Source organism: Schistocerca nitens, chromosome 4 (assembly GCF_023898315.1).
Source record: "Schistocerca nitens isolate TAMUIC-IGC-003100 chromosome 4, iqSchNite1.1, whole genome shotgun sequence".
In the NCBI taxonomy this organism is placed as follows: domain Eukaryota; kingdom Metazoa; phylum Arthropoda; class Insecta; order Orthoptera; family Acrididae; genus Schistocerca; species Schistocerca nitens.
The window spans coordinates 149307712-149576967 of NC_064617.1; the positions used below are offsets into that span (position 1 = coordinate 149307712).

At 41.0% G+C, this 269256-nt stretch overlaps 1 protein-coding gene across 4 annotated transcripts; it reads left to right on the top strand.

Annotated features, from left to right (window-relative positions):
- Nucleotides 1-58013: 58013 nt before the first annotated feature.
- Nucleotides 58014-236492, top strand: LOC126251536 (equilibrative nucleoside transporter 1). Of its 4 annotated transcripts, none has more exons than XM_049952044.1 (12): nt 58016-58304; nt 90881-90987; nt 154641-154809; nt 167027-167108; nt 182057-182196; nt 182356-182501; nt 182597-182682; nt 197547-197693; nt 199612-199795; nt 206396-206517; nt 222537-222739; nt 233602-236492. In XM_049952044.1, the coding sequence occupies exons 3-12, from the start codon at nt 154769-154771 to the stop codon at nt 233732-233734; spliced, it is 1284 nt and encodes a 427-aa protein (XP_049808001.1). In that variant the 5' UTR covers nt 58016-58304; nt 90881-90987; nt 154641-154768; the 3' UTR covers nt 233735-236492. The 4 variants fall into 4 exon arrangements, with proteins under 4 accessions (XP_049807999.1, XP_049808001.1, XP_049807998.1 ...); XM_049952040.1 differs by lacking the exons at nt 58016-58304; nt 90881-90987 and adding exons at nt 140220-140341; nt 140447-140677; XM_049952042.1 differs by lacking the exon at nt 90881-90987 and having other exon boundaries at nt 58014-58304.
- Nucleotides 236493-269256: the final 32764 nt, after the last annotated feature.

Sequence of the window (269256 nt, forward strand, 5' to 3'; positions counted from 1 at the left end):
GTGCAAACTTCAATTTATCATCCAATGCAATCCGAAGACACAATGTCCACAGACAACCTCTGTGTAATCCATCTTACCCAAATCTTCTACTCATTATGAATTATAAAATACATTTTGGTTACCTTGTCCATCATTAAATAAAAGAAATGCATACATGACCTCTAACAGCCTTTAGTTTAAATAATTTTCAGTAAGTAAGTACGAGTATGGAGTGTGAATGATCGTAATGTTTCACAGTGTGTACACCACTTTAAGAATCATGGCAAAACAGAAGCAAACATGAGGAGTATTTCTTGTGTCAAGTGTCATTTGCTATTTCAATTGCTCGCGAAGAATGCAGTGTAATAACTGTCAATGGTCTAAACCCAGTGTTGGTATGTCATGTCGTTAGCTTCCTTTCTATTAACACAAATTTATACAGCTTCCATAAAACCTCCAGCTCATGTGACTTCAATGAAGTTTCTTGTACCAATGTCGTTCGTAGCATTATAGTAGTTCATTTTCTTATCTTAAAATATAAGGCACTGAGCGTAAGCTAAACATGCAACAGCGAGTAAATATACCAGTAGAGAACAGAATGTCAACAAGTGGATGCAGCACAATTCCTACAACGAGGCTCTGCCACGCGAACAATCTATAATTAATACCATAGTGTGACCTAAACTCCATGTTCGTACACCGCATATCAGCATTTCTATATACCAAATTAAAGAGTAGTTATGACAACAAAACAGAAATGTGTAAATATGCAATCCATACGCAAAGCAGCAAATATATATCTTACATAAAAACAGGTCATTAGCATCATATCAGCATAAGCAAACAAACGTTCATATGCAATCTTAATAAGTAAACATGAAGGCGCAAGCAGAAACATCACAAAGTACAACCTACATACACAACCATATCAGCACAACCAATCAGGTTACTATTATAATTTAAATAAATACACAGCAGGCACATAATACAAAAAAAATATGACCTCAGTGAAAAAGCATTGCAGCCAAGCGATGCATAATATACACAAGTAACAACCCTGTTTATTAATAAAACATTGTCAAAATCAGCAAATGTACGCAAGCACGTCGCTTCACAAGTAAATTCATAGAACATAAAATTTAGCACAAAGTATAAATCATGTAATCGCGAGCAGCAAATTACGTCTAAAGTACGTACCTAAGTGGAAATTTGTTACCTGAAAAATAAACTCAATTAATAGTTACCTTTTTAGTTTATTACTTTCTTCTTCGAAATTACATTTTCCTGAAATTTTCTCGATAGCAAGTCCTCTTAACGTCGGACACACACAGAATTTACCTGAAGTTCTTAAATATTTTATACAACCGTATCCTGAAAAATACTGAACGTTAATAACATAATTTATCAAGTCACTATAGCTTTATACTGAATTGAATCAGAGAAATTAGACTGTGTAATTGTTTACGGCTGTCAGTGCATTCGCACTGAGTGCTCGATCAGCTGTAGGTACGCGTGACGTAAGAAGTAATTGTTTGCAGTCAACGACTGCCTTGTGCGGCGTGCAGACTTGACTGTTGCTTTGAGTATGTACCGCCGCCGGAACACGGCGCGGTATCCTTGTATTCTCTACGTGTTTACGTATAACTGTTAGTTTCTCAAAAGTATGTCATTCCACAAAAATTTTAACGTTCGATGTATGATGTATTCCCTTAGAGCGCCGAGATTTAAGAGTTTCCACTTCGACAGTGTTATCATGAATAATTTTACGAACTCTATATGGACCGTTATAAAGCAGAAAAAATTTGCGACACAAGCCTTTTCCTTTGTGAGACAAACGATGAGACTTAATTAACACCTTTTGACCAACTGAGAAAGATTTAAACGACCAGGACGTTTAGCTGATTCTCTTCTAGCAGCCGCAGACGCAATATTTTGTAGAGCCAGGTTGACAACTTCAGAATGCCGCAGTTTCCGTGAAGGCGGAAATGGAACGATTTCAGAAATGCGATTTGTCGGTGCTTTATTTTTTAATATCAATATAGGCGGTAAAGAAGTTGAATCATTAGGGAGTTCATTCAGAATGTTTTGAAAAATATGAAGATACTGATCCCCCGTTCTATGATTCTGATGACAATAAAGTCGACACAATTTATTAATTTCCTTCATCCATCTCTCTGAAGCGTTAGATTGAGGGTGAAGAAGTGAAATGAAAATTGGTTTAATCTTACGACGCCGTAGAGCATGAAGCCAAATTTTAGAGCGAAACTGTGATCCATTATCTGATATAACCTCATCAACATGATCCACTTCTTTAAGAAAATGTTTGATGAAAGCATTAGATACTGAACGAGCTGTTGCCTTGCGTAATGGTGTAAAACACGCATATTTTGATGTCAATCACTGCTACCAAAATGTACGCAAAACCATTAGTATAACGAACCACTGGACCGAACAAATCGACTGCAGCCATGTCCTTTAATTTCGCTGGAAAGATAGGAAACAACGGTGCTCTGTGAGAAATAGTTGCCGGCTTAGCCTTTTGACATAATTTGCGTTTGGCAAGAACAGATCGAATACGTTTTTCCATATTACTGAAGTAGCAATTTTCTCGTAATTTATGAAAGCATTTTCTGGGACCAAAGTGTGCATAACTGAAATGTGTATACCACATCAATTTATTAACCCACTCATCAGGAATACAAACTAACCAAATAGAGTTGTCGACCGATTTTCGTTTAAAAAGAATATCATTGCGAACTAAATAATACTGTCTAATCGCTACGTTTTCCTTTCTCCTCCACTTCTCCTTAATGTCCTTCCAGATTGGATCCTTATTTTGCTCCTTAGCGATGTCCTGGAGCGAAGAAGAAATAAAATTTTCAAACGCAACACCTTGAATATACATCAAACAATAATTGTTTTCTTTGCAGTCCTCCTCAGCACTGTTTCAAACCCATAGGTGCACGTGATAAAGCATCAGCGATAATATTTGAAGAACCCTGTATGTAAACAATACCAAAATCAAAATCCTGTAGATATAGCGCCCATCGTGACAATCTTCCATGTGTTAATTTTGTTGACATAAGAAATTCCAGAGCTCGATGATCGGTGTAAACCTTAGTATGTCTGCCATACAAAAATATGCGAAATTTTGTGGAAGTACATACAACAGCCAAGGCTTCAAGTTCCGTAACCGAATAATTCTTTTCTGATTTAGAGAGAACACGACTTCCAAATGCAATAGTCTTCTGTACTACAACGCCGTTTTCTTCTATCTCTTGAAATAAGTATGCACCTAGGCCTTTGTATGATGAGTCCGTCGCCAAACAAAAATCTTTAGATAAATCCGGATGTGAAAGAAGTGGAGCAGCAACTAAAGCATCACGAAGTTGTTCAAATTCTGATTGAGCTTCCTCATCCCAACACCAATTAGAATTCTTTCCAGATAGTTCATATAAACGCGGTGTGGTCAAATTGTCCAATCTAACAAAGCGTCCAAGAAAATTACAGACACCAAGGAAACTACGAACATCACGTTTTGTAGTAGGAACAGCATAATTACGAATAGCGTCTAGTTTCTCTGGATCAGGAAAAATACCTTCTGTAGAAATAATATGATCAAGAAATTTCACCTGAGAACGACCAAATTCAGATTTCTCCAAGTTCTCTGTAATGCCAACTGTAGTGTTGGCAGAAGAGCCAACACTGTGTTTCTAGAGGAGGACGAAATGCACGCGTTTAATTACACGCTGACTGGCGTGAGGTCTGGAACAGGACAATATCTTGAGAATAGCAAATAAAGTAAGTAGTTGATATAATACTTAACTTTAATCCACAATTGTAGAACATCGCTCTTGACGGTACATGTTATAACAATACATATATAGCAAAGGATTATGGCGCCTTTCTAGGTCGTAGCAAATGTAGCTGAAGGCTATGCTAACTATCGTCTCGGCAAATGAGAGTGTATTTGTCAGTGAACCATTGCTATGAACGTCGGCTGTACAACTGTGGCGAGTGCCAGGACGTCTCTCTAGACCTGCCGTGTGGTGGCGCTCCGTCTGCTATCACTGACAGTGGCGACACGCGGGTCCGATGTATACTAACGGACCGCGGCCGATTTAAAGGCTACCACCTAGCAAGTGTGGTGTCTGGCGGTGACACCACATTCCTCCCCCGCAAATCGGCAAACGGTTGTGTTATAAGGCTTCCGCCCGCCGTGGGGAGGACCCCATGTTGACGTATGCGACGAGGTGGGGAGCCTAACAACAGGCGAGGCTGTGCCACCCGCACCCGGCCATTCGGTCCGAGGGGAGCTAGGAAACGCCTGAAAACCTAGTCCAGGGTGCACGCCAACGTGCGGTGTATGCGCCCGTAGAGAGACAGGAGAGGCCGAAGGGTCGACCTCCATTGCGTCGGGGTACCCGACGGGCGAAGACGACATCTGGTCCGGAGCGGGCAAGAGTTCCATGTCGGAGGACAGCTGGGCACGGGAAGCGATCGGCGGCGCGTGACCCAGGGAGGCGCTTGGCGGCTGCAGCGAAGTGTCCACTGCGGGCGTCGCCGGCGGGAGAACAGGCGGCGACGGCGGCGGCGCGTCGCCATGTGGCAAAATGGAAGGCAGCGTCGGTAACACCTGGGAATGAGGCGAGCCAGTAGATGGGTCCCCAGGGCGCTGACCGGACGGCACCGTCGCTGAAAGCAGACGGGGAGCGGCAGAACCCAGGCGGCGACAGAGGCGCAGCTGATTGAGATGCCGGCGCACCTCACCAGAGGCCCCCAAAATCAGATACATAGCGCGGCCGAGGCAGCGAAGAATGCGCCCTGCGAGCCATCGCTGTGAACCTTGATAGTTGCGATAGTATACAACGTCACCTGGAGCAAAAGCAGGTGGCTGCCGCTGCACAGGAACCTGATGCGGCGGATGCAGCAAAGACATCAAGGTTCGATGAGGACGACCGTGCAACAACTCAGCCGGCGAGCGACCATCTCGGGGCTGAGAGCGATACGAGGACAAAAAGAGCAATAACGCGTCCTCCCGAGAATGCGACTCTTTCAACTTCAACATCTGTGACTTGAAAGTCCGGACCAATCGTTCAGCGGCACCGTTTGACTGAGGCGAAAATGGAGCGGATGTCAGATGTTGAATACCATTGGCCTTGCAGAATGACTGAAATTCTGCGGACATGAATTGTGGGCCATTGTCGGAAACAATAGTCTGCGGAAGACCTTCAATGCAAAAGATAGCATATAACGCTTGGATGGTGGCAGATGACGTCGTGGAAGACATCTGGACAACAAAAGGAAAATTACTGAAAGAATCGACCACAACCAACCATCGAGCATTCCAGAATGGACCAGCAAAATCGATGTGCAAGCGTTGCCAAGGGGAAGTGGCTTTCGGCCATGCAAAGAATTTCCGCGGTGGTGCGGAGTGTTGTTCGGCACACGCCATGCAAGAAGAGCACATATTCGTAATCGCAGCATCGAGTCCGAACCAAGTACAGTGCTGACGGGCAAGTTGTTTCGTTCGCACTATACCCCAATGTCCTTGGTGGAGAAGCCGTAAGACAGAGGACTGTAACGAACGTGGGACCACGACCCTGGACTGATCATTATCAGAACGCAACAGCAAAACACCACGGCGAACAAAAAGTCTCTCCTTGTGAGCAAAAAATCGGCGAACCAACGGATCCTCGATCCGTGACTTGAACAAGGGCCATTGCGTAGCAACAAAACGCAAAACGGTAGCAAGGACAGGGTCAGCAGCTGTGGCTGTAGCTACACGACGAAAATCAATCGGAAACGAGTCGACCACGTCATCGGTTTCCGCATCTATAAACATTGAAGCAAGTTCGGAAGAATCGAATGCTCTATCCTCAGCAACAGGCAAACAACGCTACGGCGTTTCCGTGCTTAGCAGTGGACCGATACAAGATATCATAGCGGTACTGCAAGAGGAAAATAGACCAGCGAATGAATTTCTGCGCTGTACGTGGAGGTACAGGCTTGTTCGGATGAAAAAGTGACGTCAAAGGTTTGTGTTCTGTGATGATGGTAAAGTGACGACCATACAAGAAATCATGAAACTTAGTAACACCAAAGACGAGAGCCAAAGCTTCCTTCTCGATCTGTGAATAATTTCTTTGCGCAGACGAGAGAAATTTTGACGCAAAGGCAATAGGGCGATCATGCGATCCATCCTTGTGCGCAAGCACAGCACCGATCCCAAAATCCAGGGCATCTACCATCAACAAAAGGGGTTTCTGGGGATCGAATGGCGTAAGGCAAGTATTTGAAAGCAACGCCGATTTCAACTGGCGAAAGGCGCGTTCGCATTCCGTCGTCCAGACGAACGGAACACCTTTACGGCGTAAGCGATGAAGCGGAGCTGAAATGGAAGTGGCGTTGCGCACATATTTTTTATAGTAATTTATTTTTCCCAGCACACTCTGTAGCTGCTTCAAATTCTGCGGCGAAGGCAAGTCTTGTGTGGCACCGAGGTGCTCTGGACTGGGATGTATGCCTTGGGAATTGATTACATGTCCCAAATATGGTAAGTCACGAGCAAAAATCACACATTTGTCCTTCCGCAAGCGAAGACCATTTTGTCGCAAGACCTGAAATCATGTTCGGAGATTGGCTAAATGTTCTTCTTCCATCTTTCCGGAGATCAAAATATCGTCCAGATAGTTTGCTGCAGTAGGGACCGAGGCACAAACAGTTTGTAGATATTGCTGAAACAATGCAGGGGCGGATGCACACCCAAATGGCAGTCTTTTGAATCGATACAAACCAAGATGCGTGTTAACCACCAAGACGCGCTGGGATTCTTCGTCCACCGGTATTTGCAAGCAAGCATCTGCCAGGTCCAACTTCGAAAAATATTTACCCAGGCACAGTTTGTCAAAAAGATCTTCCGGGTGGGGTAAAGGATAAGTTGCAATCGCTAGTTGTGGATTCACCGTAGCCTTGAAGTCCACACAAAGTCTCAATTTTCCGGAAGGTTTTGGCAAAATTACTAAGGGTGGTGCCCAGAGAGAAGCCTGCACACGTTCAATTACACCTTGTGATTCTAAATCGTTTAATGTTCTTGCGACCTCATCATGCAATGCGTGGGGAACATTGCGCGCTCTGAAAAATTTCGGTTGCGCGTTTACTTTCAGTTCCAAATGTGCTTCATAGTTCTTAGCGCAACCAAGACTCGGTGCAAAAATGTCTGCAAATTCTTCACATAGACGAGAAACACTGGCTGAAGGCACAGTCTGATTCACTGATAGTACCTGATTTACTATAGACAAGTTAAACAATTGAAATAAATCTAAACCAAACAAGTTCACTGCAGAAGAAGAACGAAGTACGTAAAATGACACAAGTTTTGTTTGTCCCTTGTATGTTGCAAGAAGGCTGCACTGTCCTAACACAGGGATATTCTGACCAGAATAACTATTTAACTTAACATTTGTGGCACGCAACGGAGGTGTGCCCAGTTGTTTGTACGTGTCTTTACTGATCAATGAAACTGCAGCTCCAGTATCGAGCTGGAATGGGATCACGTTGCCATGAATGTCCAAGTCTACAAAAAGTTTATTGTCCTGCTGACGACAAGAGCGACTGTCTCGTGCAATTTGAACAGACACTGGTACAGAATCGCTTGCTAATTCACGTGATTTCCGGCAACGTCGACGCACACTTTTTGTGGGACGCACACAGTCACTTTTAGAGCGAGTGGCACTGGGCGGAGTGGATTGAACTACATGAATATCCATGGGCGAAGGTTCACGAGCCTGAGCATTCTTGGTTCGATTCCGGCGCGAAGCAAAGGGCCTGGAATCGTTGTGTACGTCCGATCTGAGCTTTTTCTGGCAAACACTCTGAACATGTCCTTTTCTATTACAGAAAAAGCAAATAGCTTGGCGTGACGGGCAATTCTCTTGCGAATGTCTGGTTGCACACCGCGGGCATGATTTCACTGCATTTGCTTGCTGCTGCGGGACACGTGGTTGAGATCATGGTGGCAGCAGCGCGGACGAGCGCGAGGGCTGTTTGCAGTTCCGTGCAGCTCGCCCGGCGGGCCGGTTAATGTGACACACGGCTGGCGAAGTTTCAAATGATTCCTGAGCAAAGTCAAGTGTGTCTTGCCTATCCAATATGTCTATCACTTGTTGAAGGGGGGGATTGACTAGTTTCAAAATTTGCTCCCGTATACGAACATCAGAAACGTTCTGTGCAATTGCATTACGTACCATAGTATCTGAATAAGGAAGTCCACATTCACACTCAAAAGCACAATCCCTAGTAAGGCCTTGCAAAGTTGCAACCCACTCCCGATTAGTTTGACCGGCTGTACGTTTGGTACGAAAGAATGTATACCTTTTTGCAACTACATTGACTGATTCCTTGAAATATGCATCTAATGCAGACAAAATTTCTTCGTAGGACAGAGTTGCTACGTCGCGTCGGGGAAACAATTTCACTATCACACGGTACGTCTGGACGCCAACACATGATAATAAGTGAGGCTGCCGCGGCGAGATGGAATCCAAATTGGCGTGACCACTCCGTCCAGCTTTCCAGTGCCGCATCGAAATGACGAAAAGGTGGTGCAACTGCGTGTTGTGGCTGCGGTAGCGGTGGAGCGGCGGCTGCCGCATCGGTTTGCATTGCACGTTGACCCTGGACGAGCTGTCCAAGGGCATCCAATAAGGCCTGCGTCTGCTGATTCTGCAAGCGATAAAATTCGGACAGTACATCTGGAGATTGTGGCGAAGCCATGACACAAGTAAATTAGTGCAATATAAAGAAGACCGTTTGTATACTCGTCGCCAAAATGTTGTGACTTGGTAAGACAGCCAAGTCACTATGAGATGAAGCCGAAAGGCACGTGTTTAAGCTCACGCAGGCTGGCGTGAGGTCTGGAACATTACAAGGAAATGAGAACTTAGAAAAACGGACGCAGTTGCTGTAATACTTAACTTTAATCCATAATTGTAGAACATTTCTCTTGACGGTACATGTTATAACCACAATATAAAATAATATCAAATGCTATGGCGCCTTGCTAGGTCATAGCAAATGACGTAGCTGAAGGCTATGCTAACTATCGTCTCGGCAAATGAGAGCGTAGTTGTCAGTGATCCATCTCTGGCTAAGTCGGCTGTACAACTGGGGCGAGTGCTAGTAAGTCTCTCTAGACCTGCCGTGTGGCGGCGCTCGGTCTGCAATCACTGACAGTGGCGACACGCGGGTCCGGCGTATACTAATGGACCGCGGCCGATTTAAAGGCTACCACCTAGCAAGTGTGGTGTCTGGCGGTGACACCACACCAACTCTTGCAAAAATACGTAATAATGAATACAAAATTTTGTTATGCTCACTCCAAGAACGTTTGGCGATAAGAATATCGTCAACATATGAAGTAATATTGTCACGAAGACAAACAGGTAAAATTTCGTTTAAACTACGAATGAATGCTGCAGAAGTCCAAACGGTAATTTCCGAACGGTAATTACCAAAGGCTAAAAAGGCAGTGTATTTTCTACAATCAGGGTGAAGTTCTATTTGCCAAAAACTTGCGCGCATATCAATTGTGGATAAAACTTTAATTCCATGGAAATGTTGAAGAAGTTCATCTAAATTTTGTGGACGGTCAGTTTCAGGAATGATGATATTATTTATCTGTCTGGAATCCTGAACCAAACGAATGACCCATCCTTTTTAAGAACGACGTGTAATGGGCTGGTTTAAGGACTGACTGCTGGCTCAATAATGCCTTGATCTAACATGCATTAAAGTTCACTCTTAACCTTGTCTCTATAAGCCAAAGGAATAGCGTACGATTTTCCTCGAAATGGGGTGTGTTCCTTTACTTTAAATAAATATTGTAAGCCTTGTATAGTTCCTGTGTGATGACTAAATACTGTAGCATGTGAAGTCAAAATTTGGTGCAGTTCTTCTCTTGCAACAACATCTGGCACTTCAGCTTTGTTAACCTTTTCATCAATTAATTCTTCGCTATTAATTATATCATCCATCCCGTCTCTGTATCTATTGTCGTTGTCATGAATGAACACATTCTCGTCATAATACTCAGCGAAAACATCAGAAGTAATAAACCTTAAACATTTTGTGTCTGATTCAGATTTTTTTAAACACTCGAAAAATTTCAAACATTTCGGCATTCCGGCAACAGTCAAATTCACACTTCCTTCTTTAAAGTTTAAAATTGCCTTATGTGCGTTAAGAAACTCCATACCTAATATAATTTGTGTACTGAGTAATGGAACAATAATAAAATTAGCAGAAAATTCGTATCCTTGACAAATGAAATTTAAGTTGGTCTGTTGTTTGACTTCCACACTTTTTCCAGAAATAGCTCCTCAAATTGTAGTTTTAGGAACAGGTAACACAGGACAAGCAATAGTTCTTACACATATACGAAAAACTGATTCATTAATAACATTCAATGGGCTCCCAGAATCTAAAACTGCAGTGAACTTATTCTTACCCACACACACTTCAATAACAGGATGTAAAAATGCGTCTACATTATTTTCCTTTTCGTCTAGCAAAATGTCTCTCATATCTTCCAGGCGTACGTAGTGTAAAGTCATAGTGTCATTACTTTCTGAACCGTCTATATTGCTGCCAGAAGCCGAAGCTACGAGTCATTGTCGATTGTTCGTGTCACGTCTTTGATTATTCCCGTCATTTCGCGGATCAATTTCTACGATTTGCACTTGTCTCTCTGAATTTCTGTCACGCGGAGGATGCCAATTAGGTCCCTCCTGTCTGTTAGATGTAAATTCTTGGTTGTGTCTGTTATTAAAATTTCTATTTTCCTGTCTACCTACATGACTGATTCTTGTGTAATTTCGACTGTCACTTCTGAAATTATTGTTATATCTACTACCCTGGTTATTTCTGTAGTAAGAATTTCTATTATTGTATGAATAATTTCTGTCTTGATGATACCGATTACTGTTTAGGTATGATTGATCATTCCGGTAGGAATTTCCGTTATTACAATTGTCTGTGTAATTTCTGTTAGACCGTCTGTTATTGTCATAAGGCTGGTATCTATTGTCCTGTCTGTTTCGTCTGTCGTTCTCAAAATTACCCATATAACGTCCGTTCCGATCATTATCCCTTCTCTCTGAAAATCTATTGTAATGACTGTTACTGAAAAAATTACAAGAAGTCCCGTCGTCGTTGTCATACTCAAGTTCTTGTAGCAACGTCTTAAAAGTTTCAATGTCGTCTTTACACCTTCCGGCTAAAGCAATTTGTCTTATCGATTGTGGCAGCTTAGTTCAACAAATGCGAATTAATTCAGTCGGGCTATAAGGGTTGGAAAGGAACTGATTCTTTCGAATCATGTCTTCAAAGTATTCTGCTGGCGTGCGGAACTCAGACTCTTTAAAATTACGCTGCATAATAAGACTATGTTTGACTCTGTCTTGCGTGTTTTCGGGCCAATATGCCAATAGAAATGCATGATAAAAATCATTTAAATTATTACAATCTCTAATAAGTGCGCGCATCCGCGTCGCCGGCTCGTTTTCTAAATATCCACACATAAATTCCAGTTTGTGACTTAGTGGCCAATTTGGTGGAAGTGCGTACATAAATTGATCTAACCATGAACATGTATGTATGTCATTCTTTGAATTTCGAAAGATCTTAAATTTCCGAACAGTTAAAAAGTGTTTATAGTCAAAGTTTTCGCCTCGTGGCGACAAAGACCTACCGCATCTGTCCCATTCCCAATGTCGATTATTGTCAAGTTCGCGCGCCTGGCGCTCTCTTGTTGCTTCTCGTAAATGAAATAAATTATTTTCTTCAAAGCCCTCTGCTATCTGTGATTCTAAATTTCTTCTACTGTCCTTTCCTACGATTTCGCTTTCAATTTGTTTGACTTGCTTTCATAACGCCTCAAATTCCCTTTTAACGCGTTCATTAAATTTTCCCTGATTTTCAACATGTTTATTTATGTTCTGGTACTCTTCGGTTTCAGCAAATGGCAATGGAGCTGTATCATCTGAATCTCTGTCCCCATTTAAACTAAGACTTGTCAATTTATCTGAAATCTCCTCAACTCTTTCCGATAAGTCACCTATTTGTTCTTTCTGTTTATTTACGAGCGTCTTCCGTAAGTGTCGCGACTCGGGTTTCAGTATTAACACATTTAGTAGTTACCTGTTCATATTGTTGTGTTAGATTATTTATTCTGTCATTTGGTACGGATTCCTCGATTCTTTCAAATATTTCTTCCTTATCGTGTGCACGTTGTAAATTTAACTCTGAAAATTTTTGTACTATCACGCGATCTCTGTCTTCCTGTTCTCTATCCTGTTCCTTTCGTCTGATTTCTATTGATATTAATCTATTATTGTGAGCATTCAAAATTGGTTGTACTTCTCTAATTTTTTTCTTTAATTCATCTTTCATGTTTTTGAAACAAGTCCCTATTCGTGAGTCTAACTGTGTTTCCATTGTGCCCATATCAGTTTTAATTGTTCCTATTTGTGATCCCACTGTTTGTAATTCAGATCCTAACTGTGATCCCAGTGAGTCTAACCGTGTTTCCATTGTTTTTAATTCAGATCCCAAATTTAATATTGCACTCATCAACTGCTCCATATTAACTGGTTCGAAATTCTTTACGCCCCTAACATTTCCCGCAAAACCAACTTCCTTCGTCATAGCTGTAAAGCCATCTGTGTTCGATACTATTCCAGAATCTTCTGTCGTTAATCTCGAATTCTGAAAATTTTTTGATTGTGAAAAATTTTGAACTGGTTCCGGACTATTTTCCCGACTTATTAAATTGTTTTCGACTTCATTATTCATCATACTATTCTCATATGTTGGCGAGTTCGCCATGTTAACAATTTCGTCATTCTCACTATCCATCATTTTTGCCTTTTTCATCGATCGTGTAATCATTTACAAAACATACAAAACTCGTCACAATACGAAAATTACACAGAATATAACACTTTATGACCAACAATACCATTCACACGAAATGCCTCCCGACAAACACGCCTAACGAACAATTAAAATCTTCATAGTTGCACAAAATTGTCAAACCCGTATACAAGACATCAAAAATTAAATTCTGCCAAAATACCATTAAAAGAATGACAAGACAACTACAAATGTTCAGTTACCAAATCTACACATGCAATATAGACTACAATTACTAAACTACGAATTACTACAACAATACTACTGTGTGCTATTTTTACTATCAAAAGAATTCCAAGGGACGATCCGAAGCAGCGGTCGCCACGTGCATGGGGGCTTAATTATCTTTAATGCAAATAATTTTAATTTTGGTCGCTGTTTGTCCGATTACGAAGTCTCGTAACCGGTTGGCCCTGACTAGTATTAGTACGCAATCTGACTGCATAGAATAACAACAAAGAATGAAAGGAAACTTCCGTTAACACAATTAATTAATTAAGTCCCCAGCAACTATAAAAGCTACGAAACAACAAAGCACAAGTGTAACTGTTCTGTGTGTGGAAGTGTGATTCAACGTACACATCTGGTACGGTTCTTCCTCAATAATACAAGATATTTTAAACACCATTTACACTGAAGTAATTAAAAAAAACAAAAATACTTTAATTGCACATAGAAACCAGAATTACAGTCTAATACAAGAACACGAGCCAGATGCTTTGTTGACTGAACCTGTGACCAAGAGGCATTATTATTTAAGACATTTTCAAAATAAATAAAAAAAAAATTTACCTTCATATATATTGACGAAAAATACACTCTGATCGTTACAACATCCCCATTCGAAAAACATCTGCTGTCTAGCCCATCAAAACAACTGCACACGACATGGCCTCAACTAGTACAGCTATCGACATCCCACAGCAACTTCTGAACAAGCACTACGACTGCCCACGGCAACTTCTCAACTATGACTGCCAGTGGAGGCGGCTGAATCATATTCTTTGGCGCAATCTCTGGCGCTGTGACTCAGTGTAGCCACCTTTCAAGGGTTAGACGCCCTGTGGTGGTGGCATTGTGCACTAGCTCAGTCGATCCTTGCATATCAAGGTGAGCATATGTGTGAAAATTTTCCAGTAAGACAATACCTCCGATCTGCAGCAGAGTAATTATGTAATTAGGACATGTAGTTTCTGGACAGTGTAATACTTGCACCTTCCACACTAACAGCTCCACAGACTGAGCAATTTTTCTATCAATTTATTTCTGTTTAGGGAGGGAGGGAGGGCTGGGGGATTTACCAGACAAGGAGGGTTTAATTAATTTATCGATTTAATTATTAATCAACTAATTTGATATCAAAAGTGTATTTGCATCTACAAGTGGATTTCCCAGAGAGGTGGGGGGAGTAGTGGAGGGTTTGTCAGAAGGATGGGTTATTCTCAGGGTGTCATAAATCAACCCCCATGGGATCATAAATCAGTTAGCATAACTATAGGTTAAGCGGAGGAGGGGGTCATGAATGAATCAAGTTTGATCCTGAATGTATGCAACCCACAAAAAACAATCTGCCCGGAAAGCAGTTTGTACTATGACAGGAAACGAATGAAAAAAGTTGGTGAAGTGTTTGGCGTGCTGAAATGATACTGCGAGAATGAAATGTTTCGAACCTCATTGCTGTATGCAATTGAAATTCCAATGGTAAATTAAACCCTCATAATAGTAAGAATAATGTCGTGTTACATGGCTCACTAGGAAACCCCAAGGGATAGGTTAAGCTTCTTATTTGGAACGGTTATGTGAGTAAAACATACTGAGTCGAAATTTCTGAAACAGGAAGTATGAAAAATTGTCGAGGCCTCCTGACGTGAAAGAATTCGAAAATCTAATGCGTGTCTGGACGTAGATGTTTGTGCTAGCGCAAACAGAATGAAATTGGGCATCAGTAGAATGCGCGATGACAATGAAAATTCGCGGAACATCGAGTGCATTCGATAACGTTTGTAAATAAATAAAGACTATGATGTATTAGTTGCACATGGTGTGCGAACTGTGAAGATAGAAAATGGGAATCCCAGATATTCGGACACATTGGGTTGCCACAAATATAGACGTTCACAGGGAGTCACTAGCAGTATTCATAAAAGTGAGCGGCGAAATAAAAGGAAAAGGGGAACTGCAAAACAAAGAGTAGATCTTTCTACACATAAACTGGATCTTTCAGTCCCAGCAGTTTGGCAGATGATAAAGTGAAACGTTCATGTTACTACCAGTCACTGACCAAAGCACTGAAGATGCTCGCCAGCGCCGATCTTGGGTTGTGCGGAAAAGAACCTGAAGTAAGGCCGCTGGTGCAGAAACTGAAGTTAACGTCCACAAATAAATACGGCACCTTTCATCAGCGACTCTGGTTTCAAATTAAATAGCGTATGCGGCAGTAATTTAACAAGAGTTCTGGGTGGAAGATTTTAAACACCTGGGAACGCCTCTTATTGCGATTACAAAAGCATCTAACGTGAAAGACGAGGGTAATATCAGTGAACAGAATACGTTACTGAATGGAACAGATACTGGGAATCTTCTAAGCTTTGAAACCAGATTTTTTTTTATCGTACACAAGGATACATTTAAGACAGTTACTCAGGAAAAAGTTTCCTGGCAATCTGACGGATTAAAAATTTATTAAAGACCGGTATTCGAAACCCTGCCATAAGTGAGCATTGCACTTATCGACTTAGCTTCCCAGGCACGACTCAAGAACTGCCCCCAGTGTTTCAGTTCTGTCATTACCTCTCGACTAATTTCAAACTTGACACAAGCTCTCGCCCATACCTTGGTGGACTATAATCCTAGAACAAAGAATATTGCACAGAAATGGCTTGTTTCCAGGATGAATTTTTCACTACACTGCGGAGTGTTTTGAAACTTTTTGTCAGGCTAAAAGCGTGTGCCGTGTCGCTACTCAAACTCGCAGCATCGCAAGCTTTGAGGATCGGGTTCCGATACAGCACACCGTTTTATAAAGCGTAGACGTTTCAAACAGCACGCTCCGTTGCGGAGTGAAAATTTCAGCCTGGAAGTTAGCCAGCAGGTTGAATCGGAAACACTGTTGTGTCCTGTAACAGATACCACGATATTTGCGTAGTTTGATAGCAGCTGGGGTCGTTTATCAGACGATAGCAGATATGTGTGTGGTAGCACAGACTGGGGAGCTGATTCAAACGATCGAAAATTTTCCACGAATATGTGACGATTTATAAAGACAGAGCCGTAAACGGAAGTAGCGGGACACAGAATTGTTGCACTTAGGACGAAGACCGGTCGACGATGAGGTCTTTAAAGCGTGTGCCCACTAACAAGTAACTTGCTGAGGTGTTTACATTGGAACAAAAGCTGCGAGTCTACTTCTTCAAGTCGCCTGGGCAGGTTAATTTCAGGAACGTGTTGCAATTGCTTCCAAAACTGCTTCCACTAGAGTCGCGTCGTGAGACACGCAACTGGAATTAAAGTCGTGCTTGAAAACCAAAGCAGCTCCCATCGTTGTTGTATTATTGTCACTGAGAAAAATCGTGATGAAAAACAAAAAGTTAAGATAAAAAGAAATGTTTTCGAGAAGAAATTGATAAAGAGGCGTTCATGTTTAGTTTTTCATGAAACCCTATTTAGTGAACTAATATCAGAGGACATAGCTTAGATTAAAAACTTTCTGAGAATGTCGTAAGCAAGTTTCGAACATCTCTTGTCTGTTGTAGAATCAAATATTCGGAAACAAAAATGCAACAAAATACAAAAATGCGCTAATACAAAAATGCGGCAAGCTATATCACCAAGAGATAGCCTTTTAATTACTCTTCGACCTCCGAAAACAATATTTATTACTTTTATTACAAATATAATCCATATATGTTTATGCTAACATTAAAAATTGTTTAAAATTTAAAGACATCTACACTGTCATTCTACTTCCCCTTCTGGTGAAACTGCGTAATCGGTGATTTCATTTCACACTGCCTTGGTTGACGATGACTAATTATACAGAGTGTTACACAATCTATGTTACACATTTCTAGGCTTGTAGAGGGGACTAAGTAGATGAAGTTTTACATAGGAACTCATCTCCGAAAACGTCATCCAACGACACTACAGAGCTTCAAAGTTAAAAGCGCCGGCACTTGTAAATGTACGTACCTACAGAGCGATCCCGTGATGAAGTTAAAAACTTTCCAGGATGATGCACAAGGATAAATGTATCAATTTGAGGTAAGGGTCCCCATACCGGAAGCGGACGAGTCGAAAGTTATAAGTGAAAACCGTTCTGGTAGCTCTGACAGTGGAATACTAATACTGTAGGCTAGGCAAACTTTCAGATGTAGTAGTATGGATCATAACAAGGAAGAAAACGTTCAGTAAACATGGGCTGTAAAATGCATACCCTAAAAGCTACACGCACTTGTTCATCTTCGTACTGTGGATCACGTCTCCTCTGTTGAACAACTGCTCATAGCTCTTATGGTATGCATTTCAGAGCCTATGTTTAGCAGACATTTTTTTTTCTTTTTTTCGGCCATACTACAGCCTCTGAGAGCTGCCTACCCTATAACCTTAGCAACAACAGTAGCAGTACAAGTGTTCCACTGTCAGAGGTATCAGACCGATTGTCACCTACAAGTATAAATTCGTTCGTTTCCGGTACAGGGACCATTACCTCAAATTGATACATATATCCTTCATCATCCTAGAAAGTTTGTAACATCATCACGGAATTACCCTGTAGATACAGGCACCGGTGCCTATAGCTACGACGCTCTGTAGCGTCGCTGGATGACGTTTCCGGACATGGGTTCCTATGTAAAACCTGATCTATTAAGTCCCCTCTACAACCTATAGAAGGCTGTAACATGGGTTGTGAAACACCCTGTATAGTCTCGGGGTTCCAATGGTTGATTCCGTCCATCTGTCTTTGCGCCTTTCTCCTTCTCGACACCGACATTTTCGTATCGGCATTTTGTAAGTTCCTGAAAAACTTAGGCAGCTGGCAAGGTCGACAAGAGCTTGCAGCAAAAGGCAAGAAACTGTTTCCGCTAACTTGCGGAAGTTACTTCTGAAATTTGGCGAAACTTGCGGAAATCGACTTGCGGGGGGTTTTTCCATGTTATAGAAGACGCCCTGCGGAAGGTCTAGTTGTTACACGCCTCTAGAGAATGAGCCTTTCTCGGGTTTGAGAAAGGTTTGGGGCGGAAACCGACAGTGTAATTCTTTTCTCTTATCTCTTTTTTCCTTTGAAAGGAACCATCCGGGCATTTGCTTTGCGCAATTTATGGAAACCATTTAAAGTGAAATCATTGTGGTCAGATGAGGATTTGAAGCCCCTATGCTAATCTAGCGCTTGTTCTCGCTCAGCGATTGTTGCATTAAGATCCGTAAAAAAAAGGTAAAATTTATGTCAACCCGAAGGCTGGTTTGAACATCGGAGTACTTTACTAGACATGGAGCTAATGTCAGTGCCTATTTCAACCCGGCGTCATACCCGAGGTGTTTTTGAAGCGCTGATTATTGAATATCATTGTTGACAAAGAAATCTTGCTGTCGCACTAGCTGAGAGAGGGGGCCAAGATATAATGTTGAGTTTGTCGTTGCACCAGCGTCACAGGTAGATACAAGTGTGCAAAGGTGGCTAGCGTACGTCACACCCGACCTCGTAGTCGGCGTCACACTTTTGAGCTGTCAGTAAGTTAATGAGCTGTATAGTTATTTATAGGATTCTTTGATTTCTTTTTAGATTTTATATTTCTGAAGATGTCTTATGAAGAAAGTGAACGTCGGCTACAAGAACTGCTAAAAGTTTTAGAAAACTATTCAAATGCTAGTTCCTGTGACTTTGAGAGCGAAGAAAATACTGACAAAATTTCTCAAAGAAGTGAAGAAAATGATTCGGAACAAGAGGATATTTTGTATGATTCGGAAGAGCCAGAATCTGCTTTAGCGGCTCCTAGTCAGTCATCTGAGGTACGTGCGATTTTTTATACCTCCGAAGATGGTACAAAATGGATGCAAGATTGTCCTACGCAAAGTGTTCGTATTCGTTCAGAGAATATGACTACCAATGCTCCAGCTGTAAAAGGCGCTGCAAAACATGCCAAACAGAGACTGAATGTTGGAATCTTTTTATAACAAACAGTATGTTTCATACTATTCATACATTTACAAATAATCAAATAAGGAATATCAGGGGAAAACATCCAGAACCATTTATGGGTCTTTGGTATGACCGGGCCTAAAGCGCTCAAATAGACAAAACTTGAACGATTTGTGAGTTACAGATGGTAATGGAGTTGCAATCTTTCGGACTACAGTGTCACTGCAGAGGTTTTACTTTCTCCAAAATTATTTGAGATTCGGTGATGAGAACACCCTGGACGAAAGGAAAAAGACTGACAATCTGGCTGCTTCAAGAGAAATTTTCGATAATGTTGAAAGTGTTCAACAACACTATATGCCGTCTGAGAACCTTAGTATTGATGAGATGCTGTTACCTTTCTGAGGGGCATGTCCTTTCCATGTATACATGACAAATAAACCAGCCAAATACGGCATAAAAATATATGCTATTGTAGATGCGAAGCCATTCTACAAATATATCCTCAAACTGGAAGTATACCTACCACGAGGACCTTACCAGCTTAGTAATAAAGCATATGATATTATAAACCGTTTGGTGGAGCCAATAACGGAAACAAATAGGAATTTGACGTTCGATAATTGGTTTACTAGAAACCCCCTTATGATCCATCTCTTGAAAGAACATTCGTTGACTTCTGTTGGTACAGTCCGTAAAAACAAGATAAGTGTACCTGAGATTTTCACACAAGGAACAGAAAGTATACAATTCTCGATATGGGTTCCAAAATGACTTTTCATTGGTGTCCTACGTACCTAAAAAAATAAAATTGCACTGGTTATGTCAACTTTACACCATGATAACATAGAGCAAGCAACATATGATAAAAGAAGAAAGGAAATGATTACTTTTTACAGTGCAAGTAAAGCCGGTATCGAAGCCACTTATAATGTTACCCGCAACAGTAATCGTTGGCCTATGACAATTTTTTTATGGCATACTCAATATGGCTGCCATAAATGCCATCACTGTCTTCACAGAAAATAACAAAGGTGACAAAACACGCATGAAGCGCCGAGATTTCATTCGTAATTTACGTTTGAATGTGATAAAGACAGTCGTCGCTTTAGACAAGAAAACGTGCGTCTTCCAAGGGAAATTCGAAACAGAACTGCTGATCAACTGGGAGAAACTTCATCGCCAGTTCCAAAAAATTTGACTAGTAGGTATGTCAGGTGTGGTGACTGTACTGGAAAAAATGAATAGGAAAACAAAACATTGTTGTTCGAAGTGTGAGAGGCCACTGTGTATGGAGCACGCGATTTTTATATGCAGAGAATGTGCTGATTTGTAGGTGTAATGTTGGTGCTGAGCTGATTGATCTCATAAGACCTTTTATTTTCTTTTTCTGTTTTATAATTAGAAGATAATATCATTTTGTTAATTAATCAAAGAAACTGTAATTTTGTTCGAATTTTGTATGGAAAAATGTTAATTTCTGAAACTTGTACCTTTTCTGAGCAAATAAAGATTTTATATCTTAAACATAGGATTTTACTTACTGATCTTGTTTAATAGACGCTATCATTAATATCCCATTAAAATATATTTAATACACGATTATAATATCAAAAATTCGTCATCAGAGTTTCGGGTATCCCATACCAACCTCATAGCTGGTGTAGCATTTTCTCACCTCATTCACGCCGCGTTAATGACTTACCCAGTCTGTTGCAGGGGGACCCTCAGTTTAACGTGGTTTTCCAAATGGTTCAAATGGCTCTGAGCACTACGGGAGTTAACATCTGAGGTCATCAGCCCCCTAGAACTTAGAACTACTTAAACCTAACTATCCTAAGGACATCACACACATCAATGCCCAAGGCAAGATTCGAACCAGCGACCGTAGCGATCGCGTGGTTCCAGACTGAAGCGCCTAGAACCGCTCGTCCAAGCGGCCGGCGGCGTTTTCCACATTAATGAAATATAGTCAGAGGCGAAAAATTGGAAAGTGGCACATAAAAATCGTAGGTCTTTCACGAGGTAAACTTAGGACCTTTAAATCCGTAACCCAGCACTTCACCACTTTTTTTTCATCTTTTTCGGTAGTAGTTTTGTACGGATGTTGCACAACATCTACAAATTCCATCGAGGAGAATTTCACTCAGTTTTATTATTTTTCTTATTATTATTACAGAGGAAGGTCACTCCCCCGAGCGAACAAGTTGAGCTACCTTGCTGGCGAAAATTTCATTCACCGTCAGGCTTCGAGCCGGCTACCTCCGAATCGGGCGCCACCACAGAGGCGTGCGGTAAGCCGCGTACACATGTTTTCGAAACATGCTTCCAGCTACTTTATGTGGTCACCGTTTGGAAACATGTTTCGAAACCTGGAAACATCTCGCAGTAGCAGTATCGGTACAGATCAAAGAAAACAATGTTTTACTGTTGCATGTCATCGCTGCACGGCGTTAGTGTATGTTTATGTGTCGCATTGTGTAGTCAGTTGTACAGAGTTGCTGGGATCTTTGTTTCCCCTTGCTGTATTAAGTTTTTCAGAAAAAAAATGGAGTGGACGAGGCAGCAAACTTTCGAATTGTTATCATTGTGCCAGGCTGAGAGCTGCTTGTAGAATACATGAAGCATGCAGTGCAGGAATAACAACAAAAACCAAGACGCTCTGCAGAGAACTGCTGCTACATTTGGTAGAATACTGACAAAGACTGCGTTGAAAAGAAAAAAGGTCGTTTTTCCTAGCTTGCTTTGAAATGTGAAATACACACTCTGAAACGTCCCCTTTTTAACAATTATACACGACTGTCCTTAAACTGACACACAATATTTTTAGCGCAACGCAATCTGACTTTAAATAATCTCTACAAGAGAATGGCCCTGACTAACATTAACCTGTACTTTTCACAAATCACTTACCTCACAAAAATCTTGGTTACTCCCACTACTGCAATACAGCTAGCGCCACTACTGCCAGCTAAATAAAAGATTCAAACTATGGAAGGCACTAACTACTGATAGGGATAGTTAGCAAATAAAAGATATTAATAGAGAACAAACAATGTATTTGCCTTGATATCATCACACACACACACACACACACACACAAACACACACACACACACACACACAAACACACACACACACACACACACACACACACACACACACATATATATATATATATATATATATATATATATATATATATATATATATATATATATAGCAGTTCATGACAAATTTGAAAACTCCGCCATCTCTCTCCCCACATCCACCACTGCTGGCGGCTCACCTCCAACTGCGCAACGCTACGCGCTGTTCACAGCCAGCTGCCTAGCACTACAATGGCGAGTATTACAACAATGCAAAGCAGCCACAGACTGCACACAGCACAGCCAGTGATTTTCATACAGAGGTGGCGTTACCAATAAAAAAACCTAAACAGCCTACTTACATAGCCCCCATGCTCCCCACAAAAAATTTTACAAATTGGTTTGGGCAGTGGCCAATACAGATTTGAAAAAATTTTTCATAAGTACAATAACAAAGAAATCAAATGCACACACTTATTGATACAATGTTGGTCAAAGGCTAAAATTTTCTCGCAGTCCATAAAGACAGTCCTGATCATTCATCACATTGCAGTGTTTTTCTCAAAGTCTGAGCAGTAAAAGAAAATGCACACGGAAGTAGTGGATTTCCATGCAATCTTGAAGAAGTAGCGTTGTCCTTCCAACGGAAAGACAGTACTGACTCTCGACATGCAGACAGGTCATGGGCCACAACAGAGCAAACCCACAGCGGAGTCAATCGAAGTTTTGAAGAATATCGTTTGGTAGGTCATCACAGAGCAGACCCACTGTAGTCCTGGTAGAGATTACGGTACTGGTGGGCCACCAGAGGCGCAGACCCACTGCAGTCCTTGCAGAAATAATGGTACTGGTGAGTCATCAAAGATGCAGACCCACTGTAGTCCTTGTAGAGATAATGGTACTGGTGGGCCACCAGAGGTGCAGACCCACTGCAGTCCTTGTAGAGATGGCCAGCAGCCATCTGTTGTGACTGTGCAGGTGCACAATCACCATTGAAGAGTCTTGCGGATAATATAGCAAGTCCATAACCACCACTTGTGCACTCACAGAGTTTTTGGAATTGTCCTTAGAACCAGCAATGCTGTTATCCAGTCCCTTGCTGAATTATTAACACACGTGCAAACACTAACAGTCCCTACTTCTCACATATTGTCCATATACTATGACCAACAGAAACGTGTGCAGTGAAATGGGACTTACAAGTTACTTAATTTGATGAACTGGTGTCAATTACAATTTTATAACATAAGAATACAATAACAAAGGTACAAAATACATCATTAAAGAACATAACAATACAGATAACATTTGTAGTACAGGCTTTACAACAGAATAGAAATAAACATATACATCAATGTTACAGGAATTATGAGATAAGTAGATACATAAAAGATCAGAATAAATTTTGAAACATCAACTTCACACATGAGCATTAAAACAAAACAGAATAAATAATGTCAAAGCATATTTACAAGGTAAATAACATATTATTAATGCCAATTATATTTGAGGATAACAGTATTCCTCATTATAGTGAATGTAGGTTAGTATTAGAAAAATTCTACAACATAAGTCTTATCAGATAAACACATAAATACAGGAAAAACATAAATACCCAAGGGTACACAAACATATAGCGGAATAGTACAAGGAAAGGACAGGGTTTGTTTTACTGCAGTATTTTGCAAACAAAACTTTCTTTACTTCTCGGAGATCTCCCTTCGTTCCTCATTATTTGCAAAAAGTCCTATCTATACCTGCTTTCTGTACGTTTTTCGTATGACTTCTCAATGCATTTCTTCCAATTCATCGCAACTCATTCTCTTATATAGTCTACCCCCTCTTAAGCTAACTTAAATCTACTGAGCTCAGATGCTAAACTAAGGAACGAGGCAATGCAGCAGCACAAAACAATTAACACAAACAGCAATGATAAAAAATACAAAAGGCAAAGCAAGCAGCATAAATTACAACTAATATAAGGCAAACAAGAAAAATAAATCAGTAGTAAAACTGGCTTAAAAGAATAATACAAAGTGAAATTTAGTAGCCCTATGCATGGCAAACAGCAGCAGCATCTAAACATGACAAAGCTCAAGCAGAAAAAATAGTACAGTAAAGACAACAATGCAGACAAGGGAAATGTATATTCACATCTTAATGTCTATGTAATTATAGTGTGTGCACCACAAAAACTTATTCTATGAAATAAATTACCAAGTATTGTAAAGAAAATTATGTATGCAGTTCCTGTGAAGGGAAATGTCTTTTTGTGCTCCCTCATTTTTTTGGAAATATATCACAAAACTATTATTTACTGGATCTGTAGACAGAAAATATTTATATTAGTACATCTATAAAATTTTATTTTAACCAATGCTGCAGTGCAGCTAGAAACTAGATATTAAACAAAATAGGCAAAGTAAGGCGTGAAACGTCATTCACTAGCCATATGGCATTTCATAGTGCAGTAAACAATCTTTCAACTAGAAAGACAATAGATGTGAAATGTTTCTCATCATTTCATTTCAGTAAATATCATAAATTAAGAGCTCCACAGTGTAATCATATGTTTTCAAGTTCGACCGTGTCGTTTTTGCGATGCTCTCTGCAAAGGAACGTCAATAGCGAGGATAATGGCCTCCCCCTTTTTTTTTTCTTCTCCACCTGCACCTCTGGCACACACTAATGACTTCTTTCCAGGCGACTGTCACCCATCTGGGTGCCCACGACGCATTACGTGCAGGTGGTCACTTAACTTTCTTACGGAAATATTTACGACAGCAGTTTCCGCTACAGTGACAGTCTCGTATAAAAAATTTCACAGGCCAAGAATTTGCGTTACAAATGTGTAGAAACAAAATCCTGTAAATATAACAGCGTCCAAAAAATTTTCGCCAGCATTGTGATACATTCACGCATATACACACATTTCATAACCCTTAAATTACGATTCTTGGTTTCCAACAGCCTTTTTCACAAGTCAGAGTCCCTAAACACTATTCATTATTCCTTACCTTATTATACATATATTCGTCGACACTTCAATATTTCATCGTAACATACGTAGCATAATCAAATAACTCATATAGCATCAGCTTATTAATCATAAACATACCTCAGCAGCATAATACACATCGTCGTCATAATAGTAACATCATAACACCTCAGTCAAATCTCAAAACGTCGTAGCTTTCTGCAATAATTTCAAAGCTAAAGAAAATTCTCTGCTCGTTTCAATAGTGTCATCTACCTCAAACGTACTTTAAAAATCATGATCTCATACCAAATACATCATTCAAAGTTCTCATAGTATCACAATGGTTCCAAAAAAATATGAACAGTTCACACAGTACAGAAAAATACAATTTCATAAGTGTGAAATTATCCAGCAGTGTACTTGCGTAAACGTCTGTCACTGACATAGTAAAAAAAATGTTTGTCTCTCTCAGTTAAATGATCAGCTAGCTGTGTAATTTATGTGTTAGAGAAATATGGTACCGATGTGTAAAGTTGTATAAGCAAATACCATATTAGCTAGGGCTCCTTGTGCTTGCCAAACACATGGTACACAAAGTAAGCGTGTACCCCCCTGAGGATAAATGAATAATACCCTCAGGTGTTACAGATTACAGCAATGGAATGAAATGTATCACGGAATACCTTTGTATCATTGTACTTCAAATATCTTTAAAAATAAATGTTTTAAGTACAAAATTAATCACTCAAATGCGTGTACTGTAGCGCTAAACTGTGCGTCTTGTTGTAAGATAATCTCTGTGGAAGTGTTGTAGTTATCGTCCTCTGAAAGCTAAGTTCTGCAGAAGTCAATGTACTTACCTCACGATACACAAAAATGAAATGCTTTGCGAATAGATATCTTAGTTATTACGCTTATTGTTGTGATGAAGAAAGTACTGTACTGTAATGTATTGTTGTGCCACGAAAAAGGCTGTCTCATTGTTGCTATACCACAAAAGTTACTACTAAAACATGTTTTTCTTTCCAAAAGAATTCAGAAAACTGTGCAGATATAAAACAGATACAGCGCAAAAGCAACATTGTAAATTGTCACTCATTAGTAGCGTCGTGATAAAATCGTGTAGCTGTCACATAAACTAACCTCTGTGTCATCTGGTATCTCACAGAAAGTACTTTAAACCCAGAATGTATTTTCAAGTAAACCAAAATGTTGCATTAAAATCTCATTTACCAGTATGTGTCCTATGTAAGCCTGATAGTCGTTACGTAATCGTGCAGCTAACAAGCAAGAATGTACAAATACAACACTGTGTCGTCTGTTCACTATTACAATGCATTCTTAATTTCTGTTTAAATAAGTTCTCTTGATTCTTGACTGGATATTTAACTTCAAACATTGTTGCATGTTAACAGATTCTAAGGCTGACAACGCTTACTAGCAATGTAAAGTGAAAAGTTATATGGCAATGACAAAGTTAAAAAGCAGATTATCTTTCAATAAACGGTTTTACATGTGAAATGTGGTGTAAACCTTTACTCTTCATAGTACTCAGACTTTCAACTGAAAAGAAATTGTCATGTTTTATACATCGGTAAAGAATGCTAAAATTTTTCTCAAGGCCAGCGTCTTATGTTATTTTTCTCGGAGCCAGCGGGCGCACGCGGCTGCCTGCTGTGCGAGTTATTGTTTGTCCCTTTGTTGGCGCGCGTCGTTATTGGGATTAGGAGACCTAACTTCTACAAATTCACCTTGCCGAGAAGGCCCTGCCCTGTTTAAATCCCGCCAGTTCTGATGCAATTCAGGTCTGTCGTTACGAATATATTGTCTGTCGTCATGTCGGTAGTTTCCATAATTTCTTTCTTGTCGGTCATGTGGTGGAGAATTTCTCCCTGAATCGTAACTGCGCGCTGGACCGTTGCGTCTGAAGTTATTCTGTCTCCCTTGATAATAATTATATTGGTTCCCATATTGTCTGTTTCTCTGGTAGTCTCTGTGATAGTCATTACTATGGAAATGCGATCTTTCTCTGTAATTATTTTTACTCTGCCAACGGTTGTCATACGGGTGGTGTCTGTTTTGGTCACGATTTACGCTGTAAGAATAGCCTTGTCGTGTCCAGTTATTGTTTCTGTCGTCACGGAATTGTGACGGATGTGACCTGTAGTGATTGCTTTCCTGTTTTCGCATCCCGCGACTGTCTGTGTCAATTTCTAGTTCTTGTAACAGTCCCTGAAAAGCTTCAATGTCGTCTTTGCAACGTCCTGCTAAAATAATATGTCGTAAATGTTCAGGTAATTTGATTAAGCAAATGCGGATGGGTTCTGAGGGGCTGTATGGGTTTGAAAGATACTGATTCTTATGCAACATGTCTTCAAAATATTTCATAAGACTGGAAAATTCAGATTGTTCGAAACGTTTCATCATTATGATGCTATGTTTTACTCGGTCTTGTGTGGCTTGAGACCAATATGCTGAGAGGAAGGCATGGTAAAATTCTCCTTCACTGTGGCAATCGTGAATGACCGATCGCATTCTTACAGCTGGTTCATTCTCTAAATAGCCACACATAAATTCTAATCTGTGCTCTAATGACCAGTTGGGAGGAAAACAATGAGAGAATTGATGAAGCCACGCTTGTGGATGAATGTCGTTGGCAGAATTCTTAAACGTTTTGAATTTACGTGTAGTAATGAACAGCTTATAGTCAAAATCATCGTGTCGGCGAGTCGCATATCGGTCATTGTTACGTCGTGTCGGCGGTTCCATCTCAAAATCCAATGCGCCTTGCCAATTTCTTTCATAATTTCCGAAGTGTCTTGTGTTATTATTTTGTGGTTGTTCCGTATTTCTATGTCCCTCTTCCCGTGTTGGAGCGCGAGTGTCCTCTGAAATACGTAATTCTTGTATTACCTGTGTCAGCTGATCTTGTACTTCCCGGATTTCTACTTGGTGTTGCGTATTAATTTGATTCAGATTTTGTTTCAGTTTCCTAATTTGTTCGCTCTCTTCTGTGTCATTAAAGACTACCGGTTTTGTGTCATTCAGATTATCATCTACCTTCGTAGATAAATTATTTAGCTGATCCGAAAGTTCAACTACTTTCTCTGATAATGTACTAATTTCCTCCATGTGTCTTTCTACTGTGTCCTTTAAGTTTTCCTGGGTTTTTGCAAGTTGCGTAACCGAATCGGTAGATGCAACTGAGTCAATTTTAGCTTGCAAGGTCTCATGATTTTCATGAACAATAATTTGCAGTTCTTTTATGGCTGCTTCGTGATTCTGTAATGCATTTTCATGCCGCGAAAAAATAGGTTGAAAATGCTCACAAATTTGTGTTTTTACATCATTACAGACTTTTTGACATTTCGATTCAATGTTATGTAACTCGGTAGTTAAATCTTCACGTGTTTGTTCAAGCTTATTTTCCACTGAGTCTAACTTTTGAAGCTTTTGTTCCATTGCGTCTAACTGTTGCTGTGTTTGTCTCTGGTGTTGTTCCATTGTGTCTAACTTTTGAAGATTTTCTTCCATTGTGTCTAATTTTTGAAGCTTTTGCTGTGTTTGTCTCTGATTTTGTTCCATTGTGTCTAATTTTTGAAGCTTTTGCTGTGTTTGTCTCTGATTTTGTTCCACTGTGTCTAACTTTCGAAGATTTTGTCCCATTTGTTGCATTAATTGCAATAATAATGTATTAGTGTCTGGAATCTGTTTCTCTATGCTTTTTTTTGCAGTGCATTTTCACCGTCAACATTCACATTTTGACAAGCAGAAAATGTGTCTTGACTCATTTGAGAAAACGGTGAGGACCCAAAACCTGAGTCTACAATATTTGAAAAATTGTGTCCTGTCATTCCCGATTCCTGAGGCGAGCTGTTGCCGACCGATCGATCGATAATGCTTCCCTCTTCACTAATTGTTTCACTGTGCACGCCATTGTTTGCCGCCCGCTCCATTTCCCTATGCACAATTACCAAATTACTACTTTGAACATCAGTTAATTCATTACTCGGTGGCGCTAACACACTGCTTTCGTTTTCACTGTCATTTCTCAGTTTACTTTGGAGCCTAGTATTACGTTTTTCACACGCCATTATTGTCACAGTATTTCACACGACAACACAGAAAAACACAATTTGAAGAGCAAAAATAGGGTAACACATTAACATAGCACTGAAAATAATATCTAGTTAATTGCAGCTGCGAAATACTTGGTGCAAATCTACATGCGTGCCACACCTGTTTTACTGTACAACAATGAAAGACCGCAACTACAAAGGAGATTCTCTCTACAATTACGCGCTAGCAATAAACAAAATCTACACTAATTACACAAACTACAAGAAAAATTCAGAAGATTCCAGTGAGGTATCCTAGGCTAAGGGTCGACATATGAAACGTCCCCTTTTTAACAATTATACACGACTGTCCTTAAACTGACACACAATATTTTTAGCGCAACGCAATCTGACTTTAAATAATCTCTACAAGAGAATGGCCCTGACTAACATTAACCTGTACTTTTCACAAATCACTTACCTCACAAAAATCTTGGTTACTCCCACTACTGCAATACAGCTAGCGCCATTACTGCCAGCTAAATAAAAGATTCAAACTATGGAAGGCACTAACTACTGATAGGGATAGTTAGCAAATGAAAGATATTAATAGAGAACAAACAATGTATTTACCTTGATATCACACACACACACACACACACACACTTATATATATATATATATATATATATATATATATATATATATATATATATATATAGAGAGAGAGAGAGAGAGAGAGAGAGAGAGAGAGAGCAGTTCATGACAAATTTGAAAACTCCGCCATCTCTCTCCCCACATCCACCACTGCTGGCGGCTCACCTCCAACTGCGCAACGCTACGCGCTGTTCACAGCCAGCTGCCTAGCACTACAATGGCGAGTATTACAACAATGCAAAGCAGCCACAGACTGCACACAGCACAGTCAGTGATTTTCATATAGAGGTGGCGTTACCAATAAAAAAACCTAAACAGCCTACTTACAACTCAAGGCACTGGAATGTATCGTCAGTTGCCAAAAATCTAAGATTAACAGCATGTCTATTTGTAAATGCCTTCCTGACATTTCACTCTCTTTCCCTCCCTCTCTCTCTCTTTCTCTCCCTTTTTTTATTTATTTTACAAATGGTTCTACCGTAGATGATATCGGAGTGAAACTGAGGAAAGTAGAGTTGTCTTCCAATTTATTTCCCGTAACAAGTTAATCCTGCCAGTTCTATCCTATCTTATCAACCCTTACCAAATACTATACCAACTCTCCTTTACCAAAATAATATCGTTCTTTTAAAGCCAAAATTCCTTGATAAATATAATCTTCTTCTGTAGAAGTTAAAATACTGAGAGATGGCTGCGTGACCTTCACGCCAGAAGTCACGATTAATAAATAAAAAAGGAAAAAACGACGACGACGACGCCGTTCATTTGGTTTGCTTGAACCTGCGCCTATTAAAAATGCAGCACCACATATTACAGTTTCTTGGACATGGCGTTGCAGACAATACGAAAACAATGTAACAAACAGTGTTGCAGACGACGCGAGCACACTGAAGAATGTCAGCTTCAGTGTGGTCAGAAACAGAGATAAGAAACAAAGTCGGAAAGAGATACGAAACACTGCAGGATGAATATTTCCAACTGAAACATGTTTCCAGTGGCAGTGTGGACGCGGATTTAGCGACCTCGGCTCCGGAAGTGGGCATAAAGGAGCCCACGAGCCACGCTGTGTATTTATTAAATATTAACGTTCACAGTCGGAGATGTCGCACTTATTAAATGTCACACTTATCGAGCACAGCACTATAGTCCGGAATATTTTAATAAGTGTATGCAAGACGAAATGGATAAAAAACCTCGTAAATGATATGGTAGAAGGCTCGCTCTGTTTTCCATGAAGATCCGTGTAGATGAGAAGGACGAAAAGAAGAAAGACAAAAAATCGTGAGTCTCGGAAAAGAAGGCAACATCTGATGGTAAAGTTGTTCTTCGCACAGTAACAGAAAAAGGCACAGAAAATAATTTTGTGTACGTGTTGCACGACTTAGGAGAACGTTAATAGGGGACGAGTATGCGGACTGGAGAACTCATCTGAAGCTTTGAAGGGTCGAAGACCAGACAGACTAATTACAGTATTTTTTTCTATGTAATCAACTTTTGAGGGACAAAATTTTTTTCTTCTTCTTTAGAATTTGGCGAATTGGGGACTAATCTATATGACCAAAAAATTTTCATCTGTTTCTACAGTTCCTTTCTTGCTACGCAGTAATTCTCCATATTTTTGCTCAATTTTTTTCCACCGGTTTTTTCCCTTTTTTGTCTCCTGAAAACACTTGAAATTTTGAAATTAAATTTCAAACGTAATTTTGACTTCAATGACGTGTTGTGTTATACAGTTCGTATCATATCCTCTTTTATATTTTGTTGCCACTGATTGTCATTTTGCCTTCCATCGATAAAACATTATATTGGACTACCACAGAGGAATTGTAACTACATTTCATTTTCTCCCAGTGTCATTGATTTCATAGCGTGAGTACATTTTTTTATCTCTGTATAAGGCAGTCGGAAGCTGTCGTAATATTCTGTTGTTTGTTTGGTATTACTCACGAAAGTAAATCTTTTGAGGCTATGGGTGTGATTTTTATAGCACCCATCGGTTATTTTCCTGCTTTCCGTGAACGATTTACGAGTAAATAAAGTGGATATTTTAAGTAAACAGGCGTGTTCTGTAATGCAGATACTTTTTTTAACAAGGACTCTCTCTTCTAATAAAATATCGTCACGTTAAGTGTCAAGTCCCTCTACAAACAATTAACGACTTAGATCCCTCAACTCCGCGAATAATCACAGTTGTGTGGCAGCCCGATGGTGTTCTGACGCACGTCTCGTTTAGATGATTCCGAATATGTTGGTAACGATCTGTATTTTCCCCTTCGTGTCAGGTTCTCGGAGTCGCAGGTCTGCACCTGCAGACAGACGCCGTCAGCTACACTCACCCTGGTGATCCTGCGCTGACAACGCAGCACTCGACGCCGCTGCCGACACAGCTTTGCTCTCCTGTCCTCAAGTTGTCGTCGAGGGGACTAACACGCACTCGCATCGACTTTACACACCACTGTTACCCACACATACACACGGCCCTCAAATTTTTGACTCTGGCGAAACAGAAAAATATTAGTTTGGTGCATAAGTTCGTAGCGTTTTTGTTTTGCGTGTTGGTATTCCGGCTGCTATTGGTTTCTTTATCGTTTGTAATTTTTTTTTGTAGTTCACTGTTGCTATTTGAGTTTACACATTGTCATTTTGTCATCTGGACATAGTGAGCGGATCTGTGGGCGCTAGAAAATAGACTGCCAAGTGAAGAAATCGGAACGTTTACGACATATTTTTCTCTTTGAGTTCAACAGACGGGAGACAGCCATAAAAATTTGTGCCGTGCATAATAATAGTGCCATTGGACAGAGCATGGCAAGGAAATGGTTGCCTCGTTTTAAGGATGATCGTTTTGACATTAGTGACTCTCCACATCCAGGAAGAACATCAGGGTTCGATGAAGATCGTTTAAACGCATTAATCCACGATGATCCACGTCACTGTACTCGAGAACTGGCAAATGTGATGAACTGTGACCATTCCACTATCGTGCGATATTTGCATCCAATGGGGAAGGCTCAAAAATAGGGTGTATGGGTCCCGCATGTTCGAAGCCAAAATCAAAAAATAAGCGGTGGGCTATATGTGCATCTCTGATTGCTCGTCATCAAATGGTTCGTGATCAACACCGACCGTTCCTATCGTGCATCGTTGCTGGTGACGACAAATGGTGTCTTTATGCTAACACAAGGAAAAGAACGCAGTAGTTGAGCTCAAACAAAGCAGCAACTCCCTGTACGAAGACCTGCGCGCATCAACAAAACTAATTTTACAAATCTGGTGGCCAGCCTCTGTGACCAAACGGCTCTAGGTGCTTCAGTCCGGAACCGCGCTGCTGCTACTGTCGCAGGTTCGAATTCGGCCTCGGGCATGGATGTATGCGATGTCCTTAGGTTAGATAGGTTTAAGTAGTTCTAAGTCTAGGGGACTGATGACCTCAGATGTTAAGTCCCATAGTGCTTAGAGCCATTTGAACGAACTGAACCACATCTGGTGGAATAGCGACCTTGTGGTGTACTACGAACTGCTGCTCCAAGGTGTAACCATCACTACTGACATTTATTGTCAACAATCGGGACATCATGCAACGCTGTCCAAGAACAACGACGAGGAACACTGCGCGAAGTAATAGCTACTCGGCTGGACTGGGACTGGACTGGGTTGGATGGGGAAGTCATATCGCACTCACCTTATTCACCCGATCTTGCGCCCCCAAATTTTCACCTTTTCCGCTCTCTATCGAACAACCTTCAAGGAATTTGCTTTCCGAATGAAAATGCGCTCCGAAGATGGGTTGCCGAGTTCTTCGCCTCAAAACCACTTAATTTCTACAGTCGCTGAATCGAAAAGTTACCGCAGCGTTGGCAGACTGTTGTAAATAATGTCACCACCAGGACCGACTGTGGGGCCCCACGGCGGCGCCGCACACCCGAGTTTGAAGAGGATGCAGTCCATGCAGTGGAAGAGGACGCGATGACAAGTACCAGAAACTTAGCAAGTAGACTGAATGTGGATTACTAAACTGTCTGGGGTGTTCTGCGTGAACAGCAGCTACACCTTTACCACCCCCATAAGGTAAAAGTAATGCATCCACAGGATTTTGGGTCACGAGCCCAGTTCTACAGGGGGTTCTTGCACCGTTGTATGGACAAGCCCTACTTCCCAGAGCGGAATCATTTCGCTGATGAAGGCAGGTTCACCAGGGGAGGTATTTTCAATTCCGGTAACAGTCTCGTGGGCTGATGAAAACCCGCATGCTGCACTACCCCATGGGTTTCAGGAACGATACGGTCTGAACATTTGGACAGAGGTCATGGGTGGATGTGCGATCGGGCCATATCTTCTTCCACCACATCTCACGGATGCCACTTACTTGTCATTACTTGATGATGTACTGCATGAGCTCTTGGAAGATATGTCACAGCATGTGCGTCAAAACATGTGGTTCCATCGTGATAGAGCACCATCACATTTTTCACGTGCTGTCTGAGACCATCTGGGCCAACGATTTTGGCGGCATTGGGTAGGTTGCGGTTGCCCGATTGCTTGGCCTGCATGTTCTCACGACTTGGACCCGCTGGACTACTACCTGTAGAGTCACATGAAAGCCTGGATTTACGATACCCCTGTGCAATCCGAGGACGACTTACTGGCGCGGTATGGCCGCCGCGGATGCTGGAGGACCAGGGACTTGTGATCGTGTGGAACATGCTACGGGGTACTGTACCCATGTTGACGTCATTGGTTGCCACATTGAGCCCTACTTGTAAATGGACCAAGACGAAAAGCACCACGAATCAGAGAGCAACGTGTGTTGTGGTATTCTGTGTGTAGAGGGAAAACGGCACGTTTCCGGACAATTCCTATAACCATGTTGGTCCCTACTACAAGCACTCATAATCCGTAAAGGGAACCTTGCTAACCCCTATATAAGAACTGCAAAAGAACGTGTCTGGAAAATTACAGTCCAATATCTTTAACATCAGTTTGCTACACAATTCTTGAGCACATTCTGTGTTTAAAAATAATAATGTCCCTTGAAATGCAAAATGTTTTGTTCGCAAATCAGCCGCAGATGTAGAAAGCATCGCTCATGCGAAGCTTAGCTTGTCCTTTTTTCTCATTATCCTCTCCCCGATGTTATTCAATCTGTATATTGAGCAAGCAGTAAAGGAAACAAAAGAAAAAATCGGAGTAAGTATTAAAATCCATGGAGAAGAAATAAAAACTTTAAGGTTCGCCGATGACATTGTAATTCTGCCAGAGACAGCAAAGGACTTGGAAGAGCAGTTGAACGGAATGGACAGTGTCTTGAAAGGAGGATATAAGATGAACATCAACAAAAGGAAAACGAGGATAATGGAATGTAGTCGAATTAAGTCGGGTGATGCTGAGGGAATTAGATTAGAAAATGAGACACTTAAAGTAGAAAATGAGTTTTGCTATTTGGGGAGCAAAATAGCTGATGATGGTTGAAGTAGAGAGGATATAAAATGTAGACTGGCAATGGCAAGGAAAGCGTTTCTGAAGAAGAGAAATTTGTTACCATCGAGTCTAGACTTAAGTGTCAGGAAGTCGTTTCTGAAAGTATTTGTATGGAGTGTAGCCATGTATGGAAGTGAAACATGGACGATAAATAGTTTGGACAAGAAGAGAATAGAAACTTTCGAAATGTGGTGCTACAGAAGAATGCTGAAGATTAAATAGGTAGATCACATAACTAATGAGGAGGTATTGAATACAATTGGGAAGAAGAGAAGTTTGTGGCACAACTTGACTAGAATAAGGGATCGGTTGGTAGGACATGTTCTGAGGCATCAAGGGATCACTACTTTAGTACTGGCGGGCAGCGTGGAGGGTAAAAATGCTAGAAGGAGACCAAGAGATGAATACACTAAGCAGATTCAGAAGGATGTAGGCTGCAGTAGGTACTGGGAGATGAAGAAGCTTGCACAGGATAGAGTAGCATGGAGAGGTGCATCAAACCAGTCTCAGGACTGAAGACCACAACAACAATAACATCCTGCGAACCATGAATGAGTGGCAAGAGGCAGAATCCATATTCCTAGATTTCCGAAAAGCGTTTGACACAGTGCTCTGTCCCACTGCAAACTGTTTACGAATGTCCGAGCACATAGAATATATTAACATAAACATCAGTGGCTCGAAAATTTCGTAAGTAACAAGAGCCAGTACATTGTCATTGATGGCGAGTGTCAATTAGAGACAAGGATATTGTCAGGAGTGCCCCAAGAAACTGTGGTGGAACCGCTCCAATTCTCTTTATACGTGAACTGTCTCACGGGTCAGATGCCCAGCAATCTGCGAGCGTTTGCTGATGACGCCCAGTGTACGGGAAAGGTCGTCGTTCTGTGACTGTAGGAAGATACAGGATAACTAGACAGAATTTGTATTTGGTGCAATGAATGGCAATTTGCTCTAAATGTAGAAAAATGTAAGTTAAATGCAGATGAGTACGGAGAACAGTCCTGTAAGATTCGGAGACAGTATTAGCGGTAAGCTGCTTGATACAGTCATATCGATTAAATACCTGGGCGTAAAGTTGCAAAGCGATATGAAATGGAACGAGCAGGTAGGGACGGCAACAGGGAAGGCGAATGGTCTACTTAGGTTTCTTAGGAGAATTTTAGAGAAGGATGGTTCATATGTAAAAGAGACCACGTATAGAACACTAGCGCGACTCATTCTTGGATACTGCTCGAGTGTTTGGAATCCCCACCAGATCGGATTAAAGGAAGACATCGAAGCAATGCAGAGCTGGGCTGCTATGTTTGTTACAGGCAGGTTCGATAAACACGTAAGTATAATGGAAATGCTTCATGAATTCAAAAGGAAATCCTTGGAGGAAGACGATGTTATTTGCGCGAAACACACTTGAGAAAATTTAGAGAATCGACGTTTGAAGCTGACTGCAGAACGATTCTGCTGCTGTCAACGTTTATTTCGAGTAAGAAACACGAATATAAGATAAGGTTCGTACGGACGCGTATAGTCAGTCGTTGTTCCCTCGCTTCATTTCCGAAGAGAAAGTCAAAGGGAATGACTAGTAGTAGTACAAAGTGCCCTCCGCCGTGCACCACATGATGACTTGCGAAGTATGTATGTAGACGTGGATTAGTAAACCCATTTCAGTGCCCATTAATAGGACTTGGAAAATGGAGTAAATGTTATATTGCAAACTTATTGATATTACTATCATTATTGATTTCATGGCGTCTTTCTTACTGCAATTCCATAGTTGGCATGGCCTAGTATTTTGTTTTATTCCTTTCAATGAGGCATGAGGGTATTATGACGTTATCTATTTCAATACGTCATTGCTAATGATTTCTCACTGAGTAAAAGGCAAACAAAAAAAAGATACGAATAAATAAAAATTATGAAAGCTTTCCATGTTTTTGATGTAAACTGCAGCCGTCTTCTGTATATGACTAACGGGGATCTAATCTCGTTTCGATCTTGTCTAAAAATAAGCAAGGCCTCTATAAATTCCTACTATAGTCAAGTAGGTATCAGACTGAACATGAGAAATATCGAAGTACACTGTGGGTAGGTTCAGGTGTCGACGCAGTACATGCGATGCAGCTCAGTGACTACTGCGAGTAAAACCTCTTTACACTATTGTCTGCTTAGGTTTAGAACACTACCACGCCGACCGGTCATCGCTTCATCTTTTCACGAAGGAAGGATGGTTATATTGGAAGGAAGGTAGGAATCTTAAGCTGATAGCAACGCCATTTAAAGATGTATTACCAGCCCCGCTGTACAAATATGGCTACAGAAACAGGACACGATCTTCCTGAGGTTACAGTCGCAGGTTCGAATCCAGCCTCAGGCATGGATGTGTGTGATGTCCTTAGGTTAGTTAGGTTTAACTGGTTCTAAGTTCTAGGGGACTAATGACCTCAGAAGTTGAGTCCCATAGTGCTCAGAGCCATTTGAACCATTTTCTTCCTGAGGAAACGATGCAGTTTTGGTGGGACGTATGCAGTATACCATTCTCCCGGCCATTAATGTCTGCTTCGTTTGCTAGTAACTCCTTACTTGTCATCAGAGGGGTAGAGAGTACCCCATTCCATTCATTCAAAAAGAAAAAAATCTTGCTAACACAGGGAGTCGAACCAAGATTATCTAAATGTTCATCTAATGCGCTGACTCTCCAACTATGGAGATGGACCCAATTAATACACGAAATACAAAGAAATAAAACAATAGCAAAAAATTTAAAAAACCGTAACCAAGTAAATGTGAGACGCCAGAAGGTGCCACAGCTTAGTCGCTCCTCCGCAAGAAACCAATTTGCTGTTTTAATTTCTAGTTCACTAACGGAAACTGAGCTGCTCTGATTCCGATTTAAAAGGTTTGCCTGCTAAACGAATACAAACGATGAAGAGGAGCAAGATGATCATAGCTCCTGCACTGCAGTTATTGACATTCGTATGTCAAACTGGGTTGAACAAAATTATGACAATTACCTCAGAGCTGAGTTCACAACATTGTGTGAATTGTAGGACAATCTATCTCAGCATTGCTGGAGCAAAGCCGATAATATATATTTGGGTCAGAAAATATTGTCTTCTGTAGGTCGTCTTTGAAATTAGCGTAATGTTTCTCGCATCACTCATTCCGTTACTCTACTGTCCTGAAAGTTATAAATGCCGCACTATACGCCGTGCTTACGGTATTAAAAATTACGTAATTTGTGTGTTTCTCTTATTCTAATTATATTTAAGAGAGTACACGCATGAATTCCCAACAAGCTGGATCACTGAGGGTAATAATGCACCTGTCATCGGTTGGCAGAATTGATTTTAGTTCTTAATTTATTTTATAAAATGGAAAAATTGTATGACTGCATTAAAAATTTTCTAGTCTATACCGCTGGTGAAAACCTATCTGGTGTCCACTGTAATCTACCCTTCTCATCCGTAAAATTAAGTATCTTCCTACTATATGCGTACGGATTCCCTTTATAATAACGTAGGAGTGATCAGTCCGACTGTTCTACTAAATCACTAGCACTTTAAATGTTGAAAGCTTGAAATAAATTGAGCATGCTCTCCATTATCAGCGTGTGATTATTCCATCAGAGTTCAGCGATTAAAAAAATATATAAAAATGAGACCTCAAGAATTCTGTTATAATTAGAAAGAATATTGTCGTTCATAACTCCGCCTGGGGTCAATTGCCTTGCAACAGTCACTGGCATTCTCAAGCCCGAAAGAAGGAGGAGTCTTGGGTATTTGGCTAACAACCGAAACTCTTTGTTACGAAACACAAGCTTGCCTCGGACACAGATGGATACAATGGAAGACGAAATGTGCGAAGTAAAAACGGCTTACGATTTGGAAATTTTAATTTTGGATTTTGGAATGTTCGAAGCCTATGTAGACCAGGAACCATCTCAGAAATTAAGCGACAAACTAGACTTGGTGGCAGAACAAGAGACAAGACGGCTGGGTGAGGGTACTCACAAAGAAGATGGATACGTACTGTTTTATGCTGGATGTGCAGATAAACTTGAATTCGGCACTGGTTTTGTGATATATGACAAAGTAACAAATTCGGTTAAAGAATTCAAATCTGTTAACAAACCAATATCCTACATAGTACTCGGAAACCAAGTGTCAGACATCACCCTTATCAATGTTCACAGCCCGACAGATGAGGAAAAGGAAGAATTCTGTGACCAACTAGAATAAAAGACTGAGAGCACACCAACTAGAAATATCAAGGTAGTTCTGAGAGATTTTAATGGAAAAGCAGGCAAAGAATAATTCTGTATAATAACTACAGGAAGGCACAGTTTACATGACAAGACGAATGAGAATGGTCAGAGGATGATCAAGTTAGCTATCTGAAAGAGAGAGTAAGTCGGACTTACTTCGAACACAAGACAGTACATTAGGGAACCCGGAGCTCATGGGATAGAACTACCAACCAGAGAGATCATATATTGGTGGACCATCGCTGTAGCCATAAAGTCATAGACATCAGGTCGCATAGAGGAACCGACTGTAGATTAGACCACCTCCTCGTTGTGTATAGGTTTGAAACGATGTTCACCTACTTACAGAAGGAGAAGGAGGACACACTAGAATCTGATTTAAATTTTGGGAAACTGCGAGAAAGTACAATTAAAGAACAGTATGCTATAGAAATCAAAAACCGTTTTGAGACCCTAGAAAACCTAGAACCAAGAGAGAATGTAGAAGGAAAGTAAATAGAAATAAAGACCACGATACTAAGTGTAGCGGAAGAATGTCGGGAAGAAAGAAGAGAATCAAGAGAGAGAAAAGTTTCAACGGGACATCCCAGAAGGCTACAAAAAAGAGAATGAAGATGAGCGAGCGGTGGCTGGTTCACAGACAACTTTTTCTCAATATGAGAACGGAGTCGAAACGAATCCTGAGAATAGAGAAGACAATATATCTAACCAGTTTATCAGAAAAAGTTGAGCAGAGAACCACCAAATAATTCAAATCAGTTTTTCCAGTGTGTCACAAATTGGAAACGTGGATTTCGGAGCCCAACCTCCTTCATGAGAGGTAGGAATGGCAACTTGAGAAATGACAAGGAAAGAATTATAGAAAGTTGGAGAGAATACGTGTCAGACCTCTTGAATCGCCCAGGCCCAGATGAGATACTACCTGCAGGCACCACGGAGGAAAGGAAAGATGAAGAAGAATGGGAAGTGACTGTGGAAGATGTGAAGACTGCTGTCAAGAGACTCAGAATCAACGAGGACCCAGGGGAGGACAGAAGGAGAATTAATCAGAGAGGGAGGTGAGAGCTTGCACTTACAGATATACATGTAAACTGACCCCGTTGATATGGAAGAATGAAACAGTGCCAGAAGAATGGAAATTGGCCATAATATAATAAAGAAGGGAAGCAAAATGGAACATGGTAACTACAGAGGTATCAGCTTGCTGGATGTAACCTACGACATACTGTCTGTCATTATTCTCAGAAAATTACAACGATTCTGAGAGAACAACATACAGGAATACCAAGGTGGATTCCGACCAACCCAATCGACTACAGATCGCTTGTTCACCCTAAGACAATTGTTTGAAAAACACTGGTAATATGACAAAGATATCTGTAGTCTGTAGATCGATGTTCAACACGCATACGACAGCGTCCACAGGAAATAGGATATAGGATGCGCTACGTGACTTCAAAATCCCTGAGATGCTAGTGAGAATGGTGCAGACTTTAATGGATGGTCAAGAGCAGCAGTGTGTTTCCAGGGGGTCACGTCAGAAACGTTCGACATTGAGACAGGTGTCGGACAAGGGGGTGTTCTCTCAAGCATACCGTTCAGTGCCATCTCAGAGAAGGTAGGCAACAGGAGTGGGTTGGAATACAGATGGATTGTGATTTCAGTTGTCTCGCACATGCAGATGATACAGTGCTGCTAAGTGAATCAAACCTTGAGTTGAAAGAAATGTACCAGAAAATGGACAACTGTGCACAGAAGGTTGTGCTAAACGTGAATCAAGGCAAAAACGGAGTTCATGCAATTAGGAAGAAGACAAGAGCAGCAAGTCTTCCTTGAGATAGACAGCATGAGGTTCAAGACAGTTCATCATTACAAATACTTGGGACCGTGGCTTACCAGCAAGAACAGCATAGAAATGGACATCAAGGAAACATTAGCAGCGTGAATGAACTGTATGTGTTCCCTCAGGGAGGCGCTCAGCTCAGAATCAATATCAGCGAATACTAAGAACAAAATGTATAAAACACTGATATGCCCAACAGTCAAGGACTCTTGATATCTGAAAGAAGGGTTCAAATCGTTCAAATGGCTCTGAGCACCATGGGACTTAATATCTGAGATCATCAGTCCCCTAGAACGTAGGACTACTTAAACCTAACTAACCTAAGGACATCACACACACCCATGACTGAGGCAGGATTCGAACCTGCGACCGTATCGGTCGCGCGGTTCCAGAGTGAAGCGCCTAGAACCGCTCGGCCAGACCGGCCGGCGAAAGATGGGTAACGAGGAAGATATGGGGACCTATTTACACTACTGGCCATTAAAATTGCTACACCACGAAGATGACGTGCTACAGACGCGAAATTTAACCGACAGGAAGAAGATGCTGTGATATGCAAATGATTAGCTTTTCAGAGCATTCACACAAGGTTGGCGCCGGTGGCGACACCTACAACGTGCTGACATGAGGAAAGTTTCCAACCGATTTCTCATACACAAACAGCAGTTGACCGGCGATGCCTGGTGAAACGTTGTTGTGATGCCTCGTGTAAGGAGGAGAAATGCGTACCATCACGTTTCCGACTTTGATAAAGGTCGGATTGTAGCCTATCGCGATTGCGGTTTATCGTATCGCGACATTGCTGCTCGCGTTGGTCGAGATCCAATGACTGTTAGCAGAATATGGAATCGGTGGGTTCAGGAGGGTAATACGGAACGCCGTACTGGATCCCAACGGCCTCGTATCACTAGCAGTCGAGATGACAGGCATCTTATCCGCATGGTTGTAACGGATCGTGCAGCCACGTCTCGATCCCTGAGTCAACAGATGGGGACGTTTGCAAGACAACAACCATCTGCACCAAAAGTTCGACGACGTTTGCATCAGCATGGACTATCAACTCGGAGACCGTGGCTGCGGTTACCCTTGACGCTGCATCACAGACAGGAGCGCCTGCGATGGTGTACTCAACGACGAACCTGGGTGCACGAATGGCAAAACGTCATTTTTTCAGCTGAATCCAGATTCTGTTTACAGCATCATGATGGTCGCATCCGTGTTTGGCGACATCGCGGTGAACGCACATTGGAAGAGTGTATTCGTCATCGCCTTCCTTTCGTATCATCCGGCGTGATGGTATGGGGTGCCATTGGTTACACGTCTCGGTCACCTCTTGCACGCATTGACGGCACTTTGAACAGTGGACGTTACATTTCAGATGTGTTACGACCCGTGACTCTACCCTTCATTCGATCCCTGCGAAATCCTACATTTCAGCAGGATAATGCACGACCGCATGTTGCAGGTCCTGTACGGGCCTTTCTGGATACAGAAAATGTTCGACTGCTGCCCTGGCCAGCACATTCTCCAGATCTCTCATCAATTGAAAACGTCCGGTCAATGGTGGCCGAGCAACTGACTCGTCACAATACGCCAGTCACTACTCTTGATGAACTGTGGTATCGTGTTGAAGCTGCATGGGCAGCTGTGCCTGTACGCGCCATCCAAGCTCTGTTTGACTCAATGCCCAGGCGTATGAAGGCCGTTATTACGGCCGAAGTGGTTGTTCTGGGTACTGGTTTCTCAGGATCTATGCACCCAAACTGAGTGGAAATGTCATCACATCGCAGTTTTAGTATAATATATTTGTCCAATGAATACCCGTTTATCATCTGCATTTCTTCTTGGTGTAGCAATTTTAAGGGCCAGTAGTGCATATATAGGAGAATGGAGTAGGGGGAAGAATGAGGAAATCTACCTCGTGATTAAGCTTTACCACGGCATGTAGAGCTTCCTGTGCTATGTTAGATTGATGCTACCTTGCTGGTATCCCACATCTTGTAACAGCAATGCAAGTTTCCGTCGGACGACGACAGTGGTCATGCAGGATCCAGCGGACCTAATGGAGCACGCCCGCTAAGCCACGCCTCCAGCGGCTCCGTACCGCAAGCACACTCTACCGCCGCAATACAGGATGGTCGGCGTCAGCCACACGGCCTGTTTGCAGCGAGGTGCAGTCCAGTCACAGCAGATTCGCCAGTGAGATTCAGTCCAGTCGCGACCCTCACTATCGCTGAAGCGTTAGTTACGAGAGCCTCACCCTATGAAGGTCTTGTTTTTGTTGTACTAGCTTGACTTCATTGCTGCATGTTCACTTGTAAAGAGTCGTCGTCCGCTTGGAGAGTGCTACCAATTAAGTAAAGCTTCTGTTTACTGTAGGTTCGAATCCTGCCTCGGGCGTGGATGTGTGTGATGTCAAAAAAATGTTCAAATGTATGTGAAATCTTATGGGACTTATCTACTAAGGTCATCAGTCCCTAAGCTTACCACTACTTAACCTAAATTATCCTAAGGACAAACACACACACCCATGCCCGAGGGAGGACTCGAACCTCCGCCGCGACCAGCAGGACAGTCCATGACTGCAGCGCCTAAGACCGCTCGGCTTATCCCGCGCGGCTGTGCGATGTCCTTAGGTTAAGTTAGGTTTAAGTATTTCTAAGTCTAGAGGACTGATGACCTCAGATGTTAAGTCCCATAAGTGCTTAGAGCCATTTGAACCATTTTATTTGCCGGCCGGAGTGGCCGAGCGGTTCTAGGCACTACAGTCTGGAACCGCGCGACCGCTACGGTCGCAGATTCGAATCCTGCCTCGGGCACGGATGTGTGTGACATCCTTAGGTTAGTTAGGTTTAAGTAGTTCTAAGTTCTAGGGACTGATGACCTCAGAAGTTAAGTCCCACACTACTCAGAGAGTACAGTCAGTCAGGGTAACTTTTTACCAGTCGGGGTATCTTTGTACCATCTATCATATTTGTTTCAAATGGCTACTTCTCCACCAACTTACATTATTTTGTACTAAAAGTAACAATATTATTACGTTTGTGATTTCTAGTTAATATCTAAGTTGTGTTCCAGCTCCCTGCAAGCTCATAGGCTTGTGATTATCCTTTAATTGCGATGACTATGAAGAGTGGTTCTCGCGACAGTGATTGCAGTTGACAATGCCTGGTCGATACAAATATCTTGATATTTCAAAGTAAACTTGCAGTACTGAGTTAACACTGTAAGCTTTTACTTCTTATTAACACCCGATTTCCTTCTGGCACGATCTGAATTTACCCAAAGCATTGATACAGGAAGAATTCTTTGTTGTTTAAGACTGCTCTGAAGTTGTCCTGAGTGACAGTGTAACTCCATATTACCAATAAAATTGAAATTTTACTCAATAGGGCATAGATAGTATTCATTTTTACTTTTCCAAGCACGCAGATGTAAAGTGTTACAATGTCTGTCTTGACGTGTAATTTATTTTATGCTCAGTATTTTCAAAAATGGTAGAAATTGGTACAAAGTCATCCCGACTGTCTGTATTTACTTGTTCGTTAATCATTTCTGCTCCTGTCCATCTTCCCTACAACAGCAGCTACTGCACCATTCTGTAGTCCACCTCTCCTTGAAATTGGTACAAAGTCATCCCGACTGTCTGTATTTACTTGTTCGTTAATCATTTCTGCTCCTGTCCATCTTCCCTACAACAGCAGCTACTGCACCATTCTGTAGTCCACCTCTCCTTACCATTGTGTACGAAGTGGCACAAAAGATGTCCGACGTTCTTCTTAACAAGTATTCTCGTATTTACTAACTACTAGCTGAGAGCCACGGCTGTCCTCGCGTGTCAGTAGTTTTGTTCAACTGACCCAACCCACGATGACAGGGCACGCGAAGCATCGCTGCCGAACGCTACGTGCGGAGTGGCATGGGCAGGAGCGCGCGCAACTATGCATCGGGCAACTGAAATAGCTATACATTATACAACGTCTACATTACGCAACAGATTTAATATTTTTTAACATAATTTATATTTTCAGATGTGAAAAAGATGATCCATTCTCTATTTCACCCTCTTAGGGTCGTTTTTTCTAAAGTGACCTGTGTTCTAGGTACCGCACGCTCAAAATCAGCAGGTGTGTTCATCTGTGTCCATATGTCCATCTCTGCTTGCCCGTCATCAGTTGGATTGTGAATAACACAGATCATTTGTATCCTGTACTGTTACTGGCGATAAGAAATGTTGTCTGTATGCTAATATAAAACCATACCATATTTCATTGAAATCGGTTCAATGGTTTTTTCGTGAAAATGTAACAGACAGAGTTACTCTCGCATTTAATAACATTAGTAAGGAAGTATGGATCAAACAGGTTGAGGATTGTACAAGCATTATGTACTGTACTGAATCTTATTATGTAGAACATATTAACCAATAAAAGCATTTTCACAAATACGATAAAATTCACAAGTCAAAGGGTAAATACACTCCTGGAAATGGAAAAAAGAACACATTGACACCGGTGTGTCAGACCCACCATACTTGCTCCGGACACTGCGAGAGGGCTGTACAAGCAATGATCACACGCACGGCACAGCGGACACACCAGGAACCGCGGTGTTGGCCGTCGAACGGCGCTAGCTGCGCAGCATTTGTGCACCGCCGCCGTCAGTGTCAGCCAGTTTGCCGTGGCATACGGAGCTCCATCGCAGTCTTTAACACTGGTAGCATGCCGCGACAGCGTGGACGTGAACCGTATGTGCAGTTGACGGACTTTGAGCGAGGGCGTATAGTGGGCATGCGGGAGGCCGGGTGGACGTACCACCGAATTGCTCAGCACGTGGGGCGTGAGGTCTCCACAGTACATCGATGTTGTCGCCAGTGGTCGGCGGAAGGTGCACGTGCCCGTCGACCTGGGACCGGACCGCAGCGACGCACGGATGCACGCCAAGACCGTAGGATCCTACGCAGTGCCGTAGGGGACCGCACCGCCACTTCCCAGCAAATTAGGGACACTGTTGCTCCTGGGGTATCGGCGAGGACCATTCGCAACCGTCTCCATGAAGCTGGGCTACGGTCCCGCACACCGTTAGGCCGTCTTCCGCTCACGCCCCAACATCGTGCAGCCCGCCTCCAGTGGTGTCGCGACAGGCGTGAATGGAGGGACGAATGGAGACGTGTCGTCTTCAGCGATGAGAGTCGCTTCTGCCTTGGTGCCAATGATGGTCGTATGCGTGTTTGGCGCCGTGCAGGTGAGCGCCACAATCAGGACTGCATACGACCGAGGCACACAGGGCCAACACCCGGCATCATGGTGTGGGGAGCGATCTCCTACACTGGCTGTACACCACTGGTGATCGTCGAGGGGACACTGAATAGTGCACGGTACATCCAAACCCTCATCGAACCCATCGTTCTACCATTCCTAGACCGGCAAGGGACCTTGCTGTTCCAACAGGACAATGCACGTCCGCATGTATCCCGTGCCACCCAACGTGCTCTAGAAGGTGTAAGTCAACTACCCTGGCCAGCAAGATCTCCGGATCTGTCCCCCATTGAGCATGTTTGGGACTGGATGAAGCGTCGTCTCACGCGGTCTGCACGTCCAGCATGAACGCTGGTCCAACTGAGGCGCCAGGTGGAAATGGCATGGCAAGCCGTTCCACAGGACTACATCCAGCATCTCTACGATCGTCTCCATGGGAGAATAGCAGCCTGCATTGCTGCGAAAGGTGGATATACACTGTACTAGTGCCGACATTGTGCATGCTCTGTTGCCTGTGTCTATGTGCCTGTGGTTCTGTCAGTGTGATCATGTGATGTATCTGACCCCAGGAATGTGTCAATAAAGTTTCCCCGTCCTGGGACAATGAATTCACGGTGTTCTTATTTCAATTTCCAGGAGTGTAGCATTTTGCTAATTTGCGTAATATTCTACAGAAAAATAAATATCTTGTTTTGCGTTGGTGCGTAAGTTCGTAGCCTATCTCCGTAAATTTAATAAACACAGAGACACATAACGGAGACTTTAGTCATCAATAATATATTCTCCTTCTCTATTTACAACAATCTACCAATGCTGTGATAACTTCTCGATTCTTCGACTGTAGAAATCACGTATTTTTGAGGCGAAGAAATCGTCGAGCCAAGTTGGGAGTGCATGTTCATCCGGAAAGAAAGTTCCTTGAAGGTTGTTCGACAGAGAGCGGAAAATATGAAATCTGAGGGCGCAAGATGAGGTGGATGGAGTGGCTGCGGAATGACTTCCTGTACATTGTTTATTTCCGGTGTAGCAAATGCGGCGGGGGGGGGGGGGGGGTTCGCTAGCGCGGAGTAGCATAACTTCAAGCTGTCTTCCTGGTGGTTGTTTTAGAATTACGTATGCAAAACATCTCAGTTTGTGACAGTAAATGTCAACACTGATGGTTACACCGTCACTGTTTCACTTTTTTATTTTATTTTATCGTATGGCTAGGGCCCCCCGTCGGGCAGACCGTTCGCCGGGTGACGGTCTTTCAATTCCACGCCACTTCGGCGACCTGCAATCGATAAGGATGATGATGAGGACAGCACAACAACCAGTTCCTGGGCGGAGAAAATTCTCCGACCCAGCCGGGAATCGAACCCGGGCCCAGAGGATTGACAATCCGTCACGCTGACCATTCAGCTACCGGGGGCGGACGCTGTTTCACACGATGCGTATCATTATCTTTTGTGGATGCGCGCAGGTCTTTGTACGGGGAGTTACTGCTCTGTTTGGGCTCAACCATTCCTCTCTTTCCTTATGTTAGCATACAGACAACATTTCTTGTCGCCAGTAACAATACAGGACACAAATGATCGGTGTTATTCACGAGCCAACTGATGACGAGCAAGCAGAGATCCACATATAGCCACCTCTGATTTTGGCTTGGAGCATGCGGTACCTATACACCCGATTTTTGAACCTTCCCCATTGCATGCAAATGCCGTACTATGGTGGGATGATCACAGTTCATCACATTTGCCAGTTCTAGAGTATACCGACGTTGATCGTTGTGGATTAAGCGTTGAAACGATCTTCATCAAGCCCCGAAGGTCTTCCTGAACGTGGAGAGTCACTAATGTCAAAACTATCCTCCTTAGAACGAGAAAGCCATTTTCTTGCCATGAGCAGTAGCATTATCCCCATATACAGTGCAAATATTTATGGCTGCCACAGTTCCACTATCTCGAGATGACAAAATGACAATATGTAAACTCAAATATCAACAGTGAACAGCAAATAAAAAATGGCTGAGTCTTGATTGTCTTTTTAGTACTGCTCTGTAAACACTTGATATTAGTGCCGGCCGAAGTGGCCGCGCGGTTCTGGCGCTGCAGTCTGGAACCGCGAGACCGCTACGGTCGCAGGTTCGAATCCTGCCTCGGGCATGGATGTGTGTGATGTCCTTAGGTTAGTTAGGTTTAACTAGTTCTAAGTTCTAGGGGACTAATGACCTCAGCAGTTGAGTCCCATAGTGCTCAGAGCCATTTGAACCATTTGATATTAGTATGTTTGCTTCTAAAAGTCCTGTGTTGTGTATTGATATTCATGACATGCTCTTACACGTTATTTAAGTAACGACAAATGTAATGTTTGTAAGTTAAGCCATTTTAACCCTTATCCGTGAAGATGGTCCATGACTGAAACTGATCGATATTTCCGTTTAAAATAAAAGCAGCTGATAGTCAAACATGCATTTTGTACATTACTTGACTGCTGTTGATAGTCACCTTCCAAAAATGTTCAAAAAACTCATAGCAACCGCGCTATCAACATGTTAAATAAAAACGCTACTAACTTATGCACAAACATAATACTACACACTTTCTAAAGTTACCTCTATTCTTCCTCGGGGTTTACGCTATCTACATATCACATTTCACCGGAATCGATCAGCGGTTTGGTTGTGAAAACGTAACAGACGAAGTTCCTTCCGCATTTATAATATGAATGTGGATGTTTTAGTTTTGGACACTAGTATAATAATTATCAGTGGCTACACTGCACGTATAGAATTCAGACTCAGCAGCAGTTTGTAGCTATCCCCAGTTGGCCTCTTTACTCGTCTCTCCTCACAATTAAAAGAATGAGGCCAAGCAGCATGTGCAGGACAAGACGGTCGCTATCTGACGTAAGTCATTAATGACGTCCAGCGTCCGGTAATTTGAGAGGAATGTAGTTCTCACGGCAGTGATGAATGTTTGAAAGTAGTTCTCAGTCAGTTACAGTTGTGGCTTCGTTAAAAATATCGATACACATCGGATTAGTTAGTCTTTTGTTTCTGTTTATCGGGCCTACTGCAGCGTTGTTTTCAAAAAATACGAGCATTTATTGAAGTTTTGTACATTTGCCTCTTTAGTCCTGTGTGACAGAACTGTGCCAAATAAATAGTTATTTTTACAAGAACAACAACTGGTGACCCTACATGATCGTGAGTACGCAAAAATTATTCAAATTTTATTGTGTCATTTAAGGATGCGATTTCGTTATGAACGACGCCGGCGTGGAAATATCAAGCTGGATGTGAAAATAACACATTTGTGGCAGAAAAAAATGTGAAAATATGTTTTCCGCAATCTCAGACTGCATTTGTAAGCAATGGAATGACAAAACGTGATTACGTTTTGAGATGACTAGATAGTGTAGGCTACACTGCTGAGCTAATTTTGGATTTCATATCCAAAACATTATCAGCTTCCCTGTACACAGGGTTACAACCATGCATTATCCCAGAGTTCGAAGACTCAGAGTCACGTAAAATAAAAGTAATTGCTAACTGAAGTAGAACTAGGAGACAGTTTTGCTCGGAAAGATGTGTACTCTTACTGGGACGCAAGAAACGACGATTTTTTAAGAATTATATTTTTTCTATATTACCGATCAATGCACGTTTTTATCCCAGCAGCTAGTCAAGTTTTTAAGTCTGGAGACAGTGTTCCCTACAACTGATAAAATCTTAACACATCACTACCATCACCCAGTGCGTGTGTAGTGCGGAAACTTTTTCACCGTCATTTCAAGATGACATGTTTTCCCATCTCGAAAAATAGAACTACCGAATCGAGATTCAGAAACTACGGAGTTAGTCACGATCGGGAAGCAGATCGAAATCACTGCGCCGTATATAGAAACATCCCACGTGTTGGTATCATTATAAATCAAGCTACTTGGAGACTATTTGCAGCCATTAATGGACTTCATGTTCGCAAACAACTAGCGCACCACTATACTAATTTGTTTCTGAAACGTCCCGCTAATGCTCACAGCAATATACAGGGTGATTCAAAAAGAATACCACAACTTTAAAAATGTGTATTTAATGAAAGAAACATAATATAACCTTCTGTTATACATCATTACAAAGAGTATTTAAAAAGGTTTTTTTTTCACTCAAAAACAAGATCAGAGATGTTCAATATGGCCCCCTCCAGACACACGAGCAATATCAACCCGATACTCCAACTCGTTCCACACTCTCTGTAGCATATCAGGCGTAACAGTTTGGATAGCTGCTGTTATTTCTCGTTTCAAATCATCAATGGTGGCTGGGAGAGGTGGCCGAAACACCATATCCTTAATATACCCCCATAAGAAAAAATCCCAGGGAGTAAGATCAGGGCTTCTTGGAGGCCAGTGATGAAGTGCTCTGTCCGCCCAGAACTTTTCCCTTTGCACAAACACCCATTCTCTGTAAACTGTTTATACCAACGTTTAATACACCACCTGTCAGGAGGTTTAACACCATACTTCATTCGAAATGCACGCTGAACAACTGTCGTCGATTCACCCCTGCCGTACTCAATAACACAAAAAGCTTTCTGTTGAGCGGTCGCCATCTTAGCATCAACTGACGCTGACGCCTAGTCAACAGCGCCTCAAGCGAACAAATGTGCAACTAAATGAAACTTTATAGCTCCCTTAATTCGCCGACAGATAGTGCTTAGCTCTGCCTTTTGTCGTTGCAGAGTTTTAAATTCCTAAAGTTGTGGTATTCTTTTTGAATCACCCTGTATTTACAAGTGACACAGCGTCCGAAAGGCGAAAACAGAATTTAACCGTTTTTCACTGTCGCTTTTACATATTAGTTCTCAGCTCGTGGTCTCGCGGTAGCGTTCTCGCTTCGCGAGCACTGGGTCCCGGGTTCCATTCCCGGCGGGGTCAGGGATTTTCACCTGCCTCGAGATGACTGTGTCACGTTTATCATCATCATTCATCCCTATTACGGTCGGAGAAAGGCAATGGCAAACCACCTCCGCTAGGACCTTGTCTAGTACAGCAGTGCGGGTCTCTCGCGTCGTCCCCTACACTTTGTCAAGGAGTATGGGACATCATCATCATCATTACATATTAAGGCCTTAAGCCGATTTGCCAGCCCAGTCAAATACAATGAGGTGATGGATATCATCGGATAGCGAAAGGCGCACACACAGATGGCGATAGTACCGCGACACAAGGTATGAAAGGGCAGGGCATTGGCGGAATTGTCTTTTGTACTCGGGTGATTCATGTGCAAAGGTTTCCGAGGGGTTTCCAACGTGATTATGGCCGCACGGCGGGAATTAACAGACTTTGAACGCGGAACCGCAGTTGGAACCAGATGCACCAGACATTCCATTTCGGAAATCATTAGGGAACTGAATATTCCGAGATCCACAGTGTCAAGAGTTTGCCGAGAATATCAAATTTCATGAATTACCTCTCACCACGGACAACGCAGTGGCCGACAGCCTTCACTTAACGACAGAGGGCAGCCTCTAGGGTTGTCAGTGCTAACAGACAAGCAACACTGCGCGAAACAACCGCAGAAATCAGTGTGGAACGTACGACGAACGTTTTCGTTAGGACAGTGCAGCGAAATGAGGTGTTAATGTACTATGGCAGCAGACAACCTTTGCTATCAGCATGACATCGCCTGCAGTGCCTCTCCTGAGATCGTGACGACATTGGTTGGATCCTACACTACTGGAAAATCTGGTGTGGTCAGAAAAGATTTCGCTGATGATGATAGGGTTTGAGTGCAGCACAGAACCCACGAAGCCATGGACTCAAGTTGCTAACAAGAACCTGTGCAAGCTGGTGATGGCTCCATAAAGGTGTGGGCTGTTTTTATATCGAATGAACTCGGTACTCTGATCCAACGGAACCGATCACTGACGGGAAGTGGTTATGTTCAGCTACTTGGAGACTATTTGCAGCTGTTAATGGGCTTCATGTTCGCAAACGACTAGGCAGTTTTTACGGTTCACAATACGGCACGTCACCGGGCCACAATTGTTCGCGACTGGTCTGAAGAACATTCTGAAAATTCGAGCGAATGATTTGGCCATACAGATCGCCCGCCGTGAATCCCACTGAACATTTGGGGACATAATCGAGAAGTCAGTTCGTGCTCAGCGTTCTGCACCGGCAACACTTTCGCAGTTATGGACGGATTAGAGGCAGCAAGGCTCAATATTTCTGCAGGGGACCCCCAACGACTGCAACGTCGAGCTGCTGCACTACGCTGGGCAAAGGAAGGTCCGACAAAATACTGTAGGTATCCCATGACTTTTGGCACCTCAGCGTATGTCGTCTGGAAAACAGCTGTTCCAGTTTATGATTTATCAGCATAACCGCTATTTCTGCTCAGTTAAATATTAGAGCAGACTGTTTCATACTCGGTCTACAACTTCTTTTTCGCCTACACTAAAAAAAATCACTAGGTCTACATTATCTGAAAATTTATAACTACAAGATGTAATCTGACAACTTACCCACGTTTATGTGGGAGCGGAAATCTACTGTGGAGGTGGAAGAGCAGCCGCTAGTACTGGATTTCCAGGATCGGTTTTGGTGTGTTTAAATGACAACCAGAAACAGTATTGGGTAATTGTTGTACAATATTCGGTTTTTGGAGACCCATGTAAACATGGTGAAAGTAAAACTGTATAGTCCCCATTTGTTGCGTCACAGAGTGTCCCACTTATACGCAGCTGTCATGTAAACGGCGCCAGTACCCGGTTGCCGGGAGGTACATTGTATGAGACATTCCACATTTGTCCAGTCGTTTCAACTACACACGGCTGCCGTGCTGCTACTGTGGGAAGCACACCGCTACAGCCGGCTGTCGGTGACGGTAAACCATCGCTCCAATGAAATGGGGACTGTGGGATATTGTTGGCGTCCACCGGTCGCTGTTGTCGAGCGGTTCTAGGGGCTTCACATTGTAACCGCGCTGCTGCTACGGTTGCAGTTTCGAATTCTGCCTCGGGCATGGATGTGTGTGATGTCCTTAGGTTGGTTAGGTTTAAGTAGTTCTAAGTTCTAGGGGACTGATGACCTCATATGTTAAGTCCCATAGTGCTTAGAGCCATTTTTTTGTTGGCGTTCACATCTGGCAATATTTAACATCTGCCGTTCCAGTCTTCAATGCTTGTGTGTTCTTTCGTGTGAAATAATACTTCTTCAAACAGTTCTCATCTTTATGGGAATGTAGGCGTTTTGCAGATGTGTGGACGATACATTCGTAGTTTGGCCGCATGATGCAGAAAATCTGCAATAATTTCCATGCCACCTTAACAGCATACATGACAACGTCAGTTTCGCCATGGAGGTAAAAAAAAAAAAAACGGATCCTTACCATTTGTAGACATTCTGATAAAGAATAAACCTGATGGCACACTACAACATTCCACCTGCACGAAGACACACACGGACCTGTACCTAAACACCAATAGCTGCCATCATCTAGCAAAATATAAGTGCTCGCCACCCTTCTACACAGTGCACGAGCGACATCCGATAAGGGAAGTCCGCCTGCACAGTTCCGGACGAAACTTTTCGCAAGAACGGCTACTTGGAAACACAAATAACACGCGCTGCCCAGCCGAGCAAGAAGAAGGAAGGTAATCCAGAAGACGAAATCAAGCGCCTGGTGTTCCTTCCATACAAGGGCCACCTAGAGCCAAGATTACCAGCATAGCAGAGAAACAGAACATAAAAACAATTTCCGCTCAACGGTTAAAATCGAGACTATGCTTGGGTCACTTAAAATACCAATTGTGACTACGGGCACGTGGAGTCTCAGCCCACAGGCCGAAACCGACCCGCGAAGTCAATTGATCCGACCCGCCGGCGTTACTCGAATTAGCTTGATAAAACGTATGGAACACGACACGCTGCAAAAGAATTTAAATTTAAGTATTATGTTTAGGTCGGCCGGCGTGGCCGAGCGGTTCTAGGCGCTACAGTCTGGAACCGCGCGACCGCTACGGTCACAGGTTCGAATCCTGCCTCGGGCATGAATGTGTGTGATGTCCTTAGGTTAGTTAGGTTTAAGTAGTTCTAAGTTCTAGGGGGCTGATGACCTCAGAAGTTAAGTCCTATAGTGCTCAGAGCCATTTTTTATTATGTTTAGAATACGACGTACGGACACCTGGCTGCTATGTGCCTTAAATAATGAGGACTCAGCTGGACGATTTGCAGATTCCAGGAGCTCCGTACATACACTGCTCCATACATAAGCATGCTCTCTGTGGGAAAGACTTAGATACTTCTTGTGTACTGAAACCAGTCTTTTCACCTGTGAACTTCATTCGGCGACATTTACTCGATCTCCGTAATTTCCAGGCTTTCCCTGAGGAAAGTGTTTCAGAATTCTGTGACTTGCCTTACCACACAGCAATGAAGTGTCTCAGCTGCAGTAAAGTCCTGTTTCATTTTAACAAGCTCCTAAACGAAATAGATGTTTTTTTTCTCACTGGAAAAGATAGAGCTCATCGATAGCCATTACATCCCACACAAACGATCTGCACTTGAAGTTTCAAGGAAAGGATGACCCCGTCTGTGATACCTGCAGAACCATCAAAGGATATCAGAGAAAGCTTTGAAGACAACTGGAACGAGAAAACTTTTCCTATTTTGCCTATTTGAAAGAATTTTGTACTACAATCACCGAAGAAATAATCTTGATTTTCCGGAAAAAAGTTATTCTTGATTTGAAGCATTTCTTGAAGAGATTTATAGATCTTGGCAGAACTGAGAACGTCATTCTACTGTTACAGAAATCCGTTTGACTGTAACCTTGATGATGTGCCAACTGAACTACAGTTGAGTCTCAATGAGTTGCAGGCAGACGACTTGTTGTAAGAGAAGCACCGCTGCTTACCTCTTACTGAGTTTCCGAAACTAAAGAAATTTGCCGCTGGCATTTAATCAGTGTTTGGAACAACTTATGTCTGCGAGCGAACGTTGTCGTAAATGAAGTACGAGGGCAGTTCAATAAGTAATGCAACACATTTTTTTTCTGAAACAGGGGTTGTTTTATTCAGCATTGAAATACACCAGGTTATTCCCCAATCTTTTAGCTACACAACACTATTTTTCAACGTAATCTCCATTCAACGCTACGGCCTTACGCCACCTTGAAATGAGGGCCTGTATGCCTGCACGGTACCATTCCACTGGTCGATGTCGGAGCCAACGTCGTACTGCATCAATAACTTCTTCATCATCCGCGTAGTGCCTCCCACGGATTGCGTCCTTCATTGGGCCCAACATATGGAAATCCGACGGTGCGAGATCGGGGCTGTAGGGTGCATGAGGAAGAACAGTCCACTGAAGTTTTGAGAGCTCCTTTCGGGTGCGAAGACTTGTGTGAGGTCTTGCGTTGTCACGAAGAAGGAGAAGTTCGTTCTGATTTTTGTGCCTACGAACACGCTGAAGTCGTTTCTTCAATTTCTGAAGAGTAGCACAATACACTTCAGAGTTGATCGTTTGACCATGGGGAAGGACATCGAACAGAATAACCCCTTCAGCGTCCCAGAAGACTGTAACCATGACTTTACCGGCTGAGGGTATGGCTTTAAACTTTTTCTTGGTAGGGGAGTGGGTGTGGCGCCACTCCATTGATTGCCGTTTTGTTTCAGGTTCGAAGTGATGAACCCATGTTTCATCACCTGTAACAATCTTTGACAAGAAATTGTCACCCTCAGCCACATGACGAGCAAGCAATTCCGCACAGATGGTTCTCCTTTGCTCTTTATGGTGTTCGGTTAGACAACGAGGGACCCAGCGGGAACAAACCTTTGAATATCCCAACTGGTGAACAATTGTGACAGCACTACCAACAGAGATGTCAAGTTGAGCACTGAGTTGTTTGATGGTGATCCGTCGATCATCTCGAACGAATGTGTTCGCACGCTCCGCCATTGCAGGAGTCACAGCTGTGCACGGCCGGCCCGCACGCGGGAGATCAGACAGTCTTGCTTGACCTTGCGGCGAAGATGACACACGCTTTGCCCAACGACTCACCGTGCTTTTGTCCACTGCCAGATCACCGTAGACATTCTGCAAGCGCCTATGAATATCTGAGATGCGCTGGTTTTCCGCCAAAAGAAACTCGATCACTGCCCGTTGTTTGCAACACACATCCGTTACAGACGCCATTTTAACAGCTCCGTACAGCGCTGCCACCTGTCGGAAGTCAATGAAACTATACGAGACGAAGTGGGAATGTTTGAAAATATTCCACAAGAAATTTCCGGTTTTTTCAACCAAAATTGGCCGAGAAAAAAAAGTGTTGCATTACTTATTGAACTGCCCTCGTATGTTAAGTCAGCACATCGAACAAGATTGACTAATGAACATTTGAAAGCAATTTTCTTGACTGGATGCAACAATACCAAACCAAACATTGATCATATCCTCGGAAGCCAGACGTCAGTTTCACAAATGTCTTGCTGCTTTTAGTTTGTGAGAGTCGAAGGTATGTGCACTAGGTCTGATGTACCGGTAACTATGTTTTTGCTAACGCCGCCTTCTTTTACAACCTTTCTAGTAAATAAATGTATTGATAGCATGTCACTCACTCATGATGAACATGAACTTAGTTTGTCGTCTTTTTCTCCAGAGTTTTCGTTCTTGCTTGTAAGTATTGTACGGAATGATCATGCGGCCCGCGTTCGCCATTTTATAGGTTATCAGGACCACTGTGTAAAAAATTTGGTAACCTCTGGTCTACAGCAGATGCAGTACGTTGGCCAGACGCAGCGATGCATCTCGCAGTGCTGTTCAGAACAAATGAGGAGCATTCACCTCGGCCATGCCGACAACGTTGCAGTTGCAGAGCACAGAATCAGTGAAGGAGATATATTTGTTTTTGAACAGGCAAAGATGCGATGCCGCGCCATTGGGTTCTGATTCGCTTATCAAAGAATATAAAATAAGAGAACATGGCGATCTTATCAACGACGATGACGGTCTCCAGCTGAGCTGTGCAAGGCAAAAGCAGTGAGGGAAGCTTTGGTGTGAAAGTGACGTAGGCAGCAGGTGGAACAGAGAGGCATCTCCAGAACTTGACGCCTGGACCCATCCCCCTCTTCCCCGCCAACTCCTCCTTCCCCCCCCCCCCCCCGGCCGCTCCTACACTCCCTACCCCCCTACCCCCACCCCGCCCCACACACACAGCACCAACGGCCACGAGGCCGCTATGTCTCTTTCGGGGGTACGTGATTCACCCACCTATTAGGGCAGAGGCAGAGGCGTCTGCTGTACAGTAGTTGTAAAGGAACCAACTAGACTGAAGTCTACACTTCACCTACAGAGGACGGGCAGGAAGCTTGTGGAAAAGTTGCGACTGTAGGACGCCACGAGTCTGCTCATAACCCGAGAATATTTAATCAATTCATATCTTACATATCGTGGTGGAAGTCGACCTCGGAGCACTAATTACATTCGTGCGTGGTACGTTCGTTTTATGGACAGAAACCGTACAAGAAATGCTTGTATAGAGGTATTCAAGAATTAAACGATGAGTCTGAAGAGATGAGCGAAAACGAAAGACCAGATTATGGTAAGTACAGTAATATCTTTACTGTATTAAACGCAACGCTCTAAAATCCCTATGTTCATGCTACATTAAATCTTAGAAACTACCATTTAACTGAAACAGTATCTATTAAAAAATAATCTATCATTTTTCTGACATCATTTGCTGAAATGCTCCAACACGAACTTTCACTTCTAGCTATAACTAGAAGTTCAGTTATCAACACAGTATCTTCTGTTGTCTTGCCTCCGTAGCGCAGCGGTAGCGTTACCGCCGACTACGCAAGGGGGCCCGGGTTCGGTTCCCGGCAGGGGACTGGGTGTTCATCACTGACACGCAAATCGCCGAAGTGGCGCTAACTAAAGAGACTTGCAATTCGGCTGCCGAACCCCGAAGGGGATATCCCGGCCAATAAATGCCATCATTTTATTCCAACAAAGAAATTGTGTAAAACAACATACGCAAATATCAATGGCAAAGTTTATTGTTCTATAGAATATGTACATTCTACGTGCACTTGAGCCTTCGAGTGAGGTTGTTAATATTCGTTTTGCAATCGTCCAGCAAACGGTTGGTCAGAGAAGGTGTTTATGTAGCCAGAATGCCTCATTAGAAGTAAAATAAATAATAAGAATAAAAAAATGGTACCTTGTGGCTTTCTGTACCATGAAGACATTTATCTTCAGGCGGTCAGTGTTTATAATTCAGCGGTGATTTACACATCTTTTCCATAACTGCCAACATGAATGTTGATAAACCGATATTGCGAGTTAAACATAGGCCTACTAAAGAAGGAAATCCCTTGCGGTTGTAATATAATGAATTTTTTGCGTTGACAATGCGAATATGTTTTCTGTAGACAGCTACATTACAATGAGGGAAATCAGCTCTTTGTACAAATTTTTAATCCATTTGTTTCCAGTGGTCTGATGTGGTTTCAGGGATATTCCTGTCGTAAAGGACGACTACCTTGACAGAGGACAATTGCTGACAGTGGAAATACCGAGTCTGTAACTGTATTAAAAATATATGAGGCTACATATATTCACTACAGTTACAGACTCGCCATTTCCCCTGTCAGCAAAATTATCCTCTGTCAAGGTATTTGTCATTTACGTCACGAATCTCCCTGAAACCACAACAGACCACTGGAAACAAATTGTTGAAAGATTGCTACAAAGAGCTCATTTCCCTCACTGCACCGCTGACCAAGTGTCTGAAACAAAACTTCCATATCATTATGAAATGAAACTTACCTAACTTTGTCAGACAGGCAACATGCAATGATTACATAATGTTACCATTATATTATTATATTGAAACAAACCAAAACGTTAACAAATTTGTTTGCATGGCCTTCATCCGCAACAAGCACAGAAACATTCGTTTTGTAAATAAAAGCGCCTTTCCTTGCCGCAATGTATTTTATTTCTTACAGACGCGTTTCGCCTTTTACTTGAAGGCATCTTCAGTAGAATCTAGAATGATATAGTTCCGTTCTGATACGCGATATTTGTAGATTATCTTGTTCTTTACGTAAATAAGTGACTACAGCTATTCACGTTTTTGGTTGGCATATACGTTTCCTCTCATCTAGTCACATGCTGGGGGTCATACTACATCTTCGCTTACGTAACGTAAGCACGTTTTCATGTTACGAACTTTTTTTATTCACAATTTTCGTATTCTTTGGGCGAAATGCCGCGGAGCACTGTTAGTCTTCTGTTACAAGTTATTGATATTTTACCGAAAACTGTGATTTAAGGTCGTAAACTACTGTGTGTTCGCTTTATGTCTCATCCTATTTAGTTTGTTTACGTACTTGTTGCCACATAACGAAGTAAATGCTGAAAACTATCGTCTGATCATTTTTGTTCTCTTTATATTTGTGTATGTGTGTAAGAGAGAGAGAGAGAGAGGGAAAGAGTGTGTGTATGTGTGGATTATTATTTTGTGTGTGTATGTGTGTGTGTGTGTGTGTGTGTGTGTGTGTAAGTGTGTGTGAGTGTGGATGACTGACTGGGGGCGGACGTGTTAGTGGTTATTCAGAGCGAGTTGTAGAAAGCCGAATATGAACTTTCAACAGCTCTTGGTGACCAGGCGTCTGTGTCACTTGGCCACCAAGAGCTGTTGCATAACGATTTGACTCACGGATCCGGTTACATGGCTCCTTCCGTGTGTAGCGATTTTACGACTATGACGTGTGGGGCCTGAAGATGGCATCAATGTAATGCCGAAACTGGTAGCACATAAAAAGTTCATAAAATAAATTTCTACAGTACATACGGCTGTTGGAAAATTATTGCATCAAGAAATTGTAGGGTATGGACACCCAAATAGAACAGATGACGTCACAGTGTCACGCTTGTGCGGAAAATCAGTCTACTCCGCCACAAAAATACTCGTATAGCAAGTTTCCTCTTGCTGTGCCAATGAACTCGACAACGTCACGTAGCACAATTCAGGTGTTGTCCTCTATTTTCTGCTCCTTCCAAGTAATTTTAAACATAATTCCAAACCTTTTCTAAACATTTTATCGTATACAGTTCGACAAAATAATGAAAGGGAGATAGTTTTGCGTTTGACGTTTTCATTAGTGCGTGTGTGAATTCCTAATGGATCAAACTGCTGAGGTCATCGGTCCCTAGACTTACACACTACTTAAACTAACTTAAAATAATTTACGCTAAGAACAACACACACACCCATGCACGAGGGAAACTCGAACCTCCGGCGGGAGGGGCCGCGCAATCCGTGACATGGCGTCCTAAGCCACACGGCCACTCCTCGCGGCGTTTTCATTAGTATATGGTTGAATAATCCGAAACTATTGTAACCAACGTAAATTTCATTTGCAACCACAAAGATTTTACATGCTTAATATCAAAAATTAATACATTAAGTTATTTGCAATGAAACGTTTGAAGCTGTTTTATAAATGGGAGCGCGAGTATTTAAGTCCGCAGCTCTTAGTCTCGCGGTCACGCTCTCTCTTCCCGAGCACGAGATCCTGGGTTCGATTCCCGGCGGGGTCAGGGCTTTTCATTTGCCTCGAGATGACTGGGTGTTTGTGTTGTCCTCATCATTTCATCTTCATTCGTGAAAGTGGTGAGATTGGACTGAGCAAAAGTTGGGAATTTGTACGGGCATTGATAACCGCGCAGTTGAGCGCCCCACAAACCAAACATCATCATCATCAAGTCTTTAAGGAATTGGGGCGTTTGTTTACTGGTCTCAACTATTTCGCTAAAATCAAAGTCAATGGAGATGATCCCGAGATGTTGATAAAATTTTTTGCGTAGTGCCATGTGTAGTGAGACCGCATCACGCATCGCACTAGAACTACATTAACAACAGTAGAGGATGATGGACACTCCCACAGTGCTTCAAGTTAACATAGCGAGTGTCTAAAGTGACTTGAAGAAACCTTCAACGTCATGTATTTGGCGTTTGTTCGGTGTGCATGGGTGATATCAACCCGGGAATACTTACGAAAGAAATGGTTTAGGGTTAAACAAAAAATGCTTAATTTAATTCATGTCTTGCATCATCTAATACCACAACGTTACCAGTTTTCGACTTCTTAACGAATTTTTCAAGTTATTCCCTGGTGATGTGTAGCGTGAATGTTAGTCTCAATCTAACTAAGTATGCATCGTGTAAACTAAGCTGCTAGTGAATTGATGCACTCAAAATAATAATAACAATAATAATAATAATAATACTGAATGTATATAACGAGCTGTAATACATATCCAGCCAGTCAGAATTCTCATTTATTGTAGCATGTCCTTCATTTAGCCCACCTCACACCAAAGAAAGTTCACTATAAATTTACCAGAAGGCGAATTTCACTATTGACCAGCTGGGAGTGGAGATGATTGGCTCACATATCTACGGTGTAATATTCAGCACGGCAGTCGACAGGCTCATTAGAGTGCATCAGGCTCAAAATGTGGAAGCCCTACTGTTCAGCAATCATTCTGAAATGATTTTAAAAAAAAACTATTCAGGAAAGAAAAAAATTCTCTCACATCTCATCAGCTTCCCGATGAATTTCCTGATGAGCTTCCTGTCAGTTCGTTAATGGTCAGAACTATTCTGATATGTGTGTAACCCACTGAACAAAATTCGTACAGTTTCCAATGCATAATCGTGTTCGCTATGAACTTGTATTTCATGTGTGTTAGGTCATACATTTCTGCATACAAAATGCAGGGAACAAATTGAATTATACTTTAAACTTTGGAGGAGATCTAAAGCCATCTTCATGCTTGAGAAAATTTATTGTATGTAGTGCACTCATTCCGCTCACGCGCGCAAACAATGAAGCCAGAATGAAATATTCGTAACGTCCCTCACATCTCATAAGCAGTTTGAGATATCGAAAAGAAATTTGGCAAATGGTAGCATGCAAAAACTAAGCGCTGTGAATTGTTTTCATATTTCTCAAGGCACTTTAATCCTTTGGCAAGTTTCAGTACCAACCACTCATTATTAGAAATAGACTTTAGTAAGAGATTCCAGCTAAATCTCCAGGTGGAGATTTATTTTCACCAAACTTCTTAATCCTTACTTTTCTTCAGAGAAACATTATCAGTCATGAGTTTTACGTAACACCTACATTTCTCTTGTAAGCATGTTAAAATTTGCTTATTTTGTCAAAACACAGCAGAATTTACAAAAATAATCTCACTAAAATACTAATGCAGTTGAAATTTGATGGATGCTGAAACAATGTATTATTAAACTAGCAACTTAGGGGAGACAGCTCAATAGTTTGTGAAAAGATCTATTCTTGGCATAAAATCATTTAATTTTTTTCACTTAACGTTGTTGCAAAACCTACTGCAATTCTCTGTTCAGCAGCTATCGATGACTCTTACAAAATTACACCATTCCACTGAAAAGACATGTAGTTGTATCACAGAGGATAATGAAGTTTTGCATATTAACCATATAGCATACTTCTCTTCTTTTTTTGTGGAATCATTTGTCAACATCTCGTTTTGATGTATCAAACTGTTTATATAACATATGAGGGACGTTATGAATATTTCGTTCTGGTTTCTTGTTTTCTCGTTATCGGAGATACAAACAGATCTTGTGCCAAGTTTAAAGAATAATTCAGTATGTTAGCTACATTTTGTACACAGCAACGTGTGACCTAACATGCATCGAACACAAAGACATAGCAAGCCTTCTTTTGCATTGCCAACTATTCGAATTTCGTGCAACGGATAACTTAATTAGGAAACATCACTGTAACTGGGACAATTAACGAAACGATAAACATTTCATCACTAAGCTGACGAATGAGTCTATGAGATGTGGGAGAATCAAATTGTTTTACCGAATGGTTTCTCAAAAATCGTTTGAGAAACACTGCAGAGCAGAGAGCAGGCGCGTGACATTATGTTTTGTGTCATGGATTAACCGACGTCCTCTGTGAGAGACTGTCTTTCAGGCTGTGACGTCAGACGGTAACAGGACTCCTGATTGGCCAATGCAAATAATATTCAGAGACACCGCGTTCGAATCCTGGTGGGGATAAAAAAATCATACCGCCATTTGGAGTCAAAAAATCTCGCTACTTGTGAAAAAATTCGATATCTAAATGGTTCAAATGGCTCTGAGCACTATGCGACTTAACTTCTGAGGTCATCAGTCGCCTAGAACTTAAAACTAATTAAACCTAACTAACCTAAGGACATCACACACATCCATGCCCGAGGCAGCATTCGAACCTGCGACCGTAGCGGTCGCTCGGTTCCAGACTGTAGCGCCTAGAACCGCTCGGCCACTCCGGCCGGCTTTGATATCTAACTGTTGATTGTATTTAGTTAACAATCCGATGAGTTCTGGCTTCTGATCACCGTCCAGCATAAAAAATTGTATGTTTAAACATGCGCACACTTTGTTACTTGTGAATGAAACCATTTTTATTATTTTCGGCACTTAACAGGGACAGTAGTTGATGATAGAGTCCCGGTCCAGCAAAAAAATTTTTGCTGTGCAATTTCAAATTGAGACTTTAACTGGTCTGGCCAAAAATGAGGTAGTTCATGCCTCTTTATCTCCAGTTATCAACGACATTTGGTGCTGCGTTCTAGTCTCTTTCAGACAAGAGAGCTTTGCTTGGTTAGCATTGGCTATAGGTGCTGTGTTTGAATACATACTCAGAACAAAACAGTTGCCATGTCATTTAAAGTTCCAACATGTGCTCAACTAGCTCATCATTAACTTCTCAAATATTTGTCACTTCGTGCTGGATAACAAAGGGCGATGGTTGACTTTTGAAATCTTATAGAGCCATGTGCCATCATGAATACAAAGAAATTATTAGTGATACGCTGTTGGTGTTGAGGACTCCACAGAGCGCTTGACGCTATTAATCGTGGTTTATCTAACTGGATAGTTGATGGCTAATTTATGCAGAACTACTCGCCAAACGATCGACAGGTAGAGGTAGTATGGTAACGTCTGAGATAGCAAGAATACTTTGAATTATCATAAATCTCCGATCTTCTTGCAAACTTTCTTATAGATAAAAAAAACAAAACAAAACTGTTTACTGTCTCAATAACCTGTTTGCCGATATTTGCAATACCGTGGTACTGATTTGTATCTGGATTAATTGCTATACAGTGCATTGATATCTAGGGGTATCTTGCGGAGATTAATTTATGTAGTCAAACGACTGTACAGAAAAGAGAGTAGACGACCTAGGAGAAATTTACGATATGTGGGCTGCATGTAAACCATGCAGAACGCTACTGAGGTGGTTTTGATACTTCTGAGCATTAGCACATTACACCTTAAAACAATACGGAGCATTTCTTTTTTTAGTATTGTTGTTTTTAGAATGGAGAATTTCCCATAGTCATTATGGAGGTAGCTAGCAACTTTATACAGATTACCTGCTTGCTGGATAATAGCATGTTGCTGTAGTTCTTCCTGTGCAGAAGACTCATTTTGGAGCGTAGACAAAAGTGCAAATAATTATGTTTTGCAAAGATGGACTTGCAGTAATAGATTTAAAAACTTTCTGTTTCTCTTAGCGAGCCCCCAGCAAAGCCTTAGTGGAGGCATGTTCCCTACAGCAGGCATTGCTGCTCGTCAAATAGGCGTCATTGTTCGCCGCCGTGGCCCATTGTCCTGCAATGAATGGGGTGTAGGAACTCCACCGCAGCAACTATGTCCCAGAAGGGAGCGAGTCTTCACACGAAGGTTCAAATGGCTCTGAGCACTATGGGACTTAACAGCTATGGTCATCAGTCCCCTAGAACTTAGAACTACTTAAGGGGCTCCGGAACGCCCTATACTTGCAATGTTAAAATAACGCTTATAAATTACATCTTTCCTCACAAAGTATTTGAGGTAGGAAGTTGAACTTTTTACAGATTATTTATTGGAATATGGGCTACAACTTAACACAGGGATTTTACAAAATTTTAGTTCAGTTATTAAAGATGATTTTTTTTCAATTGCAATGAAAATTCACAACATTTTTTTGCAATTTTTTATTTATATATTCAAAAATATACAGTTTTTTGGAAAAAGGCTGTGTTAAATTATGCAGAAGGTACTGTGTAACATTTACTGAAAGTTTGAAACAAATATGTTTGGAAGATCCTTAGAAAACATGTAATTAGTATGAGAAAATAAAAGTTTTGGGAATCGAGCGACAAAGATTGGATTAACTTTTTAGTGCATTCCAGGTCCATAGGATGGATTATCTTCATCCTCTGCAAACTCCTCCTCCAGCTTCCTCTTGTTCCTCCTCCTGTTTACTCTTGCTTGTATTTCTAGACTCTTTACAGCCCTGTCTGCAGCCCGAAGGCGTTCCTTGTCTAAAGCAAGCATCGCTCGTACCATGTTAGAACCTATCTTCATTTCCATATTTCTAAATACCTTTGGTTTTCCAACATTTCTCCTTTTCTTAAAAGCCTTCAGAGGATTTCTAATAACTTTACTTTTACTCATTATTATACTTCAACAAAACAGAGACTCAAGAAACAGAATTAATTACGAATATTTTCGAGATAACGACAGAGTAAATAAACATGAAACAATCGACAATCACACCAGCGATATATATTGAACCATCACAGGTTAGCCACAACACATACTTTATCTCACATCACTAAAATGTACCTGATGAACACGGACGTTAATAATAACACCATTTGACAGCAGTTTAACAGCGCCACAGTGGGTCACGCCCATGTAGAACACATTTCAAAAAAAATTTAAAAATAGTTGTAGTCTTCGGAATTGAATAAATTATATATCTATTAAAAGGTAATAGTCTGCAGATTCAGAAAACGCAAAAAAGTAAAAATTGAACTTTTCATGATTTTGAGCCTTTCCGGAGCCCCTTAAACCTAACTAACCTAATGACAACACACAACACCCAGTCATCACGTGGCAGAGAAAATCCCTGACCCCGCCGGGAATCGAACCCGGGACCCCGTGCTCGGGAAGCGATCACACGAAGGGCCATTTTAAGGTGGCACGGGGCCACATTCACTGACGAACTGGGTGGCCTCTGTTTGGCAATATCTGCGCGTGTTTTTTAAACGCTTTGTTTTATTTCCATATGATGTTTGATTTCTGACCATAAAAATATAGGGTAATAGCGTAGTCGCTAGAAAATGGTTAATGGGAGTAGGAATCGTCGGGAATAGGAAGGTGGAACAGAGAATGGTCAGTGATAATCGGCAGCAAATCTATGCCAACAACGATATAACAGGTACACTTGCCGACAACACAAGTAAAAGATAAAGAGGTAGAGGAAGTATATCAAAATATTGAGCTTGTGCCTCAGCATGTAAAGAGAGATGAAAATCTAATAATCATGGGTAATTGGAAGGTTATAACAGGGGAAGGAGCAGAAGACACAGTTACAGGAGTATGTGGGTTTGGTTGCAGGAGTGATTGCATTATAAAATGAATTTCAGTTAGCGACAGTGAACAAATTGTTCAAAAATCACAAGATTAGGAGACACAAATGGAAAGGGCTCAGACACATGAGAAGATACCAGCTAGATTACATCATGTAGATAATGCGATGATGAGCACCACAAAACACAGTTCACTTGAAGAGGAATGGTTGTCTCTAAAAAGAGGAATCACAGATATTGGACAGACAAATATACACCATCTAATCAAAGGTATCCAGTAGCAGTGGGAGGAATTCGCGAGTCTATAAAAAGATGGATGCACAAAGCATCCAACAACTTCCACCGTCATACCTTAACGAAGATCTGTCCAACAACCTGAGAAAATTCCGGTCCTAAATAAAATCGCTAAGTGGATGAAGGCTACCATTCACTCACTCATTGGCCATTCTGGTGTGGCGGTAGAAGATACCAAATGCAAATCCGAAGGCAGCATAAGGAAAACTGAAGTCAAATTTTGCGTTTAAGAAATCATTCATGCAGGAGGATTGCACCAGTAAATCGCCGTTTGACCGTCGCACAGACTCCTGTATGGAGGACTTAGTAATAGGCAACCCTGGCACAGAGAAGCACCCAAAGACGTGAAAATACCAGGGTTGGAAAGTACGAGGGTTGGCAACTATTTATTCACAACCGATACAAAAGTGTTACATGTTTGCTCCTGTTACTGTCCTTCAAAGGAGTCAGCAGCGTTGTGTATAACCCGTTGCCAGCGATGTGGAAGGCGTGATATACCGTTAGCAGAGCGTGTTCTGTTGATGGTACGAATGGAGCGGTCTAAAATTATGGTGATTCTCGTGTACGACTGAGATGGTGTTATGCTAACGCATTACGTTCCTCCACGGCAGACCGGCAGTGCACAGTATTACTGTTCGTTTTTGGAACATCACCTGCGACCACCTTTACGAAAGAAGCGGCGACACTTTCTGCGCAACCCACCCATCATTTTGCACAACAATGCGCGGGCGCATACAGCGCAAGCTGTGGCTGCTCTGCTCGGTCGATAGCGCTGGGAAGTACTGTACCACCTACCATACTCCCCGGACTTAAGTACTTGTGACTTTGATTTGATTCCGAAGATGAACGAACCACTTCGTGGCATTCACTTCAGAACTGTTCCAGAGATTCGACAGGCAGTAAGTAGATCGCTCCATTTGCACCATCAACAGAATAGGCTCTGCTAACGGTATACTACGCTTTCCACGTCATTGGCAACGAGTTCTACACAACGTTGGTGACTACTTTGAAGGACAGTAACAGGTGAAAACATGTATTTTGTATCGGTTGTGAATAAATAGTTGCCACTATTTTCGTTCTAACCCTCGTAAATAAATCGCCAGGTCCAAGTGACATTCCAATTCGGTTTTACATAGAATGATCTACAGGGTGTCCGAAAAGTCTTTCCCTGATTACATAAATTGATAACTCAGTCTAGAAGTAAGATGCAAATATGAAACTGGTGTCTAATTGTTTACAAACTATCAAAGTTTTTTTCACACATCAGTAAACTTCCACTTCCATTCTTGCCCACTGACAGTACACGTCGATATGACTTTGCGTTCGAAATGCTACCACGTATTGAGGACAATGATGGTTATCTCAGACGAATTGCCTTTTCCGACGAAGCGACATTTTATGTCAGTGGAATAGTGAATCGCCATAATGTGCGCATTTCTGGTTCACAACCCCCTGGCGAGGTCATGGAGTGCACCAGAGGCAGTCCAAAGGTGAATGTTTGGTGCGCGCTATTGCACGATCGAATTATCGGGCCATTCTTCCTCGCTGAGGCTACCATCACATCTGCTGTGTATATGGACTTGTTGCAACTGTATGCCGTTCCTCAGCTGCTTCAGTATCACCCCGATGTCTTGTTTCAGCAAGACGGTGCACCGCCTCATTGGGGTTTGGACGTTCGTGCCTATCTCGATATGACCTTTCCTGGGCGATAGATTGGTCGTGATGGGCCAACGGTTGGGCCTCCACGCTTTCCTGACATAACCCCATCAGCTTTCTTTTTATGGGGTTATGTCAAGCACGAGGTCTACCGAACACGTGTACCAGATCTTGAAACCCTGCGGCAATGGATAACCACAGTCGTTGAATCGATCCCACCAGTGATGTTGGCTAATGTGTGGACGGAAATTGAATATCGCCTATATGTGATACGTGCTACCAAGGGTGCTCCTGTGGCTGTTTACTGATGTGTGAAAAAAACTTTGATAGTTTGTAAACAATTAGACACCAGTTTCATATTTGTATCTTACTTCTAGCCTGAGTTATCAATTTATGTAACCAGGGAAAGACTTTTCGGACACCCTGTATAGCATTGGCCCCTTACTTGTCTTGCATTTATTGCGAATTTGTCGCCCAGCGAAAAGTCTCAAGCTACTGAAAAAAAGCGCAAGTGATTCCAAGTATAAAACAATTGAGCCGCAAAATTATAGACAAATAGCGTTAACATCAGAATGAAATTATCACTCTGCAGTGGAGGGTGCGCTGATACGAAACTTCCTGGAATATTAGAAACGTGTGTTGGACCGAGACTCGAAGTCGAGGTCTTTGTGTTTCGCGGGCAAGTGCTGTAAGGACTGAGCCAGAGTCCGCGCAGGATACGGTGGCCGACGTAGACTGACCAATTTTCGTCCAAAGCGCTGATCGAGTTCACTGTTTGTTCAGGAAGGGAGGCCGAGAAGGGTTTGCCACCTTTCGGCAGGTCGGCAATGACAGAATCGAGGAGCACGCCCCGTAATCTTTTTCAAATGTCTTGATAGAAACCATTCGGTAAAAATATTTTATTTTTGCTTTACTTGTAGCTTCATGTCGGGTTCATTATGATGTGCCCATCACTACGTTACTGGTCGTAATTATTGTGATATTTACGTGGAAGTAAGACACTGAGAGAAATTCGAAAAAGTTTGCAATGTAAATAGGAGTCACTATGATTTTGCGTTTGGCACATATTACGTAATTTATTGCTGGTTATAATGCATATTACATAATATCTTGCAGCATACGAAATTCGGCTAACCATATAGAAGTTTCCTTTAGACTTGGTTGGAGGTCTCTATCCATCACCAATCTCGAAAAAATTGATCTGATGTAGCACTTACCTTTGTGCTCGCGCCGCGCCAGCGATAAAATCAGAGTAAATTATCCACAACATCCACTATATTTCACAAACAGTTTGCGACGTGCAAATGAGATTTTGGCAATTGATAGCATGCAGAGAGGAGAGTATATTTGCGCATGGTTATCATGCAAAACTTCATTATCCACGGTATTTTCTTCTAACTATAGACTTTTTTGATGAAAGAATGTAATTTTTAAGGGCCATTGATAGCTGGTGAAACGAGAAATGCTATGGGTTTTGGAACAACACAAAGATATTACACGTTCGTTGTACCGAGGATGTGCTTTTTCATAATATACTGACCCTACTTTTACTCATTTCCTCACTTAATAGACTTAATAAACCACTGTTTCGGAATTGTTTTGAAATTGTGTCTGCACAACATATTAGTGAGTGAGACTGAGTGTACAGCGCTGTGTTTTGGCATAAGACGCAAAATAAGAGAAATGCGTAGGTTTTACTCAAAATTCGCCGCTCGTGACACTTTTCTGAAGTTACAAGTGGTTAACAAGCCAGGCAAAAATACATCGCTGCATTTTCGGCGGAATTATTTTTAAAGCACTTCGTCTTCAGGCCACAAGTGGCCCATCGGGACCATCCGACAGCCGGGTCATCCTCAGTTGAGGATGCGGATAGGAGGGGCGTGTGGTCAGCACACCGCTCTCCCGGTCGTTATGGTGGTTTTCTTTGACCGGAGCCGCTACTATTCGGTCGAGTAGCTCCTCAATTGGCATCACGAGGCTGAATGCACCCCGAAGGAATTATTTTTAGATACTAACGAAAGCAGAGGTGACAGACCTTTTTGAATGGTCACCGTGCAAGTGTGGGTGTGGAGGGGTCCCACTTAATATTTCCAAAGAAATGTGTGTAAGCTTCAATTTATAGCGGCACTCTTATTCCGGCGGTCGACATTTCCCCTTACAGCGCCTGCCCCCACCATTACCATTTTCCTTTCGCGTGCCCTACCATCCCCCAGCATTCTTCGCGAAATATACCCAAGCATGACTCCCGCCCCGTTCTCAAACGTTTACATTCCTCAGTATCTCGTCTCCCACCTTCCAAACTCCACAGAAGTTCTCCTGCGAAACTTGCAGGAATAGCACTCCTGGAAGGAAGGATATTGCGGAGACATGGCTTAGCCACAGCTTGGGAATGTCTCCGGAACGAAATTTTGACTCTATAGCGTAATATGTGCTGATATGAAACTTGTCCGTAAAAGGCAAAGGTCCGATTTCGAGTCTCGATCAGGCATACAGTTTTAATCTGCCAAGAAGTTTCATCCTTATCATCGGTTTGCTGCAGAATTCTTGAACATATTCTAAGCTCAAGTATAATAAATTTCCATGAGACAGAAAAGTTTCTGTCTACTAATCAGCGAGAATTTGGAAAGCGTCTTTCATGCAAAACTTGGCTCGGTCTTTTTCTCATGTGATATGCTGTGAACCATGGATGAAAGGCGACAGGCAGGTTTCATATACCTAGATTAAGCATTTCGACACGGTGCCCTACTGCAGGTCCAAGCATACACATTAAATTCCCAGATATCGACACCTACATCTTCATCGACACCTTGCAGTCCACCTTACGGCCTCTGGCGGAGGGTACCTCATACCACTACTACTCATTCCCTTTCCTGTTCCGCTGGCAAATAGAATGAGGGAAAAACGACTACCTATATGCTTCCATACGGCCCCTAATTTCTCATATCTTATCTTTGTGATCCTTACGAGCAAAGTATGTTGGAGGCAACAATCTTTCTGCATTTAGCTTCAAATGCCGGTTCCCTAAATTTTCTCAGTTGTGTTCCTCGAAAAGAATGTCGCCTTCCCTCTAGGGATACCCATTTGAGTTCGCGAAGCACCTGTGTAACACTTACGTGTCGTTCAAACCTACCCGTAAGAAATCTAGCAGCCCGCTTCTAAATTGCTTCGATGTCTTCCCTTCACCCAACCTGGTACAGATCCCAAACACTCGAGCAGCACTCAAGAAGAGGCCGAACTAGCGCCCTATATGCGGTCTCCTTTACAGATGAATCACACTTTCCTAAAATTCTCTCCATAAACCGAAGTCGACCATTCACCTTTCTTATCACAGTCCTCACAGACTCGTTCCATTTGATATAGCATTGCAACGTTGTGTCCAGATATTTAAACAACGTGACTATGTCAAGCAGAACATTACCATTGCTATATCCGAACATTACGGGCCGGCCAGGGTGGCCGAGCGGTTCTAGGCGATACAGTCTGGAACCACGCGACCGCTACGGTCGCAGGTTCGAATCCTGCCTCGGGCATGGGTGTGTGTGATGTCCTTAGGGTAGTTAGGTTTAAGTAGTTCTAAGTTCTAGGGGACTGGTGACCTCAGCAGTTAAGTCCCATTGTGCTCAGAGCCATTTGAACATTTCGGGTTTGTTTTTCCTACTCATCCGCATTAATTTTTCTACATCAAGAGCTTGCTGCCATTCACCACACCTACTAGAAATTTTGTCTAAGTTATCTTGTATCTTCCTACAGTGACTCAACTTCGACACATTATCGTGCACCACAGCATCATCAGCAAACAACCACAGGTTGTTGCGCACCCTGTCCGCTAAACCATTTATCTATATGGAAAACAACAGCTGTCCGGTCACACTTCGTGGAGGCACACCTGACGATAACCTTGTCCTAGACGAACACTCACCGTCGAGAACAACATACTGGGTTCCGCTATTTATGAAGTCTTCGAACCACTTACATATCTGTGAACCTATTCCATATGCTTCTACGTTCTTTAACAGATCGCAGTGGGGTAGCGTGTGAAACGCTTTTCGGAAAACTAGTATATCATGTGCGAAAACGGAAAGCTGAGTTTTGCGCTAGCAATGCTTTCTGAAACCTTACTGATTCGTGAACATAACCTTCTCAATCTCAAGACAGTTTATAGCATTCAAACTGAGAATACGTTCAAGTATTCTGCAGCAAATCGACGTTAGGGATATTAGTCTAATTTTGCGGGTCTGTTCTTCTGCCCTTCTTATACATTACTGGCCATTAAAATTGCTACACCAAGAAGAAATGCAGATGATAAACGGGTATTCATTGGACAAATATATTATACTAGAACTGACATGTGATTACATTTTCACGCAATTTGGGTGCATAGATCCTGAGAAATCAGTAACCAGAACAACCACCTCTAGCCGTAATAACGGCCTTGATACGCCTGGGCATTGAGTCAGACTGAGCTTGGATGGCGTGTACGGATACAGCTGCCCATGCAGCTTCAACACGGTACCACAGTTCATCAAGAGTAGTGACTGGCATATTGTGATGAGCCAGTTGCTCGGCCACCATTGACCAGACGTTTTCAATTGGTGAGAGATCTGGAGAATGTGCTGGCCAGAGCAGCAGTCGAACATTTTCTGTATCCAGAAAGGCCCGTACACGACCTGCAACATGCGGTCGTGCATTATCCTGCTCAAATGTAGGGTTTCGCAGGGATCGAATGAAGGGTAGAGCCACGGGTCGTAACACATCTGAAATGTAACGTTCACTGTTCAAAGTGCCGTCAATGCGAACATGAGGTGACTGAGACTTGTAACCAATGGCACCCCATACCATCACGTTGGGTGATACGCCAGTATGGCGATGATGAATATACGCTTCCAATGTGCGTTCACCGCGATGTCGCCAAACACGGATGTGACCATCATGATTTTGTTAATAGAACTTGGATTCATCCGAAAAAATGACGTTTTGCCGTTCGTGCACCCAGGTTCGTCGTTGAGTACACCATCGCAGGCGCTCCTGTCTGTGATGCAGCGTCAAGGGTAACCGCAGCCATGGTCTCCGAGCTGATAGTCCATGCTGCTGCAAACGTCGTCGAACTGTTCGTGCAGATGGTTGTTGACTTTCAAACGTCCCCGTCTGTTGACTCAGTGATCGGGACGAGGCCGCACGATCCGTTACAGCCATGCGGATAAGATGCCTGTCATCTCGACTGCTAGTGATACGAGGCCGTTGGGCTCCAGCACGGTGTTCCGTATTACCCTCCTGAACCCACCGATTCCATATTCTGCTAACAGTCATTGGATCTCGACGAACGGGAACAGCAATGTCGCGATACGATAAACCGCAATCTCTATAGGCTACAATCCGACCTTTATCAAAGTCGGAAACGTGATGGTACGCATTTCTGCTCCTTACACGAGGCATCACAACAACGTTTCACCAGGCAACGCCGGTCAACTGCTGTTTGAGTATGAGAAATCGGCTGGAAACTTTCCTCATGTCAGCACGTTGTGTGAATGTTCTGAAAAGCTAATCATTTGCATATCACAGCATCTTCTTCCTGTCGGTTAAATTTCGCGTCTGTAGTACGTCATCTTCGTGGTGTAGCAATTTTAATGGCCAGTAGTGTACACATGAGTCACCTATGCTTTTTCCCGGTCGTTCGGGACTTTGCGCTGGCCGAGAGCTTCGCCCTAAGCGCAAGCTAAGTAAGAGGTGAATGCCGAAGAGTACTCTTTGAAAAACCGAACTGGGATTCCATCTGGATCTGGCGACTTATTTGGTTCCAACATTTTGAGTTGTTGCTCTACGCCAGATAGCCTTATTACTATATCGTCCGTACGGGAGTCTGTTCGACGGTCAAGCGGCGGTATGTTTGTATCATCCTCCTGCGTCAACGATTCCTGCAACTTGAAATTTAAAATTTCGGCTTTCGTTTTGCTATTTTCAGCCACACTAGACTGGTCAACAAGTGAATGGATGGAAGCCTTAGATCCATTTAGACTTTTTACATAGGACCAAAATTTTCTCGGGTTCTCTGTCACATCTTTCGCTAAGGTATGACAGTGGTAAGTACTATGCTTCGCGCATAGATCTTTTCACAGACGCGCGAGTCTGTACTAATCCTTGCTTGTCGTGATTGCAAGTTCTCTCTTTAACCTAGAATGCAACAGCATCTGCTTACTCAGGATTTTCTGAATCTCATTATTAAAGCATGGTGGTTTTTTACCGTCCTTAATCCACTCACTAGGCTTATAATTCTACAGACCTCGATTTACATTCTGCATAAACTCTCGCCCATAATTCATCTACGGCCATCTTACTGGAACTGAGTGATGTCATTTCACTGTCTAAGTGATATGCTAACAACTGCTTATCTGCTCTTTCTAACAGAAAGACTCTCCTAGCCTTCTTAACTGATTTATTAACTTTCGTAATCATAGTTGCTATAATGACATTATGATCGCTAATCTCCGTTTCTATACTGCCGTTGTCGATAAGGTTCGGCCTATTTGTAGTTACAAAGTCTAAGATATTTCCATTGCGTCTGGGTTGCCGAGCTAGCAGCTCAAGACAGTTTTCAGAAAACTGTGTTCAAAAGTACTTCGCATGTCTGTCAGTATCACCTAAAATGAACCCATAGATATCCCAGTCTATACCCGGTAGGCTAAAGTTGCCTCCAACTATTAATGCATGGTCACGGTATTTACACGCTACTGACAACAAACATTCTTTGAATGACTCTAGAACTGTCACACAGAATGGGGAGGGCGGTACAAACCCCCAACAGTTAACTTGGTTTCACCTAGACCTGTTATATGAGAGCAGATAACTTCACTGTCACACTCAACTTCCACCTCGATAGAGACAATATTTTTGTCAGTTGCAACGAACACTCCCCCACGTACCAGTATACGTTCCATGACTCGCTAAATATCTCAGAAACTTTCCACTTCGGGTTTCAGTCAGCTCTCCGTCCCGAGGATAATTTGAGTGCGAGAACTTCCCTGGTGGGCTGTAAATTCTGGAACTTTGTTGAGATTACTTCGACAGTTTACTTATAAAATTTTGGCAGTAGAAATGTCTTTACTCTGGACGCGGCCTGATTTTCCTTGCTGCGTAATGACTGCCGAGTGTTGATCAGAGTACCTCAAACTACCACCCAACCTAAAAGACCCTCATGTGCACTCCACAAGTGCTCTGCTACCCGAGTAGCTGCATCCTTTGGTAATGCATCCCCTACCTATGAAGGGGAGTCCTACAAACACACAACCGATGATGAAGGTCTAGAAATCTGCAGTCGACGACTCCTTTGGTTGAGACCCTCCACTCGGCTCCAAACTTAAGGACCCCAATCAACTCTGGGAACAATGCTGTAAACTGCGAGCTCCGTTTACCCTACGCATGAGGCCAGCAGTCTTCACCATTTCCTCCAGGCGCCTCTACGAACTGAGGATGGCCGCAGAACCCAAGCGAATGGTGTCATTGGTGCCGACGTGAACCGCCACTTGCAGACGACTCTGCACCCTACACACGCCCGATAGCCACAGGCAAAGCCGCGTCCACATCTCGGATGAGCCCACTGGCAGACAAAAAAATGTTCAAATATGTGTGAAATCTAATGGGACTTAACTGCTAAGGTCATCAGTCCCTAAGCTTACACACTACTTAACCTAAATTATCCTAAGGACGAACACACACACCCATGCCCGAGGGAGGACTCGAACCTCCGCCGGGACCAGCCGCACAGTCCATGACTGCAGCGCCACTGGCAGACATACCGTGTGCACATTGGCTTTCTTTCCAGCCCTGAACGCTACCTGCCTAAGGGGCTTTATAACGCGCCTAGCATTGAAGCTCCCGATAACTACTGAACCCCTCCTTCCGTGTGCGTGCCGGGTCCTGCTGAGGAGCATTCAGAGGGTGAGACCGAACGACCAGTGTCCACATTGGCCGTCCGCCTCGAGCGGCGTGAACGCGTTACCAATCACCACTCGGTCTGCTGTGAAGGTGCATCCACCACGTCGGATACACTGGGAGGTACCTCAGTAGCAGAGCCCGCCCCGTGCAAAACGCCAGATCCTCCGCCACCGCTACACCCCGAGGCAGCAGTCTGAAGAAGACTGACCGGAGCCAAAGGGCATTCAGCTGTTCGCGAACTGTGGCCAGTTCTTCCTTTGTCCGCACAAAGCATGCACACATCCTACTCATCCTACCAAGATTAACTGAAGAAGTAAACTATAAAAGCAGATAGAATCCTAGATATGCAACTTGCTACCCTGCTGATGTGTCACCAATGGATGCTGATTCCTCAATGAGCTGTGTACCTGGGTGTTCAGAAGAAATGAAAACTGCGCTACAGACTGCCCGAATTTACACTTACAAATGCGAGCTTACACTTCTGAAACGGAAACACGCACTAAATTTAATAAATATTCTACGAGGAAAAGACAGGTAAAGATAAACACTTCACTTGCCGCACTGTAAATGTGTACCAGCTGAGAGCAGGAGTTTCACTGACTGGCTTACTAAATGAACGGATGTTTGTCTCCTAAAGAAAAAAAATGAGCAACTACTGCGCTACAGACTGAATGAATTTATACTTCCAAAAACTCGAGATTAAATCTCTTAAGCAGAAAATCATACATAAAATTTAATAAATATACTACGAGGAAAAGGCAGGAAAAGACAAACACCTAACTTGCACTCTGTAGACGTTTATCTGCCGAGAGCTGGAGCCTCACTTGTGCTACTCGAAGACTTCTTAAGTAACAGAACCTAGTATGCTGTCCTCGACGGCGAGTGTTCATCAGAGACAGGAATATCATCAGGAATGCCTCAGGGAGCTGTGATATGCCCGCTCTTATCCTCTATATACATAAATGATTTAATGGGCAGGTTGAGCAGCAATCTGCGTTTGTTTGTGAGTGTACGGAAAGAGGTCATCATTGAATAACTGTAGGAGTATATAAGATGACTTGAGCAAGACTTCTAGTTGTGTGATGAATGGCAAGTTGCACTATATCTAAAAAAAAATGTAATTTAATGAAGATGAGTAAGAAAAACAATCCCTTAATATTTGAACATAGCATTAGTAGTGTGCTGCCTGGCACAGTCACGTCGACTAAATATCTACGCGCAACGTTGCAAAACGATGTCACATGGAACGAGCAAGTGCGGCCGGTAGTAGGGAAGGCGAATAGACGATTTCGGCTTATAGGGAAAATTTTAGGAAAGCGTTGCTCGCACAGAACGATAGTGCGACCCATACGTGAGGCTGCTTCCGTGTTCGGGATCCCCATCAGGTCAGATCAAGGGAAGATTTCGAAGCAATTCAGAGGCGTGTTAGATTTGTTACCGGTACGTTCGATCAATACACAAGTATTACGGACATACTTCATGAACTGAAATAGGAATCCTTGAAGAGAAGGTGACGTTCTTACCGCGAAACACTTTTGAGAAAAAATTTCGAGAACCGGCATTTGAAGCTGACTGCAGAACGTTTCTACCACGACGAAGATAAGAGAAGTTAGGGCTCGTACAGAGGCATATAGATAGTCGTTTTCCCTCGCTGGTTGTGATACAAGGTACCCTCCGTCATGCACCACATGGTAGATTGCAGAGTATATATGCATACGCAGATGTTACTGAAATGGGGCGTGCCACCCTCCGCTTTTGTGACGTCTTCAACTGCGTTGGAGACGCTTTCATTTGGGTGTCTGAATGTCTTTAGAGGACTGACAACCCTTTCTTACTCAAGAGCCGAAGCCAGGGATGATAGTGATGCAGGATGCTGGGGACTGGAGAGAAGTCGACCTTCTAACTCATGCCAAAGGCGTTCCATTGGGTTCAGATTGGGCCTCTGGGCAGGCCAGTCCATTTCTGGGATGTTATTGTCCACATACGATTGCCTCACAGATGCTGATCGTTAGCTGACTCATCATAGCCTCTTCATTAGTACTCTCTGTGTAGCGCACTTAGAGAGCAGCAGTCACTGCAGGTCAGTTGACAGACTTTTATTAGTAGCGGTCGCCAGGACCAGAAGTGCTACTTGCGTTATTCTATTCTGAAGAAGACTGATTATTTTGTATGTCGACCTTTGCTTGCGACACATCTGTGTAATTGCAGTCGTGAGTGATCATGTATAAAGGACTACAAGTATTCTCAGATCAAAGTATTTGTACTTGTCTTTTCGTAACAAAACTCATTAATACGAGTTGTTTGATTGTTTGTCTCTCGAACCGAGTATGCAGGATTCCTAGACACAACACTTTCATTGGATTGCCACAGAGTATACCGTGTTCCATCGCTCCAAATCACTTGTTTCCAGTCATCCACTGTACAGTGGCGACGTCCTTTGCAACAGCTTAAGTGTCACTTCGCACTGACAACAGAAACATAAGTGCGTGGCTTATAAGGAGCTGTTGGACCATTCTAAACCATTCTTTTTAACTCCATACGGGCAGTAATTGTGCTAGCTGGTTTGCTGGCAACACTTCGGGAACTCACGAACAATTTCTTCCGGTAATTCAATGTGAATTTTTACAACGACGCTCCCTAATACTCGACGGTCCCTGTCCGTCAGTACATAAAGTTCGCCTGGTCTTGCTTCAGCTGTGGCTGTACCTTCGCGTTTGCACTTCGTATTCACATCACCAACAGTCAACCTGGGTAACTCTGCCAAATTACATTCCAGGTAATACACAACGACGCAACAGGATTTGGCCAGGCATGCCCTCTTTGCCTGTGCTGACCTGCTTTTTCTTTCCTCCTTGCTCCTTACTTCGTCTCTCATTGGGTATTTTCCTTCCAACGTAGCAGAATTCTTTAACTTCGTTTACTTCGTGATCATCAGTTTTGATGTTAGATTTCCTTCTCACTTCTGCCGCTTGTCATTGCTTTTGTATTTCTTCGGTTTACTGTACTTATTAGACTGTTCACTCCATTCTTAAGATTTTGCAATTCCTCTTGACCTTCACTGAGGACAGCAATATCATCAGCAAATGTTATCGTTGACATCCTTTCATTCTGATTTTAATCCCACTCCTGAACCTTTAGTTTATTTCTGTCATTGCTCCCTCGATATGTGGATTGAACAATAGGACCGGAAGACTAATTCCCTTTTTTATACCATTTAGTACTTTGTTCTTAGTCTTTGATTCATATTTTCCCCTGCTATTTATTAACCATCTGGTACATTATCCATCATTGCCCACAGCATATACCTGTTGCTCTGAGATTTTCGAACATCTTGCACCATTTTGCGCAATCGTCCGCTTTTTTTAGGTAGACAAATCCTACGATGGTCTCTTGATTTTTCTTCAATCTACACTACTGGCCATTAAAACTGCTACACCAAGAAGAAATGCAGATGATAAACGGGTATGCATTGGACAAATATATAATACTAGAACTGACATGTGATTACATTTTCACGCAATTTGGGTGCATAGATCCTGAGAAATCAGTACCCAGAACAACCACCTCTGGCCGTAATAACGGCCTTGATACGCCTGGGCATAGAGTCAAACAGAGCTTGGATGGCGTGTACAGTTGCTGCCCATGCAGCTTCAACACGATACCACAGTTCATCAAGAGTAGTGACTGGCGTATTGTGACGAGCCAGTTGCTCGGCCACCATTGACCAGACGTTTTCAATTGGTGAGAGATCTGGAGAATGTTCTGGCCAGGGCAGCAGTCGAACATTTTCTGTATCCAGAAAGGCCCGTACAGGACCTGAAACATGCAGTCGTGCATTATACTGCTGAAATGTAGGGTTTCGCAGGGATCGAATGAAGGGTAGAGCCACGGGTCGTAACACATCTGAAATGTAACGTCCACTGTTCAAAGTGCCGTCAATGCGAACAAGAGGTGACTGAGACGTGTAACCAATGGCACCCCATACCATCACGCCGGGTGATACGCCAGTATGGCGATAACGAACACACGCTTCTAATGTGCGTTCTCCGCGATGTCGCCAAACACGGATGCGACCATCATGATGCTATAAACAAAACCTGGATTCATCCGAAAAAATGACGTTTTGACATTCGTGCACCCAGGTTCGTCGTTGAGTACACCATCGCAGGCGCTCCTGTCTGTGATGCAGCGTCAAGGGTAACTGCAGCCATGGTCTCCGAGCTGATAGTCCATGCTGCTGCAAACGTCGTCGAACTGTTCGTGCAGATGGTTGTTGTCTTGCAAACGTCCCCAGGGATCGAGACGTGGCTGCACAATCCATTACAGCTATGCGGATTAAATGCCTGTCATTTCGACTGCTAGTGATACAAGGCCGTTGGGATCCAGGACGGTGTTCCGTATTACCCGCCTGAACCCACCGATTCCATATTCTGCTAACAGTCATTGGATCTCGACCAACGCGAGCAGCAATGTCGCGATACGATAGACCGCATTAACGATAGGCTACAATGCGACCTTTATCAAAGTCGGAAACGTGATGGTACGAATTTCTTCTCCTTTCATGAGGCCTCACAACAACGTTTCACCAGGCAACGCCGGTCAACTACTGTTTGTGTATGAGAAATCGGTTGGAAACTTTCCTCATGTCAGCACGTTGTAGGTGTCGCCACCGGCGCCAACCTTGTGTGAATGCTCTGAAAAGCTAATCAGTTGCATATCACAGCTTCTTCTTGCTGTCGGTTAAATTTCGTGTCTGTAGCACGTCATCTTCGTGGTGTAGCAATTTTAATGGCCAGTAGTGTAGCTTCCATTATCGACTGCATCCTCAGAACTGCCTACGTTTCCTGTAGCCAAACTGATCATCATCTGACAGATCCTAGATTTACTTTTCCATTCTTCCGTATATTATTATTCTCACCCGTTTTGTTGCATGAAATGTCAAGGTGATTATGTGATAATCCTCGCACTTGTCGGCCCTCGTTATCTTCTGTACTCTGTGTATGAAATACTATCTGATAAAATGTATCCGTACACCCCTGTGTCATCTGGGATTGAGCACTAGATGTCGCGAGAGGCGAACCCGCCAAAGGTGTGGGAGAGTTTTGTGTTGTCAGTAGAGAAGCAGCGAGAACAAAATGAGTCCGTCAGGAGAACTACGGTTTAAAAATGCACACAATTTTACACCAATGATTCTTAATTTGCAGTCCTATTATCATCTTCGTCAAAAATTGCCGACGATGAATTTTCCTCCCAAATACAGGAGGAAAGGTGTGCAAAAGCAGAAACCTGAGGGAATCGAGAAGTCTGTTCTTAAAAACTGAGGCATATCAAAATAATGTTGATGTTGTTGTTGTCTTCAGTTCGAAGATTGGTTTAATGCATATTTCCACGATACTCTATCCTGTGCAAATCTCTTCATCTCTGAGGAACTACTGCGACCTACATCCTTTTTGATGCTGCTTACTGGTCTTCCTCTACAATTTTTACCCTCACACCTCCCTCCAATGCTAAAATGATGATCCCTTGATGTCTCAGGACGTGTCCTATCACGTGTCCATCACTCTGTTTCCCTTCAAAGCAATGAATCCTTTTTAATGTATCCATCTAATCATTAGCATTCTTCTGTAGTACTACATTTCAAAAACTTCTAGTCTCTTCTTGTCTGAATTGTTTATCGTCCACAATTCACTTCCATACTATGCTACACTCAATAAGAACCTCCAGAGAATACTTCCCTACACTTAAATCCAAATTCGATGTAAACAAATTTCCCTTCTTCAGAAACACTTTTCTTGCTATTGCACGTCTACATTTTATATCCTCTCTACTTTGCCCATCATTAGCTATTTTGCTGCCTATATAGCAAAAGTCATCTATTTCTTTAGGTGTCTCATTTCCTAATCTAAGTTCCTCATCATCAGCTGATTTAATTCGACTACATTCCATTATCCTTGTCTTGCTATTGTTGATGTTCATATTGTATCTTCTTTTTTAAGACATCGATCATTTCGTTCAACTGCTCTTCCAAGTCCTTTGCTGTCTCTGACAGAATTACAATGTCATCAGCAAATCTCAAAGTTTTTATTTCTTCTCCTTGGGCTATAATTCATTCTCCAAATTTTTCTTTGGATTCTTTTACTGGTTGCTCAATGTGCAGATTGAATAACAGGCTATGACTCTGTCTTACTTCCTTTTCAACCACTTTTTCCCTTCCATACTCCTCGACACTTACAACAGCCGTCTGGTTTCCATACAAGCTGTAAATAACTTTTTGCTCCCTGTATTTTACACTTGCTCTCTTCAGAATTTCAGAGTATATTCCAGTCAACAATGTCAAAAGCTTTCTCTAAGTCTGATAATGCTATAAACTCAGATTTCCCTCTCTTCTAAGTTGGGTCGTAGGGTCATAATTGCCTAGCTGTTCCTACATTTCTCTGGAATCCAAACTCATTTTCCCCAAGGTCGGCTTCCACCAGTTTTTCCATTCTTTTATGAGTAATTCATGTTAGTATTCATTTATAACTTATGAAACCAATAGTTCGGTAATATTAACACCTGTCAGCACCTGTTTACTTTGTAAGTCGAATTATTTCATTCTTCCTGAAGTCTGTGGGTATTTCGTCTGTTTCATACATCGTGCACACCAGGTCGAATAGGGTTGTCATGGACATCTGTTCCAAGGCCATCACCAGCTCTGACGGAATGTCGTCTTCTCCAGGGGCTACTTAAGGTGTTTCAGTGCTCATTCCAGTTCTTCTCGCAGTACCATATCTTCTATCTCATCTTCATCCACATCTAACTCCCTTTCTATAATATTGCCTTCAGATCTATTTAACTTGTATATCACTCCTATATGTTCCTCCCACCTTTCATCTTTCCCTTCTTTGCTCAGAGCTGGTTTTCGATCTGAGCTCTTGATATTTGATATGCACTATAGGTCTCAGGTTGCCTGGGAGTGGAAGGACTGGGAAAAGTAAGGACTGAACATAATTAATATCAAGACTTTAATTAACACTCATCACCCAAAATAACTTTACGAAATAGGCCAACAGGACTTTGACATATTAAGACCAAAGTATGTAGTTGGACAAAGTGATTTAAGAACAATTACTGATAATCGATCATTAATTTTATCCAATATTTCAGTGAGATCACATGACAAAATATTATAGTGTTAATTCAAATAGTTGCTCTCAACTCTCCAAAAGGTCATTCATAGGGACATGAGATATGAAAATTTAGATTTACAACAAATGTCATTTTCTTTTCGAAATATACAATTTTTGTGTGCCACTGGTTACTATTTTTGAAATATTTACAGCCAATTTCAGTAAGAGAAGCAAGATAATACTTCACCAATTGAAATTACGTAACAAACCTCTTCATGTCCTTGTAACAGGCAAACCACATATGTCTTTGAATCTATAGAATGTGTTTGACTAAAATACAACAAATGGTTTAGGTTTATCGAAAAAGAAGTTCATTAAAACGAAACAAAAAACAGTTAAAGCTCCATGTTATGAAACCGCCACACATCAGACAATGTGGTCTGGAAGAACATACAGGCAACTGCCCCACTTACACCTGATAGTAAAGCCGTTTAGTGGCCAACCGAATTTCAGCTTCAAATCACACCACGAGGCGGAAACGCTAAATACTTAGCCGTAGCGCGGGATGGAAAACAGGTGGAAGGAAGACGCAGACAAATGGCTGATGAACGTCACCTATAACACAAGCTTGGCTTGGAAGTATAACCCCCAAAACAATATACAACAAGATTTGCCCCGATAAGACGCATAAGCTTGCAGGCTCCATATAACTAAAAAAGAAGCGACGTGGCGATTTAGTGCACAACATATCAGCCGAAAGAAAGATAGTTTGAACGTCCTACATAATGACATATTAAACATTAAAGCAATTTACATAACCGGAATAATTTAAAACACACCATCAAATCACAATTATACGACAATTATCAAATGGAAGCCATTATGCTTTGATGCGAACGATTCGCTCCTCAAATCGCCAGGCCAGATACAGGAACAGAGAACTACAACACAGGGCTGCCCGAATATGATGTAGAAGCAGCAGGACACAAACCAGTCACAACTACCACGCTCACAGTGAAGAGCAAGATCAATCTTAATAAATGCCGTGTGGTCTCGGCACAGAAACTACGAACTAGACGTAATTCGCAGAGCATACAAAGCCGCTGTGCAACGACAAACAGTGGAAAGATGTAGAACCGCCAGAGGATGTGAGGATGTGAGGATGAAGACGACCCACCGCTCGCCTACAGACCCGGTCGGCCAAAGAAATGACATGTCAGTGTATCCACTCCCGCTTCCGGTGCAGGTCCAGAAGGTGCTCAGCCAAACCAACTTGGAAGTCACATTGGCGGTAGAACAAATAGCCCACAGACCTGCGCTGTCCATACTGCCTCACACTCCCTCTCTGCGGAAAAAAACCGCCATAACGGCACTCACCGCAAACATGCCAGACCTCATCCACGCAAAAGATCGTGTTGCGCAGGAGACATGGCGGGAGCAATCGGTCGCACGACGTTTCAATAATATTCATACAACTACTTCTTTTTTCTCCAAAGTCCTCTTCAATTTTCCTATTGGTGGTATCAATCGTTCCCCTTGTGATATACTTTTCTATGTCTTTACATTTGCCCTCTAGCCATTCCTGCTTAACCATTTTACACTTCATGTCAGTCTCATTTTTAGACGTTTTTATTCACTTTCGCCTGCTCCATTTGCTACATTTGTATTTTTTCTCTCTTCATAAATCAAATTCGATATCTCCTTCGATGTCCCAGGATTTCTACTAGGTCTTGTCTCTTTACCTTTTTGATCTCCCACTGCCTTCACTATTTCGTTTCTCAAACCTACACATTAGTCTTCTATAGTATTGCTTTACACAGGTTCAGTCGATCGTTGCCTAATGCTCCCTCTGAAATTCTCAACAATTGGTTCTTTCAACTTATCCAAGTCCCATCTCATTAATTTCCTACCGTTTTTCAGTTTCTTCAATTTTGATCTACACTGTTCGTAACCAATAAATTGTGATCATAGTCCACATTTGCCCCTGGAAAGTCTTACAATTTAAAATCTGGTTCCGAAATCTCTGTCTTACTGTTACATGATCAATGTAAAACCTGCCATTGTCTCCAGGTCCCTTCCACATATACAACCATCTTTCATGGTTCTTAAACCAACTGTTAACGAAGATAAAATTTTACCTCTGCAAAATTCTACCAGGAGGCTTCTTCACCTTTCACTCCTTTCCACCAATCGATATTCACCTAATACTTTACCTCCTTTTTCCTACTGTCTTTCCTCCGTTTTCCTACTATCTAATTCCAGTCCCCTATTACAATTAAGTTTTCGTGTCCCTTAACTACCCGAATAATTTCTTTCTATCTCGACATACATTTCTTCAATCTCTTCATCATGTGCGGAGCTAGTTGGCAACTTGTAATACTGTGATGGGTTTTGGCTACGATGATGTGTTCACTATGCTGTTCATAGTAGTTTATCCGCATTCCTATTTTCTTAATGTTATGAGACCTACTCCTGAATTACCCTTGTCTGATTTTGTATTTGTAACCCTGTATTCACCTGACCAGAAGTCTTTTTCCTCCTTCCTTCGCTAATTCCATTTACCTGTTTAAATTTTTCTAACCTACCTGTCCGATTAACGGATCTTAACTTCTACGCTCCTACCCGCAAGACTCCAGCTTTGTTTCTCTTGGCGACGACATTCTCCTGAGTAGTTCTCACCTGGAAATCCGAATGGGGGACTATTTTACCTCCAGAATATTTTACCCAAGGAGACATCATCACGGTTTAACAATACAGTAGAGCTGTACGTCCCCGGGAAAAATTACTGCTATATTTTCCAGTTTCTTTCAGCCATTCACAGTACCAGCACAACAAGGCCATATTTCCTGATGTTACAAGGCTGAATCAGTCAATTATCCAGACTTTTGCCCTTGCAACTACTGAAAAGACTGATGGATCTCTTCAGGAACCAAACGTATCTCTGGTCTATCAACAGACACCCCTCCGTTGTGATTGCACCTACGATGCGGGTATCTTTATCGTTGAGGCACGGAAGCCACCCCGCCAAAATATGTCCATCGTTTGTGGGAGGGAGGGAATCAAATACACATCTGAGAATCGTGAGCTGCATCAAGTACAGCGGACCGTCTCAACTTTTTTCGTTTTTTAGAAATGTTTGCATATTTGGCTCCTTTATGTAAAAGAGATATGTGTAGCTTCCATGATGCTATAGCGCTATTGCTTAGTGCTAAAAACGAGAGTGAAATCATGTTACAGTAGAATGTTTGTTCAGCGAAAGATAAACCATACTTTATCTGTATCAGTGTTGTCATAATTGGTCTCCAATATTTTCGACATGCTTTACCATTAAAGCTATTGTCGAAGACAAAGCGTCTTTCACATTCGAAGTTATGTATTTGCGCAGCTATTATGCAAGCTTCACCATCAAAATTATGTGTTGCTGCTTTTTTTGTAATTACTTTTACACAAAAAACTGAAAATAATACCTGATTTATTCCTAGGCAAGTTGCAAATAATATCCGAGGAACTTTTTTAGAACTTGGTTCCAGTCAACAAAGATTATATGCACTACGTTTGTAGGTGTATATAAAGATGAATGATTTCTCAGTGTGTAATGGGATGAAAAAATTCTTGCATTCCAGTTCCTTATGGAGGATTATGAAGAGTTATGTTCATTTATAAATATTTAAAGAAAGTTCTATTCGACCAAACTTAGAGATAAAGATCATAAGACATTTTATCAGTCTGTCTAGTACACAGAAAATTGTGGATTTGACACTAATATCTGTCGTTTTCCCTACATGCAACTCTCTTCCTAGTGCCCCTCCACCCTTAACTGTTTCAGCACAATCTTACCCTCTTGGTGATATTCCTCGGATTAGTCTGGCTAATATTGTTCCAAGCCTTCCAGAGATAGACAGAATCAGGGGCGCCAAAACTATAAAAAATATTGGGTAGCGCCCATAAAGGGGAAGCTCTTGCCCTGGAAAATTTTCTAAATTTTAGATGCAAAATAGCAAGTTTTAATGTTTTCTAAGCATTTTAGAGTCATATGATCAATATTAGAACCCCGAAAACTGGACTCTCGATAACTCGACATTCTGGGAAACTCGACAAGCTTGACTCATTCTTTAGCTTTGAGAAAAGAAACAAAACATAAACACGCACGGTATTTTTGTAAAAAGATAATTTAATTTACAGTAATAATCATACTTATATAATATTACAGAGCAGTGAATATATAGCTCTGAAAAGACTGAAATTATATTTAAATAAATCCTAAACTATCATTAAAAAAATTAAAACAAAATATTCCCATCGCACTGTAATAGCACTTTGATTAATAAGTGAAATAGCTAATTTAAGTTTACTTTCAATAAGGCTCAGGGTTCATTAAATAAAAACACTATCTCAAAGTTAATGCTTTAATACAGTTAATAAAGTTAATACAGTGTACCTAATACTTTCAGTCAAAAAGTATGTAAATAGCGGGTTTTAATTGGGTCTTACACCCTAAAAATATTTAAGTATTCGAAAATAACTAATACACTATTATAGTAATATAGTAATACAGTACTAAACTAGTACTAATATTTCGAAACTGAAAATTTAACCTTACGTATTTAATTCTCTATTTTGTAAAGATTTTTAATATTGCTCTAAATGCCATTATTAGGGTTCGAGTGTCTTTAGAAAGGTGCAAATGTCGATCATCTGACAGGATTACTGAATATGAAGTCGTTGATGACTGGTCGGATATCCCGTTCATCCAAAGCATCTCGGTGGGCATGAAGAACAACCAAGTTGTTCAATCGCTTCTGTCCCATTGTTGATCAAAGATATGACTTCAGACGTCCAAGGGCGCTAAATGACAATTCTGCTGTTGCTGTCGTGATTCAAACTACTTGGAGAAGCTTAATGCACTTCATTACTTCACATAACATTTCTCCAACTACAGGCTCTTGTGTAATGTACTTTCTTACATCACACATGTTTTTTTAAGACCAGTTGTTTTCTATTAGCGACATCGGCTAACATATTCAAGTGTAAGCACGGTCTCTCAATGTATAGGCCATTTTTGAAAAACTCTGTTGATTTTCTAAACTTGTTTCACCTCTGTTTACTGAAAGCAAGCGTTCTTGTTCAACTGCAGTGACCTGTGTGAGTCTAGTTGAAGCAAACCGCTCAATACTGCAAGATTGCACCATTTCACAAACTTCAATGTAAATAGCCTTGTAGTATTCCTTTGGGGTTTTGGAAATGTGTGGTCAGCTGGCTTCGTTGTTTTCATACTTCTTTGGTATACTTCGATACCAAGAAAGCGAAGGATCATCAACTTGTGAAGGTTTTTCTTTTAAACAAAATTCCCAAAAGTGTTCAAAACTATCACACCTTCTGTTCAAGCCCTCTTTTTTTTTCAGATCAGTAACACTTACATGAGAGCATTGACATCCTCTACTGGGTTCATTGCATGGCAATAAAGATGTAAAAAGAAATAAGCCTTGAATTGTAACATTGACTCAAGGTAGCCTGCACATTTGTAACCTGCCTCTGCTTTGTCCTCTGCAGAAAATGTTTCAAAAAACTCTAGAAGTTCTTCAAAGTTTTTCAATAATCTCAAGATACTGGAAGCTCGCATAGTCCATCGAGTCAGGCAAAGGGGTAGTCGACCAGCTTGGTCGTTGGCGCTCTCACAGCGTATATTTCTCAAAAGTCCCATCCTTCTGTTGGATTCCCTTACAGTATTTATTACGACCTTGGCTGAAGCCACAATATCCCTCATAGACGTAAGATGGCAGAGACGGTCTACAACTGCCAAGTCTAAACTGTGAGCAGTGCAGTGCACATAACGTGCTTTCGGTTGTATATCCAAAACTAACTTTTTTTTTCGTCCTTTGAACTTACCTCTCAAATGCGAGACACCATCACAGCACTGGCCTCTTAAGTTATCCATTAACAAATCAAGACAAGCAGAAACATTTTTTTAAAATACTAAAGAGAGTTTGTGAGTCAGTCTTGGGGGTCTCATATAAGCCAATAAAGTCTTCGTTGATGATTAAGGAGTCATTGACAGTATGAATACAAAATTACACTTCGTGAATCGAAGAATCACTTGTTTCGTCAACCAGAATAGAAAAATGTTAAGTCTTCTTGATTGAACCCAATACCTTTCTCAAGACAGACTTTCTTAGTAGATCAATGACCTCGTTTTGAATATTGTGCAACGTCCACTTATACCTCAAACGCCCTAACCAATCTTTAAACTCAGGTGTGTCATTCTTTCGGAGCTCCAACAACTGAAAAAAAATTGAGTTTACATCTTCGTGCCCTCTACTTGCTAGTCCTTGTCAGCATAGAAATTGTTTCAAGAACTAAACGGCCTTTCTTCATACCGCTATCTAACTGTTCATTCAGTTGGGAGGCCACACTTCGGTTAGTGATAGAATTTAGTTTCAGAACACCTTCTTTATGCTTAAACGAATATTCATGAAGACGGAAGTTTTCCAGAGTATTTTTCCAGTTCAAAAACCCTACAGAAGTAAATGCATCTTTTTTTCTTTTCCTTTCTTTTTTTTTTTTTTTTGAAGAAAATTGTAATAGATTTTTATCATCTGCCTCTTTGCAGGTTTTGCAAAAAACTTTTTGGTAGATGCTTCATATTCTAGCCATGTATATTTGATCAACCAAGACTTCTGAAATGATCTTTCCTTACCGGACTGTCCAGGTTTCGGCTGTGAACGGTTCTCACCTCAAGACGATGAAGCAAATGATGATGCAGTAATTGTTGGAGGTTGACTTGCAGTATCATCAACTTCCAAGGGCGCCATTTTGGTAACTAATTTATCCATTGCAAACTTAATTCATAGTACACTAAGAGACTAAAGTAAACAAATAAAATATAGTCATAAAAAATAGTCCACTAGACACTATAGTCGGAACACTAAACACGTCTTCAGCATCCACTGAACGAATCTATCCACTGTGAATGACTGCATCCGCAGGGTGGGCTTTATATAGCCGTGGCGTCGTAATGTCTCGAAGCATCAAGGCGACGTGAGGCGGAGGGTTCCAGGCGCTTCTGCTCCAGTCCTTTTGATGTCGCCGCGGCCGCAGCGCTGGCCCGCTGGCGCCAGACTTTACTCAAAGGTTCGCGCACCGGGCAAATTCTAAGTGTGCCCACAACACCGTAACACTATCATGATTCACACAACTCGTTTTCAGTTAGCCTGCTTACTGTCATAATAATTATTTGCTTTAACTCATTACTAAATGTATTTTAGAACGTAACTAAACTAAATTTCCTTAAATTATTGGTAACTAATTTATCTATTGCAAACTTAATTCACAATACACTAAGAGACTAAAGTAAACAAATAAAATATAGTCATATAAAAAAGTCCACTAGACACAATAGTCGGAACACTTAACACGTCTGCACCATCCAGCTCCGCCCCCCCCCCCCCCAAACGAATTTTTGAGGGGTCTCGGGCCCCCTCAGGCCCCTTGGAGTTGGCACCTGTGGACAGAATGTACTATTACACTTTAATTTTAATCTGCTCTTCACTGTAAAGTTATTCCAGATGATTTTTTTTCACATATAAGCAACAAACTGAAATTAAATCAGACATTTGGCGACACTATTATTCTAATGCATGCAAGGAATGCAGTGAGAAACGTCGCAAATTAAATTCCATCGCCACCTGTAACCTCCGCTACGCCAGGTCGCTGAATTCTCCTTGGACCACGGATGCTGACGGGTTCACACGCCTGAGGAAACAGCGACCCAAAGAACACCAACAACATTTAGTCGTATTTTCGGGGCACCCACGGAGGTTGTTTCCACTTACCACAGCATTAGTGCTTAAATAATTTCATTATTTTCATCAGAACTTCTTTTCAGAATACTGTACCCTCTTGCATTTTCTGTAATAAGAGGCAGCAGGTGTAAAATGAAAACAGATATAAATTCTAGAACCGAGAACTTTGGCGGAAACGAATACACAATCGAGGACTGAAACGTGAGAACTAGGAAGCGAACCCTAAGGCTGCGGTCACAGTGACTCCGATATAGATGAATTCTGCCGACAACCAACATCGGCCGGGGACGGTCAAACTTTTTAAATCAGTACTCCCCTACGTGCGCGCTCACACTATAGCCGATTTATCTCACAAACGTACAGATTTCGGATGACAATCGGTGAAATGGAAATCAGTTTGTTATCTTCGGTCAAATTGACCAACGTTCTCGCACGCGGACTATGGAGCGTGAAAAACTGATAAGTTTAGTCCAACAAAGAGTGAGTTTGTGGCATTCTGAGGAAGAAAATATCATCGGAATATACACTCCTGGAAATGGAAAAAAGAACACATTGACACCGGTGTGTCAGACCCACCATACTTGCTCCGGACACTGCGAGAGGGCTGTACAAGCAATGATCACACGCACGGCACAGTGGACACACCAGGAACCGCGGTGTTGGCCGTCGAATGGCGCTAGCTGCGCAGCATTTGTGCACCGCCGCCGTCAGTGTCAGCCAGTTTGCCGTGGCATACGGAGCTCCATCGCAGTCTTTAACACTGGTAGCATGCCGCGACAGCGTGGACGTGAACCGTATGTGCAGTTGACGGACTTTGAGCGAGGGCGTATAGTGGGCATGCGGGAGGCCGGGTGGACGTACCGCCGAATTGCTCAACACGTGGGGCGTGAGGTCTCCACAGTACATCGATGTTGTCGCCAGTGGTCGGCGGAAGGTGCACGTGCCCGTCGACCTGGGACCGGACCGCAGCGACGCACGGATGCACGCCAAGACCGTAGGATCCTACGCAGTGCCGTAGGGGACCGCACCGCCACTTCCCAGCAAATTAGGGACACTGTTGCTCCTGGGGTATCGGCGAGGACCATTCGCAACCGTCTCCATGAAGCTGGGCTACGGTCCCGCACACCGTTAGGCCGTCTTCCGCTCACGCCCCAACATCGTGCAGCCCGCCTCTAGTGGTGTCGCGACAGGCGTGAATGGAGGGACGAATGGAGACGTGTCGTCTTCAGCGATGAGAGTCGCTTCTGCCTTGGTGCCAATGATGGTCGTATGCGTGTTTGGCGCCGTGCAGGTGAGCGCCACAATCAGGACTGCATACGACCGAGGCACACAGGGCCAACACCCGGCACCATGGTGTGGGGAGCGATCTCCTACACTGGCCGTACACCACTGGTGATCGTCGAGGGGACACTGAATAGTGCACGGTACATCCAAACCGTCATCGAACCCATCGTTCTACCATTCCTAGACCGGCAAGGGAACTTGCTGTTCCAACAGGACAATGCACGTCCGCATGTATCCCGTGCCACCCAACGTGCTCTAGAAGGTGTAAGTCAACTACCCTGGCCAGCAAGATCTCCGGATCTGTCCCCCATTGAGCATGTTTGGGACTGGATGAAGCGTCGTCTCACGCGGTCTGCACGTCCAGCACGAATGCTGGTCCAACTGAGGCGCCAGATGGAAATGGCATGGCAAGCCGTTCCACAGGACTACATCCAGCATCTCTACGATCGTCTCCATGGGAGAATAGCAGCCTGCATTGCTGCGAAAGGTGGATATACACTGTACTAGTGCCGACATTGTGCATGCTCTGTTGCCTGTGTCTATGTGCCTGTGGTTCTGTCAGTGTGATCAAGTGATGTATCTGACCCCAGGAATGTGTCAATAAAGTTTCCCCTTCCTGGGACAATGAATTCACGGTGTTCTTATTTCAATTTCCAGGAGTGTAGTTCGGAATCTATGGACTGAAATGTAAGTTTATTCAAAACCTCAAATACGCAAAATCTTTGTTCAAAATGTGTGTGAAATCTTATGGGACTTAACTGCTAAGGTCATCAGTCCCTAAGCTTACACACTACTTAACCTATAGTATCCTAAGGACAAACACACACACCCATGCCCGATGGAGGACTCGAAGAACCTCCGCCGGGACCAACCGCACAGTCCACGACTGCAGCGCAAAATCTTTACTGGAAATTTTAGGCATAGGTTATAACCTCAGATAATAATTTGTTCTTGTGTAAAGGATGCCTTGTAGCTACTCTACTGGATCTTTTTTGTGGTAGGTTGTCATTAGTTATCTACAAATTATTATTACTGCTTACTGGCGTTTTATGCTAGCAGGGTAGTGATTCTACGCACATCAAAATAAGTTTTGCATCACCTCGGTTCCCAGAACTCCTGAAGATAGACGTTGACTGTGGATATTGTATCACAGACACAGTCCCTTTGACTGTTCAGAAATGTCACTAAAACAGCCCAGAGATGTAAACAACCATGCATGAGCAGCGCCTATTAGACGGAGGGGGTCCGCCAGCCGATCAGTTCCAGTCACTCCACCAGGAAGGAGGTACACGACTCGTGTTGTCTGTAGTTCAACCATGCCTAGACTGTCAATACCGCGGTTCGATCGCGTCCGCATTGTTACTTTGTGCCAGAAAGGGTTCTCAACAAGGTATGTGTCCAGGCGTCTCGGAGTGAACCAAAACGATGTTGTCCGGACAGGAGGAGATACAGAGAGACAGGAACTGTCGATGAAATGCCTCGCTCAGGCTACCCAAGGGCTACAACTGCAGTGGATGACCGCTACCTACGGATTATGCCTCGGAGGAACCCTGACAGCAATGCCACCATGTTGAATAATGCTTTTCGTGCTGCCACAGGACGTTGTGTTACGACTCAAACTACGCGCAACAGGCTGCATGATGCACAACTTCACTTCCCACGTCCATGGCGAGGTCCATCTCTGCAAATCCTGCAGCGCGGTACAGATGGGCCCAGCAACATGCAGAATGGACCGATCAGGATTGGCATCATGTTCTCTTCACCGATGAGTGTAGCATATGCCTTCAACCAGACAATCATCGGAGAGATATTTGGAGGCAACCCGGTCAGGCTGAACGCCTTAGACACACTGTCCAGCGAGTGCAGCAAGGTGGAGGTTTCCTGCCGTTTTCGGGTGGTACTACGTGGGACCGACGTACGCCGCTGGTGGTCATGGAAGGCGCCTTAACGGCTGTACGATACGTGAATGCCATTCTCCGACCGATAGTGCGACCATATTGGTAGCATAGTGACGAGGCATTCATGGACGACAATTCGCGCCCCCACTCTGCACATCTTGCGAATGACATCCTTCAGGATAACGATATCGCTCGACTAGAGTGGCCAGTATGTTATCCACATATCAACCATATCGAACATGTCTGGGGTAGATTGAAAAGGGCTGTTTATGGACGATGTGACCCACTAACCACTCTGAGGGATCTACGCCGAATCGCTGTTGAGAAATGGGACAATCTGGACCGACAATGCCTTGATGAACTTGTGGATAGTATGCCACGACGAATACAGGCATGCATCAATGCAAGAGGACGTGCTACTGGGTATCAGATGTACCAGTGTGTACAGCAAACTGGACCACCACCTCTGAAGGTCTCGCTGTATGGTGGTACAACATGAATGTGTGGTTTTCGTGAGCATTAAAAAAACGGAAATGATGTTTATGTTAATCGCTATTCCAATTTTCTGTACGGGTTCCGGGACTCTCGGAACCGAGGTAATACAAAACTTTTTTGATGTGTGTATTAAGATGAAGTGGTTTGCAAATGTTGTGTGATATGTATTTCCACTTTTAAGTGCTTCAGATTTTCAGAGTATCTTATGCTACCGTTTATGCTTATCTTCCAATCGTGAGCTAAATGATAGTCATTGAAGTTTAACTGACGTACGTCTGCACAACTTTAAATAAATAAATACAGAGAAACTAACTGTTTGTGACTTGCTTTTCAGGATCAGCAGGAATTATCTCGAGCATGTAACGGGACGTTTCTCCGTCATCTCGTATATTCGTAAAAGTTACCTAGTTATTCCGATAACTGAGCAGAAAGTATATAGTACTTCACGAAACAGAACAGCTCAGTCACAAGCATTCGGCGTCTCTTTAACAGTAGAAGACGCTATTCAGGACTCGTATGCAAGCACAGAGGCGTCGTGCTGTTCAACCCACTCTAAGAGGTTAAAATCTTACCTGCTTCATATAGACAATAGATTCTAACCTAGCCTTCTTGACCCTGCCAAAAACTGACGAAGGAGATCGGACGCACTGTGACCACGCTGTCGGCCGACGTTATTGGGCGACCTCAGGCGACAGTGTCTGACGACCGTTGTCGATGGCACTGCCGACGCAGCCTAAGAAGCGAGAACTAAGAAATGGAACTGAGAAGTTCTGGGTCACTTCCCAGAACTAGTTGGAATCGGTGACTTGACAGCTGTAGGCAGCCCATACGAGAGTTTGTAAGGTTGGAGGCGGGAGGGTTATGCAATATTTTTACTATTTTGGAAGACAAATGGCAGCTTGTAAGTAGCCATAAAAAGTTCCAATTCCGACCCTATTAAAAACTGCGTAATACCGAGTTTTATATCATTTTCTTGAAAGAAAAATGCCTGACTGCCCTACATCTTTTTCGTTTCCCTGAGAAGGGATACCCCCAGGTTTGACTGGCCTTGACTGCAGGATCTCGGATTGCCGATCTGATGGGGCAGCACAGCTGTGCAGCAGCACGTGCTACGTGGATAAACAGCTTCTGCTCACACATGCAAACGATTTCAACCGTCTTTTTCTGCGCAGCAATCTCAGCCGCCTCACAACATGTATCAGTTTTACAGAGCAAGTTCGAGTGGTAACGGTGCGTCAGGTCCGTCTCATATACGGACGACGAGGAAAGAGACTTCTATTGCGTGTTTATATCAAACTTGCTCTCTTTCGTTACCGGAACAATGGAGCAAAACGACGCGGCCAGAGAAACAGTAAGTCATTCGTGAAGCATGTTCATTGACGTAATTAGCTTGACAAGGGGAGGCCGCCAATTGTGAAATTCTGATTCGATTCGTACTGCGCATAATAAAAGCTCATGGCTAGAGGTGTAATGCGGCAAAGCACCAAGATGCACTTCTCAGCCGTTGTCGAGAAAATGGACAGTTAAACAAACCGTTGCTGTGAAATACTCTCTACGATCACTGATTTTCTACAGCGTCGTGGCGCAGCGGTACGCGCTCGGGTTCGTAATCCGAAGGTGGCCGGATCGAATCTCGCGCCATGCAACATTTTTTTTTTTAGTATTAGTTTATTGTAATTCATATATATATATATATATATATATATATATATATATATATATATATAACTATTAATGAATTGCTTATGCATGTTGGTGAAGGCGGATCGCTCTCCAATTGTACCGCCTCCATTTTTCCGTTTGTTTAACAGGGTATACCAAAGCTCTCACGTCCGCACTGATTTTCGACGATGTTATAAGTTGCGCTAGGGACCGCATCTACCTTCTTTCGAGAAGTTAGCAGGCAACTACGCTGTTATGCGGCGGCTCGTTTCGGCCCATTCAACGTCTGTCCTTCAAGTGTAACGAGCGAGTAACGGAGCAAATTTGTGTTCATGGGGTTTCTATTCTAATTCGAACGTTTGACTTACGCTATACGTATTCGTTTCGGAATATCGTTTCTACGTCTTCCGTTAACTATACGTGGTTAACATTATGAAGACAATTAATAACATTTGTGAAATACAACTTTGTTTGCGGAAAACATAATGATGTTCGAAGTCGCCAGTTTTTCCACGACAAACGACTTTCAACAACTTATTATATGCATAGTTATTGCAACTGATTGCCGGGAATTGCATATATATATATATATATATATATATATATATATATATATATATATATATATATATATATATATATAAAAGTTGCATGGCGCGAGATTCGGTCCGGCGACCTTCGGATTACGAACCCGAGCGCTTACCGCTGCGCCACGACACTGTAGGAAATTGTTAATCGTAGAGAGTATTTCACAGCAACGGTTTATTTTAACTGTCTATTTTCTCGACAACGGCTGAGAAGTGCATCTTGGTGCTTTGCCACATCACACCTCTGGCCATGAGCTTTTTTTATGTGCAGTATGAATTGAATCTGAATTTCACAATTGGCGGCCTCCCCTTGTGAGAGTGCGCGACGAAACGTAGGATGCACCACGTAGTTAGATGAAATACAGTTCCACAAGTTTTTAGTGCCACTTCACTGTTGTTATTACGACAAATGAGCTGTGCGTAGTTAAGTTCGAGTAGATAAGCCCTACTGATCCGATGTCAACTACTTAGGCGCCAGTTAGTTACATGTTCCGTAGATCTTCTGTTATCGAAATGATGTGGAACGAATCAGTTTATGGGATATGTTTACATGATTAGTGTTAACATGAATGAACACGTTATTTCTCAATCCTATTCATGCAACTAAACTTAGAACCAAGAGTTTTATTTCAGGCTACCAGTTTTGTAATAGAAATTCGTTCATGGAATAGACGCTGTTTTGAAGGAGAAGTGATTTTAGATTACATTTAAAACTTGCTTTGCCATCTGTCAGACATTTTATGGTACTGGAAAAATGATTAAAAATTTTTGTTTCTGTATATTGACCTCCTTACTGAGCCACTGACAGCTTTAATAACGACTAATAAAGATAATGTGTTCCTCTGGAGTTGTCGGTATGGACATCACTATCGTTTTCAAATTTCGATGGATTATTTATGACCAATTACGTTAGCGAGCATATGTAGTGTGACGCTCAAAATGCCCAGCTCGTTGAAGAGATGCGTACATAACGACCACAGGTGAATACAACATATTATTCTTACTGCTCGCTTTTGAGCAGTCAATACTTTCTTTCTTAAGTGGTAAGTCACCCCAGAAAATTATTCCACAAAAATTATTGAGTGGCCGGACCAAGGAAATTTTTCCACACGAGGACTAGTCGTTTGACGCTCCTTGCCCACGTGCCCCCCCCCCCCCCCCCCCCGCCACTCCTCCTTCCGCCACCCCACGTCTCTTCCCTGGTACACTCTCATTTGTTTTAGTTACTAACTATAACACGCACTGCATATAAATCCTGATTAAAATCTGATTTGGACGACCCGAGCGGCCGCTACTAATTGTCATACATACTGTATAGAAATCTCACAGTTGTGACGCCTATGCTTGGCACCCCAAGTGGTGGCTTGGATCGCATGAGCCTTAAACCAGCCCCGACTGAAAACATGTCAGGAGGCTGATTCATTTCTTTCCAAGACTAGCTGCTATACGAAGAACAAAAGTAGCTGAAGTTAATTGTTTGAGAAGCTCAGTAATATGCTTCTTAGACTTCAGGTTTTCATCAATTAGAAACCTAACAAATTTGAAGCATTTTACCATATTTACTGACACTTGTTCACATGCTGCATCAATTGTTGATATGACTGTTTGTTGTACAGAACTGAATATATTGTCTTTTCTACAAATTTAGAGTCCATTTTCAGAGAACCACTTAATAATTCATTGAAAACCATCATTGACTAATTCTTCTGTGGCTTTCTCTCTAATGGCATTTATTATGAAACTAGAATCCTTTTCAAAAAGTACCAATTCTGCTTGCTGAATATTAAATGGAAGGTCAATCACATATATAAGTAACAGGAGTGCATCCAAAATTGAATTCCATGGGACTCCCTTTGCAGGTCCCTCCCCCCTCCCCCCTCACCCAAAAAATGGCTCTGAACACTTTAAGACTTAACATCTGAGGTCATCAGTCCCCTAGAACTTAGGACTACTCAAACCTAACTAACCTAAGGACATCACACACATCCATTCCCAAAGCAGAATTCGAACCTGTAACCTTAGCGGTCGCACAGTTCGAGACTGAAGCGCCTAGAACTGCTCGGCCACACCGGCCGGCTCCTCCCCCCCCCAAATCACTAAAATTTTCTATCCTTTAAAAATTGTTTAAAACTATTCAGCGCAACTTTTTGCATTCTGTAGCTAAAGTATGATTCAGACCAGTTGTGTGTAAAGAAGTCAGTTCCATAAAACATGAGTTTTTCTAAGACTGTGTCATTATCTACACAGTTAAACATCTTGGAAAGATAAGAAAAACAACAGCTGGCGGTATTTTATTATTTAAGGCTTCTAATATTTTATGAATTCATGTATAAATAGGGTCCTCAGTTGAGCAACTAGTTGGGAATACAAACTGTGATATGCTAAGCAAACTGTTTTCACATCAGTAAGGAAATTGGATAATAATTATTTAATTCTTTCATATCACCTTTATTATGAAGACGTTTAACAATTGCCTATTTTAATCTGTCTGAAAAAATATTGTACTAATAATAGATTACTTATATCACTAAAGACATCATTAGTAAGTTAGAGCAACTTTTCAGAACTCTGAAATTCTGTGAATAGCATTTAAGCTTGCGCTTTTTAGAATTTTTAGAATTATATTCATTTCAGTTAAGAATTTTTGTGCTATTTCTAGCTGGTTAAAGTTTTGTAACATGCATACATTCTCTTGTTTCTTCTACTGAACAAGTTAATCCTATTTCTACTGCTACATTTGGAAAATGCTTCTTAAAACTAGTTGCAGCTTGTCATTTAGTTTGTTATGTGTCCTGTATACTGATAATATCCCTTATAGTCTTAATCTATTATTTGCATTATTAATTTCTGTCAGGACATACGGTTTCCTTGACATTTTATTGATGCTCCTTAATATATTACAGTATTTTTTTGCACTAAGCAAGTAATGCACGATCTTTACTTATTCTGGCCTTTAGGTAAATTTCCAACTTTCTTTCACATGAGATTTTAATTCCCTTACTCATCCATGACTTACTTGTTTTTTAATGTATTTTCTGGATAAGATTTTAGGAAAGCACCCTTCAAATAATGACACAAATGTACTGTGAACTAAACTAAATTTGGCATTAGCATCTCTTCTTAAATATACTTCATCCCATACTACATCTTTTAAATCACTCTTAAAACGTTGTCTCCTGTTCTAATTAATAATTGAAAATAATGCATTGTTGACAATGAATGTATAGAGGGCGACAGAAGTATTTTTGCTAACACCAACATATCAAATGGTTTTCGCTCACGTCTTCCTTTTCCCGTGTATCCACTGTCACGGAGCTTAAATTCGGTCTTCCATTTTGGTAGGTTCACAGTTCTTTATAGGCTGTGTTAATGGTTTTCCTTTTTCATACACGCTGTGTACGTTAATTTACGTTAATTTTGTGTTCTCATTACTTCATAAAAGAAAAGGTTATGTTATGTTTTGCAAGAAATGGATATTCCACATGAAAATAATTTTATGACGAGAAGTTTTTAGCTTGTTTTAATATCACATTGACTTCAACGTTATCATAGCCTACTTAGGATATTTGAGATTTAATTTGTTGTAGTTCATCTGTAAGAAGAAAATGTAAAATTACAGACAATCTTCAAAGTCTAGTTATTATCTGTATGGCTAATATGTATATGTTCAATGTCTTCGGCTTCATCCCTCTTAAACATGGAACCGATTTCACGGCATTATCATCAATTCAACTATAAAACTGACGGACGAAATTTCAGCAAGTAGTGTCTAGGTAGACAATTTCTTCTAATGTTGTTGTTTTTGTGGTCTTCAGTCCTGAGACTGGTTTGATGCAGCTCTCCTTGCTACTCCATTCTGTGCAAGCTGCTTCATCTCCTAGTACGTATTGCAGCCTACATCCTTCTGAACCTGCTTAGTGTATTCATCTCTTGGTCTCCCTCTACGATTTTTACCCTCCAGCTGCCCTCCAATACTAAACTGGTGATCCCTTGATGCCTCAGAACATGTCCTACCAACCTATCCCTTCTTCTAGTCAAGTTGTGCCACAAACTCCTCTTCTCCCCAATCCCAATTCAATACCTCCTCATTAGTTATGTGATCGACCCATCTAATCTTCTAGCATTCTTCTGTAGCACCACATTTCAAAATCTTCTATTGTCTTCTTGTCTAAACTATTTATCTTCCATGTTTCACTTCCACACATGGCTACACTGCATACAAATACTTTCAGAAACGGCTTCCTGACACTTAAATCTATACTCGATGTTAACAAATTTCTCTTTTTTAGAAACGCTTTCCTTGCCATTGCCTGTCTACATTTTATACCCACTCTACTTCGACCATCATCAGTTATTTTTCTCCCCAAACAGGAAAACTTCTTTACTACTTTAAGTGTCTCATTTCCTAATCTAATTCCCTCAGCATCACCTGAGTTAATTCGACTACATTCCATTATCCTCGTTTTCCTTTTGTTGATGTTCATCTTATATCCTCCTTTCAAGACACTATCCATTCCGTTCAACTGCTCTTCCAAGTCCTTTGCTGTCTCTGACAGAATTACAATGTCATCGGCGAACCTGTGCCTCAGCTATACAGATAGCCGTACCGTAGGTGCAACCACAACGGCACAACGGAGGGGTATCTGTTGAGAGGCCAGACAAATGTGTGGTTCCTGAAGAGGGGCAGCAGCCTTTTCAGTAGTTGCAGGGGCAACAGTCTGGATGATTGACTGATCTGGCCTTGTAACACTAACCAAAACGGCCTAAAGAGAAGGAAACGTAGCAGGTGAATATGGTCTGAGGGTAAGAAACGAAAGAGGAAGCCGCTTGGTAGAATTTTGCGCAGAGCACAACTTAATCATAGCTAACACTTGGTTTAAGAATCATAAAAGAAGACTGTATACATGGAAGGAGCCTGGAGATACTAAAAGGTATCAGATAGATTATATAATGGTAAGACAGAGATTTAGGAACCAGGTTTTAAATTGTAAGACATTTCCAGGGGCAGATGTGGACTCTGACCACAATCTATTGGTTATGAACTGTAGATTAAAACTGAAGAAACCGCAAAAAGGTGGGAATCTAAGGAGATGGGACCTGTATAAAATGAGCAAACCAGAGGTTGTACAGAGTTTCACGGAGAGCATAAGGGAACAATTGACAGGAATGGGGGAAATAAATACAGTAGAAGAAGAATGGGTAGCTTTGAGGGATGAAATAGTGAAGGCAGCAGAGGATCAAGTAGGTAAAAAGACGAGGGCTAGTAGAAATCCTTGGGTAACAGAAGAAATATTGAATTTAATTGATGAAAGGAGAAAATATAAAAACGCAGTAAATTAAGCAAAAAGGAATACGAAGTCTCAAAAATGAGGTTGACAGGAAGTGCAAAATGGCTAAGCATGGATGGCTAGAGGACAAATGTAAGGATGTAGAGGCTTATCTCACTAGGGGCCAGATAGATACTGCCTACAGGAAAATTAAAGAGACCTTTGGAGAAAAGAGAACCACTTGTATGAATATCAAGAGCTCAGATGGAAACCCAGTTCTAAGCAAAGAAGGGAAAGCAGAAAGGTGGAAAGAGTATATAGAGGGTCTATACAAGGGCGATGTACTTGAGGACAATATTTTGGAAATGGAAGAGGATGTAGATGAAGATGAAATGGGAGATATGATACTGCGTGGAGAGTTCGACAGAGCACTGAAAGACCTGACTCGAAACAAAGCCCCGGGAAAAGACAACTTTCCATTAGAACTACTGACAGCCTTGGGAGAGCCAGTCCTGACAAAACTCTACCATATGGTGAGCAAGATGTATGAGACAGGCGAAATATCCTCAGACTTCAAGAAGAATATAATAATTCCAATCCCAAAGAAAGCAGGTGTTGACAGATGTGAAATTTACCGAACTATCAGTTTAATAAGTCACAGATGCAAAATACTAATGCGAATTCTTTACAGACGAATGGAAAAGCTGGTAGAAGCCGACCTCGGGGAAGATCAGTTTGGATTCCGTAGAAATGTTGGAACACGTGAGGCAATACTGACCCTACGACTTATCTTAGAAGCTAGGTTAAGGAAAGGCAAACCTACGATTCTAGCATTTGTAGACTTAGAGTAAGCTTTTGACAATGTTGACTGGAATACTCTCTTTCAAATTCTGAAGGTGTCAGGGGTAAAATACAGGGAGCGAAAAGCTATTTACACTTTGTACAGAAATCAGATGGCAGTTATAAGAGTCGAGGGACATGAAAGGGAAGCAGTGGTTGGGAAGGGAGTGAGACAGGCTTGTAGCCTCTCCCCAATGTTATTCAATCTGTATATTGAGCAAGCAGTGAAGGAAACAAAAGAAAAATTCGGAGTAGGTATTAAAATCCATGGAAAAGAAATAAAAACTTTGAGGTTCGCTGATGACATTGTAATTCTGTCAGAGACAGCAAAGGACTTGGAAGAGCAGTTGAACGGAATGGATGGTGTCTTGAAAGGAGGATATAAGATGTACATCAACAAAAGCAAAACGAAGATAATGGAATGTAGTCGAATTAAGTCAGGTGATCCTTAGGGAATTAGATTAGGAAATGAGACACTTAAAGTAGTAAAGGAGTTTTGCTATTTGGGGAGCAAAATAACTGATGATGGTCGAAGTAGAGAGGATATAAAATGTAGACTGGCAATGGCAAGGAAAGCATTTCTGAAGAAGAGAAATTTGTTAACATCGAGTACAGATTTAAGTGTCAGGAAGTCGTTTCTGAAAGTATTTGTATGGAGTGTAGCCATGTATGGAAGTGAAACATGGACGATAAATATTTTGGACAAGAAGAGAAAAGAATGTTTCGAAATGTGGTGCTACAGAAGAATGCTGAAGATTAGATGGGTAGATCACATAACTAATGAGGAAGTGTTGAATAGGATTGGGGAGAAGCGAAGTTTGTGGCACAACTTGACTAGAAAAAGGATCGGTTGGTAGGACATGTTCTGGGGCATCAAGGGATCACCAGTTTAGTATTGGAGGGCAGTGTGGAGGGTAACAATCGTAGAGGGAGACCAAGAGACGAATACACTAAGCAAATTCAGAAGGATGTAGGTTGCAGTAGGTACTGGGAGATGAAGAAGCTTGCACAGGATAGAGTAGCATGGAGGGCTGCATCAAACCAGTCTCAGGACTGAAGACCACAACAACAACACAACCTGATGGATTTGGAAGTAGTTCCCCTAGTTTACTCCATGAGGGTCTCTGTTAGGCATTAAACTTGAACATTTCTTCTGCCTTCTTGAAAATAGGGCTATGCAAATAGGCTAAATACTGTGAAAGTACCCATGTGGATGTATGTTATGCAACTTGGTTTCCGGTTTTTTATTCTAGTTCTAACTTAAATATTTTATAACTACTGACAGAAATAGTATACTTTGCACATTTGAAAATGAAATATTTTTAAGATACCGACTTCCCAGAGTCAAGTGCATAATTTTCGGATGCCGATAGATTAACTGCTATGTTAGCTTTGATTCCTGATGAATAGCAGCATTGTCACGTTTATACCTCTTTTAAAAAAAAATATTCTATGGAGTTGTTCATATCAGGTGGCATTTATTAAGCGGATTAAGTATGAATATTGTGTTGAAAAAGAAAGCATCCAATTGACTGACGAATTTCTTCAGAGTTTTGTGTTAATTTTCATGGAAATGTTTTATTTCTTTCTCTCGAGTTGTAAACTTTTTTTGGTGACAAATAATAATCGAGTATAGAAATTCTTTTGAACAGTATTTGGTCCGTTGCAATAAATTTCAGTACTCCTATTTAATTAGACCATTTTTGTTGTTTGTTTGGAGAAACTGTGCACGTAAATTAAAACATATTTTTTTCCATTTGTCGTGAAATTTAGTGTTTATTGTAGTTCATGGTTTGCAATATCTAATGCTTGAATAGAGTTCATTACACCATGTTCCCGAGTTGTTTGTCGACGCACTAAGATGCTTGACATAATATATGGATACTTCTGAATCTGATCCACAGTGTTTCTCTTCGCCGGCCGAAGTGGCCGTGCGGTTCTAGGCGCTACAGTCTGGAGCCGAGCGACCGCTACGGTCGCAGGTTCGAATCCTGCCTCGGGCATGGATGTGTGTGATGTCCTTAGGTTAGTTAGGTTTAACTAGTTCTAAGTTCTAGGGGATTGATGACCTCAGACGTTAAGTCCCATAGTGCTCAGAGCCATTTGAACCATTTGTTTCTCTCCTTTACGAAAAATTAGACGCCCCCAGGAAATATATATTTACCGCTAATACAGCGTAACTCCGCCTCTAGCCTTGATAACTCCCACAGTTCGCCAGCACTACCAGATTGCAGGGATGTAAACTGCCATGTTTCACTCGCTGATACAAACACACTGAAGCGTCAAAGAAAATGGCATAGGCATGGGTATTCAAATACAGAGGTATGTAAATAGGCAAAATACGGCGCCTATAAGACAACAAGGGTCTGGCGCACTTGTTAGATCGGTTACTGCTTCTACAGTGGCAGGTTATTAAGATTTAAGTGAGTTTGAACGTGGCGTTATACACTCCTGGAAATTGAAATAAGAACACCGTGAATTCATTGTCCCAGGAAGGGGAAACTTTGACACATTCCTGGGGTCAGATACATCACATGATCACACTGACAGAACCACAGGCACATAGACACAGGCAACAGAGCATGCACAATGTCGGCACTAGTACAGTGTATATCCACCTTTCGCAGCAATTCAGGCTGCTATTCTCCCATGGAGACGATCGTAGAGATGCTGGATGTAGTCCTGTGGAACGGCTTGCCATGCCATTTCCACCTGGCGCCTCAGTTGGACCAGCGTTCGTGCTGGACGTGCAGACCGCGTGAGACGACGCTTCATCCAGTCCCAAACATGCTCAATGGGGGACAGATCCGGAGATCTTGCTGGCCAGGGTAGTTGACTTACACCTTCTAGAGCACGTTGGGTGTCACGGGATACATGCGGACGTGCATTGTCCTGTTGGAACAGCAAGTTCCCTTGCCGGTCTAGGAATGGTGGAATGATGCGTTCGATGACGGTTTGGATGTACCGTGCACTATTCAGTGTCCCCTCGACGATCACCAGTGGTGTACGGCCAGTGTAGGAGATCGCTCCCCACACCATGATGCTGGGTGTTGGCCCTGTGTGCCTCGGTCGTATGCAGTCCTGATTGTGGCGCTCACCTGCACGGCGCCAAACACGTATACGACCATCATTGGCACCAAGGCAGAAGCGACTCTCATCGCTGAAGACGACACGTCTCCATTCGTCCCTCCATTCACGCCTGTCGCGACACCACTGGAGGCCGGCTGCACGATGTTGGGACGTGAGCGGAAGACGGCCTAACGGTGTGCGGGACCGTAGCCCAGCTTCATGGAGACGGTTGCGAATGGTCCTCGCCGATACCCCAGGAGCAACAGTGTCCCTAATTTGCTGGGAAGTGGCGGTGTGGTCCCCTACGGCACTGCGTAGGACCCTACGGTCTTGGCGTGCATCCGTGCGTCGCTGCGGTCCGGTCCCAGGTCGACGGGCACGTGCACCTTCCGCCGACCACTGGCGACAACATCGATGTACTGTGGAGACCTCACGCCCCACGTGTTGAGCAATTCGGCGGTACGTCCACCCGGCCTCCCGCATGCCCACTATACGCCCTCGCTCAAAGTCCGTCAACTGCACATACGGTTCACGTCCACGCTGTCGCGGCATGCTACCAGTGTTAAAGACTGCGATGGAGCTCCGTATGCCACGGCAAACTGGCTGACACTGACGGCGGCGGTGCACAAATGCTGCGCAGCTAGCGCCATTCGACGGCCAACACCGCGGTTCCTGGTGTGTCCGCTGTGCCGTGCGTGTGATCATTGCTTGTACAGCCCTCTCGCAGTGTCCGGAGCAAGTATGGTGGGTCTGACACACCGGTGTCAATGTGTTCTTTTTTCCATTTCCAGGAGTGTAGTTGGCGGACGAGCGATGGAACACAGCACCTCCGAGGTAGCGATGAAATGGGGATTTTCCCATACAACCATTTCATGAGTTTGCCCGTGAATATCAAGAATCTGGTAAAACATCAACTCTCCGACATCGCTGCAGCAGGAAAAAGATCATGCAAAAGCAGAACCAACGACGGCTGAAGAGGATCGTTCGACGTGTTAGAAGTGCAACACTTCCACTTCCGCAAATTACTGCAGATTTTAATGCTGGGCCACCAACAAGTGTCAGCGCGCAAACCATTCAACGCAACATCTTCGATGTGGGCTTTCAGAGCCGAAGGTCCACTTGTGTACCCTTGATGACTGCATGACACAAAGCTTTATGCCTCACCTGGGCCCATCAACACCGATATTGGACTGTTGATGACTGGAAACACGTTGCCTGGTCGGATGAGTCTCGTTTCAAATTTTATCGAGCGGATGGACATGTACGGGTATGGAGACAATCTCAGGTATACATGGTCCCTGCATGTCACCAGGGGACTGTTCAGGCTGGTGGAGGCTCTGTAATGGTGTGGGGCATGCACAGGTGGAGTGATATGGGATTCCTAATATGTCTACATACGACTCTGATAGGTGACATCTACATAAGCATCTTGTCTCATCGCCTGTATCCATTTATGTCCATTGTGCATTCCGACGGACTAGGGCAATTCCAGCAGGACAATCGACACCCCACACGTGCAGAATTGCTTCGCAGTGGCTCCAGGAACACTCGTCTGTGTTGAAACACCCCGGCTAGCCACAAAACTCTCCAGACATGAACATTGTTGAGCATTTCTGGGATGTCTTGCAATGCTGTTCAGAAGAGATCTCTACCCCCTCACACTCCTACGGATTTATGGACAGCCCTGTAGGATTAATGATGTCAATTCCCTCCAGCACTACTTTGGACGTTAGTTGAGTCCATGCTGTTGATATGGACCTGCATTCACTGACAGCCGCAAGTCCTGTTGGACTTGAAACCGGCTGTCATTAACCAGGTGTGACACGTCCTTGACACCCATTGGTTAGGATGTTTCTGTTAACACAACTCTTACACTCTGTTATGTGACTGTGTGTGGTACATCATTCCTTGTATACACAATGGACAGACTGTGCTGACAAACCAACAGGTAGTAGGGCAACCTTCGTTCTGGCACTGTTTTGATATCAAATTGAAATTAAATTAATTAAATTGTGACAGCTGATTGATTTATGAGCTTAACCTATTGTTCTGCTACGTGGTTCTTCATGTAACCCCTTCCCCTCCCCCACCTCTCAAACTATTGTTCTGTTAATTTACTGGGGATAACCGGGATAACCGGTCCTCCTCAGAAACCCCCCAATCCTCCCCCTCCACCACTCCACTGGGAAATCCCCTTTCTGATACAAACACACCTTTGATATCAAATTAATTGACTAATGAACTAAATCGATAAACTAATTACACTCTTCCTCTCTGGTAAATCGACCAGGCTGGAGAGGGAGGATCTCACAACATGAAATTCAAATCAATGTCAGTTACATAGCAAAGGATATACTGTATATTTATAAAATTTAATTTGCAGGAGTTGGATCTGTCTTTTATTTGGTGGGACAAGCTTATCATTCTCTGCTGTTTTGGAATATGGGTGTCTTTATCTTATTTACACATCAAGTGCCATGGGACCAAATTGAGGAGCAAATCTCCAAGGTGATGGAACGTGTCAGTATGTGAAATTACAACATAAAAGTAATAACAGATAAAAATAAAATGTTTATGAATCCAAAAAAAAATTCATGCCATAAGTTTCTGTAAATGCAGTCAACAATATAACATAAGAATCAGCTTAATTTTTCAAGGAACTCCTCAACAGTATAGAAGGAGTGAACCACGAGGAAACTCTGCAGTTTCGTTTTGAAAGTGCGTGGATTACTGCTAAGATTTTTGAATTTGGGTGGCAGCATTGAAAATGGATACAGCAGTATACTGCAAACTTTTCTGCACGAGAGTTAATGACGTCTGATCCAAATGTAGGTTGGATTTCTGCCGAGTATTAACTGAGTGAAAGTTGCTAATTCTTGGGAATAAGCTGATATTCATAGAGAGAGAGAGAGAGAGAGGCCAATGTCAAAATACTGAGACTAGTGAACAGGGGTTAACAAGAGGCTCACAAATTTACACCACTTATTGCCCGAACCGCCCATTTATGAGCCAAAAATATCCGTTTCGCATGGGAAGAGTTACCCCAAGGTATAATACCATACGACATAAGCGAACGAAAATAAGCAAAGTAGACTAATATTCGTGTTGAACGATCACTTACTTCAGATACCATTCGAATTGTAAAAATCGCAGCATTAAGTCTTTGAACAAGATCCTGAATGTGGGCATTCCGCAACAGTTAACTATCTATCTGAACACCTAGAAATTTGAACTGTTCAGTTTCACTAATCATATGTCCATTCTGTGAAATTAAAACGTCAGATTTTGTTGAATTGTGTGTCAGAAACTGTAAAAACTGAGTCCTACTGTGATTTAGTGTTAGTTCATTTTCTACAGGCCATGAACTTTGTCATGAACTGCACTGTTTGAAACTGAGCCAGTGTTGCACAAAACTACCTTTGCTACCAAACTAGTGTCATCAGCAAACAGAAATATTTACCCGTAACACTAGAGGGCACATCATTTATATAAATAAGGAACAAGAGTGGCCCGATCACTGATCCCTGGGGCACCCCACCCCGTTCCATTTGACCATACCACACTCAGACCCCACATCACAGCCATTCTCAACACTGTGAATAATGACTTTTTGCTACCTGTTGTTAAAGTAAGAGGTGAACCAATTGTGAGCTGCTCCCTGTACTCCATAAAGGTCCAACTTCTGGAGCAATATTTTGTGATCAACACAATCAAATCAAACACCTTAGTTAAATCAAAAAATATGCCCAGTATTCGAAACATTGGTAATTTCCAAGAATGGTTGCCTATCGAAGTCACGGCGTCCAAACGATACATATCGAACGTGCGATCGTAACTCAATCGTGCGACTCTGGTGGCGGGGTTTATGATCAATTGCTTGTGATCGTCATTTTTATCTATTTTCCGTCGTTCCCTTAGTTGCTCTAAATTACATACCTCCGCTTCCCTTAGATGCTCTAAGTGACGTACCTCCGCAAATTGTTTGTGAGTTGTTAGGGAAACCCAGACGATTTATGTCAGTAGTGAGTGGGATATCTGGTGTTCTTGACGTTTCTTTGGCGGATTCTCTCACATCTAAAAATATAATTTCATGGTTATCCAGCGTAGAAAACTGTTCTACATTTTTGTCGCAAATATGGAGTACTACCAGACGAGGAAAGGATAGACTGTGTAGACTGTGGTGGTGCGCAATGTGTAAAACTTCGTAAGAATAGTTTCGATGCTGAAGCACCGTTACAGTTTGATGGCTGACAGTGTGGAAAACGAACGAGTATCAGGAATAATACATGGTTCGACTCTTCCAAACGACGAGTAAGGTAAGTCGTCGTCTTTGTAATTACAAGTATTTTTGTAACGCTCTTCTTTTGTCGTTTCTGTAGTGACCACCGTAAACATACTCATAAAGTCCGTAACCAGAGTCTCATGAGCGATTTACGATCGCGTTCGATTTGTATCGTTTGGACTCCACGACTTCGATAGGCAATCAATCTTGGAATTATCTAGTAAGTGAATATTCAAATCGGCAACTATAACTTTTTCTTTCAGTAAGAATTCCGTAGTAGCGATGTTAAATACATTTCGTCTTAGGAAATACAGAAGCGTCCGATCTTACCCGTCGGCTTTGACCCATGACGTCACAAATACCGCGGAAACGACCATAAACAACAATTCCAATATGGCGGATATAAAAACATCGAATACGTATTGTAAACACTGAAATACACAAGTTTCACAAAAAGCCTAATGACTGTAACGGGACAAGCGTGGGAAATTGGGGGTTTTTGGGTGGGGAGAAACTAAATATGTCGTTATGCGGTGGGGGGAGTCTGCAGTGCCCCCCATCCCCCCACAGGCTTCATTAGTGTCAAATCAATATTTTCGAATCATAGGCGGCCGCTGCCGCGGCCGCATTCCAAAAAAAAAACTCCCAACCTAACCTCAAGTGGGCTACGCTACAGATCAATATGTTCATCAAATTGCTTCATATTACGTATACATGTTCTTTAAACAAGAGTACATCAAACCATGTATTAGGTTTTCCGCGCCGTAATGACGTCACACACCACAACACGCTTACGTCACGGGTCAAAGCCGACGAGTAAGATCGGACCTTTCTGTTGACCCTTCGTCTTATTATTTTAGTATGTATCCACCAAATTGTGGATGAGTTGAAGACGAGGTTGTAGGGAAATACAGAAGCGTCCGATCTTACCCGTCGGCTTTGACCCATGACGTCACAAATACCGCGGAAACGACCATAAACAACATTTCCAATATGGCGGATATAAAAACATCGAATACGTATTGTAAACACTGAAATACACAAGTTTCACAAAAAGCCTAATGACTGTAACGGGACAAGTGTGGGAAATTGGGGGTTTTTGGGTGGGGAGAAACTAAATATGTCGTTATGCGGTGGGGGGAGTCTGCAGTGCCCCCCCCATCCCCCCACAGGCTTCATTAGTGTCAAATCAATATTTTCGAATCATAGGCGGCCGCTGCCGCGGCCGCATTCCAAAAAAAAAAAACTCCCAACCTAACCTCAAGTGGGCTACGCTACAGATCAATATGTTCATCAAATTGCTTCATATTACGTATACATGTTCTTTAAACAAGAGTACATCAAACCATGTATTAGGTTTTCCGCGCCGTAATGACGTCACACACCACAACACGCTTACGTCACGGGTCAAAGCCGACGAGTAAGATCGGACCTTTCTGTTGACCCGGTTGTAGTAGCAGCAACTGCAATGTATGTAGTAATACATTTTTCTTCTTTTTAGTATTGTGCACACGTAATACATTGCTGTTTGACAATAACTTCATCAAATATATAATATGGTTCATATTCTTTGTTGTTTTTGTACACGATTTCCTGGTAGAAGAAGAGGAACAGGGAGGGGTATGAGTCGAGGATAAGCAGGAGCCATCGCAGATCTACTGTATGTGCATATTCTAAAATAGTATTTATTATCGTGGTTTTTTGCGCTTGTACGTGTTTTTATGCTTAAAAAAATTAATATCTAGTTTTAGGTGATATCAGTGAGATAGACAGATGGCTCTTCGTCAGTTCGGGGGAAGAGGAAATGCTACAGTGGGTAGAGGAGATGGATAGCGACCTTTGTCACCTGGGAGATGCCAGATGGGAGATGCCATATGGGTTTTAGGACATAGGTTGCTGCGTACGGAATGAAGCTAATATATCGAAATTGTTTTTAATGGCGGAAAGAGGGACATATTTGTTTCCATTCTCGAGAAAATAGTTGAGATATAGAGGAGATTCTCCACGACGAGGCTGCCAGCTACATACCACATGCGCGACCATTGCTGCCTATGCAGAGTACGAAGTTCTCTCGTGTTTCTCTTCTTCATATGCTGCCAACACAAAGCGAAGCTGAAGGGAAACAAGAACTTAATGACATGAAAAGACACCGGGAGTCATGACCTCACAACGCTGACTGTAGGCTTTTTAAATCTACACTGCCTGGTTTCAGGAAACAATGTCACCTATGTTACTTAATTTATTCACTCAAATAATAGAAAATTCAGGATGGAATGTAAAGATATTCTACCTCTACATCTACATCTACATTTATACTCCGCAAGCCACCCAACGGTGTCTGGCAGAGGGCACTTCACGTGCCACTGCCATTACCTCCCTTTCCTATTCCACTTGCGTATGATTCGCGGGAAGAACGACTGCCGGAAAGCCTCCGTGCGCGCTCGAATCTCTCTGATTTTACATTCGTGATCTCCTCGGGAGGTATAAGTAGGGGGAAGCAATATATTCGATACCTCATTCAGAAACGCACCCTCTCGAAACGTGGACAGCAAGCTACACCGCGATGCAAAGCGCCTCTCTTGCAGAGTCTGCCACTTGAGTTTGATAAACATCTCCGTAACGCTATCACGCTTACCAAATAACCCTGTGACGAAACGCGCCGCTCTTCTTTGGATCTTCTCTATCTCCTCTGTCAACCCGACCTGGTACAGATCCCACACTGATGAGCAATACTCAAGTATAGGTCGAACAAGTGTTTTGTAAGCCACCTCCTTTCTTGATGGACTACATTTTCTAAGGACTCTCCAAATGAATCTCAATCTGGCACCCGCCTTACCAACAATTAATTTTATATGATCATTCCACTTCAAATCGTTCCGCACGCATACTCCCAGATATTTTACAGAAGTAACTGCTACCAGTGTTTGTTCCACTATCATATAATCATATAATAAAGGATCCTTCTTTCTATGTATTCGCAATACATTACATTTGTCTATGTTAAGGGTCAGTTGCCACTCCCTGCACCAAGTGCCTATCCGCTGCAGAACTTCCTGCACTTCGCTGCAATTTTCTAATGCTGCAACTTCTCTGTATACTACGGCATCATCCGCGAAAAGCCGCATGGAACTTCCGACATCATCTACTAGGTCATTTATATATATTGTGAAAAGCAATGGTCCCATAACACTCGCCTGTGGCACGCCGGAGGTTACTTTAACGTCTGTAGACGTCTCTCCATTGAGAACAACATGCTGTGTTTTGTTTGCTAAAAACTCCTCAATCCAGCCACACAGCTGGTCTGATATTCTGTAGGCTCTTACTTTGTTTATCAGGCGACAGTGCGGAACTGTATTGAATGCCTTCCGGAAGTCAAGGAAAATGGCATCTACCTGGGAGCCTGTATCTAATATTTTCTGGGTCTTACGAACAAATAAAGCGAGTTGGGTCTCACACGATCGCTGTTTCCGGAATCCATGATAATTCCTACAAGAGTAGATTCTGGGTTTCCAGAAATGACATGATACGCGAGCAAAAAACATGTACTAAAATTCTACAACAGATCGATGTCAGAGATATAGGCCTATAGTTTTGCGCATCTGCTCGACGACCCTTCTTGAAAACTGGAATTACTTGTGCTCTTTTCCAATCATATGGAACCTTCCGTTCCTCTATAGACTTGCAGTACATGGCTGTTAGAAGGGGGGCAAGTGCTTTCGCGTACTCTGTGTAGAATCGAATTGGTGTCCCGTCAGACCCAGTGGACGTTCCTCTGTTGAGTGATTTTAGTTGCTTTTCTATTCCTTGGACACTTATTTCGATATCAGCCATTTTTTCGTTCGTGCGAGGATTTAGAGAAGGAACAAAAAGGTGTTCAGTATATCAGCTTTACGCGTGTCATCTTCTGTTTCAATGCCATTATCATCACAGAGTGTCTGGATATGCTGTTTCGATCCACTTACTGATTTAACGTAAGAGCAGAACTTCCTAGGATTTTCTGTCAACTCTGTACATAGAATTTTACTTTCGAATTCACTGAACGCTTCACGCATAGCCCTCCTTACGCTAACTTTGACATCGTTTAGCTTCTGTTAGTCTGAGAGGTTTTGGCTGCGTTTAAATTTGCAGTGAAGTTCTCTTTGCTTTCGCAGTAGTTTCCTAACTTTGTTGTTGAACCACGGTGGGTTTTTCCCGTCCCTCACAGTTTTACTCGGCACGTACCTGTCTAAAACGCATTTTACGATTGCCTTGAACTTTTTCTATAAACACTCAACCTTGTCAGTGTCGGAACAGAAATTTTCATTTTGATCTGTTAGGTAATCTGAAATCTGCCTCCTATTACTCTTGCTAAACAGATAAACCTACCTCCCTTTTCTTTATATTCCTATTTACTTCCATATTCAGGGATGCTGCAACGGCCTTATGATCACTGATTTCCTGTTCTGCGCTTACAGAGTCGAAAAGTTCGGGTCTGTTTGTTATCAGTAGGTCCAAGATGTTATCTCTACGAGTCGGTTCTCTGTTTAATTGCTCGAGGTAATTTTCGGATAGTGCACTCAGTATAATGTCACTCGATGCTCTGTCCCTATCACCCGTCCTAAACATCTGAGTGTCCCAGTCTATATCTGGTAAATTGAAATCTCCGCCTAAGACTATAACATGCTGAGGAAATTTATGTGAAATGTATTCCAGGTTTTCTCTCAGTTGTTTTGCCACTAATGCTGCTGAGTGGGGAGGTCGGTAAAAGGAGCCAATTATTAACCTTCCTCGGTTGTTCAGTATAACCTCCACCCATAATAATTCACAGGAACTATCCACTTCTATTTCACTACAGGATAAGCTACTACTAACAGCAACAAACACGCCAACACTGGTTGCATGCAATCTATCCTTTCTAAACACCGTCTGTGCCTTTGTAAAAATTTCGGCAGAATTTATCTCTGGCTTCAGCTAGCTTTCGATACCTATAACGATTTCAGCTTCAGTGCTTTCTATCAGCGCTTGAAGTTTCGGTACTTTACCAACGCAGCTTCGACAGTTTACAATTACAATACCGATTGCTGCTTGGTCCCCGCATGTCCTGACTTTGCCCCCCACCCTTTGAGGCTGTTGCCCTTTCTGTACTTGCCCAAGCCCATCTAATCTAAAAAACCGCCCAGCACATGCCACACAACCCCTGCTACCCGTGTAGCCGCCTGCTGTGTGTTGAGGACTCCTGACCTATCCACCCTATGGCGCAAGTCGAGAAATCTGCAGCCCACATGGTCGCAGAACCGCATCAGCCTCTGATTCAGACCCTCCATTCGGCTCTGTACCAAAGGTCCGCAGTCAGTCCTGTCGACGATTCTGCAGATGGTGAGCTCTGCTTTCATCCCGCTAGCGAGACTGGCAGTCTTCACCAAATCAGATATCTGCCGGAAGCCAGAGAGGATTTCCTCCGGTCCATAGCGACACACATCATTAGTGCCGACATGAGCGACCACCTGCGGATGGGTGCACCCTGTACCCTTCATGGCATCCGGAAGGATCATTTCCACATTTGGAATGACTCCCCTCGGTATGCACATGGAGTGCACATTGGTTTTCTTCCCCTCCCTTGCAGCCATATTCCTAAGGGCCCCATTACGCGCCTGACGGAGCTCCCAACTACCAGTAAGCCCACCCTCTGCGACCTCCCAGATCTTGCAGACTGAGGGGCAACCTCTGGAATAGACAAGCAGCCATGTCCGGCCGAAGATCAGTATCAGCTGCAGACAGAGTCTGAAACTGGTTTGTCAGACAAACTGGAGAGGCCTTCCATTCAGCCCTCCGGAATGTCTTTCGCCCCCTACCACACCTAGAGACGACCTCCCACTCCACTACGGATGAGGGGTAAGCCTCAATGTGGGCAGTATCCTGAGCAGCCACAGCCGTAGTCCGATCGGGGCATGCATGGGACGAGCTGGCCATCCCCGGCAAAACCCCGTCCGGACCCCCACAGTGATGCCCATTGGCAACAGCCTCAAGTTGAGAAGGAAAGTTCCTACTCACCATATAGCGGAGACACTGAGTCGCAGATAGGCACAACAAAAGGACTTTCACAATTAAGGCTTTCAGCCATGTGCCTTTGTCAACAATAGATATACATACGTGCACTCACACACACACACACACACACACACACACACACACACACACACAAACACGCACATGCGCGCAGTCGCAACTCACACACACTACTGCAGTCTCAGGCAACTGAAAATGTGTGTGAGTTGCATTTGTGTGTGTGTGTGTGTGTGGGTGGGTGTGTGTGTCCTTATGTATATCTATTGTAGACGAAGGCCCATGGCTGAAAGCTTTAATTGTGAGTGTCTTTTTGTCGTGCCTATCTGCAACTCAGCATCTCCACTATATGGTGAGAAGCAACTTTCCTTCTCATAACATTGTTAATTTATTCACTCATTTATTATAACCTATTCACTTTACAGTTGCTATTTTAGCTGAACACACTGAGAATTGTTCACATGTTCTGCAACTCATTGTTTCGAATGAGGCACGAGCAATACAACTGCGCACAGTCAAAATTTCAGTGCGTTTCCTGGACTGTACTTTCTACAAGTGAAGCAAATAAAACAAACATACATTCTGTTAATTCACGTTTACAGAGAAGCAATCGAAAGGAACAACAGGAAAATAAAACTTGTTTTACAGTCACACAATGCGGCTGTGTGTGTATGAGACAATAGCACTTTCAGTTTTAATATATTGTAGAGGAAAGCTCAGGAAATGAAAAAAATAAAATGTAACTTTTGTTACTCTATAACAACTGAAGCGAATGTCTAAGATAATATTAATACATTCTTCGAGAGAGAAGTGTATGAAATTAAGATGCAATGATCAATTAATTACCCTCTCTGGTGGGAAAGTGCCACACTCCCCCTGCCATTTGTAGTTAAAATTCCATCAGGACAATGCAACCTCAAGAAAATGGTGGGTAAAAATGGCACCTCCACTAACCTAAGTCATCCGACCACCAGCTCTTCCTCGGAATTGTTGGGAAAAAGACTCTGTTGATTGATCATTTGGAGGGTATTCGATAGTAGTGTATGGAATATTTTTTAAGCAACTTAGACATTGTGTGGAATATTGTTTGTTTAAAAAATTTAATGGATTCAAGGCATTGTATGGAATATATGGAAATTGGTGGAGAGGAAGGATCTCATAACACGAAATCAAGGGTATATTGTTTGTTTATAAAAAATTCAGTTTTTGGGGGGTTGGATTTCCTTTGCTCATCATTCTTTGCTGTTTGGAAACGTACATCTTGCAAGAAGCAATTACATGGGGCAAACATGCTGCATAACCTAATGTTCGGCACTGTACTCTGGCTGTCTGAACCTAATGCTTCGGCGTTTGTTGGCACTTAACCTATTTTTCCGTTAACAGGTTTTCCATGTCACCACCATTTCCTTAAACTATTGCACAGCCTTTGATACCAATTTAAGTAATCAAATATGTCCTCCCACCACTTTCTGGTGCACTTTTCGAATTTCACATGCTGTTTCTGGTGCATTCTTCTTTGTCACCCACCCCTTAAACTATTTTACTGCATTTTACATAAAAATTATGCAGATTAACACAGTGTTCTCCACATAACCTGCTGTTGTGCTCCATGTCACCCACTTACTCACTCCCACCAATTAACTACTGTACTGCTAACACCACATTGATATAAAATTTTTTGCAAATTAATTAAATCGGTGTTCTTCACATGTATGGGGTAGTTTTTCTTAATTCGCAGCATCCTATTGGTCGGAAAAATCGATGGAATATAGTTTAAACAAAAGATTGCTAGTAAGAAATATATCCCCCACGAGCCACTGCCGGATGCAAGCCAGCACGAGTCATGGCTCTCACACCGTTGCAGGTGAAAGTAGGATCTATTTTCGTGTATACGAGGTGCGGCTAGAAAAAAACCGGACTGATGCTGGAAAAAACATTTATTTACAATTATTTACAATTTCATGTTATCTCCTTCAATGTACTCTCCTCCTCGGTCTCTACACCGCTCCATACGAATTTTCCACTGTTCATAGCAATGCTACAGATCATTTTCGGTAAGTCCATACATTACTTCCGTCGCTTTTTCTTTTACTGCTTCAACAGTCTCAAATCTAGTTCTTTTCAAAGCTGACTTCACTTTAGGGAAAAGAAAAAAGTCACAGGGGGCCAAATCAGGTGAGTAGGGTGGATGATCTAAGATGGGAATGTTGTGTTTTGCCAAAAACGTCTTCACTGACAACGCACTGTGAGCTGGGGCATTGTCTTGGTGAAGGATCCATGACTTTTTTCTCCACAAATCGTTCCGTTTTCTCCGTACTCGCTCACGTAGGGTAGTAATGCTGATTCACTGTTTGTCCCTCTGGTACCCAATCAATGTGCACAATCCCTTTGATGTCAAAAAAAAAAACAATCATCATTGCCTTGAATTTCGATTTTGACATTCGTGCTTTTTTTTTGTCGTGGAGAACCAGGAGTTTTCCAGTGCATCGATTGGCGTTTAGTTTCGGGATCGTAAGTAAAAAACCACGATTCATCGCAAGTAATAACATTTTGTAAGAAGGTGGGATCACTTTCAATGTTTTCCAGGATGTCAGAACAAATCATTCTTCGGCGTTCCTTCTGTTCAATTGTGAGACACTTTGGAACCATTTTTGAACACACTTTGTTCATGAAGAATCTGCCTAACACTTTCCTTGTCAACTCCTGTTAACTCAGACACTGCTCTGATTGTTAAACGGCGATCTTGTCGAACAAGTTTACCGATTTTTTCAATGTTTGCATCAGTTTTTGCTGACAATGGTCTGCCAGTGCGAGTGTCATCACTGGTGTCTTCGCGGCCATCTTTAAATCGTTTAAACCACTCAAACACTTGTGTTCGCGATAAACAATCATCGCCGTACACTTGTTGTAACATTACAAACGTTTCACTTGCAGATTTTCGTAGTTTGAAACAAAATTTGATGTTAACACGCTGTTCTTTCTGTACACTCAACATTTTCCGACGCACAGACAAAACGTCAACTACTTAAAACAGACGCCACGGGCAGACTGAGTGCAGGAGGCAGATGAAACTCGAGCAGTAGGCGGAGCGAGAGTCACGTGACAGGCCACGCGACTTTCAGCCTTATTGCATTCGTTTTATTGTTTCACCAGTACTAGTCCGGTTTTTTTCTAGCCACACCTCGTACAGTTAGAATTCTTATACTGAATTCTTTATACTGACGTCACAGAACTCCAAGGCGTGCCCATGCTGGTCCCATATGTGATGATGCATAGCTGTGGTACGGTCCAGCATGGAGAGAGATGTTCCAATGCTTCCCAGAATAGCACAGGGCGCATTGCTCCTACCGATCCTTTCACCATTGTTTTCTGCAGACGAGACTTTCAGCGGTAAAAGTATTTTGCACAGATCGCTAAATTGCACTGACAGTTAAACATCGCTAAAGTTGTCTACAGGTCATCAAATACATACAAGACTCACAAGAATATTGGAAGCCAGGAACATATTTACCAGTATAATTACAGTTAAATATTACGATTGCTGCTCCAGTCTGTCACCGATCGATGTACAGGTAATGTCTCCTCTTGATGGCTGTTGTTCTGGAACGAATCTCAGTATCTATAGCGAACTCTTTCAAATTACGTAGTGTCCCAGTAATACTTAACGTGCGCTTTTGTAGGAGTTATCGTCATGTCTCGGCTTGTATCCACGGAAATTCTTGCCCTAACAGAACCTGTTTACAAAAATAGCGTAGAATAACATGGCAGCCCATTCATCACGTGTTACCCTTCCTGCTTTCAACATACGCAAACGCTCTCACCGCTAAAAAAACCTGAAAACGCTCGCGAAAACACCGTTCATCATAAAAGCATTCTTGTTGTTTGGAACAGTTATGCAAACAGAATTCGAAGCAGAAGACAAAAACATGGTCGGAATTTTCGGTATCCTACAGCTGCAGGTCTGGAGATGTCCTAATGCCACAGTGGCAGACGAGGGACGGCATCTCCGCCAGAGATGGATGGTCTGCTTCAACTTGACTTTGAACACTTGCTTTCTCAGAACTTTCCGTGCATACCCTGTCTCCATCTTGTTCGAGTCAGTTTGTAGATGTTCCTACATCCAGGCACAATTGATGTCTTGTGAATGAATAGCGCATTATGATTGTATTTTGTACAGATCACTATATTGCATTGACAATTAAAGCCTGCAATGTGACCGATATATCATAAAATATGGAAAGACTCTTACTCATTTACACTGCTCTCCCACTGAGGATAGGAGCTTGAATATTAGAGCGCAAAACAGATCTACAACCCAGCAATATATCCCCATGTACCATGTCGATGTAGTATTACTTCATTCGTACATATACTGCAAAGACAGACAGCACCGAATATACTGCTTGCAGCTCTGGATACTTCCATTGGAGGTCGGTGGTCATCCACACCCAACGGGTGACCAGAGCGCTCAGAGCGAACTGAAGTCACTCCCAGAACTGTTCTACAAATTCGGACTCGGTTCCCCTCGGCACAAATGTGTTACTGTTTCTGGTCCGGACCTGCTTGCTTGCTCGCTTTTCTACACCGATCTCCAGACTCAGGGATTACAAGAACATATGTATTTTCGCATGGTTTGCCATAATATTATACCATTTACGCGGTACTTCTCGATATCAAGCACACAGCAGCTTGTGCAACATAATTCTGAAGATATAGACGGGAAATTATCTCTCTACAAAACCCGAAACTTTAGCTAGGAGGAGGCTTGCTGTAAACCACTGACTAACTAGAAACTTGTCATGTCTACAAAGACATTTACGCGGAAACTCGTGAAAAATAGAGAAAACTGATATTTCAACTCACGAATACCGATGCTGGTGATGTAGCAGATTCCCAATTAACCCTATAATTTACAAGGTCAACTAAGGTGTTTCTCATGTCTAGAGATCCGGTAAACATGTCTTCCACATGCTAGATGCTCACACCACAATCGATTTTCTCTCAACTATGTAAAGGCGCGAAATGTGCAGAAGCAGTCAACCGGACAATTTACATGGGAGAAAATAATGGTCCAGCGCAAACACACATCCATATTGAATCTTCTCAAATTTCCATGTGATCACGAAAGCTATCCAAGACATACTAAGCGTTAGTTCGCTATTTGGCTGTCTAGAGGACAACAGTTTAGTCAGCTACATTCCTACACCCCAACAGACCTCTGCATTCGGACGGCTCTTACAGTTAATGGGAAACGTGAATCATTCCTGCCACAAGTCACCAGCGCTGCATGTCAACCAAGCATAGACAGTATCGTTCTAGGAACAAAACTGGCCTCCTATATATCTGATAGCTATACTTAAAATTAAATGTTACGATTTGCGGGTTCAGTGGAACGACATTTGACAATGAGTGAAGTATCGGAAATACATCCTGCTGATGGTTATGGCTCTGGAAATAGAAATATTTATACCATTCTTATGACTTGACATACTCCTCCCTTTGCATATTTTGGAACACAAACATATACTTTATTAGCCTGATACTCAAGGTGAACCTATCACACATCCCCTACTACTACTAAGTATAATACTTCGTCAATAACTGATTGCCTATGATAAAATATAATACTGAGAGAAAATCAGCGATGGCTGGACATGTCTCATAAGTTTTTCTTGCGAGTGCTACCACTGCGTCTTAGAATGAGAGACGTAATCGGCCAGATGTTAAAATAACCCAACCGCAACAACTACTGTATGTTATTGTCACAGGCAGTCATGGTTCTACAGGTTCTACGATTTGATAACATAGTTTATCGTAGAGAAACTGGGAAGAAGGATGTATGTGATCAGCTTGAAATATATTTCATTCATTGGCATATTAACAGTGCTACATTCCATACAACTGATAGGTAGGAAATGCAAGCGATCTGGCATTATAGCCCATTTTAAGTGCGGAATTTTGTAGCCTTAGGAGAGCGTGTGTTTATGTTCTCTTTTACCAATACCTTCCAGCTACTTATCCTATACTGTAGAACAATGCTTTAGAGTTGATAGCTTGTTTGATTTTCGTAAAAATGCGTCGAGCTCCATCTGCCTGGAGCTCCATTGCACATAAAAATCATTAGATTCTTGTTCTTCTTAACTGTCTCCTATTACATCTCAACACTTTGAAATCTGTTACTATACATCGATGTTGTTGTTGTTGTGGTCTTCAGTCCTGAGACTGGTTTGATGCAGCTCTCCATGCTACTCTATCCTGTGCAAGCTTCTTCATCTCCCAGTACCTACTGCAACCTACATCCTTCTGAATCTGCTTAGTGTATTGATCTCTTGGTCTCCCTCTACGATTTTTACCCTCCACGCTGCCCTCCAATGCTAAATTTGTGATCCCTTGATGCCTCAAAACATGTCCTACCAACCGATCCCTTCTTCTAGTCAAGTTATGCCACAAACTTGTCTTCTCCCCAATCCTATTCAATACCTCCTCATTAGTTATGTGATCTACCCACCTTATCTTGAGCATTCTTCTGTAACACCACATTTCGAAAGCTTCTATTCTCTTCTTGTCCAAACTGGTTATCGTCCATGTTTCACTTCCATACATGGCTACACTCCATACAAATACTTTCAGAAACGACTTCCTGACACTTAAATCTATACTCGATGTTAACAAATTTCTCTTCTTCAGAAACGATTTCCTTGCCATTGCCAGTCTACATTTTATATCCTCTCTACTTCGACATCGATAAGGAATACTAACCTCCTCAACATGGGTGCATCTCAAGAAATCTTGTGTACTTGGATGTGTGAGGACTCAGAAAACTCCATTCATCCACACGATGTGGAAGCTAGCGGTCTTCTTCTGTTTGGTTGCGGATTAAATCGGTAATGGTGTTACAGGGCTGGTTGGTCAATGACAGAGTGAGGAGGGTCTTTCACCCTCTAACTTTACCCTAAGACACCCAGAGTACAGTGTCGAACAGTACGTTATGCAGCATGTTTACCCCATGTAATTGTTTCCTGCAAGACCTACACGTTTCCAAACAGCAGATAATGTTGAGCAACAGAAATCTAACCCTCCAAAAACTGATTTTTTTTATAAACAAATAATAACCCTTGAATGACCTGTTATATGATCCTTCCCACCAATTTCTATATATTCCATACAATGCCTTGAATCCACTAAACTGTTTAAATAAACAATATTCCACACAATGTCTAAATTGTTTAAACAATATTCCATATACTACAATCGAATACCCTCCAAATGATCGATCAACTGAGTCTTTTTCCCGCCAATTCCTAGGAACAGCTGGCGGTTGGATGACTTATGTTAGTGTAGGTGCCCTTTTTTCCCGCCATTTTCTTAGTTTAGTAGAGGTTGCATCGTCCTGATGGAATTTGAACTTCCAATGGCAGGGGGGTGTGGCACTTTCCCACCAGAGACGGTAATTAATTGACCAATTTAATTAAGTAGTCAATCAAATTCATGAGAGTGAGATGGGGGCATATTCCAGTAACTCAGACCTGAAACTGTACCTGTAGCAGTGAGGGTAAAAGGGGGTTGGGAAGGGGGAGGGGGGAACAATAGGTTAAGGGGCTCCGGAAAGGCTCAAAATCATGAAAAGTTAAATTTTTACTTTTTTGCATTTTCTGAATCTGCAGACTATTACCTTTTAATAGATATATAGTTTATTCAATTCCGAAGACTACAACTATTTTTAAATTTTTTTTTGAAATGTGTTCTACATGGGCGTGACCCACTGTGGCGCTGTTAAACTGCTGTCAAATGGTGTTATTATTAACGTCCGTGTTCATCAGGTACATTTTAGTGATGTGAGATAAAGTATGTGTTGTGGCTAACCTGTGATGGTTCAATATATATCGCTGGTGTGATTGTCGATTGTTTCATGTTTATTTACTCTGTCGTTATCTCGAAAATATTCGTAATTAATTCTGTTTCTTGAGTCTCTGTTTTGTTGAAGTATAATAATAAGTAAAAGTAAAGTTATTAGAAATCCTCTGAAGGCTTTTAAGAAAAGGAGAAATGTTGGAAAGCCAAAGGTATGTGTTATTACTGTAAACAATAAAGACGATAACAAAGTGAGTGAACCGAACCTCTCAAGTACACCTGCCCATAGCAGACAAAGTGGGAAAGAAAATACTTCACAGAAGAAGCTTGGTTCAATGAGTGAAAACTATGAATGTTTTATGGGCGAATCGGATGTGAATGAAATGTTTGATATGTCGGCTCTCAAAGGAATTTTTTCAAACTGTGTAAGATGTATTTATTGTAGTGAAGTTGGTCTGGAACTCTCCATAATAAAGCACGTAGGACTTGCTAGTGAAATATAACTGAAATGTGATAAGTGTTCATACATGACCACCTTTTGGAACAGTGTTGCAGTAACTGCAACTGAAGAAAATGGTAGCAAAATCTACGAACACAACATTAGATTTGTTAATTCCTTGCGTTCAGTTGGTAAGGGTGCTACTGCAGGTGCAATTTTCTGTGGCATCATGAATCTTCCAAATCCCCCAACCAAGTTTACGACCTATAATAAATTAATAGGGTCTAAAGTAGAAGATGTCTGTATAGAATCTATGAAGAACGCTGTGGAAGAGGCAGTAATGGAAAATAATGGTAACAGAGATTTGACTGCAGCGTTCGATGGTACCTGGCATAAACGGGGACACACATCTCTTCATGGTATAGTATCTGCCACCAGTATGTATACAGGGAAAGTTTTAGATGTAGCAGTAATATAAAAAAAATGGTTCAAATGGCTCTGAGCACTATGGGACTCAACTGCTGAGGTCATTAGTCCCCTAGAACTTAGAACTAGTTAAACCTAACTAACCTAAGGACATCACAAACATCCATGCCCGAGGCAGGATTCGAACCGGCGACCGTAGCGGTCCTGCGGTTCCAGACTGCAGTGCCTTTAACCGCACGGCTACTGCGGCCGGCAGTAATATCAAAGTATTGTAGATGTCCACAAAAATATAAAGGTACACATGAAAATAATTGCAAAGCTAACTATAGTGGCAGTAGTGGAGGAATGGAAGTGGCTGGTGTTGCCAGTATATTCCAGCGTTCTGAGGTGTGTGATAAAGTGCGATATGTTAATTACCTTCGTGACGGTGATTCTAAAAGTTTCAAAGATGTTCAAGGACTGAAGCCCTATGGTGATGATGTTGTAGTGCAGAAATTTGAGTGTATTGGACACGTACAGAAGCGAATGGGAACAAGACTTCGGCGACTGAAAGCTTCGTACAAAAAAACAAAAACTCAGTGATGGTAAAGGGTTGGATGGGAAGGGAAGATTAACTGACAGTGTAATTGACAAAATACAGAACTATTATGGAATGGCTATTAGGCAAAATACACAAAGTGTCGACGAAATGAAGAAGGCTGTTTGGGCTCTTTTTTTTCATACTTCTTCAACCGATGAAAATCCCCAACATAGCTTGTGTCCCAAAGAAGAAGACAGTTGGTGTAAATATAACAAAGGATTGCTAACTGGTGAATTGTACACTCATAAGCATAGTCTGCCTCATGCAATAATGGAGGTGATAAAACCTATTTTCAGAGACTTAGCAGCACCTGAACTGTTGAAAAAGTGTATTCACGGAAAAACTCAAAACCCCAATGAATGTGTAAATAGTGTTATATGGTCGAGAATCCCCAAGACTGTATTTGTTGGAATAGAAACACTTCACTTTGGTGTGTATGATGCTGTTGCGACTTTCAATGATGGCAACATTGTAAGGTGCAAGGTATTTAGAAATATGGGAATGAAGATAGGTTCTAACATGGTACGAGCGATGCTTGCTTTAGACAAGGAACGCCTTCGGGCTGCAGACAGGGCTGTAAAGAGTCTAGAAATACAAGCAAGAGTAAACGGGAGGAGGAACCAGAGGAAGCTGGACGAGGAGTTTGCAGAGGATGAAGATAATTCATCCTATGGACCTGGAATGCACTAAAAAGTTAATCCAATCTTTGTCGCTCGATTCCCAAAACTTTTATTTTCTCATACTAATTACATGTTTTCTAAGGATCTTCCAAACATATTTGTTTCAAACTTTCAGTAAATGTTACACAGTACCTTCTGCATAATTTAACACAGCCTTTTTCCAAAAAAACTGTATATTTTTGAATATATAAATAAAAAATTGCAAAAAAAGTTGTGAATTTTCATTACAATTGAAAAAAATCATCTTTAATAACTGAACTAAAATTTTGTAAAATCCCTGTGTTAAGTTGTAGCCCATATTCCAATAAATAATCTGTAAAAATTTCAACTTCCTACCTCAAATATTTTGTGAGGAAAGATGTAATTTATAAGCGTTATTTTAACATTGCAAGTATTGGGCGTTCCGGAGCCCCTTAAGTGCCTGTCAATCAAAAGTAAAAGGGGGTGGCATGGAAAAGCACTTAACAGAACAATAGTTTTAGTACCTGTCAATCAAAGGAGGACAATAGGTTTGCTCCTGAGTTCATACCCGCCCCTGATGTAGGCAACCCGCTCTAACAAAATGCACCAGAACATAGCTTGTTCTACTACTTTCGTTTACATGCTGATCCAACTTAGGTGAACTGAGTATGAAAGTATGTAGACAACGACTAACAACTCCTGCAGTGTTCTTTATCAGTCTCAAAAAGCTCATTCTTGATGTTATTTTTATTTACAAACAAATGGCTCTAAGCACTATGGGACTTAACATCTGAGGTCATCAGTCCCCTAGACTTGTTGTTGTTGTTGTGGTCTTCAGTCCTGAGACTGGTTTGATGCAGCTCTCCATGCTACTCTATCCTGTGCAAGCTTCTTCATCTCCCAGTACCTACTGCAACCTACATCCTTCTGAATCTGCTTAGTGTATGCATCTCTTGGTCTCCCCCTACGATTTTTACCCTCCACGCTGCCCTCCAATACTAAATTGGTGATCCCTTGATGCCTCAGAACATGTCCTACCAACCGATCCCTTCTTCTGGTCAAGTTGCGCCACAAACTCCTCTTCTCCCCAATCCTATTCAGTACCTCCTCATTAGTTATGTGATCTACCCATCTAATCTTCAGCATTCTTCTGTAGCACCACATTTCGAAAGCTTCTATTCTCTTCTTGTCCAAACTATTTATCGTCCATGTTTCACTTCCATACATGGCTACACTCCATACAAATACTTTCAGAAAAGACTTCCTGACACTTAAATCTATACTCGATGTTAACAAATTTCTCTTCTTCAGAAACGCTTTCCTTGCCATTGCCAGTCTACATTTTATATCCTCTCTACTTCGACCATCATCAGTTATTTTGCTCCCCAAATAGCAAAACTCCTTTACTACTTTAAGTGTCTCATTTCCTAATCTAATACCTTCAACATCACCTGACTTAATTCGACTACATTCCATTATCCTCGTTTTGCTTTTGTTGATGTTCATCTTATACCCTCCTTTCAAGACACTGTCCATTCCGTTCAACTGCTCTTCCAAGTCCTTTGCTGTCTCTGACAGAATTACAATGTCATCGGCGAACCTCAAAGTTTTTATTTCTTCTCCATGGATTTTAATACCTACTCCGAATGTTTCTTTTGTTTCCTTTACTGCTTGCTCAATATACAGATTGAATAACATCGGGGAGAGGCTACAACCCTGTCTTACTCCCTTCCCAACCACTGCTTCCCTTTCATGCCCCTCGACTCTTATAACTGCCATCTGGTTTCTGTACAAATTGTAAATAGCCTTTCGCTCCCTGTATTTTACCCCTGACACCTTTAGAATTTGAAAGAGAGTATTCCAGTCAACATTGTCAAAAGCTTTCTCTAAGTCTACAAATGCTAGAAACGTAGGTTTGCCTTTCCTTAATCTTTCTTCTAAGATAAGTCGTAAGGTCAGTATTGCCTCACGTGTTCCAGTATTTCTACGGAATCCAAACTGATCTTCCCCGAGGTCGGCTTCTACTAGTTTTTCCATTCGTCTGTAAAGAATTCGTGTTAGTATTTTGCAGCTGTGGCTTATTAAACTGATTGTCCGGTAATTCTCACATCTGTCAACACCTGCTTTCTTTGGAATTGGAATTATTATATTCTTCTTGAAGTCTGAGGGTATTTCGCCTGTTTCATACATCTTGCTTACCAGATGGTAGAGTTTCGTCAGGGCTGGCTCTCCCAAAGCCGTCAGTAGTTCCAATGGAATGTTGTCTACTCCGGGGGCCTTGTTTCGACCCAGGTCTTTCAGTGCTCTGTCAAATTCTTCACGCAGTATCGTATCTCCCATTTCATCTTCATCTACATCCTCTTCCATTTCCATAATATTGTCGTCAAGTACATCGCCCTTGTATAGACCCTCTATATACTCCTTCCACCTTTCTGCTTTCCCTTCTTTGCTTAGAACTGGGTTTCCATCTGAGCTCTTGATGTTCATACAAGTGGTTCTCTTATCTCCAAAGGTCTCTTTAATTTTCCTGTAGGCAGTATCTATCTTACCCCTAGTGAGATAAGCCTCTACATCCTTACATTTGTCCTCTAGCCATCCCTGCTTAGCCATTTTGCACTTCCTGTCGATCTCATTTTTGAGACGTTTGTATTCCTTTTTGCCTGCTTCATTTACTGCATTTTTATATTTTCTCCTTTCATCAATTAAATTCAATATTTCTTCTGTTACCCAAGGATTTCTACTAGCCCTCGTCTTTTTACCTACTTGATCCTCTGCTGCCTTCACTACTTCATCCCTCAAAGCTACCCATTCTTCTTCTACTGTATTTCTTTCCCCCATTCCTGTCAATTGTTCCCTTATGCTCTCCCTGAAACTCTGTACAACCTCTGGTTCTTTCAGTTTATCCAGGTCCCATCTCCTTAAATTCCCACCTTTTAGCAGTTTCTTCAGTTTTAATCTACAGGTCATAACCAATAGATTGTGGTCAGAGTCCACATCTGCCCCTGGAAATGTCTTACAATTTAAAACCTGGTTCCTAAATCTCTGTCTTACCATTATATAATCTATCTGATACCTTTTAGTATCTCCAGGGTTCTTCCATGTATACAACCTTCTATCATGATTCTTAAACCAAGTATTAGCTATGATTAAGTTGTGCTCTGTGCAAAATTCTACCAGGCGGCTTCCTCTTTCATTTCTTAGCCCCAATCCATATTCACCTACTACGTTTCCTTCTCTCCCTTTCCCTACACTCGAATTCCAGTCACCCATGACTATTAAATTTTCGTCTCCCTTCACAATCTGAATAATTTCTTTTATTTCATCATACATTTCTTCAATTTCTTCGTCATCTGCAGAGCTAGTTGGCATATAAACTTGTACTACTGTAGTAGGTGTGGGCTTCGTATCTATCTTGGCCACAATAATGCGTTCACTAAGCTGTTTGTAGTAGCTTACCCGCGTTCCTATTTTCCTATTCATTATTAAACCTACTCCTGCATTACCCCTATTTGACTTTGTGTTTATAACCCTGTAGTCACCTGACCAGAAGTCTTGTTCCTCCTTCCACCGAACTTCACTAATTCCCACTATATCTAACTTTAACCTATCCATTTCCCTTTTCAAATTTTCTAACCTACCTGCCCGATTAAGGGACCTGACATTCCACGCTCCGATCCGTAGAACGCCAGTTTTCTTTCTCCTGATAACGACATCCTCGACTTAGAACTACTTAAATCTAACTAACCTAATGACATCACACACAACCATGCCCGAGGCAGGATTCGAACCTGCGACCATAGCAGCAGCGCGGTTCTGGACTGAAGTATTTACAAACAAATCTTACCAGTCAAAACATGTGAGTAGCAAAAATTGTGACTGAAGGGACAGGTATCCCCTCCCCCTCTTTGATTGTTACCTCCAGCTCTAGTGTTTTGCTTTATTTCTTAGTCTCCAGAAATCGGAAGCATTTGGTCACACAGTATATTTTCTTCAACACTGCTTTCCGACCTTGGGATCCTACAATGCCATACCGAAATAGTAGCAATAACTGCACTGCTGAACGTGAGCAAGGCATGTAGGCAGTAGCTGAGGGAAGCAGCCCTTCTGTTACAAGTGTATAAACTATGATATCCACAGTCGTTTCTTTATTATGCTACTGAAAGGAAACAACACTATAAGAAGTGATATTGTGACAACAGTGTGAATTTAACTTTTTAATAACCACGGGCTGACGGAAAGCCTCTTCTCGTAGGCAGAAGATTTGAACACGAGGAGTAGTAGAATACATGTACCTCTCAGTTAATTTTTAAATCGTCTTTTTGCGTCTTTTTCTTATTTCTCAGGTAGTTTTTGCGTCCCTTCTACGTCTACATACTTAGAGGGGACCAATCTCGCCAGCCCCTCTGTACGGCTCTGGAAAAGAATTTTTCGTCACTAATGGAGTTTTTTTTATTTGTTTAAAACAACAGTGGTAATGTTTACTTGTTCCTTTGTTGCTTACAGTATGGATGAGGTGTTTGCATGTACAACTCAGTATAATTTTCGTCTTTCTCACTGGTCGGAAATGGATTTTTACTATCGCCCTCTTGTAATATGAGCCCAGTGGTGAGCTGGTCATTGCACCACCTCCCTCGGTCGAGAAATGAAGAATTTTTCAAACGCCATTTTGGATTTACAATTTCGTACTTTTCGTATTATAACTTCCGCGTTACATCAGTATGCTATTAGAAGGCAACAGCGCCTTGAAAATTTATTTGAAACACGTCACTCTTGGTACATTTTACTATAATTAAATGTCAGTTAATGACATATGGTGCTAAAAGCGTTTTGGAAATCGTAAGATAAAAGATAATGCAGAAGTCGTATGAGTTCACTGTTATGAGCAGAGGAACAGATTTACGAAGCAAGAAGTTTCGTGCCTGCTACATACAAATGCAAGGGTGATTCAAAAGGGAAGAACAGATTTCAGTTATTTATTACAGACAAATTGTAAAAGATAGACACTCATTGCACATGTTACTGGGTAAAGGTAGATTCAAAGTTTTGTGTTCATACAGACACTATACCATACATTCAACATGAACACTGTGGATTGCTCGAGAAACATCGAAACGGTAGCTCATTTCATTCCATACACCAATCAACAAGTCCCTGTTTACTGAATCGACAGCTTCAATAATTCAATGTCTCAGCTGTTCAAGAGTAGCTGCCATAGGTGGGACAAAGACTCTGTCTTTTATATACCACCACAGAAAAAAAATCATAAGGTGTGAGGTATGGTGATCTGGCAGGCCAAAAGCAGTGAATAAGATCTTGTCCACCTCTTCCAATCCAATGTCGTGTGGTGGTGTTAAGATAACGCTGAACCTCATGGTGAAAATGAGGCCGGGCGCTGTCATGCATAAAAATTAAGTCATTGGAATCTTCTTGAAGTTGAGGAAAGAACCAGTCTTGTCGTATATCCGGGTATCTCATTTCTGTTACAGTTTCCTCCGCGAAAAAGGAAGATCCACAAACTCGAAGAGAAGGAGAACCTGGGGGTGTTCCCCAAAAACAAGGAAAAAAAGGTCTTTAAAAATGTAGAATTTCAAACTTTTTGAGACTTAAAAAACATATCAAAGACGTGGGAAAGACGTGCTTAATTTTGGGGATACAGACATCTAAAATTTCTTCAAATGTCTGGCCTTCAAAGTCGTTACATAGGTATTTACATTTACATAATTGTTAACAGGAAAGTATCAAGTTACATAAGCATTTTGTAAACAGAAATACTACATTTTAAAACAGTATTAGTAAAGCCATAAATAAATCCATAGTTCTTTTTACGTTTTCAATTTTTAAACAGTTTAGAATGATACTAGTTCTGAAAAAAAAATAGTATGAGCAATAGTCAATACAAACTTATATAAGAGATATAGAACAATAATTTTGAATATAATATGATGTATTTCTGTGTAGTGAGTGATTTAAATTTTGGTAGAAGTTACGTTAACAATTTTTGTATTGGCTCTCTATTTGTAAAGTACATATTTGATCCGTTTAATGCTTATTATCAGGTGGTTTGTTGTTCTTACAGTTCTTATAAAAGTGCAGAAACTAATATAGTTTCGTAATTATTAATTACTCTATCGTTTCTCATCAGCTGGTTTTACAACATCTAGATCTCAGAAAGCATACATTTTCTCCTCTTTCCACACTTTGCAATAAATCTATCTATGATTTTTTCTTTGTTAATAACAATGTTCCTATGTACGTACAATAAAGCAAGCCCAGTTAGGCGGTTTTTCCCACAACGATTTCTTAACCAAGTCTTAATCAATTTCAGTGTAGAGAAAGATCTTTTGGCTGTTGCAGCTGAGACATGAAGACAAGAAAGGATAAACATTAAAGATGTAATGAAGGGGAAAATATCTTTAGTACAAAACCGCAAATACTCAACTGCAGAGCTTGGTAGAAGTGTTTTCTTTGCAGTTACCATGTGGTGTGTGGCAGATGTTTTGTTTTGTGTTTTAGAGATTTAAGCTGTTTTTCCACGTAGTTTTAATCTAGACCTTGCTGAGAGCTTTAATTCTGTACTGCATAATTTTGTATAGAACCTAAGGTTCACGCAGTGTACCGCAAAAGAGTACACTGGCTGGCTGGAGTCAAATTTTTGGCCAGCCTGATTGACTATAATCGACATTGCTTCTTCCATTTGTTACCTAAAGTAACAAAATAAATACTGAAAGAGAGCCAGAGTATTTGTCTATTAATTAAAAATATTCCCATCAGTCGCATAAGAACAGCATTCAGACAACTCATTTTGAATAGTTTTAGTTAAAAATGTGCGTCTTTTATTACCAGAGCTATACTGTGCTTCTAATTCAATTTCCCCACATTCTTCGGTGCGAAATTTCATCAACTCTTTAAAGTTGCCTTTATTTGGTAGTCCGGGATTGTTAGAAAAAACAGAGCCATCATCTCAATGTCCTCTAAAAGGTATGTTCCGCTTTCCAAGAAATATGACGTTTTGCAAAGGAAATGACAACAGTTTTCGTTTTTTTTTCATTCTCTTTAGTTGGAAGCTGTCAACTTGATTTTCAAACGATTTATTTGAATTTTGGTAAGAAACAAAAAAAAAAACTTTGGCACGTCCTAAAGCTTGGTGATGATATACTGCTCTACTGTGATTTTCCAGGACACGATCTTTATCTTAAATTAGCAAATTTTGTGAGAGGTGCAGTTACTAATGTGTTTAACTTCATTCCAACATGATACCCACCATTAACAGTAGGTGCAAAGAAAGGACACACTTTGCAAAATCAACCTTCTTATATTTATCTAAGTGCTCTTTTTTCAGAAAGCTTCTTTCAGTCTTCCCACCCTTATTATGAGTAGAATGTGGGTAACTGTATTCAGCAGGAGGTTCCCAGTGGTTTTGTAGTATGGTGGCAAGCATATCAGATGGTTTAGTCCCAATATGTAGACCTATGTCGTTTTCGTAATGAACCCCTGAAGCGGGAGTGCTATCTGCAGGTAATGAAGTTGAAGCGCAGCTCATCTGATCACCTGGATCATTCGAAGTGACAGGCATTGGCGGTGTTGAGTGCTCAATCTCATTATGTTCATCTGATACATTGCACCAAAGTCATAAACGATATGTATTTAACCCTCCTGCCACACAAACTTACATGCCATACCACAGTTAGTACGCACAAGCAGCTGTTGGCATAAATAAATGCTTGGCTGCTCACACTGCCAATAGACTTTTGACCTAAATGCGCATCAAAAGCTTAATACTATCTACATCTACATCAGCCTGAAGGGCACAAATCTTTTTTCCCTGTTCCACGATTTTCTTGTCACAGCTACATAATCTGCAACTCCATTGGCGAGCCTCATGTGGCACTATAAGAGCTTCCCCTACAGCCACTCAACCTCGACACGTTACCACATACTACAGCATCATCACTAAACAACGCAGACTGCTGCCACTCTGTCCACCAAATCATTTATGTATATAGAGAATAACAGCGGTCCTGTCACACTTCCCTGGGGCACCCCAACGATACCCTTATATGTGATGAATACTCGGCTTCGAGGGAAACGTACTAGGTTCCATATCTTAAGAAGCGTTCAAACCATTCGCATATCTGTGAACCTATTCCATATGTTCGTACCTTCTTCAACAGCCATAATGGGGCACCGTTTCAAAAACTTTCCAGAAATTTAGAGATATGGAAGCTGTCAGTTGTCCTCATCCATAGTTCGCCATATATCATGTGAGAAAACGGCAAACTGAGTTTTTCACGAGCGATGCTTTCTAAAAGAATCCCAATTTGTTGAAGTAACCTTCTTGGTCTCAAGAAAATTTATAGTCCAAGGGTTCTGCAGCAAACCGATCTCAGGGATATTAGTCTGTAGTCTTGCGGGTCTGTCCTTTAGCACATCTTATACACAGGAGTCGCCTTTGCTTTATTCCTGTCACTTGGGACTTTGTGCTGGATGAGAGATTCGCGCACTAAGTAAGGGGCAATACCACGCAATACTCTTTGAAAACTCCAATTGGGATTCCATCCGGACCTGGTTACATATTTGTTTTCAGCTCCTTCAGCTGTTTCTCTACACGAGGGATGCTTAATACTATGTCATCCATATGGGAATTTGTTCGATGGTCAAACGGCGGTATGTTTATATGATTCTCCTGCGTCAACGATTTCTTGAACATAAAAATTTAAAACTTCGGCTTTCGTCAAACCTTTGCGCATATTCAGAGAGGTGTCACCATCCATATTTCTGGGTAAACATCAGAATCTTCCACAGTCTGAGATCCAACCACAAGTACCGTATCCGTGCAAGCCCCCAATGCAGAACAACCACCAGCGTGGACAAGCTGTTTCAGACAATGTGTTCAGTTCCCTGATTGTTTCCTTGTCACCGACGCTATTATTTCTCTGATGGTGCTGATGTAGCGTCTGACATGTGTGTCGTCACATGTTAGTGCAGAATTAAGTGTTCACATAGTGTTGGTGGCTCAGTGTCACCTGATATAGTCAAGTGAACCACTGCTGTCAAAACAATTCCACATCCGGCCGCCAGGGACGCTGTGGCTTTTTACGTGTTTTATACTTACCCTATGCATTTGTTTTATTCCTTTCTTTGTGAATTTTCATGTCTTTTTACGTGCTCCTTGTTGTCTTACTGTTACTGGTGATGACATTAACTAGTTTCCTTTGACAAAGAATTCTGTTTTCTGCTAGGGATCAGTACATTAAAATACAATAACTCGTTTCTATTGATTAGCGAGGGTGTCAGTAGATGAAATACTTGTGGTAATGTTCTTACACCTCTAGACAAGTGTTTAATTGTCAGTTACGGTTACTAGCACTTTCAAGCAAATGTCAGTCAGCAAAGTCGACCCGAATTTTTTTTTTTTTTTTTACATGCCTGGCCTTTTCACTGACACACTGTTTTTCTCGACATCCCGTTCCATTCCATTAATGGCCTGCATGAATGCTGCTATTTATGATGCACTGTGGGGTGTTGTTAAGTCCTGTATAGCTCCTTCTACTGTGAATCAATCTTTAGCTTGCATAAAGCATTTTAACATAACATCTGGTACAGGATAATGAGCAAGCAGTTGTATTCCTCTGACAGACTAGTAATGTTGGATTCCACAAGCAACTGGGCTGACGCCACTGAGGGCTTGTTGCTCAGTTGGGCTGAAACTGCAGTGGTGTTGTAATTGTTTAGTTTATATTTACTTGTTAAGCATCCATTCATCAAATATATGATATGGGATATGGCTTTCTTTGTATATCAGAACACAATTTTAAGTACATGTTATATAACAGTAACATTGATTCAACAACATAAATAATTGAAACACATGATACAGTGTAGTAAATCATTAAAATTCAATACCTTAATAGTATAACCTAATGTAGTACAATAGATGACAAAAGCAGTTTCAGATACATAATACAATAAAAGGAACTAATTTTAATTTATGTCCATAGCTATTCGTTTATGAAAATATTTTAAATTTACGTGAACAGATATTCATTTTCCATATACTAGCACCTGTCTTGTAAAAATGTTTTCAAAGCCACTTTGAATTTTTGTATTTTTTATTTCATTGATGTGATGGAGTAGTTTTTTGTTAAGTTTTTGCCAGTTTGCAGCAGTTCATTTTGCCCAAGAATTATGCTTTCATGTTCATGATGGAAGTCTGATTTTTGCCTGGTGTCGTGTGCATGGACTGTTTTAGTTCCTGTAATTTTCTTTATGTATGTAATTATCTCAAGAATGTATAGGAATGGCAGTGGTAATATCTGGAGTGCTTTAAAAAGAGGTTTGCAAGAATTTCTGGTTGTGCCATTTTGAATTGCCCTAATATCCTCTTCTGTGCTATGAAACAGTTTTGCTTATTGTCGAATTTCCCCAAAATATTATCCAATGCAGGAATAGTGATTCCGCGTGGGCATAACACACATTCTTTAGTGTTTCTTTTGTTGCACACCTAGCAAGTGTTTTTGTGGAATAGCATATTGTGATGTGTATGTTCCACTTCATGTTGTCCAGAATTCATAATCCTCGAAATTTTGTTGAGTTTATAATTTTCTATTAAATAGATTTATGATGGGGGCTAATGGATGTTTATTGTCTGTGGTATGAAAGTGCATTGCAACAGTTTTCTATACATTAACAATGAGAATGTTTGTGATGAATCATTTTGTAATGTGTGTGTTGCGCAATTTTGTACTTCATATTATAGTTATGCAGCAGTTTTGCTTTTTACCAGTAAATTTGTATCATTTGCAAATTTTATATATTTTTGGGAATCACTAGATCATTCTAGGTGATTGACAAATATTAAGAACAATGCTGGACCCAAGACAGAACGTTGGGGCACATCATACTTAATTTCTTTTCTTTTAAATTGGTAGGTGTACATAATGTTTTCTTCATGATGCATGATTTCAACTATCTACTCTCTGTTTTACAGATATGATGTCACCCACTCATGTACCGGGCCCCTAATACCTATATACTCCAATTCTTGAAGTAGTAAGTTTTGGTCTATCACATCAAAAACTTTTATGAGATCCAGAAATATTGCTGACACATGTTCTTCCTGGTCATAAATTCTTCGTTAAGAAAGTCAAAACTGGCAGTTTCTGTTGATCTGAGTTTTTTGATCCCATGTTGGTTAATTGATACAAAATTGTTAATTGCTATAAATGAGATTAGTCTTTTTTTTTAAAAAACTTTTTCTGTTACTTTAGAAAAACCAGACTGCAGAAATATTGGTCTGCAGTTCTTTTCATTTGTCTTGTCTCCATTCTTGAAAAGAGATTTTACCTTGGCCATTTTTAGTTTTTCTGGAAAAATACCACTATACAATCAAGAGCTGCAAAGATGAGTTAGGCTCTTAGTCAATACTGATGCACATTTTTAAATATGTAATCACGGACATTGTCTATACCTGAAGAAAATTTAGATTTTAATTCCTTTTTAATATTCAGTACTTCCTTTTTATCTGTTGGATACAAAAGGATTGTTTTTTATTTAAGTTCTGCTTCCAAAAGCTGTTTTTTGCTGTTTTTCCACCAATTTGTTTGCTATTTCTGTGAAATATGCATTAAATACATCAGCCATTTTGTGTAGGTCAGAATTTTTGTCTCCCTTTTTAGGCAGATTAATGTTACAATGTTTTTCCCGTGTTTTGCCAGTGCATTTGATGCAAAATTGTTAATTTCTGTGAATGAAATCAGTCTTTTTTCAAAAAAGATTCCAGTATTTTAGGAAAACCAGACAGCAGAGCTATTGGTCTGTGTTTCTCTTCAGTTGACTGGTCTCCCTTCTTGAAAGGAGGTCTTACCTTGGCCATTTTTACATGTTGTTTTCATATTATTTGTAGCTTTTTCCTTGTAGTTGTCATTTTTCAACTTTTTTGACCCTCTGATAACATTATTTAGGACCTGTTTGTATCTTATAAAATATGCATCAAATTCCGGAGTTTTTTGGTTTGCTTGACTGTGGTATAGAGAAACCTTTTTTCTTCATTGAAGCTTTTATGCCACAACGTTTTTTATTTTTTCCTGGTTTTCCTTTTTTTGAGTGAGAAGCACAGTTTAGCTAGAAGGTGCTTAGGAATTTATCAAATTTTTGATTTGCGTTGCTTCAGTTGCATTCTTCCTCCCACATATCTTTAGGTAAGCAGTTAATAAATGTATTTATGTTCGGCACACTGAAATTCCTAGTAGTGGTTAGTGATGTTTTGTGAAGATGTACAGGGTGACCCAGTTTCACTGATATTATCTGTACAATATGATCCTCAGAACCTGTTGTGAAACATTTTGCATCACATTTCGTAAGAATACCAGTAAATATTTGGTCTATTGCTGTGGTTGAAGTTTTTGTTACACCTGTTTCTGTTTCTATTGTAGGTTTCAAGTTGAATGTTAAGAGGAGGTTCAATATGTCAGTTTATTGTTTTCATTCTACAGAAAAATCAATATTAAAGTCACCACAAATAATCATATCTCTATTCTTTTTAGATAACTTGCCATGGAGGTATTCTAAATTTTGTAGTAAAGTGTTCATCTCTCTAGTTCTGTTCCAGCAGTTTGTTCCAGTACGAAGCCAACTGAAAGAAAATCACCGGGAAATAAACAGGTGGGCCATGTGATTTATGACAGTAAAGTTGGGCTCAAATGATTTTTATTGATACCATCTTGAGAACAATTTTACGGCAGCCAGTGGAAATGGTTGCTCATGGCGCACCGTAGTTTGTTGTATGTAGTTGTGCCGTCAATTTAGTTGCATGTGGTAATCCGGCTTGAAATGTATCTTTGCGATTGCGTTTAAATAGATGGCGATATACATCTGTGGTTGTAATGGCGGAATGTGAATTTTTTGTGTAGCGTCAGGGGAGGGTTTGTAGATGTTTAGTTGATTGTTTGTTTTTAGTATCTGTGGGTAACGGTGGCAGCTGTCTGTAGAGTGTCTTATTAATGATAGGTATATGCTGTGTCGCAACATGTTTAATACTGGTCTGGATAAACTAAACGCCTGTACCCACATTAGATCTTAACCTTAACGTACTGTCCTTTCTGTAATTCTCAGTGGCAGCGTGGTTACATTTTAGTAGTGTGTTTGTAACGTGGTTCAGAATTAAATGTTGTTTTGTGTTGTACGCTGTGTGTGTATGAAGAATAAAAGATCTTGAAATTCCCTGTATTGGAAACATGGATCCGTCGTACAATCAACGATTGGCGGGACCAGAAAATCAGTTCCTTCTAAATGATGTTGTTCCAGGGAATGGAATGACGGCTAGGGGGTCACGGAAGTTACCTAGTAAGTTTCTACTACTTGTTCTTGATCGTGTTAATGATGCTGTTTCAGTGTGATAAGTAAGAGTAACAAGTTGCAACTTTTATTAGTGTCATAACCATTCGGGCAAGTGATCATCTGGTTATGCACAAATACAGTAGATTTAAATTTGGAAAGAATACAGTTTTGCATTGTGGAAAATACTCTTATCGTCCCGTTGATTTGCTGCACTGGAGAAGTACCTACCACAAGGAAGGTAGAATGTTGGATGGTTTTGGGTATGCTCATTTTTCGAAGTTACTACTATGAAAAACTTAGAGCAGTCTTACTAAAACATTTAATCTAGGTAACTTTAGCAGTAAAAATTATTGCCAACTTTGGGGACATAAATATAAAAAGTTAAAATATGATAGGCCCATATATTTCTATTCACTGACGTCATATTGAGTAATTTTGCAAGTGTAAGAAGTCATTAACTATGGGAAAAAAGTAGAAATATAGCCTGCCCGAAGGCTTGCACAAGTGCATCTTATAAGGGATCTGTTAAAGTAGACCTAATAGTTATCAGTAAGCATAAGTACCATTACTTACACTCTAAATTTGACACCATTAAAATATTGTTTTAAATGTGTGGGTTGACATTCATGTAACCAATACATTCTATATCATAAAGTTCCATTAATGATGAATTAAGATATATGAGGAATGTTACTAACTCTTTGTTGGTATAGAGTTACTTGCCTCATATCAGTTGTAAGAAAAGCAATTGAAAATTTTGTAAATTATGTTAAAAGCTGCTGAAGGAGATCTTCATTTGATGTTACTGAAAGAGATTATCATGTGCTTAACTGGATAGGCCTAAAGATGAATATTCAATATTAGTCGTCATCTTTGACTAGTGACAAAGAAAACCCGAAGAATATCGTAAACAATATGGTGACTATGATGTGATATCAGTGGAAATTTTTCAAGCAGGCTAAGCTACAAATCAGTCTTGTTCCCATGGCCAGGTTCTTTGCTTCCACATTTGTTGGCTTCATCAACTAACAACCAAACTGTGAAAATGTACACCAGAACTTGATATCACAGAGGAATACTTGATACAAGTCGTCAGCTTTGACCAGTGACGTAGGAGACGTGTCCTTGACTATAGCTTGATCAACTGATTAACATATCTGTGTAGGCTCTTCAGTTTGTGGGGGTCTGATGAAAATTGCAAATTCAGATATGAAAAATGTAAATCCTTTTGGTCTTGTTTGATTCGTGGACTGAATAATAAAATTTGTGCTGGGGTCGTGAGATATACTCAATACTAGTTGTTGGCTTTGACCACTGATGTAAGGTACTGACATTCCATCTCTGGTCAAAGCCAACGACTAATATTGAGTATTTCTCATGACCCAACAAACTTTATTATTTTCATGAATCAAACAATACAGAAAGGTTTAAATATTTCGGATCTGAATTTGCACTTTACATCCGACCCCCACAAACTGAAGAGCCTATACACAGATACATTAATTAGTTGATCAAAACCTCAGTCATGAAAGAAGTTTGCGTCACGAGAATTTTGCTGGCACAGTAATGTGATGGTATATAGTTCCTGATTGTCAAGGTATGCATTAATATTTTTGATTAAATCCCAAATTTCTGTACATGAGATGCAAGTGTATTGTGATGATAACAATGATCTGTCTACTGACTGGGGCAATAAACTCTATGGGTCCTGCTCAGTATCTTCATCCTTCTTTTTATCATAATCATCGACAATTACAATGACGCCTCGGAACTTTAATTAGAGCCAAGACACAAGCCCCTTACATACATATGACAGAATCCTGCACTAGTGAACCAACTTCACAAAGGACAGGATTACTGTAAGTTCAGATCCCACTCTTCATCTTTGACCCATGATGACATCAAGATGGCAGCACACATATTTCAAGGATATTCAATATGGTGATCATGACACTACTCATTACATCCATGAACAAGTGTAAATAACATGTGAATTACTTAACTCAAGCAATAAATGAAAGTAATTGGAAAAATGCACGAAGCAATTGGTGTTGGGTGGGGACAAGCTAAATATATGATGATAAGAATAATGACATTGCTCCAAAACAAATATTAACCCAAAAAAGATGCAGACAAAATCTTCAACAATCAATCCAGCAAAAAATGCAAAAAAACACCATTGGTCATTCAAGTTTCACTTAACATAGGTAGGTGAATCAAAATCATACCACCAATATCAACTAATAAGTACCCTGAAAATAACACCAAACTGAACATAAATTACCAAACCTGAATCTCAACAAAAAAATTTTACACACACACACACACACACACACACACACACACACACACACCAGTGCCAGCTGAAGCCCCTCCCCCAACAAAACATCTGGGGAGGTGGACAGTAAACAAAACACAGTCCCACAAGTCCAATACGCCAGCCCCCCCCCCCCCCCCCAAAAAAAAAAAAAAAAAAAAAAAAAAAGAGAGAGAGAGAGAGAGAGAGAAGAAGAAGAAGAAGGAGGAGGAGGAGGGCCGCTTCCTATCACAATATACCAAACAACATTATAATTTTCCTGCACACTTTTCCTCCAACAGTATTCTTCAAGATGAAATTGTAGAGTCAAAGTACACCTCTTCACATTCCTTGTAGCAGTCTTGAACCCCCCCCCCCCTTTCAAAACTCACAATACTTAATAAATTCAGTACACATACCTCATGAAAGAATATCATTCCAACACACACACACACACACACCACCCACACCAGTTTCAAGTGCACACAACCAAATAGGATAGCTAAGAAGAAAACCAATAATACATCAACAACAAAGTATCACACAAGGCCATCCGAGATTCCTTGAATGGGGAATGTTTCCTAATGGCTCTCAAAATATTATTGCAACAGCACCTTCACATATACAAGTCCCTGGTTTGGGAAGGAGAAACTGGTTTAACTTCATCAACTTGCCATACTGGTGGTACCCAACACATTTGGCAAGTAAACTGAACAACTGTAGAAACTATATGATGTCAGCCAGTCATCCCCCCTGGCAGTCATAATGACTGACTATTAAAGTTAACAGTTTGATCTCTACCTAGAAACAAAGAACCCACAACATTAAATTAATAAAATGAAAAAATTTCAAATGCTGAATTAACAGCTAGAAAAAGAGAAACAAACTTATAATTAATAATTGCTGGTCTTCGATTCATAATCAAAACGTCCTTGGTCCCGGCTTCGAAACCCCCCTCCCCTCCTTGTCAAAGAGGGCGGAGGAGCAGAAAGGGGTTCAGGGCACTTTCTTGTGCTTGGCGTGGGAAACTGCCCCTAAAAGGTGGAAGAACCAGCAATGATTAATGGCATGAGGATGCAGAGGGCAATGGAAACACTGCATTAAAGACACACAAAGTGTATATCCGCAGGAAATGTGGCCTGTAATTGAAAAAATGTCATGATGATCTGTCCATTCGCAAAAGATTCCGGAATAGTCCCCTATTCAGATCTCTGAGAAGGGACTGCCAAGGGGGAGGTGACCACGAGAAAAAGATTGAATGATCAACAAAAGGATAATGTTCAGTGAGTCAGTGTGTGGAATATCAGGAGCTTGAATGTAGTAGGGAAGCTAGAAAATCTGGAAAGGGAAATGCAAAGGCTCAACCTAGAAATTGTAGAGGTCAGTAAAGTGAAATGGAAAGAAGACAAGGATTTCTGGTCAGATGAGTATAGGGTAATATCAACAGCAGCAGAATAGGTATAACGGGAGTAGGATTTGTTATGAATAGGAAGATAGGGCACAGTGTGTGTTACTGTGAACAGTTCATTTATAGGGTGAAGTTCTCTAAGGCTGTAGATAAAGCAGTAAAGAATAGTCCAGTAGGCAGTAGAGTTGAAGAGGAATTGACATCTCCGAAAGGGCAGTCACAGTAGCTGAAAAGATAAACATAGGTACAAAGAAGAGCAGTATGTCATCCTGAGTGGGGTGACTTCAACAGAAACAAGCGTAACTTCAGGTGTGCCCCAGGGCAGCGTAATAGGTCCACTGCTTTTTACGATTTACATAAACGTTCTGGTTGATGGTACTGATAGCACCATTAGACTGTTTGCCGATGATGCTGTAGTCTACAGCAAAGTAGTATCACATGAAGTTTGTGAATGAATCAATGAGTGTTTGCAGAAAATAAATGCGTGGTGTAATGACTGACAGTTATCTCTCAACATTAGTAAGTGTAACCTACTTCATATAACAAGACAAAAATCCCCATTAATGTACGAGTAAAAAATAAATACCCGGTCCTTGGAAGCGATAACATCTGTCAAGTATCTGGGTGTGACTATTCGAAATGATCTCAAATAGAATGACAGGATTACACAAGTAACGGGCAAGGTGAACTTTAGATTGTGGTTTATTGTTAGAGTCCTGAAGTGATGTAGTCCTTCAACAAAGGAAATTGCTTCCAATATGTTAGTTCGTCCAGTATTAGAGTACTGTTTGTCTGTATGGGACCCTTACCAGTTGGATCTGATTCAAGAGTTTGAGAAGGTCCAAAGAAGAGCGGCAAGATTCATAACTTGGTACATTTAGCCATCGCGAGAACGTTACAAATCTCATAGAAAGTTTTAAGTGGGACACACTTGCAGATAGACGACATGCTAAACAGAAGGGGCTGCTCACTAAATTCGGAAATCCTATCTTTGCCGAGGATGTAGAGTATATATTATTACCACCAACTTTCAAATCATGCAGTGATCACCATTCAAAGATAAGGCAAATTAGAGCTTGTTCTGAGGCGTTTAGACAATTGTTTTCCCTCGTGCGATCCATGAGTGGAACAGGGGGGACGGGGGGGGGGGGGGGGCGGCAGATTGTGCCCTCCGCCACACACCACTTGATGGCTAGTGGAGTATGTCGATGTAGATGTAACTGCAAAGAAACCATGTGTAACAGAAGAAATACTTCAGCTGATCGATGAAAGAAGAAAGTACAAACATGTTGAGGGGTGTTCAGGAATACAGAAATAGAAGTCGCTGAGGAGTAAAATAAACAGGAAATGCAGGGAAGCTAAGGTGAAATGGCTGTGTAAAAAATGTGAAGAAGTTGAAGAGAAAGAAAAAAAAGATGGTCTGAAGGATTGGCTCAGCATATAGAAAAGTCAAAACAACCTTCAGTGAAATTAAAAGCAAGAGTGCAACATTAAGGTTGCAACCGAACTACCTTTGTTAAATGAAGAGGGGAGAGTGGGTAGGTGAGAAGAGTACATTGAAGGAAGATTTTTCTGATGTGATAGAAGATGAAACAGGAGTAGATTTAGAAGAGCACGGCCAGAATCTGAATTTAAGAGAGCTTTGGAGGACTTAAGATCAAATGAGGCAGAAAGGATTGATAACATTCCATCAGAATTTCTAAAATCATTCGAGGAAGTGGCAACAAAACGACTATTCACGTTGGTGTGTAGGATGTATGAGAGTGCCAATATACCGTGTGACTTTCAGAAAAATATCATTGACACAATTCTGAAGACTGCAAGAGCTGACAAGTGCAAGAATTATGTTACAATCAGCTTACAGCTCATGCATCCAAGTTGCTGACAAGAATAATATATGGATGAATGGAAAAGAAAGTTGAGGATGTGTTAAATAACAATAAGTTTGGCTTTAGGACAGGTAAGGGCACCAGAGAGGCAATTCTGACATTGCAGTTGATAATGGAAGCAAGACTAAAGAAAACTCAAGACACATTCTTAGGATTTGACCTAGAAAAATTGTTTGACAATGAAAAATTGTGCAAGATGTTCAAAATTATGAGAATAACGGGTAAGCTATAGGGAGAGGCAGAAAATGTACAAGGACCAAGAGGGAATAATAAGAGTGGATGCTCAAGAACAAAATGCTCAGATTAAAAATGGTGTAAGACAGGGATGCAGTCTTTCGTCCCTAGTGTCCAATCTTTGCATCAAAGAAGCAATTATGGAAATAAAAGAAAGGTTGAGGAGTTGTATTAAAATCCAAGGAGAAAGGATATCAGTGATATGATTTGCTGATGACATTGCTAGCCTGGGTGAAAGTGAAGAAGAATTACATGATCTGCCGAGTGGAATGGACTGTCTAATGAGTACAGAATATGGATTGACAGTAAATTGAAGAAAGACGAAAGTAATGAGAAATAGTCGAAATGAGAACAGCAAGAAACTTAACATCAGGATTGATGGTCACAAAGGGGATAAAGTTAAGGAATTTTGACACCTAGGCAGCAAAATAACAAGTGACAGATGGAGCAAGGGCGACATGGAAAGCAAACTAGAAGTGGCAAAAATGGCATTCCTGGCCAAGAGAACTCTATTAGTACAAACATAGGCCTTAATTTGTCGAAGAAATTTCTGAGAATATATGTTTTGAACACAGCATTGTATGGTAGTGAAATGTGGACTGTAGGGAGAACTGGGACAGAAGAGAATTGAAGCATTTGAAATGTGGTGCTATAGGTGAGTGTTGAAAATTAGGTGGACTGATAAGGTAAGGAATGAGGAGGTTCTGTGCAGAAGTGGAGAGGAAAGGAATATGTGGAAAAAACTGACAAGGAGAAGGGGCAGGATGATAGGATATCTGTTAAGACATTAGGGACTGATTTCCATGGTACTAGAGGGAGCTGTAGAGGGCAAAAACTGCAGAGAAAGACAGAAATTGGAATACGTCCAACAGATAGTTGAGGACATACTGCGGGTTGCAAGAGTTGAAGAGGTTGGCACAGGAGAGAAATTCGTTTTGGGGTGTATTAAATCAGTCAGAAGACTGATGGAAAGGAAAAAAAGGGGGAGGGGGGAAATAGGCATCGCACAACACAACACAGTTACTGCATGGATCAAAGCTGACAGGCAGAATCACAACTATCGGTTGACCCCAAATGACTTATTGAGAAGGCAGCATCCTTTTCTCGTACCATAATCTACCTTTACTACTGTACTGATTGTTGATTTCTTTATTTTGGAAATAAAGTTTCTTAATTACAGTCTGTTTTTATTTCATTTGTTTACATTTTATTTTTATGAGTAGTTTCAGGGCCGCAGCCCTATTGTCAACTACTCCCATGTAAAAATAAAACATAAAATGTATGAGTCTCATAAAAAATATAAAAGTTTTGCTAAATTACAGTATGAAAGAATTATAGTCCCATTAATTTATGTAGTGCACAATGGGAGACTGTTCCTTGCAAAAACCGAGCGAGGTGGCGCAGTGGTAAGACACTGGACTCGCATTCGGAAGGACGACGGTTCAATCCCGCGTCCGGCCATTCTGATTTAGGTTTTCCGTGATTTCCCTAAATCACTCCAGGCAAATGCCGGGATGGTTCTTCTGAAAGGGCACGGCCGACTTCCTTCCCCATCCTTCCCTAATCCGATGAGACCGATGACCACGCTGTCTGGTCTCCTTCCCCAAACAACCAACCAACCATCCTTGCAAAACATGAAATGTAGTTTCCGCTACTGGCAGCTACGTAATCTACAAGCAAATTGCTTATTGTATTATAGGAATAAAACAGGATGGTGCACTTAAAGGCAGTGAAACTGTCAAGAAGCAACAATTATAAACCATACAATATAAATAATTATATAATTGACATTTGTTGTCAAGATCAGAACTAATCTCCTGGACATATATTTGATGCAGCTATAGAAATCTTAGAATGTGTCTTATATCTATGCTTTGCAGAAAGTGCAATATGGGATCATATGGATGGTGGTATGGTAAGCAGATGTAATATTCTGGCTTAAATGCACTAAAAATGAGATTTTAATGTTGATCAACACCGACAAACATTGGAAGAATATACAAAGATCAACAGAACAGTATTTTTCATTGGATCATGCTGAGTGAAGGAAAAGAACATGTTTGGCCCCTCATGCCCATGGCCTCTTGCACAACTATTACTCCATTGAGGGGAGGATACACAAACATGTCTGTGGCACAGCCGTTTGCACCAGCGTGGCACCATCCTATGCCAACCTGTTTATGGGCCTTGTAGAGGGAACCTGCCAAACCTCCCAAGACATTAAACACTTTATATGGTTCAAGTTCTTTCATATATTCAAGATTTGTATTCAGAGATGAGACATCCTTTCCTGATTTCTCTACAGCATTAGCACCTCCCCAACTGCTTCCCCTGCCCCACTACTGGATCCCTACTCATCATTGTTGATGCCACTTCCCTGTACACTAATGTCCCTCATGCCCTTGGCCTTGCTGCTATTGATCACCTTCGTGCACATTGTTTCTGCACCCCCTCTGATGGCTCCATCCATACCATGGCAACTGTCACCCCTTCTACCCCAAAAAATCACTCCAATTTGGCCTGGGTGCCCATTCAAAACATATCTGCAGTGACAAGAAGGAGAAGCCCCTTGCCCATTGTGATGAACCTCTCTTGAAGACCTTCAAAGGCAGTCACTACCCCACGAAACCTAGTCCGCAAACAGATTTCCTGCATCATATCCTCACCCTAACCTAACCTAACCTAACTCCCCCCCCCCCCCCCCCCCACCATCCTCTCATCAATCCTGAGAACCAGCTGCAAAGAAATTACCCCTTCATCACCCAATATTTACCAACCTGGACTGGAGTAGCTCAACCATGTTTTTTCGCCAGGGCTTTGGCTATCATTATGCCCAAAGACAAGGGACATCCTACCCATGATCCTTTCCACCCATCTTAAAGGGGTAATCCACTGCCACCCAAAGTACACAACTTCTTGGTCCATCCCTATGCCACTCCCGCCTTCCATCCCACACGACAGGAGTCATAACCATGTGGAAAGCCCAGGTGCAAAAACCTGCCTGGTTTACACATCCAGCAAACCTGCTCCAGTCTTGTCAAAGGCTTTCTTATACTATCAGAGGCAGGCTCACCTGCACATTCTGCATAGCATTTTATGTGGGCATAACCACCAAACAGCTGCCCACCAGAATGAACGGCTGCCGCCAAAATCTACCCAAGAAGAGGGTTGACCACCCAGGTGTGCTAAAGGTCGCGGGGCACAACATCCTCGAGTTCAGTGGCTGCATCACAATCCATGCCATCTGTATCCTTCCTTCAAGCACCAGTTTTTCTGAGCTAAGCAGGTGGATGTTAATGTTTCAACATGTCCTTCACTCCTACATTCCTCCTGGTGTCATTCTCCGCTGACCCACTGCGCACATGCCGTCTACACAACAGTCTCCCCTTCCTCTGTAGTCTCATCCCTTCCCATTTGACACCTCCATGTCATTGTTGTTAGGTCCTTGCACGAACTAACTGGCTTCAATGCTAGTGTGTCCCATGCCTTCTCCATACACCTGCTGCCCACGTCCCCTATTCCTATTCCAGACACTGGCTACCCTACTCTGAACTGCTAGCTACACTCCCCAACCCCTTTCTCCCACTTCCCTACTCATCTCTCTCTGTCCACCTGGTCCATCTGCCATACTGTTATCCTGGCATTTTGTGTTCAGCCAGTGCAGTGTAGCTGCTTAGAGATGTGTGTGTGTGTGTGTGTGTGTGTGTGTGTGTGTGTGTGTGTGTGTGTGTGTGTGTTCTAGCTGCTCATCAGAGGTTTTTCTGGAAGCTAGCAAGTTTCCATTCTTTTTGTGTGCCTGTCAGTGACTCAGTGCTTCAATATTTGCTTAGTGGTCTCCTTGACTCCTAGAGAGTTAAAAAAAAAAAACCAACACACTTCAAATCCATGTACATATAAAATTGTATTCAAATGGACTTTTGCTGACGAAAGTAAATGAGGAACAGCTGGCTGGCATATGAAAAAGATCATCTGTATTGCCTGTATGAGATATAGCAAAGTAACGGTTGTAATCAGATTAAAAGGCTAGAATTTAAAAATAATAACAAAAATAAAAATGAACTGTAGCTGTGGTGCTTCTACTTATCAAAACAAATAATTTATTAAGTACATACTTGCAAATATAATTCTCTTTTAAAAATAATGGAAATTATCATATTGAGTTGTTTCTGTAGGAATAATCTTGAATACTGAATGAAAGAGAGCACATAGAAAATATACTGCAGTGTTTTACGGATTTTGGTGTGTACAAACCTTGATTATGATAACTTGTTGTGTACATAAGTGACGATTTTGATCAAGTAGCAGATAATTCCTCCAATAAAATTTTTGGAATATTGTAAACTGGGTTCAGGAAATCATCCAACCTTAGGGATAGGAAAACAATGGAACTCCAGTTGCAGACATGTGTAGATGTAATGTGGATGAGGGATTAATTATAACATTGATGAAACATTAGTATAAATACAAAACTATTGTAATTTTTTGTGGATCTGCACCATGTAGTACACTGAGGTAACAGAAGTCAATATATACCACCCAATATCATGTTGGATCTCCTTTTGCCTGGCTTAGTGCACCAACTCGATGTAGCATGGACCCAAAAGTTGTCGGAAATCCTCTACGAAAATATTGAGTCATGTTGCCTCTATATCCAACAACATTTGTGAAAGTGTTGTCAGTGCAGGATTTTGTGCACAAACTGACTTTTCGGTTATGTCCCACAAACGTTGGATGGAATTCATATTGGGCCAAATCTTTTGCTTGATTTGTCCAGAATGTTCTTCAAACTAATCACGAGCAATTGTAGCCTGGTGTCATGGCACATTGTCATCCATAAAAATTTCATCGTTGCTTGGGAACATGAATTCCATGAATGGCTGCAAATTGTCTGCGACTAGCCGAATGTAACCATAGTTGGACTGGAGGACCCATCCATTCCATGTAAACACAGTCAACACCATTATGGAGCCACCACCAGCTTGCACAGTGCATTGTTGACAACTGGGTCCATGGCTTCATTGGCTTCATGGGATCTGCGCCACATTTGAACCCATCATTAGCTGTTACCAATTGAAATCGGACTCATCCGAGCAGGCCATGGTTTTCCAAGTGTCTGTGGTCCAGCCATGGTTTTCCAAGTGTCTGTGGTCCAACCATCATGGTCATGAGCCAGGGGAGGCATTGCAGCATGTGATACCAACACAAAAGGTTGACTGAAGTGTGGTACGAGCTAAGTGTGAGTGAGCTGTCTGTGTCACTGAGGTGTACGATTTCCATCATGTTCCCCCTGAGCAATTTGTGTCAGGCATAGTCACTGTACGTTCCAAAGTGAATTTATTAACAAAGTGTAGCTTTTGGACAGTTTAGTTCCTCAAAAGATAACTAAGTTATATGCTGATTTATTTTTCACAGTTTCCATGGGACTATTCGAGCCAGGAAAACTTATAAAAACAAGGAAATAAAATATTAGGGAATTATACATAAATGAATAGAACCTTTCACTTTACTACATTAAACTGCTGTTGGGAACTTCTGTATAGAATGAAGAGCCTTTGAACTCGAATTTTTCAATTCTGCAGAATGCCTGTTGGAAGTACAATCTACAGGATAGTACACTTATTTCGGTACAATATTTGAGGTAGTGGTATCAAAATACAATTTTTTTTTTCTGTCAAACGTTACCAGGGTGAATGCTGCAGTTTCCTCCTAATGAGCCTGTATTCTTCATCAACCATTTGACATCCATTGCTAGCAAAGGCCTTCTCAAGATGGAATGGCAATGTAAGAATTCCACGACGTTTGAACGGTGGCCAGCTCAAAATTCACTAACTGACACTGCACATTGTTCAAGTTATTCTTTTCTTAGATAAGAATGTTATAGAAAGCGCACAGAGCTGCCCATGTAGCCTATACAATTTGAGGTAGTGGTTGTTGTACTCAGTTCAAGCTATCACTTTGCATGCATCCTGGAATAGATCAAACTGATCAGCTTTTTCTTTTAGAAGTGTACTGTTCCCTTTACAAGGATGTAACTAACATTAATGTATAACTTTCTGAAGTCTTTATAGTATAAAATTACTTCAACTGTACATATGTCACATAGAAAATTCAAAAAATGAAGCCCTCCAAGTAAGTACTGCAAAAAAGAAATTCGTACCGGGCTGATAAGTGACAATGTTGAAATAGTGCACAAGAATAGACGGATTGTGTGCAGATGATCTGCCAAACCACTAATGAATCCATGTAAAAGTTTGTTTTGCCAATGCAGAAGACATGATGGATTAGGTAGTGCAGCTTTACAGATATGGACAGTCATGCAGTGCTCTGGCTCTTGTGCTGTCATATCAAAGGCAGAACGTGATTATTGAAGGGAGTTAGGAGGACTCACTATAGTAATTCCTTAAATATGTTACTGAGTCTTCAGTTCTTTGGGGAACCATCGAGCTAATTTCAGTACAAGTGAGAAGTATTTATTTACTGCTGTGATGATATATGGGAAGATTCTTTAAAATCATGGAGACATGGCCATGATGATAGGCAAGTTTGCTAGAAACATTGCGAGTCATGATAATGCTTCTTCTGCCATTAAGTAAACACTGAAAAGGGCAGCTGAAACATCACTTCCACGAAATGTGACGCAATTGCCTGTGCATGGCAATTGGGTACAGTATTGCTTGTAGCTTGTGTCTCATGACTAGGTTGTTGCAATAACTGACAGGGAATAAGGAGACCCTCCTCATCCTTTTACAGTTACATCAGTATCTATTGAAATGTCTGGAAACAGGTGAATATTTCTACTGAACTGCAAACTTCAGTAAAGTCTTCTCAACATATTCTCTTTCGTGCTTCATGCAGTAGTTCATGTTTTCAAGTGAGTGCAATACATGGAAAGAAGTCATTTTTATGTCTCACCAGAAACATGTGAAAGACAGTACCTTGGAGCCAGCCACCACTCCAGGACGTACCATTCCATCTTTGATGACCTGAAGGCAATTGGCGTGTCTGGCTCTCTTACAAAGTCAATGCACGTTAACTATAGTGTTTAATTCTGATAAGACTTATGATCCAGATTGGTGAGCAGTATTTTCTGGTAGCTTCAGGAAGGTACTTTGCAAGATATCTTTCTGTATTTACATTGTCCTCTTTCTCTCATTATTATTTTAGCCACCAAATTGGTGACCATTGTATATGAGAGAACAGTATTCCTCAGTGTAGTGTTTTAATTATGAACATTTTCACAATTTTACCCCAGGCATGACATCTGTTTTAATCATTATATACATGAATGTAATTTTCTTCTTTTCTTTTTGCTTTGCAAATTAAATTCATGTGCAAAATGGATGGCTACAGCAATGGGCAGAAGCTTTTTATTATTTTAGGTCTAAATGGCTATAATTATTGTAGTATGAAAATCATATTATAAATGTGATTGTGTCCAGAATAAAAAGAAATATATATTGTGCCAGTTTCGTTTCTGCATTGACAAAAAGTTATTTTTTCCAAGAGATAATATTTTTGTCCATCAGTGGCAGCTAAAGTGTTGTAATTTGTGAATTACTATCTCAGCTGTGACTGTTCAACTGTTTATTCAGTAATCAAACAGTGGAAACTCCCAGTAGGAATATCAACAGTGTAGGAAAAGATAAATTGCTACTTTCCAGCATCTCGGACTGGAATTGCGGCCCGCGATGCTGGAGTTGGTGATCTCTCGTGTGTGTGTGTGTGTGTGTGTGTGTGTGTGTGTGTGTGTGTTTACTGACGAAGACTGTGGCCAAAAGCCACATGTAAGTGTCCTTTAATAATGCTTGTCTGCAACTTGACGCATTGTCTTCATGGGGTAAGTAGCAATCTGTCTTTTCCGAAATTTCTGATCCAGTAATTCATCTATGCGGAAGAAACGGCATGTCTTGATGAAACGAGATGCAGGCTACAATGTTGGTCAACAGTAGTAAAAACTTTTTATTGAAATCTTATTCTTCTGTAGTTTTTCTGTGGAAAATTTAGTTTTCCATGAAGTCCATTCCTGATGTCCTGCTAAAATAATGATTTCCTCTATTGTATTGATATTTCATTATATGTATTTGTTTAGATAATTTTGAAGACTTCTCTGTTACTTATTTTGCACTGGTAATTTTTTTTTAGCAGGAGCAGAAGGTTATGAAAAGCAGCCACTGTTTGAAAGAGCGGGTAGTGCCGAGCCTGTACGGTTGACTCCTGCGTGGGAAGAGATAAATCTGCCCAACGATGAGCTTAACTTCAAGGGTGTCACAATGGAAAGAGCAGATCTTGAGATGAATCCACCAATAGACAGGCAAGTTCTATATAAATATACCTAGTTTCTTTTATAATTGTTATACCAATAAGGGGGCACAAGATGGAGATTTTGAGCTTGTAACAAAAATAAGCTAGTATTTGTTCACTACATTACACATAAGGTATTACATCCTTCCCTCTAATGAGTCAGTTTGAGGTGCTGATCTCTACCAAAACTGAAAATAAGCTGGTGAGACAAATACCACCTTTCTGGAATCCTTCATGTACTCTGATGGGGGGAAGCAAGAGCAAAAGGGTGTGGATCAGTTAATTGTTGGCAGTTCAAACATATGCCAAATATTGGAAGTCTCTAGAGATATGTCAAGAAGGGATAAGAAGGATCACCTTGTACACTCAGTATGTGTGCGTGGAGGCCTCATTCAGCTGTCATCAAGGGGACAGAGTGCAAACAGCTGCAAATTGTGGCACACATTGGAACAAGTCATTGTGGTGTGAGAGTCATTCCAGCAACTGGCAGAGAAAGTTGAGGACACCGACTTTGCTCACAGAATTTCGGTGAAGTTCACAGATTGCATCATTGTCTGTAGAACTGATCATGACCCCCTGGTTAAGAGTCACTTGGAAGGCTTGAGTTAGAAACTTCTAAGGTTCAGCAAAAAGCTAGGCTTCGACTTCTTAGACTGTTTCCATAGAGTTCATAACCCCTAAATGAATCAGGGGTACATTGCACACCAGAAGGTGCTAACCATGTATCTGACTCTGTGTGGGCTGCACACAAGGCTTTTATTATTATTATTATTATTATTGGGTAAAGTGGTTCTCCATCCAGTCCAAATAATGAGAGTTGTGAGACACTATGAAGTATAGTCTAAGATCCAAAGATAAAGAAATGTACCCCTGCCCCCTCCTCCGCTCCTCACTCACAGATAAGACTTAAAATCCTAGTGATCAAGTGCCAAAGCATTCACAGCTAAGTTACAGAATTTGAAACACTCCTAAGAAGCTGATGGAACTAACACAATACTAAGTATAGCAAACTGGATAAAATGTGAAATTGGCAGCAGTGAGATTTCTTTGGATAGGTTTGAATGTGTATTGAAAGAATAGGCTAATGGGAAATATATTTGTGGTGTACTTACACAGTAAAAAATAAACTCAAACCCACCGAGATAAAATTTGATGTTGCATGCAAGACCTAGTTTCACAAGTGAATGTAAACATATAATTGTATTCTTCTGTTGACCACCAACTCACCCCCAAATGTAACTGAAAACTTCAGAGAAAATGTCAGCTTTCTAGTACATATGTTCGCAAATCGTACTGTCATAACAGAGAAGGAGCCTAGTATCCAGCCATCAACTTTGGTAATTACAGTTTGCCAAGTGGTAGGCATGACAGGACATCCTGCTGAACAATACTAAACGCCTTCTCTGTGAAGACTATATAGGTCAGACATTTTGGAAGCCAACTCATGATGGACATATATTGGATCTGGTGGCGACAAATAGACATGACCACCTTGAGCAGGGACGGCCACGGCATGCCAAACTGCACGCATGTACAGATGTGCTGCACGCGTGCCGTCCAGGGCTCGGTCCGCCTCACCACTACTCGGCTTTCCTCGGTCTTTCGCGGCACTGCTCAGCATGGCGCGACATTAGACTAGCTGTGCGATGCGACATCTTTTCATCCGGCATAGGGTGCATTAGTTGATTCGTAGTGGCAGCCATGTTTATTCCTCGCTATTTGATAGCGATTCGTAGGAAGTTTATAAGTACTGTACAGTGGTTGTTGCAATGGAACACATGCTCACAAAGAGGTGGGGTAGTGACACAACGTCACGAGCCTTCAGAGCTGAATGGGAATTGCAATATTTTTTCGAAGAGAAGGATAAAAATTCTCAATGTCTATTATGCAGTCGCATACTCGCAGGGCACCGCAAATTTGCAATAGAACGGCATTATAAGACCACACACAAAGGACTTAATGATTTAGTTGGGTTGATAGATCAAACAAGTTGGCGGAATTAAGAAGACGTAGTGTTATGCAGTGAGACGGACCGAACACGAGTACCACTTACAAATTTTTGTGTTTCTGATGTTTGTATTTGTACATATTTGTCGTTAGAATTTGAATTTAGAGTTCACTCAATTTTTGTTTCCTTTTTTTAGCCTGCAACCGAATGTAGCGACCTGTCTTTCAGAGCAAGCTACAAAATAGCGCTCAAAATTGCAAGAGCGAATAAGCCTTTCAGTGATGGTGATTTCATCAAGGAGCGTATTGTTGAGGTGGCGGAACTCTTGACGCCACTGGAAGTAAAGAAGTTCAGTGAAATTAGTCTTTCCAGACAGATAATAGCTCGCCGCATAGCTGGTATGACAGCGGATGTCTACAGGCAGTTAATTGATACGGTCTGCAAGTTTATTGCATTCTCGATTGCTTTGGACGAGTCGACCGACATTTCGGACACAGCACAACTAGCGATTTATGTTGGTGGAGCCGACACAAATTTGAACGTGACGGAAGAACTGTTAGATTTAGTACCAATGAAACCCACAACAAGGGGTACTGACTTGCTAAAAGCAGTTGAAGCCGTTGGCCTGAATTGGAAAAATGTTAGTTTCAGTCACCACAGATGGAGCGCCAGCAATTCGAGGTGCTCAAAATGGGTTTGTAGTACTGTTGCATAAAAAACTAGGACGATTGACAGAATATTTGTACGGAATTCATTATTTTGTCCACCAAGAAGCTCTTTGTGCTAAGTATGCAAATTTGGAGCATGTGATGAAGTTAGTAGTCACCATAGTACATTTTTTGAAGTCGCATGGCTTAGTACACCATCAGTTTCAACAGTTTCTCATGGAACTGAACGAAGAGTACCAGAGATGTTATTTACCACTGGGAAATATGTTGGTTAAGTCGAGGATCATGCCTCGAAAGATTTTTCAATTTAAGACTCGCTATTATTGAGTTCCTGAAGATCCAAAATGGATTGCAGACCTCACCTTTTTAGTTGATCTGACTGCACACTTGAACGCTCTCAATAAGACTTTGCAAGGTGAGTAGCAGCTTATTTCTGATCTGATGAAAAAAGTGGATGCATTTAATAAGAAACTTGCATTGTGGAAGGAACAACTCATGAAAATGAATATCGCCCATTGCCCTACGCTCTCTAAAGTCAGAGAGAACGCAACTTCTGACGAATTCGTTTCTGTGTTGGAGTAACTACAGCCACAATTTTCTAAACGTTTTCAGGACACTGCCAGTCTGACATCTGTTTTTGAACTATTTTCTAGACCCTTTGCCGTTTCAGTTGTAAGTACTCCAGTGCATTTGAAAATGTAATTTTTGATCAGCAGTGTGATTCCCATTTAAAGGACAAATTTTTTTACATAAAAACTGTCCAGGAATTTTACGAAGGTTTTTCTTGGGAAGAGTTTCCCCGTCTCCACAATGAGGCTGCAAAAGTTATATCAGTGTTTGGATCGACATACGTGTGCGAAAGGTTTATTTCGATTATGAAACTAAATAAGTCAGGATTACGTGGCAATCTGAGTGACGAAAATATGAGAAACTGTCTGCGTTTGTCCGTATACCGTTAGTTTGTGCCGGATATGTACTTTATTATGTCTACAGTGAACCAAAAATAATTAAATTAATAGTGATAATTTTGTTGTATTTGTCATGTTTTGTTGAGAATTGTAGTTATTGCAAATTTTGTACAGTAGTTCCAGAATATAAAATTTGCTTGTTTCACATGTAGTTGGAATCACTTATTCCACATCATACTGCGTGCTGTAGACTACTTTCAAGTCTGTTTCTATATCTCAGCTTAAATGTTGTAAGAATTTTACGAGTGAGATGTGAGAAGCACGATATTGTTGGTGTAATGCAGTTTCAAACCGAGCGTTATTGTTATTTTTCTGTAGGTGTATGAACAGCCAACAAAGATTAATTGCTCAACATGATGTGTTGTACAGAGCTTAATATTATCAAATGTCGTAATATGAAACTAAGCCACATGCTAGCAGGGCAGTGTTCCATACGTGAATGCACTGTTGCGTGCGGCGTGTTCGTAGTTCCACGCATGCGCGCGCAGTCAGCTGGTGTGGTAGTGGGGGACGTGTGACGTCAGAAGGGAGCGATCCGCACACGTGTGCCGCGTTCTTGGCTGTCCCTGACCTTGAGAATTTCCTCACTGGGTTTATTATTGAGCAAAATTGCTTGTAGCACCAGTAGTTACCAAAGTACAAAAGGCAAATACAACAAATACAAAGAGTTACATATGCAGTAAAGTAGGTAAAGAGGCAGTAACATCGAATCTCAGTGGGGAACATAAAACATTAGCTCTGAGCAGTAGGTTGTAGAGAGATTGTGGCTGAAATTTTAGAAGACTAGTTGGCCAAGCTAAGGATGAATGTATTTCTTAGTAGAACAGTTTGTGATGAGAGGGATCCCTCTCTGGTATACAGTCTCTGAGAAGAAACATGAGAACTGTATAATAGGTACAAAACAAAGCATAGGAATAAAGGTAGAAATGTGATAAAAGAAATGCATTGGCTGTCAGAAGTGCAATGCATGAAGCCTTCAATGGCTACCACAGCAGAGTCTTATTGAAAGGCGTTTTGCAAAGTCCAAAGACAGTCTGGTTATATATAAAGGCCGTTAGTGGAACCAAAGTTAACGTCAGTATTCAACACCATAATATATTGTAGGTCACGTGAACAAATAACATACTCAGTAGTTGGAGGAAAGTACAGGTCACATCTGTCCACACGAAGGCTAGCAGAAATGGCCCACTAAACTACCATCTAGTATCCTTTACATCTGCCTGTTGTAGAATCTCAGAACATGTTCTGACCTTAAACATAATGAGATATCTTTAACAGAATGAGTGGCTCCTTGCCAACCAGTATGAATTCAGAAAATGTTGGTCATGTAAAACACAAGTTGCACTTATCTCACATGACATCCTGAGAGCCATATCTCAAGGCAGTCAGATAGATTCAGTATTCATTGACTCCCAGAAAGCATTTTGTTCTATGAGATATCAAGCAAAACTTGTGGCTGGATTGAAGATTTCTTGAATGGAAGAATGTTATTTTGAATGGAGAGTCATGGATAGGTTTTTAGAAATATCTTCAGGTAAGTGTGTTGGGGGCCCCTTGTTTTTCAGGATGTTTATTAATGATCTTGCAGAGAATATTAATAATAGTAACATCAGACTTTGCATGTGATGCATTCATTGGTAAAGAAGTACTGTCTGAAAAAAGTTGTGCAAATTTGGAAATAATATATGATCTAAAATGAGAAAGCGCCCTCCCACCAAAGATGTGCAGATAGACTCAGTTTTTCTTTATCAGTAACTGAAGGCATAACGTCATTCGTCTGCAGTGTTGATATATTTTACTGAGTGGGATGGTGCCGTGCCTAAAACACCTGACTTGCTACATTCTTTGATAAATGTTTCTCAGTTTTCCTGCCACATCAGATTTGTTTGTTAACTCAAGTTTGTAATGATTTTCTTTCTCATCATATCAGAAGTCAACTGTCATAAGTCGTGTGGATCTCTTATGTAGTTGACCAATTTATGTTATGGGGACACCTCATTTTATTCCATGCTCTCTGATAACTTTGTAACACATCTAAAGTACTGTGACAAAAGTTTGTCCTTTCAGTAACGTAACAATTTCTCTGAAGCATTTCAGTAGTCATTAAATAAAAGTTCTCTTATTTTATCACAGCTTCTAGGGTATTAATAAGACCTCTATCTTGAAAAGTTGAAAATCCAGTTTTCAAGGAAATTGCAAGTGGCACATAAAAAGTTCAACATGCAGCATAGACTTACAGGTAGGCCAGTTTCAAAGAGTAGAACTACACATAGTTACAGGCAGAAGCTAATCAGAGGACTGTCGGCTGTGAGGAAGATCTTTTGAAAGGTTGCTGTCCCCCCCCCCCCCCCCCCCCCAACCACCCTCCTCTCTCCTCCTAGAATGGGGGTCCCAATCATGGGGCTAGCAGTGTCTCTTCTACCAATAAATCTGTAAGACAAAAGTTGTTTTATTACTCTGATCTCTCTCACCTGAATAGAATGCAAAAGGAAAGAGTAACAAAAGAAGTTTGTTTGTATAGACTGATAGGCTGATGAGACCTAGGAAGAGCAAAGAAATGATGGCAACAAGTTAGTCTGTAGCCAGAACAAATGAGTCACCTCCTTCTTTAAAGAAGAAGGTACAAAAATAAATAAATAAATAAAATGAAATTATCGTATGGCTTTGTTGGCCAGGAGGCCCCGTGCAGGGGAGTTCGGCCACCGTATTGCATGTCCTTTTTAATTGACGCCACTTCGGTGACTTGTAGGTCAGTGATGATGAAAATGATGATGGACACACAACACCCAGTCCCCTGCCGGGAATTGAACCTGGGCCCCTTGCATGGTAAGCGGAAACGCTACTGCTACACTACGGAGGCGGACAGAAGAAGGCACAGTTTTCAAATGATACTGTGAGTAAGTGCCGCGGAAGCAATATGTGGGAGGACAAGCAACAAAAAGAGATGGAAAGAAACACCCTGGTGGAATGATAAAAGAAAGGATATAGTACAGAAGAAGAATACATCCTTTAGGGTATGGTTCCAGAAGAGAACAGTAGAGACAAGAGAAGAGTATCAGGCAAGCAAGAAAGAAGCAAAAAGAGTGGTGGCAGAGGAAAGAAGAAAGTGGATGGAACAGTGTATCAGAATGATGGAGAAGGATAGTGAAGGTCCAAAAAAGGTGTTATATGGGATGATTAAAAGTAAGAGGAAGAACAGTACAACAGATTATGCTCGAAAGGTGAACAAAAGTGGACAAGATGTAGAGAATAAGGAGGAACTCAAGAATATGTGCAAGGAGTGTTTTGAAGAACTTCTGTACCCGAATGGAGACCTGGATGAGGAGGAACAAGCGGAGGAGAAAAAAGAGGAGGAACAGCAAATAGAAAAAGACCTTACATGGGGAGAATTGGAAGAGGCATTGGGCAAGATGAAGGGAAGGAAGTCACCAGGTCTGGATGAGCTAAGTGTAGAGATGGTGAGAGCAGCCGGAGAGGTAAGGATACAATGGCTATATCGAGTAATGAAAATTGTGTGGAGACAGAGGATCCCAGAAGACTGGAAGAAGGGAATATTGTCCCGATCTTCAAGAAGGGAAATAGAAAAGAGTGTAAGAACTATCGGGGGGATAACATTGATGAGCATTGTGCAAAGATTTTTGAAAAAATTTTGGAAGCACGAATTCGGGCAAAATTAGAAGGAAGAATGAGAGAAGAGTAACATGACTTCAGAACAGGAAGGTCCAGGGTGGATCTGATTTTGCTGTAAGACAACTGCAGGAACAGCACTATGAATATGGAATAGGGCTACTAATGACCTTCCTGGACGTTGAAAAAGCGTATGATAGTGTACCTATCTGTTTGCACAGATAGGGTAATGCACAGATGAATAGATTTGTTGCTTTTATGTCACTGAACTCTGTTTACTGCAGAATTTTACAGCTCATTGTAAGGTCAAACTTAATGACTAAACTTCGGGAGAAAAGCATCCTCCACAATAAGCATAATGAATCTGAAAGCAGTGAGCCTCCAGAATCCATGTAAAAGGAACAAGAGTGATCGCTTGTGCCAGGATGGTTTGTTCATTGTTTTATTGTCAAGTTGTAAAGTATTCTTTAAAATATTGATTGCTGAATTTGAAATTCTCCAGAATATTACTTGAGAACAGAATACTGCCTGGTAACTGAGATGGATGGCTAGTCTGTGATAGAATTAGAAGTGTTTCATACTAGCTTCATAATGTCATTATTGTTCCAGTACTGTTGTAACCTGAAACACAACGCTAAATACCTTCACAAACTACATTGTTGCCTTTGATGGAATGTTGTTGTGGGATAATTGCTTGATCTTGCACAATTTTCATAAGACTGCAAATTGGCCTAAGAACTGGCAGCTGGCACTGAATGTGGAACACTAGGAAAATAACTACTGAGCATTACTACATGTAGCGTTGTTGGGGATTAAGAGGTTAAGAGTACACTTTTCTGTTAATTACATTTCTAGTTCTCTGTTGCAATTTATGGATCTGCTACAATGACATTATCAACAGGACTTTTGTAATCAAGACCAGCTTCTTTCAGAGTGCATACACCGATACGTATTGTGCTGCAGCCCCACTGTAGCCATGCCTGTGTGTGTGTGTGTGTGTGTGTGTGTGTGTGTGTGTGTGTGTGTGTGTGTGTGTGTGTGTCACTCAGCACACCAGTCACCCAAGGAATAATTTTTCTGCCGGCCAGAGTGGCCAAGCGGTTCTAGGCGCTACACTCTGGAACCGCGCGGCCGCTACGGTCACAGGTTCGAATCCTGCCTCGAGCATGGATGTGTGTGATGTCCTTAGGTTAGTTAGGTTTAAGTAATTCTAAGTTCTAGGGGACTGATGACCTCAGAAGTTAAGTCCCATAGTGCTCAGAGCTAATAATTTTTCTTGTCCTCATCCCTGTCTTCGTGCCTCCCACTTATCTATACCCACAGCGTTCGTATTCTCCCTGCAGTTTTCTTCATCTTCTATTCTGTCTTTCCGTGTCTCCCAGCTGATGCTTTCTCTTAATGATATGACACACACAACTTTCCCTGCCTTTACCAAGATGGTGCCATATTTCTCTTCCATTTCCTTGCTATCTCTCCTTCTCAGTACATGATTAGTTTGCAATTCGCAGTTAAGAGTTGGCCCTAGACTGGCTGTTGGCATTAAATGTGGAACACTAGGAAAACAACTACAGAGCATTACTAGATGTGCTTTAAGAATCCACTTTCAGACTATTTCTCCGCTGTTGCACTCTCAAATACCAAGTGGGAAAAATTGACACTTAAATCTTTCTGTGCAGGCTCTGAGTTCTCATATTTTATTATTATGATGATTTCAGATTGGAGTGCATTCAGAGGAGAAATTTTGTGATTGAAATTTCTTGAAAGATTGTCATCCCAGCTCACACATCATATCCATGACACTGTCTCTCCTTTTTCACAAATGTCACAGTAGAGTCTCAATATTTTGCATCTACACCCCTCCCCCCCCCCCCCCAAAAAAAAACCTAACTATTGTACATCATACCGAACCTTGGTTCATTTCCTCTGCCCATTCGTAGCACAATACCTGTTGAACCACTCACTCGCCTTCATTGTGTCTTTGTCACTGATACCATGCATACCCTTCTACCAGTTTTTAATTATTAACACATGTAATCCCTTTGTTGATAGTGGTGTTTTAGGTTTTTCATTTTTGGTACGGTATGGTGCTGTGTTTTTTCTTTGTTGACTCTTTCTTTACACCTTCTAAATGAGTGCTGCAGCAAAGAGTAGGAAATGTGTGTCTTTTAATGTAAAATTAGAAGTATTGAAACAATTTGACAAAGGAGACACAATAAAAAACTTACTCTCGAATATCGTGTCGGTGAGGTTACTGCCGATGACTGGTTAAGAAACTGACTTAAATTAGAACAGCTTTCTTCACAGAAATGCTCTGAAGAATCTCTTAACCAAAGGACTATAAAGAAGTTAGTTTGAAAAAACAAATCAGTCATTGTTCATGTGGTTTACACTACAAAGACAGAAGGGGGTCTGATTTCTGGCCCAATCTTACAGGAGAAAGCCTTGTTTTTTAGAAACCATCTACAGGAAGGAGATGACTGTTTTGTCTCTTGCATGGGCTAGCTTGACAAGTGGAAGAAGAGGTATAGTGTGTGTCAATTAGATGTATGCAGAGAAAAACCTCGGTACTCTGAGGCCATTTCGGAATTTATAATAAAGTTTAAGAATATCACAACTGAAGACAATTTATCTAATGAACAAATTTACAGCTGTGACAGAAGTGATATACATTTCAAAATGTTGCCAGCAAAAGTATTGCTTTTTGAGAAGAAAAACGTGCTCCGGGATGCATTAAAAATAAAGAGCTACTCACAATTATAGCAACTTCAAATGCAACTGGAACTGCAAAGTAAAACTGATTGTAACTGGGAAGTCTGCCAAGCCAAGAGCAATCTAGTATATGACCATTTCAGCTCTTCCAGTTACCTACATGCATCAAAATAATGGGTGGATGTATTTGGAAATCTTTAGAATTGGATTTTGAACTTAGTTTTACTGGAGCACAAAAAAGTGTTTAAAAGAAAAGGGATTGCCATGCTAAGCTATTTTAGCAATAGATAACGCGTCCTCACATTCAAGTGCAGAAGAACTGCTGTGTGATGGGATCAGTGCCTTGTTTCGCGCACCAGATGTTACCAGTTTGATACAGCCATCGGATCAGGGCATTCTGGAAAGTATGAAGGAAAAGTATCATCTGTGATTGCAACAATCAGTCTTCCATTGGGAAGACAATGAAAACATTGTAGGAGCTTTAAAGAAAGTGATTGTGAAGGACACCGTGTTCTTGATTAGTGAGCCTTGGAGCGAAATAAAAGGTCAGATACAGTTTTTCAGTCACAGAGAAAAATTCTATGAGGAAGTAGGCCTAACACAGAAACTGAAGATTTCGATAATGATGACAAGTATTTGTTGTGTGATTTAATCAGAAGGTTGCCACACTGTGAAGAGGTGGAAAATGTGGAAATAACTCAGTGGTTAAATTCAGATGCACAGTTGGAAGTTACAGACTCTTCTATAATTGACATGCTTAACTCCTCAACCCACTGTAAGAGTGATGAGAATGATATGAGGCCGAGACTGCACTGATGATGAGGCACACCGATGACTGTGCTGCACTTGAGCCCACAATGTGCTAGGTGGAACAACGGCCTGAGCTGACACCAACTGACACCCTGCTCTGCAGTAGCATGATATTGCCACACACAAACATTGCAGCTTCTCCAAATGAAAGACACTCCACCATTACTTCACAAAGTAAATTGTTAGCAGTTTAAAAATGAAGGCTTTATTCTGCCAATGTAAATGCTTATGTAAACACTTTGTTTAGTAAAGTTCATATTTTGACACCTGTGTTCTTTTTAACATAGTTTTATTTCTTTTTCCCATATAAGTTTTAAGAGTCCGAGTTTTCAGTAGTTCCAGGCAGTTCCAATCTCATTCACCTCAAACTATCGAGATTGTACTACTGCCCTACTTTGAATTTTTTTAACGTCCTCCACCAAACATTTTTGGTAAGGATTCCACAACACACAGCAACACTCCAGCAGAGAACAGACAAGCCTATTTTAAGCAATCTCTTTAGTAGATTGGTTAAATCTTCTAGGCGCTTTGCCAATAAAATACAATATTTCTTTTACCTTCTCCAAAAAATTTTGTGTGTGATGGTTTCAATTTAAGTTATATGTAGTTGTAATCACTAGATAGTTAGCTAAATTGACAGCCTTCAAATTTGTGTGATTTACTGTGTAACTCAAATTTAATGGCTTCATTTTAGCACTCGTGAATGACCTCACTCTTGCCACTTCCTGCACCATACAGTTATCTAAGTCATTTTGCAATTTGAATTTGCATCTTCTGATTACTGTATTAAATTTTAAATGACATCATCATCTGAAAACAATCAAAGAGTGCTGCTCAGGTTGTCTTCTAAATAGTTTATACAGATTAGGAACAGCAGAGGGCCTATATCATTTCCTTGGGGAATGCCAGACTACTTCTGTTATACTAGATGACTTTAAAACTCATTCATAAAAACTTAATAAGCTTCCCTTAAAGAGTTAATGCATTGTAGCTGATATCAGTTATAGCATGTAAATAGCAGGAAATAATAGAGCAAAAAATAATAATCGAAACAGTCTCATAAGCTGAGTCGCTGATCAAGAAAACTTTTGGAAGGAATACTGGAAAATTACAGAATGGTTCCACTATTTGTGTTGTCCAAACTAGCTGATGGAAGAAACTGTAAAAGAGTTTGCCATTTATGGTCACTCCCAGTGGTCATCTTGTTAAGTTTCAGCTTTGAATGTGTGAATAGTATGTATGGATTATAATCAGAGCAAGAGTGCTTGCAAGTTCTAGCAGTTGTCTTACTCATATACAGAACAGTCATAATTGACAGCTTGCTTTGTTTTCCTCTAGTATGCTATTTCAATAAGTCTAACTAGTCTATCTGTAACGTACTTGTAACTTTCATTTGGACTGTCATTTTCAGATTTTGAAATTTAAATTATAATGGCATGACAAAAATTAAGAAATGTGAACTGGTATTCATTAGAGGATTATTTTTGCATTGTACAGATTAAAGCTGGTATACCTAACGTTTGTTCTCCATGGAGTGGGGACACTTATGCCATGGAATATGTTCATCAATGCTAAATCTGTAAGTATGTTAAAAGTGTATGTTTGCTTTAATTTCCATTGAAGGATTTCTTTCAACTGTGATGCTATGAAATCTTACCTCATAAGAACAAATAATTAGTAATTATTCCTTCAGGATTTATTTTATTCATATTTGTTACTATGTATTTATTAATATTTTTATTGCTTTGTTAGTTAACTGAGATCATTTGTATACATGCTGTGAATTTTATTCTGATGGATGTCTGTACATCTTTTAATCCAAAGGAGCAATAACCAACCATATTTACTTTATAATAACTTTGGGAACATTGTAACAGTGAATGTAGTGGTAGAGAAAAGCCATCATTCATTCACATCTGTTTCTCAAGCTCCACATTCCCTTGAGTAGCCTCTTTCGCTAGAGAGATCTTATGGTAAAAGTATGCCTGTCAGTGGTTAAGTTAAAGGTAGAGATTGCAGTACCACATGATGGTAAAACTACTGTTGAACAACAGAAGCTTCAGGCATAGCTAAAAGTCATTTTCTGCTCTGTAAATGAAAGGGAGAATGAGTGTAAATGTCTGCAGTGATAGTGTAAGAATACCCTGCATATGAAGTAATGGCCTACTTGGCCCAGATGCACACCTTTGCACTTTTTTAAAGCAACCTTTTTGTTTGAAGCGAATTGTACTAAAATGAATTTCTGTATGTCCACAAAAAGTTGAAGTAAGTGAAGTAAAACACTTATACGTAGCATTGGTGGCTGTTGGTGGAAAATATTTTCATCATAAATACAGTGATGTTTCATTTCCCACACATTTTTTTGGCATGCCAGAAGAGTAGCAAGTTGCATATTTGGTTTTTTCTCTGTTCTTTTGTAGTTAAACTTTTAAATTACTTGTGTAGTTGTTTACTGAAGAGTTATATCTCACATTTAGTAACTTTGCAGTGTAGACTTCTTTAGTGCAAATGTCATGTGTTTTGAACAGCCTGGGACCTAGCAGTCAGCTCAGTCACACCATAGCCTTCATTTGTGATACACAAGGAGAGTAGCAAGCTACATATTAAAAATCTGTATCTATATCTGTACTCTGCAAACCACCATGAGGTGCATGGCAGAGGGTATGTCTCATCGTACCAGTTACTAGGGTTTCTTACTGTTCCATTCATGTGTGGAGTGTGGGAAGAATGGTTCTTTGAATGCCACTGTGCGTGCAGCAATTATTGTAATCTTATCCTCACGATCCCTATGTGAGCAATGGACAGTGAAAAATCCAGGATGGAATAATGACAATATTATGAAAAAGTTAGTTGCTGCTCACCATATAGCGGAGATGCTGATTCACTAGGCACAACAAAAAGACTGTCAAACAAGTAAGCTTTCAGCTGAAAAGGCTTTCATGGGAATTAGACAGCACACACACTCTCTCTCTCTCTCTCTCTCTCTCTCTCTCTCTCTCTCTCTCTGTGGCTGCCGAGGACTGGTCTGGCCTCAGCAGCCAGAGACTGTGGTTGTGCATGTGTGAGCTGCACTTGTGTGTGTGTGTGTGTGTGTGTGTGTGTGTGTGTGTGTGTGTGTGATGCTTAATTCTGATGAAGTCCTTTAAGCAGAAAGCTTACTTGTTTGACTGCCTTTCTGTTGTGTCTGTGTGTGACTCAGCATCTCCACTATATGGTGAGTAGTAACTTTCCTTTTCATAAGTAAAATATTTAGTTTTTTCTGCATGCTTTTATAGTTTAATTCTTAAATTAGTAATAGTAGGATGAATAGAGTGTGTGCATGTTGTGTACTGGACACAGGAGAGCTGGCTACTATCCGCAAACAGCTGAAGGCGGTGTTGGCTGCTGTCAGCCTTCTGTAGGCTGCTACCTCATGGTGTAGTGGTGGCAGAGAGTGGTGCATCCCATGGGAAACCTCAGGTGTAGCTTGTTTCATCCATTGGCTCTGTTGTTTTCTAGCATAGCTGATGCCATCTGCATCAGCTACGTTGGAAAATAGCAGAGCCTGTGGACAAAACAGGCTATACCTGCAAGTGGACGAGTGCCTGATCCTTCGCCAGGGTGTGAGCAGGCGTGCAGGGAGATGGGTATTCTAGTTATTTGGAGTTCTAATGTCAGACACCTTATGGAGCCTCTTAAGGAAATAGTGTGCAGGGCTGGAAAGAGATCTGGTGTGCACTCGGTATGTCTGCTGGGGGTGCCTTAACTGAGATTTGTAGGAAGGCTTGTTGGCGGCTATTGAGGATGCAGGGTGCAGTCATGTGCGAGTTGTGACTCAAGTTGGCACCAGTGATGTTTGTCATTTGGATTCTGAGGCCATCCTCAGTTCCGTTGGGGATGTTGGCGAAAACAGTGCAGGCTACTGGCCTCGCTTACAGGGCACAAACAGAGTTCATGGTTTGCAGTATCATACCCAGAATTGGTTGTGGTCCTTTGGTTTGAATCGACTGGAGGGTCTCAAGCAGAGGCTCCATAGATACTGTGAAGGTGTTGGTTACAGATTTCTGGACCAGTGTTGGGGATGGAGAATTGTAGGGCTCCCTTTGGTTGCAGTACACACAGGGAGCAGCTACTCGAGTAGTACAGAACATGTGAAATGCACATCGGTTGTATTTTTTTTACATTAGGTGATATTTTGAGATCATCTGATGAATTCTCGCCAGTTGATACACGATATACAGTGTGTGAAAGCAGATCATGTACAGTGTAGGGACAAAATAGTTTATAAACTGGGCATCTGCAGCTGTTGAAAGGCACGATATTAGGTAGAATTCTGCTAACAGCTGGTAAAATTGTTGTTTAATAAAACGCAACTAGTCTCGTGGCCTAAAGTCACATCATCAGGTGCATCCTACATAGTAAAAAGCAAGTTACAGTGTTAAAATTAATAAAGAGACATATAAAATATACTCACAACATTAAAAGATCTTGGGCATACCCGTCTTTCTCATCAAAATTTACTAATCAGTGAAAGTTTTTAATGGGGCCAGATTGGCGATAAAAAATTGTCACTGCGAAGGTAGCAGACAAAGGAATGCTCTCTCTCTCTCTCTCTCTCTCTCTCTCTCTCTCTCTCTCTCTCTCTCTTTTTTTTTTTTTTTTTTTAGAATACCAGAATCGTAGAGGGAGACCAAGAGATGAATACACTAAGCAGATTCAGAAGGATGTAGGTTGCAGTAGGTACTGGGACATGAAGAAGCTTGCACATGATAGAGTAGCATGGAGAGCTGCATCAAACCAGTCTCAGGACTGAAGACCACAACAACAACAACCATATCTGGGTGCAGTAGCTGAAAAAATTGGCAGATGTATGACACCTAAAAACAGTATTCCAGCATATTTTACTTTTTCAGATCTAGGTAGAAAACTCAGGCAGAAGGAAAAAGCTGTGGTAAATAAATATAATGAAGCGGGTGTATGCTACATCACAGGCAATGATTGGTTAACAGTGCACTTATGCAAAGAGGGGCAGAGCACCACAAGCCCTTCAGAAAACTTTTATAAAGCCATATTTTGAATATGGTGGAATTAGATGAATTAAAGGCAAAGATTTTAAATTGAGCCCAGGAGAAGTACATTCTGAGTAAGTAGATTGATAACAGAAAAGACCCACCATGGTGTAATAATAAAATTTGGAAAATTCTGAGGAATGAGAGACTGTTGCACACTCAATTAAAAAAAGGATGTGGAAATGCCAACAGACAAAAATTAGTAGAAATTCTTGTGTCAATAAAATTTTTTTTGCCAAGAATTCAAAAAAATTCTGGTCCTACATAAAATCACTTAAGCTGGTCAAAGGCTTCTTTTCAGTCATTCATTGACTAGTGTGGTGTGGCAAAAGAAGACAGCAGAAGGAGAGCTGAAATTTTAAATTTTGCATTTAAGAAATCATTCACATAGGAGGCTCTTAAAGACTTTGTTGTTTGACCATCACATAGACTCCTATATGGAAACATACTAATAAGCATCCCTGACAGAGAGAAGCTACTACTGCATTGGTTCTTACTTAGCTTGCATTTATCATGAATTTCTCACCCATTGCAAAGTTTCAAGTCACTGCTTTATATAAGAAGTGTAAGAGAGTGGACCTGCAAAGTTACAGACATATATCCATTATATCCGTTTTATGCAGAATGCTTGAGTGAATTCTGATTTCAAATATGATAAACTTCCTTAATACAAAAGCTTCTGCACAAATCAGCATGGATTCAGAAAGCACCCCTCATGCATAACTCAGCTTACACTTTGCTTAAATTATATCCTGCAAACCAGGGATTAAGGGCAACAGGCAGATTCCATGTTCTAGATTTCTGGCAAGCATTCGACTGTTAATGGAGGCTTGAGCATATAAAATAGATTCCTAGATATGTGAATGGCTTGAATACTTTTTAAATGATAGAACCCAGTCTGGCATTCTTGACGGTGAGTGTTAATCAGAAAGAATGGTCCAGGAGGATAGAGGATGATGTAGCCAGAATTTCTATTTGGTGTGTTGGTTGTAGCTAGTCCTAAAGATAGAAAAATGTATGTTAATGCAGAGGGACAAGAAAAAATCCTGTAATGCTTGACTACAGTATTAGTCATATGCTGCTTGACACACTCATGTCAATTAAATATCTAGGCATAACATTGCAAAGTGATATGAAATGTAATTACCATGTAACGGTGCTAGAAGGGAAGGCAAATTGTTGACTTCGGTTTATTGAAGAATTTTAGGAAAGTGTAACTTACCTAGAAAGGAGAGTGCATATAGAACACTAGTTTGACCCATTCTTAAATATTCCTTGAGTGTTTGGGATCCTCATCAGGTCAGATTAAAGGAAGACATGGAAGTAGTTCAGAAGTATGTTGCTAGATTTGTCACCAGCAAGAATTGTTTTGTAAACTCAAACAGGAATCCCTTTAGGGAAGACGACATTCATTTTGTGAAACGCTACTGAGAAAATTTGAGGAACTGGCATTTGAAGTTGACTGCAGATGATTCTGCTGCCATCATCATACATTTTTCATGAAGACTGTGAAGACAAGATAAGAAAAATTAGGTCTTCTTTGGGGGCATATTGAAAGTTGCTTTTTCCTTGCTTCATTTGCAAGTGGAACAGGAAAGGAAGTGACAAGTAGTGGGTCAAGGTACCCTCTTCCATGCACCATATGGTGGCTTGCGGAGTATGTTTGTAGATGTACGTGCTTTTTAATGTGTGCCTCCCATGAGAATTTCACTTCTATTCTATATCCCAGAAATCTGCTGCCTCTTTTCATCACTAATTACAGCACCATTGTAAATAGAATTTCACCACTGACAACATTATGTGGAGAAACTGGCTTTTTCGTTTTAATTACTGTGTTACGAAGTTTGTAACCAGAATTAGTAACAACCATTCTTACATCATCTGCCTTTAAACATCATTGGAGATATTTGTACTCTTTATGAAAAAGTTGTAGAACTATGTTAGGAAAGAAGAGATTCAAGGATGGACCACCACTGTACACAATGTGATAGTTTAAATTGCCTTTTGCCTAAAACCATGTAAATATGAGTGACATTAATTACAGTAGTTGTACTCATATTTTCCAAGTCGGTAGTATTTTCCTTTGTCTGTACTTTAATTTAAATATTTTAAATAGTTACCCTGCTGAGAAATTAAATACTATAATAGTTACCCTGCTGAACACACAGAAAGATGCTGCTACTTCTGCATTTACACAACTCAACTACTTTATACTGAGGTTGGCAAAAAAAGGGAAACACCAAGAACACAACACATTTTTTGTATTCTTGGTTGTAAAGGTTGTATGCCAGTGTGGTGGTCCTGTGTTGCATTTAAGTACACTTTTATTACAGCATCACAACAAAGCCATGTTCAGCATCCAGCAGAGTAACAACTGAAATGATTGTTCTCAATCAGACATGAGTAACAGGATCAAAGTCTGTACTGACGACGATCTAGTGATCAACGAGCACAAGTATACAGTCAACGTGTCTCAGGTGCACTATTGGTACAGTGGCACATGGTGTTCTGTGAAGGCCAGGTCGGAGGAAACAGCAGGCTCTGACAGATGTTGTTGGCCGCCCAATGTGGAGTGTCATCCCTAGTAGCAGCTGGAGCAGTGCCGTTGGAGTTGGCCACCACTTGACTCAGAGCTGTTGTGCACGCTGCCTGTAAACAGTGATGGTACCCATGATGGCACCTGCTAGCGTTAGCCTATCAACAGATTGTAGTCAGTACAGTGTCCACAACTTAACAGTGTATTAGCTAGAGGTTTAAGCAGTCTCCAAAGGAGTAGCATCTTCAACCCTGGAGCAGGCAGTAGACACAAGAAGAGAACAAACAATATTTTGGAAGAATGAAACAACTGTGGTGCACCCTACTTCTATGTTTAATTGCTGGTTGTATGAAAATAAATTAAAATTTGGTACAGGCATGTGAAATACCTTTTGTTGAATTAAAGAAAAGTGTACATGCTGAGGAAAAAAGACATACCCTGGGGGATTTGTCCAAATGGGACAGAAATTGGTAGATGTGATGTACATATATAGACAAATAAATGATTACATTTCAGAAAAAAATGGGTAATTTATTCAAGGAAGTGAGCTTCACAAATTGAGCAAATCGGTATTGCATTGGTCCACCTCTGTCCCCTATGTAAGCATTTATTCAGCTTGGCGTTGATTGATGGAGTTGTTGGATGCCCTTCTGAGGGATATCATTCCAGATTCTGTCCAATTGGTTGTAAGATCATTAAAATTCTGAATTGGTTGGAAGGCCCTGCCCATAATGCTTCAAACGTTCTCAGTTGGGGAGAGATGCAGTGAGCTTGCCAGCCAAGGTAGGGTTTGGCAAGCACAAAGACAAGCAGTAGAAAGTCTCGCCTTGTGTGGCTGGGCATTATCTTGCTGAAATGTAAGCCCAATTTGGCTTGCCATGAAGGACAACAGAAGAGACAAGAAAGGGTGCTGCAGGTGACAACTAAATGAACTGCTATTGAAAGCAATGGCACCTCTGACCTTCACTCCTGGTTGTTGGACCATATGGTTGGCTGTCTGGGGCATCTCCAGACACATATTTGGCCTGGAATCTCATTTACTGGGAGAAGGAGAGAAGGTCTTCTAACAATTCCGGCAAGAGTGAATTTGGGAGTGGGTCAAAAGGTAAGGTCTTTGAAAAAGACTGTTGCTTCTGTGGGTCTAAGGCTGTTGGGGAAGACATTCATAACTGTGCTTCAGCTCTCTTTAGGTCTGGGTTCTGTATAATGGTGGGAGTGAGTTCTTGAGTGTGTGGTAAATGTGGTAGGTCTGCAAGGCAGGGTTTGTCAGCTGTGAGGGGATATGGGGAAGGTTTGGAGGCTCATGTAGAGGTGATGGATAATGGTAGTTCAAGGTGGGAATAGGAGCTGAACAGGTTGGTGAGTTTTTGGAGGTGTGTTCCTAGAGGATAAAAATTTCATTGTGAGAGAAGGGATGCAGGAATTTGAGATTGCAGAGCAAGAGAATTTTATACACGGAGAGGGGGTATTGCAAGGAGGTTTGGGTCTGATTTACATGGTTTTGCAGAACTAGATTGGTGAGGGCTATGGACTGACAGAATTTGAACAAATAGAAGTCATTGTGAAAGGAGGGGCTGCAGCTGGAGATGTATAATTTATGGTCAAGCTGTGTGGAGGGATTCCATAAGCTAGAGATAGGGAAACTTTCATATATTGGCACAGGTGGAAGGAGCAAGGATTCATAGTGGAGGATAAAAAATGTGTGAGAATACGTGGGAAAAACTTGTAAAAATACATAAAATATATATAAAATATATATACTTATGTGGGGAAATATCACAAAAAAAAGACGGAGCGGATGAAGTGTGGGAGGAAAGGTGAAATCTGAGGGAGTAAGGCCAATAGTGAAAGGCAAAAACGAACTAAAAATTATCTCAAAACACAGTGAAATCAAAGAGAAAATTAAATGGAAAGATGATAATAGTGGGATGCAGATCACTGGGTGGATGTGTCTGATCAGAGAGAAAAGCAGGTGTAAATGGATTTAGTGAGGTTAGTATTTACATGCTGGAATAAGGGGGTAGAGGGGGGTGAGGTGCATGAAGGGGGGGGGGGGGGTTAGTGATGTTAAAGTTGAGCAAGTGTGTGTGGCACATGAAGATACAGAAAAGACGTGCAAAAATATGAGAGAGTAAGGGCCGACTTGTGATGAATTTGAAGATATAGGATTAATTATATCAGCAGGAAGAATGTGACACTAGATGCTGCACCAACAATGTAATATGCTGTTAGTGATATTTGAACTGATGACCTTCTTGTTTAAATCCCATTACACTGTGCACTTGACTACCAATGAATTTGTTAAGTAACTACAATTGTTTGTTACTTAAAAGCACTGAGAAATCTTCAAATGCTATCTTTTCGAAGTTGAAGAAAATCAAAGAGGACAGACAAAAATTACACACACACGTCAGAATTATTCTCAATGTCAGTGACTGAATTTTGGTGAGTGCATCATGCCACCTGTACATCCCATGCCAATTTCTTCAGGGCATTTTGTCGAATAATAAGTGTAATTTTGCAAACAGGGACATGCACACATTTTTGTAGAAATTCAGGTGCAGACTAACTACTTAAAACCTTACAGGCTTTAGAATACTGAGGGAAAACTGCCATGGTATGGTTACAAAAAGTAAGAAGAAATCATGGCAGGGAAGCCTGACCACCAAAAATTGTTCCAGTACAGCTTCAATGGTGTGGAGGCCAATTGGGAGGATTCTAGGCAAGGGGGCAAGGTGCCCTATCAGAGCTAAATAAGGAATGGCACACTCTGGACCACCAAAGGAGATAGTACTCACACCATGGCAAAGAATTTCATCTCAGTTAATGAACCTGTTGCCATTGAGTGGTTGTGACTTAAAATTCACCAATAATAAAACATCTGTTTCTTAATGTGGGTGCTGGCTTTGGCATTTTTTTGGCACACCACTAGGCCATGACCATATCCATTACAATATGTTCCACCATGTCACCAGGAATGCTAGGGAATTCAGACTTGATGTGTGAAGCAGGCTAATTTCCTGACTCAGGAAAAGAAGTCAGTTCAATTAATCTTCTTAAACCTGGCAAGGGCAGTATGTTCTGTGAACCTAGCATAGTGTTGACACTCCCTTATTGTGTAAAAAAGACATGGCACCATTTGACCCAAGTTTCCTTATGCTCCTTACTCTCCTCATATTACTAAAGAGATAAAGTACAATTCAACCAAGAAAATTTATAAATTAAGAGGCAGAATGTACTAGGCTCATAGATAGAAAGTTGGTGTCATGCAGTGTGGTTGAGAACTGTGTCCTCCAATGTACCATTTAGTATGATTGTGCTTATAAAAACAGTAAATAATATTACATATACAGTAAATAGTCCTATTTTTCTTCTGAAAGACTTCTCAATTCTTAGATGTTCTTACATCAGGCACAACCATCTGCAAATCTTGAGTGAGAGAAGATTATAAGAGTGGGAAGATCTGAGGGTTTTTGATTTTTTTGTTGAGAAACTTATCAATATTCTTTTTTTTTAGTGTGTGCGTGTGTGTGTGTGTGTGTTCCATTTTTAATTTCTTTGAAGGTTTAATTTCTTTGAAGGACCTGATTTTAAATTTTAAAGACTGGATAAAGCTTTGACATGTAAAATTTTATGAAAATCCTGAAAGCAGGATTTCTCCTAGCACACCGTATTTTAAAATGTTTTTGCCACTTCTGTTGAGGAGCAGACCAAACTGGCCTGTGTCACTTTATGGAACCATTTTACAATACTAACTTAGCTTTGTATCTATGTTTCCTCAGAACATTATATTTATTAGGATATGAAGATGCATACCAGGGCAGTTAAGAACATCCTTTTAACCAATGCTGATGATTTACCAATCTCCATCACTCAGAGGCAGCAAGTATACAAAGTATGCTCACGTCACATTCACCAGCGTACTATACTTTTTTAACAGCTGTTTAATAATTGCATAAAATCTTCAGACAGCTTCAAGCATGGGTCTTCTGGGGACATATTTCTGTTTTTGTTTGGTCCTCTCTCTCTCTCTCTCTCTCTCTCTCTCTCTCTCTCTCTCTATCTCTGATTTAAAGTCTGTGACATCAGATAATTCTATACAAGAAAACATTAACCCCCAGTGTGGTGTTTTAAGTATGCACTGTTTTTAATGTTTTTAGTAGTTATTAATATAAGGGCAAAATAATAAATAAAGGTTTTTTCTTTCCTCCAAAAGTTAACAGCTCTGACTCAGTGATGACATATCTTAAGCATATTGTTTTTGTTTGTGCTGTATTGGGTTAGCTGTGTTGGTTCAGTGAGTAACTAAGTTTGTAGTGATTTAGGAGCATTTAATTGTCAGTGCCGCATTGTCCATAAGCACCTTGGAAGAAATGGAGGAGTGATTCATTTTGTGTATTCTGATGAGACTTTGCAGACTGCACCTGCAGTACAGTTATCACTGTCTTAGTGAGTGAAAAATTTATAAGGGGATAAAACACTTTATAGGTCGATGTCTATCTGTCTGTGATGACGGTTCCCTTAGTTACTCCACTTTGAATGAGTAGGAGCATCAAGACAGCTTAGTGATTATTATCTTGCAAGAGATGATGACATTCTACTCGGAGTTGGACACAGCCACAGTTCAGCACCTGCAGTTGTCCACTGATATCTAAACACATGTGTGTTCATTGGGTACCGCATCAACTGACAGACAAATACAAAGTGGGGCATTTGGAAATATAGAAATCACCTTTAAGGCATTTTGAAGAGGAAGGAGGAGATTTTCTCTGTTATATAGTGACCATCCATGAGATGTGAGTTCATCACTATGAATGACACAGTAAGTGATAGAGCATAATGTGGAAACATCTGTCTTTGCCTACAGCAAGAACTTTCAGAAGTTGAGTTTCTGCAGGAAAGTTGATGATGACAGTGATTTGTGACATGGAGGGTGCACTGCTGATTCAGGTCAAACTGTGAATAGTGACAGCTCCTATGAGACCCAAAGTCAAAATGAAGAGGACAGGAAGTCTTACAAAAGTTGTGATTGGCTTCAGAATAATGCTTACTATAATTCTGCTGGAAGAATAGTCCATTGCATTCAAAATCTTGGTTTTGACTTCATGGAGCACCCACAGTGTGGTCCTACTCCAAATGATTTTTCACCTTTTTGGTCTGATAAAGGAAAATCTGCATGAGGTCAAGTTTTCATTGGATCAGAATGTTGTGGAGGTGGTGCAAGAATGGATATTCATGATGCTACAAAGCTGCTTCCAGAGTGGAATTTGACGGATTGTTAAGAGATGGATCAAGTGTATAGAGGCTGAGGAAGATTGTATAGAGAAATGATGTTGTTTGTTGTTGTTGTTGTTGTTGTACTCAGTCTGAAAACTAGTTTAATGCAGCTCTCCATGCAACTCTGTCCTCTGCCAGGCTCTTCATCTCTGCATAACAGCAGCAGTCTACATCCATTTGAACTTGCCTACTGTATGCATCCCTTGACCATCCTCTAAACTAGTTACCTCTCAAGCTCTCCTCTATTACCAAAGTACTAATTTATTCATGCCTCATGATGTGTGCTATCAATTGATCCTTTTTTAGTTAAGTTGTGCTATAAGTTTGTATTTCCCTGATTAGTTACTTGATATGTCCATCTAATCTTGAGCATTCTTTTTGTAGTACACGGGTGTTTTGAAAAGTTCTCAGAAAGGAATAGAAAAAAAAGTACTTACACCACTGAAACGTTTTTTGTTTTTCAATGTGGTCTTGTTGTAGAATAATACACTTGGTCTAGCGATGTTCCAAAATGAGTTTCCTCCAGGCCTGCGATAGGCACAACCCTCCAAAACTCCCTCTCACCACCACACAGAACCCAGAACCTAAAAAGACCCGCAACACAGTTATGAACGTTTCCTCCAGAAGCCTTAGTCCCTTAGAAATATCAGTTCTTTCCAAAGACCTCACTTTTTGCCCTGCTCCCAAATTCAACCATGCAGGACTAGTTAAAGACTTTCTCTCCTTCTCCTGGTCCATACAGTGGAAACACTTTTTTGCCACCAACCCGACCAATCAGACTCAACCAAAGATCAATATTGAACCTTGCCTAACTCAGTTCACTCCTCCATCCAACCATGATCCACCCCCACTGCCTCCAAACCAACTCCTGTTAACTTTCCAGAATTTCTTAACCTCGAACCTTGCCTCAAGATCATTCCCCAAATCCCTCAACATGCAAACTAACCTTACATCTGCAGAAAGAACTGCAGTCTACCGTCTAAAAACTGATCCTGATCCTATAATCCTACCTGCTGACAAAGGCTCCACTAACATTGTTTTGAACTGCAAGGATTATATGGCAGAAGGACTCAGTCAACTGTTAGATACTTCCACCTACAAACCATGCCACAGTGATCCCATTCCAGTAATCCAGCAGGATCTCCAGTCACTACTCAAATCCTTTGGCCTATCCCAGAACCTCTCCCCAGAGTCCATCTCTCTACTTGTCCCTACCACTTCCCGCACTCCCACCTTCTACATGCTTCCTAAAGTCTGTAAACCCAACCACCCAGGACGCCCCATTGTGGCCAGTTACTGTGCCCTCACTGAGAGAATCTCTGCTCTCGTAGACCAACATCTTCAACCTATTACCTGAAACCTATCCTCCTATATAAAAGATACCAACCATTTCCTTGACTGACTCTCTGCAGTTCCTGTCCCTTTACCACACGTTGCCCTGCTCGTCACTACTGATGCCACCTCCCTGTCACTAACATTCCTAATGCCCATCGCCTTACTGCTATCGAACACTACCTTTCCAGACTCCCTATGGATTCCAAACCAACAACCTCCTTTCTAGTCTCCATGACCAACTATATCCTCACCCACAATTACTTCTCCTTTGAAGGCATTACCTACAAACAAATCCGCGGTACGGCTATGGGCACCTGCATGGCACCATCCTATGCTAACCTATTCATGGTCCATCTAGAGGAATCCTTCCTAAAAACCCAGAATCCTAAACCCCTCACTTGGTTCAGATTCATTGATAACATCTTTGCTATCTGGATTGAAGGTGAGGACACCCTATCCACATTCCTCCAGAACCTCAGCAACTTCTCCCCCATTTGCTTCACCTGTCCTACTCAACCCAACAAGCCGCCTTCCTAGATGTTGACAACCACCTGAGAGATGGCTACATCAGTACCTCCATCCATATCAAACCTACTAATCACCAGCAATACCTCCACTTTGACAGCTGCCACCCATTCCATACCAAGAAGTCCCTTCGGTACAGCCTAGCCACCCGTGGTCATCACTCCAGTCTCCCACCACCTCCGAAAGTCCCACAGTCCGGCCACAGAGGAGCATTCCCCTCATAACTCAGTACCATCTGGGTCTGGAGCAACTGAATTACATTCTCCGCCAGGGTTTCGATTACCTCTCATGGTACCCTGAAATGAGAAATGTCCTGCCCACTATCCTTCCCACCCCTCCTACCGTGGTATTCCACCGTCCACCGAACCTACACCATTTACTCGTCCATCCTTACACAACCCCTGCTCCCAATCCCAATCTCCCTGTAATAGACCTAGATGCAAGACCTGTCCCATACATCCTCGTACCACCACCTACTCCAGTCTGGTCACTAACATCACCTATCTCATCAAAGGCAGGGCTACCTGTGAAACCAGTCATGTGATTTACAAGCTAAGCTACAACCACTATGCTGCATTTTATGTAGGCATGACAACCACCAACAAGCTGTCTGTCCTAAACGGCCACTGACAAACTGTGGCCAAAAAACAAGTGGACCAACCTGTTGCAGAACACACTGCCAAACATGATGTCCCTCATCTCAGTGACTGGTTCACAGCCTGTGCCATATGGATCCTTCCCACCAACACCAGCTTTTCTGAATTTTGCAGGGGGGAGCTTTCTCTGCAATACATTGTACGTTCCCGTAACCCTCCTGGCCTCAACCCTCGTTAGTCACTGTCTTTGCCCATCCAGCCGCCTCCCTGTTCCCATTCCAGCACCACACAGGCATCATTTCACCGCCACACCCAGTATTTTAATTTCTTTTTATTTCTTTCCTTTCCGCTACTTACCCCTCCCCCCCCCCCCCCGCCCCTCCTTCCCTCCCACCCCTCTCCGCACCTTCTCTCCTGCCCTCCGTCTGAACTGCAACACTTCACTGTCCGCCACTCCCACCACACTATCCCTCTCCCTCCCCGCCCCAGCCTCCTCCTTGCCCCCACCCAGTCGGTTTCAGCTCTCTGCAGACGTGTGTGCAAGTTGCATTTGCGTGAGTGTCTGTGTGTGTGTGTGTGTGTGTGTGTGTGTGTGTGTGTGTGTGTGTGTGTCTACTGCTGACAAAGGCCTTAATGGCCGAAAGCTATAGTTGTGTGAATCTTTTTGTTGTGCCTATCATGATTCAGCGTCTCCGCTATATAGTGAGTAGCAACTTTCCTTCTCTGGTATTGTTAACGTGTGTTAACTTAACTAACAGAAGGAAAATGTCTGTAGAACAGATCGCAAGGTATCATGAAATAAATTAGTTTGGAAGTGGAGTGGTGCCAAATCTTCAGTACAATAGGTGGGTTGAGATGGATGTAGTTTGCTGTAGCAATATGTAGATGGAGAGACTTGCGCAGGATAAACTAATGTGGAGAGCTACATACCCCATTCTTGAAAGTGGAAACTACAACTATAACCATGCAGTAAAATTAGAAAATTTTAGGCTTATGCATATGCACATCAACAGTTATTCTTCCTCTACACAACTAATCACACAGTTCACTGAGGTTTTCAGAGTGCAAATGTAGACACTCATTTAGTATCGCTGTTTTGAGATAACAATGATCATAGTGGAATTTGGTACATTTCATCTTTTTATGGAAAGCATAGTATTATATATTTCCAGTGATCTTTAGGTGTAATTAATATCCTTTATCATTTCAGTATTTTGTGGACTACAAATTAGGAAAGGCATACCTTGGAACTGAATCTGTGTATGCTTCTAATTTTTTGGCATATGTTGGTTTTGCTGCACAGGTTCCTAATTTGCTATTCAATTGGTTAAACATCTTTATCACAATACGGTGAGTAAATACTGTACAAAATTGTTGTATCTGGGCTCATTTTATACTAATTAATGTTAATTTTTATTTCATACAATAATAAGGTAATTTTTTAATTTAATAGTATGTTCTTTTCTGTTTTTTGATCAATTACTATTTCATAATTCACGCTATTTTCAGAGGCAACTTGACAACACGTATTGTGTGGAGTATTTTTGTCGAAGTTCTTGTTTTCATTGTCACAGTAATTTTTGCCATGTCAGATACATCATCATGGCCAGGACCATTTTTCTTTGTGACAATGGCCACCATTGTGTTGCTGAATAGTAAGTTTTCAGTCAATTTCTTTAATTACTTGCACTTCCTATGTAATACCATAGGCTTATGTTTCAATTTTCACACATTTTTATTAATGTTTCAGTGGCTGGTGGCATTTACCAGAACACTGTTTATGGAATGGCAGCTAAATTACCTTTTAAATATACAGGGGCTGTTATTTTGGGAGCTGTAAGTATTTTCATGGTCATGTTGTTGCATGCTATTTAAAATTTGAGAGGTAGAAACGTTCTTGATAGAAAACGTCCAGGGAATGAGCTTGTCTGTCTTTATACGTTACATGAAATGCTTCAGCAGGAAAAAATTCAGTATTTAAAAATGAAAGTGGTGTTTTTAATCAACTTGTATTCAAAATTAATATAGTTGCTGCATTTTATGGTATGCATTTTGGTGATGCCAAATATTATTTCAGTTGAGTTTCTTTCTATATCATTACAAGCCATATATTAATGAGCTCTGGCAATATTATGAAGAGGGTAGAGTGCTACTCATCATAAAGAAGAGCTGTTGAGTCACAGACAGACAGCACAAAAAGACAGCTACACATTAAGCTTTCAGCCAAAAGGCCCTCTTCTGAAGTAGAAAACACATACACATTCACTTAAGCACATTTCACACATGGAGGGATAGCAGGGTAGATATTAGGGAAGATGTAGTGCAAATCGTGAGAGTATGCAATGCTTGGTGGGGGCAGGCATGGATTGCTAGGTGCAATCTGCAGGTTTGGGCAGAGAGGTCGGGGAGGGGGAGTAGAGTGGAAAAGGAGAGTAAGCAGAGAAGTGAAAAACAGACTAGTGGATGCATTGGTGGAATGGAAGGCTCTGTCATACCAACTAACAAGCTATCTGTCTGCACAAATGGCCACCAACAGACTGTGGGCTAGAGGCAGGTAGACCACCCAGTTGCCAAATGTGCTGCCCAACACAGTGTTCTTTACTTCAGTGACTGCTTCATGGCAGGCTTCATCTGGATCCTCTCTACTAACACCAGCTTTTCTGAATTGTGCAAGTGGAAATCCCCCTGCAATATATCCTATGTTGCCATAACTCCCCTTTGCCACTTCCTTGACTAGTCCCTGTTCTTCACTTGCCTGTCCCCTTCCACACTCACAGTCCAACACTACACAGCCTTCTATTCCTTCTCTCCTTCCCCACTCTCTTTTGTCCCTCCTCCCCCTTACCTCAAGCCTCCTGCCTGCACCTAAGAGCCCTATCCTGTCCCCACGATGTTCCTGCATGCTCCCACAAGAGGCATAACACAGTTCCCCACGTCTACCATGTTATCCCTCCCCTTCCCTGCTCCAGCCTCCACTTTTGCACCAACTACATGCACCAGATGGCTTCTCCCATCAGGCACAGTTGCAGGCTGCTATTTTGGTGTGTGTGTGTGTGTGTGTGTGTGTGTGTGTGTGTGTGTGTGTGTGTGTGTGTGTGTGTGTTTTCTATTCCAGAAAGGGGGGGGGGGGCAAAATCTTAATGTGTAGCAGTGTTTTCATTGTGCCCGTCTGCAACTTAACATCTCCTCTATATGGTGAGTAGCAACATATCCTTTTCATAATAACGTCATTGTTCTGTCCAGGACTCTCTGTTACTGATAAAAATTGGTAGACAACAACATTTTGATGCATGTATAAATTTGTTTATTTTTTGTTGTTTTTCTTTCCACAAACATGTTCTCTATTTTGTGGGTATGTATAATTTTCGTCTGCTCTTTGGATAATGCTGAATTGTTAGCACCTCATTAAGCTTGGGCACACTAAGCTTCATTTGGATTTATTGAACTGGAGACAGGTCAGTGGTGCCAGTTCTGAGGTTACTACTAGCTTTGGCCATGAATTAGGTCAAATAGTGTTTCTGAGAATAGGGATTTTTGACTTAGCAGTTTACAGCATATGAGAGTACAGATCACTGTTTTCTTTCTTACCACACCTGTTAGACTCTACCATTCCTTTCCTTTGCTTCTCATATGACTGGCATGGATCTCACTAGTTCAATATCACCACACCCTTTGATTTGAGTGTACCACCAGGACACAGTGACATACAGACATGAGACCATGAATGTTCAATGGTCCTAATGAATCTTTAATGTTTTTAGAAAGAGTGTAGCAGTAACAGGGTACAGCCTGTCATTTAGATTCTGCTTGTACTCATAATAAGAGAGAAGGGACATTTGAGAATGTGTCCCCATGATGTGACTTACCAAACGAAAGTGCTGGCAGGTTGATAGACACACAAACGTACACACAAAATTCAAGCTTTCACAACCAATGGTTGCTTCATCAGGAAAGAGGGAAGGAGAGGGAAAGACGAAAGGATGTGGGTTTTAAGGGAGAGGGTAAGGAGTCATTCCAATCCCGGGAGCAGAAAGACTTACCTTAGGGGGGAAAAAAGGACAGGTATACACTCGCGCACACACACACACACACACACACACACACACACACACACCCATCCGCACATACACAGACACAAGCAGACACAGGCTTGTGTCTGTGTATGCGCAGATGGATATGTGTGTGTGTGCGAGTGTATACCTGTCCTTTTTTCCCCCCTAAGGTAAGTCTTTCCGCTCCCGGGATTGGAATGACTCCTTACCCTCTCCCTTAAAACCCACATCCTTTCGTCTTTCCCTCTCCTTCCCTCTTTCCTGATGAAGCAACCGTTGGTTACGAAAGCTTGAATTTTGTGTGTATGTTTGTGTGTCTATCGACCTGCCTATATATATATAGAGGGAAACATTCCACGTGGGAAAAATATATCTAAAAACAAAGATGATGTGACTTACCGAACGAAAGCGCTGGCAGGTCGATAGACACACAAACACACACACAAAATTCAAGCTTTCGCAACAAACTGTTGCCTCATCAGGAAAGAGGGGAAGGAGAGGGAAAGACGAAAGGATGTGGGTTTTAAGGGGGAGGGTAAGGAGTCATTCCAATCCCGGGAGTGGAAAGACTTACCTTAGGGGGAAAAAAGGACAGGTATACACTCGCACACACACACATATCCATCCACACATATACAGACACAAGCGGACATATTTAAAGACAAAGAGTTTGATCAGAGATGTCAGTCGAGGCGGAAGTGAAGAGGCAAAGATGATGTTGAATGACAGGTGAGGTATGAGTGGTGGCAACTTGAAATTAGCGGAGATTGAGGCCTGGTGGGTAACGGGAAGAGAGGATATATTGAAGAGCAAGTTCCCATCTCCGGAGTTCGGATAGGTTGGTGTTGGTGGGAAGTATCCAGATAACCCGGACGGTGTAACACTGTGCCAAGATGTGCTGGCCGTGCACCAAGGCATGTTTAGCCACAGGGTGATCCTCATTACCAACAAACACTGTCTGCCTGTGTCCATTCATGTGAATGGACAGTTTGTTGCTGGTCATTCCCACATAGAATGCATCACAGTGTAGGCAGGTCAGTTGGTAAATCATATGGGTGCTTTCACATGTGGCTCTGCCTTTGATCGTGTACACCTTCCGGGTTACAGGACTGGAGTAGGTGGTGGTGGGAGGGTGTATGGGACAGGTTTTACACTGGGGGCGGTTACAAAGATAGGAGCCAGAGGGTAGGGAAGGTGGTTTGGTGATTTCATAGGGATGAACTAACAGGTTACGAAGGTTAGGTGGACGGCGGAAAGACACTCTTGGTGGAGTGGGGAGGATTTCATGAAGGATGGATCTCATTTCAGGGCAGGATTTGAGGAAGTCGTATCCCTGCTGGAGAGCCACATTCAGAGTCTGGTCCAGTCCCGGAAAGTATCCTGTCACAAGTGGGGCACTTTTGTGGTTCTTCTGTGGGGGATTCTGGGTTTGAGGGGATGAGGAAGTGGCTCTGGTTATTTGCTTCTGTACCAGGTCGGGAGGGTAGTTGCGAGATGCGAAAGCTGTTGTCAGGTTGTTGGTGTAATCGTTCAGGGATTCCGGACTGGAGCAGATTCGTTTGCCACGAAGACCTAGGCTGTAGGGAAGGGACCGTTTGATGTGGAATGGGTGGCAGCTGTCATAATGGAGGTACTGTTGCTTGTTGGTGGGTTTGATGTGGACGGACGTGTGAAGCTGGCCATTGGACAGGTGGAGGTCAACGTCAAGGAAAGTGGCATGGGATTTGGAGTAGGACCAGGTGAATCTGATGGAACCAAAGGAGTTGAGGTTGGAGAGGAAATTCTGAAGTTCTTCTTCACTGTGAGTCCAGATCATGAAGATGTCATCAATAAATCTGTACCAGACTTTGGGTTGGCAGGCCTGGGTAACTAAGAAGGCTTCCTCTAAGCGACCCATGAATAGGTTGGCGTACGAGGGGGCCATCCTGGTACCCATGGCTGTTCCCTTTAATTGTTGGTATGTCTGGCCTTCAAAAGTGAAGAAATTGTGGGTCAGGATGAAGCTGGCTAAGGTGATGAGGAAAGAGGTTTTAGGTAGGGTGGCAGGTGATCGGCGTGATATTCCACACGTCCAGGGCCTCGCTGCGATGGAGCACTTCCTTTCACGCCGATCTTTAAATATGTCCGCTTGTGTCTGTATATGTGTGGATGGATATGTGTGTGTGTGTGTGTGTGCGCGAGTGTATACCTGTCCTTTTTTCCCCCTAAGGTAAGTCTTTCCACTCCCGGGATTGGAATGACTCCTTACCCTCTCCCTTAAAACCCACATCCTTTCGTCTTTCCCTCTCCTTCCCCTCTTTCCTGATGAGGCAACAGTTTGTTGCGAAAGCTTGAATTTTGTGTGTGTGTTTGTGTTTGTTTGTGTGTCTATCGACCTGCCAGCGCTTTCGTTCGGTAAGTCACATCATCTTTGTTTTTAGATATATTTTTCCCACATGGATTGTTTCCCTCTATTATATTGATATCAGTAATTTGAACCCAACAATTACGTTTGTTATTGTCACTGTTGCATTTCGAAATCTTTTCTGTCATCTTATTTTCTCTTTCTGGTCTTTAAATATGTCTGCTTGTGTCTGTATATGTGTGGACGGATATGTGTGTGTGTGCGAGTGTATACCTGTCCTTTTTTCCCCCTAAGGTAAGTCTTTCCGCTCCCGGGATTGGAATGACTCCTTACCCTCTCCCTTAAAACCCACATCCTTTCGTCTTTCCCTCTCCTTCCCCTCTTTCCTGATGAGGCAACAGTTTGTTGCGAAAGCTTGAATTTTGTGTGTGTTTGTGTTTGTTTGTGTGTCTATTGACCTGCCAGCGCTTTCGTTCGGAGCCTCACTAAACAAGTATACTCAGGGAATACCCCCATGAGATGAATTCAGAGGTGATTGGAATAATAATGGTATAACAAAAGTGAGAAACATATCAAAATGAGTGAAAACAACTACCTGACTACCTACTAGCTACTGTAAAATGGTGGTTTTTTGCTTACAACTTGGAAACTATCAACTTTTCATAAATAACCTCTGTATTAAAAATGGAAGTACATAAAACTTCCTAGAAATGTCACTATCTAGGTTTTATCTCCGACAAGCAATTGAGATTCAATTGCTAATTGAAATGTGGCGTACGTCGACGGTCTCCACAAAAATCCACTTTTCCAGTCCAAAACTCTTAATTTTTTTTATTAAAGGCTGTAATTTAGTGAATTCATCCTAATTTTAAGTCGAGTACAATGTAGTCTGGTTTTATCTGTTATGCCAACTCCAGTACTTTAAAAAAATCCAAGTTTATATTGCCTCATTTTAATTCTGTTGCAAATGTAATTCCATATTGTACATCTTTCCATTTATTTATTCTCTCCCTTCATCAGGGCCAGTTTGAGAACATTTTTCCACACAAGTGACTTAGCAACTTTTTTCCTCATACACTTTCACCCATGTAGTCTTGCACTTGGGCCCCCTTGGTGCCCCTCTCACCTTGTTGCCCCAAGCAGCACAGTGGACAAGATTGCCAAAGCAAGAAACATGTTTCTCATGCTCTGTACGGGAAAGGACGTGCAACTGGCCCAAACAATTTGACGTACAGGCAATATTTCCTCACTACTCCCCACCGTAGCTGCTCCATGACAACATTCACTGAGAGTTTACTTTCAGGTGCAGCAGTGGGTATCTGGTCAAACCAAACTCAATGATCAACCAAAAAATCTGAACGAGCGGGGGTGGAAAACAACAAGGAGTAGTCTTGGGCCAGTACCGACCAAATTGCACTCTGCACCAGGCTTTATACTCTGACCATTTCTCGTAAATGTAAAAAGGCTGCCAGTACAATTGTGGCTGCAGGTAGGCTGGCCTTCATTGCTCCCCAGTCTGCACATCGTGTGAAAACGTCGAGTCCCCAGAAGACAGCATTAACATAGATGAAGAAGAGACTGAAGGAAGAGACCAAGAACAGATAGAAGAAAGACGCTTATATGATGATGCGGAAGGTGTGTGTGATCTCACAGTCTGTTTTGTAATAATTCCTTTTCTTGAGATGTTATCACAAGTTGTTGTTTTCTCACCACCTCTTTCATTTTCCAGATGAAGCAGCCCTGACACTGATGATTGAACAACCAGAACCTGTGCCAGGATCCGCCATCTTCGAAGAACCTCAATCAGAACTCTCTGAGTGACAAAGTCACATGCAATTTTTGCTCTTATAACTACGTAATATATAAGCAAATGTAATATTATATAATAATATGCAATACTTTTTTTCAATATTTTGCATTGGTATTTCAACTTTATTGTAACTGAATTTGTACAATTTCAGACTTGATTAAATAATTTGAATGTTGTGTAATTTTTCAAAACATGACCTGTGCTTTTATGTATACAACCTAAATAAGGTTCTGCATAAAACTGGAGGAATTCACAGACAGCCTTCCAAAATAAATTCGAGTTTTTGAGTGGAAAAAGTAGGTTTTTATGGAGACAGCTGAAGTATGCCAATTTTCAACTAGCACTTGAGCCCTAATGGTCCAAGGGAGAAAAAACCTTAATAGTGAAATTTGTAGGATATTTTATCTACTTTCATTTCAAATTCAGAGGTTATTTAAGAAAAGTTGATAGTTTCAAAGTTATAACCCAAATATTGGCCAAGAAGTGATTTTTTTATCTTTTTTATATTTTTTCAATGTTGTATCATGAAATTTTGTTGATGAACCTCAGATAAGGATTCAGTATCCCAAAAAGCATATGTAGTGGAAGAAATAAAAACTAACCCACAATTTTTCTTATAAAAACACAATGTGACTGGGGTATTAAGACCTGATTGCAGTTGGAGACAGTGGTCATGTGTATGAGGAGTGGTATGTGGAAAAGGGAGGGGGGGGGAGGAGGCAGTCACTTGACATCTGTTTAACAAAGAACACGAGAGTCTGACAATATAGGAGAAATCTTGTTACATTTGCAGAACACTTAAGAGAAAATAATCACAAGCGAACCAAAAGAGACAAAAGCATGAAAATAATCAGGATAAACAACAAAACACATTCTAAATTTAGGCCTACAAGAAAGTTATCATACACACAGAATCCAATATATAAGATTATGATAAAAAACTAAGAGCTATAGTAGATGCATGTGACTGACTGGTAATCACACTAAATGTACATTAACTAAACTCCAAAACATAACATCTTCCTCACTGTTGAGTGGAGTGTAGATAATGAGCTAAATTTTACTTGCACTCTGTTTATCAATCAGTTGACTGTACTGTATATGAAGTTGTATCATAAATACCTCATTGTGACTGTGATGTTTCAACAGTTAGATTCAGCAAATGCAGATTGTTTCTTGTCCCTGCCAACCATTCTTTCTTCCATTGACAAAAGACCTTTTCACTCAACAGTGAGGTAATGGCTGACATGTGGACAGCATGTTGTACCACACTATAAGCGGACTGTCCTCCATATCCATATGTCAGATAAATGAAATTTGTTGATACCTATGTTCTTTGATCCCCAGCAAAATGTTAAGCATATCCCACAATTAATTCTTAGCATCTTCAAACTGTTTAATTTATGTACCAACAGACAAGCAAATAAAAAGCTCATTGAGTATCCTTCTATTCAGGGAAGGGAATTACCAATCCTCTAAATTCCAGGGTACATGGGAATTAGCTAATGTGTTTAGTAAAGATGCCCATTGGATACACGGTAACCCAACTTATGCTCTATTTATCAAGCATTGGCTCACTGTTACGGTACCGAGTTGTGCCATAATGAATATGACACAATAAAATGTGAAGCCCTGCTTTTAAAACATACTACACAGATACAGAGTGTAGGAAAAGGGAGAGAAGGAAACGTAGTAGGTGAATATGGATTGGGGCTAAGAAATGAAAGAGGAAGCCGCCTGGTAGAATTTTGCACAGAGCACAACTTAATCATAGCTAACACTTGGTTTAAGAATCATGATAGAAGGTTGTATACATGGAAGAACCCTGGAGATACTAAAAGGTATCAGATAGATTATATAATGGTAAGACAGAGATTTAGGAACCAGGTTTTAAATTGTAAGACATTTCCAGGGGCATATGTGGACTCTGACCACAATCTATTGGTTATGACCTGTAGATTAAAACTGAAGAAACTGCAAAAAGGTGGGAATTTAAGGAGATGGGACCTGGATAAACTGAAAGAACCAGAGGTTGTACAGAGTTTCAGGGAGAGCATAAGGGAACAATTGACAGGAATGGGGGAAAGAAATACAGTAGAAGAAGAATGGGTAGCTTTGAGGGATGAAGTAGTGAAGGCAGCTGAGGATCAAGTAGTTAAAAAGACGAGGGCTAGTAGAAATCCTTGGGTAACAGAAGAAATATTGAATTTAATGGATGAAAGGAGAAAATATAAAAATGCAGTAAATGAAGCAGGCAAAAAGGAATACAAACGTCTCAAAAATGAGATCGACAGGAAGTGCAAAATGGCTAAGCAGGGATGGCTAGAGGACAAACGTAAGGATGTAGAGGCTTATCTCACTAGGGGTAAGATAGATACTGCCTACAGGAAAATTAAAGAGACCTTTGGAGAAAAGAGAACCACTTGTATGAATATCAAGAGCTCAGATGGAAACCCAGTTCTAAGCAAAGAAGGGAAAGCAGAAAGGTGGAAGGAGTATACAGAGGGTCTATACAAGGGCGATGTACTTGAGGACAATATTATGGAAATAGAAGAGGATGTAGATGAAGATGAAATGGGAGATACGAGACTGCGTGAAGAGTTTGACAGAGCACTGAAAGACCTGAGTCGAAACAAGGCCCCCGGAGTAGACAACATTCCATTGGAACTACTGACGGCCTTGGGAGAGCCAGTCCTGACAAAACTCTACCATCTGGTGAGCAAGATGTATGAAACAGGCGAAATACCCTCAGACTTCAAGAAGAATAAAATAATTCCAATCCCAAAGAAAGCAGGTGTTGACAGATGTGAGAATTACCGAACAATCAGTTTAATAAGCCACAGCTGCAAAATACTAACACGAATTCTTTACAGACGAATGGAAAAACTAGTAGAAGCCGACCTCAGGGAAGATCAGTTTGGATTCCGTAGAAATACTGGAACACGTGAGGCAATACTGACCTTACGACTTATCTTAGAAGAAAGATTAAGGAAAGGGAAACCTACGTTTCTAGCATTTGTAGATTTAGAGAAAGCTTTTGACAATGTTGACTGGAATACTCTCTTTCAAATTCTAAAGGTGGCAGGGGTAAAATACAGGGAGCGAAAGGCTATTTACAATTTGTACAGAAACCAGATGGCAGTTATAAGAGTCGAGGGACATGAAAGGGAAGCAGTGGTTGGGAAGGGAGTAAGACAGGGTTGTAGCCTCTCCCCAATGTTATTCAATCTGTATATTGAGCAAGCAGTAAAGGAAACAAAAGAAAAATTCGGAATAGGTATTAAAATCCATGGAGAAGAAATAAAAACCTTGAGGTTCGCTGATGACATTGTAATTCTGTCAGAGACAGCAAAGGACGTGGAAGAGCAGTTGAACGGAATGGACAGTGTCTTGAAGGGAGGATATAAGATGAACATCAACAAAAGCAAAACGAGGATAATGGAATGTAGTCGAATTAAGTCGGGTGCTGTTGAGGGTATTAGATTAGGAAATGAGACACTTAAAGTAGTAAAGGAGTTTTGCTATTTGGGGAGCAAAATAACTGATGATGGTAGATGTAGAGAGGATATAAAATGTGGACTGTCAATGGCAAGGAAAGCGTTTCTGAAGAAGAGAAATTTGTTAACATCGAATATAGATTTAAGTGTCAGGAAGTCATTTCTGAAAGTATTTGTATGGAGTGTAGCCATGTATTGAAGTGAAACATGGACGGTAAATAGTTTGGACAAGAAGAGAATAGAAGCTTTCGAAATGTGGTGCTACAGAAGAATGCTGAAGATTAGATGGGTAGATCACATAACTAATGAGGAGGTACTGAATAGGATTGGGGAGAAGAGGAGTTTGTGGCACAACTTGACCAGAAGAAGGGATCGGTTGGTAGGACATGTTCTGAGGCGTCAAGGGATCACCAATTTAGTATTGGAGGGCAGCGTGGAGGGTAAAAATCGTAGGGGGAGACCAAGAGATGAATACACTAAGCAGATTCAGAAGGATGTAGGTTGCAGTAGGTACTGGGAGAGGAAGAAGCTTGCACAGGATAGAGTAGCATGGAGAGCTGCATCAAACCAGTCTCAGGACTGAAGACCACAACAACAACAACACAGATACTTGTTTTTGACATAATCATGTGTCTTGGGCCATGGCCTTGTGCCCATGAAACAAATGTCAGCAGTAACACAGATCCAGCAGTGGAAGACTGCATTCAGTGATACTACAGAGATTTGGCAAACATTTCTGTGGATTTGTGTGTAAGGTGAAGTGCTGTTGAGCCATCATCAAATCTGATTTACCTAGCTTAATATACACTGAAGCGCCAAAGAAACTGGTATAAGTATGTGTAGTCAAATACAGATATATGTAAACAGGCAGAATATGACGCTGCGGTTGGCAGTGCCTGTATAAGACAATATGTGCCTGTCACAGTTGAGAGATCAGTTACTGTTGCTACAATGGCAGGTTATCAAGATTTGAGTGAGTTTGAACATGGTGTTACAGTCAACACACGAGCGATGGGACACAGCATCTCCGAGGTAGCAATGAAGTGGGGATTTTCCTGTACGACCATTTTACAAGTGTACCATGAATATCAGGGATTTAGTAAAACATCAAATCTCTGACATCACTGCAGCCAGAAAAAGATCCTGCAAGAACGGGACCAACGACAACTGAAGACAGTTGTTCAACGCGGCAGAAGTGCAACCCTTCCACAAATTGCTGCAGATTTCAGTGCTTGGCCATCAACAAGTGTCAGTGTGCGAACCATTCAGTGAAACATAATCGATATGGGCTTTTGGAGCCGAAGGTCCACTCATGTACCCTTGATGACTGCACGACATAAAGATTTACACCTCGCCTGGGCCCGTCAACACCAACATTAGACTGTTGGTAACTGGAACGTATGTTGCCTGGTCTGACGAGTCTCATTTCAAATTGTATCAACAAATTGTATAGACATTTATGGGTATGGAGACAACCTCATGAATCCATGGACCCTGCCTGTCAGCACAGGATTGTTCAAAGTGGTGGAGGCTCTGTAATGGTGTGTGGTGTGTGCAGTTAGAGTGACATGGGATCCCTGATATGTCTAGATACATCTCTGATATGTGACATGTTTGTAAGCATCCTGTCTGATCACCTGCATCCATTCATGTCCATTGTGCATTCCAACAGACTTGGACAATTCCAGCAGGACAATGCAACAGCCCACACGTCCAGAATTGCTACAGATTGGCTCCAGGAACACACTTCTGAGTTTGAATGCTTCTGCTGGCCACCAAACTCCCCAGATATGAACATTATTGAGCGTACCTGGGATGCCTTGCAACATGCTGTTCAGAAGAGATTTTCACGCCCTGTTGCTCTTGCGAATTTATGGACAGCCCTGCAGGATTCATGGTGTCAGTTCCCTCCAGCACTGCTTCAGACATTAGTTGAGTCCATGCCGCTACATGTTGCGGCACTTCTGTGTGCTCGTGGGCTGTGTGCTCGTGGGGCCCCTACATTATATTAGGCAGGTTTACCAGTTTCTTTGGTTCATTAGAGTATACGGTAGCATTTAATAAGTTTGCCACAGCAGTGTTTACTTTGTCTTCCAGAAGAATATTGCACAGTGTTCATCTTTCAATGTATAAAAAAAATAAAATGAAAATATAACAATATAAGAGAAGGAAAGTTGCTACTCACCATATAGTGGAGATGCTGAGTCGTGATAGGCACAACAAAAAGATTCACACAATTATAGCTTTCGGCCATTAAGGCCTTTGTCAGCAGTAGACACACATACGCACGCGTGCGCACGCACACACACACACACACACACACACACACACACACACACACACTCACACACACACACAAACGCAACTTGCACACACATCTGCATTCTCAGAGAACTGAAACCATTCGTTTAAAATGAAGATATTGATGACACCCACTTCATTGTCCACTACATACAGAGGGGTCTATAAAAATATAGATGCTCTTTGATAGTCAATATTAATGGGAGAAGGTTATTTTGTGTGTTCAAAGTGACCCCGCTAGCAGCCAAATGATGTCGATGCCTTTGAACTGTTTACTGAACTAAGGCTGGCAATGTTGCCAGTGTGATATCTGCATAGGACTGGTTTCTCGTAGCTCATTCAGTGTAGCTGCTTTTTATTGATTAACTTCATTTTTCAAGGTTGCCCATTGGTAGAAGTCGAGGTCCAGATGATTTTCATCCAAGTAGGCTCTGACATCTCTTTGGTAGTGAGGCGGAGCGCCATCTTGTTGTAGGTAAAGTCTTCAATTTCCAAACACCTGTTGGCTCTCAGGTAAAATCGATGATTGCAGCATATGAAGATACACGTCACCAATTATGGTATCGTCAAAGAAGAATGGGCCAATCAAACCGCACCAGACATTAACACCCGGTAGATTAACATATTTGTCCACGTGAATGTGAGGATTTTCAGGAGCCCAGTATATGCACTTGTGCAGTTTACAGTACCATTCAGTTTGAATTGTGCCTCATCAGACAAGGTCACCATCCCCACAAACTGTTCATCCTTGCGGTACTCCATCCTTTGATCCAGCTCATCCTTGTTCATAGTATGCAGCTACACTTTGCAGCCTTCAGAATTCGTCATATGCTTGATCGGCTTACCCTGCTGTCAAGTGCACCCTGCATCACAGATTTTTGAGGTGACCTAGTAAAATGTTGCAACACTACAGGACTTGAAGCTGGACTTGATGTTTTTGGTTAGCCAGATCTTTCTTTATGCACATCCTGATCAGTACTGTCAGTTTCAAATTCATCCCAAATGTGATAAATTGTTTTATGTGTTGGTGGCTAAGTTCCGTACACATTCCACCATTGCCATTTACCTCTACTGTGTTTTTGTACTTAGAAGTAACACTTCAGTACGGCCTTGCATTGGTCAAATGAGAGTCTTATTTCATTCATTGCTACACTGCCATCTGCTGGAAAATATGCACCAAGATCTCTTGAGAAAACAATGGACTACACTTCCATGCAAAATTGCAGCGACATGTCATTTTGTTCCAAAAATATTAACTATCAAAGAGTGTGCACATTTTTCTGGACCACTGTGTATATGTTCTCCAAGGAAGGTTTTGTTAAAAAGATTAAAGAAAAAATGCCTGTATAGTTACTTTGAAAAGTGCATGGCCATTTTCCTTCCCTCTTTTTTCTTAATCCAAGCTAGTGCTCCATCTCTAATGACCTCGCTGTCGAAGGGATGTTAATCTCTAATCTTCCTTCTGTCTGATACTTCTTTTACACTGCAGGTGTTTAATACATTTTTTCAGATGCTATTCATTCCTTTAAATCCTTCAATACTTCTCAGAAACTGGATCTAACTACTATAGATATGCAGTTCTTGTTTACCATCCATAATACATTTCTATATAATAGAACTGCTAGAACAACAGTCTTATAAAAGTTCAGTGACATGTATTTGAGAGCTTTACTTTTTAGATATCTATTGATTGTACTGTAAATTTTCCTGAACGTATTCACCTTATTTTGTATCCCTGTATCATAAAGAGATGTTATAGCCAAGATATCTGAAGTGTTCAACTTGTTCTGTTATTTTATTGTTAATGATAATTTTAGAAGCTATTTTTTGGGCACTGGTAGAAAACGAAGTACAAAAGAATGCTATGCTTACTACCCCATGAAACTAAAGTAGCTTTCACTGTTGCATGTGCCCATTTATAAATTGCTAGCTTTGCAAATTAATCATTATCATTAACATAGAAACTGACTCATTATGTATCATGATACAAAGTGCAAATTACCTGTGGAACACAGAGTCATTTAACTATCAGCTGGAGAACTCTATTTCATACTCACATGCCAAAACAGAAATATGTGGAACAGGTCTTGCATCACAATGCATGCATGTCATTTTCTCTCCCTCCCCCTCCCCCGCCACCTCCACCTCCCCCCTTACTACACACACACACACACACACACACACACACACACACCCACACCCACACCTTATGCTAAATTCCGAAAGACAAGAAAAAAGTGTTATGTACAGAAACTTAGCTATCTGCTTAAAAGGGAAGAAGGTAAAGACAAATTTGGATGACGGAGGTAGACTTTGTCCAAAGAAATTGAAACATGCACCAATGTGTGGTGTCATTACAAGAGTGGTGAAAGTGCCAAATCAATCCTTGTATAGTTGCCTCAGAATAATGCAAAGATAAAAACTCATCAAAAGTCTGTATCCACACCCATGCACACACACGTCGTGTGCATGTGGACTATTTTCATACGGTTTCCTAGACTGATTGTAAATTTTGAGTAAAGCAGTTGCCATTATGAAGACAAAGGGTGTGTGGCTGTTTTGCACTCCCATTGTTTGCTGTTTACTGATTCTCATAGTGAAAAATTATGTTAATCTCCTTCGTGAATATTTGAAAAATTTGCTTAGCTATTAGATGTAATAGAGATTGATTAATTTATGTGTTTTTTTTTATTTAGAACATCAGTGGTGCAATTTCATCAATCATCAACATAATGTCATTGGCGATGGCACCAAATGTGAGGACAGCTGCCATTTATTACTTTATTACAGCCCTCTTCATTTTGTTGGCATGTTTTGATACCTACTTCGCCCTTCCTTTGAATGTAAGTTTCAGTCAGTATGTTAATATAATATAAGTTATGTTAGAGTTTTTTGTTGTTGTTGATAATCATTTCTTTTTAGAATGAAAGTAGTTTTATCAGTTAATATGACTTTCAAGTTAAACAGGAAAAGATTTTTCGTATAATTATAAAATAAAATTTTACTGTGACATCCTCTTATTTTACATTTACCAGATGAAGATCTTTAGAATTCTTCTAGGATTCAGAGATAAAACAATTTAAATGAAGAATATCTTGATATTTTTGCCGCTAATAACTGATCTATTAAATTTCAGGAGTAGTGCCACATGCAAAAGAGGAAATAGTATGTATGCGGCTGCATTCCTGAAATTTAATGGATCTGTTTAAGTGAGGTTTTGCAAATATATTTTGGTTTTATTTTCTCCGATCTTAGTATAAGGAGTGACCAGAACTAGCCAGGTGTAATTTAGAAGGTAAAGAACTGAAATTAATCAAGGCATTGCTTACAGATTTAGTTATTTTGTTCTGCAGTGTTTCAGATGGTATCAAAAGAAATATGGAGAAATTGGGAATTAGTTTCAAAGCCAGCATGGATGTAGCTCGATAGACGGAGGTATTTGTTCAGGGTTTTGAACATTTTGTTAATTTGAGGATGACCAAAGTTGAGTTACCCAACCAGCATAAATTTTGTGCTTGGAATTGTGATACATTGAAAGACGTTGTTTAATGACCTTGATTCACAAATGGATGTAGTCAGATGGGCCTGTCTTAATTATTTACAAGCACTGTCAGTGTTGATGGCAATGGTGAAATAATGTTAATATCCAACATAACTTTATGCCCCAGTAGGTTTTTTTCCCTGCAGAAAGCAGTAGGACAGAAAATGATGCAAGTTGCAATCATAGCACTAATATCTGTCTTAAGTGGTGGCCTGGTAGTCCGACAGTAAAATGTGTGCTTGGAAACTGAAAGGTGACAGGATCAAATCCTGTTTGGATATCGGTATATTTCACTCAACCTTTAACTTAATGTACATCTCTCAGTGATTTGTGAAGATTCGCTAGGAACAACACTTAAGTTTGGATTTCATGTCAAACTGTTGGTCCCCTTTCCATGTTATGATTACAAGGTACACACAAGTTGCTGGAGTAGTGTCCAGTTGAAGACTTGCACTACTGTACCAGTATGACACAGCGTGTTACGCTCCCTACATGTACTGATGGCTATACTTACGCAAGGTGGTCAGCAAAGTGTTTCAGTGTGCTCATCATATTTCTGAAAGTTCCTTTCAGTGGTATGTGTGATGGTTAGACAGTTTTGAGTAATGACATTAACACATCTCTGTCACTTTGTGGAGATTTAGTTATCAAGATTGTTGGTGAAGTTTGAGTGTCGTTTTAAGATGTTCATTTAGAACAAACCAGATGTGGTGTAGGAAACATATCAGAAATAAAGCTCTGATGGTTTTTATTAACTTTTATATTATTGAGCTTTGGAGCACAAGATGATAAGGAAATTAATAAACTGTAATTTTAAGGAAGCTAGTGTAAATGATTTATTTCTGCACTCAAAAACTGTTAGTAAATTTATTTGTCACAGGTGTGCACATGTTAAACTTGAAAAAAAAAAATCTGTCTTGTAGGCTCATTTCTGGAACAATACTTGCATTCTCCTTACTGCATTTGTACACAGGACTGGTTCGTTTTCCTATGCATAAACAGACATTGTTTCCAAATGTAATAAGTGTCCAGCAGCAGTAACTAGCACATGTTTTATTTAATTCAAACATTTTGTAGTAGTTTTAAAAAATCCTTTAGTGGTTTATCATAATGAATAAAAATTAGATACACTTCTGTATGGTGTATTGCACAAATATAATAATGCTTTCCGGCTACTTGATATTTTATTGTTGTTGTTGTTACTATTATTATTGTTGCAGAGATTTTATCGTTACCATGAGCTTCTAGCTCAAAAAGAACAACAAAGCAAGGAGTGTCAGGCTGTTGGCAGAGCATCACCACATGTGCCCTACTTTCAGATTTTCAAACAGTGTTTCCCACAGCTTTTCAACGTGTTTTTCGTTTTCTTTGTGACGTTGTCTGTTTTTCCAGCTGTTCATTCAGGTTAGTTGAAAATCATATGACTTATTTATTAGACTCTCTTGTGCATGTGAGAGATTATTAAATTGTATGTAGTAGTTTGCTTTTTACAGGGATAGAAGTTGTCGAGAAATTGTTGTCAGTAACTTTTCTGATATGATCTTTGATTGTTGAGATCACATGCCTTGTATTTGGTAGAATTATATCTGAGCAAATGGATAATTTATGAGGTAGAAACAGAGTTGTAACATGGGAGTAACCTTTTAAGTGGGCATGGCGGATATATGCGTCCATGCTCTGCTACTGCACAGTGGGTTTGACAGATATATCTGTCCACTGCGTTCTGTGGCTAGTAGCTAGTGGGAATGATGAGTTATCGGCCTGCCGTTGGCACTGTGGTATGAGTTGAGCTTCGTCCACTAGATGGCAGCTCTTGTCACGCAATACAGCGTGTTCTAGGCTAGTTATAACATTGTCCACCCGAGCGCGTCGAGAAAATGCGTCCTGTGAAGCAGCTGCAAAAGCACGCCTTTTTTGTCTGTGTTTACCACAGCGTTAGTGAGTGACCTTTTGCAATGACGAAAAGAAGTCGTTTATTAGATTCGGAGATTGAGAAGCTGCTTTTAGAAAGTGACGATAATTTCAGTGACAGTTCTGAAAGTTTTCAAGATACAGATGTTGAGGCTAGTGAAAGTGACTTCGATTCAGAAACATCTGACGACGAGACACTAATGCAGCAGACGGTACGTAGTGAATTTGTGCGTGCTAGTTCAGTTCGTATTCAATATTTGTTCAGTGGTAATAGTGGTACAGTTGTGCTTCTAAAACAAAACGATGTGATGAGTTGTTTTATGTGTTTTGGCAGTTGTGCTTCTAAAAGAAAACAATGTGATGAGGAGTTGTTTTATGTGTTTTGTGGATGATGCTTTGTGCACAATGATAGCTGAACAGATGAACTTATATGCAGAACATTTCATAGCTTCTCATCCCAATTTAGCAGCACGCTCCAGGGTTCACAGTTGGCAGAATACTACACGCGACGAGGTAAAAACATTTATTGGAATGCTTGTACTTCAAGGAATTCATCACAAACCAGACCACAAAATGTACTTTTCAAAGAGGGAATCAGTTGACACACCTTTCTTCAGGAAAGCAGTTCCGGGTATGTATGGGACTTTATTGTTTACACTGGAAAGGACACTAATTATGGTAGCCACTATCCAGACAAAAAAATAACCTCTCGAATTGTTTTGGAGCTTGCACACGATCTACTCGGGAAAGGCTACTGTATTTATCTTGACAACTGGTACACCAGTACAGATTTGGTGGACAAACTAACCAGCAATAACACCGATGTTGTCAGCACAATGCGGCAAGACAGGAAGGGGTTCCCTGACCTCGTAAAAAAGGAAAAACTGAAGAAAGGGGAGTACATAACAGGGTACAAAGGCAAGCAGATGGTAATGAAATGGAAAGACAAAAAGAGACGTTGTTATGGTCAGCACCTTCCACGATGATACATTTGTAAATGTAAACTCGAAGCAGGGAATCGTTCAAAAACCACAAGTTGTCGTTTGACTACAACAAGAATATGGGAGGGGGGGGGGGGGGGGGCGTGGATAGGTGCGATTCTCAGTTACAAAGCTACCAGATGGCCAGAAGCAGGCTGAAAAAATACTATCAGAAGCTTTTCCGCCACTTGTTGGACATTGCATGCTACAATGCATACATTCTGTACAAGAAGCATGGTGGCAAACAAAGTAGAATGAGCTTCCTGATTAGTCTTAGTGAACAGTTGACCATATCTTCACCACATCAAGGGACATCAGTAGGACGCTCACCTCGAACACCAAAAGCAACACGCCTTACAGCCAGGCATTTTCCAGACCTTCTGCCACCCACAACGAAGAAAAGATCAACAAGAAGGTGTGTGGTGTGTATGAGGAAAGGCCTTCGCAAAGAGACTTCATACTGGTGCGCAGAATGCGAAGTTTCCTTTTGTGCAGCACCTTGTTTTAAAATGTTTCACACTGAAAACGATATGTAATATTGTGAAAATACAGTTTTGTTAACTTCTGCAATATATTTTATTCATTTCCACCCAATATCAATTTGAATTCAACAATAAAAATGCGAAGGAAAATGTGAGAACAGTGCGCAGCCACCGCGAACGGGCGCGCTGGCCTATATTACCCACTGTGGAAGAGGGGCGCGTACGCAAACTACCCACTTAACAGGTTAATGAGGCTTCAGAGGTATAAATGTTGCGCATTCTCATATAAGAAAATTAGGCAATGACATAACAGGTGTAAATTTTTCATCCCCCTTTCCCTTTGTTACGCTGTACCCAATAGATTTATGACTGTCCTTTCCCCTACAGGGGAAGAATTAGGATTCTTTTCTTTAATTATACAATGTTATTTTTGTTCTCAATTCAAAGCTTTACAAAGTTATTGATCTCTCCTTATCAAGATAATCTGTTTTACAAAACATAACTATTTGCTATCCATAGATAAGTGCTATTTTTTATTGACTATAAAAGTTATGATAAGACATCAGATGGTTGAAATAACCAAAAAGTAGCCTGTCTTGGTATGCAGTGAGTTTCATTAAGCTGTTAGGTGCAGAAACATGTCTTTGACCCAAGCCAAGTTAAGTAATGAAACAGATCATTTGTAGTCCACCTGATGAAGCTCAGAATATAAAAGGGAAGAAATGGACTGGAAGTAGCTGGTTATTTATGACCTTTAATGTATTTAATGAATAAATTAAATAAGTAAATTGACTTACTTAATTTTAATTGACAATAAAATGAATGTGGCATGACTTTCAAGATTTTGTGAAGTGTCCTATATTTTACTTTTCCTCATGTTTTACTTAGTTTTGTTTAACAGTTTTAGAACATCTGAACAATTGTAATGCTATCTTCCATTATGTGAGCTAGTGTAATTGTGCTGGTGATCATGGATGAAATTGGGGGAGAGTGAGTGCGATTTTATCTCAGATAGCTTTTTGTCTCTTTTCTTACCCATTCTCCATTTTAACCACATTAGTGTCTACTAATTGAGAATAGCAACTTTTGAGGGCATTGGTCTCTGTTAGTAGCTGTATCTCTGCTTAGGTATCACAAGAGATATTATTGCCAGAAAGTGTGCAACACTCACACCATTAATTGGTTAAATGCAATATCTGTGTAATTGTAAGTTGAAACACAGCCAAAACAAGATAGGAAACAGTAACACTGCTGCCAGAAATTAGTCTCCTCCTCTACTCTACTCAAAGTAAGTAAACATGGCAATTTCGATAAATGTAGTGCAAATCACTATGAGTGTGAAATGCTAGAGGTTTTCACTGTTTTCAAATTATAAAAAGAAGAAAATAATTCTTACAAAAAGAATACAGTCACCAGTCACTATCAACAATTCCACTGCATGTCTAATTATTGATTTTGATAGAGGATCTCATGATTTAGATGAGCACACATGATTACTACTATGTAACTGCATGCGTAGCTCATAATGAAGGTTCTGAGGTGGAGCCACCCCAAAATATGTATTAGAATAAATTTATCAATAGCATATTACAGAATTTAAATTATCAGAATGCATATTTACCACAAGGATTTAAACAATGTCAACGAACATTTTTGTAACTGTTGATATGTGATATCAAGAGCAATGTGTTTCAAACAGGTAGTAGCTAGACTTAGGCTGCACCTTGAAATACCGCTTCGCTCTATGTTACAGAGGTTTGGGTCATGACTTCCTTGGAGTACAGCTCTTGTGAACGTCCCGAAGGCTCTGGTGTTCCAGCCTAAGGGTGTTCTCCCAACCTGCAAACAGTTTTCGTGTTCCATTGCTTACATCAAAATGGAATGAATGGAGCTGCGTAAACTTCGCTTTCAAATTGCTGCCTTTGCATATATCTATTAGACTTTTATGTGTCATTAATTGACATATTGCCCAATCTCAAGATAAAAAAATCTGTTGACTAGTAATTTTGACCTTTTGTGGGCATTCATAGCCCTATGACCCATGCTTGACAGCACTACAGATAGAACTGAAAGGCACTTCACATAGAAGTAAAACCAAATGCACGGTAACTCAATTTTAGCCTTAGGGGAAGAATTTTGGCACCGTTGAAAAGCATTACAGATTTTGTTTTGCAGTCGCTATAATGCAAAGGGCAGATCACCATGAGTGTAAACAGACTAGAATTTTGAATGCCAAATGAGATGGAGCAGTGCGGGGAAACAGGGCAGCAGTCTACAGCAGAACTGACTCATTGTCACAGGGATCGCCAATCTCTTTTGGTGTTGTAAGGGTCGTAATCGAAGTCCGTTATGGACCAGGATTAGTCGCTTCACTTATTTTAAAGGAAGAAAAGAAAACGGTGAGCAATACACAACACAAAACACAGAGCATTTGGGGACAGATACCGTGCAGGTGCTTGTTGAAGTTAGCAGAGTATAGTTAACGACGTAGTTCAGGCCAACCTCTAGTGGTATTCGATGGAACTACAGTTCAAATTATCCTCCATGTAATTTGCTGCATTGTAATTGTCCACATTATACTATCTTTTGAGCTTTCGCTAGCAAACAAATGTGTGTTTCTTTCTTGTAAAATGCTAGGTCCCATGGCTGAGTACTACATTGCATTAAGTGACGTTTGTGTTAAACAGGCCATTCAATCATCACAGTTGGCATGACCCAGGTCATTGAGCACATTGCTACCTCATTGCATTTGTAGGCTTTATTTTGCAAGTAGGTTCTTTCACACATTATCTTTCCCAATTGGGCTTTGCTAGATGATGTACAGTGCCAGTAAATGCTTAAATTTTTGATATTATATACATAAATTAAAACTATTTCTTATTAATAGCTTATCTGGATACAATTCACTGTGAAACAGTGTCTATGAAATAATTTTGTGTTTTCACATTTTGAGGCAGAATTCGCATCTATTTTGCAATTATTGCAAAATGTGAAATTTTCCGGTCCTTAGCCCTGCTGTGTTCTGAGGAATAGATTCACTGCTGCTGCCTTTGTGACTACACCCACTGTTTCAGTTGTTGTCGGTTTAAATACCCACACCGTCTGATTTACCTCCCTCTTGCTATGTCAGTGGAGTTGTGCATCACACGTTTGACGACATTTTTTGAATTGCCTTTGTCAAGTAACTTTTCTGTGAATTTGGGGCAATATTTTTGTCAGTTGATGTGATAAGTCCTCAATATTTAGAATTTTAGTTAAGGCCTGAGATGTACTTTTGGAGGTTGACTTCATTCTGGTGATGTACGTAGGGTTGGAGAGCACTGTCTACTGCTACTGACCACATAGAATACATCAGTTGCTTAGCAAAATGTACAAGGATGTGCTCCCAGGACTGGCTGGGCTTCAGCTGTAATGAAAGATTGGCCGGCAGAATTGGGAGACACTCTGCACATATGTAACAAGTGTGGATCAAGACCTTCTAAAATTTGTACCTGGTAAAAATATTGGTATGCTTCTGTGTTGAACATTCAGATCCTGATCCTGATCATCTGTTGCTACTGTGGGATTCTGTTGAATATCACAGGACATCCTAATTTTTCCAGCAGAAATATAAGCATGACTATTTGCAGTCTGCATAAACTTCGCTTTCAAATTGCTCTCTCTGCATATATCTATTAGACTTTTATGTGTTGTTAATTGACATATCACTGAAGATCAAAAACCTGTAGACTAGTAACTTTGACCTTTTGTGGGAATTCATAGCCCTATGACCCATGCTTGACAGCACTACAGATAGAACTGAAAGGCACTTCACATAGGAGTAGATAGAACTGAAAGGCACTTCACATAGAAGTAAAACCAAATGCATGGTAACTCAATTTTAGCCTTAGGGGAAGAATTTTGGCACCGTTGAAAAGCATTACAGATTTTGTTTTGCAGTCCCTATAATGCAAAGGGAAGATGCTATATTTTGTTGTTGTAGATCACCATGAGTGTAAACAGATTAGAATGGATGATTTCTTTTTGTATAATTGGTCATATAAAATAGTAATCTCTTTACACTTAGAAATTTCCGTACCTTTACTAGTGTATCAACTATTATTCTACATTCTTCCATTATAACGACAGCAGTTGTATGCATCATGATTTTATCCAAATGTGACTAAGTGCATCTTTACTACACAGTTCTTAAGTATAGCCAAATTAAAATCTCAAACCAACAGAAACACTGCTGATCTGCACACCATCACTATTTCTATAGTCTATTGATTAGTTATTGTTGTTTATTCCAGCACTTGTCAGGCAAGCGTAGGTAGTCTTTATGTAAACAGCATGGTATGACTCAAAATACTTTCAGTAGTCTGTGTGCATGACATGAAGGGGGAAAGGGGAGGGGGGAATGATCTATTTTATCATTTTCATGGTTTCAGTACTCATTCTCTGATCCTTGTTTTTGTTTTGTAAGTGACAGGGAGAAGTGTGTCCAATTGTAGTATTGAAGTATGTAATTACAGCGTCTGTAAATTTCTGTTTTAATCATATTGTATTTGAAAAAGATAGAACTGTTAAAGATCTGTATTGAACGTTACCTTTTTATAATATCATGACTAATCATATCTTTGTTCCTACAGATATCAAACAGAGTGATCCAGATTTTATCATCAGTGAGAAGTACTTCACTGAGGTTACGTGTTTCTTAACATTCAACGTTTGTGCTATGCTTGGAAGCTTGTTGTCAGCTGTTTTCACATGGGTAAGTATTACTAATTGGAGAGTACTACTATTTTGTTTATTGTGAAGAAGTATTTTGGTTTAATTATAAAGACAAAATTTTCAGATTTCTTTAAATTAGTTATCTCACCCATGTGCTGCAATGAGTTATTAAACATAATTATTGGGAGTTGCAGTTCTCCAGTTTCTAATCTACTTTTGTTATGGAATTAATGAAGAGGTAAGAAGAATGTGATGAACTTTTAGAGAAGCTCACTGCCAGTTCATGGGATGATGTGTACTATGACATGGAAACGCCTAATGTAATACTTCTGAATTATTACAATGCAATCAACTTGTGATAAAATATATGTGGTTGAAGTAACATCTTGCAGAGACTTCCTTAACATCCCTGTCACTTTAGCATTTCTATCAGTATATATTACAACAAAAATATTCAATTATTGATAAAATATAATATAAACGAATAGATAAAAAAATCCACTCACCAGGGAACACACACACACACACACACACACACACACACACACACACACACACACACACAAAAGGATTTAACTTTTACAAGCTATCAGAGCCAGGGCTGAGACCTACCGGATGGGATGAGAAGGAAGACAGATCCTTCTCATCCTGTCCGGTAAGTCTCCCCTGACTGGGTGACTCTTTTTAACTTTACTCCTTTTCCGAAACCTCTCCAGTCCTTTCCCTTCACCCCTCTTCCTTTCCCTTCAACTCTTCTGCCAGAAGAAGGAGCCACTGGCTCCGAAGGTCTGTGAAAGTTAAATCCTTTTGTGTGTGTGTGTTCCCCAGCTGCTGGTTGGTGAGTAGATTTTTTTTTAACTGTCAGCATATATTTATTTACATATTTATCAAGACCAAATGTATCAGTTTCTTATCACCATTTTCTACATATACTGGCGAGGGGAGGGGATATGGGTATAGGAGCAACTTCTCCTGTGAATTGTGTGACAAGATGAACTGGATTTTTTGTAGAAGGGTTGGACAAAATTACAAGAAAATCCACCTAGTATGATATGGGGCCACCTTTGGATTGCAGAACAATAGTTTAAGGCATCATAAAACACCTTCTAGAAGTCTGCAGCTCAAATCATTTTCATCTATGCTCTTTTTAAGTCTCCAAAATCTCTAACGGAAATGCTAAGATGGTTTCCTTTTAAAGTACTTAGATGATTCTCTTCCCCATTCTTAACAAGCAGAACCTTGTGCTTGTTCTCTATTGATCTTATTGTTGGGGTATACATTAAACCTTAACCTTCCTTCTTCCAAAGTGGCTTGAATTCTCTATCAGATAAAATGTCCTCAGTGGTGATCCATTACATTTTATATCAAGCTTCAGAAAGAAACTTCCAATTTCAGAGTTGGTTAATATGCCCTTAATTGTTTTTCACTACAGGTGACAACTGTCCAATAATATTCAAATTCAGGAATTGTGGAATTGAAGGAAATCATGGTATTTCAGCCTCATGATCACCAAATCAGTCTTGAAAATTTACTGTCATAATGCCAGGCACTATCATCTTATAACATGCACACTCTGCTGGGAACTGTGCATGTTATGTTGAATGCATAACTTATCCTACCATTGTTCCACAGACCTTATTAATTATCTCTGCTTCTTTACTTTAGTAGACTGTAGACCCCTCTAAAAACACTAAAGATAGAAGAAAGTAGCAGAGATTCCCCTTGTGTTCTCAATACGTAAACATAGGAAGATAAAGTACACTTGTTGGACTACATTGGATTTTTTTCATAGGTCACACAGCCAGGTTTTGTGCTTCTTACAGTGCTGAAGCCTTTACTTTGCATTCACCTGTTTACAAGATGTTTGCAATACCGACTATATTGTTAGGACCCACTGGCCGCAGGGGGTTATAAAGTGCTAGGATGACTGAGAGATATGATTTGGGGAGAGGGCTGAATCACGCCAGGGCATACAGAGAACCACAGACAAGTTTGGCATAGATTTTTATTCTGCTGAAGAATATACAGTGTCTCTACTGATCCAGATGGCAATTGTGCAGTGTGTGTACGTGCATCAGCACAAACATTTTCACTGGACTCTGCTGCTACGCCACTTGACCTCTTCGTCCTTGTGATGTAACGGTTCCTGTCCTGGCGCAGGCGGCATGGCCGGCAGTGTGTGTTGGTCGAGCCGGAAGCCCCATGCAGCTGCCCACTGGAGTGTGGCTGGCTATTCCCTCAAGTGCTTCTCGTGAGCGAGCCTCAGAAGCTCCAGTCACTTGCCCAGGGTGGCAGCTTGCAGTCTGTCGGAGCATGTCACCAAGAGAGCAGAGGATGGCTGGCCGCCTGCTGCCCACACCTATGCCCCTCCTAGTTTTGGACTGTGGCATGCCTGTACAGCAGAGCTTGGCGGTTGATTTAGAGGGCCAATCGGCCACTGAAATTCATCAATTCGTTAAACTCAAACAATCTTTATTCCCTCTGGTTCCAGATATGAACAGAATGGTGATGCAATTGCTTGCCTTATGCCTCTGGGCTCCCTTATTATACTCCTTTTCTTACACCTCTGATGTAGTCCGTGTGGAGGGGATGAGTGGGGTGTTCCTTAATAATTATAATGTCAGCTTTTTGTGGCCTGCTTCCGCCCCCACATACAGGTTGCTAGGTCCTGTTATAGCTGCAGCATACAGGTATTTTGTTGCATGTCAGTGTCGTGTGTTGCACCTGATTTCTCCACACCCATCTCCGCATTTGTGTATATTCCTGCCAGGCCGTGCTTCCTCGCCTGCGAGTGATGTCGTCAACTTACCCCGCAGAACTACTTGATTAATAACAACACTACCAGTGCCCACTGTCCAATGTGTCCATCGGTCCTGTAACTTTTACCTTCTGAATGCTGCCCAAAATTTTCAAGGATTCCTTAAATCCATACCTATACTTATTTGTAATGCAGCATACCTCCTCCCTTTCGAGAAGATTCGTCCCAAATCTCAAATATCTGGCTCCCACTAAACTACCTTAACTGTAATAATTTATATATTGAGGACAATCCTCCAGTTCACATTGTAATTTCCCCACATGGAACTTCTCTTCACACTTATATTGCCCCCCTTAACTACCATGTACCCCTATTGTACTCTTATATACTAATTAACTCCTTAAAATGCCTATCAATCATTCTGCTGGTTATTGGTGTGCTGGCATGTCTACAGCATGTGCCTACTTCCATTTTACTCAGAAATACAGTATGCAAAATTCTGCTAAAATCATGCCACAGCCAATAGCTGATACACTTAATTTTGACACTTTGGGCTGCTGCTGTTCCCGTGAATAGTTTACACGCCGCCACATTGTCTGCAGATTGTGGTCTAGTGGCTAGTGTTGCTACCTTTGGATCATGGGGTCTTGGGTTCGATTTCTGGCTGGGCTGGGGATTTTCTCTGCTCGGGGACTGGGTGTTCGTGTTGTCCTCATCATTCCATCATCATTCATGAAAGTGGCTAGATTGGACTGTGTACAGATTGGGAATTTGTACAGGTGCTGATGACCACACGGTTGAGTGCCCCACAAACCAACTAACATCGTAGTCATCATAATGCCACGTTTGTTCCATCAAAATTCTTCCTTGCTGGGACTTGTAATTTGTCCAAAGACTGCATAAGTTGTGGATTGATTGTTATTTAAACAGGCTAAAATTTTGAGTAGGTAATACCCTCAGACATCCTTCCAGCCAGTACAATGTATTCTGTGACAGTGTCATAACAGTTGAGCCTGCGAGTGTAGCCAGAATATGAAAGTCTGTCCCAATTATCTCACAAGGTGTACCATTAATAATCATTCTACTTTCCCAAAGCTCGAGTTTTCTCAACTCTACTGATCTTCCTCCTTCATAGCAATTCAAGCATACCGTTCCCAGCATGAAGACTGACTATACCAAGCGTATACTGACCCTCTGAAAGTAAGTTCAGGCTGTCAGAGGCTCTCACAACTTGTCCCATTTAGATTCCCCAGTAGCAAATTCACTTCAAATGTTTCCTTGTCAGTCCATACATGGTCACCCAAATGGATCACAACCTTCTCGTGTGCGCACCTTTCCAACTTTACCCATGACATTACCATGAGTCTGCCTGTTGTCCGAGGCCAGCAATACTTCTCATGTTCTCACTTGTGCCCACATCCCCAATATCCCCCATTTCACTGGATACAGGTGAATGATGTAGCATTGAAACTCCCAAGTTTCTCCCCGCAACAGGTACGTGGATCACTATATGCATCCTGGCCACATCTGTTTCTGCCTCTACCCTAACTATGTGGAAGAACAGTGCAACATTTTGGCTATGTGTTGTAACTATGTGGAAAACTGCTCTTCTGCTTGACACAGTCTGATTATGAATACCTTAGGTGAAAAGTTGCCCATTTACCACATAAAACATCACCTCCTGAAACACTACCACTTCACTCCTGTCATCCCCAAGTTGGTCTGTTATTCCACGTAGTAAACTGTGCTGGATTCAGTTTTTTGTCCAATGCACTCAGTTGCTTCTGTATTCCCTCCAAATTGCTATTCAGCACTTCCCTCGTTCTGCTAACACACCGAGTTAGCTCTGTTGCCAGTTCCTGTACTAGTCCCATGTTATTCAGCAATCTTTGTTCCAAGTTTGATAACAGTGTTGTATGCCACTCCATGACATTGTTCACAGAACTCATCTGCTGAACCTGAACAACTGTGATATTTAACTCCTGCACTTCCTCATCAACTGCTGTGGCGAATGTCGTCTTTAACAATGTTCTTCCTCCATTTACTCAGTCTCTTTTCCACTGGCTCCTAGCTTGCGGAATCACATCCATCAACTGTGACAACTGCTTCCTTAATTTACTGTAAGTGAACTGCAACTCCTGGAACTCTCCTTTATCTATCTAAACAAATTATTTCCCTTTGCCTCCTTATACCATTCTTAAAAGACTTCTTCTAACCTATGTACCTCATTTATAATCTCCCAGATCTTCACTGTTGCTTTTAGCATCCATTTATGACTAGTAAACCACACAGCTGTTTGTCTTGAGAACATCACACCAAATTCTAGAGACTGAACAGCTATTACAAGCCCTGCCTCACCCTTGGTGAAAGTCAACAACAGCAGGATCATCCTCATCCTTATGCATTGTTGAACAAAATTACTGTCCCACCTCCTCCCTTCTTCTGAGAATGCACGCATGCGCGCCCACACACACACACACACACACACACACACACACACACACACACACACACACACAAACAAACAAAGAATATCAATAATAACAATATGAATAAAAACTAACAACTCTGCATCATACAGCGTACTTACATGACCTTAAACTACGTAGCACATCATGCCCCTTATGCTGCTCTACTAATGGTTGCAGTTGCCTTGCTATAGGGTATGGCTTCCTATAAATTGGTGTACTATCCCATGTTGGTATGTGCCATTGTGTCACTGGATTGCTGGGAAACCTCCATCTGCACAAAATAAATCACTAAACCTCAACAAGTTTTCCACAGCCATTCAATCATTGCCCTACAGGTGACCCAATTTCCCTCATAACACTTCCGCGTCAGCAGTTGTTTGTGGCTTTTCTCTAGACTCGACCTATCCAGGTTTCAAGACTTCCAGTGTGATTATTATTGCACCCTCTGCGAAAGTTATCCACACTAACCAGAATCATTTTTTCCGCAATAATCTCATTCGCACGTGCCAAACTCCTGCAGATGAAACAGTGTAAACTATCCAACTCTTTATTACTTAAGAGTTCAGTCACACATAATGTTTCTCAATATTTCTCTTGGCAAATCAGTATCCACTGAAACCCACTCTTCCATTCCCGTATCGACTGGTATTTTATGCTGCTGCTCAATCTATACTGAAAACATTCATAAATATCAACCTTAGCATGATGTTTGTTGAGAAAGTAGCGCAAGAACCACTGAATAGCCCTCGCCTACACGTGGCAATACCTGCATATGTTTCCCGAACTAATTTTTCTCAACTGAAAACTCCAATACTGCCATACCCAATTATTTCACACTATTATCGCTAACCCCTTGTAACCTATATCATGGTCACTCCAGTCCCCAATTTCCCATGAGGTTCAGAATAGTAATGGACACATGCACCCCAATGTCAACCAAAAACCTTTGTTTCCTGACACTTACCAAGCCCATTAGGTAGCATTCCATCTCTGCACTAATTTGTGCAGTGTTACAGTCTATTGGAACTGCCTTCCAACAGTTGAAGCACTCCCATTTGCATTTACCAGCTGCTTCCCATGGATGTGCTTCCCACCTTTCCTACTCTTCCAGTCACGCCTATAACAACTGATTTCAGAACTGAACACCTGGTGGTCCACTTTTTGCTTTGATAATATCCACCTCCTCTACATGTGTTGCAGTCCTAAGAACTGACACTAATTCTTCTGGCTTTTCCATTTGTACCCTCTGTGACATCTCTGTTGGTATACCATGCAGAAAAACATCCACTGCTCTATTTTCTGCCTCTTGGAATAACAGCCTATTAGCTCCTGCACTCTGGGTCTGTGCATATATCTTTGCATTCACAGGATGTATATGCCCCAGGACAATCAGTAAATCTGGGAAAACCCCGGGAATTATTCAGAATTCTGGGAATTTTTTATTGTTTTAGTTTTCAGTTAAATTTTTGTAGTTTTGACTGGTAAGAACTGATACTCTAACAAATAATCTTACTGTATTCCGCTAGTGCAGAGTAATACTACAGCAATAAAATATAAACGAGAGAAAAAAACAACAAACTGCTTCTCATGAGTGTGATGTCACAACTGTTTATGTTAGGTTCATTTGAGCAGTTGCCAGAGGGCTCATGTGCATGAGCAGTCCAGTCCCATATGAGCAGTATCTTCTCCCGCTTCTGGCTACTTGTAGCCAGATGCTAACCAAAAAAATTTATCTGGCACGTCCCAGCTGCCAGATTCGTGCATGCTGTAGTGCAGACAGGGATAGTCTCCACGTGACCCATGTTTACGTTTAGTGATTTTGCTGTTTCCCTTTAGTTTACAGCTCCCTCATCAAATGAAAACAAAATGGATTTCTGTGGCCGGGAGCTATCAAGTCAATTAAAATACATTCACGTAATTACGGTAGGCTGGAATATATTATTAGTTTGTTTTCTGATTATATTTTATTTCCACGTTTTTGGCAGGCAAGCAATAATTGCCTTGCAGAACAATGAAGTTATTTTCATCAGATTTCCAAAGAAATTTGGTTTTTATTAATCTTTTCTGCTAAGACAGTCAATTTATTTGAAACAAAATGTTTCATTCCAGACCATTGGCTAACTTCAGCTGCTTGCTGAATTTTAAGTGCATATTTTGATATTCTGGCACATATGGCATTATGCCATAATAAAGAACCAAACGCGAGGTAGTACAGTACTGGTATTCGAAGAAAATGTACATCCCAAAAACCATACCAGGTTGAGGTCTACTTCATTGTGTATCTGGACATACGAATGTGCACTTCAAGCTGAGTTGTACATTGGAGTATGTTTTACAAAATTCCGATGCTCTTGGGGTATCCTCTGATGATGTCCTGTTTCTTTTATGATATAAGACCTCTCAATGCTTTATATGTATGAACATATGGGCTACATACGCTATCATAGCTGTGCACGCGCAGTGATGCCTTTTTTCTGGTGCTCTCTGGCAACTGCTGCAACGAACACATTTCTAACAGATCGCGGGAAGATATTGCGAATGGTAGTTTGAAAAGCTCTACTTTCAAGGTGAATTGCCTTTTACGTAAGATGAATTCTGTTACATGTGAGAATGTGCAATGAATTTCTTAAATCACAGAGTGTTTGACTCTCGTTTAAAACTTAACACTTTGAGGACCAGTCACTGAAAAGAATTTCTAGCACAGAAGACTAGACATTTATGTCATTATTTTAAATTTTACTGGCACATTTGTGTTATGTACCTTAAAGAGTAACACACACATAAAAAGACCAATTTACATGTGAAAGCTTAGCTTCTCTTGTAGCTTATTAATCTTCGAGATCAATATTTATGTGAAAGTTTAGCTTTTCTTGTAGCTACACTATGTATATTAATTTAAACCATTAACTTTTCCTATTTGTGTTAACACTACTTAACAATGGTGTTGCTATTTGCTGACATCACTTGTCTTATGCTGTGAATATCTACTGTCATCTGCTGGCCAGATTATCTGATATTAGCTTACAGAAGGGCATCGTAATCCCAATTTCAATGTTTTGGAAACTAAGATGCTTTGTTTGATGGAATGTGAATTTATCATTTCATAATTATGAAAATATGCAGCTTATCGTAATATGAAAATACACAATGTACATGTTGCTACTCATTAGAGATCTTTCCAATGTTTTTTTTCTGGGTTTCATTTTCTAAAGTGATGGCGGGAAGATCCACACTGTGTATAAAGTGTTAACCATTCAAAGGATTGATAAGTTTTAGAGTTCCGTGGGAAAGTATATTGTCACTTAACATGAGAAAAGTGTATTTTCACCCAGGAAAAAGTGTATTTTTTACCAGGAAATTCGGGAATTTTTTTCCTTGTCCGTGTATACACCCTGATTCATTTATAGATTCTATACGAGAACGTCTCCACAGACTTGTTGCACTACATTGACAAAGTACTTGTACTACTGGCACAGTACGGCAGCTCACTCTCAAAACATATGTGCTTTACTCGAGGTCCTACAGTACATACAGCATACCTAATATCCTTAATAAAAATTTTCACTTCCTCCATTGCCTTGCCTAAAAAGAGATTAATTAATGAGACCACTGTGGGGTTGGATGAGGCAGATTTATTTTCATCATCATCATCATCATCATCATCATCATCCAATTGCAGCTGAACCTGACTCGCTTTCCCATCCTCTAACTTACAGTTAAGTTTGAAATTTCTCTACCTCTTGTGCTCCAATTCCTATGTTAACGTATGCACTCGCTGAGTTAAAGTGGCAACTGGATCTGCATAGCGGTAGCCTCTTTTTCCACCATTTTGCATACTCTAGTCTAAGAAAAAGAAAAAGAAAAACACACACAAAAAAGCACAGATACACAAAAATCTAACAACAAAGTAATTCTTCTAGTGAGTCATTGACCACCTGCACTCAGTACAGCTACTAGCCAGATGAGCAATTTGCCTCTACACAGAACAGTTTGCTGCTTCAGCTCTGGTACATGGCACGCCTTAGTTCAGATAAATAACCCTGACACGGAGAGCAAACGCCAAAAATAGAAATAAAACTAGACTCACCTCACCACATTGTGCTCAGCTGATACCACCAAACCCACTTCAGGTGCCACTGCCTCACTCACCACTCACCCAAAACCGACTCTCTCACCAAATTGTAGTGTCGGACACAGACGAACACTTTCTGACACCAAATTGTTACAATGCCCTGACCCAAGGGATCGTAATGCGACAGGATGACTGAGAGATATGGTTTGGGAGAGAGGGCTGAATCACGCCATGGTGTGCGGAGATACACAGACGAGTTTGGCACTGACATTTATTTCGTCAAAGAGTACACTGTGCCCCTGTCGATCCAGATCGACGGCGGTGCAGTGTGTGTACGTTTGTGTCAGTGCGAGTGCCAGCACCAGAATCTCCTGCTACGGTACATGCCTTCTGACCTCGTGAGGTAATAGCTTCTGTCTTGGACTGGGCAGTTTGGCCGGCAGCACTTGTTAGCCGAGCTGGAAGCCGCACACCTGCCCTCCGGAGTGCAGCTGGCTATTCCCTCTAGCACTTCTCGAGGTCACTGTGTAGATGTTAGAGGGCAACAACTGCCAGCCATCGTAGTGGAGCCTTGGAAGCTCAGGTCACCTGCCCCGAGCAGTCGGTCAGTGATCGAGGACGGCCTCAGACTCAAAAGGTCACGAGATCGTGTCCCGTCTCCACCCTTGTCAATGGCAGTTTGTACCTGTCGGACAAAGTAACCCGGAGAGTGGTTGACAGCTGCCCCTGCTCCCTGCACCCACACACCACCGACTTTCTCAGACCCACATCACCATTGCTGTGATGCATCTGTACGGCAGAGCTCGGCGATTGATTCGGCAGGCCGGTCGACTGCCAAAATTTGTCACCAGATCATTGTGATTAGCCTACGTCTGAAACAACCATCATTTTTTCCTGTATCAGGTGTAGTCAGAATGGTGACACGACTGGTTGGCTAGAGCCGCTGGGCTCCCTTATTTATACTCCTTTTCTTTCATCTTGTGTAGTTTGTGTGGAGGGGACAAGTGGAGTGTTCCTTAATGTTTATAATGTCAGCTTTTTGTAGTCTAGTTTGACCTTCATATACAGATTGCTACGCACTGTTGTAACAGCTACGTTTGGGTGTTTCATAGCACTTCAGTGCTCTGTGTTGCACCTGATTATTCCACACCTGTCTCCTCATTTGTTTATAGTGCCTGCCAGGCTGTGCTTCCTTTCTTGCGAGTAGTGTTGTAAAGACACCTCACCAAATAACGACGTTGCAGTGCTCGCTACCCGATGTGTCCGTCAGTCCCTTAGCTTTTCCTTATGGCCATAGCTGTGCAAAATTTTCAAGAATGAACCCACACAGCAGGCATGATGTGTTAGACAGCACAACGAGCTGTACAGGTGTGTGTGTGTGTGAGGGGGGGGGGGGGTTTAGCTTATGAAAGGATTTATCCAAAAGCTAGTGAAGTTCTCATTCTTTTTTGTGTTCCTGTTGATGAGTGAGTTATCTTCTTTTTAATAAATTTAATTTTTTTTTCATTGACTGTGTATTCTATCAGGCCTCTAGGTACCATAGCTTTAGATCCCCCTAGTAGTTTTGCGATGGTTGTAATGTCATGTATATATGCATGCAGTGATTGTGTGTGCCCCAACAATTTTACCCTCATGAGAAGCATGTAGAGTCAAACATGAAGGTGGATCAACACATCTTACTGCTGAAGCTGTTTACAGACTGGCATTACCCCTCAAACATAGTCCAGAAACATTCCTGGGCCATGTCCACAGGCGTCCCTAACCCTCTTACGTTGCCTAGGAACCAGTGGCATATGAGGAACCCATATCGTCATGGACTGGAATAACTTAACCACGTCTTTCACCAGAATGAAGTGATGAACATCCTACCCACAATACTTCCCATCCCTCCCAAAGCTGTATTCTGCAGTCTGCCCAATGTACGTAACCTCCTAGTCCCTGCTTGCGCAGAACTTACTTCCACCCTCTTGCCACATATGTCACATCCCTGTGGAAGATGCAGTTGCGAGACCTGTCTGTGCACTAACCCTCCACACCCCTCTTCAATTCTGTCACAGGCTTTGCTTATCAGCAGCAGTGCCACCTGTGAAAGCAGTCGTGTCACATCTAGTTATGCTCTAACTTCTATACAGCATTTTCTGTGGAATGGCCACCAACTAAAATCAATCCTTGTGAAATCAAAATTAAACATATTAAAATAACAATGCAGTAAAAAGTATGATGTGTGTCAACTTTACCATAACTGAATTACAAAGTGCACCTAAATTGGCATTACTTGTGATTATGCCATTCAGTCTTGTGACACCAAAAGATCCTGAATGTGACTTTCAAATATCCCACTTCAAAGAAAGCAGGAAGTGATCAATAAGGTATTGCAACCATTGTCTGTGAAGAAAACACTTTCATTAGTGACCCATCATGTAGTTCTCTGACAGCACTGTGGGACTTTTAGGGAGTTGGTAATGTCCTATTTTTATTCTGAAGTTCCTTACACTTTTACCTGCTGTCTTGGACATCTCATCTCTCTCCACAACTGACATTCACATAACACAGAGTTCGGGTTACAGGTATCAAAGCCTTTTTACATGAAGTTATATTATCCATATTTTCATATTTTGCTAGCTGTAATTTTAGGCAATATTGGCTTTGATTCACAGACCCTGCAGGTAAATTAGTGTAGACAGATAGAGGTAATAACAGTCCCTGAGCTGTCTTGTCCTAGTTTATGTGACTGTTGATGCCACTATGTTATCAGTGTGTGAACCAATTAGTAAATTAACTTTCACCCAAGCAGTGTCAGCTAGCCTTCAATTATTTTTCTGCCAGGAATTTGCCTGCATCTATTGCTGTTACAGATTCTTCATTTTTCTCCGTGTGACAAAAATCAGTTTGTGGGAGGGGGAGGAGGGACTATTCATGTGACTCATTTAGCTCATTGAGGTTGTCATTATGTTTTGAATGGGGACTCACTGCGATCTTTTCTGAATTGTGTACCAAATGTATTCACATATTGAATATAACAAATATTTTTAATGTTTAGACATCTTCAGCTCTGTGTCCATAACCAAGTACAACTGTAATCATCAGATCATCTCTGCTAACTGCTTCAAGACAACAGCAGTTAGCATAGATAATTTGTTGGGTTACAGATTTATTAGATATGATTTTGGATAAAGTAAATATCCATCCATTGTTGCAATCAAGTCTGTAAGGAACAAAACTCAATCTCTAGTTATACCATAGAGTGAGCTTTAGGAAACTAGCAGTAGGCCTACATCGGCTCTTTTACTTCCCTTCTGTCTGAGTGGAGTTACCTGCCATCTCATTAGAGGTTATGTTTGCATTTATACCATGCATTGTTGCCTTGTATCCTTTGTTGCACTGATCATTTTTTACTGGACATTAATGTGAATACAGAAAAAAATATTTGATAGTTTTATTTACAGCTATATACTGTACTTATGGTCTGTGGAACATAGAACAGTTCCACAAGCAGCAGCAAATTAGTGCTATGTAGAGTGATTATGTCCTCATTTACACTATAAAATTAAGGCAGATAGTAGGGAAACATGTGACATTGTTGTCAATACCTTATCTGAAAATTACCTTAAGCAGCTTATCAGAGAACTGACTTATCAAGCCAACATATTAGATTTTCTGGTCACTAACAGGCCCAAACATTTTGACTCCACTTAGAACAGGGAATCAGTGATCGTAAGCCTGTTGTAGCATCAGTTGAATACAAGTGTAACTAGGAATATAAAGAAAGGTAGAAAGATATTCCTGCTTAGCCGAGCAACAAGAAACTGGTTTCGTATTACCTGATCAGTCAGGTTGAAAATTTATCTCCAGCACTGACAATATTGAACATCAGTGGACAATGTTCAAGAGTTGTACAATACGCTTTACACAGGTATGTGTCAAGGAAACTTGTGAAGATTGGGAAAGACATGCTGTGATTCAACAGTCATGTTAGAAAGCTGCTACAGTACCAAAAAGAGGTTCAGTGCAAACTTAAATGTAGCCAAAACCTCAGTGATCATAAGTCTGTTCCAGCATCACTTGAATAGTAAATAGGAACCTAAAGAAAGGCAGCCAAAACTCAAAAAAACTAAAATTAGTGTAAGGAGAGCCATACATGAAGCTTTAAGAGTTCAAAAGTAAAATTCTGTGTTCTGAATTGACAGGAAATACTAAGTTTTGTCTTATGTTGAAACAGTAAATGGATTGTGGATTGAAGCTATCGGTCCAGACTATCTGTGACCAAAATGGCATCGAAATGGAGGATGACACAGAAAAGACCAAAATACCAAACCCCATTTTCCAAAACTGTTTCACTAAGAAATATCGCTCTGTATTTCCTCCTTAAATCCTCACACAAACATCAAAACAACATATATTGAAATTTTTGTGTCATGGCCAAGGGAGCCATGCCAAATAATGTGCTCCAGGTAGCAAGAAATAAATGAACTTAACTCAAACTGAATCCAAAAATCAGTCATTTGGGGTTGAATACCCACTACTAATTCCCGATCAATTGAAAGTCAGTGATGTTGCACTAGGAGACAGTGGAGGAGGGAGCAACGGCGAGTTGCACATAGATGGGCCACAGTTACGGCTGATGTTGGGTCAGTGTGGAGAACTCAGATGTAGTGCAGAATGACAGCTAGGAGATTTGGAGCAAAGGCATTGGCAGCTAGAACAAAGATCTTGAACAAGACACAGAGTGAAGACTGGGGATGCGGCTCAGATCAAAGATGCCAGAGGCCAGTACAGTGAACTAGAACAGGATTTGGGGTGAGGGACACAGATCTTAGTGCTTTATAACAGCTGCCAGAAGGATACTTCTGTGACGATCGGCAGACACTTGATCAGCAGAAGAGAATCGGTGCCCGTGATTGCAGTTCTAATGGCAGCACCTCTACCAGTGAAGCAGGTTACGAAAGTTCCCTACAGCTTAGGTCTTCATGGCAAACAAATCTGCTCCAGTCCTGAATCCCTGAACCATTACACCAATAACCTAAAAACAGCTTTCGCATCCCACAACTACCCTCCCGACCTGATACAGAAGCAAATAGCTAGAGCCACTTCCTCATACCCTCAAACCCAGAACCTCCCACAGAAGAACCCCAAAAGTGCCCCACTTGTGACAGGATACTTTCCGGGACTGGATCAGACTCTGAATGTGGCTCTCCAGCAGGGATATGACTTCCTCAAATCCTGCCCTGAAATGAGATCCATTCTTCATGAAATCCTCCCTACTCCACCAAGAGTGTCTTTCTGCCGTCCACCTAACCTTCGTAACCTCTTGGTTCATCCCTATGAAATCCTCAAACCACCTTCCGTACCCTCTGGCTCCTACCCTTGTGACCGCCCCTGGTGTAAGACCTGTCCCATGCACCCTCCAACCACCACCTACTCCAGTCCTGTAACCTGGAAGGTGTACACGATCAAAGGCAGAGCCATGTGTGAAAGCACCCACGTGATTTACCAACTGATATGCCTTCACTGTGAAGCGTTCTATGTGGGAATGACCAGCAACAAACTGTCCATTCACATGAACGGACACAGGCAGACAGTGTTTGTTGGTAATGAGGATAACCCTGTGGCACATGCCTTGGTGCACAGCCAGCACATCTTGGCACAGTGCTACACCGTCCGGGTTATCTGGATACTTCCCACTGACACCAACCTATCAGAACTCCGGAGATGGGAACTTGCCCTTCAGTATATTCTCTCTACCCGTTACCCACCAGGCCTCAACCTCCGCTAATTTCAAGTTGCCGGCACTCGTACCTCACCTGTCATTCAACAACATCTTTGCCTCTGTACTTCCGCCTCGACTGACATCTCTGCCCAACCTCTTTGCATTTACATATGTCTGCCTGTGTGTGTATATATGCGGATGGATGTGTGTGTGTGTGTGTGTGTGTGTGTGTGTGTGTGTGTGTGTGTGGGCGCGCGCGAGTGTATACCTGGTGTGTGTGTGTGTGGGCGCGCGCGTGCGAGCGATTGTATACCTGTCCTTTTTTCCCCCTAAGGTAAGTCTTTCCACTCCCTGGATTGGAATGACTCATTACCCTCTCCCTTAAAACCCACATTCCTTCGTCTTTCCCTTTCTTTTCCTCTTTCCTGATGAAGCAATCTTGGGTTGCGAAAGCTTGAAATTTGTGTGTGTGTTTGTGTGTCTTTTATTGTTTATATTGTCTCTATCAACGTACCAACGCTTTCGTTTGGTAAGTTACAGCTTCTTTGTTTTTAGATATATTTTTCCTATGTGGAATGTTTCCCTCTATTATATTGATATTTTAAAAAGTTTTTATTAAGTACAGGTATAAGTGATGTTATATGGTCCTTCATTCACCATAATTCCACTTCCTAATATTTATTTATATATTTCCTTATTTTAAGTTTTCTACTTCACTAGTGCACCAAATTTTTTTTTTAATGCAAAGCACTTCACACATTACTATACTTGAGAAAGTTTTTGATTAAATATATGTATAAAAACTATTACATTGTCCTTCATTCATCATAATTCCATTCGATCATTTTTTATTTTTTTTGAAAGCTTTCTGCTTTACTAATTGGACCATACTGTGCTGTGTCATGTTACTGTGTCGCCACAGTTGCAATCATTTACTGTTGTTGTTGTTACATTACTTGTCACATTACTGTTCACTTCTGAGTCTGTTGTGATTACTTTTTAATTGGTAGTCCTACATCATTGGTAACAATGTTTTCAATTTTTGTTTCAGCCCAAGCCTAAGCATTTAATTTTTCCTGTGGTACTGAGAGTTTTATTTATTCCATTCTTTATGGTGTGCAAGTACGAACCTCAGAATAGAATTCGCCAGTTTCCAGTATTCATCCATAATGATTGGGTGTATTGGGTAGCAAGCATGCTGCTTGGTATTTCCAGTGGGCATCTCAGTGCACTTGCTATGATGTACTGCCCAAGGTAATTATATGAACCACTTTTGCAACTTAACCCAAGTACGCTTTTTAGATGTTATGGTCATTTTAATACTTACGAGGGTTTCACATTAAGGGCTTAAGGGCTAATGACATAATGAAGTTCATTTTATTTCATGTGAGTGTCAAATTGTTAAAAGACAGAAAACAAAATAACCAAAGAGTAAGTTCTGAAGAAAGATAAAATTACCATTTGCACTGAACTAAAACATGCTAACAAGGCCAATAGGAACTTAGCAAAGGTGGAACTATATAACAGATAGTTTGGAAATAAATTTTCCCTGTTCTTTATGGTGAATTGATATTCACTGGAAAAATATTTTCACCACATAGACTTAAAATGTATTGTGTTCTGTCTTCTGATGTACGGGTCCAAGAAGAATAATGGAGCAAATAGGTAAACAGCAAAGTCTATGAATTATCTGAACATCTTAGTATTGAAAAAAAACCTACTTATGTTGTAGAAAATAATAATTCTCCTTAAATAATTATCCATTCTAATGAATCATAGATATTAACTGTTTCATAAATATCCAAATAACTACTAGAATCTGAAAGCAGATAAAGAGCAGCTATATAGCATAAATGAAAAATGCGGAACAGAAAGTTTTGAGAACAGTTACCTTTCTATATACTGATTATGATGACATTATCCAAAGAATGTTGTATTGTTTTAACAATTTAGTTGTGCTCAAGAACTCAGGACTATCTGCCATGTATATTTGTTTCTTTTTGGTACACACTTTCATAATTAGAGGGTAGTTTTGACAGTCCAAAATTGGACAGGTTTCAAAATTAGCACCCATTTTTTCATGGGCAGTGCTCATAATGACTAAGCTATTCAGACATGAGCCATCGTCACAGCATCCATTCAGCTCGTACGTATCTCGGTTCAGGTGCTGGTCCAGTATAAAGTTTAGATCCATCAGGATGTATCAAACTGGTGAACATGCCATCAAAGAGTGAACATTTCATTTTGGAAAAAAAAATCACCCAGCTGTGGCTAAGCCATTTCTCTGCAATATCCATTTCACCAGGAGTGGTATTCCAAAAGGTATACAGGAGGTTGTATGTTAAATTTGGAAAGCAGGAGATTAGCAATGGCAGAACTGAGTCCGTGAGGCCAGTTTATTAGTTTTGTCTGGATAATTTGATCAGTAATGTATTCCTCCTGAAAGACAAGGTATAAGTTTGAGTTTCTGTCCAGTCCGTCCTTGCAGTTTTGTCACCAGTTGATGATTAAGATGTTACTGTGGAATCTGGATGGCATCAGAAATTGTACAGGGCAAACAGAGGTCTTAGTAGAGGTCAGGTCTGTCTGTATTTGTCTCTTAGAATCACATTTGATGCCTTCTGATGCCATTGTACTGTGGTTTTATTTTTGACAGAAAAGAGCAGTGAAAGGTCCAAGGTAAGAAGGGAAGTGCTCAACAGTTTATCATTCCTTTGTCACAGTACATATGTCTCACACACAAATGTTCAGCTTGCTTTAATTTTACAAAAGCTTTGTTCATTAATGTTCAGATTTTGGTTGCACAGTTTATCAGTCAGCTGACCCATCCTATTTAAAAACCCTGGATGTAGTATACCTTGAGGGCACTTACTTGGTCTGAAGGCCTCAGAGGATCTTACAGTAGTATTTACTGTAGGAACCAAGCAGGGGATAAGCTCAGCTGCTGTGTCATTTTCCTCAGCTGCGTTCCCATGGTCTCTCTCCCCTATGTATTTGGTCTGTTCAGAAAATTCTGTGATTATCAGGGCTATAAAGTAGATGGCGTACAACCAGATTTTGAAATTCCTCATTTATTTGGGTTCTCTGAATGCTGCGCAAACCCTCCAGCACTTGTAACCAGCGTTTCTAGAATGCTCATTTTCCACTTCAAAAGCATAGGAAGTATGTGGAATTCTGCTGGGTGTTGGAAATTTGAGCTAATAAATCAACGGGCACCATACCCAAAGGAATGATTAGGTTACTCAGTGTGTTGTCTCTTTGTTGGCTGTAGTGCCATTATTTTAGTCTGCTACGCATGTATAAGACAAAGAGTTGTTGAAAACATTGGATAACAAACTGTGGCTGATAAAGCTAACTCTCTTAAGACAATAGACATACCCCATATACCTTTGTAGAGCTAGTTAGTGGGTATAGTTAACATGATTTAGCTGTATTTTCTGCCTAATGTACTATCTTCAGTATTACTGTAGGATGCAATGAGGAAAATGGAGACCAGTCTGAGGAACTAGTCATTATATCAAATTTTAGCTGGCCAGCAGGTGCAGTGTTTTCTATTAGTGCACTCCAGGCGTATATTTCCTGTACTATTGTAGATGGGGATGAGAGAAGGAAGGAGGAGAAGATTTAGAGTTTTAATGTCCTATTGGAAATGATGTCATTAGATGTGAAGCTCAAACTTGCATTTGGGAAGGATAAGGAAGGAAGTTGGAAGAGCCCTTTTTAGAAGAAATGTCCCAACATTTGCGTTAAGCAGGTTCTTGGATAAACTAGTGGCCAAATTGGGTGAATGTTAGCCCATTGCCTTAACAACAGCACTATCTCTCTTATTTGGAGATGGTCATTTGACAAAAGAAAGTGAGTGGAAAATAAATTATATGTAAAGCTGTCAAAAAAAAGGTCAGATGTGTGGCAGTTTTTTTAAAAAGGCAGAAGACTAAAACCCTTTTTCTGAGTGAGTGAGAATGACTGGTTTTTACAGTGATATATTTTTTTTTAGTATACTTTCTCAGAGAAGATATTTTTTCATGTTACCGACAACTGCATGTATTTATTTGTTATTAATTTAAATGATAATGGAAAGTCATTGGTGCAATATAAATCATTTAGGGAGTGAAGGTGATAACATACTGAATAGTTGAAGCATTGAGTCATCTGTAGGAAGATAAATGAAACTGAATGTTGCTAGCTTTTGGACAAATTCTCCGTCATAGCTTTAGAGTAGACATATGTATACCTGTGCAGCTACATTGTCCCAACTGACTACTTTGCACTGGCACTGCAGATCAACCCGTGTAATGTATTGTATTGGATGAGGTTGGGGGGGGGGGGGGGGGAGAAAGAAGGCTGAAATGGGACTGAAAGTCATAGGGAAGGGTAGCATACAGCTAGAGGGAAGAGGCAGCAGACACCCAGGATGAGAATATGCCACCAGTGAGACCTCTCTGGCAGAATTGTGAGTTGCACACAGTGTGGAATTATGCACAGTAAGGGAAGATAGAGGAAGGGAGGAGAGGAGATCGAAGGATGTATTGAAAATTCCTTTCTTCAAAGAAGAGAAGCTGGTATTGGCAGGGAGAGGGGAGAATCAGATGGTGGCACAAGTTGGGAAACAGTCATTGAAGTCGAGCAGTATTCTGCCACAGGATCTGATACAGTTTGACAGTGGCTATTCATTCATGCAGACAGTTGATTAGGGTTCTTACCCACATAGAAAGTTGTTATATAATTGCTTTCACAAGTGTTCCTGTGTCTGACAGGATAGGATATGCTTGTGATGTAACTGGAACGCGATGTGTGGGGTGGGTACATAGGACAGGGCTTGCATCTGGCTCTTTCATGGAGATACGATCCATGTGGCAAGGGATTTGGATTAGATCAGGTTATTTCATAGGCTGTGTGGATAGCAGAATACCAGTTTTGGAGGTAAAATGTTTCTCATTTCTGGGGCACGATGATATGTTGCCAAATCCCTGGTGAAGGATATGTTTAAATTGTGCCAATTTGTTGCTGGGAGAAAGAATCCGATTATCTGAGTACTTAAATGGATTGTGAAGTGGTGCCTTTTGTGCTGTGGAACATTGCTGCTGTAGAGTACTGTTTGCTAACAGTGTAGATTGTCTGTTTACATTTGTCCTTGGTGGAAGTTTAGTTATTACCATGCCAATATAAGAAACATTAACAATGATTGCTAGTCATCTGATATACTTGTCTGATATGGCTATCTGGCAGGTGATGAAAGTGATTTTACCACTGATGTGGTACACTCTGCTGCTTTTCTTTTTGCCTTCAGGGATGTCTCAACCATCTGCTTTCAGTAACCTATCTCTTTCGTGCTGTCAGTTTTGCATGATGTATGTTAGTCTGTGTACTCTTTCCATCTACCTTTTGACAGGCTGCCGTCTGTTCCACACATAATTACTCAGATTTTCAAATCTTACCCATTGCCACATTTTCATTGTTTATTCTACTCCCTTTCCTGTTGTGGTTCTTGGTCCAGAGATTCTGAAGATTTTCCTAGTTAATTCCCAGTTGTGTTTTCTCCAACAAGGACAATACAGTTTATTGACCAACATATTGTGAGTGAGTCTCATACTATGCTCAGTACTGACTTCTACTCTGTGTCTCAGTTAACTCACTGATACATTCTGGCAAGTGGTGCACTGCCTCTTGATCAGGTTAAATGGATGTCATCTTATTTGAGTTTTTGTCTAATACAAAACTGATGTCTGAGAGTCAGATGTGTGTGAGAATGTGTGCCATCTTTGTGTTTGGCTGAAGTAAATGAAACCTTATATCTGTACTCATTCACAGCAGGCCCCAGCTTTGCATGTATATATCACCCTCGCTTTGTACATTCAAACAAGACAAAGGAAAGCCAGTAATTGTTTATATTTGTTATGAGATGAAATTTTCTAGCAAGTGGAAGGGCAACTTTGTTTTTGCATAGACAGTTGCAAATGCAAATTTTCTTTTTGCAAGTAAAATGGCAGTTTTGATAATTCTACATCGCTGCAGTGGCAGTACTGCTCCATTCCTGCACTGGCAGTGCTACTCCATTCCTGCATTTGGAGGCATGGGGCATAAGTGATTTAACAGAATTAAAATGGACTAAATATTTATGTAGAATTTGCACTTGTAACTTTTGTATGTGTGTCTGCTCTTCTTTGTTCATTATAACAGTAAGCCATTTCTAGTGGTTTTTGAGCCAAGGGAAGACTGAGGTCTGGTAAGTAAGAGCCAAGCAGGTGGGTGAGGAAGGGGGGGGGGGGTTGTAGCAGAAGAAGCATAGGAATGCAGTTCCTTGGCAAAAATCCATTGATGGAGATTGCCATATAACAGTGTGCATTGTTATGGAGCAGCATCCAAGTGCATGTAATGCCTGGTAACTTGTGTGTTGTACTTCTGCTGAGTTTTTATAAGACTTTCTGATAAAAAGTGTGATTGCCTGTTTGTTCTGGAGGTACAAGTACTTTGTGCATGGTCCACCAGCTATAAAAAAGCAAACAAGCATTCATTTGATTTTGAATTTGGTCATTTTCAAGTTCTTGGAATGTGGATAGTTTGCAGTGTGCCACTCCTGACTTCAGCATTTTGTCTAGGGATCGTATTTGGAGGTCCATCATTGGTTACTTATGATAATGTGACTGGAAAATTTTGATTCCATTTGATGCCTGCCGAGATGATCAATACATTTGTCCTTCTGATTGCTCTTCTGTTCAGTTTTGCAGCTCTTTGGAACATTTTTTTTTCACAATTTTCCTAGTACAAATCTTTTATTAATAATTCATGGTATCTTAACACATTCAAAATTAAGTTAATACTGATCATTCGTGCTATCAATCCGTGATCTGACCCCACAAGACACTTCACTCTTTCCACATTGTCATTCATTGTAGACATTGGAGGTCTACCTGCAAAAGATTTACCTTCCCTTCTTAGCCTACTGAAGAGGGTTTCTGCGATATTAGTACTTACGCCCTAGATAGGGGATATCCTCCATTAGCTGTTTGTAACTGTGTGTAAGTAATATTTGCAGTTTGCATGAAGTTTTTGATGGTGCAGCATTAATCATACTTGTACACTTCACAACTACAGCTTCACTTCCGGTCCTCTCAACAATCGTTTAAGCTGGGGGGTGGGTCATCTAACATTCAATTAACTTTACAATCAGAAGAAATACCAAGGTCATCCCCTTTGAGGATAGTAAGGATCTTCTCGTCTCTGTACTTTCTTTTCTAACATATTTTTTATTTCGCTGTGTATATGCCGCAGGACAACCAGGAAATCCGGGAAAAACTCAGGAATTTTTTCATCCAGCGGGAAACCGGGACAAACCCAGGAATTTTTTTAGAATTCTGGGACTTTTTCATTGTTTTAGTTGTCAGATAAATTTTTGTAATGTTGACTGGTAAGAACTGATATTCTAACAAAGAATTTTACTTTAGCCCACTTCTGTAGAATAATACTGCAGCAATAAAACATAAACGAGGGAAAGAAAACAAAAATAAACTCAAGTTGCAAAGGAAATGCACCATTTCCAACAACAAAACACAGTGCACAAACAAGCATCTGCTCACATCAAAATGTGTCAAAGGCTTTAGGACGAAGACTATGCACTACTTCATAACAACAAACTGCTTCTGATGATCGTGATGTCACTTGAGCAGTTGCCAACGGGCTCATGTGCATGCACAGTTGAGTCATGTATGAGCAGAACCTGCTCCCGCGTATGGCTACTGGAAGTATGGCTGTTAGCTGTATCAGCAATAGCAAAAATGAGCATGCAGAAATAGCAACCAGCAGTCAGACACTAGCCAGAAAAATTCTTCTGGCGAGCAAAAGCAGCCAGATTCACCCATGCGCAGAGGAGTCTAAGTTGCAGTGGAGAGGATGGAAGTCTCCATGTGATCCATGTTTAGGTTTAGTGATTTTGATTTTTCTTCATTGTTTACAACTCTCATGTCAAGTGAAAACAAAACGAATTTCTGTGGACGAGAGCTAGCAAGTGAATTAAAATATGTTCACATACTTATGGAAGGCTAAAATATGTTATTAGTTTTAGTTTCCTAGATTTATTTTATTTCCAGGTTTCTAACAGTCAATCATTAATTGCCTTGCAGAACACTGAAGTTATTTTTGTTGATTTGCTAAAGAAATTTTGCTTTTATTAATCTTTTCTGCAAAGGCAGTCAATTTATTTGAAACGAAGTGTGCCACTTCACAGTATTGGCTAGTGTCAACTGTTTGCTGAAATACAAGTGCCCATTTTTATTTCCTGGTACATATGACGTTATTCCATAATAAAGAACCAAACATGAGATAATACAGTACTGCAGCCCAAAAACCACGGTGAAAAGCTTAATAGCAGGTTGGGTCCTACTTCTTTGTGAATGTGGACATACGAATATCCACTTTCACCCGAATTATGGATTTTAGTTTGGTTTGCAAAATTCTGATGCTCTTGGAGTACCCTCTGATGTTCTGTTTGGTTTTACGACATAATGTAAGATCTCTTAATGCTATACAGGTACGAACATATGGGCTTCCTACATCATCGTAGCTGCTCATGCGCAGTAATGACAACTGCTGAAACGAATTCTAACAGGTCGCGGGAAAATATTGCGAATGGTGGTTGAAAAGTGTTACTTTCAAAGTAAATTTCATTTTACGCAACAAGAATTATGTTACATGTGCGAATGTGCTTTGAATTTCTTGAATCACAGAGTGATTGGTTCTCGTTTAAAGCTTAACACACTGAGGGCCAACAGCTTAGAAGAATTTCAAGCCCAGATGTTTATGTATTATTTAAAATTTTGCTGGTACATTCATGTGATGTATATTAAAGTGTAACACATGCAAAAAAGACCAATATTGTACGTGAAAGCTTAGCTTTTCTTGTAGCTACACTATGCATATTAATTTAAACCATCAACTTTTCCCGTTTGTGTGTTCGCGCTACTGAACAGTGATGTTGGTTGCTATTGGCGGACTACGTCACATGTCCTATCCTCTGAATATCTGCTGTCAGCAGCTGGCGAGATCACGTGACATCAGCTATGATTGGCTTACTAAAGCGCATCGCAATCTCGATTTTAGTGCTTCGGAAACTAACATGCTCTGTTTGGTGGAATTCAAATATATACTTTTGTAATACAAATATTTGCAGCATACATGCTGCTGCACATCAAAGATGGGGGGGGGGGGGGGGGGGATCATCTTCTAAAGTGCCGGGAAGTTCTACGCTCGTGTACAAAGTCTTAACCATTGAAAGGGTTGATAAATTGTATGGTTCCGAGAGAAAGTTCTTAAAGGCCACAAGACCAGAAAACTAACCAAAGAGAGATTTAAAAACACTTAAGACTAAACTAAAATATGATTCCAGAGAGAAGTTTCAGAGGCTTTTGAGATAAAGACAGGAGCAAGAGAGGGTGGTAGAAAAATATTATCCAAAAGTGGAGGGAACAGTGCGATGCATACAGATATTTAACGCACAATGGTAAAATAAAAACTGAGGAGACATGAAAAACAAAGTGGAAAATACTAAGAAATACACTCCTGGAAATTGAAATAAGAACACCGTGAATTCATTGTCCCAGGAAGGGGAAACTTTATTGACACATTCCTGGGGTCAGATACATCACATGATCACACTGACAGAACCACAGGCACATAGACACAGGCAACAGAGCATGCACAATGTCGGCACTAGTACAGTGTATATCCACCTTTCGCAGCAATGCAGGCTGCTATTCTCCCATGGAGACGATCGTAGAGATGCTGGATGTAGTCCTGTGGAACGGCTTGCCATGCCATTTCCACCTGGCGCCTCAGTTGGACCAGCGTTCGTGCTGGACGTGCAGACCGCGTGAGACGACGCTTCATCCAGTCCCAAACATGCTCAATGGGGGACAGATCCGGAGATCTTGCTGGCCAGGGTAGTTGACTTACACCTTCTAGAGCACGGTGGGTGGCACGGGATACATGCGGACGTGCATTGTCCTGTTGGAACAGCAAGTTCCCTTGCCGGTCAAGGAATGGTAGAACGATGGGTTCGATGACGGTTTGGATGTACCGTGCACTATTCAGTGTCCCCTCGACGATCACCAGTGGTGTACGGCCAGTGTAGGAGATCGCTCCCCACACCATGATGCCGGGTGTTGGCCCTGTGTGCCTCGGTCGTATGCAGTCCTGATTGTGGCGCTCACCTGCACAGCGCCAAACACGCATACGACCATCATTGGCACCAAGGCAGAAGCGACTCTCATCGCTGAAGACGACACGTCTCCATTCGTCCCTCCATTCACGCCTGTCGCGACACCACTGGAGGCGGGCTGCACGATGTTGGGGCGTGAGCAGAAGACGGCCTAACGGTGTGCGGGACCGTAGCCCAGCTTCATGGAGACGGTTGCGAATGGTCCTCGCCGATACCCCAGGAGCAACAGTGTCCCTAATTTGCTGGGAAGTGGCGGTGCGGTCCCCTACGGCACTGCGTAGGATCCTACAGTCTTGGCGTGCATCCGTGCGTCGCTGCGGTCCGGTCCCAGGTCGACGGGCACGTGCACCTTCCGCCGACCACTGGCGACAACATCGATGTACTGTGGAGACCTCACGCCCCACGTGTTGAGCAATTCGGCGGTACGTCCACCCGGCCTCCCGCATACCCACTATACGCCCTCGCTCAAAGTCCGTCAACTGCACATACGGTTCACGTCCACGCTGTCGCGGCATGCTACCAGTGTTAAAGACTGTGATGGAGCTCCGTATGCCACGGCAAACTGGCTGACACTGACGGCGGCGGTGTACAAATGCTGCGCAGCTAGCGCCATTCGACGGCCAACACCGTGGTTCCTGGTGTGTCCGCTGTGCCGTGCGTGTGATCATTGCTTGTACAGCCCTCTCGCAGTGTCCGGAGCAAGTATGGTGGGTCTGACACACCGGTGTCAATGTGTTCTTTTTTCCATTTCCAGGAGTGTATACAGGGCTCTGGAAAGGAATGTGACATTTGGAAGAAAAGGAGAAGTCATGTTCTGCACACACATACCAAAGAATTGACTGTTATAATGAAGGAAAAATGGCTGAAAATTGCCGGGCATATCTGTGAATGAGTGATGGCAGATTGCCCAGAATAATCTGGAAGTGCAAAAGCTCTACAACATGGATGTAAGAAGTTACAAAAGTCTTAGAAGAACCAGGTCTCACCATAGAGAAGACATGACAGACAAATGCACACAGAAGAGTAATAAATAGATACGAAAAAAAGAGTTCAAAAAACCCAAGAAACAGCTGAGGACTGTTACTGACCTGAAGAGGGATGTTAGAAGTCTGAAAAGGTTTTGGGAGCGGAAAAGCAGGAAACTGAAAAGCATAAGCTAAATCTAATCCACAAAACCTGCCCATGCCTTTCCCCTTATAAAAAGTGGGTGGGGAATGAATAATATTCTCAAATGTTGCACAAATGTGTGGGTAGCATATCACATTTCACTACTGTGACAGCAGATAGTAACTAAGAGTTTATCTCTGTTGTGCTAAGGAGTAACATGTGATCAAAAGTAGTTAACATTAGGAACAGTGAAAGAGTTAAATATATATAATTGATTGCTTTACCAAAGATGTAAGATTTTTTATATTTTTTTCTTTTGTTGAGGAATTCCATAGGAAAGACTTAATATCAGTGGACTATTCATGTTCAGTCATATTCTACTTTACTTTACTGTCTGTAATCCTTGCAGTAACAGCTGCAAAGTTGCCTTCAAGGTTTGCATAAACTGCACTCCACTCTTTTTCCAAATTGCTGACTCATTTAAATGTAATATAGTTTGAATATATTTTGATTAGGAAATCAGTCTAGTAAAATTCAAAACCTGACCAAGAACAGTGTTTGCCTGGAGAGACCAGTGATCCATTCTGGAACATTGTGTTGGACAGCGTGACCAAGTTATCTGTGTTTCTTATTCTTTTGTAATTTCCCAGCAAAAAGAAAGTGATGAGGGCTGATAAAGGCTACTTACGAGCTGCCTTGTTTCAGCACATTTTACCATCATTGCCACGTATGTACTTTGTATAGTTGAGGTTAACTTTATTTGACATGACGAGAACAGTAATTCTTTTGTTTGCAGGTGTGTGGAGCCACAGTATGCGTCAACAGCTGGTATGTTTGGTGCAGCTGTGCTGATAACTGGAATTTTCTCTGGTATCATTTTTACACTTGCCTTACCAGAGTTCGTTGTTGGAGTTCCTTGGAACTTATGAATATTTATTACTTTAATACTGCCAGGAATTTAAATTGTGAGACATTATTATTTTGAAATAAAAGTCAAACTAATGTCTGTTTTACTGTGTGATTTTCTGTGATGTGCTTATTTTGATTTTATAAATTTTTGTTAATTTTATCCAATTTTGTATATCCAACCAATCAGGGTATGATCTTAATATTAAAAGAAAGTGTTTCAAGACAGTTTTTAGTCCACTGTGACACTGCAGCACTGACTTTCAAATTGTGTTCAGTCTGATTAGACACATTGGACTTAAAAATATTGTCTTTTTGTGCATTTTCTAGTTAATAATTTGGGATTAGATTTATTGTCAATTATGATTTGTTGTTTAACAAATTTACCAAAGTTCAACATACAAAGAGAAAAACAATCATACTTTGTATATAATCTTCAGTATGTTGTTCACATTTTTATATTTTTTCATGAAGTACAATGCTCTCTCTGATACGCTTTCGATTCATATCTATCTCTATCTCTGTGTCTTACTTTCATTTTCTCTTTCAGCCATAACAAAATATATAAATCTTTATCATATTGTGGTTTAGATATCTTTTTATTGAAACTGCAACATAAAGAAAACTAAAGCAATATTAAGAACTTCACTTTGTACATTGGGTATATCACAAGAATATTTAGACATACAATGCCAAACATTATCAGGCATGTATCATAGTAAAATATAAACACAGTTATAACATAAAGATGCAGCAAAACATTATTGTTGTGAAATATAGGAAATCTGCAATGTGAAAACTTAAATCTTCAGAGATTCCAAGCCTACACGATTTCAGAAAACGATATGATAGGATATCAAGATCCGTTTCATTGCAGTAGATCTGTTGAGTTATTTATCCTGTGTTAAGATTACAGTCAACTGGTGGAATATTATTGGCATACTTGATCTAAAATGCTATCAGTAACAGTTGATTGAGGAGAATCCATAAAACAGAAATATGTTAGTCTTCAAAACTTTGAAACCTTCATAGCACTTATGTGAATTACTTCCATACCATCATATACTCCTGAATGATGATCAACAGATTTCTCATAAAAATGGCAAATTTCTTTGTTTTATAGAAACGTTTATGTCAAATTTTCGAAATATGTGAAATGTATGGGATGTATATTGTTGGGTATAGCAAATGTCAGCTGATGCTGTCAAACAGTAGCAGACCATATATGTGGTGTAGCTTGCTTGATGATGATGATTCGCAAGTATGGCTGGTTTTCATCTTTGTGTTCAATACTCAATCCAGTTCCACTGTGGCAGATTTTTTTGTTGGCCACTGAAGAGCCACAGATAGGATTCTTTGTAAGTCATTACATCAGTGCACCTCTAAATATTTCCTGCCTTTCATTCTGTTCTGCCAGATGCATCTTAATTCTACAATTATTTAAAACTTAATATGCATCTGACAGTTGGAAGCCTTTATTTTTTCAGTACTTCTTGAGATAAGTAATTTTCCTGCCTCAAGCTGGTTTTCATTATCATGTGTACCCCACATCAGGTTTTGTGGGCATCAGAGACCTATCTACCACCGTTTATATTAAACACAAAACTGATTGCAGATTATCTCTTTGCTTACCCTTGGAATACATTTTGCCCACATTGCCACATTTGGCTTACCTTTTATTCTAACTGAAATATAGTTTTCAACAAGTTTGCCTTTCACATTTCTTATTAAAATCACCATTCTGTATCAGCTGCATCATATTGTTGACTGGTATTGGAGTACCTGACCTAATATGTCGCAAAGCAAAGCAATGCAATCCAATCCAATTCAGTGCAAAGACCTTTTTTATGTGTGGGGGCATAGCTGCATTACATTTCTTGAAAAACTTATTGTCCTGCATCCGGTTCCATTTTGCCAGTGGCGTAAAGTGTTATTTCAGATAAAAAATTGCCTGATTCAGGAAATTTGTTTAAGTTGTGAACAAGCATTTTCAGCATGACATAAGTGAGATGTAAACTGAAAAGTGGGGTATATTTTTGTACCTAAGCTAAGAAGGGTACGCAGCATTTAATGGTTATTAATCCTATGAGCATCAATAAAATCAAAGTTTCTTCAATGTTGCAGTTTTGATAAGAAATAATATTTTATGTAACTAAAAGCACTGTATTATCATTGTAAACAATTTTATTTTGCAAACATGACAAATACCCAGTAAGCTGTCTTCCATGTTTTCCGTCCTAAGATGCTACATCAGATGCCTTATCTGCAATAAAACTGAGGTGGATATGGGCCAAAACATGAAAATGTTTGAAGTTTTCACAGTCTTGCTTACTGGGTTTCTGTTGGTTGCAGAATTTTCTTCACATTGAATTTTCTACTTCCATTTGTTCTTTTTGTAGTGATACTCTTTTTAACAGTGAAGATCATGTTCAAATACTCTTTAATTTCTGTGTTATATTTTACATATCTAATCATGGCTAGCTATGTATTGACTGGACCAAAGAACATTTTAAAACTGTATAGTAAGTGAATTTATTGGTGCTCAAATACTTTAAGTAGGTTTTATAGAGAGGTCAGCTTAGTATTGTTATATCTACAAGCTGTAGGGCAGTGCTACAGATCACAGTAAGAGTAGTTCTTTTTTATGACATTGTGGAAACATGTTTCAAAGAACTGAGTGTTTTGTATAACATAGTAATGGGGTAGAAACTTATAGTACAGATACCTGTTGACAGGTTTGGTGAATTTTACAAATAAATCTGTCTTGTTATGGATTTGAAATATTGTATCTGATTTATTTTTTATACTAGTTGTGTTTCTACAATCCTCCCTATTGTGTAATATAGTGTAATAAATGTTCATAATCATTCCTGCTTGCCTTATTACCAACTTAATGACCAAGCAATGTCAATGATTATTCATTTTTGTACATACCTATCACATTTGTATGCATGTTCATTTCTGTAATAAGATTTTATCCAAGTATAAAATCATCCACTGTTAAATTAAAAATTATCAAAGTGTGTTTCAGAAATATGAAATTGTTTGCTTATCTATAAAATTTACTTACACTCCTTTAATGCATTTATTTTATAAAAATCATTTGCATTTGACCCAGAGCATAATGGGACCAAATTGAGGAAATATTTAATTCTCTCTCTGAAACTTTTAGTGCCTGCTACCATAGACATATGAAAAACATGTGATGTCATGTAAAGATGTTCCTTTTGTAGGAATCTTCCATGAATAACAAAAGATGGAGGTACCTGCTCTTGCAGTAACTCAGGATTTCCTGAATGATGCTTATGTACTGCCGTGGACAGTATGATGTCCTAAAACAAATCAAAACTGTGCACTGGACAAGGACTTAAATTCAAGTTATAAGTTCCAATCCAGCACACAGATTAATCAATCTGTCAGATCTGTCACTCATTTCACTGCAGATATAAATTTTACACAGGGTTTGGATTGATTGACAGTCTTTCTCTAAATTTCAACACACACAACTTCTGAGCTATGAAAGCCATATTATGTAGAGTATGTTTGTAGACGACTACCCACTGTCTACCCAACGACATTATAGAGAGGCTGTTTCACAAGATTCTCCCATCCTTCCACAGTGCACCTTATAAATCAGTAGTGACACAATATGCAGACTTGCCTGTGGAATCTTACTTTTCAGTAATAGGTGTAGTGTTCTTTCTATAAAGGCCAGTTCCCTCACCATGAGAACTGCTCACACATCAGTTTACAGACAAACTACGGTATGAACTGTGGTGAAAATCAGAAAAAAATGTTAATGATGTAATACTTTCTGTCCAGTTCTCTAGCCTAGTGATGTTTGCCATTTCCTTTTTGTGTGTACCTAGTCAACTTCCTACTGTCCAACTATGAAATTGCTATTGCTTCCCATTCTAGACAGGCAGACATATGGTAATAAAAACAGAAAAGTAGGAAAAACACTGTCCCCATAATCTTCTACTGCAGGCTATTTTTAGGTGTTTTGCCCCAAAATTGCAAGTAATGTTAACTGCTGTCTGCCAAGTCTTATAACATACTCCTTTAGTAAGATGAGTTATTATATGAAAATGATTCAGTAGTTTTAAAATTCAAAGAATATAAAAGTTCCTTTCTAACAATTGTACTGAGTGGGGTAGCACAGTGCGAAGCACACTGGACTCACATTTGAGAGGGTTCAAACTCTCAATCTGGCCATCCTGATTTATGTTTACCATGATTTCGGTAAAATCACTTGCAAATTCCAGGATGGTTCCTTCAAAAGGGCACAGGTGCTTTCCTTCTCCATCCTTCCCTAATGTGAGCTTGTTCTCTGCCTCCGATGTTCTGATGACATCATTGTCAACAGAGCATTAAACACTAATCTCCTCCTCCTCCAACTGTTGTCTTTCAGAGGTCACTAGCGTAACAGTTTAAGTAACTCAGAAAAACTGTCTTGTAAATTGCCGATGGCAATTTTATTGCTCACCCCAAAAGTGAATTTTTGCAAATTGTCATAATAACCTACATTAGTTTATCACACATAAATAACTCCACCAGCCATGCAGTATTAAACATTGATGGCATTATAGGAAACAGTTAATAGGAATTAAGATTATTTCACTTCACTTTTACGTCATCATTCAGATCATTTCACTTCACTTACAACACTGTTACTCTCAATAAAAATTTAACAAAAGTTTTATACATCGAAGGTGGAGCATAGAGAGACTGTTTCAAATCATCGACCCGATTCCTCCTCTTGTTGTCCAAGGGTAACTGCTGTTCACGGGTGCAGCTGGTGTCCACAGCTGCATCTAGCAGCCACTCATCCTAACTTGTAAAATTGATCATAGCTTCCCATTTGGTACCTTGCAGTGACCTGATCTGATAACATTCAACTGGAAGGGGATCTTTTCCTGAGTGAAACACAGTAAAATGTATGAAACTATCTTGAGAAAGTAAGCCAAATAGAAATTTTGAAATACTTGATGCAAATGTATGTAAATTTCAAAAGGATCATTCAGGTGTGGATTGTGGCAGAAGTATTTATGATACAATAGCCTAGTGCCACACCACACTAGATTTCGGAGCTCAGCAACATATAGAATTTCAAAACTGTATGTCAAAACCAAGAGGTGAATACTGTCCACAGATTCTACAAAATTTGACATTGCATGAGTTTTTCCCAAAGTAATCATTCAATATTGTAAATATAGAAAAATCAGCAGAATGAAAACATGTTGTATGTGGAATTACAGGTTTCTGCAAAATCTGGACTTTCTCCCTTTCATTCCAGCTGCTCAAAAAAAAAAAAAAAAAAAATTCTCTACTACATCCCAGTGACAATAAAGTTATTATTACTTAAGAATGATTGTGCAATGAAAGTGATGTCTTGCAGATGCTCTAGTGGCCTCTGGAATGAGGGAGTGCTTCTTTCAATCACAGCAATGGAGTGGAGAGCCTCTCATTGTATGAGTGGGTGGAGCAGAGACCACTTCATTTGCCACCCTGTGACATGCATTGTGACAATCGTCACTCCTAGAGTCCTTTTTAATGTTTCACAAAGTAACAGTCATTTCAGTACTTTACACTGCTGACCATTAAAATTGCAGCACCAGGATGGGTAGCAAATAACATAATTTACTTACTGCATGTACAGTAACGTAGGAAGAATTTGTGATTAAGTTTGTCGATGATTTGGGATGTACAGGACGTGAAATTTAAATAGAACTTGCCACCTATGGCAGCAACAGTGACTCTAACCCATCCGGGCATCAAGATGAACTGATGAGCTCGGATGACTGATCCAGGTATGGACAAGTGGTGGTGTGCCAGTCTGTTCAAATTACCAGCTGCATGAACCAGATGTGATTGTGTTGTGTGCCTGTGGCACCCAATACCATCAAGCCAGCAGGTGTAGGGTCCATTGGCAATGAAAGCTGCAATCTGGCAGTGTTAATTCCTTCTCAGTGTCTCCACACACAGCCCCGGATCTACTATATTTCCAAACTGAGGCAAAAACTTGATAGTGGAGCCCGCTCCCCCATCCTCAATTGTTTGAGATAGGATGTCAAAAATTAAAAAAAAAAAATGATTTTTCAAAAATATCTTCATTTATTCTCTATTTAGGCATTATTACATGTTTGTATAACGCATTTTCCAAGCTATTACTAGAATAGAACTTTAGCAGCTGCTAACGGGGCTGTACAACTGGCCCTTAGTAGTGTAGCGATCTGGCAAAAATTTTCTCTCAAAATTTCATTTTCTTGGATACACCGAGAAGATAATACGTAATCTTTCTTAACTGTTATTCCTGTTAGTCGTTTATTTCCACTCTGGTAGTTTGAATCTATGGATTTCGCTAATAATTATACCAACACTTGTCATTGGCACACCCAATTAACCACTTAAACCAACAGCGATTGGTGTTCACCCATCTGGATTTATTCAACTCACCTCCTACGGCCCTCGTACCCTTTTGTCTGTGGGAAAGTTTTTTATTTCTACATGCGACAGGAATTCCTCTCGCAGAGATATCATGTACACTGTGCACACATTTAAAAATCAATTTATGATTCATTCAGAAATCAACTTAGAATGTGTTCAAAAATCAACAGAGATGCATTTCAAAATCTTACGAACAATCGATAGACCAATGTGTGCTGGATGCTAGGTGCTTTGTGAAACAAGGTTTTTTCTTCAAGAATATGAATTTGGTGCCCCCTGAAATTGCCATCCAGGGCAGATAGCCCGGTTGCCCCCCTCCCCTGCCCCACAGAAATGGGATTTGTGTGGGACAACTTGTGTGTCCAGTGTTGTCATTGGATACATCACTGTTGATAAGCCTCTCTCTGCTGCCACATAAAGGGAAACAGTGGTCCCCATGCTGAATTTCTAGTGTTCCAGGCATCTTCACACTGTTGGTGTGAATTTTTGACAATTTCCTGACTCGAGGTCCATAGATTTTTACAGGACAATCATGTGATCCTGACCAACATGAGCATCAGTATGCCAGAACAATAACCCACAGTCCTGATAAGGCCACAATCATGCCACTGTCAAATTCTGACATGTGCAGGTAGTCATTTCTCACTCTTATATGAAGCATAACACAATATTCTCACAAACAACTAACATTCAAATGCAGTTTCTGAGAGAAACATGCTGCACAGTCTTTCCTTGTGTAAAGAATATAAATGGCATTGTTTTGCTTACTTTGTCCAGAAGTGATAATAGTTTGCATATCCAAGCATGTAGCACACTTCATGCCAATTTGATATTTGTTGCATTCAGTATTTAAGGTGGTGTAATTTTTAAAGTTCTGTGGCCTAAAAATTGAGCATTTCTTTTGTAAACAAAAGACAATTTCAGTTCGGCTTAAGAGTTATTCTACAGGTTTTTTATGGTAAGTACTGCAGTGATGCTTTTCATTACGAACATCTGTATTTGATTATTTTGAATAATTGCCATCCACCATTACACATTCTTATGAAGTGCGATCAATCCTGTCAGATAACAAAAGAAACTCCAAGTAGAAATATCAACAACATAGGAAAAGACAGATTGCTACTAACTGTAAAGAAGCCATGTTAAGTTGCAGACAGGCACAGTTAAAAGACACTTCAGCACAGCCTTCATCAGCAAAAGTGAAACACACACCATGCATACACACAAGCAAGCACACCTAAAACACATATGGCCACCAACTTCGGCAGCTCGAGCCAGAATGGAACTATCACATGGGATGGATGCAGCAATCTGGAGGGGTTGGAAATGGGAAGGTATAGTAGTGTATGAATGGTGGGCAGAGGGACACTATCTGGCAGAGTGTGCAGGAACTAAGATGGTAACAGATGCAGCATCAGGAAGTTGTAGGGTAGGTAGGTGGGGAGGAAAGAAGCATTTGCCAGCTCTACTGCAATCAGTGAATCATTACACAGTTTTCTATATTGGTATGAGCACCAACCAGCTGTCCACAAGGATGAACAGCCACTGCCAAACTGTGGCCAAGAGCGATGTAGACCACCCTGTAGCACAACATGCAGCAGAACATGGCATGCTCGATTTTAATGGCTGCTTCAGTTCCAAAGCCATATGGATCCTCCCCTCCAAGACCAGCATCTCTCAACTGCGCAGATGGGACTTATCCTTACAAAAATTCTTTCCTCTCATAATTATCCCACCGTCAAGCTACAGTAACATGCTGTTCACACCCCCCTCTGTGTGTCCACACACCCACCCAATTCTCATCACCCACCCTCTTTGTTTGCTGCCCTTTGCCAACACACCTGCCGATCTTTCCCCTCTCCTCTCCTTTTTATGCTTCTTTTTTCCCCACCTTCCTTCTCCACATCCTCCTGATGCTGCACCTGTTGGTATTCTAGTCCGTGCACACTCCGCCAGACAATGTTCCTCTTCCTCACCATCCATAGACTACAATCCCTTTCCCACCCACTCCACATTGCTTCTTCCATCGCATGTGATAGTCGCATTCCGACCAGAGTTGGTGGTCATGTGTGTGTGAGGTGTGCTTGCTTCTGTATACGAATAGGTGTATTTCTCTTTTGTTGATGAAGGCTGTGGCCAAAAGCTTTGTGTAAATGTCTTAATTGTGCCTGTCTGCAATTTCACATGTCGTCTTTACTGTAAGTAGCAATCTGTCTTTTCCTACACTATAGATAATAGAAGAAAATCTTTGACACTCGAAATATTTTGGAATATATATTGTAATGGTCCCACACAAGAGAGAATACCCAACAATTCTTAACAAATGAAAACAAAATGTATCAAGAAGTTTCCAACAGCATGAAATTAGCCGGCCCCATAACAAGAGTTCACAGGAATTATAAGATTGTGTTGCAAAACAGACAGACAGCTGGTGGGTGTAGTTCGTACAAGCAACTTATGTGCCGTGAATGACAATGGCAGACTTTTGAACTGAGGCTTACTGAGCAGCCATTGAGCTCAGATGTGTTGTACAATTAAACCTGTGTACAGGCAATGGAACAAGGTGCCAAGTAACAAGAACTGAAACAGGTCTTTATTGTGTATTTGTTTGTAGTGTGTGTGTGGTGGGGAGGAGGGTCAATTTTTATATATTAGTTCTTCCTTTCAGTATTCACAGAATATGACAAGATATACATATGAGACAATGGAGCCATTTTATACTAAATGTTCATAATATCTGTATTATGCATTACATTTGAACTGTTTGCCATGTTATGCAAAAGGAAGAACACTTTCCATTGTGAGTGTAATTGACACACATAATAAAAACTCTCATCTAGATGTATGCAAGAAATCTATGCCATCTGATTCTTAGATGTACTGACCAGAAAAAGATGTTTAATCTGCTCATTTGGATTCACTGATGGTGCAACAATGGTAGGTAATAGTTGGATGTTAAAAGTGGCCAGCATAATGTATTGGTAGCTCATGCTGTGACATGGCAAAATATTGCTTTGTTTGGTTTGGTTTGGTTTAAAACTAAAACAGTTGAATTTTTGATTGGTTTATTTACTTGTTTCACATTTATAATTTGTTTCATCTGTAGAGAATATGAAATAACAGAGTGTTGTGATTACAGTTCTTATTGAGAGATGTAGACCTAAAAACAACACAGCATATTGTTTTCTCAGCACTTATCCTATCCCAGGGCCTTAGACTTCAATGATCATTCTGATAGGAAGTAAGTATGTAAGGTGAGTAATAAGTGTGTCACTTTCTGCTACATCCTCCAAGGCCGCTAGGTTGATATCCCACAGGCCATCTTGAGTTCTGGGCACAAGATCAGGGCAGCTTGTCAAAAATGTTTCATGCTGACACTTGGTTTGATCAAGTTGAGAACTGGTACAGGAGGAAGCCAATGCACAAGATAAATTTCGTTCTGTTCTGAAAATTATCCCAGCAACATTTCTAATATATATATATACATTGGAGATTAGTCCCGCTAGAAACATATTATTCACTCGGGATACAGATGTTGTACCAACTGAGAGCATATAAGGCAGCATCGAGTTGACCTTCTATGATACAAAGCATTCATATTTCACAGAAAGAGATCTTGCTGTGCATATGGTCACTGTGAGATACAATTTACATTTTTCCCTGCAAATACTAGCCACTAGTTAGTGTTCATCATAGAGCATCACCTCGATGGCATCACATTTACTACATAGTCCAGCCTAGCTTCCAAAAGTCACAAAAAAATTCCAAATGCATTATTTATTGACGCAGAGAACAGTAAATACTGCAAATAAGATCACTGATTTAATATTTTATTGTCAGTTTGTCACTTCCTTAGTTCAAGGGCTATGTGCAGGTTCCAGAAAAATGGCTGTTTGTAGTTGGCAGATGCATATTTTATGCCACTGGTTTTCAAGTTCCCTCTGAGATCTGTCAGCACTGTAGTGGTGTGCCAAGGAGCTGTTTTCACTGGTTTACGCAGATCAACTGAAGATTGGTTTTCGGGTCTTCTAACCTTTTCCAACTTTTCCCATCAGTTCTTCTGCTGTCTAGAATAGCAGTGTCAAAATCCACATTATGAATTACCTCAAGGAAAATGTTCTGTTAACCCATTGTCAGCACAGATTCAGAAAATATCATTCTTGTGAAACACAACTAGCTCTTTATTCTAATGAAGTAATGAGTGCTATCAACAGGGGATCTGAAATTGAGTCCATATTTCTAGATTTCCAAAATGCTTTTGATACCAGGCCTATGGAGTATCTTCTGAAAGTCATTGAGTAAAATGGAAGTGATATCTTGCATTTTCCAAGGAAGTGTTACAGGCTCTCTGCTATTTCTAGTCTATGTAAATGATTTAGGAGACAATCTGAGCAGCCACCTTAGATTGTTTGCAGATGATGCTGTCATTTCCTATCTAGTAAAGTCATCAGTTGATCAAAACTCATTGCAAAATAATTTACACAAGGTATCTGTAATGGTGCAAAAAGTGGCAGTGTTTTATTTATGTTTACTCTGTTTTCAACAGTCAGTGATTGATTGACAACATGAATTGCTTCATAACAGTTCAGTATTTAATGCCTTACGTGAGCAAGTGGCATTAATTGTTTCTTTTTATGTTAAGATGACGGTTCTCATAGCTGCTTTCATATGCGTCAGTGGAAATGACACACTCAACTCACTTGCATTCTCCATGTTGCCTTCTGTGTTGTTGCTATACTCTCTCTTAAGATGATTTTGGAATTTCTGAATGCCTGATGGAATGACTGCTTAGGTTGTGAAGGCATGATGATGTAGATGAATACACCATTTTTAGTTTACAGTGTGCTTTACCACACCTTGTGAAGGCCGAGTTCAGACGGAGATGACATACTCAACTATGATCTGATTTACGAATTGTGGTAGTCTGCACAAAGGCTATGGTTGTGTTATTTTTGTGCATGAAGTGGCACTGGGCTGTGCCTATCTGACTTCAGAATGTGCTAGGGGATGTCGTGAAGATGAGGAATTGGGGTTGTGTGCAAATATTCAGTGTGTAGGCTTGTGCTTGGTGTTATGTCATTCATGTATATGGAGCAAAGGGCGGGACCTATAACCGAGCCTTGTAGACCTCCTGCCAAAATCTGCCATGTCTCACTGGACTTGTCTCTGTTCCTTAGAAAGAACTGTCATTCCATAAGGAAGGAGTCAATGATCCCGATTGTGTGTCCTGGGCACCTTATTTGATCTATCTTGTATGTCAGGCCATCATGTCAGACGCTGTCAAATGCCTTCTCATTGTTCAGGAACACTATTACTGTTGCTTCTCTCCTTGCCTTCGCCAGACAAATGTGTTCTACCAAGTGGAGGGATTACTGGAGAGTGGAATGCTAAGTGTGGAATCCAAACTGTTCAGGTATAAGGATATTGTTTTCATTCAGGAACTGACAGAGGGGTAAAAGGATTATTAACTGTAGGATTTTACTGAGGCCAGTTAATAGGGAAATGGGCCTGTAACTTACAGCAAGGAGTAGGTTTCTGTTAGGTTTGGGTAGGGTGATGACCTTTGCAGTTTTCCACGCAGAGGGGAAGTATGTAGCTTCAGGCAGGCATTATAAACGCTTGCTAGGTATGTTGTAGCAGGAGGGGAAGATGCTTTAGGAGTGGGGTATGGATTCGGTTGGGGCCAGTAGCCTTGTAGTGATCCTGATGTTTGATGAGTGCACATACTGTTGGCTCGTTGACAGGCACGAGTTCTGTCATTGGGCACGTATTTCTTATCTGAGTCACTCATCCAATAACTATTCTTTCCAGCCTATTGCTCTTATCATTGTGGATGATATGAGTTTGGAATTGTGACTCCAATGATTTTGCCATTACATCAGTCTGTTTTTGTTTGTAACATGCAACACCGTTCTTGACATGGAGTGGCTTGTTTTGGCTGGTAGGAGCATTCCACTGCTGAGCTATTTTCCCGATTTTGCATCTGGATAAGTCTGTTTTGGCTGATCTTAGTTTCTCCTCCCAGCAGTGGCTTCTGTTCTCTTGTAATCGCTGTTTGACAAGGTCCTCTAGATTACAGAATAGACAGCACTCAGCTGGGTCACAGTAACATTGTCACAACTTATGCCTCCTGTGTTTCATGACTATGAGGTCCCAGATGTCAAGGGGCAGGTCCCTGGCATCAGGATCAGTGGTAATCCCGATGCTAGTTGCACAAGCACAGGCATGGAGGATACTAGTGAATTGTTTGATGGTTTCGTCCATTTCCCCTTCCATATGTAGGGATGGTGTTTCTGCCATGGGTTCCCCACTAGATAGTTATATCTGCTCCAGTTTGTTATCACTTGTGTGCTAGCCCTTACCCAAGCATTGTCTTAGAGACTGACAACATCCAGCACTGTGGCTGATGCATCGAGATTTTTGTTCGCGTCTCCAGGAACGTGCGTGGGTTCCTCAGAAGCAATTACACTAAGGGTGGCACGCCTCTCAACAAACCCCCATAAGGCCCTGCCACTTCCAGTCTCAGCATGATAGCCCCAGCCTCTATGTTTCGAATTTAGGCCTCCTCCCACCAATACATGAAAGCCAGTCCCCAGCAAAGCCTGAAGATCCTGAACAGAGATATGTGGAATGGAGGGGTGTTAAGTCAAAATAATTTGCGAAAATTTCAGCCAATTTTGATTTCTACACTGGCAACCTCGACACTCTTGAGTCTGTGGAAGATCCAAGGACTGTAAGCAACTCCTGCCCTTGACCAACAATGCTGTTCTGCCACCAGTGTGGTCCATGCGGTCGTACCGGTGGATGGTGTATTTTCTGACAGCGAATTCATTTTCAGGCTTCAGGTGCACTTTTGTCAGGCACACAATATTGATGGCAGACCAGTCTAGAAAGTCTTCTGAAACAGTTTCTCTAGTTTTAATGCCATTGGCATTCCAGGTTAAAAGTTTGATTCTGTTGGACCCACAGAGATCCATCAAAAGATGATAGTTATGTTGCTGCTCCTTCTGCAATAATCATGACTTTAGTTAGGGCATCAGGCACAGCACGAAACTTTGACATGGTGTCCTTAAATGCGGAAAGAGCACAGAAAGGTTTATTCCTGTAAACAACTACCAGAGCTCTCTCAGCTCGTCAAGAAACATAGCTGGTGGAGCACTGGCAGAAGACTGTGGTTGTGTGGTAGCAATCTCTGCACCCTGGTGTGGGGAGGGATGATGTGGTGGGGTGCATGGCAGCCACAGAACAGCAGCAATCAGGGCACATGGTGAGCGAACTGCAAGGAATGAAGCAAACCCTGGCACATTCGGCCTGCAACTATTGACAGTGGCAGAGCTCAAATTGTGACTATGGTTGAGTGAGCAGGACTCACGGCCACTGCAGCAGCTGCAGTAGTAGAATGCAGGGACAACTGCAGTGGAAAGGCTCACCATCAGCTTTAGTCTTGTGGGGCAGCAGCTGTAATTAGCTGGACGGCTATCACTGCAAAGTGTGCACTTTGCTGGTGTTACGATTTTTGGGGCATGTGCTAATGAGGTGATGGCCGGTGCATTTGACACACCTGGGTGGGTGACTACAGTTCTTGGCACTATGAAAGAGCTGCTGCTGGCACTGTACAGGGCCTTCAGGCTCCCAATATTTTTCAATAGTGACATCGCAATGCAGAATGTGATTTATTGTGCACAGTTCCCTATTCTCCTGATCTGAATAAGTAGATCCTTCAAAGATGCATGCTTTTTGCTATCCTCTCCGGGTTTTGCAGGGTCAGAGGCACATGTTTCTTGCTGAATTTGTGGAAGATTAAGTTCACCTTAATTTCCGCTGGGTCTGTATTGCGAGGGAGCCCTTTGATCACCGCCTTGGAGGTGTCTCGCTCTGTTGTGGAATAGGTGTGGTGGGGGATGTTGTTCTGTTTGAAGCAGTCTATTAGTGTTCCCTAATCGGGTGGTGTGGAGGCCTGAAATTTAGCTGACGTGCCCTGCTTGAGGTACTGAGGTCACCTTTCAGCTTGGGGGGGTGATCCATTTAATAATTTTCGTAGTGCTATTTTGAATAGTGACGATAATAGGGGGATCTTTCCCTTCTTCTGTCTCTGCTAGGCCCCTGAGGATGAGGACTGGTGTTTCTTCACAACGATTTCATCCGTTTCTGGGACTGAGGACCAGGGAGGACGCCCTGTGGCAGTTTTTGATTGGAACACATTGGTAGCAGATCAGATGACTCACAACAAAAACAGCCCAATCCCCACAGACACTGCACTGCCAGTACATCAGCAGCAGCTGCGCCACAAAGGTACTACGCCCAAGTTTTCACACAAGAATTTTGCCATGCTCATGCAAAGTGTGTGCACCCAACACACGACAATACTGCTAAGTTGTGTATATGCAGTGTACATGACAAATTTTGCTCCACTTTGGCAAGCATAGCACACTCAGGGTCCAGCCGAACAGTGATCGGCAGCACAGCATCCACTTGCCATGAGTCCATCCTCTTGAATGGGCCCAGCTGGTGGTCTGTGCAGGCATGGACGAGGATTGCAGCATTGCAAGCAACAGTTGTGCCACATGCTCATGAAGAAAGTATATATCCTGCAAATTACATCTCTTGCTTGCTTATGTAGAATTAAGAGCAGCAACTCACTTAATGAGCTATCTAAGAATGATGCCGTCATAATCATGGGTGGAAGTAATGATGTATACAGAAATGAGGGTAAACATGCGACCCAGTGTTTAAAACTACATTACTTGATCTGAAAGTTCCGAACATCATAGTTACTAGCTTGCCTCACAGATACGACCTGCAAGACAATTCCATTGTAAATCTGGAGCTTGCAAAAGTAAATAGACAGTTCTACAAAATATGCAAGTCCCAACAAAAGTAACATTTTTTGATCTTCCTGATGCAAGAGATTTGTTTACGAAACATGGACTACATTATAATAAGGCTGGCAAGTCATATGTTGGCAAAATGCTAGCAAAATTAATGCAAAAAGATGACGACGTTGCAAGAAAAGCAATTGCCATGCAACCAGTTTCGACCAAGGATATGGAAAAACAGGAAAACAATTTCAAAATCACACACATAGTCGCACCCACAGCACCAGCTCAAACAGGAACATCATGTCCAGAAGATGAGACAGTGCCAGAACCAGCTTCAGAAGATACAGCAGAGATTGAAATTATCATCAAGAAAACTGTACCTACTCACTATCCAGATGCTCACACACAGGGAAACTGATGAAAGGGGCCAATTCTTTCCGAATTTGGCCCAATACAACGAATCCAGAACAAACAGTCAACACTCAGGTGGACGTTCCATTACTTTATAGTCAATTTAGTTTTAAAGACCCTCTACCTAATAATATATGCAGTAGTAATTTCATTATGCACTTAAAACATCAGAGGTCTGTCTGAAGGAATGATCAGGAAGCTTTATGATATAGAAATTTTGCTAGAAAATGTGAAAAAATCTGTGAAAGTAATATGCCTTAATGAACATTGACTAAAATCTGAAAATATCAGTCTCCTGAATAAACTTACAGGTTATAAACTGGCTACCAGCTTTTGCAGGACCAATGGGTATGGAGGCTCTTACATACTAGTTCATTCCACAGTAGACTATGATATCAAGACAGAATTTACCACCGAGCGAGGTGGCGCAGTGGTTAGCACACTGGACTCGCATTCGGGAGGACGACGGTTCAATCCCGTCTCCGGCCATCCTGATTTAGGTTTTCCGTGATTTCCCTAAATCGTTTCAGGCAAATGCCGGGATGGTTCCTTTGAAAGGGCACGGCCGATTTCCTTCCCAATCCTTCCCTAACCCGAGCTTGCGCTCCGTCTCTAATGACCTCGTCGACGGGACGCTAAACACTAACCACCACCACCAAGACAGAATTTTAGCCATCTGAATGAAGAAGGTACATTTGAAAGTTGTTGTATAGAACTTAAAGAGTATAACATATTAATTATCAGCATATATCGCACCCCTGGGTACCATATAAGCTCTGTATTTTTAGATAAGTTTGATACATTGCTACATAAATTAAAAAGTGAGAAACTGTACAAGAAAGTGGTTATATGTGCTGACTTCAACATAGATGTAAGGACTGATGACAAATTTTCTTCACACTTAAAGAACCTGGTAGCCACAAATGGGTTATATCTCAATTTTGATCAGTATACAAGAATTACAGCAACCTCTGCAACATGTATTGACAATATTGTAAGTAGTTATAATTATTATGTAAAATAAAAGTTTCTTCTAGATTTAGGAGTATCAGACCATAAAGCGCTATTTGTGTCACTACCGAAGCAAAATTCAATCTGCACAACAAAAAGATGTAGGAATTTCAGTCAAGAAAATGTGGAAGTATTTTGCAAAAAACTAAGCCAAACCAAGTGGACAGTCAGCAAACACACTTCCACAAGTGACAATTACAATAAGTTTTTAACTGAATTCTTGGGTATATTCAATGAATGCTTCCCTTTTGTAACAGTGAGGACCAGATCCAAAAAACGTAGATCCTGAGTAACAAAAGGAATTACAGTGTCAACTGCTACTAAGAGGAAACTGCATATGGAGGCAAAAGTAAATTGAAGCCCTCAGTTTCTTAAGTATGTAAGCACATGCAAAAAAACATTCGACAAAATAGTTAAACTAGCAAAACGTAATGTGAATAATATGGGATGTTTCCCAGATCGATTAAAATATGCAGAAGTTCGGCCCATACATAAAAAAGGCAAACAAGATGAATTGGGCAACTATAGGCCAATCTCACTGTTACCAATTTTCTCAAAAATATTTGAAAGAGCTGCATGTGACCAGATCGAAAATCACAATTCATCTAACAGCATCATCTTAGGCAATCAATATGGTTTCAGAAAAGGCTGCAGCACAATCCACGCAATAAATGAATTAGTCACAAAAGTCAGCAGATGTCTTGATGATAGAATGTGTGTGTCAGGCATCTTTTGTGACCTGTCCAAAGCCTTCGACACAGTAAATCATGACCTGGTTCTCAAAATATTGGCACACTATGGTTTTCAAGGCAAATCTCTTAGCTGGCTGTCATCATACTTGGCAACCAGAAAACAAAGAGTACTTATTAACATCAACGGCAAGAAATTTCTCTCTGGCTGGAAACACACTCAATTAGGTGTTCCACAAGGTTCAATATTAGGGCCACTACTTTTTCTGGATTATATTAGTGATATGCCATGTTAGGTCCAGTCTGATACTATCCTCTATGAAGATGACTCAACAGCTGTAGTCTGTTGTAAAAATGAGGTAGACCAATTCATCATATTGAACAAACACTTGGGGAAGTGGAGGCATGGGTCAAAAACAATAACTTGACATTAAATTTTACAAAAACAGAAATTGTTCATTTCACCACAAAACAATCTGCACAGTCTATAAGTGAAATAAGGTACTTGGACAAAACAAAAGACTGCAGACTGTGTCAAATTCCTTGGCGTATTAGTCAATAAAAACCTGTTATGGAGTCACCATGTGGACAACATACTGGGTCGACTGAATAGCCTTGTATATATTATGAATATCTTGTATAGTATTACTGATTTAGCTGTAAGAAAAACTGTATATAATGCATGTTTTGTTTCAGTCATTAGGTATAGTATACTTTTCTGGGGGTCTGAAAAAACAAATTTACTTAGTGCTTTTAGACTACAAAAAAGAATCATCCGAGCAATGGTGGGAGCAAAACCAAAGCAACATTGTAAACCTTTATTTGTAAAACTAGATCTAATGAGCATTCCAAGCATATACATCTATGAAACTCTCACTTTCACGAAAAGAAACACACAACTTTTTGAGGGCAGCTTCTCCTTGCATCAATATGATACTAGATATAGAACGAGCTACATGTTACCTACCCACCGTTTAAAATCATATGAAAAAACCCCACACTATATGGGCATGAAATTTGCAAATAAAATATGGAAAGATATGGATGACCCAAATGTAAAAGGTACCAAAAGAGACATGGAAAAATATCTGAAAGATAAATGTTACTATAGTGTAGAAGATTTCATGGATGGCAACAATGCATTATAGTTGTAATTAAAATACCTCTTTGAAGATGTTACACGATATATATTATTAGTTTATTGTCTATTTTTAGTATTATATATATATATAGTATAAAACTGACAAGTCATCTATGTCACAATCTTTGATTGTATAAGGCATGTTATGTGATAATAAAAATTGAACTGAATTGAATTTATGCTTACCACTATCACCAGCCATGACAACTCACAACAAGTGGAATAAAAAATTCAATAAATACCTCACTATAATTATGTTTAATGCTCACACTGGCTGTGATATTCACAGCAGAGTGCTCATATTAACACTGAACACTCAACGGCCATTGGAGAATGCATTTCATCACATGTGCAGAAAGTGCCTAAACTCTATTGTCATCATTAGCGACATCAACTATAGACATTTGTATTTTTCCAAAATCCTCCATTGATTTCTACATATGGTATCAACATTTTTACTTTATCTTCAATGAATTTTGAGGTTCCTCACTCCGAACAGAAAGGTCACCTGAACAGATAAAACATAATAGTGTGGAGAACACATCTACGAATTACAGATTGATTTACTAAAACTTCTGCAGAATCTGCTGAAGTAGTGTAATCCACCTTCTGGCATTTAAAATGCATTTGTTAGGCATAGTTTTAGTTAATGCACTGATTCTGACTGTTTTCTTATTTCTGCATTGTGGATTTGGATTTTAATATATTGATAATCTGCCACACATAAGGAACAAGATATAAGTGATTAGTTAAGATCTGAACTGACTGGCAATTGGGTAGCTGTCAAGAACAAGTTACTAACACTGTGCTTGTTAGCAGTTTATATTAAAATATGTATGAATGGTCTGTAGAAATCACGGGTGAGATTCTTATGAGAACAGGAATTCACAGCACTTTATGGAAACTGAAGGAGACACTTCTGTCATCTGAATCCCTGGAATGAAGGGTATATAAGAATCTAATTTTTTTAAAGATAGCTCTCTCTCCCATTAGGTCTGCAGATAGGGTACAATGTAATGCTGTCTTTTCTGTACTGCAGCTCAGGCTGTTTCAGCTCAAGTGCCTGCCAACTGGCAGCTGAGCATTGGTGCACAGTACTCATTAAACAGCTGACATGTGGGAATTGGGCAGCTGAGCTGTAGCCTGAGCGAGAGGCCGTCATGGCATGGAGGGATGGCCAAATGGCTAGTGCACACACAGAACATGTGCAGAAGGACTGCCTTGCGAGCAGGCTTCTCCCCTTTTGGCAACTTAGGGGTGTTCACGAGTGCTTGTGCCCTGTGGGGAACAGTTGGTACAGCTTGCTGTGCTGAATTAATTACTACTGGGACATAATTTCGTCATCATATAAAGTCAGATTTTATCATTAAAGTCCTCTTATGTAGAAAACATGCTTTATTGCACACCACAATTTTTGCTGTTTTAGTGAGATTAAAGAAGGATACTAGAGTTCATTTTTTGGCACACTGGTATTGAAGGTGTCACAAAATCAGCTAAGTGAAAAATCTCTACATTTACATGTATACTCTGAAAACCACCGTCAGTTGCATGGCAGAGGGTATGTCCCATTGTACCAGTTATTAGTGTTTTTCCCATTCCATTCATGTATGGATTGCGGGAAGAATGTTGTCTGAATACCCCTGTGTGTGTAATTATTCTAATCTTATCCTCATGTACCCACATGAGTGATACGTGGTGGATTGTCAGGAATTCCTAGAGTAATCATATAAGGCTGGTTCTTGAAACTTTGTTAATAGACTTTTCCGAGATAGTTTACGTCTATCTTCTAGAGTCTTCTCATTCAGTTCCTTCAGTATCTCTGTGACACTTCCCACAGATCAAACAAACCTGTGACCATTGTGCTGCCTAAGCAACAACCAGTCACACAAAGGATTTGTACACAACCTCCTTTGTAGGCTGACTGCACTTTCCCAGTATTCTACCAATAAACCAAAGTGTACCATCTGCTTTACCCACGACTGAGTCTATGTTATCATTCTATTTCATATTCCTACAAAGTGATACACCCAGGTATTTGTATGAGTTGGCCAATTTCAACAGTGACTCATTGAAATTATAGTCGTAGGATACTATAGGTTTTTTCATTCTGTGAAGTGCAAAATCTTACGTTTCTGAACATTTAAAGCAAGTTGCAAATCTCTGCACCACTATGAAATCTTATCAAGATCTGTCTGAATATATATGCGGCTTCTTTCAAAAAGTACTTCATTATAGATAACTACACTCCTGGAAATTGAAATAAGAACACCGTGAATTCATTGTCCCAGGAAGGGGAAACTTTATTGACACATTCCTGGGGTCAGATACATCACATGATCACACCGACAGAACCACAGGCACATAGACACAGGCAACAGAGCATGCACAATGTCGGCACTAGTACAGTGTATATCCACCTTTCGCAGCAATGCAGGCTGCTATTCTCCCATGGAGACGATCGTAGAGATGCTGGATGTAGTCCTGTGGAACGGCTTGCCATGCCATTTCCACCTGGCGCCTCAGTTGGACCAGCGTTCGTGCTGGACGTGCAGACCGCGTGAGACGACACTTCATCCAGTCCCAAACATGCTCAATGGGGGACAGATCCGGAGATCTTGCTGGCCAGGGTAGTTGACTTACACCTTCTAGAGCACGTTGGGTGGCACGGGATACATGCGGACGTGCATTGTCCTGTTGGAACAGCAAGTTCCCTTGCCGGTCTAGGAATGGTAGAACGATGGGTTCGATGACGGTTTGGATGTACCGTGCACTATTCAGTGTCCCCTCGACGATCAGCAGTGGTGTACGGCCAGTGTAGGAGATCGCTCCCCACACCATGATGCCGGGTGTTGGCCCTGTGTGCCTCGGTCGTATGCAGTCCTGATTGTGGCGCTCACCTGCACGGCGCCAAACACGCATACGACCATCATTGGCACCAAGGCAGAAGCGACTCTCATCGCTGAAGACGACACGTCTCCATTCATCCCTCCATTCACGCCTGTCGCGACACCACTGGAGGCGGGCTGCACGATGTTGGGGCGTGAGCGGAAGACGGCCTAACGGTGTGCGGGACCGTAGCCCAGCTTCATGGAGACGGTTGCGAACGGTCCTCGCCGATACCCCAGGAGTAACAGTGTCCCTAATTTGCTGGGAAGTGGCGGTGCAGTCCCCTACGGCACTGCGTAGGATCCTACAGTCTTGGCGTGCATCCGTGCGTCGCTGCGGTCCGGTCCCAGGTCGACGGGCACGTGCACCTTCCGCCGACCACTGGCGACAACATCGATGTACTGTGGAGACCTCACGCCCCACGTGTTGAGCAATTTGGCGGTACGTCCACCCGGCCTCCCGCATGCCCACTATACGCCCTCGCTCAAAGTCCGTCAACTGCACATATGGTTCACGTCCACGCTGTCGCGGCATGCTACCAGTGTTAAAGACTGTGATGGAGCTCCGTATGCCACGGCAAACTGGCTGACACTGACGGCGGCAGTGCACAAATGCTGCGCAGCTAGCGCCATTCGACGGCCAACACCGCGGGTCCTGGTGTGTCCGCTGTGCCGTGCGTGTGATCATTGCTTGTACAGCCCTCTCGCAGTGTCCGGAGCAAGTATGGTGGGTCTGACACACCGGTGTCAATGTGTCTTTTTTCCATTTCCAGGAGTGTATATCATCTGAAAAAAGTCTTAGGTTACTATTGATATTGTCTGCAAGGTCATTAGTATACAATATGAATGGCAAGGGTATCAGCACACTTCCCTGGGGCACATTCCCTGGGGCACACATGAAGTTAGTCCTACAATTGATGATGACTCTCCAGCCAAGATAACATGGCGCATCCTCCCTACCAAGAAATCCTCAATCCACTCACAAATTTTGCTTGATACTCAATATGATCATACTTGAGTTTTATAAGTTTAAGTGTGGTAATAAGTCTAATGCTATTCAGAAATCAAGAAATACTGCATGCACCTGGCAACCTTAATCCTTAGATTTCAAAATATCATGTGAGAAAAGGGCCAGCAGAGTTTCATATGATCAATGTTTTCAGAATTGATGCTTACTTGCAGGGAGGAGGCCATTCCATCTGAGCTCAGGATATGTTCTAAGATTCTACAACAAATCGACGTCAGGGATATTGCATGGTAGTTTCATGGATTACTTCTACTACCCTTCTTGCAGACTCTCTACTACCTTTCTTGCAGATACTCTACTACCCTTCTTGTGGACAGAAATATGGGCATTTCCCCAAGGTTATTTACACACATAATATGTGTCAGATAAAACCTCTTCAAAAATGTACATCTTAATATTTTAGATACAATTTAAAGACACTGTTCATGTTGTTTCCTCATTATCTTTCACTGACTGTATCTAAACTTATGCTTGTGACATGATATATTGTGTATTTTTGATTGTTTAGAGGCTTGCAAAACATAATTCATACTACATCATTGTTGTAAACCACATTTGTGCTGTCTGAAAATTTTGGCAACAGTACCCTCATTCAGACAACAATTCCCCTCAATTTTAGTGTGTATCTGTGTAAATAAAGGGTTTTCTTGAGAATTTTTGAAAGTTATGACTGTTGCACATAATTTATTTTATAGAAAATAAATGGTGCAAGATGCTTCACTCTTTGGGAAGCTCGTTGTGTTCCATGTCAGGGGGAAGGATCACTTTTTGCAATCAATACGTAAGCCAGTAAGTGTAACTAAGCAAGTTCAGGAGGCCATTTTTGGCACTGAGGAACTAGGATGCAACCTGCTGCATTGAAACAAAGTATAAAAAGGGCTTTGAGGTCATATTTGGAATGTTCCAGAGACTGGCAGAGAAGCCATAAATGGGAAGCCTTGCTCACAGAATTCCAATGACATTCACACTCTGCATCATTGTCCCCAGAAGAGATCATGATGCCCTGGTTCTGAGATGAGTGGAAGGGTTGAAACAGAGACTTTGAACCATACCATACAATAGAGTTTGAGAAATGTAGGGTTTCTCTAAGTGGCTCAGGTAGTTGACTTTATGTGAGGTGCACTTAATATCTTTTTTTATCACTCTCCACACATTTCAGAAAATGATACATACATGAGACTGCAGAGTATTAGTGTAAGACCAATCGAAATGCGACTCACAGATGAGACTCTTAATATCCCAGTGATCAGAAGTTGAAGCATACCCAGCGAAGTCCCAGAGTTTGAAGCACTTCTAAAAATCCAATGAAGCTCATAATACTAGGCACAGAAAGCTGGCTAAAGCAAAAAAATCAAAGCCCTGGGATTCCTGGAGCAAAACTTTAATGTATACCAAAAGCAAATATTAATGGGCAATGCCGGTGGTGGTGTATTCACAATAGTGGACAAGAAAGTAAAATCCACCAAGAAAGAAACAAGATGCGGCACCTGTGAGATTAAAAACCCATAATTGCATCCTTTTATTGACCACCAGACACAACCCTAGATGTAACTGAAAACTTTGGAAAAATGCGGAAACTGAGAAAAAGCAGCTCACCAATATGAGGTGAGATCAAAAAGTAACAGGAATTTTTTAATTTTGCAGGCTTTATACATCTGATTTTAAATTCTTTTTATTTTGTTAGTACTTGTGTTCCTAATGTTTGTTTGCATTTTCAGCTGTTTTGAATAATTATTGGTAGAATCCTGAAGCGATACAGTCTTTCAACAAAGGAAACTGCTTACAATACTTTAGTTCATCCAATCTTAGAGCACTGTTCGTCGGTATGGGACCCTTACCAGTTGAACCTGATTCAAGAGATTGAGAAGGTCCAAAGAAGAGCAGCAAGATTTGTGACTGGTACATTTAGCCATCGCGAGAGTGTCACAAATCTCATAGAAAGTCTGAAGTGGGACACACTTGCAGACAGATGATGCACTAAACGGAAGGGGCTGCTCACTAAATTCCAAAATCCAATCTTCGCCGAGGATGTAGAGCATATATTATTACCACCAACTTCTAAATTGCACAATGATCACCATTCAAAGATAAGGGAAATTAGAGCTCATACTGAGGCATCCAGACTGTTGTTTTTCCCTCACGCGATCTGCGAGTGGAACAGAGGCTTGGTGGAAGGGGGGGGGGGGGGGTGTGGAATATGACTTTGGCACAAATAGTGGCCTCTGCCACACACTGCTTGGTGGCTAGCAGAGTGTATGTGTACTTGTACATGTACATGTTGAGGTATGAGTAAGACAAGATTTTATGAGTGGTATAAATGTTTCAAATAGGGTCAAGAAATTGAAGACGATGACTGCCCAGGATGCCCTAGCACATCAATTACTAATGACACTGTGGAAGAAGTAAAGAAAATGGTTCTGGAAAATCGCCATCACAGAGGTTGCTGATGATTTCAGTATATTCTTTGGCCACGCCAAGCAATTTTTTTTTGGATGTTTTGGGCATTGAACATGTATCAGCAATGTTTGTTCTGAAATTGTTGAATTTCGACCAAAAACAACATTAAGGAGACATTGCTCAGTATTGCTGAATGAAGTCGACAACAATCCAGGACTTCTAAAGAAGGTTATAGCAGCCAATGGAAAATGGGTCTATGGGTATGACGTTGAAACCAAGGTCCAAATGTCCCAAGGAATGGGACAGCACATTGTGAGTTCCTACCTTATGGTCATACAGTCAATTAGGAATACTACCTGGAAGTTATGCACCATTTGCGTGAAGCAATTTGAACAAAATGACCAGAACTGTGACAAAACCACTTATGGAAATAGCATCACAATAATGCACTCACTCACACCTCAATGCTTGATCGTGATTTTTTGGGGGAAAAAAAAGACATTATGTTGCCTCAGCCACCGTATTCATCAGATGTGGCTCCCCTGTGGTTTCTTTCTATTCCTGAGGCTGAAGAGAGCCATGGAAGCACATTATTTTGTCACCACTGATGACATATGAACACCATTACAATGACTGTGTTCCAAAAGTGCTTCCAGGATTGGAAAATGTGCTGGTACAACTGTATTATATATGAGGGGGATTACTTTCAAGGAGACAAAGTTGATGTCGATGAATACATAAACATTTTTTAATACAAACAAAAATTCCCATTACTTTTTGATTCCCCAGTTGCACTGTCATACTTGTTATATCATCCAACAATTAATTGGGACAATTACTTTTGTAAGAGGTGGGTACAACAAGGCATCCTACAAAACAGTACTAAAGGTTTTTTTTCTAAGAACTATACAATAGAGTGATTTCAGAAGCCCATACATGATGTAAATACATTGAACCTAATGGCCACATGAAGACATGACCATGATGTAGTTGAAGTGACAATGGTTACCAACACAAAAAGAGCAACTAAAACAAGTAGGAAGATTTACATGTTCAGATAAGAAAGATAAAGAGACAGTAATGTCACATCACAAGGAAGAACTCTAAACCTTTAACTTTCGGCATGAGCATGTAGAAGAATTGTAGCTCAAGTTTAGAAAATTAGTTGACCACGCACAAGATAGATATGTACCAAGCAGAACATTCATGATGGGAGAGACCCCACCCATGGTACACAGTCACTGTAGAGAAACAGCGACTTATGCACATTATCTAAAACAAATCGAAGGGCTATAGCTAGAGAAATGCTAAATGAAACTTTTTTGTTGTTAAAAGAGCACTGTGTGAAGCCTTCACTAAGTACTGCAGCAGAAACTTCTTGAAAGACCTTCTGGTCATATGTAAAAGCTGTGAGTGGCACCAAAGTTAGTGTCAATACACGCATGGATGACACATGAACCAAAATTGAGGATAGCAAAGCAAAATCAGAAAAGCTGAACTCCATTTTCATATTTTTGTCCATAAAGAAGGATCCAGAAATCCTGCTCCATTGCAATTCTTACACCATTGAAAAAATGCATGATATCAATATTAATGTTAATGGCACTGAGAAACGGCTGAAATAGCTAGAATGGAACAAGACCTCAAGGCCTACTGGAATCCTTATCAGATTCTAAACAGACCTTGCAGATGAGTAACTCTCTCTTTTAACCACAGTATACCGTACATCTTGCAAACAAAAAGCAATGCCCAGAAATTGAAAGAAAGAACAGATTACACCAATCTACAAAAAGGCTAACAGAAGTGATGCATAAAACTGCCATGGAATACCATTGACACCTGTTTACAGAAGAATCTAAAAACATATTCTGAACTCCAAAGTAGGGAAGTGTCTCAAACAGAATGAACTCCTCCAAGCTACCCAGCAAAGAGTCAAAAAAACAGGTCATGCCAAACTCACACTTTTCCTACATGCCATCCTGAAAGCCATGGATCCAATAATCATGCAGATGCAGTTTTCCTTCACCTTTGAAAAACATTTGACTTATCTGCAAATCACTGCTTATTAACAACACTATGATCATATGGGAGGTCACATTGAGGATTTCTTGGCAGGGATGGTATTTTGACTGAAGGGTATCGACAAATGAGGGCGTAACTCCAGGAACACCTAAGGGAAATGTGTTGGGACCATCGCTGTTCATGTTGTATGTTAATGATCTGGCAGACAATATTATCAATAACCACAGATTTTTGTAGATGATGAATTCATACATATTATAAAAATGGATGTGTATATGTTCCACATCTCCTAAACCATACAACCAATTTCAACCACACTTGGTACACACATCGTTTACTGCAGGCAGCAATCGCAGCGGGCATAAGAACCACCTACCTATCGTAGTTCAAGAGATATGATGTCATCAACACTGAGATGTGTGAAGAAATACCACATCATGCATGAAGTTTTAACACATTTACTCTTTACTAATATGATAGCTTTCAACTGCAAAGCACAAATGGCTGTAGGTGATAACAATAGCATCTATAGAGCTATGAAGAGGCATGGCCATAGAGATGTTTACAAAATCGCATGGTAGACATGCAAAGCAGTTGTGCCCTTTCAGAATTTCAAAAGTGTTTTCATGAATACATAGAAATGAATTTTTTTTGATATTACACTAAAAACATGATTCATTTTTTGTTCATGTTTCTAATAGAAAATTCCAAAAATTAATACCTGGACAATGCTGGGCTTGTGAGATAGTTATCTACGGTAAAGCACTGCCTGGAAAAAGCTGCACAAATGTTCAGTTAGATCTTATTAGATTTCAAAGTGGTGCAAATACTGACAACTTGCTTTAAATGTTCTCAAATGTAAAACTGTGCACTTCACAAAAAAATTGTATCGTATGAGTACAGTATCAATTGGAATTAGTCAACTCAATTTGTGGGAAGATGAAGTGGAATAATCACAACGCTCAATCGTAAGTGGAGGGTAATGCTTGCCATGTCTGTGATGGTTTTGATAAAGTCACATGTGCCCCTCTGACCGGGCCATTCTATATGTCGAGCACCTCAGGAACCTTAGAATTCATTTTCTGCACTGGTGACTAGTGAGAGCAGACAGTCCTCTGTAGCCATAAGCTCTGAGCATGCTTCAGCAACCACTGTGCGGAGTGGTGGTGGAACATTGTATGAAACAGCGAACAAGAATCTTAGCTTAACAACCTGGACTGTGAGGATGGTAAAAATCTCTGTAAAGAAAACCATTGTGCCACCTTAATCAGTGGGCTAAAGGAGGTGTGGCCATTTTTGTAAATGATGCCATCCCTCAAGATCAGCCTACAAGCAGTTGCTGTAGTAGTGCATGTGCATCATAAATTGCCAATATGTTCACTCTATCAGTCCTAATACAAGGTGCAAGACAAAGAGGCTCTCCGCAACTATCTTACTTTGCTCCGTCACACATTGGTGGTTTTAATGCCCACAAAGTGCTTCGTGGCCCCAGGGGTAGAGCAGTTGAGAGCCTTCTCATGTTGTCATGTGCACGCTTGTTAAACAAGGAGCAGAATATGCATTTCAGCACTGCAACGAGGTCATTAACTGCTACTTACCTCTCGATATGCTCTCCAGTTCATGGGAAGTGATCACTGCCTGATCTGGAGTCACATGCCAGACACAGCACTGCCTGAAAGAAAGCTGCCATGTTGAATGGTCAGTAGGACAGACTGGACATTTTACAGCCAACTTGTTGTGTTTGAACACCTTGATAGCATCCAGAAAGGTTTGGATCATACTACCCAAATGATCCATCAAGCCATTAAAACATCCATTCTGCAGTCTGTTGAGTGACAAATGCCATTCTGCAATCAGGACCAGGCTGGCAGCTCTGTGTAGGTTGAAGTCCCAGCCAACTGCAGAGATCTTGATTAGATTTCAAATTGGTGCAAATATTGACAACTTTCTTTAAATGTTCAGAAATGTAAAACTGTGCACTTCACAAAGCACAAAAATGTAGTAATGTATGGTTACAGTATGTCTTCTCCGATTCCTCTGAGAGGGAGAACGGTGTCCCTCAGGGTAGTGTTTTAAGCATGGTTGTCTTTTCCATAGCTATGAATAGTATCACATCGGTTGTTAAATATCCTGTCCAATGTTCTTTGTTTGTTGACAATTTCTGTCATTTGTTCCTCTCTCTTCCTTGCAACAACTTGTCAGCTGCAACTGACTCTTCAATGTTTGGAGGAATGGGTGGAGAAGAGGAGTTTTAAATTCTCAACTGGGTGGTCTGTGTGCATTCTTTTTAACCATTCACATTTTGCCTTAAATGTTCCTGAGTTGAGGGTGAAGGACACTGTTCTTAATTTTAATGACATGGTGCAGTTTCTGGACCCCACATTTGACTCTTAAATGTATATGGTTGCCACAAGTTAGGAACCTGGAAAAAGGTCTCTAAAAGCACTCACTATTTTAAAATGTCTTAGCCAGAATTCATGGGGAGCAGACTGAACTTGTCTGCTACAGTTTTACAGGCTCTTGGTGCAATCTTGGCTTGATTACGAGCACACAGTGTAAGGAAATGCATGATCCTCTTATTTCAGATTTGTTGCAACATGAAGGAGTTCGGCTGGGCACAGGGGTCTTTAGAATTAGCCTCATATTGAGCCTTTGTTCTGAGGCTAGTGAGCCATTGCTACACAGCAGGCAACAACTTCTCATGGTGTGACAGGCCTAAAGACACTGGGCATGCCATGCACTCCCTGCTTATCACACTACTGTTACCAATGGAAAGGCTTTCTATGTGATTCACACGAAGGACTGCATTTTAGAAATAGGTGTGGCTAGTTTTAGTTTTACACCAAGATTGCCGCAGAACTGCAACTTGGCTCCTAAGGAGACCCAGAATTATTTTTGATTTGATGAATTATTAACAAGACTGCATTTCTCATTTTATATTTCAATCTCTGTTTTTTAACTTTTAGATAGTTATTATGGTTTTAAAGTTGTGCACACTGATTTCTCCAAATGCAAGGACCCCCCCTTGGCTGTTCAGAAGTGTTCCCCGACCATGTCTTCAGGACTCACTTTCCCCTTACATATATATCTGCTGCAATTCCCTTAGTGCCCTAGTGCAGCACACGTAGACAGCAGAGAAGCTGGTCCAGCTAGTACATGACATCCTACAGCAGTGGGGGAAGCAGGTGTCAATCTACTGGGTACCAGGACATGCAAGAATTTAGGAAAATGAACAAGCATGCAAAGCTGCCAAGGAGGCCTGCCAGGAATGTGATAGGACACAATTTGCCCCCTGCAGGCTGTCATTTCACTGGTGGGTTAGAGATCCACGCAACTGTAGGGAGAAGAGTGGCTGGCAATGACAGATTTTAAAATTTTGTGTGTGTGTGTGTGTGTGTGTGTGTGTGTGTGCACACGCGCCGCGCACACTCTCTGTCCACACTTGTTTCATAGAATTTTAGTATGGCTGCTAAAGACCTTAGCCTCCCACATGAGACAGCCTCACTGAAGGCACATTCAGTGCCAGGCAGGAGAGTTTGTGTATTCCAGTGAAATTGAGGATTATGCCAGGCAGGCTTTGACAAGAGCCAGATAAATCGTGTCTCACATAGGGCAAGGGTGGCTCTATTGGCATAGAGAAGCCAACCCTAACAGAAGAGTACAGCCCAAAGGAAAATTCTAGTCCTCTACGTTGGGGTTTAGGTGTGGGGGCTAACAACCCCACATTATAAAATGGAATTTTTGCAGTGACCACATGTTGGCCACAGGATACAGGTTACAGTATGGTGGTGGTGGTTAGTGTTTTAACGTCCCGTCGACAACGAGGTCATTAGAGACGGAGCGCAAGCTCGGGTTAGGGAAGGATTGGGAAGGAAATCGGCCGTGCCCTTTCAAAGGAACCATCTCGGCATTCGCCTGAAACGATTTAGGGAAATCACGGAAAACCTAAATCATGATGGCCGGAGACGGGATTGAACCGTCGTCCTCCCGAATGCGAGTCCAGTGTGCTAACCACTGCGCCACCTCGCTCGGTACAGTATGATGACCCAGCAAGGAAAAAGGTTAATGAGAAGGAAAATGGATATTACGATAGCCACTTGTAGTGTGAGGACATGTAAGACACATTGCAAATTGCAAGAAATTTGAGAGGAAATAGATAAGTGAACATAGCTGCCTTAAAAGAAATACGGGATGGGGGCAGAGAATGGTAGTATCGAGGAAACATATACTGCGGTCTAATGGAGGGGTACAATGTACCAGCTTTCTTAAACATAGGTCAATGAAAGCAAATGTACTTAGCTTCACAGCAATTAGTGTTAGGTTCTGTTCTTTGAGATTTAAGAAAATAAAAATTTTAATGTTAAACAATGGAAAACCCAGGATGAAATATAACAATGTTTTGAGAAGGAAAGTTGCTAATCACCATGTAGCGGAAATGCTGACTTGCAGATCTACAATTCAGCATCTCCAGTATGCGGTGAACAGCAACTTTACTTCTCGTAACATTTTTACATTCCATCCTGGATTTTCCATTGTTTGATTTTTGCCTGACAGCTTTTCTTCGATCCTAACCCAGTGCTGTTTTCTTTTGTTACTATTTGCTTTTGCATAACGATACTGAATGTCCATCCTTCTCTCTCTTCTTTCCTGTGTTTGTCTTGCTGTCTTACAAACCGCACTGCACCCTCTACTTACGAGCCACACTGTATCAACCGTCTCAGCCGTGCAGAACAGATGGCTAGAAGACCAAGCTGATTGCTGGTGCAGCATCTTATGTCGCACATTACTCCTGCCAATTTAATCAATCCTACGCTTTCAAATTGATCACTCTACCTGTGTCATTTCCTGTATTTTTGTGTGTTAACTCCCACATCGCAGTAATAATAGACTAAGGCTGATAGATTTCGTCAGTGAGAGTGGGATGATGATGAAAAGCCCATGGTATCCAAGGAAACACATTAAAAAGTGCATAAAGTGTAATAATACATAATAGGATGTCTCCGAAATTAAATAGAAGCAAGAATTATAAAAGGAGTGATTATAAGCATTTTTTGAGACAAGAAAGAACAAAAAGAAGGAAGACGATATGGAAACTAAATGGGAGAAGATACTGAAAAGGGCCATCAGAGTAGCTGTGGAGGAAGTACTGGGAAGGGTAGAACACGAAAGAACAGTTAAATGGTTTGACAAGGACTGTCCACAGGTAATCTAAGAGATAAATGGAGTAAAGCAAAGAATGCTGCAAAAGAAAACAAGACTAGCGGTGAAAGAGAATAAAGAGAAGAGGGGAAAGAGTGAACAGTTATACGGGGTGAAAAAAAGGCAGTATGAAAGGAGAAATATAGAGCACTTGGATGAAATGAGGTACAATAATAAGATATGAAAGTCCCTGTAATTAGGAGGAACAAATCCACAATGGTTCAAATATTTTTACTGCAACAAGTGCTTGAGAAATTTTATGAATATGACAGCAACTTCATCAGCTGTACTTTGATTTTATACATGCCTATGACAGTCTAGACAGGAATGATTCTCCGAAGTATGAAAGATTTTAGAATTCCACTAAAATTAGTGAGGCTGACAAAAATGACAATGAAAGAAACATTTTGAAAGCTCAAAATAGAGCAGGAGTTATCAGGAGAGTTCAATTTAGGGAGGTGACTGCAGCAGGGAGATGAGATCTCTGTAATGCTCTGTAATGTAGCCCTAAAGAAGGAAATTTTGCAAATGTCAAGAAATCCAGGAGGAACAATATGTAACTGGCAGATGCACGTAGTGGCAAACGCTGATAATGTAGAATTAATTGCTAGGAATGTCAGAGCTTAGAAGGGTAATTATGCTGCATTACAAGGAGCAGCATGGAAGTTAGGACTGGAGCTGAATACAGGCAAAACAAAGTACGAAGGTGGTTTGAAAAGTTCTCATAATCACCAAGAGAGATCAGCACTAGCACAATGAGTTGTTCACATGATATTCATTGGACTGTTGCCTGTAAACACATGCCATGTCAGTGCTCTTGGAAAAGAGCTGTGGCAGTGACGTGGCTCTGTTGTTGTTCCTGCATAGTGATTTGCGAAGATGGAAAAAAATCAAGATTCGAACAGTGGTTAAGTACTTCGTAAAGAAAGGTATGAAAACAAAAAACATTCATGCCAATTTCCAGAACAAACTGGGGGACTCTGCTCCTTCATATTCAACTGTTACCAAGTGGACAAATGAATTTAAATTTGGTTGGGCGAGCTTAGACGATGATCTCCGCAGTGGTCGGCCAAGATGTGCCACTACTCCAGAAATCATTGCAAAAGTGCACAAATAGTCACGGAGGATCACCAGTTGAAAGTGCTTGAAATTGCTCAAGCTTGCCAAATGCCATCTGAAAGGGTATATCACATTTTAACTGAAGAAGTAGAAATGAAAAAGTATCTGCAAGATGGGTGCTGCGACTCTTGGCGTTGGATCAAAAACGCGTGAGAATGCCATGGCAAAATTACACGAACTAAGGTATGAATCATTGCCACATCCACCTTATTCATCTAATATGGCTCCTTCAGACTTCCATCTCTTCCCAAAACTGAAAATGTTTCTTGGTGGACGAAGATTCACTTCAAATGAAAAATTGATGGCCAGAGTTGACAACTATTTTGCAGGCCTGGAGGAAACTCATTTTCATGATGAGATCAAGGCACTGGAATATAGATGGACCAAGTGCATTAATCTACAAGGAGATTACACTGAAAAATGAAAAAAAAAGTTTCAGTGATGTAAGTACTTTTTTTCTGTTCTGTTCTGAGAACTTCTCAAACCACCAAACCACCCTCATATATGATGATGGGAGATCCCGGGAGGGATAGAGAAAAGACTTCAATAGAAATAAATGGGAAAGAATATCAAGAGTGGAAATTTTTAAATGTGTAGGTTCAATAACAGCAGTTGGTAACAGAACAACAAGAGAAATTCAAGAAAGGATAGCAAGTTGAAACTGATACTATTAGGAACACAAAAAATCAAAATACATTTGACTCTATTAAGACACATAGTAATGTATGGATTGTGACTACAAAGGAAAAAGGCTGGGGATTGAGATAGGAATGGAAAATTTTGAGAAAAAGATGTGGGGCACTAAGAGAGGAAGAAAGCTGGAAAATGAGGACCAATGCAGAACTGCAGACATTTTATGGACAGATGAATACTGTAGTGAAAATCAAGCGTGGATCAATAACATGGGCTGGTCACATTCACAGAATGCTGGAAACTCTGAGTGTTTGAAAGTGATTATAGGAAAGCCCAAGGAGACAAGGAGAAGATGATGATGCAGGAAAAGATGGCTCCAGAATATGGAAGAGATCTAAAAGCAATGGGAATCAGGAATTGGAGAAGGAAAGCACTGGACAGAGATGAATGATGGCAGGTGACAAAGAAGGCAAGATTCTACAAGGACTGTAAGCACTGACCAGCAACCAGTAACGGTAAGTAGCTAAAGACCTTGCTGTTGTGCACCCATCATCATCATCATCATCATCATCATCAGTTGTAGGTTAAGTAGATGGCAGGTTTCAGATCATCAGCAGATACTGGAAAAATGCAAGAAGACTATGAAGGACATTGCTTACAAATGTAACCCACCCTAGAATATTGCTCAAGTATGTGAGATAAGAGGATACTAAATGTATACAAAGAATGACAGCACAAATGGTAACAGGTTTTTTTGACCCATAGGAGGGCATCATGGAAGTAATGAAATATATGAGCTGGAAAACACATGGAGATAGATGCCAACTAAAAGACTATTTATAAAGTACCAAGAACCAGTCCTTGTGTGTGTTGCTCCTGTACAAATAGTGAAGATGAGATTAGACTGATTACAATATGCAAAGAGGCACTTAAGCAGTGAAATCAAAATAGACTGTATTTCAATTATTCAAGAACTATCACAATATTTTGTACAATGAAGAAAATAAAAAAAATCTGCAGGCATTGAATCTAGAGCTTTTATATTATTGTGTAAAAACCTAATAAAATATGTTTCAGCACCTTTCTGCAAATTAACATTAGGAAATGCTATCATATCATATTATTTAGCTCAATGATAGTATTTTTTTATGCAAAAAGAAGATTTAGCCACTATCAGATCTTGCATAAGATTAAATGTTACTCAGATCTGAGAGACATCAATTAGCGATAGGTCTTAAAAATTTGCATGCAATAGTCTTAAGGTAATTTTTATCATTTCACTTAGTTTTAAATTAATTTTTCAATATCATGCACAAGCTATGTCTAAATATTTTGCTGAATATAAACTTGAAGCTATATAAGCCACAAAACTGCTGTAACTGATTACAGTTTGGAAGCCTGCTAATATATTTAAACAACTGTTCATGCAAGTTTATTGCAAAGTTATGTACAAGTAACAAACTGAGTATTTTGTGACTTATGAGAGAGGATTTTGAAGGTGAAAAGTAAATTGAAACCATTGATTCCAAATGAATTAGTTAGTACATTGGCTTGGCTTTGTAACATCGTTTTTATCTGCAAGTGTGTTGCCTTAAGAAGAAAGTTCAAATAAAATTACTAGAGGACATTTATTGGAGATTAGATATGTTGAAAACAGAAAAAATACTCTATGAATGGCAACATAAACAGTTACTTGTATGATTATCAACGTTAGTACTGAGTTGACTGCATAGGCTTTCCCGTTA

What these genes read in the sequence shown, in the direction of transcription:
- LOC126251536 (XM_049952040.1), top strand. Translation starts at nt 140,569, where the DNA reads ATGGATCCGTCGTACAATCAACGATTGGCGGGACCAGAAAATCAGTTC. An exon ending in AACATCTTTATCACAATACG is followed by an intron (nt 182,197 to 182,355) that starts GTGAGTAAATAC and finishes CGCTATTTTCAG; the next exon opens with AGGCAACTTGACAACACGTA. An exon ending in GGGCTGTTATTTTGGGAGCT is followed by an intron (nt 182,683 to 197,546) that starts GTAAGTATTTTC and finishes TTTTTTATTTAG; the next exon opens with AACATCAGTGGTGCAATTTC.